The 230,381-nt window shown below is 35.4% G+C and overlaps 10 protein-coding genes and 1 long non-coding RNA gene across 31 annotated transcripts; 5 read left to right on the top strand and 6 right to left on the bottom strand.

The window, feature by feature from the left end:
* The first annotated feature begins 733 nt into the window (after window positions 1–733).
* Window positions 734–181,594, top strand: LOC127876045 (PDZ domain-containing protein 11-like). Of its 9 annotated transcripts, none has more exons than XR_008047617.1 (8): window positions 734–881; window positions 3,812–3,898; window positions 5,295–5,351; window positions 7,327–7,377; window positions 7,708–7,755; window positions 10,212–10,272; window positions 10,530–13,446; window positions 180,359–181,594. XR_008047617.1 is itself a non-coding variant. In XM_052420897.1 (7 exons), exons 1-7 carry the CDS (start codon window positions 795–797, stop codon window positions 10,592–10,594), a joined length of 456 nt encoding a protein of 151 aa, XP_052276857.1. In that variant the 5' UTR covers window positions 734–794; the 3' UTR covers window positions 10,595–14,902. The 9 variants fall into 9 exon arrangements, 1 of the variants encoding a protein (XP_052276857.1); XR_008047619.1 differs by lacking the exon at window positions 180,359–181,594 and adding an exon at window positions 41,979–42,115 and having other exon boundaries at window positions 10,530–11,298; XR_008047620.1 differs by lacking the exon at window positions 180,359–181,594 and adding an exon at window positions 41,973–42,115 and having other exon boundaries at window positions 10,530–11,298.
* LOC127876033 (cytochrome P450 2J2-like) lies at window positions 15,110–21,388 on the bottom strand. The gene is made up of 7 exons (XM_052420880.1): window positions 20,407–21,388; window positions 19,839–19,968; window positions 18,896–19,076; window positions 18,115–18,251; window positions 16,753–16,846; window positions 16,100–16,303; window positions 15,110–15,812 (listed from the first exon to the last, which is right to left on the bottom strand). Exons 1-7 carry the CDS (start codon window positions 20,997–20,999, stop codon window positions 15,631–15,633), a joined length of 1,521 nt encoding a protein of 506 aa, XP_052276840.1. The 5' UTR covers window positions 21,000–21,388; the 3' UTR covers window positions 15,110–15,630.
* Window positions 23,868–32,935, bottom strand: LOC127876037 (tRNA N(3)-methylcytidine methyltransferase METTL6-like). 6 transcript variants are annotated; one of them, XR_008047610.1, is made up of 7 exons: window positions 30,457–30,670; window positions 29,886–30,172; window positions 29,280–29,411; window positions 28,014–28,184; window positions 25,670–25,811; window positions 24,699–25,314; window positions 23,868–24,553 (listed from the first exon to the last, which is right to left on the bottom strand). XR_008047610.1 is itself a non-coding variant. In XM_052420886.1 (7 exons), the coding sequence occupies exons 3-7, from the start codon at window positions 30,126–30,128 to the stop codon at window positions 25,091–25,093; spliced, it is 912 nt and encodes a 303-aa protein (XP_052276846.1). In that variant the 5' UTR covers window positions 30,129–30,172; window positions 30,457–30,543; window positions 32,794–32,842; the 3' UTR covers window positions 23,868–25,090. The 6 variants fall into 6 exon arrangements, 4 of the variants coding, with proteins under 4 accessions (XP_052276846.1, XP_052276845.1, XP_052276847.1 ...); XR_008047611.1 differs by having other exon boundaries at window positions 23,868–24,561; window positions 24,852–25,314; XM_052420886.1 differs by adding an exon at window positions 32,794–32,842 and having other exon boundaries at window positions 23,868–25,314; window positions 30,457–30,543.
* Window positions 32,853–48,172, top strand: LOC127876043 (ELL-associated factor 1-like). The gene is made up of 7 exons (XM_052420895.1): window positions 32,853–33,072; window positions 35,873–35,967; window positions 36,786–36,913; window positions 37,336–37,514; window positions 37,937–38,023; window positions 43,594–43,677; window positions 44,392–48,172. The coding sequence occupies exons 1-7, from the start codon at window positions 32,973–32,975 to the stop codon at window positions 44,436–44,438; spliced, it is 720 nt and encodes a 239-aa protein (XP_052276855.1). The 5' UTR covers window positions 32,853–32,972; the 3' UTR covers window positions 44,439–48,172.
* On the bottom strand, window positions 49,282–73,354 carry LOC127876027 (kyphoscoliosis peptidase-like). 6 transcript variants are annotated; one of them, XM_052420864.1, is made up of 12 exons: window positions 73,210–73,354; window positions 63,420–63,559; window positions 62,770–62,951; window positions 61,651–61,802; window positions 60,625–60,702; window positions 58,731–59,032; window positions 56,974–58,445; window positions 56,359–56,520; window positions 53,121–53,156; window positions 50,597–50,769; window positions 50,119–50,315; window positions 49,282–49,662 (listed from the first exon to the last, which is right to left on the bottom strand). In XM_052420864.1, exons 1-12 carry the CDS (start codon window positions 73,233–73,235, stop codon window positions 49,625–49,627), a joined length of 2,958 nt encoding a protein of 985 aa, XP_052276824.1. In that variant the 5' UTR covers window positions 73,236–73,354; the 3' UTR covers window positions 49,282–49,624. The 6 variants fall into 6 exon arrangements, with proteins under 6 accessions (XP_052276824.1, XP_052276826.1, XP_052276828.1 ...); XM_052420866.1 differs by lacking the exon at window positions 73,210–73,354 and adding an exon at window positions 71,890–72,021; XM_052420868.1 differs by lacking the exon at window positions 73,210–73,354 and adding an exon at window positions 71,863–71,931.
* LOC127876031 (collagen alpha-1(XIV) chain-like) lies at window positions 104,570–113,202 on the top strand. 2 transcript variants are annotated; one of them, XM_052420878.1, is made up of 11 exons: window positions 104,570–104,737; window positions 105,465–105,731; window positions 105,898–106,034; window positions 107,006–107,165; window positions 108,199–108,439; window positions 110,504–110,659; window positions 111,171–111,325; window positions 111,511–111,595; window positions 111,638–111,657; window positions 112,331–112,366; window positions 112,533–113,202. In XM_052420878.1, exons 1-11 carry the CDS (start codon window positions 104,680–104,682, stop codon window positions 113,099–113,101), a joined length of 1,884 nt encoding a protein of 627 aa, XP_052276838.1. In that variant the 5' UTR covers window positions 104,570–104,679; the 3' UTR covers window positions 113,102–113,202. The 2 variants fall into 2 exon arrangements, with proteins under 2 accessions (XP_052276838.1, XP_052276837.1); XM_052420877.1 differs by having other exon boundaries at window positions 111,511–111,657.
* On the top strand, window positions 116,941–120,223 carry LOC127876038 (putative nuclease HARBI1). 2 transcript variants are annotated; one of them, XM_052420889.1, is made up of 4 exons: window positions 116,941–117,127; window positions 117,660–117,790; window positions 118,211–118,349; window positions 119,195–120,223. In XM_052420889.1, the coding sequence occupies exons 1-4, from the start codon at window positions 117,025–117,027 to the stop codon at window positions 119,626–119,628; spliced, it is 807 nt and encodes a 268-aa protein (XP_052276849.1). In that variant the 5' UTR covers window positions 116,941–117,024; the 3' UTR covers window positions 119,629–120,223. The 2 variants fall into 2 exon arrangements, with proteins under 2 accessions (XP_052276849.1, XP_052276848.1); XM_052420888.1 differs by having other exon boundaries at window positions 116,941–117,142; window positions 117,663–117,790.
* Window positions 121,263–126,712, bottom strand: LOC127876041 (uncharacterized). Its single transcript, XM_052420894.1, has 7 exons — window positions 125,993–126,712; window positions 125,747–125,794; window positions 125,275–125,337; window positions 124,717–124,779; window positions 124,090–124,276; window positions 123,319–123,461; window positions 121,263–122,610 (listed from the first exon to the last, which is right to left on the bottom strand). Exons 4-7 carry the CDS (start codon window positions 124,742–124,744, stop codon window positions 122,222–122,224), a joined length of 747 nt encoding a protein of 248 aa, XP_052276854.1. The 5' UTR covers window positions 124,745–124,779; window positions 125,275–125,337; window positions 125,747–125,794; window positions 125,993–126,712; the 3' UTR covers window positions 121,263–122,221.
* On the bottom strand, window positions 131,233–139,914 carry LOC127876048 (uncharacterized). The gene is made up of 2 exons (XR_008047622.1): window positions 134,648–139,914; window positions 131,233–134,495 (listed from the first exon to the last, which is right to left on the bottom strand). It is a non-coding gene; the product is annotated as an uncharacterized LOC127876048 (long non-coding RNA).
* On the top strand, window positions 149,469–189,587 carry LOC127876032 (syntaxin-binding protein 4-like). Its single transcript, XM_052420879.1, has 19 exons — window positions 149,469–149,555; window positions 154,208–154,280; window positions 154,579–154,658; window positions 156,502–156,597; window positions 158,312–158,381; window positions 159,683–159,757; window positions 160,997–161,058; window positions 161,922–161,989; window positions 163,782–163,917; window positions 165,263–165,468; window positions 167,087–167,183; window positions 167,646–167,776; window positions 168,518–168,601; window positions 172,246–172,290; window positions 174,399–174,542; window positions 174,877–174,993; window positions 176,333–176,495; window positions 180,058–180,115; window positions 182,500–189,587. The coding sequence occupies exons 2-19, from the start codon at window positions 154,231–154,233 to the stop codon at window positions 182,603–182,605; spliced, it is 1,788 nt and encodes a 595-aa protein (XP_052276839.1). The 5' UTR covers window positions 149,469–149,555; window positions 154,208–154,230; the 3' UTR covers window positions 182,606–189,587.
* A 12,905-nt stretch (window positions 189,588–202,492) lies between these two features.
* Window positions 202,493–210,655, bottom strand: LOC127876046 (protocadherin gamma-A4-like). The gene is given in 8 exon segments (XM_052420898.1): window positions 202,493–203,607; window positions 203,934–204,267; window positions 206,016–206,576; window positions 206,578–207,156; window positions 207,159–207,350; window positions 207,352–208,275; window positions 208,278–208,787; window positions 210,308–210,655. Coding segments are annotated over 7 exon segments (3,468 nt in total). The 5' UTR covers window positions 208,719–208,787; window positions 210,308–210,655; the 3' UTR covers window positions 202,493–203,170.
* Window positions 210,656–230,381: the final 19,726 nt, after the last annotated feature.

Genomic DNA, 230,381 nt, shown 5'->3' with positions numbered 1-230,381 from the left:
TATTTTACCGCACAAAAACATGGAAAACCTAAATAAAAGAAAAAAATATTTTCGGGTGGAGGAGTTGACAAGGTCCACTAAAAAAATGTTCGGTCAAAGTGTTTCTGAGGTGCACTTTGTCAACTGAAACAAAGAAATATATATATGTTTCTGAAGCCATCACAATAATGATCTATTTATAAATTAATTCATAACGTTTGATCTGATTTATCGCTGACTGTGATTTTGATGAATCTTCGAGGCAAAATAAGGTTTATATTAGTGTTAGTTCATCGTTTTTTTCTGGAATAGGAAATAGTTAATGGTTATTTGGAAGTAAGTGAACCACTGAGTTTTTGCCCTATTTTATATGAGATACAAGTACTGGAGTTCATTTTAGAAACATTTTTATGTGTATTTATTTAAGTGTACAAATGGTTTTGTAACACTAGGTGATGACTAATGAGTATTTAAATTAAGCTTTCGATTAAAGCACAGTTCTCCAACAAACGCACCCAACACGTTTATTTCACAACGTAGTCCTCAATGAAATGCATCAAAATTTAGATGACGCACATCGGATACACGTAATAATCACAAAATGTATTTGTTCGATCTAGTTGCAAATAGTGTCCGATCGCTAAACCAGAAAAGAATGGGAACACTTGAAATAATCACTACTTTATTGGGCCACTTTTGGATTCACTATGATTTAGTGGAACGTACCCTATAGTCGACAACAACGCTTTGATTCGATACAACAACAACTTAAACTTATTGTATTTTAATTGTATAGATTTTCGTTGTTTTAAAGCATGATGCGTAGTCCAGACTCAAATGGACCACTTCGCAGGTATCTCCCACCGTATGAAGAGCCGCCGCAATGGATTCCACCAGAAGAGGTAGACCAGTTGTTGCAAATTACATGCTATTTCTATTGTACAAGTTTTCGGATATGTCAATTACGGATGACATGTATATCCTTGTCGGTTCAGCGCCCTCACACTACTTTGGGGAAAGGGGTCCGCAGTCCTTACGAGGGGGATTTTTTTGTAAATGGGAGAATTTTTCAAAGCAAATTTACTTTACACCAAAAAATGCAAGAATGGGAACTATATCAAAGCAGTTTTCTATTCTAAACATCGTTTCTTGAAATAATTTAAAATAAAAGATCCATGCTCCTATTTAAAATTGTTATATTATACCGAGACCACATCAACAGAGTCACAGAGTGCCTCTGTGATCTCGGAACTCGACATGGCATCTTCACTAGCATTGTGACTATAAGTAGCCGAACAAAATGAATCTGCATCTGAGTGGGCAAGGGACTGTTGCTTGAACAGAAGATTTACTTATGTCCACCACCACTATAGTGAGGGACATATTGTTTTTGCCCTGTCTGTTGGTTGATTGGTTTGTTTGTGTGTTTGTTTGCCCCAACTTTTACATTTGCAATAACTTTTGCAATATTGAAGATAGCAACTAGATATTTTGCATGCATGTGTACAGTACAGTCAACCCTTTTTCCCCCAAAAACACACTCCCTCTGCGTGGTATTTGTCTGCTAGAGAGTGATTCCGCGGCAGGAAAGGCGAGGTGTACTCGCTAAAACGCTCGGCGTTCCAATGAGTTAGCTAATACCCGCGGCGTTTATTACTTAAGCCTAGTCGGTAAATACAGACAATTGCCGTTCTTATAAGGACACCGCCGCGCGACACAGCGATAGCAGTGTGCTATTGTGCATGCCAAGAAATAAAAACATTGTAATTAAAAATTGTTTAAATACTGTGGCTTATAAAAATTAAGATTATTGTACAAAAAATTAATATATGTTTTTATTCACAGGTACGTCTACAAAACAGGCTTCCGATTTTTAATGTTAACACGACATTTACAAATGCTTCCAATATACAGTCATCATGTATTTTTCCAGACAAAAGCGCGCGAAAATTATGCTGCAATGTACAAGTTCAAGGTTTATGTGTGGAAAGCGTGCGTGTATTGATTTTTTATACAAACTTTGTAGCGCAGAGAAAACTGAATTCTTTTGATTTCAGTTAAAAGTTTCTTAAGTATTTTTTAACACAATTATATCGCAAATAATTTGATATTTCCTCCAAATAAATTTCAATTCAAACACGCCGTATCGGTATCATTCGTTATTTTAGTAATTATTGAAACAGTAATTGTACTGTATACTGATTAAAGAGAACATCTGGACAGAACTGGATTAAGTGTTTGGCGTTATGAAAATAAATTTCAATTCCAACACGCCGTATCGGTATCATTACGGTATTTTAGTAATTATTGAAACAGTTATTGTACTGTATACTGATTAAAGAGAACATCTGGACAGAACTGGATTAAGTGTTTGGCGTTATGAAAACACGCAAAGCTTGTCTACTGACCTATTGTGTAGACTGCTGTCTGTGGTGTTTTGACAAAAGGGATTATTATGTGTGAATGTCACTCTGCCGATTTGGTCCATAATTGACCACTCGCAAGCTGTCAATCAAACTCACGAAATAATCAATAAGATTTTGCTTATTGCGGCCACATGGTCTGACAAACAAAGACTGTCGGAGTAATGGATAAAGCGTTTTATAAAAAACACACATTCGTGGGCAGAGAAATCTCGTATTTGGCGACTAGTCAATGATAATTACCGGTATTAAATTGTTTTGAATGTCATTATTTTATATACATATGTACTTGTAATGCATGTAATTTTATTTGAAAATCAGGAAGTCAAACAAAGTTAAATTATTTGTTATCTCGTTAAACATTAACACGAAGTTTCCTCCGCATTGCCCAATGCAGAGGGCCGCAGCGTCGGCTTATCAATTTGCCGAAAGTCAATCTCTGTGGCACCAATCATGCAAACTCTGAGTATCTCGGGACGTTCTTAATCTCCCTCCGTGGGCGTGTCCGCGGAGTAGCAAGGGAAATTGGGGAAAAGGCGTGGACTGTACTGTATCTCATGGAGCTGCACATTTTGAGTGGTGACAGGTCAAGGTCATCCTTCAAGGTCAAAGGTCAAACATATAGCTTCAAAGCGGGGCAAAATGGGACATAGTGTTTCTGACAAACACATATCTTGTTTTACATTTGGCAAATGTTTTACTGTTGTTTTTTTTACGATAAAACTTGCTGTTATGAGACATGATGTTGTTTTGACCTTCACCTTCTGGCCGTTCTTGATCGTCTGATGTGTTTTTTCCGATGTTTAATTGAGCGTCTAATCGATTAAGGTTACATACCACCGATTCCATCAGAACGAAATAAGCATAGATAGCGTAGATAGTTCAGTGGGCGAAAAACGGTAAATTTTCAACTGTAAATCAGCGATTTATTTTAATATTTTTTTCATTTTCTGAGGGGAAAAATCAGTTGTTTTTTTTTTTTAAATATACTTTTCAGGTGGGGGACTGCTGCCGAAATTCGGCGGCAGATTTGATAGATTGAGGGCCTTGCAGTTGTCATGTTTATTTATCAAATTTAATTTAATAAAGAAATGTTTACTATGCTTCTGATGTGACAATGATCATTCTTTCATGTATTTTTAGTCATTGTAAATTTCTTATATATTATTAAACTAATTTAGTTCACAGGGATGAGAATTTTCTGCTGTTTGTTTTTTGTTTCCCAGAAGTATTTCAAACTCCAAATTAACAATTGATACATTTATAACGTTCAGCGATAATTATGTTGAAAGCATGCTTGGCAAGTAAATGTTTTTATGATGTAATAATGTGCTGTTATATAACAAAGTTTGTTAAAATTGGCAATGAATGTTTACTATTGTGTGCATGATTCATTGATTGCTTTCCAGCGGGACAGACATCCATCATATTGTTCAGACTTGGAAAGATTTTTACCTAGAAACATAAGCTTGCAAAGATCAAAAACATCAGAACAGGTATAGTATGCTTTAAGGTAGCGCACCTCTAATGGGCACATATCCAAATATAATCTAATAATTATTTTCTTAATCAGCATCATTTCACTGAACTACATGCAAATTTGTAGGTAGGCTTTCCATGCTTTTTAAAAAAATATACCGATTTTTTCAAAACCACCCCCACGCTCGGCTTTTGTCCAATTTATTTTCACCCCTGGGGTATATAAAAGTTCCATAATTCATTCAAATTTGCAAATATGGGCATGCAGTTGGTGTGTAGGCCTACAGATGCTGTAAAGATGTTTAAAGTTTAAACAAGATGAAATAAGTATTCTTTTACAGACATTTATTTTTTACAAATTTTTATCTATGGAAGAGCGCAATGAAATGTAAGTGATTTCAGCCAAGTAAAAATTGGGTCGGTTAAAAACAAAGTGTCATAAAATTCAAAATAGTATCATTTAAGTCATATTTTAAACTTAGTTTTTATAGAAACACTATATACAGCAAAAATACCAAGAAATAGACAGATTTACCGTTTACTTTTTTAAATAAAAATAAAAATGCAACATGCATGGTTCGTATTTTCAACAGTAAATCACCCAATTTCGCCATAACGTTGTTTTAATTTTAATTATTGAAGAATGTGCATAAAAATTGCAACATATTTAACAATAAATATAGCTTATATGCCATATTAAAGCAAATTACGTTAGAAAATAAATAAAACGCGTCGCAAAAAAGTATACGTCGTCGGCAGGATTCGAACCTGCGCAGGAATATCCCAAAAGATTTCTAGTCTATCGCCTTAACCACTAGGCTACGGCACCTAATAGTAGGCTCTTCAACCTTCGAAGAAATCGCGGGAAATCATTAGAGGTGCGCTACCTTAAGTTTGGTAATAAGCAAATTGTATGGTGTCAAATAAGAGCCAGAATGTTTTAGTCTGATATGTGTGTATAAACCTTAAGATTCTGATTAATCTTTCAATGAATTTATAATTGAAATTCTTATGGCCATAATGGTCTTGACAATTTAGACATTGACTGACAAAATTTAGTAGACATAGAACAATTCAACATTCTGAGAAAATGGAGCTTAATGCCTAATGCTTAATGCACTGTCCATCAAGACAAGATTTTGTTTTAAGAGAGACCTCCTTTCAATGAAATATTGATTGCTTACAAATGAAACACTCTTGGAAAAAATACAATAGTATTATTTGAATGTAACATTGTATTTAAATTAACACGTATAACATGCAGATTCTTGTAAAGATAACGGCAGATCAAAGGTTATGATTTAAGATTTCAGATTTCTATATACAAAAAAGTTGAAAAGTCAAACAGATACAAAAGTTATGATTTTCATTTTATTTTGTTGTTAACATACTTTATATTATGGTCTTTTATAGCTTGGTTTCAATATCAGAGGAGGAAAAGAACACAACTGTGGAATCTTTGTTTCAAAGGTAAACATTTTTATTTGTTCTTGAATTGCATTCTTAAGCTTCTTTAAAGGGCTTCAATCTATATTTCGAATGCACGCTAAAATAAGTAATTATTTTTCCAACTAAGTTGTGCACGATGCCTAAAGAACGCTTTTACCTACAATCCATCACCAGTTGGTCACTTGTGCAGATAAGACGAACGCATTTGATTTGGGGTTAATAGTCAGGTGGGAGGGGTTTATAACCAATTTTTTAGTGACATTCTGAGAAAAGGGGCTTTCCTGCATGTGCTTTATGTATTGTTTCAGATTAGTGTGTGCAGCTTTAAGTATTGTTTCAGATTAGTGTGTGCAGCTTTAAGTATTGTTTCAGATTAGTGTGTGCAGTTTGCAAATGCGAATCAGGGACAGCACTTTTCCCTTTAATGATACGTTTGGTTCAAAGAAAGTCTCTTAGAAAAATCCAGTATGGGTGGAAAGTGTTGTCCCTGATTGGCCTGTGCGGACAGACAGCACACTTGTGTATTGTATTAAACCCCTTTTCACAGAGCCAGGCTTATTGGTTTCTGCAAAAAAAAATTTGATCATCAGTGGTTACTCAGAAGGAATGCAGATGTCTAACAAATTAAATGGAAAAAGGTCAAATCTCAAAATCATAGGAGCTTAGAACTCAGAACTTAGAGCTCAAAACCATTTCCTTTTAAGAAACCTTTATTCTAAGGTCACATAAATAAGTAAAAATGGAAGATACCATATATATTACTATACAGATCAATTTGCACATGCCATATTGAGAAAAAGTCTTAATTTCACACATGGACGACCTTGACTTCAAATCATAGGAAGTAGGGGGGAGACACATGTTTTACAAACATCACAAAAATCACTTGTACAGTAAAATTGCAATAACTTGAGCTTGCGATTTCTCGAAAACTGGCGATTGCTCGAGCATTTAAGGAAGTCCCTAACATATTCCTTTAATTTCTATATAAAAATACCCGCAATAACTCAAACATGCAATTTTCGATAACTCAAGGATGTGTCCTGGTCCCTGAAAGGCATTTCACACCTAATAAACTGGCAATAATTTGAAGACACTTTCTAGTCTGGTCGGTGCTAAAAATATTCGAGTTGTGAAAACAGTGCAATCAAGCAGACAAAAAACACTTGATTAGGTGTGAAGTTAGTCGCAGTTTGAGAAACACTGCAAATTGTCATCCTTTGAGATGCAGATAAAAGCTACCAGGTACCCAGTTTTAATGATAATTAAATAATAACCACCAATTGATAATTATGATAAAATGCATGGTATAAAAGAGAGCGTAGCAGATTATACATTCGAATCTCTTAACTGAATTCCTTCTTGTCATTTGCGCTGCATCATGGCAACACAGAAAGAAAATAGTCTTACAAATTGTCAAACTCCTAAGCAATCTAGTGAAGGACCCTCTTGTGGGGGGATAGCTAGATCAGGAAATCACCGTCTTACATGTAAATAAAGCGTTTGCGGTCAGAAGTTAAGCATCACCAACCGAAACAGTGAAAACAAATAATACCATGGATTACTCGAAACCTGCGATTACTTGAGCATCAAGGTCAGTCCTGTGCTATCTCGAGTTATCGCAGTTTTACTGTATTATTACTGTTACTGATCTGTTTGTTTAAATGCTTTAGAGGCATAAGTATTATAATAAATAATTTTAGAGTGAGAAAATGTGTTTAGTGAAGTTTACATACATAAGAGCTTTGCTCACGCAAATCAAAAATTTTCGTTTAAGCCTGTGCTGGCTTCACAGGCTAATCTGGGACAAAAATTTAGGCACATGCATTTAGCTCGTTTTTTTCAGAGTGTGTAAAATATATTTAACAGAACATAAATTCAGCTTTAAATATATTGAAAGATTGGGGGGGGGGGGGGGGTAAACATGAGGCTGTATCTGTTTCCATGTCAAACAATTCATCAGTATTGTTTTGTACAACAATAAGTGTTTTCACAGGTCATGCAGAATAGTGAAGCAGAGAAGTTGGGATTACAGGAAGGGGACCAGGTCCGAGTTTACTATTCTTTATTATTGTTTCCTTTTGTATTAAGTGTACATTAGTTACTCTTTAGTTTAACTGTGAAATGGATCAGAGTAAATGTTTGACAGCATGTACTTCATGAAATCAAGGCAATAGAATTACCATTACAATTACAATTAAACACTATGTTATTAAGCAATCTCAGTTTAGGCCTTAGTGAAAAAAATTATATAGGCAAACAAATCCTACAAGTTTTTGAACAGGAAAAAAGAAAGCTTCATTACTTCAAAATACAGTTTTTTGTATAAAATAAAATAGAGAAATTTAATGTCAAATCTGCCTTTTTTTCATTTTAGATTTTGTCTGTCAACGACAACAACTTTGAGTATATTGATCATGGAGAGGTATGCAGATGGTTAATGCTTTACTGTTTGGATTTTATGTTATGTGTCTCTGAACTGGAAAGTGTTCAGTTGTATTCATTGTAAGACTGCAATCAAAATATTGTTGGAAAAAAATAACTCATTATTTTGATGTTTCTCTTGCGTTGTTGAAAGGTTTCAAAGCATCAAAGTGATGTTGAAAAACAAAAATACAATTTGTAGAACCTAATCAGATATAATCTAAACTAGAAATGGCGTGGCAGAGGCTGACACGTATCCCCACGTGGCATGTTTGACCCAGGGGCGCCCCAGGCTTGGTAATGGGGCCATGCATAGTTGAGATTGACTGTATTGTAATAAGAGAGGTTCAGTATCAATTTGAAGTGAATCGGTGTAGAAATAAGGAAATTATAGTAAAAGGCAATTTTGGTTGGGCGTGGCCTATGTGGGCGGAGCGCTCCAGGGTTGGTAATGGGGCCATGCATAGTTGAGATTAACCGTAGTGTCATAAAAGAGGTTCAGTATCAATTTGAAGTGAATCGGTTTAGAAATGAAGAAGTTATAGTAAAAGGCAATTTTGGGTGGGCGAGGCCTATGTGGGCAGGGCGCCTCAGGGTTGGTAATGGGGCCATGCATAGCTGAGATTGACCATATTGTCATAAGAGAGGTTCAGTATCAATTTGAAGACAATCAGTGTAGAAATGAAGAAATTATAGTAAAATAACCTTAAAAAATGAGTAAAAATCTCTGACCCGGCCCCACCCCAACCCCCATAACTTTTGACCCAGGGGTCAGATCAAAATTCCAAATAGTGCAGGGTCGCTCATATGCTCCTAGCTACCGTGTGTTTAAGTTTCAAGGTTCTAGTGCTAATAGTGTAGGAGGAGATAGTGGCCCGGACGGACGGACGGCGGAGATAACCACAATATCCCCACGCTTTTCAAAAAGCGTGGGGATAAAGACAATTTTGGGTGGGTGTGGCTTGTTATGGGCAGGGCGTCCCAGGGTTGGTAATAGGGCCATCCATAATTGAGATTGACTGTATTGTCATAAAAGAGGTTCAGTATCAATTTGAAGTGAATCGGTGTAGAAATGAAGAAATTATAATAAAAGGCAATTTTTGGTGGGCGTGGCCTATGTGGCCGGGGTGCCCCAGGGTTGGTAATGGGGCCATGCATAGTTGAGATTGACTGTATTGTCATAAAAGAGGTTCAGTATCAATTTGAAGTGAATCGGTGTAGAAATGAAGAAATTATAGTAAACGTCAATTTTGGGTGGGCGTGGCCTATGTGGGCGGGGCGCCCCATGGTTGGTAATGGGGCCATGCATAGTTGAGATTAACTGTATTGTCATAAGAGAGGTTCAGTATCAATTTGAAGTGAATCAGTGTAGAAATGAAAAAATTATAGTAAAAGGCAATTTTAGGTGGGCGTGGCCTATGTGGGCATGGCTTATGTTGGCGGGGCGCCCCAGGGTTGGTAATGGGGCCATGCATAGCTGTGATTGACCGTATTGTCATAAGAGAGGTTCAGTATCAATTTGAAGTGAATCGGTGTAGAAATGAAGAAATTATAGTAAAAGGCAATTTTGGGTGGGTGTGGCCTATGTGGGCGTGGCCTATGTGGGCGGGGTGCCCTAGGGTTGGTAATGGGGCCATGCATAGCTGAGATTGACTGTATTGTCATAAGAGAGGTTCAGTATCAATTTGAAGTGAATCGGTGTAGAAATGAAGAAATTATAGTAAAAGGCAATTTTGGGTGGATGTGGCCTACCGGTATGTGGCCGGGGCGCCCCAGGGTTGGTAATGGGGCCATGCATAATTGAGATTGACCGTATTGTCAAAAGAGAGGCTCAGTATCAATTTGAAGTAAATCGGTGCAGAAATGAAGAAGTTAATGTAAAATAACATAAAAAAATGAGTGAAAATCTCTGACCCGGCCCCGCACGCCCCAACCCCCATAACTTTTGACCCAGGGGTCAGATCAAAATTCGGTCACTGTCACTGTCACCGTCGCACATATGCTCATAGCTACCATGTATGTCAGTTTCAAGGTTCTAGTGCTAATAGTGTAGGAGGAGCAGGTGGCCAGGACGGACGGATGGACAGATGCACATCACCACAATATCCCCACTTTTTCTCCGAAAAACGTGGGGATAATTAAATTAGATTTCTTTCCCTTCATAAATGTATTACTCTTTCAACAATGCTTTCTAAAACTGATGTCGTATTTGTTTTTATGTTGCCTTTTTTTTCCAGAAAATTACAATATGCAATATATTAACCAGTAACACATATAACCTTAACAAAAGTCATCTCTGAGTGAAGAATATCCATTGTTCTGTCAAAAACGTACAACAGAATTGTAAATTAACACTCTTTCAAGAATCTTGTCTCGGTTGCAGTTAGAGTTGCAATCAGTAAATAACTCAGTCTTGTTCAATATAACTAACATTGAAAATTTAGTTTGTTCTTTCAGGCTGTGAAAATTTTAAAAAGCAACACCTCAATGTGGATAACAGTGAGATACTTCCCCTATGGTAAGTCACCCGTACTTTATTACTGATATGCCCAATAATTAACGTCCTCAAAGGTGGGTAGATATATTACCCGTTTTGGCATTGTCCGTCAGTCATCTGTAACAAAATTTTGAAATTGGCAGGGTATATCAATTAAACAAATTTGCTTGTTTAACTCAGTTGTCAACAGTGGACTCAGGGTTTGCATGTTTTAGTCCATGCCTTGGAGATCATTATTTGTCATTGCATTTCTAACTCTAATTATAATTGTTCTTCAGGTTATAACAGAACATATGACAAGAGTGGTCACAGTAACCAGGGCAGCCCTCAGCCTGCAAGATAATGTGTTGTGATGAAGTGCAAAGGTCAACTCCATAAAAGTTCTAGGGCATCGTTTGAATCTCCGCAGCATTCCATTATCTGTGGAACAGATTTTTATGTCCCCCACTACAGTAGTGGGGGACATATTGTTTTTGCCCTGTCTGTTGGTCTGTTTGCGCAAACTTTAACATTTTGCAATAACTTTTGCTATATTGAAGATAGCAACTTTATATTTGGCATGCATGTGTATCTCATGAAGCTGCACATTTTGAGTGGTGAAAGGTCAAGGTCATCCTTCAAGGTCAGAGGTCAAATATATGTGTCCAAAATCGCTCATTTTATGAATACTCTTGCAATATTAAAGATAGCAACTTGATATTTGGCATGCATGTGTATTTTATGGAGCTGCACATTTTGAGTGGTGAAAGGTCAAGGTCATCCTTCAAGGTCAGAGGTCAAATATATGTGGCCCAAATCGCTTATTTTATAAATACTTTTGCAATATTGAAGATAGCAACTTGATATTTGGCCTGCATGTGCATCTCATGGAGCTGCACATTTTGAGTGGTAAAAGGTCAAGGTCATCCTTCAAGGTCAGAGGTCAAATATATGTGGCCCAAATCGCTTATTTTATGAATACTTTTGCAATATTGAAGATAGCAACTTGATATTTGACATGCATGTGTATCTCATGGAGCTGCACATTTTGAGTGGTGAAAGGTCAAGGTCATCCTTCACAAGGTCAAGGTCATCCTTCAAGGTCAAACGTCATATAGGGGGACATTGTGTTTCACAAACACATCTTGTTTATGTTTTGTTTTTTTTTAAATGTATATTATAAATGTTATTATAATACTTAACGGTTAAGGGCTTTTTCCATAATAATAAAAAAAAAAATATTGGCATGTCAGATGCCAAAATTAACAGTTAAACATAACATTACAATGATGTCATTGAAATAATGTTCATGACCATATATTTGTACAGAGATTATTCATTGGGAAATTCTTGTGGTGTATTTTTTGTCCCAAATTGACATAAACCAACATTTAAATCTATACGTTTAAATAACTAAAAAGATGTGTTAACACGGGTAATGTCTACTCTCAGCTTTTGTCTATATACCCATTTTTGAACAAATTTGTCTACTCAACTTGTTAGCATTACATATTTGATTATGTACCTTATTTCAGGAATAGTTTGATGTTATATGTTCTTAAATATGAATATCATATACAGAAAAGGTTCAAGTGCAGTGCTTTTTGTTGGGCTTTTTATTATACATTGAAATATCATTATTATGGCTCTGTTGGTCATTGTCGGCTTGGGTACTTATAACATGTACACCGGGTACTGTTAAGTATACTAAATGTACCCCAGGCAAGTGAAATGTACAAACACGTACCCGGCAAATTTAGACTGCACCCGAGTTTTATTTCCGCCCTAAATCCGGTGTCGTAAAATGCGCTTCGGGGTACATAACAAAATTTTTTTGAAACAAAAACTAAATCAAAATGCTTTTTTGAGCAGGTGTTAATATAGAGGAAGTTTTACAGAATATGACCATACCAGTAAATATGAACATAATTAATTTGGAAAAACATAGCAGACAATGACCAATTTTGCGTTTAAATTCCCAGGTACGTTTCAGTATATTTTTTGTAACCAGGGTATATTTAAGAGTACTTAAAGAGTACCTGGGGTACATTAAAGTAGTACCCAAACCGACAATGATCAATCAAGCATAACTATGGTGTTGTTAATAACCATTTATACAGTTTTATTACGCAGTTTGCAATGTTTGGACTTGATTTTGAAATAATTTTAGAGAACAACACAATACGGTAGTTATCAAATTGTAATATTATATATTTGTTTTCTTTCATTAGCATTCACAAATACATGTATAACACTCATTATAATAAGTATTTGCAGGTAAAACTGTAGTTTTGTAATTGTTTGATGTTTTGTTTGATAATGACACTTTAATATATAGGGCTAATATTTTGTACCTATTGCAAGTGCCATTTGTCTATTAATCAAATTAATTTTAATATTTTAGTACCATTGATATTTAAGCACTTTTCAGTTTTGATACTGCCTATTTAGCAAATGAAATTAGACATATAAATAATCACAATGCCATCGTTTCATGTTATATATGTGCATAATGGTGATATGTGCATTAAAAGTGCAAGTCAAATGTAAACAAATTGTTTTGAAACATGTACACTGTGTGTACATGTTTCATTTTGTACAAATGCATACTAATAATATAATTGGTATGTATAAAAGCTATATTTTAATTCTAACCTCAATTTTGAAATTATTATTTGTTTATGTGTTATAAAGGGCCTGTTCACAGTTGAAAAAAAAGGAAATTTTCAATTTTTATTATGCCCCCCTTTGAAGAAGAGGGGGTATATTGTTTTGCTCATGTCGGTCGGTCCGTCCGTCGGTCCGTCCACCAGATGGTTTCCGGATGATAACTCAAGAACACTTAGGCATAGGATCATATAACTTCATACGTAGATTGATCATGACTGGCAGATGACCCCTATTGATTTTCAGGTCACTTGGTCAAAGGTCAAGGTCACAGTTTCTCGAAATAGTAAAATGGTTTCCAGATGAAAACTCAAGAATGCTTAGGCCTATGATCATGAAACTTCATAGGTACATTGATCATGACTGGCAGATGACCCCTATTGATTTTCAGGTCAAAGGTCAAGGTCACAGTGACTCTAAACAGTAAAATGGTTTCCGGATGATAACTCAAGAATGCTTACGCCTAGGATCATAAAACTTCATAGGTACATTGATCATGACTGGCAGATGACCCCTATTGATTTTCAGGTCACTAGGTCAAAGGTCAAGGTCACAGTGACTCTAAGTAGTAAAATGGTTTCCGGATGATAACTCAGGAATGCTTACGCCTAGGATCATGAAACTTTATAGGAACATTGATCATGACTGGCAGATGACCCCTATTGATTTTCAGGTCACTAGGTCAAAGGTCAAGGTCACAGTGACTCGAAAAAGTAAAATGGTTTCAGGATGATAATTCAAGAATGCTTACGCCTAGGATCATGAAAATTCATAGATATCATCACTGGCAGATGACCCCTATTAATTTTCAGGTCACTAGGTCAATGTCACAGTGACTCGAAACAGTAAAATGGTTTCCTGATGATAACTCAAGAATAATTAGGCCTACGATCATGAAACTTCATAGGTACATTGATCATGACTGGCAGATGACACCTATTGATTTTCAAGTCACTAGGTCCAAGGTCAAGGTCAGTGACAAAAAACTTATTCACACAATGGCTGCTAGCACATCTGACAGTCCATATGGGGGGGGGGGGGCATGCATGTTTTACAAACAGCCCTTGTTCACACTTGAAAGAAGGTGGCATAGCAATCCCAGTCTGTCTTGTTGTTATTATTAGGAATGTTTCCCATCTGTTTCCAACACTTTGCCATATATTTATGAATGTTGAAGATAACTTGCCACAAATGTTGCACCATCTAAAAGCAACACCCTTATAAAACCCTGAAATATTTTACAATTTAAGTTAGTGATTTGGACAAGGTATCACTAACAAAGTGTTTACAATACGCATACTGTTATAAAATTCAATGGCCAGAACATTTTGATCTCACAGGGCCCTGGTTTGAAACAAGACATATGAGTCGCCTTCTGAGAAAACTGGGCATAATGCATGTGCGTAAAGTGCTGTCCCAGATTAGCATGTGCAGTCTGCACAGGCTAATCAGGGACGACACTTTCCGCTTTTATGGTATTTTTAGTTTCAAGGAAGTCCCTCCTTACCAAAAACCCATTTTAGGCGGAAAGTGTTGTCCCTGATTAGCCTGTGCGGACTGCACAGGCTAATCTGGGACAACACTTCACACACATGCATTATGGCCAGTTTTCACAGAACAAGACATATTATTTTTTATTTCTTTTTGTATTTGTATTAATTATTTTTTATTAATCCAAATATCTTAAAATTTTAAGTAAATACATGTAACAACATTTTTTTAATCCAAACATCTGTGAACAAGTGTCTTAATTATGAATTTTGTATTATTGTTAAGTATTCTTAAATATATTTATATTTTATGCATGTAGTTTTACTTTATTGGTAACAAGGGGTAATATTATTTGTTGAATTAATTTAAATGTAACAATAGGGTACACACATATACGACGAGTTAAATATATTGTATATATCCTAACAAAATCATGCTGTTTATACACAAAATGATGAAATGTATACCATACAAATATTTTCCACGCATTAAATTAATAAAATTGTATAAAATAGTGACTTTATTTCTACTTCCAACGATTCCAGCTAGTAGTATGACCATACTGAAGCATTAAGGCAATAATCAAATAATTTGATATGTAAAAGCATGTATCAATTTGTAGGTCACATTGTGTTTCCCGCCCATATGTTTCATAATACTACAGCCGGCATTTTGCAGCCTGCACATAATTCGCAGGGCATTTAAACAACATAAATAAATATGGGTGATGCTATTGTTTTTTTATTTCTTGCAAAATACAATCACCAAACATGTCGGCTTTTTCCTGTTATATACCTCATCCTGACATTACTAAGTAGATAGGGGGTGTAAAACGGATTCACCATTGGCGTCTTTCTATCCGTAATCACAGCCTGACGAAATAGCCCTACACTTAATAACGTACATCATTCAAACTTTGAATTGGTTGGGGTTTTTTAGCGTTTAGAAAATACGGCAAACAGTGGGTTAAATCTTAGGAATGTTCGACGTCGTAGTTAGTAGACTGGGGCTCGTCCTAATAAATATCCTATGACAATGTTCTTCTGTGGTAAAATATAAGAAGCCGAATAATCATTACTATGCACCCAATTTGTTGTGTAGTTTACTTAAGTTTTCGAATGTATTTGACACAATTTTTAGTTAGACACATATTGACGAAGAACGTCTTATTTAGTTTTAACAAGAATTGCTGCATAATAAATTAGTTGTTCGATCTGTAAAAATATACGGCCTTGGTGTAAATCAATCTCTGATAGCACGAGTCTTGTATGGTGTCGGCGCTCGTATCAGAAACCCGTCCTTACAGTCGAACGCGTGAGTCACGTGATCGGCTTCCCGCCTGAACGAGAACCGTTGAAGCAGGTTGGTGAACGACAGGAAGAGCTCCATGCGAGCCAGCGTCTCGCCAAGACACATCCGGGGACCTGAAAACAGCAAATTAATAATTGATAAACACGTGAATTTACATCGTGTACAATTAGTATTAAGTATTTTATACGTAAAAAGTTGTTCCCACAGTGGGAACCGGTATTATGATACATTGAAGTGAACAAGTTACGCTCTTTGATAAAATAATTTATTGCGTTATCATTTGTACCCTTAATATGTTTTTGCAGAAGTTAGTGAGCTAACGATATCATTCTTTCGTGTTCAAATATAAATGAATAACCCAATTCGATCTGTTCAATGTTTTTCATAAGCAGAAACGTACCGAGTGAAAAAGGAGTAAACGCTGGATTTTTCTTCAATTCTCCATTCTCAATGTGCCTTTCTGGACAGAACGCCGTCGGATTCTCCCAGTATCTTGGATCGAGATGTGACGACAACAGATTAGCTTGGACAATTGTGTTCGCTGGTAACCGGTACCCGCGAAACGTCACTTCCTGCTTTGCCACGTGGGGGATGGACATTTCCGCTGCAATACGTTAGTACCAATAGTTTCGCTCGATTGTTCATTGTCGGCTCAGCTACTACTGGCAAGCTCCCCGATTACTCTCAAATATACTACAAAGACCCAGCGAAAGGGAAATTTACTCAAAAGTACCCCGGAGTATGGCCTGGTGCCATGAAGCGTATTTTCCTTAAGAGTACTCGGGGGAACTATTCAGTAGTACCTGAGTCGACAACGACCAATTAAGCAATAATAGCATGTATAAGCAGCATTTTCACATGCACACCGTGCACGTCTTATCGTAGCTATCATCAAAGTTATGTTTAATGTTCCTAAGTGAGCATAATTTGCTGCCAAATGTTCAATAGTAAGCATACTTGTACTGAAAAGTGTTTCGAACTCAGCGCACTCTTATTTCCAGGATTTCATATTTAAGATTACATCAACCCTCGTGATTTTTTAAATCACTATACCTATATTTCCGAGTCGCTGTATCTCTAGTAACGTAGCCTCAGTGTACGGTAGAGTTCCTCTGTCAGACCACGTTATCGCTCGATCTCCGAATTTCTATTAAAATTGATGATTTAATATTTAAAATAAGCCACATATAATAACATTTTCTATTTAAAGAAAAACACCATAAAAGAAGGAACAAGAGGACATCAAAATCGAATCTTTAGTTCTGGTTGTAAATTCAAACTCTGTCGTAATCAAGAAACATCAACTGTTTCACTTTAACGACACAATAAAACTGTCACCGATATATAAAAAAGCGACGAATCTATGTGTCGCCTTACAAAAAATCACAAAATGGTACAATAATAATAGCACAAGCTCAACGCATGTTTAATATCAGGTACCTGTCGAAAACTCGTCGAGCCCAATGTAAAGAATGTCATTCGTAATTGATAAAAATGAGAATATTCTTGACCTCTCAACACGGACTAAGGAATTATACTCAACATGTCCTTTCAACAAGGTGCATAATTATGTTCGGTGTATTAATTTTAATTTGCTACTGATTGCAGTCGTTGACAGCTGTATAATTCTTATATTTTCGTTACTGAACTTAGAGTATGTCGTTGACCTTAAACGGATGGACGCTTTTCACACTACGTGCCGTCACCTAATATTGATTTTTTGAAGCAAGTAAATGCACTGTACGATTGTCGGATAAATGAAGAACAATCTGTACTTTGCCCAAATTTGAGCTTTGACGTTCTATGTGTGACCTTTACCTTGTGCCAGGGACACCGATCTTACACACGACACGCCGCCTGTACGAGGTCAACGTTTGCTTTTCACTTATTTTTAAACTAATTAATGAATAGAAAAGAAACTGTCTGGGCAAGTTTTATGCAAAAATATAACCTTTGATCTTCATATTTAACCTTGACTTGTGCCATAAGGAGATGAGTGTCTACCGTGACATGTATTTTCTTTGTTTACAAAGTATGCTCACAAAATAAAGAAGACAACAAATGTAGATAAAGTCCTTGCATCAGTTCTCTCTAAAACTTATATCATTCATTGACATTCGCAAAAACAAAAAAAACGCTCGCTCTGGTATAGTATTTAAGGATTTACCATTAAAACCTGCAATGTGATAATTGGTCGAAAATTACGATGATCACGTGGGCAAAACTGGGTGTAATGTATGAATGTAAACTGTCTCCCCGGGTTAGCCTGTGAAGTTTCTTGCTTGAAGAGATGATCTTGGAAAAGAAAAATACATTACAAGATCCCGTATTTGCCTGGGCGACCTAGTTAATTAATGCTCGAGTGATTAAGTCCGGTTTTCCCGCGGTATGCGCAACGGTGGCCATATCTGTTACCTCGTGTATCTCTTCGCGGCTCTTCCTCTGTACTTCCGGGTATTCTTGGAGGTAAAGGATACACCAGTTGAGACTATTGGAGGTCGTGTCGGACCCGGCAATGAACAAGTCAAGAATGGTACTCAGCAGTGTGCTCACTGAAATATGGCAATATTATTATGAACCTCTTTCTGGGAAAAGTGGACGTAATGCATGTGCGTAAACTGTCGTCCCAGATTAGCCTGTGCAGACTTCAGAGGACGACACTTCCCGTGTTTATTTTTGAAATTTTGGTTCAAAGAGTCTCTTCAAAATGAAAATCCAGTCTAGGCGGACAGCACTTTTCGCGTGAATCGAGCCCAGTTTTCCCCAGATCGAGGCTCATACGTTAACGGTATAACACATATTACTTGGATAGAGTAACACACACGCTGAAATCTGCCTATTTACCTAGCACGATTTCGCGTGAGCTGGTCATATACTAGTATTATCTACCTATCTAGCGGGTTCATTTAAGTATCTCAAATTATCTTGGCAAACTGATAAGCATTTTGGGGTATTATGCTTATTAGAAATAAAATAAACGTTTACTTGAAAGCAATGATGGCATATCAACATACATGTATGTGCGAAGGGGTCGATCATTCCGATCATGCAATTTGAATCTCAAGGAATTATTATTTTGCCTGAGTATTTTCTGAATAAAATTATTGTCCACATTATAAGATCAAGCGGACGCACGCGATTGGACAGACACATGAATTGCTTCATCCATCCCATCATTTTAGATATAAAATCCTACATTGTATAGCTTCATTCCCAGAAGAGTCTGTATTGCTGTCTTCCATCTCCTTTTTCAAGTAGAGGTCGATAAAGTCCCGGATATGGTTTCCGTCGTACGTTTTCCTGTGCTCCTCGATATGGCCGTTGATGTGGCTGAATATCCAGGTAGCGGATTTATCGAAGTATCCGTCAGGCTTGCGCTACAATGGTATTCGCGAAAGAAACTCAAAATAAACAATGTCAGTAAATCGCTATTTGCTATACCTTTACCTAAACATTTACCACGTAGATACGTTTTAACGCATTTGTAGTCCTTAAGAAAGTTAAATTTAATTAAATACCCTTCTTACTACATTCAAGTTTTAAAAGCTTCATTTCCAACCCTTAGATGCCGATGAGCAGCTAAGAGCATAGGACCTGAACAGAATGCGAGTTATTCGCAGGCTGTTCTGGTTGTATGCTGTTTGCACATAGCCATTTTCGCTTCCGAGAGGGAAAGGGTTAAAACGGCGCACACATCTATCTATGAATGATGCGGCGTCTCATCAGGGTCTGCGCTGTTTGCTTAAAGAAATTTCTGTAAGAAATATTCTAAATATAGAAATACATATACCAGACATCCCTATTTTTTTTAATAAATTGATCCAATTTAGAAGGATGGGAGAGTCCACTAGGCATAAGTGTGTTAAGTACAACGCGTGGGTTGCGCCTAGTGACGGCAGTCAGCACAGTTCTTCTGTCTATGTATAGAAACACACTGCGTCTACTCAATGAATACACTTTTAAAAAGAAATGATTTGCGATTTATCGAGGTATTGATGTAAGATGTCAATCGATTTTGGTAAAAGTAAGATGTACATCGCGTCAAATTACGGTTAGGCCCTATTTCAGCGAAAAGTCCGTCGCGTCTAATTCAAGTGAGACATTCACGGCGTTTATTTACGTTAATATGATCATTTTACCTGCTTATTTCCGACGAGCTTCAATACACTTTTAGGGACGAGTCGTACTACGTCAATGGGGGCCCCTTCCAACAGCACCCTTCCCATGTTGTCTAACACGTCCAGCATCTCCTGACTGTGGAATTCTAATCTGCAAAGTAACGTCACCAAAAACATAAACATAAAAATGGGATAATATTCATGTACGTGTACTACTATGTAGCATTATCATTTACGTAATCACATTTTATTTCAATTTTTTAAATATAGTTTTCGAAAATATCAGACGCAATCGGATGATAATAGTTATTTTCGTTAAAGGTAGAATAGTCAATACACATTACGACATCGTAAATATGTAGGAAAATGAATACGCGTGTACTTGAAGAAGTATATTTGTAGATGTACCGGTAATCACGAATAATTGTTTAAGATCATATTACATGATAGGTTATGTACTCACATTTCTAGTAAATGCTAATATTGTACATGTTAGTCCACTAGCTGTGTTCACTGGAAAGAGTTTATACGAAGCATTGCAATTTATCGCATGATCGAATGCGTATTATACAATGGATTTCAAGCGTACCTTTTACCAAAAATGATATGGTATATGACGTTGGTGACCATCATTGACGTCATATCTCTTAATGAAGTAGGTTCGCCGATTGTTGAACTGAGGTAGTCCGTTGCGGAATCCACTTCCTTCAAAATGATTTCTTCTAAAGAAGCCTTCCCGACACCAAAATCCCGCAATGCCTGAAACGTAAACTTGCGCATATTTTTCCAAGCTGCTCCGCTCTCGAAAATCAGACCTTTGTAAGGGACCTTGAACACCCATTCCGGTCGGTCAGAGAAGTCGTCTGCGCGCGTAACGAACGCTTCGTGAATTGCGTCGTGGCCATTTAAAAACACCATGTTAATGTTCCCGACGCTCATGTGCACAACGTCACCATAACGTTTCCATTCATTGAACAAGGCTACCGGAAGTCGGCTTTTCCTAAACGAAAGTAGAGCAAACCACCAAACGCTTCCGATGAGCGGAAATCGAATGGGTCCCGGTGGTAGTGATCGATTGGAGAGGAAATACCAGGTGATGAGTAACGTCACTAGACCCACGAAGAGTGGACCACTCCAACTCGAAGAGAAAGCCCATGTTGCTATATCAGCTAGCCCTAGCATGGCGTACAGTATTCAATATTTTATTCACAGCCGATACGCAACACTTCATAAATAAACACTAGAAATATATGTTACTAAGTATCGGTCAAAAATGTAAATGTTTAGATTGTCATTGATCTTTGGACTTCGCTAGCGTCTGTAGCGAAAGTAGTTATGACATTAAGTTGAGATGTTTTCAATTTTAACTTTTTTTCAGGCACCAACAGAAAACCTATTAAAACTTTCTAACATTATAATGTTGTTTACAAAATCCCAAATCCAGTATTGTATGATTATGTTAACAAGCGAATCTTTTTTATACGCACCATGGATTTCTATTTTGCAAAAACATTTCGTCCCACTTTTTAACGTTGCTATTAACACTGTTTACAAGCCAAATCCAACTTTCGTCCCACTTTTTAACTTTGCTATGTTTAAAAGAAGTAGATCTCTATCTTCTAAGCATGCCGTTCAACGTTAACGTTGAGTCAGATGCACGCTTTTTACGCAAATCAAATAATAAAAAAATAATTGCCGATTCATCGATGTTTTTCGGTTAATAAACCTCAATTTGAGTTTTGATGCGTAAACATTAAACCGCGAAGGCTTATGAAAATTGTTTTTGATGTGCCCGGGTTCGTACGGAATACCGTAAGTGCCATCGTGGTTACACATTAAAATCCAGAGGGCGACAATGCGATTGTGCGATAGTACGATGACGACAATGCAATAGTCATATCGTACTGCCGCCATCGTATCATCGTATTTTCGCCTTCGTGTTATCGCGTTATCGTCCTGTCGTCATCGTATTATCGCATTGTCGCCAACGTACTATCGCCATCGCATTGTCGCACTGTCGTCATCGTATTGTCGCATTGTTACCATCATACTTTCGCACTATCGCATTGTTGCCATCGTACTATCGCACTGTCGCCATCTTATTGTCGCACTGTCGTCATCGTATTATCGCACTATGGCATTGTCGCCATCGTACTATCGCACTGTTGACCGTTTTGTCGCACTGTCTTCATCGCATTATCGTATTGTCGCCATCGTACTATCGCGTTATCGTACTGTCGTCGTCGTATTATCGCATTGTCGCCATCGTACTATCGCACAGTCGCCATCGTATTGTCGCACTGTCGTCATCTAACTTTCGCATTGTCGCCATCGTACTATCGCATTGTCGCCCTCTGGATTTTAACAACAATGGCCCTAACGGTATTCCGTAGGTTCGGGAATGGGTTCCGGGGTTGTTTTGTTTTTGTATTGCAACTCTAATTTTGTTCTGTGTTTATATGAAGTTAAGGGATTTAACGCTTTGTGAAGGGCGTTCATCAACTTGTTGGCTTCCTGTACTAAGATTTTGGTAGTTTTGCAAAGACAATTTTGATAGTAGTCTTATCTTTGAAGTTTTGATCGAATAATAGATTAGCATCGAATTATAGATTAGCAAATTAGTATTATATTTGCTAACATTTCATTGGTAGCTCGACACAATTCAAGTTTTTAAAAAGACACGTAAGTTTTAATTATGCGTTCATATGTAAAATTCTTTAGTTAAATAAGAATTGAACAATATAAAACAACACCTAACGTAAAACGTTGATGAGAATTATACTTTGATTTTGTACGGTTAAAATTATATCTTTAACTTTCGCATAAAAGAGGATACTGCGTGTTAAAAATTCATTATTTAGATTAACAAACAAAGAAAACTTCTGTATGTCTACTAAGTCGCTTTAAATTATATCACTAATAGTATAAATGATAACGCACGAGATAAAATGTACGCTTGGGTATGTAAGTTTATGATGACATTAACGAGTTAACGCACAAGATACGTCTGATTTTCTTGTATAAAAGTTTATCATATAATTTACAGTATAACTCACTATGTAAGTCGCAGTGCCGGTTATATTATTGTACTATAACATGTACTAGTATTTGCTTCCACGCAAGTTATAGAAACCCGACATATTTTAATCGTATGATAGCGCACTACAAACAGTGTGCATATAGCCTTATAGAAGCAGGGTAATGTCAAAACGGGTCTGTTTACATATGGAGCCAGCATAGCCACAGACCAGCCAGCAAATTCGCATACCCTAATGAGACAACGAAACCCTGCGTGACTATACCCGGTATATTAGACAGGGTAGCTCCAGGCCAGACTGCACGCAAGCGAAGGCTTGCCTGGAGCTACGCTTGCCGTACATGACATAAATGACCCATGTCATGGCGCGGCTAAAAATGTACGTGGCAATCGTTTGATGACAAAAAAAACGCTTGATATAAAGTTGTTATACCGAGTATATTGTAGACCGTGTGATAATATTATTATGAGGAACGTTACACAGTTACATGTTCGGGAATTTATTGCAAACTATGTGGTCTACAGTTTGATTCAGAAACCCATATGAATTAGAATGTAAGCATATCTTATGTGACAATACGTTGATAATAAAAGAAATCATACGTTCGTGTTTCAAAAAATCATCATTTAACATCAGTAGTTTATCACTTTAGCATTCCAAAAAAAAATCGCAAGCAGGAAGACTTTCATATGGTCACGCTACTTAGTTTTATGAATACATTGTTGCAAGTAGGAAGACTATATATGGTCACGCTACTTTATTTTATTGATACATTGTCGCAAGTAGGAAGACTATATATGGTCACGCTACTTTATTTTATTGATACATTGTCGCACGTAGGAAGACTATATATGGTCAGGCTACGTTATTTAATGAATACACTGTCGCAAGCAGGAAGACTATATATGGTCACGCTATTTTATTTTATGAATACAATGTCGCAAGTAGGAAGACGATGTATGGTCACGCTACTTTATTATATGAATACACTGTCGCAAGTAAGAAGACTATATATGGTCACGCTACTTTATTTTATAAATACACTGTCGCAAGTAGGAAGACTATATATGGTCAGGCTACATTATTTTATAAATACACTAGACAAATCAAACTCAATATTTGTTTGGCTTTACAGAGGCTTACGAATCATTTCTAGAAACTGCAATAGAGTTAACCTTCAATACAATTATAACATAATTTTATCTCTTTAAAATAAGTGCATATTGATATTTAATCCAGAATCTTGACAAATACAATAATTACCTCAGAATATTTCTTTATTAGCTTCGAAAACCTAATTAAAACAAGGGCTGTTTGTAAAACATGCATGCCCCCCATATGGGCTGTCCGTTGTAGTGGCAGCCATTGTGTGAATACGATTTTTGTCACTGTGACCTTGACCTTTGACCTAGTGACCTGAAAATCAATAGGGGTCATCTGTGGGTCACAATCAATGTACCTATGAAGTGTCATGATCCTAGGCAAAAGCGTTCTTGAGTTATCATCCGAAAATCATTTTACTATTTCGGGTCACCGTCACCTTGACCTTTGACCTTGTGACCTCAAAATCAATAGGGGTAATCTGCAAGTCATGATCAATCTACCTATGAAGTTTCATGATCCAAGGCGTATGCATTCTTGAGTTATCATCCGAAAACCATTTTACTATTTCGGGTCACCGTTACCTTGACCTTTGACCTAGTGACCTCAAAATCAATAGGGGTCATCTGCGAGTCATGATCAATCAACCCATGAAGTTTCATGATCCTAGGCATATGCATTCTTGAGTTATCATCCGGAAACCATTTTACTATTTCGGGTCACCGTGACCTTGACCTTTGACCTAGTGGCCTCAAAATCAATAGGGGTTATCTGCAAGTCATGATCAATCTACCCATGAAGTTTCATGATCCTAGGCGTATGCGTTCTTGAGTTATCATTCAAAAACCATTTTGCTATTTCTGGTCACCGTGACCTTGACCTTTGACATAGTGACCTCAAAATCAATAGGGGTCATCTGCGAGTCATGATCAATGTACCTATGAAGTTTCATGATCCTAGGCCCAAGCGTTCTTGAGTTATCGTCTGACAACCACCTGGTGGACGGACCGACCGACAGACCGACCGACATGAGCAAAGCAATATACCCCCTCTTCTTCGAAGGGGGGCATAAAAATCAAAGGACTTTCAGAAAAAAAACATGTTTCTATTACCCTTCGACAGAAACATTATCAATCAAGAAACTCCATCTTCACCAATGTCAAGTTTAACATTCTCAAAACATGAATCCAACTGTGATTTTCTATCTGAGTATACGTGGTTGATCTGCTTTACGAACTTTGCTTGCACAAATATTCTCGGAACACAAAGTCCCTCTTTTTTGTTCACGGTTTTCCGATGCACATATTCACACGTGTTCACAGAAAACCCAGCTTCGGAGGCTAGAGAAGTCAGCTTTTCTGAAAATTGCATATCAAAATTACTGCCGATACCGAATCCGACGAATCGGCTTGCAATATGCGACATTATATCTATAGCTACAGTCTCTCAGATGAAGCTCAGCATATTAAAGTATAGAAATAAATTAATAAAATTCATAAAATAACTTTAGTCACTTCTTTCAGCAAAAAACAGGTTAGGAGTTCGTAGTAGAATTCAATTGCAACTACGTAATTTTTATTGTGTGTTAATGCGGCATACATGTATTACCATTTTCTCTGCAGAAGTAATTTCACACAGAAATGTTGACCCTTAATACCAAAATATGTAAAAAAAAAACAATCCCTGACAAGAAACTAACGCAGATATACTAACCTATAGTAAAATAGAAGGCTTTAGTCCCATCTTGCCGGACGTAGAAATTCTCTGCCAGTTTGTGACCTGGTGTGAACCTTAGCATCGCATAGTCGTACAAACCATAGTCTCTCAATAAAAGACATCCGTCTGGCTTCAGCACCTGTTTAGATATTAGCCGCGCACTGAGAAAACCGGGTGTGATGCATATTCGTAAAATGTAGTCGCCGATTAGCCTATGCACACCGCACAGGCTAATCAGGGACAATACATTACGCTTATATGGATTTTTTGGTTTAAAGGAAGTCTCTTCCTGACTGATTAGCCTGTGCGGATTGCACATGCTAAGCTAGGACTATACTTAACAAACATGCATTAAGCCCCGTTTTCCCAGAGCGCAGCTCTTATACGCAAAGTAAATCTTCAGCTGCACCAGCAATAGAGACCCCTGTTTATAACATGCAGTTAAGGACAAGGAACCAACTTTAAACCATTAGGCAAAAACAAATGTCATAGACAATACAGCAGGAACAAAACCAACACACACACTCATGAAGCAAGTGCTGCCCTGGAATGGTCAATGCAAAGCATTGAATGTATAAACTGGTTTTAAGGAGTTCTAAACCTCACACTTGGCTAAGAACCATTCATAAATGTCTAAGTGTAAATTAAACGAGAGACGTGTTTGTCAGAAACACAATGCCCCCTATTGCGCCGCTTTGAAGCCATATATTTAACGTTTGACCTTGAAGGATGACCTTGACCTTGACCTTTCACCACTCAAAATGTGCAGCTCCATGAGATACACATGCATGCCAAGTATCAAGTTGCTATCTTCAATATTGCAGAAGTTATCGCAAAACTTTAACCGAGGTTAAAGTTTTGATGACAGACAGACAGACAGACAGACAGACAGACAGACAGACAGACAGACAGACAGACAGACAGACAGACAGGCAGACAGACAGACAGACAGACAGACAGACAGACAGACAGACAGACAGACAGACAGGCAAAAAACAATATACCCCCGATCATTCGATCCAGGGGCATAAAAATACTTCAAAGAATCACCATTCAAATTAAATAGCAATAAAAGAGAATACATGTCATTTTAAATATTATTGAACTACTACATTCAAGAGCACCAGAACTGTTACTTGCTCAGGCATGATGATAAAAAAAGACGAAGAGTATCAACTCCATCCCGTTTTTAATAAAAAGCTTAAGTGACTTTAAATTGCATCACATAGTTCAACATTCAGATCATCGTTGTGCAATTCAGAAGGAGCCACATTAAGCCTGCAAAATGCCATAAATACAATAAGCATTCAAATACAGCTTCCATTCGTTGTACATAATACAATTCTATACATAAACAAGGGACAAAATTGTCACAAAACCAGGTTTTCAATTTGAAAAAAAAAGTCAGATAAAGGGAGACAAGTCAAACTGAACTGATTGTTTAAAATTAACCCCCTTTGTTTCAAAATAAATTTTATTTTCAGTCGTGGCGACCTTGACCTTTGAGATATTGACGTAATTCTTGTGTGCGACACACTGTCCAATGATGGTGAACAAATGTGCCAAATGATTTTGAAATCTCACAATGAATGATATAGTTATGGCCCGGACAAGCTCATTTATGGCCATTTTTTACCTTTGAACTGAAAGTGTGACCTTGACCTTGGAGATATCGACGTAATTCTTTACGCCACACACCGTCTAATGATGGTGAACAAATGTGCCAAATAATTTTAAAATCTCACGATGAACGACAAAGTTATGGTCCGGACAAGCTTGTTCTGCCCCCCAGCCAGCACACCCGCCAACATTCGCCAAACTAATAACCTTCGGAAAACCTGGTTAAAAATGGAGAGTGTTATTGTTTAACCAGAAGCCTAAATTATAGCCTATATAAATGTAGCCTTTTATTCAAGTACATGACAAAGCACTAGTAGTGTTCTCAAATCAGATACAAAATGCAAGTGTACTAAGAATTTAATCATTTAAGCTGCCAAATAATTTTAAAATCTCACGATGAACGACAAAGTTATGGCCCGGACAAGTTTGTTCTGCCCGCCCGCCAGCACACCCGCCGACATTCGCCAAACTAATAACCTTCGGAAAACCTGGTTAAAAATGGACAGTGTTATTGTTTAACCAGAAGCCTAAATTATAGCCTATATAAATGTAGACTTTTATTCAAGTACATGACAAAGCACTAGTAGTGTTCTCAAATCAGATACAAAACACAAGCGTACTAAGAATTTAATCATTAAAGCTGCATGTTTATACTGATAAAATATAAATGGTAAACAGTAAGAAAAAATATATTGTCTAAATAATATTCACTAACACTTGCCTCAAATATGTTTTTCAGTGCCATGATCATTTTATCGGGATGTATAGCGGACAGGACAAATATCATAGTGACCACATCTACACTGATTGCTGGAACGTTGTCAGTAACTACATCTTGTGTGATGTCACATTGGAAGGCGTGGCAGCGGTCCTTGTCGTATTTCGGATTCTCCTGAAAAAGAATATTAGCAGTGTAACAGTACGATTACCGCAATAACTTTAAAATTAGCTATACAAGAAATCGTGTACATTGATTTAATAACATGAAAATTGACATTCTTTCACTGTCCCTTATAAAACAAGGACATTGGTTGAATTGATATCCCCCGCCAAATAAATTGTGTTTATGGATGGCAGCAAATTCCTTCATAAACAGTATAATCCTAAAAAAATTGCTGCATAAAAAAAGTTTCATGTTGAAATCTTTTAGCGTATCTCAGATATAGCCCTGAAATATTACATCATCCAAAAAGAACAAAGGGCAATAACTAGTTTTTAAGAAAATGTAGAGTTATGGTTCTTCAGCAAGGCGATTTTTCTTATTGATATCTATACACTCTAAAGTTTTATCTTGAAATCTTGTATGGTATCTGTGATAGGGCCCTGAAAAGTGTCATCATTCAAAAAAAACAAAGGGCAATAACTCTTATTTATTAAAATGTAGGGTTATGGTTCTTTAGCATGCATGGCGAGTCTCCTCATTGATATCTGTACACCCATGAAGTGTCCTGTTGATATCTTATATAGTTTCTGAGATTTATTTCTAGCAAGTTGTGACAGACCGACAGACAGACGGAATGACAGACAGAATGACCGACTCACATTGACAATTCTATATCCCTACCTTTAGCGAGGGATAACAAAGCTGCTTAAGGAAAACAGATGATCAGCTGGATAGAAATTGAATGCCAGTTTTGTCTGTTGGCGTGACTGTAACAGACGTACCTGTCCAACGTAAATGTCAAGGGAAAAGTGCAATATCAGTGTGTCAAAATAGGGATAACTTTTAAAGTTAGTCCAAAATTTTACTTATTATTTACTAAATATACTTTTATATTTTGATATTACCAAATTTCTTACAAAAATAATTTATTGAAGAAATGAGTCAGGAATGCCTGGAACAAAAAGTATCGGGTTCTTACTTAGTTAATTAAGACAAGAGACTTTGGCTTGGAAAAGAAAAAATTGTCTTGTCGGTGCACAAATAAACAATACAATATTGATACACCCAAATATTGCTGGAAAAAAATCTTAGAACTTTACATACCTTGACAAATTCTACTGCTCGTTTTGAAAAATCGCAGGCATAAAAGAAAACATTTTGCTCTTCTTCTAACAGTGGGAACATGAAGTTGCCTACACCACATCCGACTTCAAATACAACCAATCTTTCGCCATCCTTAAACATAATATCAATAATTATAAATAATAATTTTTTTCAAAATGTAAACAAAATAAAATATTATTATATTTTTTTATATAAACTATTATTAACAGGGGAGGCAATCTACATATCTCTACAAGAAGCAAATCATGACATGAATGTATTGAAAAGCTTATATGATTCAACATTATCAGATATTGTTTATTCCACAATGAACATGTTTACATTCCTAAATTTTCAAATTATTATTGCATTTCCCTTAAATCAGTCGTAAAAAGTAGCATCTCCAAACAAAACTATAAATTGGGTTTCTTGCCTTGAAAAGAACAACTTAACCAGTAACTTATGACTCATAAACATATTGAATTGTCTAACATATCATGATCTGCACATGTTTTTAGATTTTTTTGTTTCAACAAAAACCCCTTTGTATATATATAAATAAAGATATGTGTAACACTGGTAATTATAGTTGTAAATATTGTTCACCTTGAAATGAGTCAGTTCGGTAAATTCTCTTTTAGTCCAATGTCTGTCCTTGAAAAACTTGGTTGTGTTTCTTTTGTAGAACAAGTCCCAGTTTTTCTCTGCCTCTTTTTCAAGTTTATTTTGTTTAAAATCATTAAGAACTTGTTTGTCTTTATCAAGCTTTTCTTGTTCTTCAGTGGATAGCTCTCTTAAACTTTGTGTGACAACCGAAAAGAAGTCATTATCTGTTGGGGAATCTGACATGTTATTATCTTATTATGTCTGCAGTTTATTATCCTGACCACAATCTGAAATAAAATCAAAAGAAAAATGTTATAAGGGTAATAAAATGCTTTGCAATAATTAGATTCTATGTTACATGTTATAGCACAAACTGGCTACTGTTTTGATTATTCAAACAGCTTATCATCAGTCAGGTTTGCAAGTTTACGATTTGTAAAAACACTGAACACATGTGAATGCTTATACTTGAATTTTTCCAATGTTTGTATTCATTCTATACTAAATGTTGGGAAAAAATGTGACTGGTGAAAGGTTGGAACAAGCACCAAACTCTAACAACTTAGCTAACCAGTTGGCTGGTTCTGACCCATGCACAGCACACTGACTTCTTCTCCCTGAAACCTTTCGGCCTTTCTGGCCCTCCTGCACTTCCTTTCTTGAATCAGTAAGTAAAGAAGGTGCGCCTGATGACCATGTCATTGTGGGGTTCCAATGCATGAGTACCAACCAGGTGGCTTGTTCTCAACTAAGCAAACCAGGTCGCTTGTTCTCACCCCCACAAACTACAATTTCATTGATTTCGCTCAAAGATTCACAGAAAACAGTTCTGAAAGAATCCAAGAAACCTGGGAGGAAAAATGCGCCTGAGGTGGGGATTGAACCAATGACATCAGTGCTTAAGCATAGGGCTCATGAGTTTTAACTGAAGGTAGGTAGTATTTACCCGCATACTCTAATCCTCACATTAATTTATGGGAAAGACTTATTAGTGGAAATGACTGACATAACTCGTGTGAACAATTAATTAACTTATTACAACCAGATAACACAAAAAATCTTCTGCTAAATGTGAAAACAATGAAAAAGCACCACAATTCAGCCAAAATATATATTCAACATAGGAAAAAAAAGGCAAGGGACATGATTCTGTCAAAATCAACATTTACACATTAGGGTCATTAAACTATGAATGTTTAAGCAAAATATGTCAAGCAAATCAAGAGGATTTGCGCAACACAATTTTGGGGACTGTATACTTTTAGTAAAAAAATAAAACAGACAAAGAGCAATAATTACAAAAAAACTAGGCGCATGGGAACTTCCTTTCTTTAAAATAATCTGCAAAATAAGGCCATTCTACTGTGAAACTTTGAGCAAGAACCACCAAGCAGTTCCAGATGAGTTGAACATAGAGGTATTGTAATAAGGCCTAAAAAAACATGTTTGTTTCAGGTAAAGGGCTAAAAAAAATGAGGGTCGGTAGGTAGGGATTTTTTTTTGTTGTTGTTTCTTTTCTCTAGGATCTGATATTAACTTGTGGCAACAGTGTGAATCAGATATGCGTAAATAACCCCATGTCACTATCAATCGATATTATCAGGGGTTTATTGCAGTTTTATGGCTTTGTTTAACCTACATGTACCACATTAATTGGTCCACCCAGTGTACTTCTCCGCTATAAAACCAAGGCAAGTTACGTAAGAGACTGGTGATAGCCAACGGGTGTTATCCTCCTGGAAATTGTGCTTTTAATGCATAATATTATTAAGCGTTTTAACAAATCAATATTTAATTTATAACAAATATAACACAAGTATAAATGTTCCGTTGAATTCCCAAATGAGAATAATAATTTGTAATCCGAAACACACTTACGATTTTTTAAATGTTAACAGGACGTTTACAAATGCTTCCAATATAGTCATCATGTATATTTCCCGACAAAAGAGCGAGAAAATTATGCGGCAATGTACAAGGTCGAGATATACGCATGGAAAGCGAGCGTGTATTGATTTTTTAATACAAACTTTGTAGCGCAGAGAACATTAAATTCTGTTGATTTCGATTAAAACTTTCTTTGTTTTTTTTTAACACATACAATTATATGACGAATAATTTGATATTTCCTCTTAATAAATTTCAAATCAAACACGCCGTATCTTTATCGTTACGGCCTTTTAGTTGAGTAATTATTGAAACAGTAATTGTACTGTATACTGATTCAAGAGAACATCTGGATGGAACTGGATTAAGTGTTGGGCATTATGAAAACACGCATAGCATGTCTACTGACCCAGTGTGTAGACTGCTGCCTGTGGTGTTTGGACAAAAGAGATTAACATGTGTGAATGCAAATCTGCCGATTTGGTCAATAATTACCGGTAACACATTGTTTTGAATGTCATTATTTTAATCAATACATTTGCGGTCTAAATCGTGGCTGAATAGTGTAACACACGATTTTTTAAGGTTTTTTTTTATAAAAAATTTGCAGTCGGGGGGTAAACTGACACAGTCGGTCGGATAACCCTCATGAACAAACATGTTTTTTTTAGGCCTAACAGACAGACATACAAGTGGGGTGCTTAATGTGTCCCACTTTGTTGCAGATCAGTAATGCACATATCACATTTGTGCCAAAATACTATCCACCTCAATAATAGTTTGATCCTTTTTAATATAGTACAAGTAATGCTTAAAAGATAGTGTAGTTTAACCACAGTTTGAGCAAGTGATTTGTAACCGAAATGTCGCGAAAATAGATGGCCCATTAATATTACGTATATATCAGCTGGTCAATAACATAATATACACTTTTATTACATATTGTTAAAAGATCTTATTATTTTGCGCTAATAATTACATAAAAATCGTTTGATAAGATATACAAAGTACTTTTTTTTACATTCACGTCCTTGTTGCGGAGAAGCTTGGAATAAACCGCTTTAGTAACATCGATGTGTTTCATTCGATGAACTCAGATTTTATTGCGCGTCAACTACGTAAAAACTGTCAAGCAGCTGTTGAAACGAATACTGAAGATGAGTACTCCCTGAATGTGCGAGTTAGTTTTTAACCAGCAAAATGGCTGAGCGTAACTTAGCGTTTGATGATCAACCGCATGAACTCAAGTTTGGTTCCAGTTTTGACCCAAAATCCAAGTTGGCCTATCACTCAATTCGTTGTAAGTCTACACTACAGATATTTTTCGCGTGTTCTCAACTTTTGGATACCTACTAGTACTGTACATAGTCATAGTTTCATCTGTAATAAAAAAAAAACACTTCGAAATTTTCCTTCATGCTTGTAAGTTCTATAATAAATGTTTTGATTTTAACCACGTGTTACACAACAAGACTGCTTGAGTTTACTTGTTCTGTCTTCTGACTATTAAAAACAAATCTCAAAATACTAACGTCTTTAAATGTTCCAAGTTATCCACATGTAGACAAGATCGCACAACTTGATTTTGTCTATCGATCAGACATTCGAAAGTCGATCCCTACTCCCTCACTATACAACACCATACACAGGTTTTACTTTAGGCTAGCATGTAGTTCATATAAACGGACTCCCAGAGCCTTTGATAATTTTTGCTATGGTGGCTCTGGCAGTCCATATGCACCCCTTCATAAACATGGGTGCAGTTCAGCGCAGCGAATCCGTGCACTTCACTAAACAGACGTCGTTTGAGACAAATTGAGGAAAATAATGAATAAACTTCATAAACATGTTAAATTTACCTGAATGGCAACCTACAGATGTCATCCTTTGCATGCACCCTATAAAAACACGACGATTATTCAACACACTTTGAAACAGTTTATTCTGTATCGAATACCACATCGTTATCGACTTTATAGGCTGGAGCACATAACCCGACGTGCAAAATATTGGTGTACTGCGACCTAACCAATATTGGGTCAATTTTCCAATATGGCGGATACAGCGTACAAAACAAAACCTAAGTCAATAAAATCAATTATTTCTTGCATTAATGGTACCATTTGGATGAGTTTGTGGTTAAGTTAGGTAAACTTTTATAAGTTCTTGCAGTTTCAGTGTCCCTTAACCCTTGCATTGTTGATAATATTTTGCACCCATGGCCAAGAGAGAGCGCATTGCAACTATCAGCAACCCATTGGGTTATAAAGCTGATAGTTGAATTATTGCAACTAGGCACAAGTTCTCGACAAAAGTATTTTCCAAACGTTTTTCAATAATCATATGTTTTAAGCGCTTATCACATTGTTTAACCCTTTACCATTAAAAAATTAACTATTTGATTGTTGATTTGATTTAATTAGCATTAAAAAAACATTTAATTTTTTATAAAAAAATTCTTTATGTAGATGTCTATAATACATGGTAGGTAAAATGATGCATCACTCATTCACTACTGTACTAATATATAACTTTTTTAGCTGTTTACTAAGCAGACAAAGTCTTACTATTTTTAACTGCTACTGTGTTGAAGTTCATGTGTTGTACTACGGGTACTTTGTGTTAATTATAATGATACATCTATAGCGAACTCAACTTACCATATTTTTTATGTTAAATTGAATTAGTTGTTTGAAGTCTACCATATTACCTGTTCTTAAACTGGCACCAAAATAATTGGTTCATAGTGTACTGTCTCAAGCGTTTGGGTGAGAAATAGATTCTGGATTCACCCCATACTATTGGGCTGCATATCGCCATTTATTTAAAAAAAGTTGCAGAGTAGTCCAACTTGTTGACGCTCTCAAATATTAAGCTACTTTTTATATTGGTAATATTTGGAGCGTACAACTGGGGAGGCATTCAAACAATGTTGGACATTTTTCCTTCTTTGTCTATATTGTTGCGCAAGTATTTTGTGCGCAACATTCAAGCCCCGATATGAGACACTTAATATCAATGGATTGCAATAATATTTACATACCTGTGTAGATAATCCATTTCTCGATAATGTTACGTAAAAATTATGTAATGACACTTTGAATTTTGCACGCTTGAGCAATTTAAATCCAACCACTATTCAAATTTTCAATATCTCTCAAATCGCTAACAGTGTAGATATGAATCGAAAACATGGCCTCGATGAAAAGCATCTGGTTTAAATGTGGAAGAATAAACGTCGTAAAATACAGTTTGCGTTCGTCTGTTGTGGTGCAGAGCGTTACATAGTAAACCAATGTTATCATACTTTTCTGGATTAATTAAGCATTGTTTTTTTTCTAAAGTGACAATCAAAAAGTTCTGAAATAAATTACATCTTTTATTTTTATACTGTACATAAATAATAAAATAATATTGATACAGATTGTACAGTATACCGTCCTTTGTAACGTAGAATGTAAGAACATAAAACAACACAGACAGAGGTGAGAAAAGACATGCATAAAAAGTTGCTGAAACTTAGAAGAGTGAATAGAAACTGCACCATATCTGTTTTGAACATAGGCTTATTAAATCGACAAATATGAGTAGACTAGATCTAGTCGGTGTTAAAAGCTCATGTCCAACACATAATGGGTCCTTCACCCAAAAGACGTTCCAAAGAATCTAGCCCATATAAAATGTATCTCTAAATTCTTTGCTCGTCTTATAAATAAGACTAGTTGCAGAGTTGCTTGATGTCAACCTAGAAGTTGCTTGTGACCTCTGGGGCCGTATTCACCAACCGATTCTTAGACTTAAGAATAAAGAATAGACTTAGAACCAAGAAAAATGTGTTCAGTGTTTGAATACATACAGGCCTCCACTGGTGATTATGTCATTAACAAAATGTTCTTTATGAAGAATAATATAGATAGAGATGTTTACTGCAGAGTCTGACTCAAAATTTAAGAAATTCTTGAATATTCTAACTTAAAGAATTTTCTTTATTCTTAGACTTAAGTCTAAGAGTTGTTTGGTGAATGTGTCTGAGTGAGAAAAACAAAAACAGTTAAAATTCAGTTTGTCTTTAAAATAACGTGTATGGTTAAATTCGATAGACGACTTCAAACCTGCATCAGTGGATACATCAAGGGAAGCCACATTGGAGATAGGCGAGGGCCATCATGTGACGCTGACGGTTCCAAGTGTAGAGGTACGTTTATCTTATAATAAAGTTATTATATACATACTCATAGTGCATGAATTACACCATTGCCCATTTTACATATTTGCTCTGTTTAAACACTCTTATTTGTCATTTTATGTAAACCACCAGAAGAAATTTGTGACATTTTCTCAAATCATTATTTTTTCCTTGTATTCAGACAGTATTCAATATACTTGTGTATGGTTTAGTTTTCAGACTAACCTAAGTTACCTTAAGCACTAGAATCGTAAACTGTGTTGTCAGTTGTTATATTTAAAAATGTGTTTTCTCTCCTTTTAGTTTCTGTATTATTGACAAAAGAGATATTTCTGGGTGAAGTTATAGCTTTAAATTTGGGCATATTGAACATATTGATGTGTTGAAATGTTGACATAGTATGTTACCCAGTGTTCACAACTCTTCTCAAATAAAACAACATGAATGTATTTTATTTGTTCTTCCTGAAATACGCTTCATATTGTATGATGGAAACATCTTGAATACCATTATACATTTAAGTTTAATAAAATACTTGATCTATATATTTACTCCTATATGCTCAGTGAAAAGGGGGTTTAATGCATGTGCGTGAAGTGTCGTCCCACGTTAGCCTGTGCAGTTTGCACAGGCAAATCTGGGAGGACACTTTCTGCTTAAATGATATTTTTCTTTACAAGAAAGTCTCTTCTTAGCAAAATCAAGTCAATGCAGAAAGTGTTGTCACTGATTAGCCTGTGCGGACTACACAGGCTAATCTGGGACAACACTATGCACATGCATTAAACCCCCTTTTCACACAGAACATAGCCCATATGTTATTTCAGGGCTCAGGAATTGTTTACAAAGGCAATAAGCGACCAGTGCAAAAGGAGTGTGTTCTAATAATTGATCATGACACTGGTACATTCACATTGGAGAGGCTGAATAACAACATCAATGTCAAAAAAACAAGGTAAGATTGCTTGAATTCTAGTAGAACACGTAGGTAAATATGTCATGAAGAAAGGTGTATTGTATGCCTTTATTTAACAAAATTACGAGGTCCATCTGTATAATAAGGCCACATAACATAATGTAAGGACCTACAGTGTGTCTCACCACTCCTTGCTTATCAACTAATGCTTAAGTTGATTCAAATTTCGAATGTTATTCGCAATTGTAATCTTTTTAGTTTTTACTTAAATATGTGCAATAATGACGTTGTCTTATGATGTTGGGGATAGGGAGGGTGTGTGTGGGAAGACAGTATTACCAGGAGGAAACCCCATGTGTCAACCACCAATAACCAAACTCAAATATTTTAACATTTTTTAAGTATTGTGAATTCTCATCACGTTGAAATGAAATTAAGCTTGTTGATAATTAAAATTTAAGGTCAGAAAATTCAAGCAAATCTCAGGTGACCAGTCGCCCGATTACCCCAGTGGAAACACGTCTCAAGAGTTCCCCTGGTAAAGTGCGAACCAGTCAAAGTCCCAGTGCACCCGTCAAACAGCAGCCATCGCCGCCATCTAACGCTCAATCTTCCCCTCAAGGTCATAAATTTGAAAAAGGTGGGTAGATTACATCTGTTATTGTCTTCAGAGTTTCTTCCATCTACTCAAAGCTATTTTCAAATTGTGTTTAATTCAAGTAAACGGACCTGTTGTACAAAAAATGCCTCAACACTTGAGCCTTTTAAAAATGCAAGGTAAAGATTTTTATTAAACTTCAGTTACGGAGCCAGACCTTATCACAAGTAATTTAATAGCCACACACATATGTACCGGTATTTATCAGTAAATAAACAATATTAGTTGGAAATCATAAGGTAATTTTTTTAAGAAAAATATTAAAAGATTTGGAGCATTAGGGCTTCTTCTTGAATTGTTTATTTGGTGGAAACAGTTTACTTTATACCTTCTAGAGGTATTTTGTCTATTAACACATGAGTGTGTGATAAATGACTTGCCGATATTGTGTGTCTTGTGTACAGGTCTGTCCGTGATTGGGGACATCAGCAGTGACAGCTCCAGCGACTATCTCTCCTCAGACTCAGACTCCTACTCGGACAATGATACAGGTTGGTGAACATTACAAACTTTCACTTTCAGCCTAGACTGATTTTCCTTTTTATGCCCCCAAAAGGTGGCATAATTGTTTTAACTGTCTGTCTGTCTGTCTGTCTGTATGTTTGTCTGTCAGTCAGTCTGTCTGTCCGTCCGTCGGAAAACTTTAACATTGGTCATAACTTTTTCAATATTGAAGATAGCAACTTGATATTTGTCATGCATGTGTATCTCATGGAGCTCCATATTTTGAGTGGTGAAAGGTCAAGGTCATCCTTCAAGGTCAAAGGTCAAATATATGGCTTCAAAGCGGCGCAGAAGGGGGCATTGTGTTTCTGACAAACATATCTCTTGTTGAAAACTGTTAAGAAGAGACTTCTGTAACACGAAAAATTCCATGAAAGTGAGGTGTCCTCCCTGATAAGCTTGTGCAGGCTTATCTGTAACCACACTTTAGGCACATGCATTAAGCTCCATTTTCACCGGGTGCAGCCAGATATATTTATTTGTTTATACAATGTGTGGTTTTGTGAATCCGCCTGCAATTAGCTTGATAAAGCTTTCAGATTTGGGCATGCTGCAGCATGTCTGTACTGTTTCTTTGTCATGGATCATGCAATTTTTAGCTCGGCTGTTTTTGGAGAAAACCCGAGGTATTGTCATAGCCAGCTCGCCGTTCGGCATCCGGCGTCTGCCGTCCTCCATCGGGTTGTGCTAAACCTTAACATTGGCTCTAATATCAAAATGCTTCCACCTACAACTTTGAAACTTCATATGTAGCTGCACCTTGATGAGTTCTACATGCCACACCCATTTTTGGGTCACTGGGTCAAAGGTCAAGGTCACTGTGACCTCAAATATTAAACTTTAACATAGGCTCTAAAATCAAAGTGCTTCCACCTACAACTTTGAAACTTCCTATGTAGATGCACCTTGATGAGTTCTACACGCCACACCCATTTTTGGGTCACTAGGTCAAGGTCACTGTGACCCACGGTAATTCATTTACTTTCATTTATTTATTTATTCAAAACTGCACCCACAGCCGAGGTTTGGAACCCGCTATGCGGTTCTCTTATTGAATGACTTATCACATTTTCACATGTGCCGAGCGTGTGTTGTACAAACTTTTATCCTTGCCTCAAAGGTTAATGTCATTCTTAAAGGTCGATGCCTAAAATATGGGCATGATTCAACTTTTGCAGACATCATCATTCAAATATTAAAAAGCTATTTATCACTAGGTCACATAGGTGAGAGGACATGTTGCGATTAAATCATGTCTTCTTGTTCAAAGTTCAAGGTCATACTCATTTTTAGCTCATCTATTTTTTGAAAAAAATTATGAGCTATTGTCATCACCTTGGAGTCGATGTCGGCTTCGGAGTCGGCATCCGGTTAAGTTTTGCGTTTAGGTCAAATTTTCTCATAAAGTATCAATGCAATTGCATGCAAACTTGGTACACTTACTTACTATCATGAGGGGACTGGGCAGGCAAAGTTAGATAACTCTGGCTTGCATTTTGACAGAATTATGTGCCCTTTTTATACTTAAAAAATTGAAAATTTTGGTTAAGTTTTGTGTTTAGGTCCATTTTATTCCTTAAGTATCAAAGCTATTGCTTTCATACTTGCAACACTTACTAACTATCATAAGGGGACTGTGCAGGCAAAGTTATGTAACTCTGACTGGCATTTTAACAGAATTATGTGCCCTTTTTATACTTAGAAAATTGAAAATTTGGTTAAGTTTTGTGTTTAGGTCCACTTTTTTCCTAAAGTATTAAAGCTATTGCTTTCATACTTGCAACACTTACTAACTATCGTAAGGGGACTGTGCAGGCAAGGTTATGTAACTCTGACTGGCATTTTGACGGAATTATGGGCCCTTTATACTTGAAAATTTGGTTAAGTTGTGTTTTGGTCCACTTTACCCCTAAAGTATCATAGATATTGCTTTCATACTTGGAACACTCGCAAACTATCATAATGGGACATTAAAGGACAAGTTTCATAACTCTGGTTGTCATTTTTACGGAATTATGGCCCTTTTTTGACTTAGTAACTTTGAATATATGGTTATATTTTGTGTTTAGATCCACTTTACTTCTAAAGTACATGTATCAAGGCTATTGCTTTTAAATTTCAAATACTTTCATGCTATCATGAGGGTACTGTACCTGGCAAGTTGAATTTTACCTTGGCCTTTGAATGACCTTGTCTCTGAAGGTCAAATTATTAAATTTTGCTAAAATTGCCATAACTTCTTTATTTATAATTCGATTTGATTGATACTTGGACAAAACAACTCTTACCTGACATACCACAATAGACTCCCCCCCCCCCCCCCCCCCCCCCGAATCCAACCTCAATCCCCCCCCCCATTATTTTAATTTATAATTAAAGAATATCTTATAAACGACCACCACAACCTCATACTATACCCACCCCCACCCCCCACCCCACCCCAAAAAAATAATTTTAATGCCCCTGGTAGGGTGGCATATAGCAGTTGAAATGTCCGTCAGTATGTCAGTCTGTCTGTCCGTCCGTCCGAAAAAAACTTTGACATTGGCCATAACTTTTTCACTTTTGAAGATAGCAACTTAATATTTGGCATGCATGTGTATCTCATGGAGCTGCACATTTTGAGTGGTGAAAGGTCAAGGTCATCCTTCAAGGTCAAATGTCAAATTTATGGTGTCTGTCCCTCCGAAAACTTTAACATTGGCCATAACTTTTTCAATATTGAAGATAGCAACTTGATATTTGGCATGCATGTGTATCTCATGGAGCTGAACATTGAGTGGTGAAAGGTGAAGGTGAAGGTCATCCTTCAAGGTCAAATGTCAAATATATGGCGTCTGTCCGTCCGAAAACTTTAACATTGGCCATAACTTTGTATGCTCTCTGAAATAAAATTTCGGCGGAGCATATAGTTGCCAGTTTGTCCTTCCTTCTTTCCTTCCTTCCTTCCTTCCTTACTTCTTTCCGTCACACTTTTGTAACCATTTCTCATAGCCCCTTCAACACTTTACCGATCTCTTTCATATTTGGCATGTAGGTACCTTGCATGGACCTCTACCTTTTGATGAGGTTTGAGGTCACTGGGTTTAAGATCAAGGTCACCGAGGCTAATAATAGATTTTCCTTTCACGCCTTTGTGACAGTTTCTCATAGGGCCTTCACTACTTTACCGATCTCTTTCTTATTTGGCATGTAGGTACCTTGCATGGACCTCTACCTTTTGATGAGGTTTGAGGTCACTGGGTTCAAGGTCAAGGTCACCAAGGCTAATAATAGATTTTTATGTCCCCCACTATAGTAGCGGGGGACATATTGTTTTTGCCCTGTCTGTTGGTTGGTCTGTTGGTTGGTTGGTTGGTTGGTCTGTTGGTATGTTTGCGCCAACTTTAACATTTTGCAATAACTTTTGCTATATTGAATATAGCAACTTGATATTTGGCATGCATGTGTATCTCATGGAGCTGCACATTTTGAGTGGTGAAAGGTCAAGGTCATCCTTCAAGGTCAGAGGTCAAATATATGTGGCCAAAATCGCTCATTTTATGAATACTTTTGCAATATTGAAGAAAGCAACTTGATATTTGGCATGCATGTGTATTTCATGGAGCTGCACATTTTGAGTGGTGAAAGGTAAAGGTCAAAGTCATCCTTCAAGGTCAGAGGTCAAATATATATGTGGCCCAAATCGCTTATTTTATTAACACTTTTGCAATATTGAAGATAGCAACTTGATATTTGGCATGCATGCGTAACTTATGCAGCTGCACATTTTGAGTGGTGAAAGGTCACGGTCATCCTTCAAGGTCAGAGGTCAAATATATGTGACCCAAATTGCTTATTTTATGAATACTTTTGCAATATTGAAGATATCAACTTGATATTTGGCATGCATGTGTATCTCATGGAGCTGCACATTTTGAGTGGTGAAAGGTCAAGGTCAAGGTCATCCTTCTAGGTCAAATATATGGGTCAAAATTGCTCATGTAATGTAACTTCTGCAATATTGAAGCTAGCAATTTTATATTTGACATGCATGTGTATCTCATGGAGCTGCACATTTTGAGTGGTGAAGGGTCAAGGTCATCCGACAAGGTCAAACGTCATATAGGGGGACATTGTGTTTCACAAACACATCTTGTTTTAGGTAGTTATTAACACATAGATTGACAAAGCGCATCATCGGGGAGCATCCATCATTTCCAACGATACTTGTTTAATATTGAAGATAGCAACTTGATATTTGGCATGCATGTGTATCTCATGAAGCTGCACATTTTGAGTGGTGGCAGTTCAAGGTCAAGGTCATCCTTCAAGATCAAAGGTCAAAAATATAATAAAATTCAAAGCAACGTTCTCATGAAGCTGCACATTTTGAGTGGTGGAAGTTCAAGTCATTTTCAAGGTCAAGGTCATCCTTCAAGGTCAAAGGTCAAAAAAATAATAATTTCAAAGCGGCGTTATCATGAAGCTGCACATTTTGCGTTGTGGATGTTCAAGGTCAAGGTCATCCTTTAAGGTCAAGGTCATCCTTCAAGGTCAAAGGTCAAAAAAATAATATTTCAAGGCGCGTTCTCATAGAGCTGCACATTTTGAGTGGTTGAAGTTCAAGGTCAAGGTCATCCTTCAAGGTCAAAGGTAAAACAAAATAAAAAAATTCAAAGCGGCGCAATAGGGGGCATTGTGTTTCTGACAAACACATCTCTTGTTTTTTTCAAACATGGTTAAAAAACACAAATACTTTTTTTTATTATTTTATTTTTGAAATACCGTCCAACCATCCCACCCAAGAATCCCCCCCCCCCCCCCCCCCCCACCCTAAAAAAAAAATATTTTTTTTGCATTTGTGGAAGATAATGTAATAAATGACCACACCCCCACACTATACACCCCTCTCCACTCCACCCCTCCCTCATTTGTGATTGAAATTTAGATAGGTCCCAACTCCTTTAAAAAGAAAAAAAGATGAGCGGTCTGCACCCGCAAGGCGGTGCTCTTGTTAAAAATCATAATATCAAATGCTTTCTTGACGATGGGCTTGACTTTTGGGAACATGCATATATTTATGCCCCTGGTAGGGTGGCATATAGCAGTTTAACTGTTCGTCAGTCAGTATGTCAGTGTGAATGTCAGTCTGTCCGTCCGTCCGGAAAAAAACTTTAACATTGGCCATAACTTTTGCATTATTGAAGATAGAAACTTGATATTTGGCATGCATGTGTATCTCATGAAGAAGCACATTTTGAGTGGTGGAAGTTCAAGGTCATCCTTCAAGGTCAAAGGTCAAAAAAAAATCAAAGCAGCGTTCTCATGAAGCTGCACATTTTGAGTGGTGGAAGTTCAAGGTCAAGGTCACCCTTCAAGGTCAAAGGTCATAAAAAAAAAAAATTATTTCAAAGCGGCGCAATAGGGGGCATTGTGTTTCTGACGAACACATCTCTTGTTTTCATATTTAATTGTTTCTGGTGAAATATATTGCTGGCCTTGCTGTTTTCTTTAAAATTGTAATTAATTTGTGTGCTTTACATGAAAATAATACTTGATCCAATCCTGCTTTCAGCACCACCCCCAGTCCCTATGTCAGTGACAATACAGTCCCAGCCTTCTCAGACCACCATCAGCAAGCCCAATGTGCTCAGTATCGGTATGACATATTAACCTAGTGTTATTTAGATATTTAAAGAAAAAATATACACCTGTAAAATACAATACCAGGAGTATTTTAAAATTGGCGTTACTGTAGAAAAATTAACGAAAGGTAATAAACAAAACTTTATTTAGACAAATTTCCATAAAAAAGTGGGACACAATGATTAATTTCAGGTACATGTATTTCAAGAAATGTAAGAAATCATTTTGAGTTTTAGTATTTTTTAATAAATATAGGATCTGGCATGAGTTGTCATATCATACCATATTTTATTAAACGAGTTCAGGAATTTTGTTAGTAAGCGAGCCTTTGGCGAGCTTGCTAACGAATTTCCTGGACGAGTTTAATAAAATATGGTATGATATGACAACGAGTGTCAGATCTTTTTTATCACATGCTTTAAAATGAGCAAATTAAATAAATATTTACGCAAACATAATGATAAATCCTGGATTTCGTGACGTCATTTAACGTTGCAATGTCGTTTCAGCAAAAATAACAAAATGCGATTGGTCAATAAACGAAAACTAAGCCAATGAAAACGCTTAAAAATGTTGTCTTACACTTGTGTAATATAAAAAAATATGTTATGGTTGTATTACATGGGAAACAGGGTATAGCAAGTGATAAATAAATATGGTTTGTTACTGGTCACTTCAAGATCGTTTTTTGACTTATTGATTATTAATCTGTTTTTCTTTTCCGCAGCTGCAGATCTACAGCTGAGCGACACCTCAGATGATGACAGTGACTGATTGGCGGGGGGTGGGGTAACAGTTATCCTTGTGTGTGAGTGTGTTGGTGTGCCATGTGTTTATAGGTCAGATTGGACAGCTTGTCTCCCATAGCAACAGTCAATCACGGTTTTGAAGTGCTTCCCTTTTTATGAAATACCTCTAGACTTGTATATTGAATCTTTTGCTGGGATACAAGATAAAGATTGAACATTTGTACCATATGAATAGTGTGTGTTTTTTAATATCAATGTTGATGCAATAGCAATTGTCAATGAGAGATTTTGAGCTGCAAACCTACAAGAAATTGGGATCCATATATTTTGGATCTTTTGATATTTGTTGAATGGAATGAAATTAAATTATAAGTCAATATCATAGCCAACAACAAAAATAACTTATGATTAAAAATTGAGATTACATTTGTTAGATAGCAATTGCCTGCCTTTCATGAAATGTAATGTTTGAACTAATATTGAATTGTAATTTTATGGGGTTTACTTCTGGGCAGTCAGAATAGTTTTTATACCTCAGGAAGGGTGGCATATAGCATTTGAACTGTCCACCCGTCCGTCCGTCCATCCGAAAACTTTAACATTGGCCATAGCTTTCGCAATATTGAAGATAGAAACTTGATATATGGCATGCATGTGTATCTCATAGTGCTGCTAAGTTTGAGTGGTAAAAGGTCAAGGTCAGCCTTCAAGGTCAAAAGTAAAACAAGAGTGCCAAACTGTCACAAGATACGCCCGTTTGAAGGTTTAGGACAACTTGATAACTTTATCATGACCCATATTTGAACTTGACCTACGTATCATGTAGACACAACTTCTGACCAAATTTGGTGAAGATCGGATGAAAACTACTTCAATTTGAGAGCGGACACCATGCTAAATCCTTGAAATACACTAAGTGACCCCGTGACCTAGTTTTTGACCCGGCATGACCCATATTCGAACTTGACCTAGATATTGTCTAGATACAACTTCAGACCAAGTTTTGTGAAGATTGGATGAAAACTACTTCAATTAGAGAGCGGACACCATGCTCAATTCTTGAAATGCACTAAGTGACCCTGTGACCTAGTTTTTGACCCAGAATGATCCATATTCGAACTTGACCTAGATATTGTCTAGATACAACTTCTGACCAAGTTTGGTGATGCTAAATGCTTGAAATGCACTAATTGACCTCATGACCTTGTTTTTGACCCGGCATTACCCATATTTAAACTTGACCTGGATATCATTTAGACACAACTTCTGACCAAATTTGGTGAAGATCGGATGAAAACAACTTCAATTAGAGAGCGGACACCATGCTAAATCCTTGAAATACACTAAGTGACCCCGTGACCTAGTTTTTGACCCGGCATGGCCCATATTCGAACTTGACCTAGATATTGTCTAGATACAACTTCAGACCAAGTTTTGTTAAGATTGGATGAAAACTACTTCAATTAGAGAGCGGACACAATGCTCAATTCTTGAAATGCACTAAGTGACCTGTGACCTAGTTTTTGACCCGGAATGATCCATATTCGAACTTGACCTAGATATTGTCTAGATACAACTTCTGACCAAGTTTGGTGAAGATCAGATAAAAACAACTTCAATTAGAGAGCGGACACCATGCTAAATCATTGAAATGCACTAAGTGACCCCGTGACCTAGATTTTTACCCCGCATGACTCATAACCGAACTTAACCTAGATATTGTCTAGATACAACTTCTGACCAAGTTTGGTGAAGATCGGATGAAAACTATTTGAAATAGAGAGCGTACACTGCTGTGGATGCCGCCAGCCGCCTGCCCGCCCACCGCCAAGGGTGAAACTATAATACGTCCTGTTTTTAGAAACGGGCGTATAAAAAGGATTTATAGGTGTTGCGAAAGGTGTTAGGTGTTGCGCGCTTAGCAACGATAAAATTATACGCTTTTCCATTCTTTTTTAAGGTACCGGTAAAGTTCAATCGTCCCAAAATAATTGACTGGCACAACATAAAATTAGAGTCCGGACAAAGTAAAATGCACTAATTGACCCTTTGACCTAGTTTTTGACCCAGCATGACCCATATTCGGACTTGACCTAGATATCAACTAGATGCAACTACTGACCAAGTTTGGTGAAGATCGGATGAATACAATTTGAATTAGAGTCCGGACAAAGTGGTGCCGTTGAAAATGCACTAATTGACCCTATGACCTAGTTTTTGACCCGGCATGACCCATATTCGAACTTGGCCTATATATCAACTAGATGCAACTGCTGACCAAGTTTGGTGAAGATCGGATGAATACAATTTGAAATAGAGTCCGGACAAAGTGGCCCCTTTGAAAATGCACTTATTGACCCTATGACCTAGTTTTTGACCCGGCATGACCCATATTCGAACTTGGCCTAGATATCAACTAGATGCAACTGCTGACCAAGTTTGGTGAAGATCGGATGAATACAATTTGAATTAGAGTCCGGACAAAGTGATGCCTTCCGCCCGCCGCCCGCCCGCCCGCCAAGGGGTTTCACATAATACGTCCCGTATTTTATAGGGGCGTATAAAAATACAATCCAAGGGAAGTAATAAGCTTTAAAAGGGAGATAATTTCTAAACCTGCCAATGATATATTGAAATTTTATTTCAAAGCGGCGCAATAGGGGGCATTGTGTTTCTGACAAACACATCTCTTGTTGTTTCAATTTTAAGGACTTGACATAATGACTTGACATTTTACTTGAAGCAATTTGATTTTATTATTTTCTCTTATAAACAAATCTGTGCAATAAAGTCTTATAGTTAGGGACTAGTTTCTTGCACTGGTTTGATAATCCACATTCTATGAGGGAGAAATTTTACTGGATTTATGTCCCTTCTCTCTTTGAACGTCTACTTTTACATTTAACGGACATTGCATTGTTTATTTTAAACAATATTATGCATAAAACACTTTTAGTGTACCAATATACCAACAGAGTATACAACCGTTTAGAATAGTGTTAGATTTCCATACAGACATGGCCATAAACTAAAAATATTAGTAACACATACTTGCTCTTCACTTTAAAGGGAATCAAATTTAGTTCCCCTGCCGCAACAAATCTTGTTTGTTATCTCTGTTGTCATTTCAAAATGTGTTTTAGAATACCTCAACCTTCGCATTCTGAAAATGTTTATTTTTATGTCCCCCACCACTAAAGTGGGGGACATATTGTTTTTGCCCTGTCTGTTGGTTTGTTGCTTTGTTTGTTGGTTTGTTTGTTTGCTCCAACTTTAACATTTTGCCATAACTTTTGAAATATTGAAGATAGCAACCTCATATTTGACATGCATGTGTATCTCATGAAGCTGCACATTTTGAGTGGTGAAAGATCAAGGTCATAGGTCAAATATATGGGTCAAAATTGCTTATTTTATGTTCACTTTTGCAATATTGAAGATAGCAACGTGATATTTGGCATGCATGTGCATCTCATGGAGCTGCACGTTTTGAGTGGTGAAAGGTCAAGGTCATCCATCAAGTGTTTCACAAACACATCTTGTTTTAGCTTAAGTTAGAAGCAGACTTGTTACATTTTGTACATATTATATTAAATTGGTGATCAATGGCATTATGTACATCATATGTACATTGTGGTAAAATCCGTTGATAATTGTATTTAACTATTTTGCTCAGATGATTGTTAACATTCTGGCGATTTTTATATGTCTTTCATATATTATTTTCCAATTAAATGCAACAATAAAATGTTAACAGTTTTCATTTTTCATCTTCCGTGTTCCTGAATTTGTTTTCTTTGCACGTATATACATGTACATTTTTTCAAGTTACCGATATATTGTTAATATGATGCACCATCATCTTTTACATGTTTATTCAAAAATCTCAGGAGGGAAAACGGATGGAAATTCGTAAATTCTAAATGTAAGCCTTTGCCATTTCTTATACATGTATTTTACATCAAATTGTTTAATAATATTTTTATGTCCCCCACTATAGTAGTGGGGGACATATTGTTTTTGCCCTGTCTGTTGGTCTGTTGGTTGGTCTGTTGGTTTGCGCCAACTTTAACATTTGCAATAACTTTTGAAATATTGAAGATAGCAACTTGATATTTGGCATGCATATGTATCTCATGCAGCTGCACATTTTGAGTGGTGAAAGGTCAAGGTCATCCTTCAAGGTCAAAGGTCAAATATATGGGTCAAAATCGCTCATTTAATGTTCACTTTTGCAATAGTTCAATATTCAAGATAGCAACTTGATATTTGGCATGAATGTGTATCTCATGGAGCTGCACATTTTGAGTGGTGAAAGGTCAAGGTCATCCTTCAAGGTCAGAGGTCAAATATATGTGGCCGAAATCGCTCATTTTATGAGTACTTTTGCAATATTGAAGATAGCAACTTGATATTTGGCATGCATGTGTATCTCATGGAGCTGCACATTTTGAGTGGTGAAAGGTCAAGGTTATCCTTCAAGGTCAAATATATGGGTCAAAATTGCTCATGTAATGCCACTTCTGCAAAATTGAAGCTAGCAATTATATATTTGACATGCATGTGTATCTCATGGAGCTGCACATTTTGAGTGGTTAAGGGTCAAGGTCAAGGTCATCCTTCAAGGTATAACGTCATATAGGGGGACATAGTGTTTCATAAACACATCTTGTTTTGCCAAAATATTGCCGTTTTCGTGTAAGCCGAAAAAAAATCATTATTGCTCAGAAAATTAACAAGTTTTTCACATCAGTACAACTTCATCATTTGCCATATTCCTTTTGAGAATAACGAGGCTTGCAGGGTAGGAACGGAGGGGGGGGGGGTTAGCGTCATCAACCGACACGGTCCACCAAAAGACACCATGATGAAATGCAATATGGTTTAATATGCAAACATACAATTAAAAGGTAAATACTAAATTTCTAATTAATCAGGAGATAATTTAAGACGTCCACATTCTCTGCAAGCTACCCCACGACTCTTCAAAACGCTCCAATGCAACCCATGTAGCTTTAATACGTCAACAAGCGTAAATAACATACTGTAATCATAAAATGCTGAAATCCAAGAATGCAAAAGAAACGCAATAAGTAATGTATGTTCAAATTCGATGATACACCAGATTCACAACGTTTCCCATTATCTCAGTTTTCCAGAAGACTTCGAACAAAGATGGTGGCAAAAAGAGTCGGTTTCCATTGTGGCACGCTACGTGGGACGCTTGTATCGAGACGGTTTGATGGCCGCTGCAAATGATATCGAAGCACTATACTCAATGAAATTGAATGCAACACATAATAAACGCATGGATCATCATAAAATGATTATGAACATATACCTAACACTTAGTATTGTTACAATACTTGGTGCACAAATAAAGTATAGAGATTTTAAACTCAAAATGTCATCTCTAGCTTATGTTTTATCAAAGTTTCATTCAAGCTTCATAGGCATTGTATTAAATAATATAAAAACATCTTGTATTGTACATCATCAAATGTCTATATGATGCTACATTGTATGTTACTGAGATCTAACGTGTTCACACCAACATACCCTTATAACAACTTTTTCAGCAGTTCGCATGCATTTATACTTTAACAAGACTTATTTAGGATACATTCTTGTTTCCATATAGATAAATATTTGCTATAAAAAGGAGAATATTTGACAACAAAATATTTCATATTTTCACTAATTACTTGACATTTCCGACACTTCATGCTCCAGCGTGTCCACTTCCTGTTTGAGCGCCATCTTCCGGTGCTCCCGCAGCTCTTTCCGGCGCTCCTTGGCGTCCTTCAAGCGCTCCCGCTCCAATTCCAGGTTCCTCTTGCGCTCCATGAGCTTTCTGATCTCCTCGTCGTCGCTGTCACTCATGTCGTCGTCGGCCATGGTGCTATGCGGAAACGTACAGCGAACACATTAATTTGTTAATGTATTGTTGAGACGATGCGCAGTGAAAATCTCCAGCATAGCGGCAACATGTATTGAAAAAACTGGGAACGAAAACTCTAGAAGGATATGTATACACTTAAGCACCCATGAAGCGGAATAACTCCATCAATTCCACTACCACTCAATAAATTGTTTGGAGTCCTTGTTAGTCTGAAAACTTAACAAAACCTACCTCAACATGATTTTGCGTCAGTTTTAGTTTGAAACTTTTACAAACCATACCTAAGATTACCCTCCACATGTTCCACGTCCATATCGGCCTCCCGAACCACTTCCGGTTCCTCGAGCTCGGAGGCGCCTCCTTCTTCGTCTCCGCTGCAATCTGCAACCACGTCATCTACGTTTTCCTCTGGGGGAACTAGTGACCTCTTTTGATCGCGGAGCAGTCTGGCCAACTATATGATTATGTGTTCCAAGTAAAATGAAAGTGAGTCTCACTATGTGGAAACGGAGTTTAATGCATATGCGTAAAGTGTCGTCCCGGATAAGCCTGTGCTGTCCGCACAGTCTAATCTGGAATAACGCTTTCCGCCTTATCCGGATTTTCGCTAAGACGATAATTTCTTTAAACGAAAAATGACATTAAAGGGGAAAGTTTCGTCCCTGATAAGTCTGTACGGACTGATAGGTTGTTCGTGCTTGATAAGAACATGCCTTACATTAAGATCATATTCTATGAGTGCAAACGTTAGCTCGTAAGTTTCCAAATGAATAAAATCACACATATTGAAGTATTTAAATGAAATCAAAGTTTCAAAGGTCAAGAGGATTTGTGTATGTTTATGTACATACGTTTGTATAAATACGTTTCTAAACAACAAACATTATAAGTGTAAAGCGATAATAGAAGTGGCATAATATATTTGAGATTCGCTCAGTGATATCCGGGCTTACTGCATGTGCGCAAAGTGTCATCCCACATTAGCCTGTTCAGTCCACCACGCAGGATAATCATGGCCGAAACTTCCTGCACTGGATTTTCGTTTAGAAGAGACTTTTTTAAACGAACAATTCAATTCTTGAGGAAAGTTTTGTCCCTGATTATCCTGTGTACGGATTAACCGGGTAAATCTGGGACGATACTGTACGCACATGCATTAAGCTCCGTTTTCCCATACCGCTCTCATTTACAAGTCTACACCAGTATAAGCCTTTTTTGGCATTATGCAAAATAAACTTCACATCACAAAATTATAAGGTGTGAGCTATTTCGTGTAATTAAGTAGGGACAATTAAACAAATACCGTGCGTTTACCAAGGGCAGATCTTGAGATGCAATAATTAACAGAGTACATTTTTTTCTTTGTTCTAATACATGTGCTAAGAACTTACTAATTCCACATACTAGTAATTTAAATAAATATATGGATCATAATTACGAGGTTTAAATTATATCAATATTTTCCATATATTTTATGAATCTTTAATGATTTTCATCATTTATGTTTTGACGAACCCAAAGAAGCAAATCGGTTAACCCCATCATCGGATACGCCCGGCTGCGTAATACGGATCTTGTCATTTATCTCAACATCCTCTGCGCGGATATTCGACAGGTTCCGAGCTAAACTTTTATTAAATCTGTACCTTCATTATAAACAAATATCCATGTAACATTTATATTTTATGGAGTTATTTTCGTTTCCCTGTTTTTTACTATAAACCATTTGAACTGCGCTCGGATAAAACCGGACTCAATGCGTGTACGTAAAGTTTCTTCCCTGAAGACTCCTTCCACCTACACTGGATTTTCATTCAGAAAAGATTTCCAAAAAATTCAATAAAAGCGGAGAGAGTCGTCCCAGAATAAACGTGTTGACTTTGCAGGCTATTTTTTTACGATACGTAACGCACATGCATTACGCCCAGTGTTTATAGATCGCGACTCATTAATAAATCGTTCGCATTTGAAAGTTTAACTTTGGCATGCAGGGGCAACCGGTAACCCGAAGGGGAGCTAACCGATACGTGGATTGTCCCCAATCTCCACGCAGAGTTGTCATTCCATGCTTATGCGGTTCCAGTCAAATCTCTGCGCGAAGGTTGGATTTTTCTATCTAAGAATGGAGAGTTATTAATGTAATCAATTGATTGTGAGTGTCCGACGATGGGGTAGCCCCCAATAACATCTATTTTGCTCTAGATCTGACCCTAAACTCACACGACAAACGCTACTTTGTGAAAAAAACTTACCACAACAGGTGTCTACGGGTGGTTAACCGCAACAGGTGTCTACGGGTGGTTAACTATCTAGCTTCAGGGATGCGTCATTGTGTCGGGTAAGTGATCTTACAATTCTGTGATGCAAACCCAATCCAAAGGGGCGCTAGGGCTACATGGTGTTGCAACTCGTGTCATTACGGGAGTGAAGTAAGTGAAAGAACGCTAGTCAAAATCTTGTTTTGCTTGTTATATAGCCTGTCTTTTTTTATGAAGAAAAAAAAGTTATCAAGAATAAATTGTGTAAAGTGAGACAAAGAAATAGTTAAATATTATCAAACGCATGTTATTAATAGATAAAAAGGTCGAAGCAAGGCTAAAGCTCGACGGAAGCAAATATGTTGATAATAATTTAAGGAGTAAGCAAATTTTATTGAATTAAGTCAGATAATAAAGATAAGTGCGAGATTGTTATGGAATTTGATATAACAACATTTTTTTAAATAAAGCTCATGTTGATATAAGGAAATCTATAGAGAAACCAAAACACTTCAAGGTATACTGTTAAGGGCGGGTTAACAATTACCTGTCGACAAACGTGATTGTTCCATTCCTTAGGTGCCTAAAAATGAAGATCTGAACATTTGAATACGATGTCATTAATCAGTCAAAGGTTCCAGAACTCAATAACGGTATTTATACAAGAAATTGGTCCGTGAATGGAATCCGCTTAAATCAGTTTCTTTTTTTGTAAATAAAACTACTCATGTATACGAGTATTTGCAGTCAAATACTGGTAGTGCTCTCATAAAATTGTAACGAACATCTTGACCATTTTAAAATATAACACACACTATTTTTTCTATAAACACAATAACTGTGCAACTAGCTATGCGTTTAATAGAACAGCATTTTTAGAATGTCTTTCGTTCGTACCTCCTACCTCGTTTTTATCTTTTTAAACTGGTAGTATGATGTGGAAATCATACAAACGCTTGAATTCGTTTGAATATGTATGAACTCATCTCATTTAATCATTCAATACGAAAGTAATTGCAATTAACTACTTTGCATTTACATATTTATTTTTGTCCCAAAAAATACAATAAACAAACAATATCATAAACAGTTAAATAATATCACAGAATTGCTTCAATCACAGCGAGTATATCTAAACATTACCAAACGTTTCAACGTTTCTACAAACACCTTTAAATTACAATACATTTTTGATAATGGAAACAAATAACGTGCGTACAAAAAGTAAAAAAAACACACGAGACATTAAATCACAACATGAAACAGACTGAGTTGCAACACAGCAAACAACTATAAAACTTGCAAATATCCAAAATGATATGCGTAGAACATTAGCTAATTAGCCACACGTTAATTATCTTTTCCATAGCATGAACAGGGGGGCATTTGCGTCAGTGGAAAATGGCAGTTTAATTATAATTAATGCGTCGAATCGATTTCATAATATACGACAGCATTAATAATGGCAAGTATGCTTTTTCATAATAATAATTTATTATAACCAATAATAATAAAATGGTACGCAGCCTTTCTTTTGGTATTGTAATATCTCCTCTGTTAATTCTAAATTTAAATGTTACAGCATTTTGTCTAGTCTAATTCGTGGTTATTACTTTACTTAAGTCCAATTTTATTATTTCTATTTTCTTTTCTATTTGCTACATACTTTTTGAACAAGCATTAATAAGAACAAAGCTTTCACGAAAACAAGTCACGACCGAACAAATGTTAACTCCTAAAAATACAATCTTGGCCTTGACATCAATGTACTGGAATCAGGGAATGTAACGGCACCAAGCGTTACTCTCCGTTATAAAGGTACTGGTCACGGCACCAAGATTTACTCTCCGTGATAACGTACTGATCACGGCACCAAGTTTTACTCTCCGTAGTAAAGGTACTGGCTCGTGAGCTGTAGGTCAGCAGACAACAACGTCAAAACGGTCTGTGTGCTTTTTGTATTCTCCTAAAGATAAACAAAAATCGTATTTGAAAAATGCAAAAAGTTACAATAAGTTTTATAATATATAAAAATATTGTGTGATACAAAAATTACTATGAAAATGTATGTTTTGGTGCTCGTAATAATTCTTTATTAAAATCTACAGTGAATGATTATAAAGAAGTACGTTATCATGCAATACATTTATATTAATGCATCTAATTGAAATCTTAGTATCAATTAATGCATTCAATGATATAACACTTACGAGAAAATGACTACCAGATTTCGTGTTAGAATAAGAGTGCTTTATAGCGTAATCACATGCATAGTGTTGCTTAAAGAAAGACCTATCATTGTGCAATAAAAGTGAAAGAACTGACCCAGAAAATACCAGTCGCCTTTGCAATAAACCTTTACAACTCGACATAAAAAAATCCATCATAAAAAACACCGTATCCCTTATGTCTAATGCGTAAATCAAAGCTGGAATAAAAATTCGAAGTGAACAGATACTTACCCATACTTCCATCTATGCGACGAAAGCAAATATAATTAAAACTGCAGCTATTTGGTGTATACGTTTCTTCGTGCTTAAGTGTGTAGCGGAACATTGCATACAACATTAATCAAAGCGTGCGAATGAGGTTATAGGTTTTAGGATCAAATAGTAAACATTTAAATCGGTTAAGCAAACCATAGTGTACTAACCAATTAATAAATTCCAGAGCATATGAGGACAGCCACTAATTTAATCTTTTCTCAGAGAATCAGTTAATACAGCGAGTTGAGGCATAACGAGAAATAAAAGTATCTTATAATAAGCGTAATAAATAAAACACATTTGCACGTGCATTCGGTTGATCTGAATATGTTGTTCATGGTATCTACGCATTAACCCATTAATGCCTATTGGACTCTCCCATCCTTCTAAATTGGATCAATTTATTTTAAAAATAGGGATTTCTAGTAAAAAAATTCTATATTTAGAATATTTCGTTAAGAAATTCCTTTAAGCAAACAGCGCAGACCCAGATGAGACGCCGCATGATGCGTCGTCTCATCTGGGTCTACGCTGTTTGCCAAGGCATTTTTCTAGAAGCCAGGCGTAAATGGGTTAAACAGAAACTAAAGCATGCAAAATACTTCATAAAATTGCTATTTGCTATTTCAAGAACTATGTGAATGGATGAAAAAAAATGGCATAAATGGTACATCTTATAAATATACATATGATTCTAGTCTAGCTTGATTTCTCTATAACTTGTACATAAAAATCATATTAATTCGTACTTTAAAAGACATAAATAGCAGTTTAGTAAAACAACCGTACATCTTTATTAAACGCGGGTTGGAAGCATTCCTTTAAGCAAACAGCGCAGACCCAGATGAGACGCCCCATGATGCGGCGTCTCATCTGGGTCTACGCTGTTTGCCAAGGCCTTTTTTTCTAGACGCCAGGCGTAAATGGGTTAAACAGAAACTAAAGCATGAAAATACTTCATAAAACTGCTATTTGCTATTTCAAGAACTATGTGAATGGATGACAAAAAATGGCATAAATGGTACATCTTATAAAAATACATATGATTCTAGTCTAGCTTGATTGCTCTATAACTATTAAATAAATATCATATTAATTCGTACTTTTAAAGACATAAATATAATTTTAGTGAAACAAGCGTACATCTTTATTACACGCGGTTTCGGAGCATTTACAACACATTACTAAAGCATACAAATGTCATACCGTCATCGCGCGTAATCATCTAAATAAAAGCAGACTGTCTAAAAAAATGATGAACGCTCTAAAACAAGCGCGTGATGATATTTCTTTACTTACCAGTTCTTCGAGATCTTCTTCGTCGATGTCCTCCAACTTGGACCAGTCAAAATTCTTCGGCAGTTTCCCGGCGTCTCTAAAGGCCTCCGCCCTCCTCACGGCGTCCTTGTAGCGGTCCAGCTGACGTAAGCGTTCTCCCACGATTTCGTCCCTTTCAATCACCTGTTGCAAATGATTAGATTTTAAATAAATGCACTTATGGTGTAATTTTTTACACAACCTTCGTATTGAGAATCTACCAATCAACGATTAAATACTTTCAAGATTTAAAGGTACATTTGTATACCATAAACTAACAATATTTTGCTTTTGTGTGATGCAACTTACTCGTTTTGCATCAAACACGGGAATCATCCAGTTCTCCGATAGTTTGTCAGTATCGTGTGACAAAAGTCTGTCGTATAACTGCCTAAAATACTTCTTAATATAGTTTCAACACATGCTATTTTTACGAAGTACCAGTTATCAAAATAACTCCACTAGTACAATGTAAATATCACACGTTTGTTACAAACATTGGTGACTACGACTATTTGCATGTATATAAATAACATGGCGATAACTCTTAATGTTATATACGAGATGTTGATGTGTTATTACTTATAATCGTCCCACCTTGTATGTCAAGATGTAATGGGAGTCATCGACGTCACTATGCCGGACGGAGATGGTTACCACTGAGTCCTCGTTGCCAGACAACACCTCCCCTTCCCAGATACCCTGGGCGTTCTTCTTGAGGAGCTTCGAGCCGTTACCGCTGGTAGCAACTAATTCATATGCCCGTGGGAACTCAATCTCAAAGTGGATGAGTTCGCGAGCGGCAAGGACTCCCGTCAAGGGTTTGACCACGTGACAGTCGGACGGCCAGTCGATGGACTGCTGGGGACACGGGAGGCACTGCTTCTTCGGGATGATGGCGTCGATGATGGAGTGGAAGATCGGTGTGAAGTTTTCTGATTGAACGGTTGGCTTTGCTCGAATAGCGAGGCTGTACATCCCCACTCGGGGAATGGTGATGTAGAAAGTGGCGACGCCGTTTACAATGTCCCACATCGTGTACTCGGAGAAGTCCGTTTTGTTTCCGTCGTTATTATGTAAGAGAAGTTCTGGGATAAACACGGCCGGGCGCGAGAGTTTAAATTGCAGCGTGACCTCGCCGGTGATTGGAGCGAGCATGAGCGCGGGCATTATGGATATGTTCTGCATTCCGAACTGCCTGAATGCGTCAGTGGGCCCTAGTTTGTCGCCTCCAACATCAGGGAATGAAGCTTTGTCTTCGGGTTCTTCTTCACACTTCAGTAGGTAGCTACACACGTTTGGAAATTCTCCCGATTGACCTTCCTCTTTGGCATAAAGGTTAAAGGCATATTCACCCTCCTCTGGAACGCGGATATTGAAAATGGCCTCTTGGTTTTCAACTCTCTGGAGTACACTATGTGGCAGTTCTTTGTCATCGCCGGTGACGAGTTTGTGTTTGAATTCGACAGGCTTTGTCAAACCAAAGCGAACTTCGGCCTTACCGTCTTCCGCTGGCACTTCTCCTGTATCATGGGTGATCGGTTCCAATCCTAACTCCTGGGTGTCCAAACCTGGGCCCCATTCGCCTCGCTCGTTCTTCGGCAGTGGTCTGCAGTTCTCCATTGGAGCCAGGACATCAATGATGTAGGTCACCGTATAGTAGAAGGACCGCTCTTCTTGTTCTTTGGCCAGAATTTTAAGCTTAAACTTCCCAGCCGCCGGGAACCTCATCTTGACGTTCAAGAGATTCTCCTTGGTGACCTTCTCCAAGAAGACGTACCGATCCAGGCTCATATTGTGCAGCTCCTCGGCGCTGTCGCTGTCCGACTCCACGTACAGTTCGTACTTGTAGTTGACCTTGACGTCCTGTGGCGTTGAGAAGGTCACCTGCTCCTCGCCCGCGTCGCACTCGATGATGTAGCGAGGGTGGGAGACGATGTCCATGCCGATGCTAAAAAAGTTGCGCTTTAGGAGTGCCATTTTCTTCGCCTCCTCCAGGGTGATAGGTCTTGCCAGGAGCTGCCATTTTTCGTCGACTGGGAAATGGGAATAGATGAACTGCTCTGGATCTAAAACAGCGCCGACGTTAGGAATTTATTACATCTATGTTCTTCGATTATCGCTTAAATACATACATTTTGAATACTAAGTATCGTGGCTTATGTTAAGTTGTTGTAACTGTATTACATATGTTATGATATTGTACTTCTATTATTACAGTATATGCATTGGGTACATGAGGCAAATTATCGAAGTAAATTGTGTTATGAATTCGATCGTTTTAAAGAGCATACCTTATTTTCGCTTCATTTTGGGATACCGTTGAAATCAATAAACACCTCATTGACACCTACCAGTCAGGAAATAATAATCATTATACGCGTATTCAGTCTTCGAGATGTTCAGCCGCCCCCGCGGAGTGGACGACATCGACGCCAGGGAGGAGACGTCGCTCTGGCCGTCGTCGATGAGCTCCCATGAGCTGTCCCCGGAGTGCACGCGGTGGCACGTGGCCCAGTAGACGTCGAGGAGCCGCCAGGCGCCGTCCACCAGCACCGCCGTCCACGTGGAGTCGCACTCGGTGAGCTCCTGTCCGAGACCATAGTCCACACCCTTGACGTAGCCTCTGATCTTCACGCAGTAGATGTTGGCGAGGCTGGCGGAGTAGGGTCACACTATTGAGACGCGTTCTGGGACAACTGGGCTTAATACATGATAAGACTGTGCAGTCCGCATAGGCTAGTGTTGGATGACACTTTACGCACATGCATTTTGGCCGGTTCCTCAGAACGCGGCTCATTTTAATATTGTGTATTGTGATGTTTAGTTTAAAACCACTGACCACTTAAACAATATATTTTACCATGACCAAATTTGTTTTAATGCGATTTGTCGAATGTGCTGCTGTTATTTTGGTCGGTAATGATTCTTTTTTTAAAGGATCTGCACAGTTTAAATCTGCAAAGTTTATATGATTGGGATTATTTGTGGACTGTGGCTTTAATACAAATCAAGACTCAACGTCACGACATTCAAATGATGAAAGACTAAATGTATATCTATTCTAAAAAGAAAATAAATAAACATATGTGACATGAACCTAGGGCCTTGAAAGAAAACTTCAACACGAACTGGTATTGCACATGTATAATTATTTGCGTATTTTATGCGTAAAACTTGCAAAATTGTAATTATGACCGTACTGTCAACGCAATCAACTGGCCCGATTAGACAGGATCTGTCATAAATAAATCCAATACATACATTCTGATTATAGTGGGTTTATAAACGAATTATTCGGAACACCAGCGGTGTGGTATTGTTTAATAATTACATTGATTTCCATAGGGCAAATACCGGTGGCCTAAATATCTAATATCTGTTATTTATCAGACATCAAATGTATGCTTTGGACTTAAAAACCTAATCCGGATTTTAAGTTTAATACATTTGTTCATAAATCATAAATTGATATTTCTCTTAATTCGATTTCTGTTTCTAAAACGTGAGACACCTTACTTGAAATGTTCGATATGCGATACAACGATATTTCCATTTTGCCATGTGAAACTTAGCGTGAAATGTTTCCATAAAAAAAATCCGTATTCATAACTATTCTGTTTGTTTTGGAATTTTCTCATTTCTTTTTTTAAACACCTATCAAAACATAAAAAAATACATATTAACCTTTTTTTTACCTAACGGAAACCACAAGGTCAAAAAAGTATATATAAGCATATCTTGTATAACATGTCTGAACATTATTGTTGCTACATGGTATCACTTTGTTTTTATGATCATATACATGTATACATTGTATGTCTTATATTGAATAAAAAAAGGAAAACGTATGGGAGAAGATATAGGATTGCCATGGCGTAGTGGATACGGTGTCCGCCTACTCAGTAAACGGACTCGAAAGCGTTTCACAAAGCCTTAGGCTTTCCGATGCAATCGACCTGAGTTTAATATGTTAACCCATTTATGCATAGTGGACTCCCACATTCTTCTAAATTGGATCAATTTATTTCCAAAATTAGGGATGTCTAGAATATTTATTTCTATATTTAGAATATTTCTTACAGAAATTCCTTTAAGCGGCGTCTCATCATGGTCTGCACTGTTTGCCAAGGCCTTTTTTCTACACGCTAGGCATAAACGGGTTAATGGGGAAAGTTGTAAATATGAGGACAGTAGGGATGCAGCCGTATAAAACCGCATTCACGTCTCATGTATGGCCTAACATACCTGCACATCCTCTGCAGCAGCTGATTGTGGTTCGCCTTCTTGGCCCGGATACGCGCCAGATAGTAAGCCGCAGAATCCCTGCATAAAAATGAGTCTCTTTATGTGAAAAAATGGGCTTAATTCGTGTGCGTAAAGTGTCGTCCCAGATTGGCTTGTGCAGTCGACACAGACTAATCAGGGACGACACTTTCCGCCTAAACTGTTTTTCGCCTATTTGAGACTTCTTTTAAACAAAAAAATACCATAAAAGCGGAATGTTTTACCAGAACATGATTAAAATGATGATTTTATTTCGCTTACACTGGAATTAATGAAAAATTTCAACATGAAATTGCTCTGGCAATACTATGTTCATATGAATCGCTATTTTTTTTACTCAGTCATGACGTAGCAGTCTTACGCAGTATCCATGATGGCAGCAAAAGTTTTAGTAAAACTGTATATTGGATGGGGACTTTATGTATCATAGTTCATTCAATGGGTTTATCGCATTAAATATCAATAAACATGAATTCATTTAAAGTCCTCATCAATGTGATTAACGTTGTACTTAATATACTTGTCGCAAAGGCGAAATTTTTTATTTAAGGTATATTGTGCCACAAGGTATATCCATAAAAATACAGCGTTTCGACCCATGATATATCGCCCCAAGGTCTAGTTATGCACTAGAATAGCCACATCGAGACAAAGTATTAGTTCCGCAAAAATGAGCGTTCATCTTCAGGAAAACCAAACACCCGTTATAAGTCTAGCACTAGGAAATGTCAAAATTCTGCCCAAAAGGTAGGCCCCACCCGAAAACTATCGTCTTCCCCATTGCACACTTGAAGTATCGCTCATTTTGTCATTGTCGGCTCAGGTACTACCTTAAACTGCCCCGGGTACTCTAAAAAGTAAACTAAAAAGTACCCGGGATAAGGGAACACTTTTATATAAAGTACCCCGGAGGATGGCCGGTGCCTTTAAGCGTTTCCGTTCCCGAGGTACATTGTAGTGTACTTCAGAGTACCCGATGTTTCGTACCTGTTGAAGGAGACCTCGTCGTGCCACTGTTTGAGGTTCTGCGAGGCGATCCAGCGGAAGATGGCCCTCAGCCTCTCCACGTCGTTGTTACACTCGCCCGTCAGGTACTTCACCAGCTTGTACATGTCCTCGTACGCGAGCACGCGGGGCGCCTGAATAGACAGGAACCGGTGTAGAGGGAGTAAGAGAAATATGGTCTCGTACTGGGAAAATTGGGATGAATGCATTTGCGGCAAGTTTCATCCCAGATTATCCAGTACAATCTGCACAGGCTTATCAGGGACGACACTTTCCGCCCTTCCAGGATTTTTGTGTAGAACAGACTTCCTTTAAAAGAAAAATTGCAAAAAAGCGAAAAGCGTCGTACCTGATTAGCTTTTGCGGACTGCACAAGCTAATCTGGGACGACATTTTACGCACATGCATTAAGCCCAGTTTTCACTAAGCAAGGCTCATATGTTACCGGTATGTGTGTTCCGGAGGCGCCTGGTGAAAGTTTAAAAGTTGTAGAGGAGATATTTCGTTCAGAATGGCGCTGAGGGCAAGGAAGAGTTGGGTTTGGGATTTACATCATCGAAGCGTTGCATAGTGTGGATTCATATATTTTGTAAAAAGATAATCGCCAATAACACAGGTATATATTGTCATTTTAAATGGTTTTCACGTTCATTATCGCATGTCATGCACATTTTCTACTATTAAACTTATGTACTTATTAATAAGCAAGGCCGTCAAAGACTTGAAGCTATATTTCCCGCCGAGATGTTTTTATCGTAAAGTGATAACCTTGATTCTTTAAGTAAGGGGAGTGACATTTGAACGTATTCTGAATCACCTACACTTTTTATGAACACCCTTCAATGGGTGAAGGAAAAAATGAAACATATAAAAACAAAGAAGCCTAAACTAACTGACCTTGACCATGAGCCAGTGTGATTTACCAATGCCTTCTGCACATCGTCTCACCTTCACATTGTAGCCAAGATTCACGGAGACCGTTAAATTGTATAGAATATAAAGAGCGGACACGAACGATTCATAAATTGAACCTTAACCCCGAGCGCGTGGGAGTCAATGGTCACAGGTAATATGCCTAAAACGGCATTATCAGAAGCATACCCCGAGCGCGTGGGCGTCAATGGTCTCGATGGCCTCTCGGTCGATGATGTCCGCTTTGGAGGTCATTGCCGGGTAGGGAAGGGGCTTGCCGGTGGCGTCAAGGGGCGGCTCCAGGTGTATACTGCGGTACTCGTCCATCGCCTCCCGCAACAGCCGGGGCGTCGGGAACTTGTCGTAGTAACCTGATCAGGAGATCATTATGTACTGACACGCGTGTTTGCAATACCAATTTACTCAACATTGCATGTGTTAATTATTTTCAAATTATTACATGCAACCATATATTTCAGACCATTTTAGAGTGATTGTTTAGTATGCATGCGTAAAAGAATGTATTGCACTATTTGACAGCGGCATAGAAGTGACATGAGAATTAGCTTATTTCACGTGCGCACGTGTTTTTATGTAACCTCTATGCCGCCGTACTTATGTTTTAATGCTTGTAATAATAGCATTCCTTAAAATACAAATTGATATTTCTTTTGTTACTTCGATTATAAAAACAATCGGACTTGGGAAAAGGGCAGTTTTTCAGGTTATATTCAAATGTCTATGTAATGCGAATGATATTCAATATGACAATCGTGAAACTGGTCAAGTGAATTAAGTGTTAATACTGTGAGGCTCATATTGTTAATGTGAGGTCATACCTTTGTATGTGAGGTGCGTTTTAACCGTTTCCCAGAATTCTTTTTCCTTCCTGCGACACGCCGCGTGGAACAAGATAGGTGGCGCGGTGGAGTCCATGTTGTATGCGTTCATCATCCTGAAAGCGGGAGGTGGACCGGATCTGGAAGACGACAGAGAAGGCCACTACGGTGTACAGGCAACTATATTAGGCATCGTCCGCACATTTGAAATTATATGTGTAGTTATAAAGCCATATGGAAAAACATAAGCTGCGTGCTTGGAAAACTGGGCTTAATTCCTGTGTTCTAAGTGTCATCCAAATCAAATCACTTTTCGCTGAGATGAGACTATCTTGAAACAAAAAATACCATAAAAGCAAAAAGTCTCTTCTCTGATAAACCTGTGTGGACTCCACAGTTTTTATCTGGGATGACACTTTACTACGCACATGCATTACGCCCAGTTTTCCCAGAACGAGGCTCATTATTAATCTCTGAAATGTTATCCTTGATTGCCAAACTGCAACGGGGATAATAAGCGCAGATAGTAATATTCGTATTCCACATGACAACTAATAGTGTCGCGTTCTGAGAAAACTGGGCATAATGCATGTGCGTAAAGTGTCGTCCCAGATTAGCCTATGCAGTCCGCACAGGCTGATCAGGGACGACACATTCCGCCTAAATTGGATTTTTGCTAAGAAGAAACTTCATTTAAACGAATAATGTCATAAAAGCGGAAAGTGTCGTCCCTTATAAGCCTGTGCGGATTGCACAGGCTAATCTGGGACGACACTTTACGCACATGCATTATGCCCAGTTTTCTCAGAACACGACTAATACATTCGCATATGCAGAGTTTACATGTTATTACATGCAATCGTCATTTTTCGCATATAATAGTGTACACACAATATGACACACATACACAAAATCATTTTTATAATATTATTTTATTTAAAAAAAAGTAAATACGAATATGTAATTGCGTACATACATACGAACATGTAATCCACTACTGAGTAATGCCAGAAAGAATGATTTGTATTTTGGGGGCATAAAATATTAGCAAATCGCTAACTTTCAGCTTTTCACTCAAGTTATCCGACTATGTTCTAAATGCATAACAGTATTGAATTGTTAATTAAGTATTTGATTGTTGTTCAAATTCATTAAATATGACTAAATTGATGAAAGCGTCTATAAATCTCGTGAAAGCGTAAATTATTCATTATTTCCATTGAATCGTCACGGCGCTTCACGTTACAAAAGTATCGGCTTCCGCTTTGAAAACGTTAGCATGTATGATTTAACCCATTTATGCCTAGTGGACTCTCCCATCGTTCTAAATTGGATCAATTTATTTCGAAAATTAGGGATGTCTGGTATATTTATTTCTATATATAAAATATTTCTTACAGAAATTCCTTTACGCAAACAGCACAGACCCTGATGAGACGCAGCATCATGAGACGCCGCATCATGCGTCGTCTCATCTGGGTGTACGCTGTTTGACAAGGCCTTTTTTTCAAGACGCTAGGCATACATGGGTTAATTAAACACAACTTTCACTGTCATTATTGAACACGCATCGGTGCTTATGGTGCAAAAATATATCGAACGCCAAGTGACTGTGTTGTTGTTTTTTGTATTGTGTGTTTTCACGTTTTCTAAAATATATGTCTGTCCACTTACATACTCGCACATTACTTGGGAATTTTAGCAAATCTTTACGAATGAAGAGTATCCCTTACATATTCTTTAACTAGTTGTTACGACCGCTCAACTTAATTCAGACTTAGAACTTATTTATTACAAAACTCTACGCGAGTTATGTAAACGGCTTGGATTCGGCCACTAGATCAAGATCTCCGCATTTACATTCCAACGCTCTAGCAACTGAGCTAGCATGGCCCTACATAGAGCACCGGTAGAAAGGCAACTTACCTAAAATAATATACTATGTTCTGTCAATCATGGTCTGTTAAATCAAAAGGTCGTTTTGTTTTTATTGCAGATATGTGTTACGAATTTTGAAAGGGTCGCAGTAATTACTATTGCAAAAATTGCTTAGCTTCGATGTCTTTAATGTTTTTTTAACCAATCATACCACTCAGTTATTTTATGAGAACATTTACTGATTGATTGATTGTTTGATTGATTGATTGCAATCAGGCAGTCTTACTATCGTTCTGCTTTTTTTTCACTACTTAAATAATTTGAATTGATATTGAGTATCGATTCGCAGTATCGATTGTCTGACATAATTTTAAATAGGCTTTTTTGCTAATAGCCCAACCTGACCTAATTTCGTTTATCAGCAAAACAATTATCCTCCTATTCAAGTATTGATCTTAAAACTTGAAACATTGAGACAATAAAATGCGATCCGCAAGCAATATATGGCAATATATCTCGATTGAATTCCCATATAAGTATTACGTACATAAAACCTGACCGGCAAGATAGCGGGTGGCGGAGAACCACTCGTCTTGAGGAAGGTTTAAATCCAAGACAAACAGCCACTGGAATGCTTATATTCCACGTTTATAAGATCGTTTTCTTTACCTAATACCCTTGAAAAAATACCACCTGTGTTATGATGTAAAACAGCGTGAGGCGTTCTAATTTGCACATATTTCACGAATATGATACATCAGTTCGTTATGACCTGACATCGGGATTATGTGCCACTATGTCATAATGAGTCGCGTTCTGAGAAAACTGGGCATAATGCATGTGTCCGCACAGGCTAATCAGCTACGACACTTTCCACTTTTATGACATTTTTTGTTTAAATGAAGTCTCTTCTTAGCAAAAATCCAATTTAGGCGGAAAGTGTCGTCCCTGATTAGCCTGTGCGGACTGCACATGCTAATCTGGGACGACACTTTACGCACATGCATTATGCCCAGTTTTCTCAGAACGCGACTCAAATTATCAGATGTCAGTGGTCTCATACTGACATTTGGAATTGTTCAAGCATTATTAAAATAGTGAATATACACTATTGGTAAAGGTAGTAACAAAGAACAACCCTCGACATTGTGCACATGATAGCAAATGTTATTGATGATTGGCTCTTTCACATTTGGTTATAATATAAAGCGGTGTGGTTCAATAGCCTACTAATATTGTTATTAGGCTAAACCTATTTATTTTAGCTTGATTGCATCGAAAACCTCAGTCTTATAGAAACGCTCTCGGGTCAGTTTCCTGGGTCAATAACCAGTACTTGTTGTATTTGGGTAAGATCTAGAAAACGCTCACCGAGTGGTGATCGAACCCGTTACCTCCCGATCGCTAGACGGACACCATATCCATTACCCCACAGCGAACTTAATACTATTGTATATTAAATATACAATAATATTGTTATTGCGATTGGTGCGGTAGGGCACGACACGGTGCGGTAAGGTATACTAGGGTATTTATGGCAGGATATTGTATAATATATGACGATACCATACGGTACGGTTTTTGACGGTACATTATGTTCCTGTACGATGCGATGCAGTGCGCCAAATACGACACAGTACGTGCGGTATGGTACAGTAAAATAAAACATGATGTACGGCGTTTAATTTCTAAAACATTATCGAGAAATACATGTTATGTTTAAACAAATGCTGACGTTAGTTATACGTCTACCCTTTTGAAAAATGCGCATGCAATCTCTGGAACAAATACAAATTGCTCAATGAAGCGGTTAAATCATTTAAATTGTAATCATGTCATAATCTCATAGTTTAAAGTACTGAGTATATGGTTGAACGCGCAAGATCTTAGTCTGGGTACTGTTCCATACGCTGAAAAACAATAACAATTATTTCTGCATGCTTTGCATTTAATCCAGATCAACTGTCGAATGTTTTGATGTGTATTCGTTATATCGTTTAAAACTATTTATTATAGCTGGATTGCATAGACAGCCTAAGGATTATTTGAAACGCCCCCGAGTCCGTTTCCTGAGACTAGAACCAGTACTTGGTGTCTATTTGGGAAATCGAAAGAACGCTCCAACGGTGGGGAATCCGTGGCCTCCCGATCGCTAGGCGGACACCATATCCACTACACCACGGCGACCATTATATAAAAAAACAAGCAAGAATATCATTGAAACTGATAATACACCTTATTGAACTATTTTAATGGAGTGGAGACAAATTATTGCCCAAATGGCAATAACTCCTTGAAAACTCATCGGGGCGGAACGATAGTCTGATAATATTCGCCCTGTATGGATACTGCAAATAAAGATTCATTAATTTCGGATCTTTATTCTTGTTATTTTACACAGGAACGTAAAATGCAATCGAACCTGTATTATTTATTAATCAAAGACTAAGTTAACTGCCTGAAACAAATATTGGAGAGGAACACGCACCAAATAGGGATATTGCAAATGACGGGTCATACAATTTGGATCATGATTGTCCGAGCTGAAAAACGCGCAGCAATTATTATTCAAAGGGCAATAACTAAATATATAAAAACAATCGTGCGGAAGGACCTGACAGTAAACGCATTTCAATCCTTAAAGGAAACTTCATACCAAAGTTAATGAAAATCGGATCATAAATTCTTGAGGTTTCCCGTGAAAAGGAACAATAAATTAGAAAATTTCATATAAATATTCAAAGAGCAATGACCGGAAACACCTTGACACGAAGGCTCGTGTCTGAGTATAGCTGTAACACAAACTTTAGCTAACAGCAGCTACTACATGTGTTGTTGTTTTCAAATATTATTTGCCTTATATATAGTCTTTGATTATATTCACGTTTTGTAAAGTATTTAAATATCTAACTGTGTTTCTTTAATTCATGGACATGAACTTTTGCAAAGCTGTAATTAACATCTTAAGCAGGTCGTGCATTTTTCCATGTCAGCACCATCGAACAATCGGTGCGTGCAATCCACACATGTGATTCAAACTTTCGGAGTTTTTATTTGAACATGCGTGCTTTCGGTGATCGTATGCAAGACAATAATATTTCGCATACGTTTCATTTAAATTTAATAGATTATATAGTAATACCGGTAATAATATACGTTCTCAAATCAATTCATTTGAAGGTCGTTTATGCCGCTACTATTTGCTTCTGTGATCATCACAGGATCCTTACTCTGTCACTTGATAAAACGTTTTAACCCTTTGCATGCTGGGAAATTTGTCGTCTGCTAAAATGTCGTCTGCTGAATGTCTTAAATAAGCATTTTCTTCGATTTTTTTTTCAAAGAATACTATCAGAATAGCAAACAGTTTGGATCCTGATGAGACGCCACGTTCTGTGGCGTCCCATCTGGATCCAAACTGTTTGCAAAGGCCTTCAAAATTCGGTTCCAGCACTGAAAGAGTTAAGCTGATGTTGATGACTATTACCCGACGAATCCCTTCGTGTTCGATGAAGAAATTTATCTGACAAATAGACGATTTTCATCTTCAAAATTTAAACGTTTATAACACGCAGTAATTTATTGGTGATTCTATAACGAGCCTCGCTATATGCAGTTATGTAGTGTTTCCTAATGTCTGCAAGTATATATCGGTCATTTAAGGTTTATAATCTGCACATAATAATTCATTTTCTTATTGGTAAACTTAAAAAACAACTTTACAATTAGGTTATAAACATTTTGATACGTGTCATTGTATAAGTGTCGCTCATGAGAAACAATGCAATTCAGGCCGGGATTATTTCAGTTAGACTTGAAATCGACGTATTGCTACAGAAGCCATTGTCGTCCATTAATAGTATATCCTTAAATATATCGTCCAATAATGTGTGAATTAAAGGAAATAAGAGATATTTAAGAAACAAATTTATATTAAAAGCTAAAATAATAGTGTGTCTTGTCGTTTGCATTCTGGTCAGTATAACATATATATTTCGCCTTGTTCGATACATCAATTTCATTAATGCATAAATAATGCTCTCCCTGGGATAAAACCACAACTTGTTGAAAATGTTGAAAATTACAAAATAATTACCTATGCACAAGTATTAATACGCAAACAATATTTGATTATAAATAGATGGGAAAATCAATAGGTGCAACAGAGTGACTGGATTATAGGTAAACGAAAAATAAAATTCAACATCATTGTGTAATTATATCCGTTTTTTCTCAGTGTTGGTGAGCCTCGACGGAAAATAGCGTAGTTAACCCATTTATGCCTAGTGGACTCTCCCACCCTTCTAAATTTGATCTTTTTTTTTCCAAAATTAGGGATGTCTAGTATATTTATTTCTATATTTAGAATATTTCTTACAGAAATTCCTTAAAGCAAACAGCGCAGACCATCATGCGGCGTCTCATCTGGGTCTACGCTGTTTGCCAAGGCCTTTTTTCTTGACGCTAGGCATAGATGGGTTAAGATTGACAAACTCGACTGGAAACAGGCACCAGAACTGAGCAAATGCGTTTTATCAAGTGACTGAGTTGGAACCATGTGATCGTGTAGGATCCGTTTAGTATGAACGTTCGTTCAAACATATGCTTTTAAAACTAAACATCGAATTCCGAATGCAACAATGAAAATTATTTGTAATAAAATTCGTAACACATTCTAGTGTCCAATAAAAATAAAGCAGAAAATACAATGAACGAATGACTTTTAATAAAAGAGTCTATATATTAAACATTAATAAATCGATTTAACAATCAAATACTGCATAAAACATGAACACGCCCTACAATAGAGAAAGTGATACTTACCAATCTCAATCAGTGTATTTGCATTTATTCCTAATCTTTTCTTCTCAAACCGCGATCATAAGTACATAGTACGTACTAGTATTAGCAAATAAACATGAAGCACAATTTGATGAGTTTAACATTTAATACCACGTTTAGTTCAGGACGCTTTGCCATTGTGAGCCACGGACTGTGAGAGTGTTTGCGAGCATTGATCAGTAAATTTATTATGTACTAATAACAATATCAGGTGGTAATCATATCGATCAATTTAGGAGTTAAATCGTTTGCTCACAAAGATCAATATGTATTGTAAATATTGTTTAAATTAGTGTTCCTTTCCATTTTCCGGTGATTGCATTTATGATTCGATGTAGTAGTGTGTACGTTGTGCCAGTAGTAGTTGTGTTGCTGTTGTTAACCCATTTATGCCCAGCGTCTAGAAAAAAGGCATTGGCAAACAGCGTAAACCCAGATGAGACGCCGCATGATGCGACGTCTCATCAGGGTCTAGCTGTTTTCTTAAAGGAATTTCTGTAAGAAATATTCTAAATATAGAAACATATATACTAGACATCTCTAATTTTGGAAATAAATTGATCCAATTTAGAAGGATGGGAGAGTACACTAGGCATGAATGGGTTAATGTTGATGTTGTTGCTGTTGTTTTATCTCAGGGCAAGCATAGTTTATGCATTTTATAGATCTTTTAACATAATTAAATTATCTTCATTTTGTACCTTGAGGGATACAACAAGTCATGAGATCTTGGGTAACTACATGAACCAAGTTTGATCTGTAAGATCTGTAAGATACAAAATCATAGTGTGTTTTAATTAATTGAGCACTGAAGTTAACACTTCTTGTATTTCCTTTATTTGTCATAATGTTAAGTAATTATCTGTTAACTGCGAAATCATCAACTCCCATCACTTGGCCAGGTATTCATAAAGCTCTTAAGTGAACTCTTAATTTAAGACACAACATTAGCAGAATATGTAATTGTAATTGATAGCTTGTATTCAATATAAACCAAAAAAAAAAATACCGAAAAAAACACAAGTGCAATCTCCCTCGATCGGATTGATCATACGCGAGCACAGGGAAGAATTGTGTCGACATAACGAACCGTATCTTATTTATATCAAACGGCACATGCATCCAGGATATACTTAATCTCTCAAAACCTTATTGACTATTGTATTGGAATAGTGCCAGAAAAAAAGTTACAAAAATGAGCAATGTTAAACACATATAGACTTATTGTTCTTTCAGCCGGATGCATTTCTCCTATTGACATTTTCATGAAAGCATCGCATTGTTGTTGTTTTTTTCAAAATTCAAAAGAGCTCCGCCTTTTATTCATTTGTAAGGGTTATCTAGATCAGAAATCGTATAAGTATAATGGTGTAACATTAATCAAAGACGACACTCCTTTTTACGGATTTCTCATTTAAACTTATGCACTACGCGAATACCAAAACTTAATATCAATATACACTTTTTTGTGTACATTGTATTTATATCGCAACGCTCGAAAAAAATGGACATAAATACCTATTCGCATTCGAAGGAATTGAAACGTATGAAATGAATACAGCGCGTTTTACACATGCAAAAAACTGTGTGCTTCTACACATACAAAATAATGTGTAAAAACGTCATTTAATGTTTAATTTTAATGTTCTTTACATTAACTGTTAGTAGAGGGAAAAATTGCCTGCGTAAAGCAAAATATATATAACGATTTGGCAATACATACATTAAATGCACGTATCCCGAAACTTACGGATTTAAACAATATATTTCCGTTTCATGTTTGCACCAAAACGCTAGAAAAGAATACTCAATGCATTGGTTATCGCCAAGAATTTATACGAACGAAATGTGGGTGCTTTAAAAATGTCCTGCTGATTTAAATGGCTCTGCCATATACTGCAAATACGCTTTAAAGCGCCATTGTATTGTAAATCACAAATCGATCGGTGTGCTCAATAATGTATTATTATGTTACGTCTGCAATGCGATACCACCATATTGAACTGGAAATGAAGAGTTAAACATTTTCAGGTTTCATTTATTCAATGTATTTATAAAAAGATGAATATCCATAGTATCTGATATCTAACGTAGCTTTCATTCTTTCTTTCTTTCAATCTGGCTTTCGTTTATCTTTTTTGTTGAACTCGTTTTTAGTTGGTCGCGTTAGCGGCCAGCTAAATTTACAGAGCATATTTTGCAAATCAGTATGTGATTAGAAGCCTTAAGTACGGTAAGAACCACAACTTACTCTTCAAGGGACTATTACCGCTGCCTGTCTGCAGCAGACGACAAATGATTCTGCTCTAGCAGTACGTGTATATACCCTCTAGCAGTGAGTTTATATACCAGCTAGTAAGTCGACATTGGCCAGTCTAGTGTTTATCATTGAAATCTGTACATATTGGCTGCTTTCAGGGAAAACGGGGCTTAATGCACGTTAAATAAGATAAGCTTGTGCACACTGATTAGCCTGTGCAATGCGCACAAGCTAATCAAGGACGACACCAGCGAACAACTTCAGTGCCTTCAGCGCTTTGATTTTTTAGAATAATGTGAGATCCCCGTCCCTTTTATAAATGCTGAACCCATTGACAAGTTTATTCGTAAAATATAAATACGATAAATTGAGTCTTTTTAAAGAGAAAACAGTCAGAAACTGTATTATTATTTTTATTATTATAATTATCATTATTATTATTATCATCATCATCATTATAATTATTTCAATGACGCACATTTATTTGCATATTATTCTGCTGAAATTTAGAAGATGAAGAAACATGAGGATGATAGATAATAATGCTAATGATGCTTATGTTCAAGCACAGGAATAAAAGTAATAATAGTAATAGTAATAATAATAATAATAATAATAATAATAATGATAATAATAACAATAATACTTATTATAATAATAAAAAGAAGAAGAAGAAAAATAATAGTAAGAAGAAGACGTCTATGATGACGACGACGTCGACAAGGATGATGATGATGATGTGATGATGATGATTATGATGATGATGATGATTATGACGATGAGAACAAAATTGTCTCAAACCATACGAACCTTAAATATATTGTATAATTCCGCATTGTAAATCAACTTTTCATATACATAATAACGAATTTAAATATCGCTAAAACATTTAATACACGGCCTAACAATAGACTAAGACAAAAACCTAATGATGTAAAACAAAAACTGATAAAACATTCCAATCAACATACCTATTCGAAAGTTGTAAATCAACTTCACACTTTCACCGCTGTTATTTTCTGCAGATCTTGCATATGTATTTAAAAGCCCACTTCAATGCCACAAAATAAATAGCGACACTACTCCTTGCTCGTTCGGATCAGCAATTCATAATTAAAGCGGCCAGATATTTTACACGCTTTTTACAAAAGACAATGAGCCAACAATGACTTTTGTATGGAACAATGCACATTAATTGGCTCCATATTTACCGTCGCAAATTGTCCGCGCCTTTATCTTCAATACTTTTCGACTGCGAAACAATACCGCGGCATAACTAATTTACATTAGTACAAATCTATGACCGAATTTGTGCCAACTATACATTTTACCGTATTATCCCAATAATGCTATACCACAATAGACATGCTGGCCGTATTCATTCAATGTATCTGTTGGGCAATCGACCGAGATTTTGCGGGTTACACATATAAAATATGTTACCATTTTTTTTCGCAATGTCATCACAATTTAAGCTCGCTTTAAAAGGGTATGTTTTTGAGGGACTCGTTCACATAGCTCTACAAGACTAGAATTGTGCTGTCGTTAATTTTTTATTTTCGATCTTTAAGGCATAAAGTACGATTAAAAGTGATATCAAAAGGTCATACAATATGAACATAAGTTAAAAAACTAATATATGCATTATTTAAGTGTAGCAACACAACAACCATAAAGTAATGCATTTAATATTAAAATATTATACAACTGTTAGTGTACATCAGCCTGCAATTTACGACGAAACAAGAAATACATTTTTTTTCTTTAACAGATATTCGGCCTAAGTAAACACGGAACTTGCAAACATAAATATTAACAAGAAATATCCTGTAAAAAGATATTCGGCGTTTACCCTGACATTGAAATAAAGGAGCGAACTTCAGATTTCTAAATAATTTATTTAAAAAAGGTGTAATTGTTGTTTTGTTTTTTTCATTTGTTAGGAACATACCCACCGCATGTTTGTTATAAGGTGACGTATGTTCAAACCACAAAATACTGTTCAGAGATAAAATTTTGGAAAATCAATATCATACGCCATGTAAGATCACATCATATGTGTCCTCACGTGGCTTATTATGAATTAATTTCTTCGCCTTCGACATATATGGTAAGTTATAATTGATGAAGACGCATTCTTCTTTCCACATTCAAATCACACTTTTAGAGCCGCGTCATGCGAAAATGGCTTACGCGGTTATCGTAAATTTAGTCTTTGCGCCGTCTGGTAAGGAGTAAAGCTGTCCGCTATAAAATTACGCAAGGTTTCGTGGTCTAATTTTTTTTCCTGGCCAGATTTAACTTCAACGAAGGCTACACTGACCGCATAATATATTTTCGCATTACGTAGGTCTTTAATAATCCCATTGGGTCTTGTAAATGAAACATCTAACGACGATACAGTGTCAAACTACTGTGTCTGCCACTGGTCACGTGGCTTGCTCATTATCTGTTTACCGTATGGTTAAGAGGTTATATTGCTAATAGCTTATAGTAAAAACATTAATGACTAGAATGTCTAAGTTGAAGAGCGGACATGGCTGTTTTGAATTTTTAAGGCATGATGATAAAATCGCAGATGGGAAACTTAATATCATAAGAAAAAAATGCAAGATGGAATAATATACCCGTGCGAAGGCCGAACACTCAGCTACAAAATGAACCGAGTCAAATGGCCGACGTTTCCGATTTTTAATTGTTCGAGTTGCCTATTAAACAAAAATGTTTTTTTTTAAATAAACAAATAAGGGCGGATGGGGATGCGAATCTCAAATTTAATTTTATCCACTTCATCTGTTTCATTCGTGCTCGATGTTCACATTCAATATATTTAAATGAATGACACAAAATATCTTTCATTTAATCAACTCTGATAGATATCTAGTTAACTAAGTTGCATACACCTTTTTATTGCGTCGAGGCCGATGTTTGGAAGGCGTTTCATCTTATGCTCCATTACTCTCATGTGTCTGGTAGATTTAAGAGATGACGAATACGTTCTTAATTATAATTGGATCAAGCTGCTTCGAATACACTTAATGAGCATATACATATACTGGTATGGTTTTAAATTGTTCACTTTAAACCAGAATTTTATTTTAACAAAATATACACATTTAAAAGTTGTGTTCACAATCGCATCTATGAATAATATTGGATACATTTCAAAGAGAGTGGATAATAACCCTTCGCGATCTCGATAGACCTCTCTCTCCCCACCCTCTTTTTCTTTGCAGGCTCACGATGCGCTTTTTTCGGCATAGCTGTCTTACATAGCTTTTCACCCTAAATGACCTTTATTAACAGCCTGTAAAATGATAGCTAAATTTCCCACCAGTAGACCCGAATGAATAAATCCTTATATTTCATTGGCTGATTTAAGAGAAATTGCCATTAGAACATTGGCTACTCAGTGCGTCTATGTACAGCGTAACGGAAGTAACACTGCTTATTGTAGGGACATCCGGAATAATGTTTGCATATTCATGCGACACATAGACACAAGTTTGTCCCAGTTACAATTACGCATTAAAATTTATTTCACAGAATTTCAGGCTCATTGCTTGATCACTAAATCGTCAGGGGAAGACAGAATGGACTATCGATAAACGCCAAATATAATTGCTTTTAACATAAAATATCATTCGATCCGGGGGCATGAAAACCTAACTATGATAGAAACTCCAAAGTAGATACATTATATGAAAACTTGGATCTGGCCACAGTAATACAAACAAAAAACATAATAAACCAGCTTATTGCGAACAACCACAAAGACCATAATACAATAAATATAAATGGAAAGTAAGTTGGTTCCTTTTTCCTAGGACCTTATTCCTTATTCGAATAAGGAATAAGGAACTGTTCCTTATTCCTTATTTACGCGTAACATATTCGTTATAGGGTTTTAAAGAACAATAATGCAAACATTTCTGAAGTAAATCAAAACAAAATAACTCTAATACTTTTACTTTATGTATTACATTACATATTCGTGTTTTTTCTTCGCGCTTGCATAGGATTTTTTGTTTAACCCGAACCGATATTTTCTAATTCGAATACTAACTTCACATCAACAAAACCTAAAGCATATACTATTATTTTACATGTTTGTGATAAAAAATCAATCTTTTACATTTAAACATGTTTGTTTTTATTTAAAATCCAGTTTCCTATTCGAGGCTTAATAAGGAAAAAGGAACCTGCAGGGCCCGTCTTATCAAAGATCGTACGACATTCTCACCTTACGATGCAATTTTCGAAGCGCCATAAATACGTAATCGTCACATTTATAATTAATTTGTTGAACATTTCCATTCATTTTCAAAGTAGCTGTCAAATATCCTTTATATTTGAAACATACAAATCATTATCACTTATATTTTAAAATTACAAAATTCAATCGTAAGTTAACATTGTCGTACGATCTTTGATAAGACGGACCCCCAAAGTTAACCACATATAAATGAACATATTATTCATATATTGGTTGTATATGTAAAATTCTAATTGCAATACATTTTTTCTAAGTTTTAAGTGATGATTATCCAGTTCCTTAATCAGTTTGAATAAGGAATAAGGAACTGATTCCTTATTCCTTATTCAAATCGAATAAGGAACTGGAATTTTTTTCTATAAATTATAAGTCAAAAATGAACCAACGAGACGAATCAATCAACGAAAGTTATTGTAAATGTATGTCGGGTATAACAAATATTAATTGCAGTACATTTCTACTTTGAATAAGGAATATGGAGCCAGTTCCTTATTCTTTATTCAAATCGAATAAGGAACTGGAATTTTCATATAAACAAAATATTAAAATGAACCAAAGGGACCAATAAATCAATGAAAATCATTGTTAATGTAGGTTGGGTATAAAAAAAACATTATTTGCAGTACATACGTTCAATGATAACATTGTTCCTTATTCGTATTGAAAAAGGAATAAGGAACTGGTTGACGCATTGAAATCGCATATATGATAATTATATCACCTTGTAACTGTTTAGGTATAAGAACGGAATGGGATTGCACAATCAAGACTGGTATTCAGCTATCGGAAAGTCTCGTCTAGAAGCAAGGGTCAGAAAAAAATCAAGAACTGTATCAGACATATAAATTAAAAAAAATCTTACATAAAAAATAGCCAATAATAAAGAATATATAGCTGTGCTATTCTAGAATGATCCGAATTTAAATATCCGAAATTATGGCCTCTTAATAAAGAATTAGCGTAAAGTGTTTAGTTCCTTATTCGGAGGCCTGTATTTCGGACAATCACTTTCAGATATGTTATATTTAAGATGTAGTGTGGGTTATTTAAGCATGATTATGTTATATGGACGTATTCTGTCACATTTCTTTTTATATTCTATGTCACTAAACACGCTGAAAACAAGTATCATGAAAAGGATTATCAGGAAATGGTATTGCCTTTCTCAAACACAAATTAAAATTAACCAAATAAAATAAAATGTCGATGAAAATCATGGTTTATATAGGTTCGAAGTTACATAGAGAATAATAGGTTAGTGTTGATTATAGATCAGGTTTATCATGCGAGGCTTAGAAAACAAAAAGCACGAGCCTTGGCGAGTGCTTTTTCGTTTTCGTGCCGAGCATGATAAACCTGATATATAATCAACACTGACCTATTATTCTATTTATCCCACTTTTATTCAGTAAACTTTTTTTATTTAAACAAAATAAGTTTTCACGAGTGTTTGTCGTAATTTGATAATGACTGTAGTGTAACCAAGGTCAGTGTATTACTCCGCGTTCCAAAAATAACCGCTGATCAAATAATCATTTTTTAAATCAGAATATCGTTCTGTAACAAAGTGTCGAGCGTTATTAATTACAATTTTAATCATATTGAATTGCAAATCTTTAAGTTTTATGATATCAATATGACATTAAGTTGTTATATACAAGGAACTACATTTGTTTACAACGTAGCCTAACACCACACACAATTCACTTTCGATATCAAACTATCGAGTCGATCACGAGGTGCACATTATTTGCTTCTTTGTTATAATATGTGGTTATTTCGTGACGAAATAACAAAGATTACTTGGATTTAAGCTAATTATATACATTAACATTTTGAATGTTGAAAGTGGCACCAAAGAATTGTGAGGCAAAGTTGTTCGAACGCTGGTGCACCGTGAAGTGACTGGGTGGGGCGAACATCAAGATCAACTTGTTCGACGGTAGACAGTGGTTGTCGAGGCTGCATTTCGGCCATAGTTTCGGTGCGTGAAGGTGTACAAGAGGAACTGTTGGATTGTTACATTTACTGGACTGAGCAAGAATGAACACTTTTGCAGCTGTTCAACAGATATGTTGGAATAATTGGTTAAGGACTGGACATTTTTGTGCCCTGTTATTGCCATGGTTTCAGTGGGTGGATATTTGTATTTCGAAATTTTTGGACCAGGAATTTGCGAACTGAGTGGTTCGTTATTCTCTTGTGCTTGAGAAAGCCGGAGTCTTATGCCATGGCCTTCAGCATCTGACCTAACTTGTTGACACCCAATTGTTGACGCAAGAATCACCGGGATGCAGTGTCATTTGTGCGTATTGCCAGGTAGAAAAGATGCTTTGAAGAAAAATCAGATGGATGCATATCCGAGTACAGCTTGTAAATTAACACAGGATTTCTTGGTCCAGACGATTCAAATCGAATAAGGAACTGGCTTTTTCATACTAAAGAAACTATTAAAATCAACCAAAGAGACCAATAAATCAATGAAAATCATTGTAAATTTAGGTTGGGTATCAAAAACATTAATTGCAGTACATTCTCTACTGTGTTTCATTCAAGGAAAACATTGTTCCTTATTCGGATTTAAAAAGGAATAAAGAACTCGTTCCTTATTCCTTATTCAAATCGAATCAGGAACTGGCATTATCTTACTTAAACAACAATGAAATGGATCCAATATTAACCACATATAAATGAGCATATTATTTATATATTGGTTGTATATGAAAAATTCTAATTGCAATACATTTCTACTAAGGTTTTAGTGATGATTATCCAGTTCCTTATTCAGTTTGAATTAGGAACTGGACTGTTCTTTCTATGAATTATAAATCAAATTGAACTAACGAGACGAATAACTAAACGAAAATTATTGAATATGTCGGACGAGTATAAAAATATAAATTGCAGTGCATTTCTACTTTGTTGCATTTAATTATAACATAGTTACTTATTCGATTTGAATAAGGAATAAGAAACTGGTATTTTCTTACTTAAGAAATAAAATAATATGAATTAAAAGACGCATAAATCAAGGAAAATCACTGTATATGTAGGTTGGGAATAAAAAAATATGTATTTATTACATTACATTTCTTTTTAGTATTCTTTTGTAATGGTAACCTAGCGCCGTTTTTGCGGCTGAATGAGGACAGCGTAACCAGTTGCAATATCTAAAGATATCACTTATTACCACCGAGAACAGTTCCATTTTGTCGGTTTTCACGACTTTCAATCGTGCGCCAATGTTGAAGGTGGCCGGATGTAACGTAGGCACTCTAGAGCGAGAAAACGCGCTTTCAGAGATAGAAAATCTGTTGGAATAAAACCACCCAATTACAGCTATGTAAGTTTTGGTTTTCAATTGAAAAAACAACAACAGCAACAACGAAATAAGAGGAATTTCGATGAAACTTTCCAGTCTTATAGAGGCACCGTTGCCGCTGCTTCTGGTTCAGCCTCGCTTTATTGTGACATCAGTGACGTCGCACTGATGACAATTCTGTCCGGAACCTCTGCATTCGTCTTGTGCCGAGGTTGAAAGTCGCCGAATGTACCGTCGGTCTGCATGAGCGAGAAAACGCGTATTCGCACTAAAAATATATCAGAAGAAAACACACTTTTACAGCTAGGATGCGCGCTTTTTCGTTTCAATTATAATAAAATATTGAGGCATTTCGATGAAACTTTTCAGTCTTATAGAGGCCCTTGGACCGCTGCTTCCGGTGAAGTCTTTCTTTTATGGAGACGTGTTGAAATCATTTTGCATTCTCAATCATATCCCTTCGTAACAGTTTTCGTATGAAAACGGAACAAGATATCTAAAACATGTTTAGTTTTCAGATATTTTATAGTCTTGATCAAAGTTCAGGGTCAGATAAGACTTCAAGAACTGTACCAGAGATATAAGTAACAAATCGTACACACAAAATCGCCAACAATAACGAATATAAAGCTGTGCTATTCTAGAATGATCCGAATTAAAGTATCTGAAATATGACCTCTGAATAAGGTATTGGGCGTAAAGTTAGTTCCTTATTCGGGAGCCTGTATTTTGGACGATAACTTTAGGATATGTTATATTTTAGATGGTGTGTTGGTTATTTTAGCTTGAATATGTTATATTGACGTTTTCTTTATGATTTCTTTGTTTACTCTATGTGACGATACACGCTGAAAACAAGTATTATAAAGACGATAATAAGGAAATGGTATTGCCCTAGTCAAACATAAATTGAAAGCAACCATGTAACATAAAATGTCGATAAAAATCATTGTTTATGTAGGTTCGAAGTTAAAAATATTTAATGCAATATGTTTCTATCTAGTATTATTTAATAATAACCCAGTTCCTTATTCAGTGCCTTATTCATTATTCAAATCGAATAAGGAACTGGCTTTTTCATTCTAAACAAACTATTAAAATGAACCAAAGAGACAAATACATCAATGAAAGTCATTGTAAATTTAGGCTGGGTATCAAAAACATTAATTGCAGTACATCTCTATTATGTTTCATTTAATCATAACCTAGTTCCTTATTTGGATTGAAAAATTAATAGGAAATTGGTTTCTTATTCCTTATTCAAATCGAATAAGGAACTGGCATTTTTATACTTAACAAACTATTAAAATGAACCAAGGAGACCAATTAATCAATGACAATCATTGTTAATATAGGTTGGGAATCAAAAACATTAATTACAGTACATCTCTACTTTAAATGTAACATTAAAAAAAAATTCGTTCTTTATTCCTTATTCAAATCGAATAAGGAAATGGCATTTTCATACTTAACAAACTATTAAAATGAACCAAAGAGACATGAAAACACTTATTATGAAGACCATAATAAGGAAATGGTATTGCCTTACTCAAATAAAAATGAACATTAAACAAAGAACACTAAATGTCAACGAAAATCATGTAATGTGTAGTTTCGTAGTTAAAAATATGAATTACATGTACAATATATTTCTACTTAGTTTTATTAAATAATAACAAAGTTCCTTATTCAGTGTGAATAAGGAATAAGGAACCAGTTCCTTATTCCTTTTTCAATCCGAATAAGGAACTATGCTATCATTTAATGAAACTTAATAGAGATGTGCTGCAATTCATGTTTTTTTAAACCCAACCGACATATACAATGATTTTCATTGATTTATTGGTCTCTTTGGTGCATTTTAAGATTTATTAAGTATGAAAATGCCATTTCCTTATTCCAATTGAATAAGGAATAAGGAACCAGTTCCTTATTTTTTATTCAAACTGAATAAGGAACTGGATTATCAGCACGTAAAACTTAGTAGAAATATATTGCAATTAGTATTTTACATGTACAACCAATATTTAAATAATATGTTCATTTATATCTGGTTAACTTTGGATCAATTTCATTGATATTTAAGTAAGAAAATGCCCGTTCCTTATTCGGCTTGAATAAGGAATAAAGAACCAGTTCCTTTTTCCTTATTTAGCCGCGAAAAAGGAACTGGATTATAAATAAAAACAAACATGTTTAAATGTACAATATTTCACTTTTATATTACATACATGTAAAATAACAGTAAATGCTTTAGGTTTTGTTGATGTGAAATTGGTATTCGAATTAGAAAATATCGGTTCGATTTATACAAGAAATCATATTCAAGCGCGAAGAAGAAACACGAATACGTAACGTAATACATAAAGTAAATGTATTAGAATTATTTTGTTTTGATTTATATCTGAAATAATTGAATTATTTTTCTTTAAAACCCTATAACGAATATGTTACGCGTGAATAAGGAATAACGAACAGTTCCTTATTCCTAATTCGAATAAGGAACTAGGAAAAAGGAACCAACTTACTATCAAATAAATATAAGCGTAAACGATATAACCGCACTGTTAAAAAATGTTCACCCAATTATTTTGGTTCAATTAAACAGAAAACCAAAAATAACCATGTATTTGACATATAAGCAAATAACACCTTATCCACTTCTGTTCAACAAAACATGTCTTCATGCAAGAAATTAATACCACTTCCACAGAAATATTTATAAAATGCATAAAACACCATTTAAAAGCACATTGAAATTATGATACTTAGGCACTATAAAACGATTTCTACATTTTTTTTAAAACAATTTGAACACAGAGAGAAACTGAATACACTGCAGAAACATAGTTACCCGGAAAATGAAACTCCACAACTACACGACCATTATACATGTATAATTAACCTACAGTCGTAAAATAACAAACGTCTGGGGCCGACAATATAGTAAATGAACATATTAAATCATTTATCAATTCTATGTTTACCAAGTCAAATTGTTCAATAAAATATCCAACAGCGGAATAAAACCAGAAACTGGAAGATTGTTTTAGCAAGCTCTTGGCATGCAGTCTTAGAAATAGATTATTTAAATTTTGCGCTAAACGTAATCTACTCAACGAAAGCTGGCTTTTGCAAAAACTTCCGATAGTATTTTTATAGTCAAAACACTTAGTAATATAGCAAATGCAAAAAAAAACCAATAAAATTTACTGCTGCTTTGTGGACTTCAAACAAGCCTTCGACTCGATCTAGAATAAAGGCTCCCGAAAGAAACTGCAATTTGATATAATTAATTAGTACATATTCTAAATAAATTATCATTATGTATATTCATAATATCACAAGTAATAACAAGCCAATTGAAAACTGATTTCTTTGATTACCTTGTTGTAGTACGACAGGGCGAAAACTTAAGCCTTTTTTTTTAAATGATTATCTAAATGATCTGTGCAACTACCTTAATACACATGGAATACATTGACTGAATAAATAGATATATGTCCGAGGTCAAAAAGCAAACATAAAAATGTGTCTTCTTCTCTATGTGGACGACACTTAATATTTAGTGACAACCGTTCAGATCTACACAACACACATCATAATTTCAAAACAATCTCATAGAACTAAAAATTTAAAATACACGATGGGTCTACGTTTATTTAAAGAAGACCCAACTAATTTTACATTTAATTTGAAAAGACCATGCAAGGATAAATAAAGCACATGAATTAAACACCTAGATATTGTCCAGACAAACATCCTGGTCAGGTTTCATCATTATTGATCCAAAACACTGGCGTATGGACTGTTTTTGTTTTTGTAAGATTTGACCTGAGCACCTATATTTTGAGTTGACCCCCCTTACCAAACATCAAAATTTGCTTACAAAAATAAATATTATAACCAAGATTCATAAAATCTGAAACAAAATTGTGACCGCTAGAGTTTTTATAAGGATTTTGTATAATATAATGAAAATTTGAACAATCTAAGGGCAATAATTATGACATTAATTATGTGATTTTGCTCATTATTAAACTTGACGTGTGAAGTGTTTACGGACGGCGTGAGCTAAAAAGTGTGTTTCACCGATCTGAGCCATTTACCAACTTGTCCGAGTAATCAATAAAACCAGTGTTTTGACTAAGTTTCACGATGATTAGGCAAAAATGTGACTTCTTAAGTGTTTGATCACAAGGTTTCTCTCTAGGCACATAAGGAAAACTGCCCCACCCCCCCACCCCTGGCGGCCATGTTTTTTTACCGATCGGGACCATTTGCGAACTCATTTGAGATATATATATAAAACCAATCTTTTCACCAAGTTTCATGATGATTGGGCAAATAATGAGAGTTAGTTTAGTTTAGTTTAAACCTATTTATTTTAGCTCGATTGCATCGAAAGCCCTAGGCTTATATAGACGCTCTCGAGTCCGTTTCCTGGGCCTAGAATCAGTACTTGGTGTCTTTGGGGGAGATCTAAAGAACGCTCCCACGGCGGGGATCGAACCCGTGACCTCCCGGTCGCTAGGCGGACACCATATCCATTACACCACAGCGACCTGAATAATGAGAGTTCTAGAGTGTTAACAAGCTTCTTTACTATATAGATGTAAGAAAACTGCCCCCCCCCCGGCAGCCATGTTATTCAACTGACCGGAACCATTTTCGAACTCAACTCTTGTATCAACGAAACAAATGTTCTGACCAAATTTCATGACAATTGGGTCAAAAATGTGACATCTAGAGTTTTCACATGTTTTCACTAAATACATATAGAGAAAAATGCCCGCCCACTAGCGGCCATGATTTTTCACCGATCTGGACCATTTTTCAAATTCGTCCGAGATATCAATAAAACAAATGTTTTGACCAACTTTCATGATGATTGGGCAAAAATTGTGACTTCTTTAGTGTTTACAAGGTTTCTCTATAGCCAAAAAAGGAAAAATGCCCCGCCCACTGGCGGCCATGTTTTTCATCGGACCAAAATCACTTTTGAACTCAACCCACATATCATTAAGGCAAACATTTTGACCAAATTTCATGAAAATTGGGCCAAAAATCTGACTTCTAGAGTGTTCACATGTTTTCACTATATACATATAGAGAAAAATGCTCCGCCCACTGGCGGCCATGTTTTTTCACAGATTGGACCATTTTCGAACTCGTCCGAGATATCAATAAAACCAATGTTTTGACCAACTTTCATGATGATTGGGCAAAAATTGTGCCTTCTAGAGTGTTTACAAGGTTTCTATATAGCCAAAAAAGGAAAAATGCCCCGCCCACTGGCGGCCATGTTTTTCAACGGACCGGAACCACTTTTGAACTCAACCAACATATCATTGTGGCAAACATTTTGACACAGTTACATGAAGATTGGGCATGAAATGTGACTTCTACAGTGTTAACAAGGTTGTTTTTTTTTTACCTAGTGACCTTGTTTTTGACCCAGCATGACCCAGTTTCGAACTCGATCGAGATATCATTGGAACAAATCTTCTGGCCAAGTTTCATGAAAATCGGACAATAAAGGTGGCCTCTAGAGTGTTTACCAACAAATGTGAACGGACGACGGACAAAGACCGGTCACAAAAGCTCACCTGAGCAATCAGGTGAGCTAATATAACCAATCTTTTCACCAAGTTTCATGATTATTGGGCATTTTTTACTTTATAATTATAAGAAAACCGCCCCCGGCAGCCATGTTATTCAACTGAACGGAACCACTTTGAACACAACTCTCGTATCAAGGAAACAAATCTTCTGACCAAATTTCATAAAATTGGGCCAAAAATGTGACTTCTAGAGTGTTCACATGTTTTCACTAAATACATATAGAGAAAAATGCCCCGCCCACTGGCGGCCATGTTTTTTCACCGATCTGGACCATTTTCAAACTCTTCTGAGATATCAATAAAACCAATGTTTTGACCAACTTTCATGATGATTGGGCAAAAATTGTGACTTCTAGAGTGTTTACAAGGTTTCTCTATAGCCAAATAAGGAAAACTGCCCCGCCCACTAGCGGCCATATTTTTCAACGGACCAAAACCACTTTTGAACTCAACCAACATTATCATTGAGGCAAACATTTTGACCAAATTTCATGAAAATTGGGCCAAAAATGTGACTACTAGAGTGTTCACATGTTTTCACTATATGCATATAGAGAAAAATGCCCTGCCCACTGGCGGCCATGTTTTTTTCGGCGATCTGGACCATTTTTAAACTCGTCCGAGATATCAATAAAACCAATGTTTTGACCAACTTTCATGATGATTTTGGCAAAAATTGTGACTTCTAGAGTGTTAACAAGGTTTCTCTATAGCCAAACAGGGAAAACTTCCACTATATACATATAGAGAAAAATGCCCCACCCACTGGCGGCCATGTTGTTTCCCCGATCTGGACCATTTTTGAACTCGTCCGAGATATCAATAAAACAAATGTTTTGACCAACTTTCATGATGATTGTGCAAAAATTGTGACTTCTGGAGTGTTAACAAGGTTTCTCTATAGCCAAATAGGTAAAACTGCCCCGCCCACTGGCGGCCATGTTTTTCAACGGACCGGAACCACTTTTGAACTCAACCAACATATCATTAAGGCAAACATTTTGACAAAGTTACATGAAGATTGGGCATTAAATGTTACTTCTACAGTGTTTACAATGTTTTTCTTTTTTTGACCTAGTGACCTAGTTTTTGACCCGACACGACCCAGTTTCGAACTCGACCGAGATTTCATTGTAACAAAACTTCTGACCAAGTTTCATGAAGATCGGACAAGAAATGTGGCCTCTAGGGTGTTTACGAACAAATGTTAACGGACGGACGACGGACAAAGACCGGTCACAGAAGCTCACCTGAGCAATCAGGTGAGCTCAAAATGGAACACTTATATTGAAACTGTAAAATGAAAATAAGTGCTAAGACATATACTTCACAAAACCAGTTCATTTGTTAAAACCAAACAATGTATTGCCCGAACAAGCCACTTATTAAAGCTACGATTGCCTTTCTCCGAGAGATGAAATAGCTATCTTTACCGTATGGTTTTTAAAAAGACGTGGGTATTTTATTTTGCAGAAAACAACAACATAGAATCAATATTTCTTTAAGCCAATGAAAACTTGGGAAATGGAGAATACAGATGAAATAAAAGAGTGCAGCCCTACTTCCTAAAATATATTCCTTTTTGTATGGCAGGTTGAGTTTCAATCAGTTTTGCTATATTTCCTTAAATAATCGTTAAGTTTGCGATTAATTTTGCTACATTCTACTTTATTCAATAATCTTACTTTCACTTAAAAGCCAATGCAACCTAAAAATCAACGAATTTTTCGTACAATGTTGGGAAAAATCAAGTTAACACATAAAAAATCAATCCTTATCACAGGTGGTTAGCGTGTGGCTATAATATTAATTAGTGAAAACATCATTTTGAATGATAACTAATCAAATTATAACGAAAAATTAACTTTTCTGAAAAAAATCACTATCAAATATATATATATATAACAAGGTATGCAACTCAAAATCACCCCAAACGGGGTGCATCGCTTTGAACAGCCATATCTTCATCAATTGTGCAGCGATTTTTACGATCTCGGTCTTATTCAACGCAGAAATGAATATTCTTTCTGGAAATGTATATGTCTTGCAATATTTTTACAAATGCTGGGTCAACTTTTAAGAAAAATAACACGATACACAGCTCGCATGACCCAGTTGACAATGATCATTTTAGCTGAATGTGAGAACAAAATATGTTGTTGAGTTTCAAAGCATTGAACAAGAACATTATTATAAAGAAGAAGTTGGAGGGATATTGTTGATTTGATGAGAATAACATTTACTCTTTTTTTCGGATTTAATATTCTAAGTTTACATGCCATATTTTTGCTAACATGTTTTTTGACACTTAAGATATGGTTGAGGGCCATTTCAAGTTCGGTTGGACAAGCATATGAAAGGGACGCGTCATCTGGAAACAGACGAGCGATACTTTGAAGGTATTGTACAATATTGTGTTCACGAACAATTGAAAAATTCTAAGGACAGAGCCTTAAGAAACACCAACTATTCAAATTACTTCCGATCCAATTTAGTAAATCCCCGTTCATATAGCAAACAATGAAACTATAGAAACTCTGTCATGATAAAAAAATTGGTTTCATACACTCACTACTTGTTAAACAGAACACCATCTATAAATATAAAATGTATTAAATTTGGATTTCCGCATTAGAACGTTAAAATCAAAGAATTGGGGGGTAAAACCGGTACAAAGCACAATTACCCCCAGATTTAATCACAAACCAAACGCGCTCTCAAAAAATAGATCTACTGCTTACTGAATGATGGAAAAAATTAAGATATGTATGGAAAAACAATCAACTGCGTCTACATAGAACAAATCAAACTCTGTAGTATTTAATATAGCAAACAATAAAACTGCATAAACATTTTGTTTTATTTCAGTAAACCCTTGTGCCATTCCATCCATACCCTTTTCTATTTGATGAACTATATCAATTAATAGAGAAGCAGTTGACGAGTTGAGTGACCTTAAAAATAACCCACTTGGGTTGAATAAATTAAGTTGTTAACAAATAATTATTGTATAACTATTTACAAACACCGTTATCCGCAAGCTTGTACTCAAAAGCGAACTGGTCAGTAAGTAAATGGAAGGTTACGGCCTCCATTTTTAGCTCACCTGATTGCTCAGGTGAGCTTTTGTGACCGGTCTTTGTCTGTCGTATGTCCGTCCGTCCGTCCGTTAACATTTGCTCGTAAACACTCTAGAGGCCACATTTCTTGTCCCATCTTCATGAAACTTGGTCAGAAGCTTTGTCCCAATGAAATATCGGCCGAGTTCGAAACTGGGTTGTGCCGGGTCAAAAACTATGTCACTAGGTCAAAAAAAGAAAAACCTTGTAAACACTGTAGAAGTCACATTTCATGCCCAATCTTCATGTTACTTTGTCAAAATTGTTGTCTTAATGATATGTTGGTTGAGTTCAAAAGTGGTTCCGATCCGTTGAAAAACATGGCCGCCAGTGGGCGGGGCAGTTTTCCTTATTTGGCTATAGAGAAACATTGTAAACACTCTAGAAGTCACAATGTTTGCCCAATCATCATGAAAGTTGGTCAAAACATTGGTTCAATTGATGTCTCGGACGAGTTCGAAAATGGTCGAGATCGGTAAAAAAACATGACCGCAAGTGGGCGGGGCATTTTTCTCTATATGTATTTAGTGGCAGTTTTCCCTATTTGGCTTTAGAGAAACCTTGTTAACACTCTAGAAGTCACAATTTTTGCCCAATCATCATGAAAGTTGGTCAAAACATTGGTTTTATTGATATCTTAGACGAGTTTGCTAATGCTCGGGATCGATGAAAAAACATGGCCGCCAGTGGGCGGGGCATTTTCTATATATGTATATAGTGAAAACATGTGAACACAGTAGAAGACACATTTTTCATGAAATTTGCTCAGAACATTTGTTTCCTTGATACGAGAGTTGAGTTAAAAAATGGTTCCGGTCAGTTGAATAACATGGCTGCTGGGAGGGGGGGGGGGCAGTTTTCTCATTATGCCCCCCCCCCCTTTCGAAGAAGAGGGGGTATATTGTTTTGCTCATGTCGGTCCTTCCGTCCACCAGATGGTTTCCGGATAATAACTCAAGAGCGCTTATGCCAAGGATCATGACTCGCAGATGACCCCAATTTATTTTCAGGTCACTAGGTCAAAGGTCAAGGTCACGAAGACCCGAAATAGTTAAATGGTTTCCAGATGATAACTCAAGAACGCTTATGCCTAGGATCATGAAACTTCATTGGTACATTGATCATAACTCGTAGATGTCCCCTATTGATTTTCAGGTCACTAAATTAAAGGTCAAGGTCACAATGACCCGAAATAGTAAAATGGTTTCCGGATGATAACTCAAGAATGCTTAGGCCTAGGATCATGAAACTTCATTGGTACATTGATCATAACTCGTAGATGACCCCTATTGATTTTCAGGTCACTAGATCAAAGGTCAAGGTCACGGTGACCCAAAATAGTAAAATAGTTTCCAGATGATAACTCAAGAACGCTTATGCCTAGGATCATGAAACGTCATAGGTACATTGATCATGACTCGAAGATGACCCCTATTGATTTTCAGGTCACTAGTTCAAAGGTCAAGGTCACGGTGACCTGAAATAGTAAAATGGTTTCTGGATGATAACTCAAGAAGGCTTATGCCTAGGATCATGAAACTTCATTGGTACAATGATGATGACTCGCAGATGACCCCTATTGATTTTAAGGTCACTAGGTCCAAGGTCAAGGTCACGGTGACCTGAAATAGTAAAATGGTTTCTGGATGATAACTCAAGAATGCTTATGCATATGTTCTAAAACTTCAAAGCTATATTGATCATGACTCGCAGATGACCCCTTTTGATTATCAGGTCACTAGGTCAAAGGTCAAGGTCACAGTGCCGAAAAACGTATTCACACAATGGCTGTCAAGGTCACGGTGACTCAACTTAGAAAAATGGTTTCCGGATGATAACTCAAGAATGCTTACGCCTAGGATAATGAAACTTCATAGGTACATTGATCATGACTTGCATATGAAATAATGATATAACTTGACCAGGATGTTTGTCAGGACATAATCTAGGTCAAGTTTGACATTTGGTAAAGATTGAATGAACCGACTCCTCTCAGGTGAGCGAACTAGGGCCAACTTGGCCCTCTTGTTAAATGAGGGCATCACAACAGCAAACGTCTGTGAGTGTAAATTCTTCTAACGATTTTTGAATGAAATACACAAGGTCATGGCAATTACTGTGAAATCATTTATTTTCGCCAGCACGAAATTTCGTCATTTTTATAAAAATGACGTTTTCGTCAGCACTTAAATTCGCCAATTCCTGACTAATTGAGATGAAATTTCTTAATGCGAGAGTATACTATTTTTATATGTGTTTAATTGTAATATATTGATAAAAATATGTTACAATAACACAGAATAGGCAAGAAAAATTATACATTGAAGACGAATTTCATAAAATGCAGCAAAGACAAATTAGCGCCCCGAGCCAAATGTGACGAAGATATTTGATGACTTACGATGTCTTCTCATACAGCTTTGTTTGTTGATAAACATTTGATTGCAATTAATTCTTGTCCGTTCGAGTCATTGAGTCTCGCGGTGTATTTATCGACTTCATACGTTTTATTGTAGGACAATCTAGTTATGTTTTGCTCAATTTATGACCGCAATATCACGCGGGTGCGCATACACAGTCAAATGGTTGAGCCCCTTAGAAGTAGTAAACCTACTACACCACAGTGTCTATAAAAGAAATGGTGCTGATATTGAGCATGGTGGCAGTCGTGCTGCTGCTTATTAGCATGCTTATCATGAGAGTGTCTGTTTTATTTCAAAGCATAATTATTGGACAATAAAATACGACCGAGTTGTGCCGAACGTCTTTAATTGGCCCGCTGCTCATGCAATGGCCGACGGCCATTATTCGGCTATGTCCAACGTCCGACCCAGCTCTGTCGTATGTTATCATATCGTATCTCGTCTCGTATGACGTAATGTCTGTGACGAAACACGCCAGTATAAACTACACTTTCTGGATTTTGGGGGACAAAATTGCGGACGTTGTTGTTGTTTTTTCTTTCTTGTACAGTAAAATAAAAAAAGATGATATCAAACGAATCCAAAACATATTCTGTATTAAAAGGAATAAAATAATTTGCTCCGACGATTCATTCGATTTCGTAAATCGTTTATAGGTATCTTGTCAGAATGGTTAGAATTCGGGATAAACGTTAATTTTTTTTAGATAAATGCATGGAAGAACAGAAGACGGAAGTGTAATTGCCATATGCATCGGATTAAAATTGACATTAAGGTAAGCGTGTCGTTAATTAATTTTTGTTTGATGACTCTCTTTTAATCTTATATATTGTCGTCAATCTTATCTACAGTTAAAGATGTACTTTTATTAAACGCATTGTGCGTTATGTTTAATTATTTTGTAGCTTTGTTTCGTTGATATGTGGCTTCATTTTATATATCATATTTTGCTAAGACTGATTGTGGGTGCCATTGTGTTCAGTTTAAGTCTAACAATCAGGGTTTTTTTCAGACTTGAAAAATCGGCCCGAAACCGATATTATTATATTGGCCCGGCGGATACGAATATTAACGACCCACTTATTACGTTCATGTGTGAATATTTAAAGAAGATGTAATATGTTGATTGGCCTTGTCAGAACTAAGTTGCATGAGTTGTGCGTTATTGACCAATACAACTATGATTTTGACTTAAACTGATGTTCACTTTGGGACAAGTTGAGAAAATGTATATGGTGGTCCAGTGACCACTTTTCTTGTTGCTGCAATATATGTTATATGATGACATGAAATGTTTGGGAAAGCAAATAAACTTCGCGACGCACAGTCAGTATCATGAAACTTGTTTGCTGATGTTTTTTAAGCTAAATTATGAGAACATCTTTAACTTTACAGATATCAATGAAACTGCTTTAAGTCCTGAACAGATGTTTTATTTAGATTTGTAAGAAATATTGACTTTTGATGTTCAAACAATCTGTCTCGTTTAAAAAGTAAAATATTTGTTTCGTAAAATGTACAACACAGACCGATGAACATTTTTGCGTGCGCGACAAATAAGTCATAGCTTTAAAATGTTAATCAATGAAATGTACATCATGTACACGCATGCGCACGAGCATCATAGGTCATTGGGTGGAATGCCAAGGTTCAATGCTAGACATTCTGAACATGACTTTATCCAGGGTGCAGGATCACGTGACTTTGTTGGGCTTCCAATTAAACGTTAATGAATGTAAAAACGCCGGTAAGTGCTGTTTTTACAAATAACTTTTTATCCCCCGCCAGAGGCGGAGGGATATTGTTTTGGCGTTGTCCGTCCGTCCGTCCGGCTGTCCGTCCGTCCGTCCGTCCGGCACTTTTGTGTCCGGAGCCATATCTTGGAAGTTCTTTGGTGGATTTCATTTAAACTTGGTATGAGTATATATATGCATAAGAGGATGATGCACGCCAAATGGCATTGTACACCATCTGTTAAAAACAGACTTATGGCCCTTTGTATCTTGAAAAAAATGCTTTTTAGTGTCCGGAGCCATATCTTGGAAGTTCTTTGGCGGATTTCATTGAAACTTGGTATGAGTATATATATGCATAAGAGGATGATGCACGCCAAATGGCATTGTACACCATCTGTTAAAAACAGACTTATGGCCCTTTGTATCTTGAAAAAATGCTTTTTACTATAGGCACTTTTGTGTCCGGAGCCATATCTTGGAAGTGCTTTGGCGGATTTCATTTAAACTTGGTATGAGTATATATATGCATAAGAGGATGATGCACGCCAAATGGCATTGTACACCATCTGTTAAAAACAGACTTATGGCCCTTTGTATCTTGAAAAATGCTTTTTACTATAAGCATTTTTGTGTCCGGAGCCATATCTTGGAAGCGCTTTGGCGGATTTCTTTGAAACTTGGTATGAATATATTCCCGCGCCAGAGGCGGAGGGATATTGTTTTGGCGTTGTCCGTCCGTCCTTTGTCTTAGTTTTGTGTTATTGTCCTCCGTCCGTCCATCTATCATTATGTTCATCCGTCCAATTTGCACCCATTCTCAAACAAAGCATATGCTGCGGGGGATACATTGGGCCTTTAAAGGGGCCTTTTCACAGATTTTGGCATTTTTTAACATATTCATTAAATGCTTTATATCGATAAATGTAAACATTGGATCGTAAAAGCTCCAGTAAAAAATCAAGAATAAAATTAAAAAAAGGAAAAGAACATTGCCCGGACCAGGTTTCGAACCAGTGACCCCTGGAGTCCTGCCAGAGTCCTGAAGTAAAAACGCTTTAGCCTACTGAGCTATTCCGCCGAGTACACATGCCGAATGTATTTTATACGTTATATAAGCAATCTTCGTAGTTTCACAAAATTTAACGACAAAAACAGAACTCTCCAAATTATTCAATTGTTTCGCGTTGCAACGCTTTATAATTTTTAGGTTTTAAAATCGTCAAAAGATGCATATAATGGCTCTATTAGACCATGGTAAATGTTCAGTATTACTGTTTCCTCACAAATATCATAACTAAAACGAAAATTTGCGAATCTGAAACAACTTATTTCAATTTTGTCAATTTACCAAAGCGTGAAAAGGTCCCCTCTTGTTAAAACAAGTTTTCTTAAGAATTTCAACTAGTGCATAAAATACAAATTTGTTTGCTGCTTATGGCAATGTGAAAAACATCAAAATTACTTTATTTAATAGGCCCGTATTCTTTTTAAAAAAAAATCCATGTGTATGCACGATTATGCCTCACGCAACGTGAAATTTTGTCACCGATTTCAGACGTATTCAAGGATGTATTCTTATACCTTAATATATTGTCACAAACTGCAAGAACATCTGTCATTTATGCACTATAGAGTTTTTCAAATGTATTTAAATAACTTGAGATATGTGCAAAAATTAAGTTCTAAACGGTGTGTTTACATTCTGTCCAGCCCGCATTGTGTTCACACCGACAATAACGTAGTGACGTCACCACCTATGTATAGAATGGTCCAGCCCGTTCGTAAATCCTGGAAACCTCCGTTGATTCTGCACCCTGTATCTTCAACGAACGGATTTTCAAATAATCTGGAAGAAAATACAAACCTGGTATAGCATTATGCTATGCATTAGAACCGCTGAGATCAGCATGCAATAACTCTGAAGTCATCATTATAAACATGTAAATAACACCATTACAATAGGTTTGTTGTATCAATAATGATCTATGTATATTATTAAAAGAGTTTTGATAACAAAACAATGAAAAATATGGGGATGATTAAAGTGCACACATTCTTATAAAATACCATGACTCTATACCTTTATTTTTTTTAGTAATTCGTTCTTAACCGCAGAAAGCGGTGACAGTTTGAATTTGTGACCAGTACGTGTGATTTTAACATATTAGGAAACTTTACTTGTTCTAAAAACCAATCGGGACATTTTTCCTACATTATTTAAGTTATTGCAACATGAAGTTTATCAAGAACATAGTCTTGTTTAGTAAGTCGCGCACGATTTCTCTGGTCGTTCAAGTGCAATCACTCCTATTTTAGACATTTACGTAAGATCTGAGAGTCATATATCAGTTGATGTAAACATGAGTGTCAGCATGGTACGATGCGGACACCTTAGTTCAGACCAACTTCATTAGTTTTGTTCTTTGGAAAAATAAGTTGAGCTAAATCGTGTAATTAACTCTCGATAATGCCGATTCTAATTTGAACAGTTAGTGTTATACTGATACAGTTCGTATTTTATAAATAATATTTTATGCACGCATAATTTTATGTCATTGTAAACCTCAATTATCAATTTTGGTTACGATAATACTTGTTTTTCACCTTATAATTATAATAGCTTGTGTTTCACCCAAATATTATTCTTTTATTTTCCAATCCAATTAAGGTAAAGGGTCACGTGAGATCTTTTGTCCAATCAAAATCGATCTTGGACATTTTATTCAGATTTTAATTATGTGGCTTTAAACAATTTATTGTGGTTTAAATTAGCACCCATCCCAAACGCTTCTCCGCCATAGGGTTAATCAATTTAGGTTTCTCTGACTCGAGAGCGTTTCAATAAGTCTGAGGCTTTCGATGCAATCGATCTACAATAAATAGGTTTAAACTAATTTAGGTTTTGTACGTGGTGTTTAATAGCATTTTCATATTATTTCATTGTAATAACGCATCTTAGGTTTTGTATATCTTTGAAGTACCTGTTTTATATACCTGTTTTGCATACCTCTTTTTGACACATGTTTCAGCCTCGGGGAGATGATCGTTGGCGGCTGCCATTCTTGTGATATAGTTTAGTATGTAGTCAATTTAGTATTAAGTAAATTGTCTTTTTCGCAGGTGGTTTAATTTTTTTAATGAACCATGCTCATATTTACGGTAAATTTTCTACAGATTCTACATTTTTTAATAAATGCCCTTTTAAAGAAAAATATTGTGTTTTTCTTTCAAACACGACATACAAGTCCGTCCGGTAAATGGCCTGTTCATCAACAAAATTATACATATAGGAAGATGGATGAGCTGTGTAGTCGCACGTGTTCGAACGTGTTCCGGTTTAAGATGGCTAGCATTTCTGTGACACTTATTTTATTTTTCATAATGACTGCATAGAAAATACTGACAGAAGACAATTGAAACTTCAAGAATTTACGAAATGTGAGTTTACGGGACGCCATACAGTAGAGCAGTACTCCAGATGTGTGCTTACATAAATCTTGTAGGGTGCTCCTTTGGTCCTTTGAATAAATAGAAGACAACAACGGTATTTACTGCATTGGCAGTAACATTTTCGATATGATTACTTCTACTTAGTCAAAACTAAAAAACTAACGTTGGTTTCCTTATTTGGCATGAATTGTATTTACCGGTACGTCATAATCCGGTTTTCTGACATGACCTAATATGTAAATACGCAGCATTCTAAAACATCAATCGAATAAAAATGTGCTGTCAATTTTATACATGATGAAGATTGTATACATCGTGTTTTTATAGTTTTTATATTAGTATAAATACCTGAATTTCATGTATTTTAAAGACATTACTCTGTTTGAGACCTTTGTGGTATTATTGTTCATTAAAGTCTGTATAGCATCGTTAACCCTATAGTGTTTTTCCCAGGAGGACAAAGGGGCATGCCGCATTACTTTCAAAAAGGGCATTTTAGCGCGCAGTTTAGGCAAAAAAGGGCAAAAACGTTCCCTGAATACCTGAATTACGGGGAAACATGTAATCGCATCAGAAGCAGTTGTGGAAAAAATAACATATAAACAAGCACATTTAATGGTAATAGATGTATTTAACTTACTATGATTTATATAAATATATTTACCTTGCAATGTACATTTAAGTTCCATGCTGTTTCAATAAACTGTACATCACGACAAACATAATAAAGCAATATATGCATATGAATCTGATTATACACAGATCCACTAACATATAAATGAAACCATGTTTGTCTTATCCCATTTTCTAACAATAATCTCTACAGATGTTTAAAATAACATTGCGAGTAAATTGATCGCTAACAATATGCAAACACTCGTTTCCGTGACATTCATACACCGAGTTGATTACAAATAAATAAATAATGTTGTTGCTATTTAAAACATTTTTATTCATCATTGATTATCACAGACATTTCATTAATTTCTTCTTAATGTATAAACCCTTGATCGTTAATTCGATCGTTTACGACGTTATTTGCCATTTTTGCCGAGTCACAATTTAATTCTGTATAGTCCGCCATGTTGATAAAGTGTCAAATGATGTTAGCGACAGGTGCGCATAGCAACGTTAAATCGTATACGCGATTCGCATTTTGTTAAATTGGTATACGTCTCAGTAATTATTTCAATAATTAGATCTAATTATCTTAAAGACGAATACGATAAAGAATAAATTTGTTTGTGAATTTAAATGTAATTATGCGTAAAAATATATGTTTTGATATAACTGAATAAAGCATGCAAAGCACAATTGCCACGAGAATTACATCGAGTTTGTCATCAAAAATCTCCGAAGTAATGATTATATCGTGGAGGAGTACACATATAGCTGTCCATATATGGTCTTCATGTATCCGTTCGCATGAAGTACGCGTATCATTAATTCTTTTTAGGGACATTTTCACACACTTTGGCATGTATTGAAGTTTGTCCTTAAATGCTTTAAATTGATAAATGTAAACATTGGAACTAAATACTAGTAGCTCCATGCAATTTTTTTTTATATATTTGAAGAAAGAAAAATCGTAATCTACAACAAGGCTCGAACCACTGACCCTTGGAGTAAAAGTTGAGCACTTAAGCCACTCGGCCATCGGTGCTCATACAATTAAGGTATTGTGTATTTCATACATAAATTTATATTTTATGTAAGCAATCTTCGTAATGTCACAAAATATAGCATTACAACAACACTCTTCAAATTATTAAATCGTTTCGCGTTTTGAAACGCTTTTTAATTTTCAGGTTTTTAAATCGCCAAAAGATGCCTATAATGGATATTTCAGAGCACGGTAAATGTTTAGTATTACTGTTTTCTTGCACTTATCATAACGGCAACAAAAATTTGCAAATTTGAAACTTGTTTTTTAATGTTGTTTATTTATCAAAACGTGAAAAGGTCCCTTTAAAAAAACATGCATTAAAGAGAAAACAAACATAGAATGTGTCATTGACAAGTGTTCGTTCGTACTCTTCAGACAATATCGCCTGTGAGAAAATTGCCAGATGCGATTTCAAACGTTACTGTATTATGTCATGTTAAGAGAGAAATGGTGTCCTTTATAAAATGGTACCGCTGTTTTTGATATATAAAGGAGAACTTTTCCAATCCAAATGTTATCGCGCATTATTAGCTCACCTGAGCGATAGCTCGAGGTGAGCTATTGTGATCACTCAGCGTCCGGCGTCCGTCCGTCCGTCCGTCCGTATACAAATTTGTAAACATCTTCTTCTACTAAACCATTGAGCCAATTTCAACTAAATTTCATGTGGAGCATCCCTAGGTCATGGGACAAAAGAATTGTTAAAAAAAATTTGATCACATAACCAAGATGGCCGCCATGACCATATATGGTAAAAACCTTAAAAAATCTTCTTGTCAGAAACCGCTCATCAGATTTTCAAAAAATTTCACAGGGATGACCTTTGAGGGCTCCCCTGAAAAAGTTGTTAAAAGAAATTTGATTCGTCAAAAAACATGGCCGCAGGAGCTCGTAGAACTTTGCATGTTTATTCGTTTTTGCCTATTTTGTGAAAACTTTCAAAAATCTTCCACATTTTTTGTCCGATCCTTTCCAAATTTGCACAGTGTCTTTATATTAATGAGGACACAAACCCTACAAAAAATGAGCATTATTGGTCCATGAAGTACAGAATTACCTCCCCTTGAATTGAGAAAATGGTGTTTATGCAATAAAGTCCAAATTTTTCATCCAATTCTTTCCAAACTTGTAAGGATTTAGCATGGTTCAAACAAGGGAAACAACTACGGTTTATGCATGTTCTTTTTATTACAGATTTGCCTCCATTTAATTCATTCAAAATCTCATTTTACAGCAGAGATTCCAAATCTGACCTGTAAATGAGCCCCATATTTACTGCTGGTGCTATGTTACCTTTTCCCATTTGATCATTCTTAAGTATTGGTCTTGTAATGCTGCTACTGCTACTGCTACTGCTACTACTACTACTACTACTACTACTACTACTACAACTACTTCTACTACTACTACTACTACTACTTCTACTACTACTACCACTACTACTACTACTACTACTACTACTACTACTTCTACTACTACTACGACTACCTACTACTACTACTACTACTAGCACTACTACCACCACCACCACCACCACCACCACCACCACCACCACGTCTACTATTACGACGGCGACGGACGACGGCCCTAGGACGACGACCGACTGGGGACCACGAGCGGTGACGACGACGACGACGACGACGACAAACCACGACCACGACGACGCACGATACGACTACTACTACTCGACTTCTACTCTACTATACTACTACTTACTGACTACTACGGTACTACTACTACTACTACTAACTACTACGACTACTCTACACTACTACGACTACTACTACTACAACTACTATTAATACCTACTACTACTACTACTACTACTACGACTACTACGGACTACTACTACTACTACTACTACTACTACTACTACTACACCACCACCACCACCACCACCATTCACAGGGACAAAAAACGTATTCACCACAATGGCTGCTACTACAACTTATAGCCCATATAGGGGGGCATGCATGTTTTACAAACAGCCCTTGTTTCTATGGGATTTTAACCACAACTGTTCATGTTTATCTCCGACACATATTTTTAGGTCACCTGTCATGAAGTGACACAGTGAGCTTATGTGATCGTGTGATGTCCGGCGTCCGTTTTGCGTGCCTGCGTGTGTCCGTGCGTCCGTCCGTCAACAATTTGTTTGTGTAGACAGTAGAGGTCACAGTTTGCATCCAATCTTGATGAAATTTGGTCAAAATGTTTATCTTGATGAAATCCGGTTTGGGATTGTATTTGGGTCATCTGGGGTCAAAAACAAGGTCACTAGGTCAAATAATAGAACAACCTTCTGTAGACAATAGAGGTCACAGTTTTCATCCAATCTTTATGAAATTTGGTCAGAATGTTTATCTTGATGAAATCTGGGTTGGGATTTTATTTGGGTCATCTGGGGTCAAAAACTAGGTCACTAGGTCAAATAATAGAAAAACCTTGTGTAGACATTAGAGATCACAGTTTTCATCCAACCTTTATGAAATTTGGTCAGAATTCCTGATGAAATCTGGGTGGGATTGTATTTGGGTCATCTGGGGTAAAAATCTAGGTCAAATAAATAGAAAAACCTTGTGTTGACAATAGAGGTCACAGTTTTCATCCAATATTTATTAACTGTGGTCAGAATGTTTATCTTGATGAAATCTGGATTGGGATTGTATTTGGGTCATCTAGAGTCAGGAACTAGGTCACTAGGTCAAATCATAGAAAAACATTGTGTAGACAATAGAGGTCATAGTTTTCATCTGATCTTAATGAGTCAGGTGAGCGATTCAGGGCCATCATGGCCCTCTTGTTTTTTATTAGGAATTAGTTTGTTCCGTTTATTTTATAAGTGTATTGAACTAAAGTTTGGATGGATGCAAATCCATTATTTTTTCCATTTGTTATTGACTTTATATCAGCAAGAAACCTCTCTACATGTTTTATATTATAAACGTTACATTCGTACAAGTTAATGTTAGAAATGTTAACCATGGACAGCTAAGCAAGACAATTTTCGATCCCCATAAACAAACGTGTATGCTTCGCTGTTGTTTTGTCCGACATGTTACATGATAATTACCATATTATGTTAATTGTTGAGTTTAAACAAGACATGTTTATACTAGTAAAAAGTGATATAATGGTGTTTGCTAAATATTTGTTTTAGAGTAACACTGGAAATGGTGTTGGAAACGGAGCTATTGCCAGTGACGCCACCCACACAAGGGCAGCAAACATTTATGCTTTGACCACTATTAAAACGAACTAATCCAAACAACATGTAATTGTAAGATTGAAGTTCTTTAAAGTATCTTTCTGTCTTTTCTTGAGTTGTGGTCGTATAACGTAATTTTAATTTCGTTAAATTATTGTGTTGTTTCAAGCACCTTTATTTTGGACTGGCAAATGTACAAATGCTTCCGGGAACGGGGATTGAACCCGGGTCACCCACTTGAGAAGCGCTTGAACCAACCACTGCGCTAACCGGACAGGTTATGTTTATTTGTATATATGTATATATGTATTATGTATTTATTTTTATATAACATATTATTTATTTTTAACGTTTATTGCCATTTGATCTACTTAAACCTCCAAACACGGCCGTTAATCACGGGCGCCACCTCTTTTTGTGATGTATTAATAAATTAGCCAATGCTACTTCCGAGGTGGCGCTACCGACTGGATGTTTTGAAATATCACGGATAATTCTTCAGAGTGAGTATGTTTTATATGTTGTTGTTGTTGTTGCTTTTTTAAAATATATTTCGCATTATTTAAAAAATTCAGCGAAGATTTATTCATCCACAGATGTACAGAAACATTCAATCACAACCCATATGGAAACGATGGGACCTTAATAAGTTGTGGCATGGTGAATTTTTTGAAAGCAAAACGATGTTTTTGCCTGAACGAGCAAGTTTCCCCCACCCCACCCGATTAATTTGCCAACGACATCAAACGATTGCGTTCAAGAAATACTAGCTGCTGCATGCACAAACACACTGGCTTCTTGCAGATCTAATATATAATTGTGTATGTTTACAAGAGAGATGGAGCCAATTTTGTTCCTTTTTATATTTATTTTTATTTTTTAACGTAAATACGTTAACCCAAATCTATGCAGAACATATACACATTAAAAAAACAAGATGTAAATATTTAAATATATAAGTAGCAAACTCAATTAAGAAGTAATCAACCTGAATAAACATATCGTACGATATAAACCCGAAATATGTCATACTCAATAAATTGAACATAAATCCTCAACCTTCTAAAAATATTTCTCCTACAACAAATGTGTTTATACAGTACGTTAATTCACGAAATAATTAAAAGATGCTATTTCTGCTCGAAACAGTGTGTTTTTTTCCCAAAACGCAAATGCTTAATTCATTAAAAGGCAATTGTCAGCGAATCTTAGTTAGGCTAAAATTTGTCGTTTGTATGGTCGGGGCAAAAATTAAATAGCTGAAAACGTAAACTTTCGCCACCTCCACATTCTTGGCGTTGGCCACATCTCTTTTGGAAGAATGCAAAATTATCTATTAGATCGCCTAGAAGCCAATGCTTTTGTGCATGCAACATCTTGTACATGTTCAAGCAATGTTGTGATGTCGTTAGCGATTTCATCTGGTAAAAAATTTGCTCGTCACACAGGTAAAATACATTTTCTTTTAAAAACTTTACAATAAACAACTTATAAAGGTCATAACGTTTCCCAATGGGTTGTTATGATATGTTGTTGTACATTTGTGGATGAATAAAACTTCGCTGAATCGCACTTCATTGCCCGATTTATTTTTTAAATCATGCGAATTCTTCTTTTTTTCAAACATATAAAACCCATTCACCCTGTAGAAGTATCCTTGAAATTTCTAAACATCCAGTCCTTAGCGCAACCTCGGACATAGCATTGTCTCATTTATTAATGAATCACAAAAAGAGGTGGCGCCCGTGATTTACGACAGTGCCAATATCGTACAATATCAATATAATAATTTACATTGTGAGATTGGAAATTCGGTGTTCCTGCCACATGTTATATGCCACGACCGTTCACACATGTTTTCGGTTTTGCCCTCAAAATGACAATCGCAAGTTCATAAAGTTTGCATCTAAGTGACATTCAGACGAAATTTCAACATATGGCGGCTATATAGAAATTTTTTTATCTGATTTTTTTTACAAAACCAGTAGAAACCTGTGTGTCGTTCATTCAATATGAAGTTTAACTATTTTAAATACACAATTATATTTATCCAATAAGAACAAATTCTTTATAGCATAAATAGTACTTGTTGTCTGCATGTATTCAAATATTATTAGGCTTTAAGTCTACCGGTATTCTTTATTCTTAACCCATTTATGCCTAGTGGACTCACCCATCCTTCTAAATTGGATCAATTTATTTCCAAAAGTATGGATGTCTAGTATATTTATTTCTATATTTAGAATATTTCTTACAGAAATTCCTTAAAGCAAACAGCGCAGACCCTGATGTCTCATCTGCGTCTACGCTGTTTGCCAAGGCCCTGATGTCTCATCTGGGTCTACGCTGTTTGCCAAGGCCTTTTTCTAAACGCTAATGCATAAATGGGTTAAATTAATTATAAGAACTGATTGGTGAATGCGGGATCCGGTCTGGAATTAAATATTTTGATTCAAGGCATTTATCAAACCATGATCAGCACAGGAGCTAGCGATGTTTTATAGCACAATGTGTTGTACAATGCTAGATATATAATGAACTAAACGCATCGACGCTCCAATATGTAATGCCTATTGACTCGTTTTCAAAAGTTTACAGTTTTTCATATATTCATACATGGATGAATCTTTTAGGAAATCCGAATGCTTACCACTATTGCTTTTACATAATGGTTAACATACATAACGTATTTAATGTGAACAAGTCTTCTGGCAAAATTCCGTCTTATATAACAAATCGGCCAGTGTAGACCCAGACCAGCCTGTCAGCCTGCGCACTCACGCAGTCTGGTCAGAAACTAAGGAGTCTGCTAATGAGACCAAGATACAATGAGTGACATTATAGCGGACAGCGTTGCTCCTAACCATACTGCGCCTTTCACAGGCTGGTGTGGAGCTACACAGGTCGCATATTGCATAAGACCCAATTTCGTATGACGCTGGTAATAATATTGTGAAGAAACAATACAAAATAGGCAGCACAATACTTTTATTCAAGAAATATCGATTTGATGCAACCTTATATTCTTAATGATAGTTTTTATTTTAACAACGATGGGTATATATCTACGTATGGTACTTAAAGTTATAATTCTCTCAAAATAAGACAAACGGACGTCTGCAAAGTTCGTATCACACAAATACACATACTATTTGTAAAAAACTAACTTAATTAAAATTCATATTTGCTCGGCATGACTGGCTGTTAGTGGGAACGACATTGTGTTTGGTGCACTATTATGTAGAGATAAAATCACAGCCTCGTGTCCTTCAATTTGGTTTTGGACATGTGTGATGAGTTTTGAGTTTATCGCATTTGACCATAGATCTAGAATATCTTAAATTTAGTACTGTCCTGGATTGCCTTAAGGAAAGGTCTATAGGTCGAATAGACGCATATAAATAGCAATTATTCGGGTCTAAGCTATTCGCAGACATATTCTTTGATTTTTCACAAATGCTTGCATTGTTGCTTTTGCTGGTTAGTTTCAGCTCTGCATTTGCATTGGATAAAGGTACGCATTGCATTATTATTATACATCTTAAAGCTTGATTTTATTGTTATTCACTGTTATAAATAATGTTTTACTAGTCGAACATTAAGACTTGTTATGCTAGGTGTGACGTGGTCTACCGTTACACGACACCGTCCGCAGATTACATCAGCATTTGGTTCACAAATTTCTTGAATTGGACAAAGGTACTGAATACATATATTGTTAGATTTATTTGCCTTAAAATGTTGTACATACCTGATCATATTTAAGAACTCTTATAGATAGGTGGGCCATAGAAAATGATGTGGCATTCACAGGTAAAATGTAATACTGACCTTGGTTACTGCATCGGTCAATATAACATGCTACCGGTGTATAATTATATTAAATGCCAAACGCGTCAATAACACACGATTGGTTATTGTCGGCTTCAGTACTTCACAAAAGTACCCCGGGTACTCTTCAGTATACTACAAAGGGTTACGGACAATACACTTAAGAGTACCCGGAGTATGGCTGGTGCCGTTAAGCGTATTTTTGTACCCGGGGTATATTGTAGTATACTTAAGAATACACGGGGTACTTCTAGTAGAACCTTTAAGCCGTTAACGACCGATTGAGCGTCCATAACTGTATAGAAAGATGATGTGTGTTCATCAATCTCCACGCAGAGTTGTCGTTCCATGCTCTCACATCCAATTTGATCGTCTGTATTTTTATCGTCTGAACAAATTCATGTTTGCAGCATGTCCGTTCAAACCCACGGATATGATCTTCGTCCTTGATGGCTCCGGCAGCGAAGGTGAGGACAATTTCAAAAAGCAATTGAACTTCGTTTCGAACTTCACGAACCAATTTGAAATCGGACAAAACAAAACTCGCGTTTCCTTGGTAACCTTCGCTACCACCGTGAACAATGAGTTCTACCTGAACAGGTATTACGATAACACCACTCTCCTACGTGCAATCGGACAAGCGCATTATCCAAATGGGGAGACGAATACTCATTTAGGTTAGTTTGTTTAGAGATTGCCTCATCATCTAAATAATGGATTAACCGTCGAGTATTTAAAATCAATTAATGTAATCTCCAGTTTCATGAGTTTAAACGCAAGAGATAAGTCTTAATTGTTTGTGTTATTGCAGTTAACATTTCAACATTTCAAATATTTTTCTAGCACTCGACCACGTGCGTCTACAGAGTTTGTTGCCTAGTAACGGCGCCGAAAGGAACGTTTCAAAAATAGTGTTTGTTCTTACGGATGGACGGTCCCTGGAAGAAGAAGCGACAAAGAGTGCGGCAATGCAATTAAAGGTACATATGAGTCGCGTTCTGAGAAAACTGGGCATAATGCATGTGCGTAAAGTGTCGTCCCAGATTAGCCTGTGCAGTCCGCACAGCCTAATCAGGAACGACACTTTCCGCCTAAATTGGATTTTTGCTAAGAAGAGACTTCATTTCAACGAAAAATGTCATAAAAGGTGAAAGTGTCGTCCCTGATTAGCCTGTGCGGACTGCACAGGCTAATCTGGGACGACACTTTACGCACATGCATTTTGCCCAGTTGTCTCAGAACACGACTCATATAAATATGAGCGTCACTCTGGAAAAACAGGGTTAAATCATTGTGGGTTAAGTATCGTCCCATAATCAGGGAGGTTACTTTCAATAGAAATTCTCGTTTAAGTGAAGTCTCTTCTATACGAAAATCCAGGAAAGGCGGAAAGTGTCGTCCCTGATTAGCCTGTCTGGACTGCACATGCTAATCCGGGAAAAACCTTTAAGCCTGGTTTTCCAATAGCGCGGCTCATATATAGTTCAGATTTGAGTTATAAGATTCGGTGCCGTTCCATTTTCTCGTCCTAGTTAACTCGTTTCTTAAAAGTATTTACAATTGAAAAATAACATGCGTTATCGTTTCAAGAAAGATGATAACCTTGTTAGGCTGTTATGGATAAATTATCATACTGATCACGGGTGTTAAAAAAGAATTCAGTACATTTAACATAGTGAAAATACGTGTAAAAGGTATCATTCAAAATAATTTAATTTGTCAGTACCTGTCTTTAATAGCTCTCTAATTTTTTGAAACGTTTGATGAAAAAATTATAGCGTTTTCTTTTCTTATAGTTTTAGATGCACTTTTGTGTCGAATGTTTATAGGAAAAACATAAAAAATAATAACATCAGCTCAAATGTGTAGGAGGCATATATGAATTGTTCGCGTTTTTGTTTTACTTCTCGACCACATATATTTACAATCTCGAGCATTTCGATTTCACTAGAAAGATCCACGAGTGACAGTGGTTGCCATCGGCATTGGGAACGCTGTTGATGACAACGAACTCCGTGCTATCGCTAGCGATGCAAACCACACAATTCGTGTCGCAACCTTCGACGCATTAAATTCAATCAAAGTAGAGCTTACTCAGAAAACCTGTGACAGTAAGCTATCTTAAACCTGTAACAGTAAGCTATCCTTAACCTGTAACAGTAAGTTATCCTTAACCTGTAACAGTACGTTATCCTAAACCTGTAACCGTAAGCTATCTTAAACCTGTAACAGTAATCTATCCTTAATCTGTAACAGTAAGCTATCTCAAACCTGTAACAGTAAGCTATCTTAAACCTGTAACAGTAAGCTATCTTAAACCTGTAACAGTAAGCTATCCTTAACCTGTAACAGTAAGTTATCCTAAACCTGTAACAGTACGTTATCTTAAACCTGTAACAGTAATCTATCCTAAATCTGTAACAGTAAGCTATCTCAAACCTGTAACAGTAAGCTATCTTAAACCTGTAACAGTTGGCTATCTTTAACCTGTAACAGTAAGCTATCTTGACCCTTTACCACTTAGGCACGTGTTTTTAACCCTTTACCACGTTGTTACTTATTCTTAACCCTTAACCACATAGATACGTATTTTTTACGTATTTTAATGACTATTTTTGTAGTCCCATAGAAAGTTAAATTTAATTAAAGACCTTTCTTACTAGATTCAGGTTTAAAAGGCTTCATTTCCAACCCTTAGCTACTGATAAGCAGCAAACAGCATAAAACCTTAACAGACTGCGAGTTACTCGCTGGCTGTTCTGGTTTTATGCTGTTTGCACATAGTCATATTCACTTTGCTTCTGAATGGGAAAGGGTTAAAAATAACACTGAATGAATATTCTGTTGGTTTATTAGACACTCAGTACACAAGTAGAATTATGTAGGCAATCGGTCTCTTAGATACCAGACTAAGTCTAAAATAATTGTAACAATAATTTCTTTCCTGATAATTTTATTGGAGTCGCAATTTATCCCAATATTTTTAAATCATTTTGATTCATTGCAAATCTCGAATTTGCTAATCAGTTTGTGTTATTGAAGATCCGTTTGAAGAATTAATAATAATTGGCCTAGATAAAAAATAAAATAAAATATTACATGAGATAATAAATTAAATCATAACAAAATGTTCAATCTTTTCAGCTTGCAACGATCTGTCGGACGTGTGTTTTATTCTTGATTCTTCGGGTTCAGAGGGTTCCGGAAACTTTCATCAACAACTCGAATTTGTCAAGATGGTTGTCAACGAATTCTCAATAGAAGGATCGTCGAAAACAAGGATTTGTGTTGTAACGTTTTCCACGACGTCCCTCGGTGAAATACATCTAAATTCGTTCAACGACAAAACGGCGCTCCTTCAAAACATTATGAAAATACCATACAGGTAACCATGAAAATCTTTAAATATCTTACATTTAGCCTAAATAGTTAATTGTCTTTGAGGTGAATGAATCAATTTATATTTACTAATCAACACCCCCGGAAACCCGATATGCTGCGAAAAGTTGGATGTGCTTGGAAAAGTTGTCGATACATTTTGCTGAATTTCGGTAGGGTTAGTAAATCCAGTTCCATAATTGTTTAAATGCATTTTTGAATTAAAATATTTTTGGTATATGCAAAGGAGGTATTAGAATGTATGTTAGAAAAAGCCTGGTTATTATTATACAGGATTTATTGAAATATGGCTATTTGAAGTCAACGATGCAGGGATTTGTCCCCTATTTAGCACTTTATTTACAAATTTCTTTAAATTCGCCAGTGAAAATGTTTTTGCACCGAAAATTATATCAACCAATATCCCCGAGTAACATATCCGCCAGGGTTTCTTAAAAAATCGTATTGGTGGAGAAATTCGACTTTACATTCAACATGTTGATGAAAAAATGATATGACCCGGTACAGTGCCAAAGATTTCAAGATATGACAGGATTGCAGTTCATATATAACTTTAAAAGCTCACTATTACAGCTGAGTTATGTCCACTCTGATGAATCATAGATAATTTTCGTTGAACTTTGAGGTTTCATAATTATATACGTTCTGAAGCTGAGTTAATTGCCAACTTATTTGTATCTTTTGTTTTTTTTTCATTGTTTGACAATCATTGTAAATGTAAAGCAATTGATTCATACAGGTAACAATATACGTCAGTTAGGCAATCTAAGCATTTATATTTATATTTTCTGCCTATAGTTCCAATTATGGGAAGACTTTCATAAATCTGAACTAAATTTGGATCAATGATACATGACTTAAAGCTGACAGCTTTGCAAACATCTCCGACAATTCACGTGTGTCATTGTCTGTTTCTTGTCGTTCTTGTCGGTAATGATATATGCAAAATGTAAACATGTATTTTCAAAACCCCATCCACGCCTCCTTCTTATGTGTATTTGCATAGGTAACACGCAGTTCTCATCTGCTGAAGCCCCAAGCCTTGAAGGAATATATTCAGCAAGATTTCAGCAAAATATAACATTTAAAACTAGGGCGTACTTTCCATTTGAGCGTAAAACGCATATTGAGAGTATATGCCTTTGAGTATAATGCGTCGTGATCAAAACAAGACAGAAAATATTAATATAAATGTTTAGATTGCCTAACTGACGTATAGTTTTACTGGTATGAATCAATTGCTTTACATTTACAATGATTTTCAAATAATAAAAGAAACAACAAAAGATACAAATAACCTGGCAGTTAACTTAGCTTCAGAACGGATATAATTATGAAACCTCAACGTTCAATGAAAATGATCTAAAATGCATCAGTGTGGGCATAAATCAGCTGTATTAGCGAGCTTTAAAGTTTGTAAATGAACTGCACTCCTGTCATATCTTTACAACTTTGGCACTGCACCGGGTCATATCATTTTTTCATCAACATGTTGAATGTAAAGTCGAATTTCTCCACCAATACGATTTTTTAAAGAAACCCTGGCGGATATGTTACTCGGGGATATTGGTTAATATAATTTTCGGTGCAAAAACTTTTTCACTGGCATACCTTTAAAGAAATTTGTAAATAAACTGCTAAATATGGGACAAATCTATGCATCTTCGACTTCAAATAGCCATATTTCAATAAATCCTGAATAATAATAACCAGGATTTTTCTAACATACATTCTAATACCTCCTTTGCATATACCAACATATATTTTAATTCAAAAATGCCTTTAAAAAATTATAGAACTGGATTAACTTACCCTACCGAAATTCAGCAAAATGTATCGACAACTTTTCCAAGCACATCCAACTTTTCACAGCATATCGGGTTTCCGGGGGTGATCAAGGTGCTGTTGTCATTAATTAACTTATGTCCTTCTCTTTATACATGTTAGTTTGAATTTTTATTATATGTCGCATTTATTCATTAATATCTACATGAACATGGTGAAGTACATCATATCGTTACTTGTAAGTTTTGATGTGATTTACCTATAGGGACGGTGAAACAATGACAAATTTGGGCATAAATCATGGTTTTTCTGAACTTACCAACCCACCTCGACAAGGCGCCAACAAAGTCATGATACTCCTAACTGACGGTCGGTCGACAGAACCTGACTTGACAAGACAGTCTGCATCAGCAGTGCAGAGGTCTGCTTGAGTATTCTGAGTACTATGAAAATAATAATAATAATACTTGTAGTAGTAGTAGTTTTAGTGGTAGTAGTAGTAGTAGTAATAGTGGTGGTAGTGGTGGTGGTGGTGGTGGTGGTGGTGGTGGTGGTGGTGGTGGTGGTGGTGGTGGTGGTGGTGGTGGTGGTGGTGGTAGTGGTAGTGGTAGTAGTAGTAGTAGTAGTAGTAGTAGTAGTAGTCGAAGTCATAGTAGTAGTAGTAGTAGTAGTAGTAGTAGTAGTAGTAGTAGTAGTAGTAGTAGTAAAATGCACAGTTATTGTATTTGCTGTTGTTGTTGCTGATGATGTTGTTGTTGTCGTAGCATTAGTATTTGACTGCGGTTTGCATTTCTGGGTCTAATAAGTGTGTAATCCAGATCTTTATTCTTGATGTCTAACTATAACAACTATATAAAATGTAAAATTCAAAATACTAGTAAATCTTAAAACTGTGCGCTGTATAATTTTTATCATGTGTCTGCAATGTTTAGGGCTGGTGTAGACGTATTCGCCATCGGGATTGGCCCTAACGTTGACAGTCAGGAGCTTCGCTTCATAGCAACAGCTCCTGATCACGTGTTCGAAGTAGACAGATTTCACGATCTCGCGTCCATTCACCAAGAAGTGGTCAACAAAATCTGCGCAAGTAAATCCTGTTATCACTCTGTATTTTTTATTCATATACTTTTATCCAGTTTGCATTTACTTGACCACAATGTGAATTATGTATTAAAAGTTCGTAGCTTCAGTTTCATTTAAATTCCATCAATTCCGCATATTTTGAAATTTTCAATCGGCTTAAATACGTTGCATTTTTGTTTCGTATTGTAGAGGCATTGATTACTACGACAACAACCACAACTTCAACTACAACTACGAGACCCACAACTACAACGACGAAGCCCACAACTACAACGACGAAACCCACAACTACAACGACGAAACCCACAACTACAACTACGAAAACCACAACAAAATGTGGGTATATATATATATATATATATATATATATATATATATATGTATATATGTATATATATATATATTCGATAGTGAATTTTTTCAGAAAAGTTGATTTTTCGTTAAAATTTTAGTATTTTCATTCAAAATGATGTTTTTACTAATCAATACCATAGCCACACGCTAACCACCTGTCTATACGATAACCTAACGTAACCTTCTTATAATTCTGAGCATGATTCTTTGCTCAGAATCATCCAATGAGCCGTTTCTGGGGAAACTTTGAATGTGCGCAAGGAGTCGTCAAAGATAAGCCTGTGAAGTCCGCACAGGTCAATCAGGGGCGACATTTTTGTTTACACTGGATTTTCATTTAGAAGAGACCCTTCATACGAAAAATTATATGAACGAGAAAAATGCCGTACCCGATAAGCATATGCAGACTGCACAGGCTAATCTGGGACGACACTACCCACGTGCATTAAGCCCATATTTCCTAGAACGAGGCTCCAATTAACTCTGCTTTTACTTCCCTCGAATAGTAATGTCGATTAACGAGAAGACATAAACAGAAGACGTTTTACTTTAGTATTTATATAGATACTGGTGGTGATATATTGACACAATGAAAGCCGCTAATTGTGAATATAGTTAATTATGTGACATACGTAAAATCTGTTTTGTATTTTAGTGACCACAACTTTGCCGCCCACTACGACAAGAGCAGGTTGGTGAATCAACCTACAAATGTTCTAAAGTATCTAATATTGCCATTGAGCAAATGTTCTGGAATAAACATGTTAACATGTATTGTGCGCAATACGTAAGGTGTACAAAATGTTACATTTTACACCATAACTTACAAATCCAGCGTTATGTGCTATATTTTATAGCCTGTGGTCTTAAACCAGCGGACATCGTCTTCGTTCTGGACTCTTCCGACAGCGAAGGCGCCGAAAATTTCAAAAAGCAAGTTGACTTTGTCTACAACTTTGCCGCCCAGTTCTCAATCGGCGTTAACAGCGTCCAGTTCAGTGTCGTCACTTACTCCACTGACGTCCAGAACATTTTCTACTTCAACGACCATTTAACTAGACAAGAGGTTTTGCAAGCAATCCGCAATAACATCACCTATCTTGGCCAAGGAACGAACACCTCCGGCGCTTTGCAACAAGTACGCGAGAACAACCTTCAAACAAAACATGGCGCACGCCCCAACGCTCAAAATTTCGTAATTGTTATCACAGATGGTCGCTCGGACGATACAAATGCTACACGTAGCGAGGCACACGAGCTTCAGAAGATTGCTCAGGTTCTGTCCGTTGGGATCGGCCCACGTGTTGACAGCAGCGAACTGGCAGCGATAGCTTCGAACCACAAAGTATTGACTGTAGACACCTTTGAACTTCTTCAAACTTTCAAGCAGCAATTGACCGATCTAGCTTGCCAAAGTGGGAGGTAAATATGGATGAATATGAATTGGAAATAAACCACGATTGCATTCAAATCATATTCGATGTGTTGTCGTTGTTACATGCAAAGCAATAAACACCTGGAAATATGTCTGACTGCGAACACTTTGTTTGGTGTTCATATATTGTTTATTATTTACTTCCTTTATTCTCTAAACAACCGTTACATAAGTGCACATCGACCTAGATGGCCATATATAGCGGGGAGTTGTTATGATGGGACAAATGTTGGTGTGTTATTGCTAATTCCCAACTTGCCTTGTAAACAATAATATGCATTTGCCATTATTTGTATCGATTGTCCTTTAAAACTTTATCCAATGCAATGATTTGGTAGACCTTTACGTGTACATAGACTGCGTGAATTAGAGCTTGTGACATTAGTGACGAATACCCCTGGACGCCGCATACAGTAATATTATAACATTGAAACATCGAACCCTTGGCAAGAGTTGACCCTATGGGCATTATGTTATGTTTGTAGCGAAAAACGACGCACTGTGACTTATAAAGCAATGAAATTTGAGGCCTTGTGGATTCAGAGGATTGTTTTAAGTTATTTTGTCGTAAATGTCCATATAAATTAGTTGGACCTCGGCCAGTTGTGACCACGGTGTCATGATTTAACGAAACCAAGAAGAAGATAAATATACAATTATACATACCAAACTGTGACTCATCTGGGCGTTGCAGTTTTAGATATGTATATTTTAAATAATATGTGTCTATAAAGTTTAGAGTAATAATACTAATAGTACAGACAGTTAACGTTCAACAAGAGGACAACAGGTTGCTCACCCGGAGACCCGAAAGGAAACATTTAATTTTATAACTCGCTCAATATATTATAACAAGAGGGCCAAGATGGCCCTAGTTCGCTCAACTGAGAGGAGTCGGTTTATTCAATCTTTACCAAATGTAAAACTTTACCTAGATATTGTCCAGAAAAACATCCTGGTCAAGTTTCATCATTATTGAACCAAAACACTGGCGTATGGAGTGTTTTTGTTTTTGTAAGATTTGACCTGGTGACCTATATTTTGAGTTGACCCCCTTACCAAATATCAAAATTTGCTTACAAAAATAAATATTATGACCAAGATTCATAAAATCTGAAACAAAATTGTGACCTCTATAGTGTTTATAAGGATATGTATAATATAATGAAAATTTGAACAATCTAAGGGCAATAATTATGGCATCAATTAATTGATTTTGCTCATTATCAAACTTGACGGAGATCTTTCAGCAACTTTGATAAAGATTGCTTGAGAAATGTGAATGCTAGAGTGTTTACGAACGGCGGACAAAGACCAATCCGAAAACCTCACCTGAGCAATCAGGTGAGCTAAAAAGTTTGTTTCACCGATCTGAGCCATTTTCCAACTTGTCCGAGAAATCAATAAAACCAATGTATTGACTAAGTTTCATGATGATTAGGCAAAAAATGTGACTTCTAAAGTGTTCGATCACAAGGTTTCTCTCTTGTCACATAAGGAAAACTGTCCCACCCCCCTGGCGGCCATGTTTTTTTACCGATCGGGACCATTTGCGAACTCATCTGAGATATATATAAAACCAATCTTTTCACCAAGTTTCATGATGATTGAGCAAATAATGTGAGTTCTAGAGTGTTCACAAGCTTTTTTTACTATATAAATATACGAAAACTGCCCCCCCCCCCCGGCAGCCATGTTATTCAACTGACCGGAACCATTTTCGAACTCAACTCTTGTATCGACGAAACAAATTTTCTGACCAAATTTCATAAAAATTGGGCCAAAAATGTGACTTCTAGAGTTTTCACATGTTTTCACTATATACTTATAGAGAAAAATTCCCCGTCCACTGGCGGCCATGTTTTTTCACCGATCTGGACCATTTTCAAACTCGTCCGAGATATCAATAAAACCAATGTTTTGACCAACTTTCATGATGATTGGGCAAAAATTGTGACTTCTATAGTGTTAACAAGGTTTTTCTATAGCCAAATTAGGAAAACTGCCCCGCCCACTGGCGGCCATGTTTTTCATCGGACCAAAACCACTTTTGAACTCAACCAACATATCATTAAGGCAAACATTTTGACCAAATTTCATGAAAATTGGGCCAACAATGTGACTTCTAGAGTGTTCACGTGTTTTCACTATATACATAAAGAGAAAAATGCCCCGCCCACTGGCGGCCATGTTTTTTCACCGATCTGGACCATTTTCGAACTCGTCCGACATATCAATAAAACCAATGTTTTGACCAACTTTCATGATGATTTGGCAAAAATTGTGACTTCTAGAGTGTTTACAAGGTTTCTCTATAGCCAAATAAGGAAAACTGCCCCGCCCACTGGCGGCCATGCTTTTCAACGGACCGGAACCACTTTTGAACTCAACCAACATATCATTAAGGCAAACATTTTGACACAGTTACATGAAGATTGGGCATAAAATTTGATTTCTACAGTGTTTACAAGGTTTTTATTTTTTTGGCCTAGTGACCTAGTTTTTGACCCAGCATGACCCAGTTTCAAACTCGATTGAGATATCATTGGGATAAATCTTCTGACCAAGTTTCATGAAGATCGGACAATAAATGTGGCCTCTAGAGTGTTTACGAACAAATGTGGCAGACGGACGACGGACGGACGACGGACAAAGACCGGTCATAAAAGCTCACCTGAGCAATCAGGTGAGCTAAAAACTGAAGTTCTTAGCAAGTTTCATCATTATTGGGCAAACAAGCCGCAACATATGTAACTGCTGAAGTGTTGACAATAATTCACTATAATCATATAAAGATAACAGTCCGGCACCAGACGGCCATGTTTTTTCGGCGTAAGCTGCATAAGCCAGCTTTTCACCTTAGCCTGACCTTTGTAAGTGTCCAATAAAATTCCAATAAAATTTCCCGCGGCTAGGTACGAATGAATACACTTCATTTATTCCATTGGCTGATTTGAGTATACCACCAGAACATTGGAAACATATCCGCGTCTTTGTAACACTGTTTTACTGTATGAAACAATTTTATCTCGAATGAAAAGGCTTAATAGATAGAACAGTTTTACACTCAATTCTCGACATCAATACAGTTTGTGCGTACACCTTTTATTTTCAGATTATTACCAGCGCAAGAGCGTTTATACTTAAAAGGCTATGTTCTCATATTTAGTACTTACTTCCTTATTCCTGTCAACATGTTAACATGTAAAAGTATAAAGAGCAATGGAAGCGAGGCCTCACTTTAAAGCATTGCATTTCAACCCGCGAGGTATATCGGGTCAATTCGCGGACATTCAGAGTTTATACACAGGTCATCACCGGAGTTGGCGGCCAGTAAAATAATCGTTATATAATAAAGACGCTATCCGTGAACTAGGTGACCTGGAATTTTCTTTAGACCAGAAATATGTTAAATGAAGATATTCAGCAATATAATTATGGTATGTAAATAATAGATTCATAATGTGTTTTCAACAATACAATGATAAATATTATTGTTGATAAATTTAACAATAATTATTCGTCCATATTGCCTAATGTACTAAAGTGATATTATGAGCATGTAACAGTTTATAGGTGTCTATTGCAACCGTTGATTATTTTTGATGTTTCTACTTCATATACACTTATATTAATTAATGCAGCATCATCATACTAAAACAATATACCAGAAAGAGAAAAATGATGCATTTGAATATCAACCGTACTTTCGTTTGACAACTGATCATGCGTTTACGAGTTGAACCTAAATTTAGTTTTAGTGCAGATTTGTTCATACGACACAAAGACACGAAATTGTTTTACGGATCATTTCAGCTTACAGCAGTGCGTTCAGTTACAGCGAACGTTCGCCCACGACCGTTCGTTTCCGATTCGGTCTTATTGAACGATAAGTTTGGCGCGAACGTTTCAAGATGGCGGCTCCCAGAGAATTGATTGCGATTTTGATGGAAGAAATCGCTAATAACACTGAAATTGAGCACTTTCAAGCGAATATTGAAGTAGCTACGGGTGTTAACAATGTCGTTACAGGTACACACGAGATTTTTGTGAAAAATAGCTAATTGCAGACATGTGTATTCGATATTTAACATGTTTAAAACACTGTTTACATCATCATGATCATTGCAATTTGCAACTTGACAATGGCACTATTTGAATATTTGATAGTTACGTTTATACGTAAATGTTAACATTTCAGAACTTTGATAAGTGAAAGATTTTAATTTGAATGATTTTAATATTTAAAAGAAGAAGATAAAAATGCAATTTAAATAATTCAATAAATTGGTCATTTCATTTTTGTATTTTTCAAAACATTAGAATATGGTTGTATTTTATTTTAAAATATATTGCTGAGTGAAATTTTGCATAATTTTTTTCAGCATTTCAACTCAATTATTTGAGCAGTATAAGTTAATAACAATAATTATAAGTATTATGTAAAGGTTTACTGACAAGTAATGAAGTATACTAAAAAGTAATAATAGTTTTGTGAATAGGTATTTTATATGAATGAAAATAAAAATGCCTGTTTTATTTCTGTTTGCAGCAGCCGCACAGCTCCTGTCCAATGCTACTGCCCCAGTTCGAGTCCAAAGCTATGTAGAAGATGTGGTGGACTTATATTCAGATATGGAGTTCAAGTCGCATTTTAGAATGCAAAGATCAACTTTTGAGGTATTCAGTTTGCTTGTAAAGTAAATAAATCAATTACATTCTCTGATATATTTTTAAATGCATCATTACTAGAAACTGAAACAATAAACTCAAGTCAGAAGCATGAACATCATTCATTATAAAAGTAGTTGCAGTGAATATGTTTTCGAAACATTGTACACAGTTGGTTTATTAAATTACTCAAATGCATCAGTTATTGTGTTGATTCAACTTTGAAAAATATCTCTTGATAGATTGTAACAAGTTGTTAACCTTAATTGTGATGTTTTAACATAATAAAGTGTTGAAATAAACATCAGCATTTATGATTAATTTAAGTTAATGTTCGTGACAATATATGTTTGTAATAACTTTCTGCTTTGAAGAAGCTTTATTTAATTACATTTTTTATGTCAACTTTTCCTTCGTTATTTATTTTAGGCTTTATGCAGGGAAGTCGCTCCTTCAATGCAAAGGGAGAGGTCAATGACAGTCAACACAAGATTGTTGGCCACAATTTGGATGCTTAGCAACAAGGAATGTTACCGAAGTGTTGCTGACCGATTTGGGATCAGTAAAGGTATTTTAAGCACAAGGAATGATTATTGTGTAACTATAAATGATACAAAAGGTTACTAGGTCATTATTTCAGTTAAAGGGACTAGTCAACCTAACATTAGCTTCTGATTTTAGATTAAAATCTGTTAAATAAAACAATATACATGGGCTTTTCCAATGCATTTATGTTGCAGTTCAAAATATAACAATTAACAATACATACTGAGACATACTGAAAAATTCAAATAAAAAGAAGTTATTAAAAAGTAAAAAGCAGACCCTAATGATTTAAGACTTGGCAGATAGGTCATAAGAGGAAATTATATGTGACTGGGCCATAACCAACTGAGCTGTTTCATTTATGGCAGATAAAGTGTCCTAATTGCAATGACATTTGGTTTTCAAAATAATGCTTTCAACATGTAAATAATTCAAGGGCCGAACAAACCAAAACTTTTAATAGAATCATTTTAATATCAAATTGCTTTAATACCTTTACTGTGAATTATACTCATTATGAACCATAATTATATGCTTATTATTTCAATTGTACTCTTTTTCAAGACTTTTTCTTTTGAATCCTTTTAAGTGCCATAGTCCATTTAAGTCCATTTTCATGGTAACAATTGCAAGAATAAAGGTTAAACTGCGATTTTACTTAATCAAATGATGGTTCAATTAACCAAAGTATGGCATTTACTAATTTATTTGCAATCAGGTATTTTTTACAAGACGCATTGGCGATTTGAAAACCATATGGATAATAACATATTTTTGTTAATATGTATTCCGTTCTTGTTGTTTTATGTAAATATTTTGTTCCTTCAATAAAGTTGTAAGAAACTTGAAATGCACTATCATTTGTAGGCACACTCCACCTGACTGTAATACAGACCTGCCAGACTCTCTCCAACTTGAAGGACAAGTACATAAAATTTCCAGAAGCACGAAGGGAAATGTTGTCACTAGCAGAGGGGTTCCGTGTGCGATGTGGATTTCCAGGAGTTGTCGGTGCAGTAGACGGAACCCACATTCCCATTCCTGCTCCAATATCCGAGTTTCGAGCCTCCTTCATTAACAGGAAGGGATTATCCAGCATGCAACTGCAAGTGGTGTGCGACAGTAACCTGCGGTTTTTGGACACGTATACTGGTTGGCCTGGGTCGGTGCACGCGTGTATGGGAACAGCCCGGTTCAGCAACTTATTGAAGAATTGCCAGACGAATTCCATGTCCTTGGGGATTCTGCCTATCCACTGTCTGCACACCTTCTTACTCCATACAGAGACAATGGCCATTTAGATCGTGTGCAGAAACAATTCAACAAGGCGCACTCTTCAACCAGAGTTGATGTTGAAAGAGCAATCGGACTGTTGAAAGCAAAGTTTAGGAGGCTGAAGTCTTTAGACATGCTGAAGCAAGAAAAAATACCGGAAGTTATTACAGCTTGCTGTGTTCTGCACAACTTCATCTTGGACAATGAAAATTTGGAAGATGTGTTGTCCGATCCAGAGGTGGAGGTGCAAGTGGATGAAGGAGAACCCGAACAACCTGCTGGTCCTGTCAACGTTAGAGGGGCGGAAAAAAGAAGGGAGATCTCTTTTATGCTGTAGCATTGTCAAAGGAAAGGACTCGGACACATTGATATGATGAGTAACAAAATGTTAACAGGATTTCTAGAACAGTTTATTTAGGCTCTTGGTTTAGTGCTTATTTTGAATGATCAACTATTTATTGAAGTTCCTAGATAACTTAATGCATCATGTCCTGCAAATGCATATTTTGTACATATTAATGTGCCCCGCACATTGTTGTTGTTGTTTTAATTGTTCCCTTGTTTGATAACGATTGTTCGTGTGTTATAAATATATGAATTAATGCAATTGCCTAAAAATTACTGTTGTATATTTCTATATCGACTGTCAAGAAAACTTATTTATTTCCTAACATAATACATTTGTTCATCATTGCGCTTCATTAAAAGGAACAAAATAGTTCACACGAAATGATATAAGCTTGATATTAAGCAGGGTTCGACACTAAGGCACGTCCGACAGACATTGTCCAGTAAGATCGGTGGTCGGGCTAGTAAAACTGTGGGCTAGCTTGTCCGACTGGTCGTACATTCAAAATCTATACTGATTCATATAACTATAACTAACCGAAAACCTTTTTCTCTTGATGTGTAAAATAACTATTGTATCCATTATTTACATCGGAACAAAACTAGCGTATATAAATAAACGCGGAGCATTCACATGATTCATCGCTATTTTAAGACGCGAAGGAGAGCTTCCCGCAGAAATAGCTTGTTTCCATTGGTAAAGTTGTCATGAATATTAACCCTTTGCTTGCTGGGAAATTTGTAGTCTGCTAAAATGTCTGCTGAATTACTAAATTGAGCATTTTCTTCAATTTTTTTCAAAGAATACCATCAGAATAGCTAACAGTTTGGATCCAAATGAGACGCCACATTCTGTGGCGTCTCATCTGGATCCAAACTGTTTGCAAAGACCTTCAAAATTCGGTTCCAGCACTGAAAGAGTTAATGATTTTCTGCAGTGTCGTAGAACTTTACATCATGTTTTTACGACTTCTATCGAAAATCGGTATCGTCAATGTAAACATTTTGGCGTAGCAGAAGAGAGAATGTAATTTAAAGAATGGCTTTGTTCAAGATTGGATTTTTCGTCCGACAAATAAGTTAATAAAGAAGAATCCGACGGTAAAACTGACAGATTATGATGGAAAAGGGCCTTGGAGCTGTGGTTGCATGGAGCACAGCAGTCAAGGAGGCCAGTACTTGATAACGTTTAATAAATGTCACCTGCTGTACAGACATCATTTGTTTAACTGGTGATAAACAGTGAAATTACAACAAAAAATTTATGTTGTTAAATAGTTTTATTTTATTTTATACTGTGTGCATCAAAATAACTTTCTTGTGTTCACTAATTTTCTGATAAAACCTGACCCCATGACCTAGTTTTTTACCTTCCATGACCCATGTTCGAACTTGGCCTAGACATTATTTAAAAACAACTTCTGACCAAGTTTGGTGAAGCTCTGATGAAAACTACTTGAATTAGAGAACAGACTTGTGGGAGAGCGGACCGACCGACAAGCTCACTCCTATATACCCCCTAAACTTTGTTTAGTGGGGGTTCCTATATACCTCCCCTACACTTCGTTAAGTGGGGGTATAATAAATTTGATACTCAGTATAATTCTCTAATTAAAATAAACAGAAATCATATATGTTCCTTGCACCCTAAAAACTATATAAAGCATCAAAAATGTAAAGAAAGTAACACATTGTAAAGTAATTTTAGTATATTTCAAACCAACAGCATAACACGTTTAGCTACACAATGGCACATATATAATTCAATATATGACTAGTAAACACAGTTCAATGTTGAAATATAGCTGCACTATGGTTACTTAATTAGACTACGTAAGAGTTGACACAGAGCTTCATTATAAGAGCAATTCAATGCATGACTAGTTAAAAAGGGCTGAAGGCTCATTATTACAATATAGGACTATTACAAAATTGAGGTACATCATATACTTATACTTGTACCATTAATATTTGGGTATGTTTCATTAAAAAGACTTGCAAAAAGAGTCCAAGTAAATTGAAGGCTATTTCAAAACAGAGCAAAAATAGTTAAAACATTTCACTTGTAACATACAAAAGTTATGTACACAGTATTCATTGATAGCACATTAGTGTAATAGCATGATGACTAGTCAAAAGAGTTGAATGAAAGCTTGTGATATGGAGAAATGACTACCAATTGTTAAGAAGAAGACAAGGCACATCTGGGTATTTCAATACATAACAACAATTGATAACATTCTCAGCTGGATCATATGAAAATCAAGTACATTAATTTTTTGTTAGGACGTCCACTAGGGTTCGCAAAATGTCATTGCGCTCCTCCGCAATTTTTATCATCCGCTCACTTGAAGCCTCTAGTGCATCCATGCGTCTTGCAGTATCATTGGCAAAAGTCCTGAACCATTCAGGGACATCCCCACTCTTCCGCCGGCGCTTAACGACAGGGGTGTGACTGACCGTGTCAGGAACTGTCTCGTCAGGGGCTGGTGAACCTGCATTTGAAGAGGATGGGCTTGGCGACCTAACAGATACAGTTGGGCTTGTTGACCTAACAGCCACAGTTGGGCTTGCAGCCCGTATGGCAACTGCATTAGCAGAAGGACTTGATATCTGCGGCCGCTTCGCATTTGGTGGCAGAGGTGGCTTCGCTGCAGGGTCTGAAATGAATGCGTGCCATTAAGCAATAAATATAATGTAGACAAAACATTTGAGCAAAACTTAGCTTGTATTAGCACAATGACTTGTCATTCTGGCAATTTCAACTGTGTAACAAATAATATACTGGCACAAAAAGAAAAGCAAAGCAACCTTATATAAATATATTTCAATGTTATAATTCCTAATCACCTGTGTCTATGGTAACTTGTATAAATTTTACTACACAAAATCATACACATTGACAATGCATCAATGACAATTTCCCATTTCATCAGCTTTGATGCAGTTTTCCCCAAAATGGCCAATAATATGTTAATATGCATTTTCTGGACATTTGGGTTGGGGAAAGTCTCAAGTCCCAAATATATGACAGAAGAACAGCGAGTGAAAAAATGGGATTTTTTTTATTTAAAGTGAAACGAAATGTCCCAGTGTAAGATTCATTTTGGGAGAATGCGTGAATTAAAAGAAATTTATTGAGGTATGTAGCCTTCTTAAGAAAATATTTTGCCTCGTATTTATCGATAGAATAAAAAAAAAGCTATTAATTTTATTCTTGTCATCATCTGATATATTACAAAACAATAAAACCAGTAACCTCTGGTTAACAGAAAACAATGAGCGACATTTGAATTTAATTAAACTTTAAATGCAGATACACTATATACTTAAATCAAATAGTGAAATGTAACATTTAAAAAATATACCTTTGGCACAGTTTGCAGATGCTACCACTTTCAGTGGTTCCACCGCTGGATCTCCAGCAAGAAGCTCCTCCATTATGTCATAGTAACGCCATGTTACTCGTCCACGACCACTCTTGGCCATCTTCTTTCTGTTATCCTTGTACCTAAAATTTAATTTTCGGTAACAGTGATATAACTTGATACATATATAAATATAAGTGTTACGCAGACGGAGACATATGCCCCCAAATGTGACCTTGACAGTGACCTTTGACCCAGTGAAAATCTACCAGTCATGAACAATGAACCTATGAAGTTTCATGATCCTTGGCCTAAGCGTTTTTGAATTATCATCCAGAAAACCATTTGGTGGACGGACTGATATGTGCTAAACAATAGACCCCCTCTTATTCGAAGAGGGACATTAATATATCTCATCATAAAAACATAAATATATGCCAGCATTTTTTACATTTTTTTAAATTTATATTTAAACATTAACTCTACTTAAAGTATTCAACCTTCGTGTACCGAGTTATGAGTCAAGTTCTAATGAAAACACTGGATCTTAATTTCATAGCTTAAATAATAGGCGGAATTTCAAAATTGATGTTTGGGTAAATGATCCAAAAAATCACTTGAGCACATCGATTTTTTGTGTAATGGTTAAATGTAATTTTATGCTGTGTATCACATATATATCCATTATTTGGGAAAACTTCCAACATATTCTCCAGATGTGTACCTATAAAAATAATGCTGAAAAGTCAATTTTATTTGATTTAAGTGTACCTATTTTTCAGGCTCTTAAATTTCTCGCTACACTGATGCCCCGTGACACTGTAGCCTTGGTCCTTCATTTTCGTGGCAATCATATTCCACACTGCCTTCTTACTAATTGCAGACGAGGCGAATTTCTCTTTATGTGCCTCATAAAGGGAAATCAATAACAGGACTCCTTCGTGCTTCCAGTTGATTCCTAAATGTATACATAAACTATGAATAAGATACTACCTCATACTAAGACATATTTACCTGAAATATCATAAGGAACCAAATCCAGTAAAATCTATAAAGTTCGCAAGTGATTTTTAATGCACAGGGGAACGGGCCCTAACCTTCATGCATGGGGAAAGTTACCAAAAATGAAAACAAACTTGATGGATAATTTTTACGCAATGTTACTCAAAGGGGAATGACATCTCCAGGTTTAAATTTCATTTTGGGGGAACATCTACACTACTGTACATCTATAGAATACAAATGCCCTGCTATATTTAAAATACAGAACTCGTAATTGTTTTTCTCATTAGGATTATCTGATGGTGAGAACAAACTTTTTCTTTAAAATAATAAAATTTCTAATGTTCTCCTTAAACTGAGTCACTAGTTAATATCATATTTAGCAGTTTTGCATACCATCCTTTGACTCATCCACCACAGGCATTTCTGTGTCACTTGTCTCTGCCTGTGACTCAGTATCTGGAAAAAAAATAAAAAATTCATAATGAAATAATTAATCACTTATATAAATATACATAAAGTTTACATGACAGTACACCATTGACCTCATTATTATATATATGTTAATTTACAAAAAAGTTTAGAAATCACTTTGAATATAAACAAATTAAACATAACATATCTGAATATAACATATTGTGTGGCTACTTAAGATGACTATATTATAATACACTGCATTCATTCAATGCAACTGAATTAAACTAATTGTGTAGTTATTTAGTAATTATGTTTATTGTTACATCTTTTAACAATCCCAATTCCAGTCTTTTTACATTTTCAAAGGCCTAAGCACTGGAATCAACAATTAGAAGGAAAAAGAACGGCGCGGAGTGAACACACTTTTTCAACCTATTGCTGACTTAAAAACATCAATATCCCAATTTAAACAAAGAAGGTGCTGATATGATGTTAAAACTCTGGAAGGCAAGAAATAATAAGTCTTTACTAACTTACCAGCAATGTTACACTGTTGATTTTCATTCTCCTCAGCTGCTATCTGCACTATTGTCTGGTTACCTGAAAAGTATGGTAAAAAAGTGCATTCATATATATGATTATATTAATGTTAACATTCTTAAATATGAGACAAAAACATCTCTTTGTGTCTGAAATGAATATAACACAGGGCTCGACATTTAAGGTTGTTCTAATGCCCCTGACAAGTAAAATTCGGGTCAGGGCAAGTTATGTTTAACTCTTGTTGTTTCAAGACTTTTCTGTTTCATATATCATCGTTGATTTTATAGACAAGAAGACAATATCAACAACTTTATAATTGTATATATGTAACACAATTATCAGCTTTGGTTTAAATATTTTCATATTTACAGTAAATATTAGATATTTCATGCTCTGGCAAGTGGCTTTTAGTTCTGTAGATTTTTTAAGTAATTGCTCGACAAGACATGTTAGTTTTCATCCTTACCATGTATTTCTGTCCAGACTTCCTGTAGCCTCTGGATAGCCTGCGGGTCTGAAGTGTATAGAAAAAGATGAATGACATGTTTGTGTTATCGATTACTTTTTTTTCATGAAAATTCAATTGTGAAATAAACGAGCACAATTATAAAATTGAAACAAATAATTAAGCGATTCTAATTACTATCTGTTTACTATTTCGAAAGCCTTCCATGTCAAATTCTACAATTTTATTATATTCTTTATTACACACCTTTATCAGTGATAATGGACCTATAGACAATGGCTTCGACTGAAGCTGTTGATGTAGAGCCATCTTCAAACGTCAAGTTGAGGCATTTCCATCCAGATGAAAACACAGTTGAATCAGAGCTAGATTAAACAAATGTAAATCTTAATATACTTTTGCAAAGCAAGACATTTTTAAAGCGATTAATTTTGAGATACTTTATGAATATGATATCAATTTCTGAGACCATAAATGAACATTTTATCCCCTCCCCTATCTAGCGTATTTGAGTATTTTTAAAAACAAAGCATTTAAATTTTCATCCAGGCTTTTTTTTTTCGGAAAATCATTTTTTTAGATATTTCTTCTAACTTAAAGTTGAACTTTGCCGCCCGCCATTTTTACGTCTATGCAAACGGCACAAGATTTTCGACAAATATTAACAAAAATGCTCATGTTTTATCAAATCTGTATGTACATACTTGGTACCCAAGTACTTAAACAACAAAATACACTATGTTTATAATTCAATTCATTTAATGTACAACAAAAAATGAAAAAATATCGAAGTAACGCTGTACAACAACTTACTTGTCCGCCATCTTGGTTTCGCTAGCGTACTACCTCCCGAGAGGGTTCGCTTCGGTTCGCTTCGGTTCGCGGCGAACCGAGCGTTCAATAGCGAACGTTCGCGAACGTTCGCGAACTATAGCGAAAGTTCGCTGTAACTGAACGCACTACTGGACTGGGTGGGTCACGTAAGAATATCGAATATAAAATATATTTTTATAAACAACTGGTAGCAAGGTGAGTTGCAGATAATTAATCAGTAACCACATTTTAACTAACTATTTTGACCTGTTAATTCTTTTCAGCTCAATTCAACAGTGCAAAATGCCCATAATATCACTTTAAGCATTAGCACGATGATAATTGATACTGTTAATAATCGAATCAAATAGCAATGCCCGACAAACCACTAAAACAGGTTTGTTCGAAGAACGCGCCTATAAATACGGATACTTCTCGTGTGGCCGGTTGACTCATATGTTTAAATTTCACTTCCATTCTTCTTTTGGTTTTCTGTTTTGTATCTATAGGTTTATGACCAGCAATATGTTATAATGTAAAATAAGCCGCGAAAACTCCCCGTAACATCCCGTACTGCGTGTGATGCAGCTAAGAACTGCACAGAAAAAGACATTCGCTATACTTGATCTATTTACGCCGTATATCTTTTTTAAAGATATTTCTTGTCAATGCTGCTCATCCATTTTCGAACTTTTCCTTTCTGAAAAATGGAACCACTCCTCTTAACAAGGATATCAGTTAAACTGATGGATGCTCCCCAATGATGCTTTGTCGATATATGGGTTAATTGTGTGGAAAAAAGTGAGACCTTGAGAAAATCTAATATTAGCCTCAGTGGCCTTGACCCCAGTGACCTCAAACCTCATAAAAAGGTATAGGTCCTTGCAAGGTACCTACATGCCAAATATATAAGAGATCGGTCAAATACAGTGCTCCAGATAACATGCGTAAAGGCGTAAAAACGAATTAAATTTCTTAAAGGGATCTTTTCACGCTTTGGTAAATTGACAAAATTGAAAAAAGTTGTTTCAGATTCGTAAGTTTTCGTTTTAGTTATGATATTAGTGAGGAAACAGTAATACTGAACATTAACCATGCTCTAATATAGCCATTATATGCATCTTTTGACGATTTTAAAACCTAAAAATTATAAAGCGTTGCAACGCGAAACGATTGAATAATTTGGAGAGTTCTGTTTTTGTCGTTAAATTTTGTGAAACTACGAAGATTGCTTATATAATGTATAAAATACGTCAAGCATGTGTACTCGGCGGAATAGCTCAGTAGGCTAAAGCGTTTTTACTTCAGGACTCTGGCAGGACTCCAGGGGTCACTGGTTCGAAACCTGCTCCGGGCAATGTTCTTTTCCTTTTTTTATTTTTTTTCTTGATTTTTTACTGGAGCTTTTGTGATCCAATGTTTACATTTATCAATATAAAGCATTTAATGAATAAGTTAAAAAAATGCCAAAATCTGTGAAAAGGCCCCTTTAAATAACGATTTAGATTTGAAATCTTTGCGTAAAGTTACGCATTGAAAAAATAAAACACGAATTCGAAATTTTCGACCATGCGTAAAACTTTCAGTAGCAAATTATATACAGTAAACATTTTATCCTGGTTCTGACTTGTCTAGGCGCTGAATTAAAACTGCAACTTTAATTCAACGTCACTCAAGCGTTTGCTGTGAGGAAGAGCCACAGCTAAGAACGGTCGAAAGGCCAAACGGTCTCGATTCTGTTCTCCTAGTATTGCAGGAGAGTCATTAGTGTTTATTGTACCTTTTGAATTACACTTATCGTAATTTTATGCGCAAGTAATATACTGTATACCTATCCAAATGTCATTAAAATTAAATGTTAAATATAGTTTTTGGTATGACTTTAACGGCGACCATAAGGCCATTATGACCTAGCCGAAGTGTCAGTGACCGTTTTACATAAATAATCAAAATGGCCGACCGAAGCGGTGTATGGAAGCGTGGAAGGCAAAAAAGCCTCAATGTGCTGATCAACATTCAGATAAGCAAGATAGATGTGGGGTCATTTGAGCCAGAAAATGCTGTCCGATTATGGGAAAGCAAGAATCGGAGAAAAAAAGCCAGGCTTTTCCAAGACTATAAACCAAAATATTGAATTGTTGATGTGTTAAAACTAATGAATAAACAATTATTTGGTAATATATTGTTAAAAATTAATTTTATAAATAGGGTGTAAAATAAGAATTAATTTTTAAAATAGGGAGTAAATAAGAATTTGACCAAATTTTTTTCTGGAGCTCTGGTCAAATATTAAAGGCGCTATGAGAAACTGTAACCAAAGTAAGACCTTGATAAAATCTATTATTAGCCTTGGTGACCTTGACCCCAGTGACTACAAATCTCATCAAAAGGTAGAGGTTCATGCAAGGTACCTACATGCCAAATATGAAAGAGATCGGTAAAGTATTGAAGGTGCTATTTGAAACTGTAACAAAAGTGTGACGGAAAAATCTATTATAAGCCTTGGTGACCTTGACCCCAGTGACCTCAAATGTCATCAAAAGGTAGAGGTCCATGCAAGGTAGCTACATGCCAAATATGAACGAGATCGGTAAAGTATTGAAGGTGCAATGAGAAACTGTAACAAAGACTATTATTAGCCTTGGTGACCTTGACCCCAGTGACCTCAAACATCATCAAAAGGTAGAGGTCAATGCAAGGTACCTACATGCCAAATATGAAAGAGATCCATAAAGTATTGAAGGTGCTATGAGAAACTGTAACAAAAGTGTGACGGAAAAATCTATTATTAGCATTGGTGACCTTGACCTTGACCCAATTGACCTCAAATGTCATCAAAAGGTAGAGATCCATGCAAGGTATCTACATGCCAAATATGAAAGAGATCGGTAAAGTATTGAAGGTGCTATGAGAAACTGTAATAAAAGTCTATTATAAGCCTTGGTGACCTTGACCCCAGTGACCTCAAACATCATCGAAAGGTAGAGGTCCATGATAGGTATCTACATGCCAAATATGAAAGAGATCGGTAAAGTATTGAAGGTGCTATGAGAAACTGTAACAAAAGTCTATTATTAGCCTTGGTGACCTTGGCCATGACCCCAGTGACCTCAAACGTCATCAAAAGGTAGAGGTCCATGCAAGGTATCTACATGCCAAATATGAAAGAGATTGGTAAAGTATTGAAGGTGCTATGAGAAACTGTAACAAAAGTGTGACCGTACGGAAGTGCGGAAGGACAAACTGGCAACTATATGCTCCCCATACATATATATGGGGAGCATAAAAAGTTTCATGATGCTTTGGTCAAAATGTGACTTCTAGTGTTAATGAGGTTTCACTATAGCCGTTTTAAGAAAAGGACCCATCTCCCTGTCGACGATGTTTTTCAATTTACCAGAGTCATTTTCAAACTTGATCGACCTAGTACAAGAGTAAAGTTTCAGAGCAAGTTTCATGAAGATTTGACTTAAGATTCCTCTTCTGGTGTTAACAAGATTTCACTATAGACGTATCAGAGAACAAGATGCGTTTGTGAAACACAATGTCCCCCTATATGATGTTTGACCTTGAAGGATGACCTTGACCTTTTGAAGGATGACCTTGACCTTTCACCACTCAAAATGTGCAGCTCCATGAAATACACATGCATGCCAAATATCAAGTTGCTATCTTCAATATTGCAAAAGAATTCATAAAATAAGCGATTTGGGCCACATATATTTGACCTCTGACCTTGAAGGATGACCTTGACCATGACCTTTCACCACTCAAAATGTGCAGCTCCATGAGATGCACATGCATGCCAAATATCAAGTTGCTATCTTCAATATTGCAAAAGTATTTATAAAATAAGCGATTTGGGCCACATATATTTGACCTCTGACCTTGAAGGATGACCTTGACCTTTCACCACTCAAAATGTGCAGCTCCATGAGATACACATGCATGCCAAATATCAAGTTGCTATCTTCAATATTGCAAAAGTATTCATAAAATGAGCGATTTTGGCCACATATATTTGACCTCTGACCTTGAAGGATGACCTTGACCTTTCACCACTCAAAATGTGCAGCTTCATGAGATACATATGCATGCCAAATATGAGGTTGCTATCTTCAATATAGCAAAAGTTATTGCAAAATGATAAAGTTGGCCCAAACAGACCAACGGACCAACAGACAAACAGGGCAAAAACAATATGTCCCCCACTACTATAGTGGGGGACATAAAAAAGCCCAGCTACATGAAGGACTTATTCTCAGCGGACCAGAACCATTCCTGACGGATCTGACCATTTTGGAATTAGGTAAAGATATCATGAGAACAAATTTTCTGAGCAAGTTTCATGATGATTGAGCAAAAAATAAGGCCTCTAGAGTTTTTACAAGGTAACGACGCATGACGAACAAAAAGCGATCACTTTATTTCACCAAGAGCATGTAAGGTGGGCGTGCAACGCTAAAAAATTGCACATGCTTCACTTCATATCATAAGCAACAATATAAAAGTTAAAATATTGTATGCTGTAATGTGTATAACCTTTTTGGACAATTTTTTGTCCACGGACAGACAGAAAAACGGAGGGACGGATGTCCATGGTGACTCCGGTATACCCCCTTTATTAAGTATCGAGAAGAGAGGGTATAATAAACAAAGTGGAATACAACTACTGACATTTACAGAATATTTAATTTCAAAGTGCATCTTGGAAATGCTTTAACATTACAATAACAACAGTTTTACTCAATATGCATGCATACAATTCTGCAAAACGGAAGGGAAAAAAATAGTAAGTTGTAATAAGTATACGAAACCGACATGTACAAAGAAGACGAAACTATAAAATAATAGAACCACAAATAGTGGATACTGTACAGATGTATGATAAAGCAACCATTTTCTGGTGACTTGCCTTCTACATAACATAAACATAAAAGCCTTGTTCTGTGAAAACTGGGCTAAATGCATGTGCGTAAAAAGAGTCTTCCCAGATTAGCCGATGCAGTACACACAAGCTAATCAGGGTTGAAACTTTCCGCCTAAACTGGATTTTCGTATAAAAGAGACTTTCTTTAAACACAAAATCCCATAAAAGCCGAAAGTATCTTCCCTTATTTTCTTGTGCCGAATGCACAAAGCTCATAAAGGCTCATATTATAACAAAGATAACCCTTTGCATGCTGGGATATTTGTCTTCTGCTAAAATGTTGTCTGCTGTATTTCTAAAATAAGCATTTTCTTCGATTTTTTTCAAAGAATATTATCAGAATAGCAAACAGTTTGGATCCTGATGAGACACCACGTTCTGAGGCGTCTCATCTGGATCAAAACTGTTTGCAAAGGCCTTCAAAATTCGGTTCCCGCACTGAAAGGGTTAACATAACGACTGTTTCACAGTGCAATAAGCCTCATACATTGACAAACAAATTCAAATATGTAAAGGTAAATGTCATAAACAGCTAGCTGTCAATGAATTAAAAATTATGATTATACAAGTAAGATCCTACACAACATATTATCCGATATAAACCAAAAAACTTTGGATGAACTGCAACCTACTGCGATAAAACATCCAATATTGTCCATATAATGTCTCTGTTCTGGTCCACACAATCTAACCTCACCTCTTGTTAAGGTATCAATTTCATGGTTATAACATTAAAGTATTAAACACTAAACCAACTGTAATTGATAACGACATAACATCAACCCATGTCAATGTCCGGCATTACATCAAGCCATATCAAAGTCATTAAACATTGCCCAAAACGTGAACTAGTATTACTTCAAGCTAACACTTCTTTGGCAGTTAACAGTCCACTAAATTTAACATGTTGCATTATAATTTTCATTATTTAATGGTACAAATAAATAATAACATTTACTCAATAAACTCCAATTGAAATCTATAATAATTTTGAATCAGGTACGAAATGAAACTTTGCAATAAACTTATTGTGACGCATGTAGTTGCATTGATTAAGGCTCTTTCATGTTAAGGACATAAATATTATTTTGATATAATCAAATTGTTAGGATTAAACCGCGAATTCTGATGGAGTGTGGTTTTGAAACAATTACAAAACAGCACCTGAGAAAGAAGCTAATACAATAGAAGTTTAGTTGCACAAACATGTTTAAAAAAAAAGAGAGTAAAAAAAAATTGCACTACTCACATCTAATTTATTTTAAACAAAAGGGCCATAATCCCTTGTTCCCTCACCTGACATTTTGGGAACTGACCTGTTCTCAGCAACTTTTTGTGATTTTTTTCTACATCATTTTTGAAAATGGCCCAGATATCATAAGAACAAATGAGCCAGTTACACTAAACATTAGACAAAAAAGCAACATGAAGAATAGTTCACATAATACAGCCATATCAGGAAACTTGCACCCATTTGGCCAAACTTTTCAACCAACCACATTGATTTTAAAACTTGGCAGAATATCATTAAACCAAATTATTAGCAATGTTGACCCCAGGGGCATAATTTGATGTTACATGCCATATACCAAACTGGTTTCAGATGAAAAAATGTGTAAATTTTGTACTACCAAATACATGTGTAAAGAAAACAACTTGACCCTAGGTGGAGACAATTTTGACACCAGGGGCATGATTTCAACAGACAAGGCAGAGGATCAACATACCATGTTTCATGCCAAAGATAAACCTTCTGTGCCTCACAGTTTGAGAGATGATTTTCACAGTTTTCACAGTAAGCATATAAGGTAAACAAGTTACTCCCAAGTTTGGGGCAAGTTTTGACCCCAATCACATGATACAACAAATTTGGTAGAGAACCATCATATGTTAGATGCCAAATACCGAACTAATGTGTTTAAGATTTTTGAAGTTTTCACTACGCACATAATAAAGGAAACAATATAGCCCCAGGATATGGTTTCAGAGAAGTGTTGAAGTTTTCATGTTTTAAATTTACCGGTATGTTTAAATTTGGTGACCTACATATGCAATGGACCGGAGGGCTTTGAACAGCTTTGAAAAAGGGCCACCAAAGAATTACTCCTGAGAAGTTTAATTCAAATCTGCCAAGCTGTTAAGGAGAAAAAGAAATTGGGGGAAAACCTTAACAGACACATCCACACACATAGTCAGACAACACAGCATTCTAATAACTATATATTCAATATGTGTTCACATGAGCTAAAACAAGAGGGCCTGAAAGGCTCAAAGTTGCTCACATAAGATAAAAAGGAGGTGACCTGTTCTGTGCAGGCCAAGATATCATTAGAACAAATTCAGACCATGTTCAGTGACGATTCAACTTCAAGTGTAAACAAGGATTAACTATAATAATAGCTAAATAAGGAACAAGAATATCAGCAAAACTGATGGATGCTCCCCAATGATGCTTTGACGATATATGGTTTAACTGTGTTGAAAAAAGTGTGACCTTGAGAAAATCTATTTTTAGCCTCGGTGACCTTGACCCCAGTGACCTCAAAACTTATCAAAAAGCTAGAGGTTCATGCAAGGTACCTACATCCCAAATATACAAGAGATCGGTCAAATATTGAAGGCGCAATGAGAAACTGTAACCAAAATTTGACTTTGAGAAAATCTATTATTAGCCTTGGTGACCTTGACCCCAGTGACCTCAAACCTCATCAAAAGGTAGAGGTCCATGCAAGGTACCTACATGATAAATGTGGAAGAGATCAGTAAAATATTGAAGGCGCTATGAGAAACTGTAACAAAAATGTGACAGAAAATCTATTAATAGCCTCAGTGACCTTGACCCCAGTGACGTCAAACCTCATCAAAAGGTAGAGGTCCATGCAAGGTACGTACATGCCAAATATGTAAGAGATGGGTAAAATATTGAATGCGCTATGAGAAACTGTAACAAGTGTGCTGGAAAATCTATTATTAGCCTCGGTGACCTTGACCCCAGTGACGTCAAACCTCATCAAAAGGAAGAGTTCCAAGCAAGGTACCTACAGGCCAAATATGTAAGAGATAGGTAAAATATTGAAGGAGCTATGAGAAACTGTAACAAAAGTGTGACGGAAAATCTATTATAAGCCTCAGTGACCTTGACCCCAGTGAGGTCAAACCTCATCAAAAGGTAGAGGTCCATGCAAGGTACCTACATGCTAAATATGGAAGAGATCGGTAAAATATTGAAGGCGCAATGAGAAACGGTAACAAAAGTGTGCAGAAAATATATTATTAGCCTCGGTGACCTTGACCCCAGTGATGTCAAACCTAATCAAAAGGTAGAGTTCCAAGCAAGGTACCTACAGGCCAAATATGTAAGAGATAGGTAAAATATTGAAGGAGCTATGAGAAACTGTAACAAAAGTGTGACGGAAAATCTATTATTAGCCTCGGTGACCTTGACCCCAGTGACCTCAAACCGCATCAAAAGGTAGAGGTCCATGCAAGGTACCTACATGCCAAATATGTAAGAGATCAGTAAAGTATTGAAGGCGCTATGAGAAACTGTAACAAAAGAATGACAGAAGTAAAGAAGTAAGTAAAGAACCCCAAACTGGCAACTATATGCTCCTCATATATATATGGAGAGCAAAAAAATGCCCCAACACTGGCGGCCATGTATTTCAATAAACCGAAACCATTTTAAAACACATCCAAGATATCAGTGGGACAAATCTACTGACCAAGCTTCATGAAGACTGGACACTAAATGTAGCCTCTACAGTGTTAACAAACAAATGTTCACGACGCTTGACGGACGACAGACAAAAGTTGATCACAAAATTTCACAATTATGTATGTTGCGCTCAGCTGAGCTATAAAAAAAGAAGTTACACTAAATAACTTGGAATTATTTTAATGATGGCATGTTTAACAAACTGAATTAATTTTGCCATTCAAAATATACGCAGTTTTATGTGCACAGTGACAGCTTATTAAAACAAGAAACCGTCGGAGACGGGTGATGCTCCCCAAAGGTTTTTTTGTCACAATATTGCACTATATATTCAGATAAAAGGAAACGTTTTGAGGGGCATAACTTTGGACAAAATAATACCATGGATGGTTTAGCAACTTAAAACTTTCAAAGGGCCATAACTCTATAAATAAATCATCTAACCAGAACCCACAAATAACATGCGCATCTCCTCAAGGTAGTTAAGCTTCCCATTAAGCTTCATTGAATTCCAGTCAGTAGTTGGGGAGAAATAGCCCGGACAAGAATTGCACTATATGTACAGTTAATTGAAAATTTCAAAGGGCCACAACTCTGTGAAAAATCATCCGACCAGAACCGGCTGATAATATGCACATCTCCTCTTGGTAGTGAAGCTTCCCATAAAGTTTAATTAAGTTCCGGTCATTAATTGCTGAGAAATAGCCCGGACAAAAATTGTGCACCGTCGGACACGCGCATGGACAGACGAAGCAGCGACTTTATGCTCCCCCAAAAAATTTGGGGGGAGCATAAAAACGTAACAGATTGGATAAAGTTTACAATTGTTATTTTTTATACGAAAATAATTCACAATCCTTTGTGCATTAAACACTGTCCAAACTCAGCACAAATTTTCACCAGTTCTGCAGATTTCATCCTTGAAAGCAAAGATTTTGCCAGATGAGAAAGATAAAAATGCCTCAAAACTTTAAACATGGTTGATTAAACCAATGGTTACAATTTTGCAGACTTGAAAGTGAGATAAATGAGAATGAATTCAGTTATTACAAAATTTAAATTTTCAATATCCAAACATTACATGACCTTAACAACTTCATTTACACCAGCATTCTTACCAAAGCTAAGAATTACCGTAGACAACTAAACAGTGAAACCCTTGTAAAACTAGGATATACATTTGATGAGAATTTTCATGTACACTGTACAAATCAACACAGACCAATTTATACGAGCAAGAAATGTTAACATTTTTACAAAAATGTGAGACAAATAAAAGCACAGATTCTGACAACAATAGAATCTTTAAATTTAATACAGACAATACAAATAAGTTTTGATTTTTTTCATATAGTTTTTAAGTATGCACATTAATAATATAGTTATCAGTGATGAACTGTCTGACATAACTAAGGACCTCAGAAACAATATTAATGTGAGCAATACACAATCAACATTCAACTGATTTATCAGAAATTTTAAAGCAACAATTTTTTTTTTGAAAATGTAAACCTCATCCATAAACAAGTGCGAGTTCAAACATCATTATTTTCACAGGGATGAAAATATGTTTGCAGTCATGAAAGGATGCAACTTAACATGTGGGAACTTCAATTTATGTCTTCAATAAATGAGCAGCCAGAAATTAACAATGGACAACAGACATGCACTTAAAATCTGATTAACTATAAATACAGGTTATTACACAAAATGAAGTCTTGACTACCATAATTCCACAAAACTGTTATTATACAAGTATTTGTAAAACAGACTATGTAAAAAAAAAGTTTCCAAGTATAAGTATCATTTTCTTATGATTACCATGAAAATGTCTTTCACTTTCTCAGTTGCGTTGATCAATCATTTTCCAACATGGAATGCTAATCAAGCAGAGACCTGATTGTAATCTGATTTGAGCCACATCATGCGAAATTGGGTTTTAAGCCATATGCTGCCAGTGTAGCTCAAGACCAGCCTGCGCAGCTACCCTGTCCGGTAATGAGACCACGTTACAATTGGTAACATTTAAACTAACAGTGTTACTCCTTACCAGAATGCACAACTTCGAGACCAGGCTTGAGCTAGGCAGGAAGCATATTGCACAAGACTCATTTTTGATTATATGTCTCCTTAACAAGGCCCTTTTTATTAACATAGTCCTCATAATACAGCACCGACTACATGTACATGTCTTTTGAAATGCATTAGAATTCATGTTAACAGACTAAGAGGAATACTTCCTTCAGTGTCATTTTAAGCATACTTATGCCCTTTAAAAATAAATATAATTGCCGCAAATGCAATACTTGCGTCAAATCAATTCATTCAAAATACATTTGAACTGTCAACTTTATCTAGGGAAATTTATAGGATAACAAAATACAGAGATGCGCAGTTTGTAGAAATCATATTTAACCTTGTTTTACTTGAGGAGTTTCTAGCCTTAACGTGCATTGAAGGCCTTTAAAAAGGGTCTCCCTTGTTATTACTTAATATTTGCAAATGTATTATATATTGAGGGACTTTAATTGTGACCCCTGCAAATTTGCACAAAAAATTATATAACACCAGGCTAATTTTTTAAGTTTTTGTAAAAATAAACTTAAATTACCCTGTCAATTTACACCCTCTTAATGCGAAATGGATCTTATGGCATATACTGCCTGCATAGTTCCTGACAAACCTGCACATCCTCCAAGTTTATTCAGGAGCTACCCTGTCTTCTCTTGAGAAAACAAAACCTCGCATGATTTTGTAGCGGACTAAATCTGGAGCTACACTGACCTTATATGGCATTCAACCCATTTACTCGTGACACGGACTTGTTGGGAATAATCCATGTTCTTTCAAACTTAATGAAAACCTAGCATCTCCATTGATTATCCACCATTTTTAGTAGCACACATTGTATCGCACATTTTGGCTCTTGATCCTGATGTTTCTAACATCATCGAATGATACTTAAAAAAATAATAATATATACTACCAATTTCACACAAATTATCAAACAAGAAACCGTCGGAGACAGGTGATGCTCCCCAAAGTTTTTTTTTGTCACAATATTGCACTATATATTCAGATAAAAGGAAATGTCTTGAGGGGCATAACTTTGGACAAAATAATACGATGGATGGTTTAGCAACTTAAAAATTTCAAAGGGCCATAACTCTCAATAAATCATCTAACCAGAACCAACAAATAACATGCGCATCTCCTCAAGGTAGTTAAGCTTCCCATAAAGCTTCATTGAATTCCAGTCAGTAGTTGGGGAGAAATAGCCCGGACAAGAATTGCACTATATGTACAGTTTATAGAAAATTTCAAAAGGCCATAACTCTGTGAAAAATCATCCGACCATAACCGGCTGATAATATGCACATCTCCTGTTGGTAGTGAAGCTTGCTCTAAAATTTCATTGAATTCCCGTAATAAGTTGCTGAGAAATAGCTCGGACAAGAATTGCACTATATGTACAATGGAAAATTTCAAAGGGCCATAACTGTGAAAAATCATCCTACGAGAACCGGCTGATAATATGCACATCTCCTGTTGGTAGTGAAGCTTCCCATAAAGTTTCATTGAATTCCAGTCATTAGTTGCTGAGAAATAGACCGGACAAGAATTGCACTATATGTACAGTTAATGGAAAATTTCAAAGGGCCATCACTCTGTGAAAAATCATCCGACCAGAACTGGCTGATAATATGCACATCTCCTTTTGGTAGTGAAGCTTCCCATAAAGTTTCATTGAATTCCGGTCATTAGTTGCTGAGAAATAGCCTGGACAAGAATTGCACTATATGTACAGTTAATGGAAAATTTCAAAGGGCCATAACTCTGTGAAAAATCATCCGACCAGAACCGGCTGATAATATGCACATCTGCTTTTGGTAGTGAAGCTTCCCATAAAGTTTAATTGAATTCCAGTCATTAATTGCTGAGAAATAGCCTGGAAAAAAATTGTGCACGGACGGACGCACGGACAGATGAAGCGGCGACTATATGCTCACCCCGAAAATTTTTGGGGAGCATAATAAGAAATTGGCATTCTACTGAAAATGTGAATGCAAGTAGCAGACTAATCTAAACTGTCCACGCATAAATGCTTTAAAAAACAATTTGGTGTAGAAATATAACAGTAAAAATCTCCAATCTGAATGATTCCATATGGCTTCCCAGCAGCAATGTAATCAACAAATATAAACTTTCACTGCTAAAACTTTGGCATTTCTTTCAATACCAATTTGTTCACGCAAATAAATCCTTACTCCCGTATGATAATTAGTGTTGTCTTTTTCTTTCGCTTAGACTGTATTTGTACATTTATATATCCAATTAATTAAGGATTCAAACACTTAAATAACCAACAAAAAGAAAAGTATTTTAACTTGTTTGCTTAACAAGTAAAATGAATAATAGCAGAAGATATTTGTCATTTCATCAGGATTATTAATCTATCAATACAAAATCCCTTAAATGATATCCAATTTTACAATTAAAAATCTTAAAATGTGAAACTTCTACTGCAATTTTATTTATAGCTTAGACCCATGAATCCCTAATTCAAGATTTGCTGATCCCTTATCAAAAGGAACCACTGTGGTCAGTTTAAGTCAGCCATGTGAAGGTTTGACAGATGCAGTGTTCTGATTGGGCAGCACAAATCACATGACTAATAAGAACAAATCCCATTGGTCGACAGACTGAGATGAATCACAGAAGAACACAACATAGACTGCAGCTGGTCTCACCACTCTTGTCTTTCTTGAGTTGGCCTGAAAAAAAAGGCATGAAACATTTAAAGGGTCAAAACAAAACTCAAAACAAAACCAGAGCTGCTTGTATGACATGTATGCCCCCCAACCTCCCCAACTTATATATAAAATATAATGTCTTTAATCCCCAACATGTAGATCTGCACTATATGGCTAATGAAACTGGTTGGAAAATAGTTTTTGATAATCACTGGTGTAATCAGGATTAACCCTTTGCATGCTGGGAAATTTGTTGTCTGCTTAAATGTCGTCTGCTGAATTTCTAAAATTAGCATTTTTTTCATTTTTTTTTTTAAAGAATACTATTAGAATAGCAAACAGTTAGGATCCTGGTGAGACGTCACGTTCTGTGGCGTCTCATCTGGATCAAAACTGTTTGCAAAGGCCTTCAAAATTCAGTTCCAGCACTGAAAGAGTTAATTACTTGAAACATTTATGACTGCCAGTACCATAATCTGTCCCATAATAAGGGAATTCAGTTATTTCGAGAATGAAGGTGCTTTAACACAATTGAAAGTCTTATGAGTATTTTCTGTACTTCAAATTAATGTATATGTACCTATTAAATGTAATCTCACTAGCCCTTGCGACCTTGACCTTTGACCTGTTCACCTGAATTTCAATAGGCATCTTCCTTTGCTACCAAGCAACCAGCCTACCAATGTGGGTGATGGTTATTCAGAGCATTTCCCAAAAATCATGTGAGAACGAAATAGTCAACAGATCAACCAGCCTTCCGATCATCCAACGACTGATGCACAGGAGCAAAGCAATATTCCCTGGTTCTTTAAACAGGGGTCATAATGAATCAAGAGTAGAGTTTTGTAATAAATAGACATAAATAGACTAGATTTACCAGTACATGAGAGTTATATGAACACAATAAAATTAACTTCAGAAATTGTTAAAATTTACATTTAAACTTTTTTTTTTCATTAAGTTAAACTTGAAGTTAAAATGGGCTATCATGCAATCAAATACACAAGTATACCCTGACTGTTTGGCTCCGGCAAGTTTTCTCGTGCTACCAAATGCATGACTGTCGTTTTACCGAGTGGTAGTTGTAAAGCTGAAATGTGCCAGTAAAAAAGAACATTATAAGAATGCAGTTGAAAAAAAGTGTAACATTTTAATAAATCAATTCTAATAATAACTAATTAACTTGATTGCTTTATTCAGAATACCAAAAACAGGACATTAAAAACAGGAAATATTGATGTTTTTGTTTTTTTAAGGAAAAACATCAACAATTGATCTATGATAAATTTTCTACTAATTTTAGTGACTTGTTTGCCTTTTCTTCTGCTAACACCTAACAAACTTCTTACCTCCTAAAGTGACATTTCCATGAAGAAACCTCCCTTGGTATATAAGTCGAAGAATGTTCGTTTCAGGTAGTTTTTCGTCCGACCAATCTGGAATGCAAAATATGGTGAAACAAGAGCACCGCATAACATTAACAGGTGCCACTGCCACGCTCTGCTACGGATGCAGTTTTTAATTAATGAAAGCTTGTCAGAATTTGTTTTCTTTTCTTTCCTTTTTAAAGGTCACAATGACCTTGACCTTTGACCTAGTGACCCAAAATGGGTGTGGGTTGTAGAACTCATCAAGGTGCATCTAAATATGAAGTTTCAAAGTTGTAGGTGGAAGCAATTTGATTTTAGAGCCAATGTTCAAAACCTTAACAAAATGTTAAGGTTTTAGCACGACGCGGAAGGCGAACGACGAGCTGGCTATGACAATACCTCGGGTTTTCTCCGAAAACGCCGAGCTAGAGATTAAATTAACAACATTCAATGACTGTGAATAGTATACTGAATGCCTGTAATGGATTTTTATGTATCATCATATATGTCAAGCGTCAATTTGTGATGTAATTTATACTAATTACTGATACTAAATTATAATAATTAATTCCTATGTTTCCATTAAAAACATGTGTTATTATTTTACATTTGAGATGACTTTGATTTCAATAAATATCTGTTAGTGGATCCTCTAATTTCATTGGAAGCTCATTTAAAGTTGTATTACAAAAATATCATGTACAGGTATTTAGGTTATAGTTTGATGGAAAAAATTTCAACACATCTCAATATTACCTGCAGGCCAGGTAGTATAGACATGCTCAGTGATGTCTGCAGCCGAGCTAGCATGACTGAATAAAAACTCTTTCGTTCGACCACTCACAAGGATAAGTCGCAAGTTCACCTGAAAATACAAATAATTAGTCTGTTTTTACGCTCTTGTCAACAGTATTTTAGTCACATCACCACGGTAAAATAGCCAACTCACTCTTTTCCTGGGTTAGCTGTTTATTTCAGTTCTTAGTACGCAAACTTATTCCAGTAACTGACAACTGCCCTACTTGAATCAGATGTACATGTAGGGGGAAAAAAGTGGTAGAAAGAATTTCATGAGCCATCCGGACACAAGTAATTCAGCCAGGGTGAGAATAGCAATGGCGATCCTCAGATTTGTAGTTAAGCACTCGACCAACTGAGCTAGCTTGCCTGACACTATTGTTATTAATTATTTCTAAATTATCACTTACAAAAAAAACAAAAAACTGAGTATTTCAACATAATGTAAATAAGTTTTTTTAGTCCCTAATTTTTCCCCCCCCCCCCCCCACCCCCTTATTTTTAAACAAATACTGCGAGGAACAATTTCGACTTTTATAAAACAGAAAACAGATCCCCCCCCCCTCCAACAGTGCCTTTACACAGGATTTTTTGCAAACTGACCATAATACAAATGTAGTTAATCATTCTCAACATATTACTATTAGTGTGGCTTAGCCAATTAAATACGGGTCATCTACTGTCCAAGGCCAATCCACATTTGAAGTATCAAGCAAATAGTTAAAATTCGTTTACAAGTTATCGATCGGAAACAGTTTTCACACTTCTTGCGACAGTGACCTTGACCTTTGACCTGGTGACCCCAATTTCAATAGGGGTAATCTACTGTCCAAGGCCAATGCACATGGGAAGTAACAGGCCAATCGGTAAATCAGTTGAGGAGTTACTGATCAGAAACGATTTTACATGTTATACTGTGACAGTGACTTTTGAGCTAGTGACCCCAATTTTAATGGGGGCCATCGCCTGTCCGACGCCAATAAACATTGGAAGTATCAAACCAAACGGTCCCTCTACGTTTACAAGTTATTGATTAGAAACAATTTTCATGAGATACACATGCATGCCAAATATCAAGTTGCTTTGTTCAATGTTGAATAATTATCTCCCTTTAAAGCTTATAACTTCCCTTGGATTTGTATTTTTGACCTTAGACACTGAAGGATCACCTTGACCTTTTACCACGATGTGTTTGTCAGAAACACAATGCCACCTACTGCGCCGCTTTGATTTATTTAACAAGAATATATAATTGGCAGGTCAGATAATTATGTCCATTTAAAGCTTATTACTTCCCTTCGATTTGTTTTTTTGACCCCGTGACCTAGTTTTTGACCCGGCATGACCCATATTCGAACTTGACCTAGATATTGTCTAGATACAACTTCTGACCAAGTTTGGTAAAGATCGGATGAAAACTATTTGAATTAGAGAGCGGACACAAAAAGTGTGACAGACAGACTGACAGACAAACTGACAGACTTACAGATGGACAGTGCGAAAACTATATACCCCCTTTTCTTCGAAAGGGGGCATAAAAAGTGCGCCCAAAATATGCAGACATATAGAACGGCGCATGGAAAGTGTGGGTGTATTTTGTGTTGTATAAAAACATGAACATCAATTCAGGCGATTTATGCGTGTTCAGTGGGAAAAAAAACACCCCGATTGGAGGTTATATATTGCATCACATCTTTAAATAGAAACAAATCGCCTACTGAATGTAATAAGTCCTGTTACTGACATTTTATACATTTTTACTTTTTTCCATTGTTGTGTTTATTAAGGTGACATACATCAACTGTTAAAATATTAAGTCAACCATTTTGGCAAAAATAATGTTTTTATCAAATTTTCGAAATTGACATAACAAACGCATGTCATTTTCTGAATGTAAAAAGAGGCGTAACTGACATTTTGTTAAATTTTCAGGAGAAGCAAAAAGATATTTTATTAAAATAATAAACATTTTTCCGTATTCAAATTTTCTGATTAGTATTATAATAACACTTTAAAAACAAACCAAAACTCCAAATTGATGTCTTTTTTTTTAAAATCAAACATTAAGAAAGGAGCAGTTATCATAATTTCAACACTGAAATATTGTGAGCGCAAAAAATAACGTAAGTGCTCTTACTGTATTTTGGAAAATGTCTGAAAATATGCTTTCCAGAACAATTCACAAAATGTCAGTTACTCTAGTTATTACATTCAGTAGACGAAATGCCAAAATTTATTTGACACTTAAGCAAAATGGCAAATGTTTGTATTTCTTGAAATTCATGAGAACTTTTATCGTAAATATTTACCAGAAATTTCTTTAAAACTGGAAATACGGAGTTATCAGGTAATGAGTAGCAACGGGAAAAATAGTAAGTATGCAGTTATAGATACACTAAATTAATTATGATTTTAAATATAATTATAATTGTCCTTTTAACATTTATTGACTAACTAATCTTTTTTTTTTTAAATTTATGATGCGCATCGACTCGGCGTCATTGAGGATCGTGGCTTGCCTCGGCAGACATATGCGAAGCATCGCTGCGAAATGCGATGTGCCGTTGCAAACTGACGAGGCTTGAACGGCCGATTCGGCATCGACTTGTTGCGCCTTGACTCCGTGGACCGCGAAATATGTTTGTTCCGCTTTGGCTGTACTGTATTTCGGACTTGTTACTAAGTTCAGACACGAAAAAGCACTTGACCGATCGGGCTACCGGCTTGGAATTTTCACTTGACCGACGCAAAAATCAATGGACTTGGTCGACGGTCGAGTAGGTTATGTCCAAGACTGAACATAGTAAGAAAATTGCTGTTTTAACAATTTGTGAATAATTTGCTATAACATCATATGAACAAAGTATAGCATAACATTTTGAGCAACTATTGGCAAACAAATATATAATAATTGCCCATTTTAAATATAATTTGTAACAACCCTAAGCTTTACATGTAGGTCACCCATTAAACAAAACTGGTTCCTAGCTAAATGATTAATAAAAAAACTGTTAACCTGACAACTTTGAATATGTTATAACTATTTAAAAAACAGAAACAATTTTAACCTTATCAATTGGTACACCTCTGGACCCCATTTCTTGGGCGTGGTGTGCAAGTTACAGTCTTTGTTGATGTTTCTCACTTCAGACGGTTGTTATCCTTCGATTTTCTCACAGATAAAATGGACACAAATTATATCAATTGTCACCGATGGGAAATCATGTATGGCCTCTAAAAGTATTAAAATGTTTTTTCTCCATGTTTTATATCATTTTTGGTCCACAAGGATGACATTTAAACGGGTTTTATTAGCAACAAAAACCAACCGCTGTCATTTATGCACTGCCATTTTTTTTCACAAGAATTCTGGGAAGGTGCTATAAAATACCGGATTTTCATGAACAATTTCTGAAAAAAATCAGTCCGTTACTTCTATTAAAATATAATACCCTGAAACAAATGAACACAATATGAATCGGGTATTATAAACGATGAATTATAGGATTATAAAAATAACACTTAGCTAACATGACAAAACAATATGACCTCGTGATACGATATACAAATTAATACAATAACCTTCTTGAATGAGAATTTAATATTTAAATAGAGCCAGATCCATAAATCAGATGAAGATGGATTGCTTCCACCTAAAATAACTTCATATTCTAATGGTTAAAATGTTTTACAATTCTGCCAATGGGGTTTTCTATAAAAAGTTTTTTTTCATTTACGGTTTTCTTCACACGAAGCTCCTTTAGTGGTGAAAGTTTCAGCGTTGCAGTTTATAAGAGCAGATCTGCGAGTTTAAACACTTAAAGGAAGTATAATGTCAATAGTATCAAGAAATGAAAAATGAACTATTTGAACCGAATTTGTCTAAGCCAAAATACATTTCTTTACTATCACTTGCATAATAATCATGCTTGGCAGTGAAAGTTTCAGCGAAATATACAGATCAGATAAGAAAGAGTTGAGAACACACAGTTTAACGAAATACATATTGTCTAGAGGTATTCAAACAAAGGGGCATACTTCTGGATATAAATATATGATGAACCAATTTTTGGATACCCTAGACATCGCTTCCTGACTTCCAATATTTCATATGTAGAGTTTAAATATGTGATTTACCGGTATATTTGCTCACGTGTTGTCACATGTATGTAAATTATATTGCGTGGCCTGTGAAACATAATTAAACCTGTTCTGTTCAGAAAACACGTTTTACTGCCTGGAAAATGACGATTGTCATTACCAAATTATTATAATTAATAAAAACTGCATAACATATAACATTAAAATTATCATATGGTAGAAAATGAAAGAGCATTTTCATTCCCAAACATAAAAGTCGGGATTATTTTCACGGGCCTCTGATAGAATCGTTGACAGTTTAGAGCTGTTTTCATAGTTCATTTGCAGTTCAGTATTCTGCCTTTGGTCAAGTACATTTATACAAAAGAAACATGGCCAAGACAGGGAATCAAACACTCAAAAATATTTAAGGACAAACAAATATAACAATCAAGAACATTTGAATAATAACAATTAAATAACATGTAAGAATATTTAATCATTGAACATGTTTAAACATCCAATTTTACAGCAGCAAAAAAATTTACGTTCTCAGATCAACGTTTAAAAGCTTCTACCAAATATTTTGGAAAAGTTTTGAATTTATAAAACAATTAAACAAGATATAATTGGCACAACAAGAACAAAAATTATTATTGCTTCTTTTTACGTTTTTTATTCCTGAAAGAAAGTTCAATAACATTTTGCGTTTATACGTATATTTTACAGAAAATTTGATAAAAAATCTCATTTGTATAAATGCATGCATGTATAGTCAATACTATATAATATTTAATAATTATTAATAATGTCTGGTTATTTAAATAATGGTTATAGTTTTCAATTATTGGTATCCCTGATAAAACAGGCACATGCGCAAAGTAAACACAGAAACATACGATAATATATCATAACGTCTGAGATCGTATTCCATAATAAATATATGATTACTAGTATATGGTATTATTCGATTAAAAATATATTGTTTTAGCATTCAAATAATTATGGATATGCTAACAAAATAATTAAAGAATACACGTTTAACGGAGACATAATTTTCTGAGATATGAATACACAAAACAATAAACGGAATGGTGCGTAGTTCGGTGGAATAAAGACGCGCACAACTTGAAGAAATAAGTATCTTCAAAACGCTTTCAAGTCCACAAGATATTTTATCTAAACAAAGATACGCACGAAACCCCTATACGGTAAATATCTAAGAAACGACTGCAATATTTAATGCTCTCTTTGGTGTGCTGGGCTCTAACTGAAAAGCCAAGGTGGTTCTTCTTGAATATAGCTAAGTAATTACACAAAGCGAATTAATTCTTATCCCATGTATGTGGCCAAATCAAGTTTTTTAATAGCGTTGGACGAGCTTGATAATTGCATCCTGTCATTTAATATGAAAATAAACACAAATTAACCCCATAAGCTTGTCATGAACTGTAAACAAGAAACCATAAGCGATATAGCGAGAATGGGCAATTATTATCCCCGTATGCGCGTTGTTGTTAATGTAAAATAAACGTGGGGTAATAATAAAATAAACATTATTTTATTTACTATGTGACAGCAATAAAGCTACTTCAAAATCAATAATATTAACGATATTCATCATCATCATCATCATCATCATCATCATCATCATCATATCATCATCATCATAAATTCCTTGACCGGTTTTACCGTTCGTGTGAAATGAGGGACGACGATACAGAAATCCTTCTCCAGTCAGGTATGTTGTGTGCTGCTGAGAGTTATTCATCCATGGAAAGGGATGTCCTCGATTGAGGGGCGACGATGCAGAGTCTGTACTTGGTGGAAAAGCTGATGGAACTGCTTGTGCAAAACCTGTTCAGTCTAGCCATCGCTGAGGTCGCCATGGCAATACTTATTCGAACTGCAGTGGTACTGGTACCACCCTTAAATAGGGTTGCGCCCAAGTACTGGTACTTGAAGCTGGTCACTTCTTCTAGCTTCTCGCCGTTCATAGTGATGTCTGCACTGGTGTTGGTCGTGTTGTTCTACATGATCTTCGACTTCTCCATGCTTACCTACGTCCTGTATGCTCATGCTCTTTCATAGAGTCTGTTGGTGAGATCTTGAAGTTCACTGCTCGTGCCACCTATGAGGTCAATTTCATAAGCGAATCTCAAGTTTGAGATGGGTCTTCCAAGAGAATGAAGTTGTCGAAGAGCTCACGTTGGTGTTGCAGGTGTTTTTCAATGATGATTCTGCAGTTGAAGATCAGTTCCAATGTGCTCCGCCTAGCTCTGAAACCAGCCTGCTTTTCGGCCAGCAGTTCATCGGCCTCACTTTTCAATCGATTAAGGATAATGTGTAACATGACTTTGCTGGGATGACTGTTGAGGCTTATGGTGCGGTAATTCTCTCACAACTTGAGGTTGCCCTTTTAGGAAGAGGTATGACTACTGACTGGGTCCACTCCTTATGCCACTTCTTCTCCTCCCAGATCTTTATGCATAATGCCGTCATTGCTGCAGGCGTTGCCTCTCACATGTGCTTAATCAGCCCGGAATGGACGTTGTCCACTCCAGGAGATTTTCCTGCCTAAAGACTACACGTACACTGCCTCCTCAACCTAAGCCTTAAGTATGGACGGACTTTCGCAGTCCGCTTCTGGTCTGGGATCGTTCTTAATGAGACTGGAGTCTGATAAAAGCGGGTAGTTGTAGAGGTCACTGCAGTATTCAGTCCATTATTAGTAGTAGTATAGTAGTAATATGCAATCTCTGTTAAATGCTGTGTAATTAACGTTTATTATTAATTAAAAATTAATAAAAACTGATTTTATAAATACATCATAACAAATTATTATGAAATTTGTTATAGATGTCTTGAAAAAAAGAATGCATAGTGTTCGTCGTAATATAATTCGTTTCTTGTTTTATGATGTTATCTTCGTTTATTTAAAATGGAAGAGCGATATAACGTTTACATAATTAATCAATAAATCGCTGTATACGACCGAGTGAAAATAGTTTTATAATATAGTATATTATAATATGTATTTTGAAACTTTGCGGTTCATGTCCGGTTGTATAGGGTATTAAGGCACAAAAACATGTTTTGATAGTTGGAGGTTTTATATATGATCATATGGAAATTGGAATAATTGTACTCTTACCTATATTGTCATAAGTTTTTTCGATTAACTAAATACAATTCGGTATATAGTCGCACAACGGACTGGTTTTCGTGTTAATTAAACTGTTTGTTATGTAATTGAATAAATATAGCAAACCGGTCGAATTCTACCTAACATTTAAGAATTAGTTTCCCATTTCAGTGACTTTTGGCATTTGCAGATTTACTACAGGTATAGGAACAATTAACGTTAATTTGTTGATACTCGAAAAAGAAAATCAATCGTCTTTTCGCCCCTTTTATTTGTATTGTATTATTTTGACCTTTGTTGACGATTTATTTTTGGTTCACGGCGTTTACAGCCGTTTACTCTAGTTTTAAGGCCAGGGTTTTTTCTGCCTATTATGGGAAAAGGAGTCTGACCAAATTGGGAATTTTTTATTGACAAAATTGGCCATTTTGGGAATTTTTGCCTCGATGAAACGGCTCATTTGGGGAAAAATTGTGAATTTATCATGCTTAAATAATTCAGTGGTTTAACAAATAAATTTGTTTTTATTTGTTATTTTGTCTTCTTTATATAAACAGATGCAGTATTGGGTATGTTCAACATTTATTCAACAGTGGCCCAGATAATTATTTGGGAAATAGGGTTTTCACACTTTGATTTTGAAAAATAGGGTGATTTCATTCTTGAAATAGGGTGAACTGAGTTATAAAACGATTGAGTCAGATTGAAAACGCATGTATGTCGTCGTAAATTATTTGGTAAGACGCTTTATTTTACTATGAAATCTAGTCCGCAGAGCGTTTTATTTACTTTGACTGTTTCTTGCTCCAAAATCCAGGTGCTTGCTGATTGAAAGCATCGCCTCGTTACGATAATACTTAAAAAAAGAAAATACCGAAAATGAGAAAAGCATTTTCGATCGAAGCCATTGAATTGTACGCATCCCATTTGACGAGTTTGCGTAAAAGTCAAATTGGTTGCGTTTTCAATACGCATGATATTGTATTTCTTTGCGTTTTTAAACATTTTAATAGGGTAAAAGACGCAAATACGCAGCTTATCTGGGGCACTGATTCAAGTATGCTCGAGTGCCCAATTTCGAGGCATACAAGCAATTTGTTGAAGTTTTGTTGCTCAATATCGGGATTTATGTAATTAGTTTTATCATTTCATTACACATGTACCTTTTATTTACACATTTTAAATTCAATTGATTGTGTGGTGGACGAACCAGTTATCGAACACCTAAGAAATTACGTTAAATAACCTTATTTTGAAACACTTAAAATGACAAAAACATTTTGTTTCAACAAATGACTAACAGTTCTGTCATTGAAAGATTTATCTGTTAAGTTTTCCAGCAAACTACCTTCAAGAATTCATAACAATGATCCCCTGATTATTGTCACCTCTAGCAGACAAAACAAAATGGCGGCTGATGTAAACATGACCTATTACCCGACACTTCATAAATACTACTCCAGTATATACAAAGTCACATGACTATCACGTGACCCGGACTCGGCGAAAAAATCTGCGTCTGCTGCAATCAAAATTGCAAACGGAAATATGCTTTTTGGTGTGTAAATGCACGTTTTGATACATGCATTCAAAAAGTAATAGCAAAAAACTCACAAAACGGTGTAAAAAACAATAAATGCATTGCTTTAACCTGTTTTCGGCGCATTTGTTTCAAGCTAAGTAGGCAGGTAGGTCATGGACTTCATGTGCGACCATTTGTTTATCAATGTGACGTCATGCGCACTTTTGCGCATGTGCATACAGAACCAAAACAAAACGTCCGATAATAGGTGCTGTTCGATAACAGGTACTTACACGATGTTATCAACAAAAATTTGTTGAAAAATGAAATGGCCCAAGTCTATGTAACGGCGGCCATATCTGTTGAGAGTGCCCTAAAACGCCGCATCCGATTGGTTACATGATTTCAATGTAAATATCACTCCTGTGGAGACTGAATAAATAAAATATTAACTCATGGTTGTTGTACTTAAATTTGTAATTGCTGTAAAAGTAATATGAAACTGAAATTTATTAAATCAATTAAAATTTTTAATTGTGTGATGCCATACTGTCTGGCAGTGGTTTTAATAGGGGCCTGTGTCAGCAACCCTATCATAAGCTGTGTTTATGGAAGATATGTGAATATAACCTGTACTTTTTTTGTGGAACCTGCACTTATAATTAATTAAATGAAATTAAGTAATTAACATAATATGCAATTACCAACATAAACACTTGCTACATATAGTTAAAATTGTATTTCAGCATAACCAAAACCATATCCGGACTTCCAATCAAAGTTTACGCGTACACCTTTTTCATAGTGAAAATACATCTATTTATACGATGTTTTGTTAAATGGCAGTCACGTGACTAATGAATGAAATAGTGAACTTTCGCAGACGAAACCGATGCATTATCACTCGGTCTTATTAACAAAGACAATTGGGTGTAAAGTGTTCAAAAGTTTTGCATTAAGTAAAATACATAAAAATCCATCAATTGCAAACCGATCAACCATATCTTACCTTTTAACCCGCTATTTTCCACATAACAAACAATAACTATAGTAAATTGTGCGTAGAGTACCATGTGATATTGTATGACGTGAACGGATGGCGCTTATGTATCAAACAGAGGCAAAACAAAAAATGCGTCGAATTAGGGCAGCGTCGATTCGGGTCACTCAACGATACTGCAGTTTTGTTTTTCAGTTACAGTTACACTCTGAGATAAGAACTGTACAGTCAAAACCTTATAGCAGATATTTTTTACCAAAACAAACACTGGTTAGTCACACAAGTTATAAGACACGTCATTCTTAAAAAAAAAAAAAAATTTTTTTTTTTTTGGAAATTGGGATTTTTTTTTATAATTTCGGTTTGGGATCGGGTCCGTTTGCTTTGGGAGTGCCTCTTTTTCCGGAGGCGCAGACAGTGCTAAAAAAAACCTGAAGGCACAGCAGAATCATGAGAATTAAAGGAACTGCTCAATTGTTCATTGTGTTATGTCGGCTCGGTTACTTTTTAAATGTACCCCTGTTACTCTTAAGTATACTGACAGTAAATGTACTCTTAAGTAGAAAAAGAAGCACAGAAAGACAGTTTTGCGGTGAAATACAAACGCATGTGTGGCAGTTTCTAGGAAATGATTTAAAAATATAAACAAACACAATTAAGTGTTTTGATTTATTTAACGTATTTTAATTAATATATATATGTTTTTCCTTTAAATGTCTTCCATTTCATTTCAATAATTTTCTGGTATTAAACTGTACAGCATGACAAGCATTCAGTTTTTGCTTTGTAATAAGAAAATTTTTATTCAAAGTTTTGACCACACAAATTGTCTGCATCTTATATTCTAGTCCATATAAACTTACTCCCAAAGCCTTTGATAATTTTTGCTATGGCGGCTCTGGGCGTACATATGCACCCCTTCATAAACACAATGGCAGTTTTGTGCACAGATTATGTGCACATCACTAAACAGACGTCCTTTGTTACCAATTGAGGAAAGCTATGAATAAACTTCAAAAACACATTAAATTTACCTGAATGGCAGCCTACGAACGTTATCCTTTGCATTCAACCTAAAAAACACGACGATGTTTCAACACACATGACACTTTTCTTGCTGACATTTTCATTTTGAAATTTCGAACAGTGTCAATATTGGACACCTGTTCAACATCAACTTCAACTTAGGCTATATCAAATATCATAATGTGCAAAAGATTGGTGTGGTTCGACCTACCGTAATCAATAGCAACACTTTTTGTTGGCGACACCGCAACAGTTTCCCAATATTGTGGAGAGTACGAAAGAATATCATTATTATTTAATATATTATTTCTTGCTTTAATGGTACCATTTGCATGAGTTTGTGCTTCAGACCGATAAACGTTTATAAGTGTTTGCAGTATCAGTGTTCCTGGCATTTTCAGTGGTGATCAAATTTTGCACCTTTGGACAAAGGGCGGCGCATTGCACCTCTCAGCAATATTAATGGGTTATAAAGCTGAGAGTTGAATTATTGCAACTACTTATATTCCAGTGGGTCTGCTCTTATATTTGGACACAATTAAAAAAAATCATATTTTTCAAAGTCTGAAAGGCATAAATGCGCGATTGATAATTCAAACAGGTAATGTTTTGGACTGTTTTCATTAAATAATTTAACTAACACTGACATTGGTAACACACTACTCAGTGATTTTGCAGCATGTGCCTTTTTGATTGGGAAAAAAGCAAAATAGACCATGAAATTGTAAAAAAAAAAAACAACATTATTATTATACATGTAATATAATTTATAAATAACAGTATACCACTTGTTTATAAGTGCATGTTAAACTGCTAGGAGCCTAGGCATTGCTGTATAAAGAATTATATAAACCAGTTATTGAGTTGTTTAAAAAAGTTTGGCATATTTTGTGGGGATTTATTTATTTATTTTTTAAAATGTTACTGTTTTGCAATTAGATAACAGCCTGTATCTAGGCTGTACTTTTGGGCAAACAAATTTTGGGAAAGTCAAACAAATCACTGCTACTAAACTAATAATAGTTTAGTACATGGTATACATACAATCTACAACAACTGAGGTTATTGGTAAATTTTTATATAATTTAAATTAAAACAACTCAATACAAGAGCATTCTTCAGTTGGGTTTTTACAAGTTTCCTTTACCATAGCCCCAAAGCACTGAAATTGCAAACAGTTGTGAATCATTCATGCCTGAATAAAATCGTGTCACTATCAATTGATTATTTTATGGGTGTTGTCCAATACTAACCCCAAGGAGAAATTCAGAAATAACATTATTTGATTTATTGATTATTTTCCAGATGGTTCTGTAGTTAGAAGCAATATGTCGGATTCGATTGTCATCACACAAACTGAACAAATTTATGAGAATGAGTGAGTATATTTGACCTAACTAACTGAAAGAATATTAATTTATATTACTAACAATAAGTAGGTAAGCTGTACATCTTAATTTGCTAGTTTGTTTCATCAGTTTCATAATTGGAAGTCTGACTGAAAACAAGAGTTAAATGTATTTTACTACTAAGGGGAATATAGTTTGTTTATTAAAAAATATGTAATCAAAGAAGTTTTAATATTGACTTGTAAATTAAAGTATTTAATATTGATATTAAATACTTTAATTTACGATTGTGCAATTAATAGTTTAACAGCTGGAGTTCAATTGTAGGATCATAGAAGAAGCACAAGCTGAAGAGAATGTGAGATTAGCACAGCAGGTTGTGTTCAAAGACTGCAAGCGGGGCATAGGTATATACATAATATAATGTAGTTAGCTATAAATGAACTTATATTATAAGTAAATAGGCATTGCTTTGGGGAAAATGTGGTTTATTGCATGTTTGTAAGGTGTCGTCTCAGATTAGTCTGTGAAGTTCACACAGGCTATTTAGGGACAACACTTTCCACTTTTATTGTATTTTTTATGTCAAGGAAAACTTTCTAAGAAGATTCAGTATATGGGTAGTTAAATATCTGAAAGATAAAGATTTTTAGATTGTCAGCACGTTATAATTGTCATGCAATTAACTGGAGTTACGTCAAACTGCAGGGCCCTCAATCTGTCAAATCCACAGCCGCATTCCCCCCCCCTGAAAAGTATACTTTTTTCCCCTTTTTGGGGGAAAAATTCCCCCTAAAAAAAATATAAATTTTTTTTATTTTATATAGATAGATGTCTCATGATTATTATATCTCAATTCTGTTTTAATTTAATCTTGTCAAACATACTAAATTATGAAATAAGCAATGAATATAGTGCAAACATGTACAAATGTAATAATTAGATAGTAAGTAAAAAATCCCCCAAAAAGGGAAAACGCCGCGAAAATTCCCCCTGCTATGGGTAGCGACTCGCTTCCCCTTAAAATGGATTGAGGGCCCTGAACTGTAATCAATAGCAGCACTGTTTTTACTACACAAGACAAGATGGGTACTACTTAATGATCATGAAGATGTGATGCTGATACAATTTATCTTTAGATTATTCCGCTTAACCCTTGATTTGCTAAACATAAGAAACCATTTTGTCGTGATAAATAAGAATCTTATACTACAGGTAATTGACATGTTATTGTTTTACCATATGTTACGTGGGCTTAAGAGGTGTAAGACAAAAACTTATAGACAATGTATTTTTAAGCTACAAATATAAGTTTCAACAAATGTGCTTAATTTAATGAATCAACACAATTTCTTGTCAATCAAAATAAATGAAACCCAATAATTATTTAATGGTATTGAAACAGAAATTAGCAGCAAAATGTTGTAAAGTCAATGAACTTGTGATAAATTCTCATCAATTACCGGTAGTTGCATTCATATATTGCCTTAAATATTGGGCTTCAGACAGTTGTATTTTCTTTCTGCAAACATCCTGAGGCTAAAACTGCTGTTTTCAGCTCAATAATAAGGCCTTTATGAATTTAACTTATAAATAACATAAAAGTACAGCTTTACCGACTTTAAAGCTGCATGGTTTCAGTGGCATATGTATACTAAACACATTAATAAGTGAAAGAAGTAGGTTAAAAAGGGTACCAGGAGCTGCTCAAAAAGGGAAAGGCAAAAAGCTGAACCAGTCTGGTTGCATTTGCTAAAAAGCTGAACCAGTCTGGTTGCATTTGCTTAAAACTGTCTAACACCAGAAATTATGTTTTTTAAGAATAGTCTTTTTTTTTTGCCATGAAATATTTGCAAACGTATATAAACTTTCATAAGATGTTTACAATTTTTGTGACAACTAGTACAGAATAGCAGCAGGTGGAGGGTATCAAAAAAACGAAATAGAAGCATTTCTTGGCTATTTCACTCCAGATCTTTCCCAACTCTATAAACTTTATGACACACTGTTGTGACCAGGGCCTGTATTCGCCAAAATATTCTTAGACTTAAGTGTAAGAATAAAGAGTATTCTTCAAATTAAATAATTGGTTAAATTTTGAGAAAAATTGGCGTTTACAACACCATTGTTAATGTACCGTTAGAAAATTGTGTTAATCTGTGGAAGCCTGTGTATATATTCGAACACTCGACATATTTTTCCTAGTATTTTCTTTATTCTTAAGTCTGAGAATGGGTTTGTGTGTTTCAGGCATCAAGATCTGTGGAGGCTGCAGTATAGATGGGGAGGAGCTACATGGGGTGTTCATCAAGAGAGTTCTGCCTGGGGGTCAGGCTGACACGCAAGGTAATGGGTCTTTTTGGGCGGGCAATAAATGGTAAATGATATAGGATTTTATGTCAACTGAAGCATCAATATAATTTTCACCACAACATCCATGGCTTTCCAAGGACTTAAACATTTCTAAAGCCAAATTTATTGTATGTTCAAATTATTCTCATATTCTCATTTTGTATATTTGTTGTATTATTAAGCTCACCTGAGCGCAATGTGCTCATGATGAGCTTTTGTGATCGCTTTTGTCCGTCGTGCTTGTGCGTCGTGCGGTTTCAATATTTCTCTTGTTAATGCTCTAGAGACCACATTTATTGTCCGATTTGTGTACTTGGTCAGAAGATTTTGTCCCAATGATATCTTAGATGAGTTCGAAAATGGTTCCCGTTGGTTCAAAAACATAGCTGCTAGGGGCGGGGCATTTTTCCTTATATGACTATAGTAAAAGCTTGTTAACACTCAAAAGGCCTCATTTATTGTCTGATCATCATGAAACTTGGTCAGAAAATTTGTCCCAATTACATATTGGAAGAGTTCCAAAATGGTTCCAGTCTGTTGAAAGACATGGCCGCCAGGGGGCGGGGAATTTATCCTAATATGGCTAAATGATTATGGCTGTCTTAAAACTTTTTAATATTCTAGAGGCCACATTTATTGTCCGATCTTCATGAAATTTTGTCAGAATATTTGTCCCAATTATATCTTGGACAAGTTCGAAAATGTTTTCGGTTCTCAACCGTTGGTTGAAAAACATGGCCACCAAGATGGAGATGGGCATTTTTCCTTAAATAGCTATAGTTAAAACTTGTTAACACTCTTTAAGTAACATTTATTGTTCAATCTTCATGAAACTTGGTCAGAACATTTCTTTTAATGATATCTTGGATGATTTTGAAAATGGTTCCTGTCTGTTGAAAAACGTGGCTGCAAGGGATCCGGGAATTTATCCTTATATGGCTATAGAAAAACCTTGTAAGCACTCTAAAAGTTACATTTATAGTTCACTTTTAATGAACTTTTGTCAGAACATTTGTTCTAATGACATCTTTGACTGCACATAATGGGGCAGTTCCTTTGTCCCTCAGGTGAGTTACTTTGGGCCTTTCAGGCCCTCTTGTTAGGATTTTATGACAAACAAAATCTGAAGCCATTGGATAATGTGATTAATGCCAGTGTCAGCACTGCATCTGGGGTGATGGCTTGACTCATGGTAAAGTAGAAGTTGAGCTGGGCGCATGAAAAATGGGTCTAAATGGGGCTTAAGAGAAGAGCTTTCCTTTTAACAAATATACCATAAAAGGGGAAAGTGTTTTCCCTCATTAGCCTGTGCAGACTGCGCTAGTTAATCAGGGTAACACATTACACACATTTGTGTCTTGTTCTGTGAAAGCTGGTCATAATGCATGTTTTAAAGTGTCGTCCCAGATTAGCCTGTGCAGTCCCCACAGGCTAATCAGGGACGACACTTTCCGCTTAAATGGTATTTTCCGTTTAAAGGAAGTCACTTTTTACCGAAAAATCTAGTTTAAGCGGAAAGTGTCATCCATCATTAGCCTGTGCACAGGCTAATCTGGGACGACACTTTACGCACATGCATTATGCCCAGATTTCTCAGAACAAGACACATTTATTGAACCCTGTTTCCCCAGAGCAAGACTCGCTTGTAAATGACAATTGACATGATGCACAGTCTGATTGTCTGTGAATGCTTGTTGTTGTTGTCTAGGAGATCTGCGGAGGGGAGACCAGATACTGGAGGTGAATGGAGAAAACCTTGAGGGGGTCACCACTGACAGGTAGGTGCTGGAATTCGAGGCATGTATTAACATAATCCCTGTTGTGGGAAAAATAGGCTTAATGCATGCCCTCACAGGCTTATCAGGGACGACACTTATGACTTGACTGGATTTTTTGCTTAGAAGAGATTTACTTTAAAGAAAACTACCATTAAAGCAGAAAGTTTCGTCTTTAATTAGCCTTTTGTTTAATTAGTTTTAACCTGTTTATTTAAGCTCAATTGCATCGAAAGCCTAAGTCTTATTTTAAATGCTCTCGAGTCCGTTTCCTGGAACTTAAACCAGTTCTTGGTGTCTTTGAGGGAGATATTAAGAACGCTCCCAAGCCCTCAACTCCAGGTCGCTAGGTGGACACAATGGCGACCTTAAATAAGCTTTTGCAGACTACCAAGGCTGATATGGGGCTACACTTTACTCACATGCTCAGTTTTCCAGAACAGGGCACACCTAGATCCTTATGAAAATCTTGTGTTGTACCAGAAAATGTAATAATGAGAGCAAATTCGTTATGGTTAGATTTTTTTTTTCTGTTCACCAAAAGTCATTGCTTTAAATATTCTATTTACTTGAAGAGCAAATAATCTACTGTGTCCTCCATTCTCCTTATGTCTACAACAATAAGTACATTGTCACTTTAGAGTGCTTAGGCTTGGCTATTAATTGATTAGTTTCAGCTTAACTACTCATTTGTTTGTTGGCAATGGTATGGTCCTCATGAAACAGTTGGCTTCATGTTCATTATAAAGTTTACTAATGTAACACATTATGTTCATACTGACCCATTGGTAGATTTTATGCATAATCAGTTTTATGCCCCCGGATTGAAAGATCGGGGGTATATTGTTTTTGGTCTGTCTGTCCGTCATTCTGTCATCAAAACTTTAACCTTACATTAAAGTTTTGCAATAACTTTTGAAATATTGAAGATAGCAACTTGATATTTGGCATGCATGTGTATCTCATGGAGCTGCACACTTTGAGTGGTGAAAGGTCAAGGTCAAGATCATCCTTAAAGGTCAAAGGTAAAAAAAACACAAAAAAACGGCGCCTTAGGGGGCATTGTGTTTCTGACAAACACATATCTTGTTTTGAATTCATGTAGCTCTGACATATTAAGATTACTCTGAGAATAATTAATTGCTCCAATTACATAGAGTTTCATATTAACCCTTTTTTCTTGAGTATTTGGATTTTTTACTCTCAACATCAGCTTTGTATAAACTATTTCATCATTAAGAATTAAGATGTGTATTTTCTCTTGTATATATCACCCAATGTAAAAAAAAACCTGACATTTTCAGAGCTGCTTCCATCTTACGGCTGAATTGTTTCACCAACCAGGTGGAGCTAGTTATTTGCAGAGATGAGCAAGCTAGGTACAGATTTCAACATAAATGTTTTATTGTATTAATTAAATCTCTACTTCAAAGACTTGGTTATTTTTTGATAGAGCATTTGTTATGTTTACTGGATGAGCCTCATTAGATGCAGAATCATGTTTATGTTGCATGCCTAATTAAAGTGTTTGCTTGGAACATCATCTTTGGCTTATTTCATTGGTGTTGTTGTTGTTTGTTTTGTGTTTTGTTCTCTGAAAAATTCCTAAAATACTTTTTATGCTCCCCCAAAATTTTTGGGGTGAGCATATAGTAGCCGCTTCGTCTGTCCGTGGGTGTGTCCGTCCGTCCGTGCACAATTTTTGTCGGGCTATTTCTCAGCAATTAATGACTGGAATTCAATTAAACTTTATCGGAAGCTTCACTACCAAGAGGAGATGTGCATAAAATCAGCCGGTTCTGGTCGGATGATTTTTCACAGAGTTATGGCCCTTTGAAATTTTCCATTAACTGTACATATAGTGCAATTTGTGTCCGGGCTATTTCTCAGCAACTAATGACTGGAATTCAATGAAACTTTATGGGAAGCTTTACTACCAAGAGGAGACGTGCATATTATCAGCCGGTTCTCGTCAGATGATTTTTTCACAGAGTTTTGGCCCTTTGAAATTTTCCAATGTACATATAGTGCAATTCTTGTCCGAGCTATTTCTTGGCAACTGCTTACAGGAATTCAATGAAACTTTATGGGAAGCTTCACACTATTAACGGGAGATGTGTATATTATCAGCTGGTTATGGTCGGATGATTTTTCACAGAGTTATGGCCCTTTGAAATTTTCTATAAACTTCATATAGTGCAATTCTTGTCCAGGCTATTTCTCCCCAACTACTGACTGGAATTCAATGAAGCTTTATGGGAAGCTTAACTACCTTGAGGAGGTGCGCATGTTATTTGTGGGTTCTGGTTAGATGATTTATTTAGAGAGTTATGGCCCTTTGAAATTTTTAAGTTGCTAAACCATCCATCGTATTATTTTGTCCAAAGTTATGCCCCTCAAGATGTTTCCTTTTATCTGAATATATAGTGCAATATTGTCACACAAAAAAACTTTGGGGAGCATCAACCGTCTCCGACAGTTTCTTGTTTAATTTGGTGAGATCTGTGTAAAAATGAATTTGAAGTAGTGTAGAGGGTTTAACCTGCTTTTCAAATCATCATTCTCATGACTGCTGTTGTTTAAAATCTTGAAGCACTGTGTTTTCGTGTCTTTGCTAGGTTGGAGTTCAATGAAATCATGCAGAAAAGTGGCCTCCCAGTCAATCCACCACCTCAGGAAGGTGACTCAGCATTTTCTCTTTAAAATTGCTTCATCTTAAAAGAATAATACGAAATGTCGGAGCATCAATACGAATACGAAGAATAACGCAAACAGTCAGAGCACCTATTAAGTTCCAGCCCTTGATTGAATTTTCTATTTCACATACAGTAATTTATGTTTGCAAAATGGTAAAATTTTGAACATGCGTCATTTACAATATAAGCTACTTTTTACTCTAGCTTACTGTTTAAGAAGCCATGTCCAAAACATGCAAACAGTTTTATATAATTAGCCAATTTACATATTTTCCCCCCAAATGTGTTGTGTCAAACAGGGCTCCTGTAGACAATTAACGTTGACCAAAATTTAAATACCCAATCAGCTGTCAAAGTTTTCAGATTTGTAGGAATTTGCATGTTGCTTTCAATTTCCATATCTACTTTAGCAAATTTTGTGAAGGTGGTAGTTACGTAATCAAGATTTGCTTTAAAAAAAATCACATATCCAGGTTATTTGCTTCAGTGTTTTTTGTTAAACGCAAGTGACATTGTTTTGGACGTGTGTCTCTCATACAAAGTGGAGGTGTCACAATTTAAATTATACTTAGTTCTTTGAAAACTTGGTCGATTGCATGTGCCTAAAGTGTTGCCCCAGATTATCCTGTGCAGTGTGCACAGGCTAACCAGAGAGGACACTTTCTCCTTAAACTTGATTTTTACTAAGAAGAGACTTCCTCTAAAAGAAAAATGACAAAAAAAGCCGAAATTTCATCCCAGATAAGCCTGTGCAGACTTCACTTTACGCTCATGCATCAAGCCCTGTTTTCCAAGAGTTGGAATCAGATTGTGTTGGATGATTGCACAACTTGAGAACAATTTTCAGTGGCTGAAGGCGTTGGCCATGATGACTTACAAGGAGACCAAGATAAATTGCCAACTGCAGAGCGAGAGGTACTTGGTTTGATTCATTAAACAGTCATGAGTTATATACATTCCATGGTTGTGTGCTGATTTTTGATGTCATTCTTTAAGATGTGTATTTAATATCGCGAAACACATACATTAAGGCCTTTCCGCAAGATATTGGGGAGACACTGCCACTGGGGCATGGACCCACAGTTAACAATTGGTTACATTTGTTTCTTAATTGTGCCGTATATTTATTTGTACATTACTGTAGAGTTTAAATAAAAGCGCAGACAAAAAATAATTGTAAATTTAATTTACAAGGGTGTTCCTGAATTGACAATTTAGGCATATGGGTACCTTTTTTGCAGTTAGGCACAGGGGTATGCCTTATTTGGAAATTTAGGAACAGGGGTGCCACTGTGCCTAAAGGCTTTTGGGAAAGCCTCATATTGACATAAAGGAAAACTACCCAATCAAGTGTGTAACCAGGGTCCTATATTATCAAAGTTCTTAAGGACAAGTTTAAGTTATAACTGAATATTGTAGCATTAATATGTAAATGTTTTATATTAGTATTGTCCTTAAATATAAAATTTCTGAGAAGAATTGCAAGTAATTTTATTACTGAAGTAATCGTAAATGGATTACAAAACTTGTGGGCTTCTTCCAAAAATCTGATGTTACAGCATATACATTTATTGCATCATTTTGAGTAAGACAGGCTCCATATCCTTTAAATTTACAAAATGTTAACAATGGACCATAAGCTTATAAGAACCATAATATGTGAAAAATGAATTATAAGCTAATTGCTTATGAGAACTAGCATAAGAGAGACTGTTTCCATCAACCTTTGTAAGTTACTAATAACCAAACCAGTTGGATTGGGATTTTTGAAACACAAAATATTAAGTTGCAACTCTAACAACTAGCTTACGGCTAGTAACTTACTCACTAGAGCTTATTGAAACGGTCCCTGGCTGTAGAATTGTTAATTAAACCACAGACAAGTACCTGGGTCAGCTTTCTCAAAATGTTAACTGCCACTGAAAGTGAAAGTCTGTCAACGTCTGACCCAAATAAAATAAATTTTAAAAGCTAAGTTATTATTAAAACAAACATTGTCCAATAATTAGATGTACGTCACAAGTCGCCTGCATGATTTAACTGCAGGTATTGCCTGCCTACTGCTGTCGCTCATACAAAGCGTGCACTCTCATTGGCCAATATTGATTTTCTACTACAGTGACACTCCGCCTTTAGTTGGGTAAAGCGACAAAAGATCGTAAATTGGCTTTCAAAATTTTCGGAGCAGTCGATATCGCTTTGATCTTAAGCTGCAATAACTGTCAGAATACACTGATCAGAAAATTTCAGGCGCCCCGCGGACTCTGATTTCGAAATTCAAGCGCCCCGCTGAGGGACCATTTAATTGTCTGTAGAAAGCACTGGTCCACTAGGCATAAATAGGTTAACCCTTTCCCACTTAGAAGAAAAGTGACAATAGCTATGTGCAAACAGCATAAAACCAGAACAGCCTGCGAGTAACTCGCAGTCTGTTCATGTTTTATGCTGTTTGCTGCTCATCAGTATCTAAGGGTTGGAAATGAAGCTTTAAAACTTGAATCTTGTAAGAAAAGTCTTAAATTAAATATAACTTTCAAAGGGACTACAAATGCGTGAAAATGTGTATCTAAGTGGGAAAGGGTTAAAGGGTAACAATGATGTAACATAAATAAATCAATAAAAAAATTAATGGATGTTAGCTTAACAGGCAGTTAGCAACCTAGACCCTGTGTATGTGTTATGACTGTGTTGTTTGATGCCAATATAGGAGGACTACATGGTGACCCCTCCCACGCAGATGGCAGGCCACGCCTTACTGAATGGGGATGTTCTCTCTCACAAATTCCCATGGAGGGGTCTCATTCCCTCCCATTCGTCAACTCCAAACCCAAAAGGTGTAAAAGGTAACGAGTGAAATCATTTTGTTTTACCCGGTCGTCAGGAAGGATAGTGTACATTTAGATAGCGCTGCATAATATTCTTGTATACAATAATAAATATTTAGTGTAAAACATCTTTGATCATATTGGAAAATTAATTAATTGTTTAAACCACTTGAACTGCTTGATAAAGCTGTAACAACAGAGGTTACTGTGTGTGTGTGTCTTTCCATGCTTTCCACATTTGAGCTGCGTTCTGAGAAAACTTGGCTTAATGCATGTTCGTAAAGTGTCGTCCCAGATTAGCCTGTGTAGTCAGCACAGGCTAATCAGGGACGACACTTTCTGCTTTTATGGCATTTTTATTTTCAAGGAAGTCCCTCCTTACCGAAAATCAAGTTTAGGTGGAAAGTGTCATCCCTGATTAGCCTGCACAGACTGCACAGGCTAATCTGGGATGACACTTTACTCACATGCATTAATCCCAGTTTTTTCAGAACAAGGCTCATTTGGTCACCTTAATGAAATGGTGTATTGCATGTAAATCAGTGATGATACTTTATCGACAAGGTCAGTCACACATGAAGGGCAATTCCTTGATGCTATATAAGAAATAGTTTTCATATTTTTGTTGTTCTTATAAAAAGACAATAAAGTATGACGGCATAATATTGACGACAACTTATTTCTTTTGGTCGATTGACTAAGATAAGTCAGCTGTTATGTTGATTACCTGTATAGTTTTGCTATTGCAATGCCACATAAATTAGCCCTATAATTAACAATTATCTGCTCAAAATTGGACTACGGTACTTTATTTAATGTTGATTGGAATGTTTAACAATAACAACTTTAGTGTTTACTTAAAGATCAATCAGCTGGTATCATGTTGGAATTAACCCTTTCCTGCTAGTAAGCAATATAAAAATGGCATACATTTTGAATCTAGTAAGAATCGTATTTTATTTTATTTTCTAAGGGTCTACAAATAGGTCAAAATGCATATCTTAGTGTTGAAGGTTTAAATACTAAAGAATCCCTGCTAACAAAAACCCAATGTACCCCGGTACAGTGATGGCTATTTGCAAACAGCATAATACCAGAACAGTCTGCATGTAACTGGCATTCTGTTCAGGTTTTGTGCTGTTTGCTGCTGATAAGTATCTTAATGTATTAAATAGAGCCTTTAAAACTTGAATCTTGTAAGAAAGGTGTTCCCTCTCAGGGAAATGGCTATATGCAACAAGCATAAAACCAGAACATCCTGCCAGTAACTGGCAGTTTGTTCAGGTATTAAGCTGTTTGCTGCTTATCAATACCTTAATGTCGGAAAACTTGAATCAAGTAAAAAAGCTCACAAACTCTTCAGGTTCAATGATGACCCCGGCTATGGTGGGGGGCTCCGGTTCTCCAGCTGAATTTTCCCCTGTGCTGGGCCCCGTTCTGTCGCTGGCCAATGCCCTGTCACACGGCCCCCTCTTCACCAACCAGTCAGGTCACCATGGTAACACAACACTGACCAGGAAACCCTCTGTCGGACCCCACGAGAAGTTTGAAGTGGAAAGACTCACATCAGTAATTGTTAATGTGTATACTAGTGTTTGTTTTCTAAGGATGGCTTATCCATGCTCAAGACAAGATTTTCAGAACTTTGACAGATGAATTTTCAGACTAAACTTGGGATTGCATTTGCCGCTTATTGGATTAAGGCATTATTACTGCTAATTGAACAAGTGTTTCTGCTTAATAACTTGAATTAGGATGTTAGCATTATGCTGAAATATTTGTTTTGTGTGCTTACATGAAGACAAGCAGTAAATTAAATTTCTGCCTTGAGTATAGTATGTAAATGGCAAAAACGTTGAAATCCCTTGATTTTTAGCTCACCATGAGCAGATTGTGCTTTGTCAGTCGTGCGCTGTGGGGCGTCAACATTTGTCTTGGTAACACTCTAGAAGTCACATTTATTGTCAGATCTTCATGAAATTTGGTCACAAGATTTGCGCCTATGATATCTTTGACGAGTTTGAAAACGGTTCTAATTGGTTGAAAAACATGGCTGCCAGGGGACAGGGCTTTTTTTCCTTATTTGGCTATAGGAAAACCTTGTTAATACTTTAAAAGTCACATTTACTGTCCAATCTTCACAAAACTTGGTCAGAACTTTTCTTTTAATGATATCTTGGATGAGTTCGGGCATTTTTATGCCCCCCAAAGGAGGGCATATAGTGATCTGACCGTCCGTCTGTCTCTCCATCGCACTTTGCGTTTAGGTTTCGAAAAAATGCTCATAACTTCTCTGTCCCTCCAGATAGCAACTAGATATTTGGCATGCATGTGTATCTCATGGAGCTGCACATTTTGAGTGGTGAAAAGTCTAGGTCATCCTTCAAGGTCAAAGGTCAAAAAAACAATTCCAAGGGAAGTAATCAGCTTCAAAGGGAGATAATTATCTGTACCTGCCAAATGATAAAAAAACAATTAATAAATCAAAGCAGCACAGTAAGGGGCATTGTGTTTCTGACAAACACATCTCTTGTTCCTTATATGGCTATATGTCTGTAGTAAAACCTTGTTAACACTCTTGAGGCCATATTTATTGTCCGATCATCATGAAACTTGGTTCCTGTTTGTTGAAAAACATGGCCTACCGTGGGGGGGGGGGGGGGGGGGGCATTTTTTCTTATTTGGCTATAGTTAAAACTTGTTAACATTCTAAAAGTCACATTTATTGTCCAATCGTCATGAAACTTGGTCAGAATATTTGACTTAATGATATCTTTGATGAGAATGAAAATGTTTCCTGTCTGTTGAAAAACATGGCCGCCAGGGGGCGGGGAATTTATCCTTTAATGCCCATAGTAAAACCTTGTTAGCACTCTTTAAGGTACATTTATAGTTCGCTCTTCATAAAACTTGATCAGAACATTTGTTCTAATGATATCTTGGGCAGCACAGAACAGGTCAGTTCCTTTGTATCTCAGGTGAGCGACTTTGGACATTTCAGGCCCTGTTGATCATGGTTGCTACACTTTTAGTTAGGCAATATTTTATGAGCTAATCATTTGAACAGTACAGTTACTATGTATTTTTGGCTCTTTGAAGTATAGACAAGGATAGAGAATTGTTTGTTGCTTTATAACGCTATTTCAGCTTATGATGTTCCAACACCTGTTGAATTTTCTTTCTGTAGACCCTCAACCTTCTTGGCTTTGATGTGACACCAGAGAAGGAAGTTGCCATGAGGTCACGACTTACTATTGATCAACATGGATGTGTATTCTTTGGAGGTCAGTTGAGTATTGCTTTATAATTGTAAAAATCTTAAGTTTTAGAGAGGGTACATAGAAGTTACTCTTTTAGACTGTTGTTTTCTTTGGTTAGTCTGCATCTTATGAGCCGCATTATGGAAACATGAGGGTGAATGCACGTGTGTAAGCTGTTGTCCCAGATTAGCCTATGCACATGCAACCCATGCAAAAGCGTCAGACCTCTGACATTTCCGATAAAATTTGCTGAGGTTGGGTAGTTTTCCCTAAAAAACAGTTAGAAGTTACTGGAATAAGTCTTAGCACTGGTCGACCTGCTTACCTGAAAAGAGTGTGTTGGTTAACAAACAGGCATGACATGACTAAACTACTGTTAAAGTGAAAAGAAAAATAATATTAAAAAAAAAAATGCTCTTCTTTGATTAATCCTTACTCCTGTTTTCTGAAACACACACATTATATTTTTCATAAACTCTTCCACAGAGGCCGTTGATGTGGTGTCAGAAGTGTTCCGGGAGGAGATCGAGAAACGTAGCCTGAATTTGAGTGGCTTCCTGCTGCCTGACAATACCTCACGTCTGGGACATCCTCCACTGTATCAAAGCAGGGTAGAGGTAAGTCTACGTGTAGTTTATTGGTCACCTTTAACTCTTTCAGCGCTGGAACCGAATTTTAAACAGTTTAAACAGGCCTTTGTAAACAGTTTGGATCCAGATGAGATGCCACAGAACTTGGCGTCTCATCAGGATCCAAACTGTTTGCTATTCTGATTGTAATCTTTGAAAAAAAATCAAAGAAAAAGCTAATTTTAGAATTTCAACAGACGAAATTTTAGCAGACGACAAATTTCCCAGCATGCTAAGGGTTAAGTGTACAGTTATTTCAACACTGGTATTTTTCCCGTGCATTGTTACTGGTTAAATAAAGCAATCGGGTCTGGACATCATGTTTCTACAAAAATTATACAGGAACATACAATTATGTGAAATAATGACATAAAAAGTTTATATTTAACTACTCAAGTTTGATTTTCTGAAGAACAGAATTGTAATTAAACATAAAAAATATTCATCTTAAGTCAGAATGTATGTAATTATGAAGCTTAATCTTAACCCATTTATGTCTAGTGTCTAGAAAAAAGGCCTTGGCAAACAGCATAGCCCCAGATGAGATGCCGCATGATGCGGTGTCTCATCTGGGTCTGCGCTGTTTGCTTAAAGGAATTTCTATTAGACATATTCTAAATATAGAAATAAATATACTAAACATCCCTAATTTTGTAAATAAATTGATCCAATTTAGAAGGATGGGAGAGTCCACTAGGCATAAATGGGTTAAATATTATGCAATTTTAGATGAATGGTGGTGCTAGTGGATCAGTTGTGAGTCCAGCTGAAGTAGATGTGGAGAGCTTGAGGCAAGAAAACCTGCGATTACAGGTAATATAGGACTTGTGCTAGGTTATTAGAAGCCTCCCTCAGTGGGGACTCAAACCTGTGACTTTTGTTGGATAAGCGGACACTATGTCCGCTGCGTACACTGTTGTTACTTATGACTGGTCCCTACCCACTCAACCATACTTTGACCTTGAACAAAAATTGGACTTTAAATAATTCAAATGGACTATTTCGTGGTTAAGTAGGTATTATCATTTTGTCTATCAGCAATACTGCTTGCAACATCACTTGGATACTGGACGAGCAGCCTATTCCACCTATATCATAAAACCTCAAAGCTTGACTTTGATCTAATCATTTCCCTGCAGGCAGGGGGTAGATAGGTATTCTGGTGTAACCTAAATTCGACGATGTTACAGATACACGCAGCAATAACAAATAAATGAAAGAAACATTGAACTCTTAAATCACACAGTCATTAACACTGAACTTATTTTTTTTACCTTGGATTGATTACAAGTCGATGAACAACCATTTTATCGTAACTTGACAACAAAAATGGCGGCATATGACTCACTTCCAGTGTGAATGAAAGGTCACCCAAATTGGACAATTTTGATTGGTGTATATTCTCTTCATCATAGAGGTCAATATATGGTGGGCTATACATCCATTTTCAATAACATGAACAGTTAGAGTCAAAGGTTGATAACTTGAACTAAATTGAACTTATTTACAAGGTGTTTAATAGTTATTGATTATTCTTCTGCTTTGCAACATGTGGGACAGAGAAAAATATCACCACCTCTGAGTACTTTCACTCTTGTGCAGAATTTCAAGTGGACCCACTTGTTGCAAGTGTCACATTGTCCCTACTGAACTATCTTTATGTGGTCATAATCTGATTTTTCAGGGTAGAATTTTCCGCATACACAACACTTTTCTTCTTCAGATTCAATGTCATCATCTGAATCCACGGCAGTGATTGTCTTCACTTTTTTGTGTTGAGCTTGTGGCTGTTTCTCTTTTGTGTTATTGATTCTAGTGGTTTCTTTCTGCTGTGTTTGGTGGTCTTTAAATGGAGGAATACATTTTCTCTTCATACATGTGGACTGTGATTGAATGTGATCTTGTATTTTTGTTATTACATCCTCATTAGTGATTGCTTTGCCTCCTACAACTTTGCTGATGGTGTTTCTAGTTTTAGCAACCTTAACATTTTCCAAAATGTTTCCACCTCTGTTGTTCAGGAATGTGTTTGCTGCATCAGTGTTAGTGTTTACAACTTTGGTTTCAGGCTGTTTGGTTGTGCTTTTGTCACTTTTATTGGCAGCTGGAAAGCTCAATGATGGGGCAATGTCATGGTCTGACACAACATCCGGGTTCAGAGGATATACATGTACTCCACTCTTCTTGAAGGCTGCTTGAACATTGGATGTTGTCAGAGTGTTTGAATATACCTTGCATGCCAATCTGCACACATCATACCGGTTTATGACTCTTCTGCCATATTCTCGCATGTAGCCATGGCATGTTGAGTTCCAGGAAACTTCAAATGGGCCAAAACAACTAATGTCTAATGGCTGGAGCAAGTGGCTGCAATGTGGAGGCAAGACAAACAGGATTATGTGGTTTTCTTTGGCCCATTGAATCAGTGGCAGTGATATGTAGCTTTTATGACCATCATAGAGGACAAGCACTGAGGATTTGGCATTGTGGGGTGGCAAATACTTCACTAAATGCTCTCTCATGTACTGGCTGAAGATATCAGTGTTTGACCAACCCGTTTCAGAAACAACACCTGTAGCTTCAGTGGAAGCACCTTGCAGTAATTCAGGTAACATTCGCTTGCCAGGAAAGACAAAAAATGGTGGTACCTGATTACCCATGGCATTGGCACCTCCAATCAAGGTTACTGTTTGAGACCTTCCAGATGTTATTGCCTTGGCCTTGTATACAGCACCTGTGATAATTTTTGGGGGTTTGTGGTCTACTGATAGGCCTTTCTCATCAACATTGAAAATTGCTTCCAGCCGACTCAGCAAATCATTTTCACTCAGGATCTTATTAAGCTCCGTGAATTGATTGGAAATTGCACCTCTGGTGGCACATCTGGCACGGGCAGACTCAAGACTGCGAGGCTTTTTGACGGACAATTCAGGAAATCTGCTCAGGAATTTGTAAAGCCATCTGAGTGTGAGAGGGTGATCTTTATCTCTGAGACCAAGGTGGACCGCATAGTCAGATGCCAGGTTGATAGCTTCTGTTCGTGAATATCCATACCCGACCTCTGCCATGGAATTCAAATGCCGGGCCAACATGGTTTCTTGATCTTTCGAGAATAACTGGATGCGGCCTGACTGCACATTATCTATTGGGATATTACCATGGATCCTGTCTTTTAGTGTAGTAACTGGTACACCATAAGTAGTGGCAGCTCTCTGCACAGACATGTGGTTTATCATCACTGCATCATAAGCCAATTTTAAATCTGCCTGATCATAGCAACTTCGATATGGGCCTCTTTTTGTATCAGTTTTCTGAAAACAATTATAAAAAACTGATAACCAAAATAGCTTTAATTGCAAATTATGTGATTGGTATTCTAAAATTAATTAGTCAATTATGCGCTTCCGTATTTTTCCAAGTGTTGAGCGAGTGACGTCATAGCACGTGATTTTTACTATCTTTACTATCAACGGCAGACGATACAATGTACTACGAACCATTTCAGTAAGAAAACGGGTACATATGTAGGCATTATATAGTCAGATGTGAAGAAAAGTAATTATCAGAGCGAATTCGTTAAAAAATTTAAGAATTACCTATCTAATCTCCATTATTTTTCGAAATAATCAGGAGCGTAAAGCGGAAGTAGACCGTGGGAAAAACAAAAACGACCTTCATCTTTTTAAAAGCGCGTGAATTCCGATGACACGATAAAAACAAACCATCGTCGAATTTAGGTGTCGTCGAATTTGGGTTACGGTAGGATATATAGAAGTCAGTCTGTCTGTTGCTGGGTCAGTTAATCAGTTTCAGTTGTGGAGCAAACTACATCAAGGTTTCTGTCGTCACCATAAAGTGACGATAAGGTGTCCAAGACTTTGTGAAGTCCCCAGTGATCGCCACATTCCGGCGTCATTTCAACATAGCTGACAAGTGTTGGGTGGGGTGTAGGTGGGAGGCTCAAATTTTTGACGAAGCTCTAGTTTGGACTTTGAATAATAAACCATTCATATTTAGCAGTTAAAGTTTATTTTACGTTTTTGTCCAGCACAACTGGTGGAGTTGCACAGTCATTGCTTTTGGATATCCCTTATCACCCAGACTTTACTCTGACCTTGACATAAAAATGGGCTGTCAAGCCTTATCACCCAAACTTTGACATTGTCTTAGAAACTGGATATTCAGCAACTGTAAGAGAAATGTGTGTTTGTTTAAGACAGATTCTTGTTAAGAATGCTAACACCATAGTCACACATTTGAAAGAATGGGTAAGGAAATCAGTCAGTGTGACGGTTCTGCAAAGCAAATGATTAAATGTTTGCCCCTCCCCCCCCCCCCCCCCCCCCCCCTTTACATAAATGTGACTCAGCCTTTACTCGATTGTTGCCATAGATTTCATCTTTTAATTAAAAAAATAAGTTGTGATCACTAACTTTCATTCTATGGTTCCTTTCCAGTTGATGCTTGAAGAAAAAGAGGAAGAAATTGAAATCATAAAAAAGGCAAGTACAATCTCCAAGGTATCAGGCAAATAACAGTACTACTGATTACTTGAGGACACATTTGTTTAATTACAGTTTCAACTTATGCTGATTGCAAATTTAACATATGCTTACAAGTGCTTTTCCATAATTAATGCTTAAAAATATAAATAAGGCGTCCAATCAGGAAAAGTAAATAGCAAGAAATGCATACATACATGTAGTAATGTCCTTTGCTTTGTGATGATAAATTCTCTCTTGCGGCATAAGGAGCACCTAGCAATGCGTTCATAATAATAGCCATAGCAATATACATATGAACATTTTGTCCCATCACCAGATGTGAATTGTTGAAATAATTCCCAAGGAATAAACATCTGCACAGTCAGGTCAGTAGCAACTATGTCCGCTAATGAGACCATAAAGCCTTGTGTGACTAGAATGGACAGGGTCATTTCATCATTGACATAAGAAGTTGCCTTGGCAGAAAAACCTTGTTAAAATCTTGTCACTTGGTTTATAATTTACATCTATAACGTTATTTGATGTTTATCATGGTTTATTTATGATATATAGCTATTTTTTTTTATTTTTTTTTCAAAGGCTTCTGTCCACTATGCGTTTGAATATTATCTTGTCCACAAAATAACATTGTCTTGTTCAATCTAGAAGAGCAAAAGACTTTTACATTTTTAATATCCTTGCATTCTGCCTTTGAATATTATATTGTCCAATCAGGCTTGTAGAAATCTTAAACCTACCTTCTCTTATGTGAGAATAATTTCTTTTCAAATTGTCCTTTAATTAAACGAAGTTCTGAATATGACAATGGTGTTACAATTAAAGGGTAATAATGTTATTATGCATTTAAATAACATATCTATGTGTAATGTATTATTAAATGGAACAAAACCAAGTTGAGTTTGAAATTGAACTTGTTCATGGATTAGTGAACAGTTTTGGTATTTCTCAACCCTATTCCAATATGATGAATATTACCTGTTCCAATCAGAGAAACATCCATAGTAAGTTATTCCTATTGCATTATGCTAATAAATATGGCCTTGTTATCATTTCTCATCAGGAACAGTTAGAGATGCATACTGAGTAATTGCCCTTGTTCTATGCTTATAACAATTTGTATGTAAATTTTATAATTGAATAAATACTAGTCGATTGTTGCAAAAATTGTGTCAAATAATGGGGAACAGTTTTGCTTTAATAGACGAATATACACTCCTGTTGAATATCAATATTTTATATTTTGCATCCAATGAGGAACAAAGATCTGATACATACAAGAGATATTAACAGAGTTATTGCCCCTGACCTTTCAAAATGATCATGACCTTGTCAGAATCAGGAACAGAGAAATGTGTACAGATTTATTGCCCTTGACCCAGCCCTAATGATCATTACCCTGTCCAAATCTGGAACAGCAAAAGATGTATACAAAGTAATTGCCCTTGGTCTAGGCTAATGATCATTACCTTGTCCAAGCTGGAACTAAGAGAGATGTGTACAGAGTTATTGCCCTTGGTCTAGCCTTATGATCATTACCTTTTCCCAATCAGGAACAGCAAAAGATGTGTACAAAGTTATTGCCATTGGTCTAGCCTAATGATCATTACCTTGTCCAAGCAGGAACTAAGAGAAATGTGTACAGATGTATTGCCCTTGACCCAGCCCTTATGATCATTACCCTGTCCATATCACGAACAGCGAAAGATGTATACAAAGTTATTGCCCTTGGTCTAGCCTAATGATCATTACCTTGTCCAATCAGGAACAGAGAGAGACATTTACAGGGTTATTGCCCTTGAACTAGCCTTATGATTATTACCTTGTCCCAATCAGAAATAGCAAGAGATGTTTACAGAGTTATTTCCCTTGATCTAGACTAATGATCAATACCTTGTTCCACTCAGGAACAGTGAGAGATGTGTGCAGAGTTGTTGCCGTTGATTGAGCCCTTATAATCATTAACTTGTCCAAATCAGGAACAGCAAGAGATTTGTACAGAGTTATTTCCCTTGATCTAGACTAATGATCAAAACCTTTTTCCGATCAGGAACAGAGAGAGATATTGCCCTTGACTTAGCCTTATAATCAATAACTTTTCCAATCAGGATCAGCGAGAGATGCGTACCAAGGTGCAGCTGGCAGCCAAGGCCCAGAAGGTGGCGCGTGACATGGAACACGACTATGAGGAGGTGGTGAGACTGCTGGAGGGCGAGATAGCGCAGCTGAAACTGCAGAGGGACAGACAAGTGGTGGGTAGAGTTGAAGTCAAAACTAAGTTTTAGCTGGGCTTTGGAAAACTTGACTCAATGCTTGTGGGTTAAGTGTTGTCCCAGATTAGCCTGTGCAGTCTGCACAGGCTAATCAGGAATGATACTTTCCCCTAAAAAAAATATTTTATTTTTCAGAGACTTCATTTAAATGAATATTCCATAAAAGGGGAAAGTGTCGTCCCTTATAAGCCTTAGCCTGTGCAGATTGAATGCATGCATTAAGTCCGTTTTCCCAGAGCTAGGCTCATTTCAAGTGATAAATTTACCAGTCTTAAGACTTAAAAGTCTTTAATTAAGAAATCTCTATTCCTAGGATGCTGATCCCATCAACCAACGGCGCCTGGCAGTGCTGACCTGTCAATTACGCAAAGCTGAGAGCGAGAAACGAACTCTGAAAGTTGCCACTGAGAAACTACTGCAGTTTGCGGAGGTAAGGTTTACAAGGAGAGAAAATAAGTTATGAGAAGTGAGCTCCCTTTGGAGAAAAGGAACGCCACTCTGGAAATATTCTTATTGGTCAATTAGGTGTCTTTTGCGTTTGCATGGCCAGACTTTGAATTGAAATACAATTGATATTTTTATAATTTGATAAATTTATAGAGCAATCCTATTGATTTACGCATTTAAGGAAGTGAATTATATGCATGAAACATGGAACCTTTTGTCTTGTCCAGCAATATTTATATTTTTATATACACTTCAACACCGTTATTTCGAACACCGATAATCCGAAGTCACCGTTATTTCGAAGTATTTTTCCTGTCCCGATTTGGGTTCTTCTTTGTTTAATGTAAAATTTCATTGTTAATCCGAACTTCGTTAAACCGAAGAAATCGTTAATTCGAAGTGATTCTGTCGGTCCCAACACTATAATTCGCACCTAATTATCAATCTTTAATCCGAAGTCAAAACTGCAAAATACTGAGCGTAATTTCACACCTTTGTCGTGGCGCGTCAAAAGCCGATAATTACACCTTTGTCGTCTGCGCGAACGCCGGTGTTCAGAGAGACATTGCGTATTATTTAAAAAAAAAGGTTTATTCATTTCCGAAAATGTATTCATATGTATGTATGTCTGATAATTTGTGCTATTCGTTTTATTTTATATTTTCTGTAAATAGAGAAAAATAAAAACAAGAAAAAGAATCGTTATATTCCCCCGTTTGTTACTTTCTTTTACCGTTTGTTACGGTTCTTTAATCCGTTAATTCATTTCCAAAAATGTATTCATCTGTATTTACATGTATGACAATTTGTGCTATTCGTTATATTTTATATGGTCTGATAATTTGTGCTATTCGTTATATTTTATATGTTCAGATAATAAGCGCATATTCATTATATTTAATATCTTCTGTACTTAGAGAAAACATAAAAAGAAGAACAAGAATCGTTTTATTCCTTCGTTTGTTACAAGTAGAAATCTATTGCAATCTGACTAGTTTACTTTTTTTAAGTAAACAACTATTAATAGTAGCGTTTAACTGAACCATGCGAGTTCCACAACGTTTGATTATTACAGAATCCTCAGAAGTCGTCTGTCAAATGTTTATTTCGAATTATCGTTAATCCGAAGTTTTTTTAACGGTCCCGACGACTTCGAAATAACGATGTTGAAGTGTACATCTTTTAAAATTTGTGATTAAAATGTGTGGCTTTTCCTTTATGAAGATGTATCATTTTCCAATAAAATTGAATGCTGTGTAGTTTTTCTTCACTTCAATCACTGGTAGGTTAAAGCATTTAGGCCCTTTATTCTATTATTTTAGAATGTCCAGGCTACAGGCTCTAACTCTAAGCCGCCGCCGCGCCCTCTTGCCATTGTTAAATCGGGAGGAATCTTGGGAAAGCACAAACAGAGTCCAGCGGCTGATGTGGCATCCGAAGCAAGGGACGTTATTAAGGCGGTCAGGTCATTAATAGATGGAGAGCGTAAGTGTTTAACCCTTTCCCCCATTAGAGGCAAAGTGAAAATTGTTTTTGCAACCAGCATAAAACCAGAACAGCCTGCGAGTAACTCGAAGTCTGTTCAGGTATTGTCTGTTTGCTGCTCATCAGTATCTAAGGGTTGGAAATGAAGCCTTTAAAACTTGAATTTAGTAAGAAAGGTCTTTAATTAAATTGAAAAAAATAAGGGACTACATATGTGTCAAAATAAGTATCTAAGTGGTAACAGGTTAAATTTAGAGATTATTGCTATATAGATGGAGAGTGGAAGTGTGCTAGAGTATATTGCTATTTTTAAAGGATTCATTTTCGTTTTTAGATGGGCGCTTTAGCGCCCGTCTAAAGTGCTTAGTGTGAAATTCAGGTCGATACGACTAGGTATGATTAACCCAATACCCGATTGCGTATCCGCGCAAGAAAGAGTTGTATAATTTATGCAAGAGGTTTGAGTTCTCCAATTATGTGTATTCACAAATGGCAACATTATATTAATATCGTGTTACATTCAATATTTTCGAACGGTGTTTTATAGAAAAGAATCAATAAACAATGATCGTATTGTTCGTGTCGCGTAGGAGATTGTTTATGAATGATTAAAATAGTCCACTTTCTGCTGCGTGTGCGTGACGTAGTATTTTCGCTCAGCTCATTCATAAATCTGAGGCTGGCGATAAACAAAGGGGAGTCCGTGTGAGAATAACGCAGTAGTATAAGGTTACGCTTGTTTATATTCACAGGTCTCAATTAATAATACGTTGACCACGAGTTCAGCAATTATTACAGGGATACGATAGACAACATAAAAAAATGTTTCATTATCGCTGAAACTGTTAAAAAAACATTTAAATATTACAATAATATTCTCTAAAAAATGTAGTCTTGCTGTTTTGAAATAAGGTTTGGAATTTTGTTTTCTAAATAACTTAATTCTAAACAAAAGTTTAATTATAGTGTTTTTGACTTGTTAGTCGCATAATTACCGCATTATAATGTGTGTTATAATAGGCAAACCATACATTAGTAAAATTCAATCTGCCTTCGCACATATAAGGAATGGGTCAATTAGGTGCTGCGTTTCCTTTGCTTACTTCAGTTAGAGGTCAATTATTTAAGTAATAGCAATCACAAGGCTCCGACTTCAAAGGAATTGCGGAGCTTTCTTACATAATAAAAGTCGTAGTCGCATGGTATTTGCGTTTTGCGTCCTATTTGGTCACGTGGTTTTTTTTCCCGGTAGTTTTGGCATTCATGATATATGAGGCTATTAATAGATGCGTCTGTCGATAAACAAAGGAAAGTTTACGGGTTATAACAACGCAATAGGTTATGCTCTCGCATACAACTCAATGACGTAGTACAGGTCGTAAAATGAGAGATTCGGGAAAAAGTTGACGCTTATTTATATCAAAGACCCATATAATCTATAGGTCTTCGTTTATATTCTCAATGTATAAAACGTTGAACATAAGTTCAACAATAACTTCAGCGATACGATAGACAAAAAAAAGTTTCATAATTGCTAAACCCGAATATAACAATTTATAATAATAATACGAATGCAATAGCAAAAGGTTAGTAGAAGGTTAAGCTTGTTTATATTCACAGTTCTCAATACATAGACAGTTGGATATGAGTTCATGAATTACTACAGGCATACTAAAGGCAACCTCGAAAATGCTTTTTAATCGCTAAAACCGAAAACAACCTAATATATTATATTAAATATATTTATAACAATAAATGTCTTTTTAAAATGTAGTCGGCGTATACGCTGACTTTGAAATAAAGTTAGCAATTTACTTTTCTAAATAATTAAATACAATTAAACAAAAGTTAAACTATTGTGTTGTGTTTTTCACTTGTAAGCTGCATATTCACCGCATAAAATGTGTGTTAGCATTGTCAAACCACGCATTAGTGTGAGTAAATAAAAAATATACTACGGGAGAGCACTTCATATGTGTCCTCATATGCCTTGTTATGAGTATCTTTCTTCACTATCGAAATATATCGTATGTTTATATTTGATTTAAACGCAGTTTTCTTTCGACACATTTTAATCACACGTCAATAGCGCCGTCATGCGAAAATGGGTCTTATGCGTTTCGGCAAGCGTTTGTTAAACCCAACATGTGCTTTTGCGCAGTCAGGCCATAGGCGACGCTGTTCGCTTTAAAATCACTCAATATGTTATGTTTCTCCTTACCAGAAGGAGTGATAGCTGAGTGGGCTATTTATATGATGGGCGCATATGGAATAAGACCCATTTTCACATGACGAGGGTCATTACAAATCTCATTGCGAATTGAAAATGCCACATTTAAGAACAATCCTTTTTGATACAAAATTGAATTGAAAATAGCAAACTTGTTAATAATGGCAGCCTATCCACACATTAAGGAATGATTTCCAGACGTGCTGACCAAGTACGGCAAACATTGTGGTATGATACTTAGACGATTTTCTCTTATCGTGACACTATACTATTTCGCTAATGATTGTTTTCTCATCTTGGAGGCGAAAGTGAAATTCTGCGAGATGGATTGTAACGCGTAATTGTAACAGGGCCACAATTTGTGTCGTTTGAGCATACAGAGAGTAGTCCGGAATTCCTTACACTGAACAGTGCTACATCCTTTGAATTGAGCGCATACGCAGTGATGTTGCAAAAATTCAGAGGTTGTATCTCGAATAAGCTTATTAAATATTCGAAAATATTCATGCGTGTCTGTTGGCGTTATGTAAAAGTCACTAAGATGAAACTGAAACAGCTACGCCTAAAAGCGCATGAGTGCTCTATACCTATGTTTATGTTAGCGTTGTTGACACCGTGTGAACTGCTCGGGTAATAAGTAAAGCATAAACAGCAATGTTTATATACTTTTATTCCTCCATATACAAGATACGAAGATTGTTGTATATTTTGAATTTGTATATGGTGTCAAAAATCAAAAGTTTTGTACACGGAATTTTCATTATGAATTTATATTCTTGGTGAGATAGTCATTTGATATTAGAAAAAAATATTCCTTTAATATGATGGTGACTGCAAATTTTCTTTATATTAAGTTATCATTACCATTTTCATCATACTTTCTATGCTTTCAAAACTTCCAAAAAGCATGTTGTTTTTATTTAGTCTTAGTTATTTCTATTAAATAATAAGGATGATAAAAAATGCACACAAAACTCGACCCGTGCGCTATGTCACACACTTTATAAAGTTGAATGGCGTGTGTTCATTTCAAACTTGTGATTGATTTTCAAAAATGAATTACGTGTTAAATTATGGAATAGCGAACATCTTCAGTGCCTTCAGCGCTTTGATTCTTATTCCATTTCAGAAACAAGTATAGTGATTCAATAGAATGCTACATTTGATTTGTATTATAATTGATATTTATTATATTAGGGTATTGTGTTTTTTAAATGATATGTTTAAGCATTTTGCCTGTCTATGTACTTGTACATTTTTGGGTTTTAACTTGTGTCGAGAGGATGATTCTGTTTCTTCTATTTGCAAATCTACACAAGCAATTTCTTGCAGCTTTGCCATTCGGTTGGGAGGAATGCTACACTGAAGACGGTGTGAAGTATTACATCAAGTAAGAATATTTGCTGCTAATATCCTGATAAAGATTGGTGCTTATTAAATTATGCCCCCCTTCGAAGAAGAGGGGGTATATTGTTTTGCTCATGTCGGTCGGTCCGTCGGTCCGTCTACCAGATGGTTTCCAGATGATAACTCAAGAACGCTTACGGCAAGGATCATGAAACTTCATAGGTACATTGGTCATGACTGGCAGATGACCCCTATAGATTTTCAGGTCACTAGGTCAAAGGTCAAGGTCACAGTGACTCGAAATAGTAAAATGGTTTCCGGATGATAACTCAAGAATGCTTAGGCTAAGGATCATGAAACTTCATAGGTACATTGATCATGACTGGCAGATGACCCCTATTGATTTTCATGTCACTAGGTCAAAGGTCAAGGTCACAGTGACTAAAAACACTAAAATGGTTTCCGGATGATAGCTCAAGAATGCTTAGGCTTAGGATCATGAAACTTCATAGGTACATTGATCATGACTGGCAGATGACCCCTATTGATTTTCAGGTCACTAGCTCAAAGGTCAAGGTCTCAGTGACTCGAAACAGTAAAATGGTTTCCGGATGATAACTCAAGATTGCTTACGCCTAGGATCATGAAACTTCATAGGTACATTGATTATGACTGGCAGATGACCCCTATTGATTTTCAGGTCACTAGGTCAAGGTCACAGTGACTGGAAACAGTGAAATGGTTTCCTAATGATAACTCAAGAATAATTAGGCCTAGGATCATGAAACTTCATAGGTACATTGATTATAACTGGCAGATGACCCTATTGATTTTCAGGTCACTAAGTCAAAGGTCAAGGTCACAGTGACAACAGACGTTTTCACACAATGGCTGCCACTACAACTGACAGCCCATATGGGGGGCATGCATGTTTTACAAACAGCCCTTGTTTAAGAAGTTTTAAAAAGCAAAGTACTTGTTGGATCTGTATACCCCTACTCAGTGGGAGACATTAACCTGAAGTTTTGTGTTTTCATCTCTTGTTTAACAGCTGGGTGACTATTGCTATATTTACTTTCACTGCTGAATAAATATAATTTTAAAATTAGTGTGTAGGAAGGATTGTTGGCTGCAACCAGTTTTCTTTGAATTATAGCCCTTAGTCTGTTTTTCCACTAGAAAGATAATGTTTTCAAATGGTCTGTAACAGCTGAATGGATCTCGCTCAATCTTTCATAGCATTAATGTTTGGATAATCAATTTTTATGGAAAAGAGTTTGGCTGTGACCAGTTTTTGCTGAATTATGATTATGGCCCTTTGTAAATGTTTCACAACAGAATATATAAGCCCCATTATTTTGTGTTGTCAAGTCCCCTTTAACTGCCTGTAGGCTTTTGCTTTTACTTTCACAGCAAAATGCCCTTAATGTGTAGATAATAGTATAGAAAGGAATGTTTGCTGTGACCAGTTTTGGTTGAATAACTGCCCTCTTTCTGTTTTTCGAACATAAAATATACATTTCGAACATAAACATGAGTCGTGTTCTGATAAAACTGGGCATAATGCATGTGCTTTCCGCCTAAATTGGATTTTTGCTGAGAAGAGACTTCATTTTAACAAAAAATGTCATAAAAGCGGAAAGTGTAGTCCTTGATTAGCCTGTGTGGACTGAACAGGCTAATCTGGGACGACACTTGACGCACATGCACTATGCCCAGTTTTTATCAGAACACGACTCATATAGTCCACAAAAATTGTGTGTACTCCACTCCTCTATAAGTGGTGGCTGGATTTTTGTGAAACTGAAAGGCTACATGATCTTTATGAGTATAAACTCATTAAGAATAAAAATGATTTTAGAATGTATTGTTGATTTTTATGCAGTGTTTCTTTATCGCCATTTTGGAATTGGACCAGGGTCCTTTGCATTTCGAACACAGTCCGCACAGGCTAATCAGGGATGACACTTTCCGCTTTTATGGTATTTTTCGTTTACCGAAAATGTTGTGTAGGCGGAAAATGTCGTCCGGTGAATCTGGGAAGGAAACTTTACGCACATGCATTAAGCCCAGTTTTCTCAGAACGTGACTCATATTTACTAAGGTTCGATTCATAGAGCTAGATAGGGCCATTTCTCATGTTAGAAGATTTTCTAGCTTTCAATACCAACCATTGTTGCAAATAGTTCTTGCATTTGCTTGATCTTTTTAACAATGAAGATTTGGTGCATCTTGAACGGGGTAGTGTATTTTCTGGAAATGTTTAAAAAAATCACGCGCCTGAGACTGCATTTCTGCAATTTTATACATCATATATGTATCTATACATTTACAATGCGATGATTTATATAAATTCTGAACATCATGACTCTCGTCTTTTGCTAGTTTTTGAAAATACATATTTTGTTTCTATCATCATTTTTTCAGCCACCTGAACCAAGTAACAACTTGGACTCACCCGCTGTCAGGCGTATCCCACGTGCCACCGTCTGAAGGCAAATCCCCCACTCAGGACCAGTCCAAACCAACTTAGCATGACTCAGCTCCATACACCCATCCAGCCAGAACTTTCAAGACAACGCACAAGTTACAGATGATATTGATACTGGTACAAATGTATTATGAAACTATCAATATCTTATTTTAAGAACAAATGTAGAAGCCAATACGTTTGCTGGTGCTAGAACAGTTGTATTCTTGCAAATATTGAGTTTCAAATGATAAATATCTTTAAAAGCTGTGTGAACATTCAGTGAACATACATCTTTCCGAAATTATGACTTTAAAGATACTTTAAAATCCAGATCTGAAATCTTTATCATTTAATATTGATATTCACACATGTTTTCCCTACGCAATAAAAGGTAGGTCGCAAGAAGCTGGGAAATATTCTAATAATTACAAACATTATTGTTATGCTTTTTTGTGTGAGCCTGTATTCGGCTGCAATAACCAGTTTTTGCATTTAATACTTTACTTTCATTTGTTTCTCTCACTGAAAAAAATCAACATTTGTCCATTGATTCAAGCCATGGGTTTTGCATATGTATCTCATGTTCAAAAACAGGCATTTTTGGTGCTTTTTCAAATTCAAGGCGAGGGTTATAGCAAACAATATGCATTTTGCAGCTTGTATTATATGCAAACCATGTCAATCAGGTATTACCATCAAACATTTTCGTGTTTATGAATACAATTATTTTTTGGTAATTAGTCATTGCACAATGCCATATTTTTGTGTATACATGTACAATTTTATAAAATATGAAGTTTGAGCCAAATTTTAAATAGTCTCATAATACTAAAATAAAATATATTGAATTTTTAAGCATCTTTAGTTGATTAGAAGGCAAAATTATACCTTTGAATTTAGAATGTATTATTATTGTTAATCTTTACACATGTACGACTTTTATGCCCCCGGTAGGTTGGCATATAGCATTTGAACTGTCAGTCCATCCGTCCGTCCGTCAGTCTGTCCGAAAACTTAAACATTTGTGATATCTTTTGCAATATTGAAGATAACAACTTGATATTTGGCATGCATGTGTATCTAATGGACCTTCACATTTTGAGTGGTGAAAGGTCAAGGTCAAAAGTAAAAAATACAAACCAAGTGAAGTGATAAGCTTTAAAAGGGAGATAATTTCTAAACCTGCCAAATAATACATTGAAATTTTATTTTAAAGCGGCGCAATAGGGGGCATTGTGTTTCTGACAAACACATCTCTTGTTGAGTAATTATCTGTGTGTTAGTTTGAATAGGTACCATATTACGATCATGCTCTTTACATTTATAACAGAATACCAGGTATGTTGACATTTAAACAATTATTATACAAAGGAGTCTGAAACATTTCTTGCAAATGTGTTTTTTTTTAAGCATCTGGACTTTAAATTTGAGAAATATACGCTTTAAACCTTAGAGGGGATGTTATGTAGATAAAATAATAGCTATCAGCTAGATATGTCTGTAATGTATTGTTTGTATACTTTATTTTCATAACCTATGTATACTCGTGTAAATGGCCAGTTTTCTAATAGAACTTTGTTTGTTTCATCGGTTTTCAATGATGTTTAGTGATGTTTAGAAAGAGTATTTTAGGATTTCCCTATTGCTGTGTCAATCAGGTCAATGGAATCTACTGAATGCATTAATCCACATTTTCAAGAGTGAGACCAATTAATTTGCACTTTCTTGCAAGAATGAGACTGAAAAATATTCCTCTAAGTTAAACATTGGTTACCATATCAAATTTGGGTAACTCAAAATACAGTTTTGAAAAAAAAAAGGAAAATGGTTACAAACTAACATGCATAGAGGTAAGAATCAAAGTTTCAATGTGTTTGGTGACCTAATGTAATAATGCTAATTTGCAAGTTTCATAACATGTTTAACATATTACATGTGCAGATAATTTTATTTTATATGTTGATTATCGAAAGTTCATTTGTGAATGTGTTGTTTATTTATAGGAAGTTCATTAGTCTCTTAACAAAATAGTTATGTACAAAATCGACGTGTATACTTTTAGTTCACCAGTATACGATAGATTCAAGAGTTGTAAGGTTTAATGGCTTATAGTTCCTTTCTTCTAACACTTGTATACAGATACACATGGTTTTCATGTAAATTTCTGTTTGACAATCACTTTTTATTCCCGCCCAAAGGGGGAGGGATATAGAATTGGAGTTGTCCGTCAGTCTATCCGTATGTATGTGGTGGGGGATATCAATTCAATTACTTTGCTTGTTGTTTATGCATTTATTTTCGGATGTCAATCTGCAAGAATAATCAGGTCACTTCTATATACAATGTTATGATTCTAGCTTGGAACAAGCAGTAAAAAATGTTCACAAATCTGATCAGCTAGGTCAGTTGGTAGTGTGATGTAAGATTAGTCATGAAGTTATTTGTATAGCCATCCTCCCCTAACCACTCATTTTTAGTAAGTTAGAAAATAATGAAATACAAACATTTCCATTATGATTGTGATTATAAAATTTAGCTGAGTTACATGAAAGCCATGCATGTCATATATCCTGGTCAGGCTGTGATTATCCCGTTAGCATATGGGCTGTGCTCTGTGAAAATGGGGTTTAATGAATGTGTGTGTAAAGTGTCGTCCCAGTTTAGCCTGTGCAGTCCATACAGGCTAATCAGGGACGGCCCTTTCTGCCTAAACTGGATTCTGCTAAGAAGAGACTATCTTTAAATGAAAAAAACAATAAGAACATAAAGTGTGGTCCCTGATTAGCCTGTGCAGACTGCACAGGCTAATCCGGGACGACACTACGCACATGCATTAAAGACCCTTTTCACTGAGCATGGTTCATATATATTGTGAGATTACATTATCTCAATACTGTACCTATATTAAATGAGTAACATTAGAGGAAACCTGTGAAGATTGTACACATTTCTAGTCGACATAGCATTTATTTAGCATTTTTGTAGACAAAAAAACACATTATTATATGTGTTTTCATACAGTACAACATTGTCCAACTATTGCCCTATTTTGACAGTGGTTGTTTTCAATGTTTGTAATCGAGATTTCGCTATGGACGTCTTTGAATACGTGTGTGGTATCTATGAATGTTTTGTTTTTTGTTTCCAGTATGTTTTAAAGGTTTCTTGTATCTACTCTTCTTTCATTAAGTGCATGTAGTTATTTAGAGAGTTATTTTTTATTTTTCATTTAGATTGACTTAAATTGATGAACATAGTGGAGAAACTAACGGTTCTTGTTTCGGACTTAAATGAATTATGCATTAGATTCTTGACATGTGTTTTAATCTTATGATAACCGTGCATTGGTTTGATGAATAAGTACTGTTAAGACAAAATGTAACTAACTGTAGCCTTAATGGTTGTGATATTATGACCTCAAAGCAAAAAGAAAGTTTGTAACTTTGTACTATTATCATAAGGGCGTTTTTAGATGCAAAACCTATGTATTTGACACAACATTTTGTTTCTTTAGAGACAAAGTGTCTTTTAAGATGAAAAGTGCAATTGTCTCATATGTTGTGATATATTTAATAAGTATTTAATTATATATAAAAAAACAGCATTATGTTATAGTTCAGAAGAAATCCACACGCTGTCTCCAAAACTGCATTTGACGTTTTTATATTTTTTCCGTCCATAGTTTACATTATGAATATTATGCCTACTACATGTATAATGATGAAAGTTACCATCCTTATGGTCGTGTTCTTTAATTTATTTCAGAAATGATTTGTTTGTGCTTGAAAATTTTCTGTAAATAAAAAAGATTTTTAGTTGTGAATGACTTGAATCAGATTTTTACACAGACATCAGAAATAATAATTTATTGCTAGGTTACAGACAAACAATTAACTGACAATTATTTTGATTCTTACTTGACACACAATATTCTACCATGATATTGCAAACTAAAGATTACAGCGTTGGGCTACTTATTTAAATTGTGTAAAATATTATAATTATTGCTAATTACCCTTTAAATGTGCATAATTAGATTTCCAAAAAAATGTTAACATTTTATGTATTGAACATCAACTTTGCCTTATATTTCAAATCTTATGTGTAGAGCTTCATGTGTCATGTTGGAAATAATTTCAATGCTTTGACCATGTAATTATTAAATAAGAGATACATGGCTGGAATTTTAGTGTGATATTGTCATTTACATACAAATATTTACAGGACTGTGATTGTTTTCTCCTTTTAGATTATTTACTCAGTTTGCAATTTGATATTACTTTAGAAATAGTTCTTAATCTGGCTTGTTCTGCTTAAAAGTGAACAGTTTTGTGTATCCAGTATTTAGAGATGGAGACTTTTTTCCTTCCCTGTTTTGTTGCCAAATAACACTCCTGTACATAATATTTTGTGACAGATGTTATTTAAATTCTACTTTTTGATAGTTCAAGGTAGATAACTATGTATAAATACACTTTTAATAGTTATTTCCCTTTAATGTCTTGAAATGATATTTGTGTTGTTGTTGGTTTTGAATTTTTGTCAAAAATCTTTTGGTTCAGAGAAACATTTCGAATTTTAATATAAATATGTGTACATGTAATGATGTGTGTTAGGTTTTAAGAATTGCATTTGTTTTGTCTTTGGTTTACCACTATGGAGCCACCAAAATGTGCCATGCTGTGAAAACTTTTTTTATGTTCATGTTTTTTGTTATTGTATACCAAAAATATAGTATTTATTAATATGAAAATGTAAATGTTAAAGTATTTAAAAGAAGGACCAAAACATTTATTGCAAATGAAGCAAGCTTAAATTCAAGTAATGCATGGCTAGGAAGGAGTTAGTTGCTTGGATTAAATGTTGTTTAACAAATCTTGTTTAAATAAATATAATAAAACAGTGCTTATTTTTTTGAAAGAAAATTGGTGTACTAATATAAAACAAATTACAATTATAATCTTGATCATGTTAATTATTATTGAAAAACAAGTTTTTAAAACAAATTTATTTTTTAATTTTATTTCCAAAGACATGTGCAGGAGTATTTTGTCAGTTATTTAATATTAATTTTATTCAAGTTTCATTGAAATTATGGTTTTGGTTTTGAATATCTTTTATTGCATTTTCTGCACGTCATATTAAACGGCTGTTGTGTAACATAAGTATACTTTATGAGCATCTGCATTTTAACATGCAGATTTATTGTTGATATCTAGTTTAACCTGTGCGTATATCAGCATATTATTGGTTGCAAAAGACATGTGTTACATTATTATCACATGATTTTGAATCATATGACTTTTTTTTGTAGCATGTGATTTTAAATTATATAAAAACTTTTTGTATTAAGTTAATGCTTTATGATTACATAATATTTGGCAATCATGTCATGGTTATAAAGTTCATATTGCACTCAGTTAATGGCATGTAAATATTATTTGAACATATGATTCTTTAAAGTCCATTACTCACCATTGTAAATGTCGATATTACCAGCTGTTTCATGCTTAATTTAAAACATAACGTTTACCGGTATGCAAATAAATTTGTTCTGTGAAGACAGATTTTTTTCCAACTTGTTGACAAATCTTAATACATAATGCAAAATTGTAAAATGATGCAAAATTGAATCGGTTTTACACACTTATAGAGAAGCTCTATTGAACAGATTGTAGAAACATGTATGTAAGATGGATGAGTATGTCAGTTTTACATAGCTACCCACTTCTCAGGTAGACAACATGTTGAAATCCTATTTCTGCAAATACTGGTACTCACAAAAAATGCATACTTACAGAAGTTGTTTGTAACAGACATTTCACCGAAGGCATTGAAATCTTCTAAGTTATAATGTTATGGTAATTATTCATGGATAAGTTTGTATACACATGATTATGTGGTATTCCTCTGATTTATGGTAAATTGTGTATGTATACCATAGAAGTACACATTTACCGAAAGTATGTTTTTTATTTGTACTAAGCGCTTTGGAAAAAATATTATTTAAAGCATTTCTTACAAACTGAAGTTTTCAGTTAGATAAAGGTAATTTTCTTTCATAGGTCCTTTGCATTACCTTTAGATAAACTTGACACATACTATAATTGTTGGATGCTTCAGCTGAATACGTCGAAGAATAAGAAATGGACTTACAATGAGCGAAGGTCTTTTGCAAAAGGAGTGAAATTAGCCCAGATGAGAAATGGACTCACAATTTTTAAAACATAAATGTGGTCAATAATTTCAACTATCTGGGAATTGAAGGTAATAACACGTTGAGCGTAGAACATTTGGTACGAAAAGCTTACGATTGTCAATATTTTACCATACAAATTACTTTCTTACTTATTTTATTCTTCTACTGGCTCCATTTTATGTTATGCCCTTGAAATATACATGTTAATGAAGCGAAAAAAAGGAATACATACGTTTAAAATATTGCAAAAGGTTGCTTAATGTAATAAACACATGTAATGCTACGGTATGTGAAGAGTTAGGTAGATACCCATTTTATAAAATCAGATATGTTTGAATTGTTAAGTGTTAGTTTACAATTATTAACAATAAACCACTATTATACAAACTGTGTAAGTCAAGCAGTGGATGATAGCAACAAACAATACACAAATTAAGTTGCATGTTAAAAAATTGTAAAATTAATACCATATTCCTATTTATTGGAAAATTCCAATAAACTAACCCGCACACTTATGGATGTAGACTTTTTTATTACACGTTTAAACTTGAAAGGTTTCGTAATAAGGGCTACTTCCCATCCATTTTGAAATCAGAGCGGCAGATACTCCCATAACATTTTTCAAATGTAAGTTTTTTTAATTGCCTTTAACATTGTACTTCTTTGTTTGGGCTTTGATTTTGCAACATCAGTTATTGTACGAGAAATTGTATTCATCGTCATATATTGCCATTTACATTACATCATTTCAAATTATGTATTATTTAAAACAATTTAGATTATGTTTAATAATAAGCTGACTGTTCTTTTCATTAATTGTAATAATAAAAGGTGCTAACTCAACATGTATGTTTATTTTTATTGATGCCATCATAGAAAATTATGCTAAAAGCTTTTTAAGTTCAATCTTTATACACAAAAGAAATATGAAAAATCAACACCTCCTGAAGAGAAATCCATGTCACACTCCCACAATTAGTAGATGGGGGTATACTGGAGTCACGATGGACGTCTTTTCACCTGTATTTATGTCCATAAACACAAACTTGTCAGACAAAGTACTTGTTTTCTTTTAATAAAAATAGAAGTTCTAATTTGCATATATTGGTTCCTTATTTTATTAAGTTGTGCATTATATAACTTAAGCTCACCTGAGCTCACACTTTAGGTTTGGCGTTTATGTTTCGAAAAAGGCTCATAAGTTCTATGTCCCTTCACATAGCAACTTTATATTTGGCATGCATGTGTATCTCATGGAGCTGCACATTTTGAGTAATGAAAGGTCAAGGTCATCCTTCAAGGTCAAAGGTAATAAAAAACATGTATCAAAGCGGCGCAGTAGGGGGCATTGTGTTTCTGACAAACACATCTCTAGTAAAACCTTGTTAACACTCAAGAAGCCACATGTATTGTCCGATCATCATGAAACTTGGTCAGAAGATTTGTCCCAATGATATCTTGGATGAGTTCGAAAATGGTTCCCGTTGGTTGAAAAATATGGCCGCCAGGCTAGGAGCATTTTTCTTTATATGGCTACATGTATATACCATGGCTATAGTAAAAACTTGTTAATACCCTAGAGGCCACATTTATTGTCCAATCTTCATGAATCTTGGTCAGAAGATTTGTCTCAATGATATCTTGGATTCGTTTTAAAATGGTTCTGGTTGGTTAAAAACATGGCAGCCAGGATGTGGGGCATTTTTCCTATCTATAGTATAGTATATAGTTTTAAAACTCTATAGTAAAACTTTGTTAACACTCTAGAAATCACATGTATTGTCCAATCTTCATGAAACTTGGGCAGAAGATTTGTTCTAATAATATCTTGGATTAGTTCAAACAAAAATGGCTCCGGTTCGTCTGCTAGGGGGTGGGGCATTTTTCCTTAAATGCCTATAGTAAAACCTTGTTAACAATCACATATATAGTCCAGTCTTTATTGAACTAAGTCAAAACATTTTTTGTAATGATATCTTTGATTATTTGGAAAATGATTCCGGACTGTTGAAAAGCATGGCCGCCATTGGGAAGGGCATTTTTCCTTCTATGGCTAAAGTAAAATCTTGTTAACACTCTAAAAATCCCATTTATAGTTCTATCTTCATGAAACTTGGTCAGAACATTTGTTCTAATGATTTCTTTGGCTGCTCAGAACAAGTCAGTTCCTTTGTATCTCAGGTGAGCGACTTTGTGCCTTTCAGGCCCTCTTGTTTCATTAGATTATGGATTGATCCCTTCTGATGCCATATACTGAAATAAACTCAGAGGCTAGAGGTATTAAAGATATTGAGACAGTTTAACCAAAACTTGAAACTGAAGCAAAAATACAACAACACCAAACTTTGAAATAGCTGCCTAATGTTGTGAACAGTGTCATACCTGTGATGCATTAAGTTTTTGATACAGGAACATGGACTTAATTGAATATTATTTAGTTAAAAAGTAGGGCAATTACTGAAACAAAATACTTAAATGAATCACTTCCCCTTGTCTACATTATTAGTTCAAGTATTATAAAACTTGGCTGGATATTGGCTAGCTAAGTTTGTGTTCTGGACTTCAAATCCGAAGATTGCCTCTTGATCAAGCTCTCTAGTTGTCTGTTAGTGCCTTGATATAAGTTTTTGAACAAAGTACTGTTAAACCAGCTATCTCAATTTATGTGTGAGTAGGTTAATTGACCACCAATAACGATAGGACTAAAATACTGTTGAACACCGCAAAGGACTGAAATACTGTTTGAAACCGAAAAGGACTGAAGTACTGTTGAAAACTGCAAAGAACTGAAATACTGTTTAAAACCACAAGGAACTGAAATACTGTTGAAAACTGAAAAGGACTAAAATACTGTTGAAAACCGCAAAGGATTGAAGTACTGTTGAAAACAGCAAAGAACCGAAATTTTTATACTCTTGAAAATCGCAAGGAACTGAAATACTGTTGAAAACTGCAAAGGACTTAAATATTGTTGAAAACCGCAAAGGACTGAAATACTGTTGAAAACTGCAAAGAACTTATATACTGTTTAAAACTGCAAAGGACTGAAATACTATTGAAAACTGCAAAGGACTGAAATACTGTTGAAAAAAAGAACAGGACTAAAATACTGTTGAAAACTGCAAAGGACTAAAATGCTGTTGAAAACCGCAAAGGACTGAAATACTGTTGAAAATCTCAAAGGACTTAAATACTGTTAAAAACCGCAAAGGACTGAAATACTGTTGAAAATCGCAAAGGACTTAAATACTGTTAATAACCGCAAAAGACTGAAATACTGTTGAAAACCGCAAAGGACTTAAGTACTGTTGAAAAACACAAAGAACTGAAATACTGTTGAAAACTGCAAAGGACTAAGTACTTGTTGAAAAACACAAAGCACTAACATAAAATTATTGATTAAACGGTTGGAAAATTTAATTTGAAACATTGAATCAATAGTCAGTTTCATTGTATACTTAATTCAAGCTGCAAGACAGAAAGCATGAACTGGTTTTCTTCCTCCTTTTATCTGATTTCTTCCTCCTTTTATCTGATTTCTTCCTCCTTTTATCTGATTTCTTCCTCCTTTTATCTGATTTCCCACTTTTAAAAGCTTCCTTAAAATAGCCTTTTTTTACACACTTTAATAGCTCAAGACTTTCATAAAGTCTAAATGACTATATTTAAGTTGGAAGTAAAACAATGATTAACACCTGGAGACCCTTTTAATTGAAAATGTCCTTTCAGTGCACAAGTGAAAGGTTGTTATCCGTCGCCTTTTTTTGCACTTGTGTCTAAAATGAAAACATGTTAGTACAATTTAAAGACTAAGCCTTATTCCAGAGTTGTAATGTAACAATCAAAGTGTTTTTTTAAATCCACACACTGATTATTAAATCACATGTTATATAAATTAACATTTTCACCACATCGCTAGTAATAACTTCACAGTTTATTGACTTTAATTTGATGTAATCTGTTCATAAAGACCATTATGACAATCATATTTTTTCATCGCATTTAATAATGTAGTGTCTTGCTACAAATGCAATATCATTTCTGTATAAATTTCCAACTGGAAGCTTTTGTCATTATCGTTTTATGCTTGTAACATCCGAAAATAATTCATTACAATGGATGTTTAATAGCCTTATGAAAAAAACATGACCCATATCGCAACAAAAATCTTTGTCTGTTAATAAACACGAACATGATGGAAGTCAGATAATGTCCATAAAACTTGGCAATGCGATAGTGTGGAAGGAAAGGAAGTTTTATGAGGACATCAAAGCACTCATGCCTAGCTCACCATCCATGAGCGGGTTTGTCACAGAACAGGCTTGTTAAAAGTTGGGACAAATTTACATTGTCACTGCATCCACATATTTTTTTTAACTTAAGTGTGGTCATACGAGTGAAGGAGTAAGAAAGGAGGAGAACAAGAGAACTAAAAGAAAACATCAATTGTCTGGTCTGGTGACCACCAGCAAACCTCACATGTACCGAGACCTGACACAACAACAAACACCCTGAAGACTATCAATATCTTAAGTGAATATAGTGATAGGGAGTTATTTAACACAAACTTAAACTTTAATGTGTGAAATCAAACAATGCCTTAATTTGACTCAAATGCATGTAAGAGGTATCGGCATTGGTCAATGACCTCAGACAATGACCCCAAAGGCATGTGCTTAGTTTTACTGAATATCTACAGCAATACGTTGACGAACAGGGAGAGAAGTATAGCTTTAATTATTTCTCTGATATGGACGCTAGCAATTATTAACATTCAAAATTAATTAAAAAAAATCATATTCCTTCAATGCCCAAATATTAACGTCAAGTTTTATTCACTACTGTAGGTACTTATTTTATGTTCTGTTTATTAAGTACCATGAATTTATTTTGTTATAATTCAGGAAAAAGCCCGGTTGTAAAAGCTACATAAACTTTTAATAAAGTGTACTATTTCTTGCAATATGAGAAGTGTTTGAGATGTCATAAATTTTAGAAAATAACACCCTGTGAATACAGTGTCTTAATCAAACTTGGGACAACCCTTTAATGCAACTTGTCCTTGCTCATTATTGTACATACATTATACTTCCCATACTGTGTTTGTGGTTGGTTAACTTGTTATGCGCCTTGCTCATCTAGGAACCTTATGTTTTTTATGCCCCCCAAGGAGGGCATATAGTGATCGGACCGTCCGTCCGTCTGTCTGTCTTTCTGTCACACTTTGCATTTAGGTTTCGCATTTAGGTTTCGAAAAATGCTCATAACTTCTATGTCCCTTCACATAGCAACTTGATATTTGGCATGCATGTGTATCTCATGGATCTGCACATTTTGAGTGGTGAAAGGTCAAGGTCATCCTTCAAGGTCAAAGGTAAAAAAACATGTATCAAAGCGGCGCAGTAGGGGGTATTGTGTTTCTGACAAACACATCTCTTGTTTACTAATAGATATGCTCATAGCCTTTTTTCTCATAGCTGTCTAACCCAGCTTTCCACCTTAAATGACTTATCAACAGCTGATGAAATGTTGGGAAAATTTCCTGCCAGTGGACCTTTATGACTAAATCCGAATATTTCATTCGCTGATTTGAAAGAAATCCCCCAGAACATAGGCAACATCACTGCATCCTTTTGGAGGTGTATGTGTACAGCATTTTGTATTAGCTCCATTAAGTGTAGGGAAATCCTGTTCTCCTTACTCTGCATGTTCATGTGACACAAATTTTGGTCCACCCACAATTATGCAATAAATTCCATATTTGAAGAATTTCAAGTCAGTACTCGGTCTGTAAATCATCAGAGAATCACAATATGGACTATCAGTAAACAACATATAATGCTATCACAGGATTGCTTTAAAGATATAAAAATAGGAACAGAAATGAATGAAAACCTATTCGTAAATGCAACTTATTTTCATTGTGAGAAAAAAATACCGAACTATACTATACTGACCCTCGATTGGTCATTTTCGGCCTGGGTACTACTTACATGTACCCCGGGTATGGTAAATATACCAAAACGTACCTGGCCAATATTAGACTGTTTTATTCCCGCCCAAAATCCGATGTCGTAAAACGCGCTACCAATTACCGTAATTACGAAACAAACTTTTTTTAGACTGCATCAACATGCTTTCTGAGTATGAGTTTCAATAATATAAAGGCAATCTACCGTAAAAAGTTGTGTATAAGGCGCACTTTTTTACCCCAAAATTTCATTTTAAAAACTTGATGCGCGTTATGCACAACTACAGCCATGCCAAGACATTTTTTCGCTGTCAGTTACCCAGTAGCGGTAATTCGCATCATTCTGTTTTCCGGTGTTTTAACTGTAACTATGTTAATAATAGTGTTATATTGACGATCTGAATAAGATGAACAAACATTATAAAGTTAACATATATATTTTCTATCTTTTTCAGGTACGTACAGAGCATTGAAATCAAATAAATTTGAAGAAGAAAATGAAAAACGAGGAAGCCATTTTTATTTAAATGTTATTGTTTACTTTTCCCACAATATTATACCCTACTGTACTAGGGTTACACAATTTATTTGAGGGCACTTGTCGATTTACAATAGTATGTCGGCAAGGTATTTCCCGATATATTTAAGATTATTTTTCTTGCTTTTCAAATGTGTTAATAAAATTGATGCTGTGTTTGTTTACACGTTTTCATACGTCTTGTCAAGATTGAGGATGTGATTATTGAGCAATTTGAGTCACCTGTCAAGTTTTGTGTAGCTGGGCTATTATCAAAACATGCGAACCGACAAACGGTTTCACACCTCCATTGTTTGTTTATCGCCGGTAATGTCGTGATGGTGTTGAGAAGTTTGAGTCGTTAAAGTCTCCTGTCAATTTTAGACACTCGAAAAGAACGCATGATATCGGCATTGTAAATCAAACGCGCGGTTGTGAATTAGTCATGCATGAATAACCAGGTGACAATACCAATCAATAATGTCAGTTTCTTAGTTATAACTAATCCATCCGTTATGTGTACTCCACGATAAAATCGTGGACAGTTACTTCGGAGACATATGATGAAAACCTTGATGGTATCCTCGTGGAAAGTGTGCATTTCATGCATAATTCATTTAAATCCAAACATTTATTTTTACGCATAATATGATTAAAAAAAAACACCAACTAGTTGTATCGTTATCGTCTTAAAAATAATTTATAATTGAAGCAATAAAAGAATACGTAAGATCGGCAATGTAAATAGAACGATTTTCAGTTAGCCTGCGGTATGGAATTTTTCCCCCGATTTTTTTGCTTCAAAAACTTTTTTTCCCGATTTTTTAGCTTTAAAAAGTAGATGCGCGTTATACATAAATGCGCGTTATACACAACGTTTTACGGTAACAGAAAAATTTAAATAAATATGAACATTATTAATTTAAAAAAAAGCCGACAACAACCGATTTAGCGTTTAAACCCGGGTACATTTTATTATAAAAAAAATAGCCGACAACAACCGATTTAGCGTTTAAACCCGAGTACATTTTAGTATATTTACCGTACCTGGGGTTCATGTACGTATACTTAAGTGTATCCAGGGTACATGTAAGTACTACCCGATCTGACAATAGAGCAATATTGACATGATAAGGGGAAATTTGTTTAATGATCATCATCATGTGTGAAACTGATAAAAGATAAACATGTGATGCATTTTTTGCAGTATTTAGTTTTTAATTAAACTACATGTCCTTTTAAAGATATATCTTGTTTATACTAAAGACATTAAAATAGCCTATGATTTTGTTTACTTAATATGTCTGTTCCCATAGCCTAATCATATTGTCAACTAATGAATATATGAATATTTTGTTAAACAAGTTTTATTACCATAGCCTTTTGTTTTGTTCACTATTGGATGCTAATAATGTCTGATAACGTCCTCTTGGTTCTCTGTCCAGTTCCATGGATGTCTTCTTAATCTCAAAGCCTTTCAATGTTGATACAATATTTGATACTATCATACCCTAAAGGCGCATGAGCAAAAATAAATGCCCCATAATCCATGATTCTCTTCAGAAGATGAGTTGCTTCCATAGGTTATGAATGCCCCATGATAATCCCAGATTTAAACTGTTCTCTTTTCGGGATCAAAAGAACTCCACAAAAAGCTTTCTGCCAACTGTTAAAGTGCATTTGCTCTTAAAGCCTAATTACAATGTATTAAAAATCCATTATCACTGTGATTATTAACAGGAATAATAACGATAAGTTATTGCTTTAGATGAACATTAAATATTATAACAATTGCTCCAACAGCTATTTTGCATTATGATGGATTCAGTTAATTTATCATAATTCATTGTAGTTAGATCCAAAGGTGATCAGATTTATGATTTATAAACCAAATACATCTCCCAGGCATCTCATCTATCTATCATAATTTATTACCTAGGGGTCAGTGGTAATAATTCATTTTTTATGCAAACTTTTGAAAACCTTAATACATGTATGAAAATCTAAATACATGTAAGCAAATAAATTCCACATAAAATAAAGTAAGTTGAAACATAAATTTAAAAGATGCAATATTTGTAGGAAACAAATACCACTCTTAATATATTTCTCGACCTGTGTTAGCAAAAAAGTTTTATGTATCCCTTTATAAAAAATGTTAAATGTCATATCCAAGGTTAACTAAAGATTCCATTTTTAAAATTATCCCGTGCATTCAATATAAAATCCTGAGATAATCGCCTTGGAACATTTTAAAAAACATAATTAAGATAGCAAATACTAGTATCATTTAAAAAAAACATTAAAGCAAGGATTTTCTAAATCCTTTTATCTTTAAAACATTCGGCATCATCACTAACAAAACAAGGAACTCGTTTCCCTGATTTCATCAATTATTTAAACGAAATGTAATAACCTTACCGATTGGGCACAAGCAAGGTTGGTAATTGCCTATAAAATGGCATACATCCCTGTTTAATATCAGGTTTATTTCTCTGTATTGATTTCCCACACTTTTTCAAATTAAAATGCTAATTGCTGCGACATTTGCAGCTAATTTAAATTACCAGTGTGAACCCCTATGTTTTAGCAGTTTTAATTTGCTGTTTAATTGGATGTCACATGTGTGTCAGTGTAAACAGGTCATTTGGATGATGTTAAATTGGTTACGAAAACTAATTTAATACCAATTGTGCAAACTGTAGAAATGCACAAAACATTCTGATTGCAGAATGTGTGCTTGTTTTTTTTTCTTTTTACAATATTATCAAGATGTTAGCAAATGTTTATTTCTAGGTAATGAATGTGTCTTTGTTACTTTTGCTGTTTTCAATTTTGCTTCATGAAATACTTCTGCGAATGTTCTCCGCTATCAAAGTTCTATGGTCTTGATGAAATAATTTTCTACAACGCAAATAAATATGAAATATCATTAAATATTTAAGCAGAATTTGATGGTGCTTCAAATAATTTTCACGTACCGGTACACTTTCTAACGTCTGTAAATAGTTATGGCATTTTCATAATTTATAAAAAAAAAAGATAAATTAAGAACATTGAAAATAACGCTGTGGTTTTCACTATACGGTGACATGTGGTTCTCTTATACACTTTCCATAAGTACGTTCCACATTGAAACCAGATTGAATTATTGTAATAGTACGTGAAAAATGAAGTCAAAATGAATGCTCTGAGGTAACTCATGAATACTAGTAAAAAAACATGTCTTTAACCCTTTCAGCGCTGAAACCGAATTTAAAAGGCCTTTGCAAACAGTTTGGATCCAGATGAGACACCACAGAACGTGGTGTCTCATCAGGATCCAAACTGTTTGCTATTCTGATAGTATTCTTTGAAAAAAATCGAAGAAAATGCTAATTTTAGAAATTCAGCAGACGACATTTTAGCAGACGGCAAATTTCCCAGCATGCAAAGGGTTAACAACGGCTGTCAGAAGACAGCGCGCTCGACTATTCGAGTGCCTGACAGTATAACGTAAGCCATCATGGGGAAATTATTCATATTCAATAAGGTCAAGGTAATATAGTCATATTCTAAGTGGAAGAGGACCATAATTGAAACATATTGATTGCTTATGTTTTAAAGAAGTTGTTCTTTATAGACGATTCTGGGTTCTGGTATATTTTCCACAATCTATTGGAAATTTGTAAAGACATAAAACAAACTAATAAAATTTTATTTCAAGTTTAATAGCAATAGCTTGGGTGGAATGGTTGGACGGTCCTTCAAAAATAAAATAAATAAATATTTGTTTTGTTTTTTGACCATGTTAAAAAAAAGTCTTTTTTTGGGGGGGAGGGGGGATTGGGGTTGGGGTGGGGGTGGAGAGGGGAGTATAATTGAGGGTGTGGTCATTTATTAGATGATCTGTCAAAAATAAAAAATAAAAGGAAAAAAATATTTATTTAATTTTTTTTTTTGGGGGGGGGGGTTCTGGGGGATGGATTGGGTTGAGTCCATTGTGTTATGTCAGGTAAGTGTTGTATTGTCAAAGTATGAATCATGATAGTAAGAAAGTATTTGAAGTTTGAAAGCAATAGCCTTGATACTTTAGAAGTAAAGTCGATCTAAACTCAAAATTTAACAAAATATTCAAAGCTACTAAGACAAAAAAGGGCCATAAGTCTGTTAAAATGCCAACCAGAGTTATGCAACTTGCCCTGTAAAGTTCCCTTATGATAGTTAGCAAGTTTTCCAAGACTGAAAGCAATAGCTATGATACTTTAGGGGCAAAATGGACCAAAACACAAAACTAGACCAAATGTTCAATTATCTATGTATAAAAGGGGCCATAATTCTGTCAAAAATGCCAGTCAGAGTTACATGATATGTAAGTGTGATAGTTAGTAAGTGTTGCAAGTATGAAAGCAATAAAGTGAATCTTATAAACACAAAAGTTAACCAAAGTTTCAATTTTCTAAGTATAAAAAGTGGAACATAATTCTTACAAAATGCTTGAAACAGTTGTCTGCTCTTGTTTATAGATTGGGTTCATGTTGGTTTAGAAGTATGCAAAATACAAAAGCAATATGACAAGGTACATAGAAAATATTTGAGGTGATACGCAAACTTTAACATAGATTTATCAATAATATGCATATTCTAAGTGGAAAAAGGGCCATAATTCTTACAAAATGCTTGTTACAGTTGTCTGCTCTTGTTTATAGATTGGGGTCATGTTGGTAAAGAAGTATGCAAAATATAAAAGCAATATGTCAAGGGAATTAGAAAATATTTGAGGTGGTACGCAAACTTTAACATTCCAATGCTCACACTCACGCTAACGCCGGGGTGAGTAGTATAGCTCAACTATATGTATTTCATATATAATAGTCGAGCTAATAAAAAGGGGAATAAGTCAAAACATAAATCCAAGTTATGGGTTGGGTTCATTTACCCAGTTTGCTTTTAATACCCGATAATGATCTCCTTTGGTGGCATAGCAAAGGTTCACCTACACATGCATTGAATACAGTATGAAACGAAATATTTTGGAAATATAAACATGTTAATATCATTCAGTCAGTTCATATCAAGTGATGAAATTGCATCCCTTTTGTCCTCTGCTAAAGTATTCAATCCTCAGGTGTAACTGAAACCGTTGACCTGACCCCTTTTTATGACCCTTATATTATCAATTCGGAGGACAGCTTTGACAGAGAGCATAAAAAATCTCACCAGTGGTTCATCATTTTCATACTGGAGACAATAAAAATCTCTTGGTCTTATTTTTATTCCAATTTTTCCACTCACAGCCCCGCTGTTTTCAATTAAGTATTAAAAATTCAAATCTTTGATTTTCACCGAAATGATTAATTTGCAGTCTTCTGCTCAATGCATGAATTTTGACTTGGTCAGATGGACTGTCACCAAGGTCTTCTGTAGAGATGACCTTCTACTAGCTACAATGCATGACCACTTTGTCAACTTTAAATGAAAATTCAGCAAAATCTGAGCGTAATTAAAAGTTAATCTATTGCAGATTACACCGGACTGTTCCGACATCCGAGGAAAGAAAAAGATAAAACACACAATTACTGTGACATCAGAAAGATTTGTCAATAATTTGTCAACCGTTTCCAACTGTGAGAGGCCTTAAGCTCTAAGATATGGAAACATTCTCAAGATAGTGTTAATTCTTATCACACGAAAATTAATGATAATTAGCGCATGGAGGCTTATGGCTTTGTTACACCAATACGAATAATTGAATTTCAATCAGCAGGGAACATAATGAAAGTCAATAGTTAACCACTCTGGCCATCTAACATGTGTGTTATGTACTGTGCGTGATTAAGTGGTGTGGCAATTAGTAAAACCAGTTTTGTTTAGGAACACAAGAATTGTCAAATGATAATGTTTTGTGGCAACCTTGTGTGAAACAATGTAAACCCTCTGATTATCTTGAGCCGGTGAGTAAACTTTGTGTCCAATCTAAGCAAACAGTCTCACTAGGCGAATGCCTTCGTTGACTCATTGTACGCATCCTTCATCCACCACCAAGTCAAACAAGATGGGCCAGGGTCCTGGGGAGAGAATATTTCCTGCTCCCTGGCGATGAAGACAGGGTCAGAGAATGATGGGTATCTGGGCTTTAAGGGTCACACTGCGGGATTTACACCTGACAAGTAACAAGGCATGTCTGCCTACAGGACAGATGTCAGAAGTTGTACTCAGTATCATGACGGAATGGGCTCAGACTCAGTGTTTATTTTGATCAGCAAAACACTTTGAAGTTCTAACCCTCAACATGATGCACATTGTTAAATTATTTCTAGGCTTTGCAAACAAAAATTACCACCCAAACAGTTTGTTGCTTTCATCTGGTCAATATGCTAAATAAATTTAAAAAAGCATGGCTTTTTTGACAGCCTTACAATGTTTTTCAATACATACAAACTATCAAATGAATTTAATAGTTCAAAAATTCTACTGACTGGTACATTTTAATCTAAAATTTAATGAAATTATCATATCAAAATAAAGTGCAAGAGAATCCAAAACAAACATAGTTATTACACTAAATGGGCTCATTATTTATTTATAAGTTTTTAATACAGATAAATTGTCAAATTAATTTAATTAAATGTTGAAAAGAAAATTAACCATATTTCGAAATTACATTTTAAAACTGAAATCAGATGCGAGACCTTAAAATACTAAAGCTTAATTCTGTTTGTTTCTGTTGTTTTTAATTGAAACTTGGATATCACAAAATATTACAGAAATCCAATCTGCCTTGATCGAAATCCCATTTGCAATATATATAGCAGTTTTAACAGGAGCCCCTACTTAATAATGAAAAGGTTATCGTAATCCTCTTCACAGTTTTTCAAGTTCAAGTTCTGGTGTTTTCCCCACAACATTATAATGTCCATAATTTTGGCAGCTCAATATTGAAAGATGAATTTTTCAACTTCTAATGATTTTTATTTATTACAAGGATAAATAGTAAGTCTTAATTGCTACTGATAATAAATACCGATAAACAAACTGATTGTTCATGAGTAATTACAAAATTAAATATTCATTACTCAGTTTTATATCCAGTAGGGATAAAGATATGTATACGACAGTTATAACTATGTAGTAAATATTCATTGCTATTGTTTTATTAGTGTATGCATATAAATCAAGATAAATCAAATTCATCCATCAATGCAGTCTGCTTGCCACATCAGTCGACATTATAATAGTTAATAGTCAAACAAAAGATGAAGGATCGCAACAACTCAATCATATTTTGACATGTTTTTATTATCTGAGATCATAAGCTTCCAATGCTCTACACAATTTATTGAACATTTTGTACAATATTAGCACCAAGTGTTCAAATGCAAACACTTCATCCAACTCATCTCTGTTTCTTTGTTTTTTCTTCACCTTTACATTGCTAAAATGCAGATTGTTGGTATAATTTTCAAAATAAACTATGGTGAAATTAATAAATGTACACAAATTTCATTTGGCATTGGGTGATGATAGTTCATAAACCCATGGTTAAATGCAAACAACATATTTGAATTCTTAACAATAGTATAACAATCATAAGTTAAAGCATATTGCAATATATTACAATATATACACACTATTCAAGTTCATCAGTTTTACTGAAAATATAAAAAACAAACTTTGGTATTGAACAGAGTTCCAGCACTAGTTTAATAAAAGGATCAAAACAGAACAGTAAATAATTGTCATTTTGTCTTCTGCAACAACCATTAAAATGAAAGTCTCTTTGCATTTAATTGTCTAAACAAAGCTTTGCTTGTCTGAAAAGAGGCTTTACACCAACCATCATTCAGTTGTTGACATCTACTGTGAAAACTGGTTCATCTCTTATTGTTCCATTTGTAAATCCCCCAACACATATCACAGTTAAATCTTAATTAGAGTCACAGCGTCTCTTAATATCTCTCACAAAAAATCGATTTCTGGATTTATTGTGTAACTCCCCGAGGTTGTGGTTGAACACATATCGTCATCATCTCTGTACGCATTTGTGTAATTCACCGGAGTTTTATCAAAGAACGAATGAAGGGCAGAATCCCCAGTGAAATCTTGTCCATGTAAGCAACTACCCCAAGAGAATCCGTTATTACTGTCTTTGTAAATGCTGTAAGTACTGTCTGACTGCACTGAGTGTCGAACATTTAGATTTCGATTTAAGCTGATCTGACTATGGCTAATAGGTGCTAAGTGGGACTTCAGATGGGGCTTTCTGGTCCAGGGCTCCTTGAAGCATAGTGCGGTGTAACCCGGAGCCTCCAGGGGTCTGTTCTGACGCTGACCTGTTGTGCAGTCCTTACTGCGTTGCGACTCAGGACTGGAGATTTCAAACAGTTTTGGATCGTCTAAAAACAGAGAGAAACACTGTTATTTTCAATGTGAAATGCAAACCGTAACCATCTGACACAACACAAGTTACACATCGATATAAATAAATAATATACAATGTATAGCACTAAATAAAAATTATCAATGATAGCTTTTATGGCAAGTAGCTTCTTGCAATAAATAAGATTAAAATGAATATTTAAAATTCATATTTTTCACAAACACTAAGATAAAATAAAATTGACTTAACACAACTTAGATATTTGTAAAAGGGTATCAGTTAAAAATGTCATATAAAAATGGGGTGAATAAAAATACTTTTTTACAACCAAACAGTACAAACCTGCTGAAGGCGTGCTGAACACATCGTCCTCCTCACTGCACCCACGCCCGCTGTCACTGGCGATGGTCTCCGCGGACCCTTCACTGTGGTGGTCGTCATGCTGGGACGTGGTCCTCGTGGTTCCAAACGTCTGCTGCTGCTCCACCCACTGCTTGGCGCGACTCTGGAGCATCAGCTGCTGCAGTTTCAGCGTGCTCAGTTGGCTGCTGGCCTGGTACTGAAGTTCCAGAGTGTCGAGTTGCGAGGGGGGAACTGGTTCACGTGTTTGCTGTGACTCTGGGACTTGGGGAACCAAGTGGGGAGAAAAATGCTGTGGGTTGACTCGTAGTGAGGACTGAAAACAAAGGTGAAAAATATAGGTATAATTTGTATTTTATTATATTGATGCATTTGAATAATTTTACATTTTAGAGAACTCTAAAAGGGTGACTCACATCAATGATCATGGTAAAAATGAAAGGATGATAATCATAGTAAGATATGAAGATATCATTAAGATACCTTTAATTATTCTCAAACCTTTAGTATATGAATCATTAAACAATTTAAGTGTTGAAAAATATGAGTAATTAAAATGTTAGATCCTTGATTATTATATCTTTAGATAAAGAACACTTGGTTTGAAACAATGTCAAGTCAATTATCCTCAGTGTTTCAATTATCAATAGCAGTACTCATAGTTTTTGAGATCTCAAAAATTCAAACACAAAAAAAACCATAACAATTTTTTGGTTGAGTGCAAAAAATACCATTTATATCTGATATCCAACATAATTACACCCAATCATACACTTACAACAGTTTACAAGGCAATAAAAGCCTTTAACACTATTTTCTGTACATTACAACCATGGTCCCTATCGACATTTTGACTCCAAAACTGAACAAGCTTTGCAAATGGTCTTAAATAAATTAAGTCTAATCGGAAATCTTAAAACATAATCTCGAAAACAAATCTTTCATTTGTTCCCACTGAAGAAATCACTTTCATTTTCACCTCACTAATTGAAGTGATGCTGAGATAAACCCATAAACCTCCTTAATGCGACCAAACGGTGGAAAAAATTCAAAGATATTGAATAAAAAATTATGGTGACACTGTTTTGAGATTTCAAACATAAATACCCCCTTAAGCTCTCAAATAATGTTAAAAATATGCACATGCACTTTCTTCCTATATCATAAATAAATATTATTTGTCATTTAAGTATTGTCATGGTTTTAAATTAGTACTGTTGAAGCCTGTCTCAAATATGGAGAGTGAATGGCAGGGCTTCATTGACAATTGTATGAAACTAAAAAAAATATCGGTTGAAAATCTAACCAATTTCCTTTGTAAAGTATTTACATAATGAAACCCTCTTTTAAACTTAATTCAGTTACAGTTATTGTACAAATTGAGAAGAAGAAAGTCAATGCATGTATCATTAGCAAGTAGCTGAACCCCAAATTAAGCAATTTCATTATGCAAATAGATCTAGCTACACCAATAATACTCCAGTAAATTGATTCTAGAGCCCCTCCAAACCAGCTCTTATCTCATATTATACAATGCAAATATATACCAACGTATAGAGAACATTTTTAATTAGTATGCACAAGCTGTATTTGGTTTTTTACTTAAATTAGTACAAGTGCAATGTTTATCCCTATTATTCCCTCTGTTGACACAAACTGATTAGTTTCATGCAATAACTAGTGACACACACTTCGAAGGTAAATAGACACCGCTCAATGGTGTTGAATGCTGCCTTACGAATAACATTGTTACAAAAAGAGGTGTCAGAGAAGAAAACAAACAAAACGGGCTATTATTGAATCTATCCAACAAGTTATACTCCGTTCCTAAATAAACATATTATTTGTATAAACTACAAAGGAAATTGATTATTGGAGCTATTTCTAGAATCCACTTATTTGCTTCAATATTTTTCTAAAATAAAAAACTTTTATGTGTATTTAAACAAAAAAAAATGAAAATTTACAAATGAAGATTTACAAATAAATGTTGTTTATGATTTTAATAACAATTATAGTATATACCACAAAGAGGAAAATATATATGAAAGTTTTCAGACATACCTTTGATGGCTTGTCGCTTCCTGTGGTAAAACTTGCTGTTTGCTTGCGCTGGTGGTATTCATAGGAATCCTGGAAGCTGACTTCTTTCTTCTTAATCAAGTCTTGCCCTTCGCCTGACGCAGACACTGATGAAAGCGTGTCTATGGAGAGGATCGTGTGATTCGGATTTTGGGCCGTGAATCCAAAATCTGAACTGAGACTCGAACTGGAGTTATTGGCCACTTTTTCTGTGGCCTTACGACGCTTGTCCGCTGTCCTCAGGAACAAGATGACACCAATTATGGTACCTGAGATGACCAAGGTAACCACGACTACCACCACCGTAATGATGATGTTCTTTGACTGAACTGAATCCAATGTGCTCTTCAGAAAGGTGGCATTTGTGTATTTTAGATCAACAAACAGCGTTTTCATTGTTTCCAGGGGTACAAGCCCTTGATCTTTCACACTTATGTCCAAACCTATCATCAAATCCGAACCAATATCAACCTTGCTGTTGAAACAAAGATTGCCCGTTTCTGAGTCCAACTTGAAAATGCCTAGTTCATTACCAGCAGCAATCGGAAAATACGAGATCTTTATTTCTGCCAGCATCAATGTCATAAGCTTCCACAGTTGTGATGTACTCTGACGCATAATCTGGATATTCCACTTCCACGCTGTTGTTGGAAGGCCTTGGAAACGTTATCACTGGACTATTGTCATTTTCATCCTCTACAATTACAGAAACGAGCGCTCTGGTACTCAAATGGTTATCTCCCCTGTCAGTTACTATGGCAACAAAATCGTATCGGCTTCTTTCTTCCCTGTCAAGCTGTTTGTTAGTTTTTAGTAGTCCGTCTTGTAAAAGGACAAATGGCACAATTTCACTATTCTGTGAGTCAATTTTGAAATCGAATACAGAATTGCTTCCTTCATCTAAATCTGTAGCTTTGAAGGTGTACACATCAGTTCCTGTTCCCTGATTTTCCTTTATCTTCAGTTCATACGAGGATTGAATGAACATCGGTGCATTGTCATTCACGTCGGCGATTGTCAGCACAATAATGGCTGTCCCAGTCAGGGAAGGGTTTCCGTTGTCCACAGCAAGAACATGGAACAATATCACTGGTTCGTTTTCACGATCAAAGATGGCATTGGCATAAACAACTCCGGTGCTGCTGTCCACAACGAAACGTCCCCTTGCGTCCTCATTGGGTAGAAAGGTGAAAAGGGCATTGCTACCACTATCAGCGTCTCTTGCAGTACCTGAAGAATCATTTCATTGCCTTTATTGTGTTCTGGAAGCCTGGCTGTGTAATTATTAGGACTGAAGACTGGTTTATTGTCAGTTGATGTCGGTGACATGAAGTAAGAATGATGCGCTCTCGCTAAGAACAGGCGTTCCTTTGTCAGAGCATGTCACAGTCAGGTTGTAGGTACTGAGAACTTCCCGGTCCAAAATGGAGTTCACAACAACTTTGAAACCTTTGCTTATTTTCACAATAGAAAAATGGCTATTGGAGACTGAACAGTCAACTACGCCATCATCTCCCTTGTCAGAATCCACAACATCTACGTATGCAACAAATGAATTGTTCATAGAATTTTCTGGAATGTCCACAAACCCTTTGTTACCTGCAGTGATGAAACTGATAGTGACCTTTGGTGCATTGTTACTGTCATCTTCGATGTTTACGACTACCTCGGCCTGGGAGTATAACGGGTTCACTCCATGGTCGTATGCTTCAATGAAGAAACGGACAACCTGACCAGCAAGTGCAGTAAAGTCAGATTTCACTTTTAATTCTCCCGTTTCAGAGATCATCACAAACGTATCACCTAGTCTATCTTTGTTCAGATTGTATTCGCTGATTCTGTAGCTAACTTTAGCGTTCTCATTCAAATCCTTATCAGAGGCCGAAACAGTAAGGATGGTCTCCATGGGCGCAGTGTTTTCTTTGATGGTAACATTGTAAATTTTCTGGGTAAATTCTGGAGCATTGTCATTGGCATCTGTAACGTTAATGATGATCTTCTGGGTACCAGTTTTCGGAGGATTTCCACCATCTTTAGCAACTAGGACCAAACTATAAGAATCCTTTGCTTCCCTGTTCAGACTTCTCAGGAGGACAAGCCTCAGGTTAAATGTACTGTCCCTGTTGATTGTGATGTTTAATTTAAAAAAATCTTTGGAGTCATTGTTCATCACCAGTTCATACGCTTGTACCGAGTTATTTGCCCCTGTGTCTTTATCTGTGGCTGTTTCGAGTTTAAACAGCGAGTTCACACTACTGTCTTCGGTATGGCTATGATGTTGCTCTCGGTCACAAACATAGGTGAGTTGTCATTCTTATCTTGTATAAGTATCTCCACTGAGATAATCTGAACATACTGCAAGTCCTTGGATTTCACTGCAACGTCGAAACTTTTCACACACACTGTGTCGTACCCGCAGATGTGTTCCCGGTCGATCACAACAGATGTGAAAATGTCGCCCGAATTGTCGTTGATGGTGAACAAAGACTGAGCTTCACTCTGCGTCAAAAATCTGTAGGACAGTTCACTCACGGTGTAGTTCAAGTGTTGAACACTTTTGTTCGCTATGCTCCCAACAAGATGTCCACTTGGTAACTCCTCCATTAGAGAAAACTGGATTTTTGGACTGTTGGCAGTGGTCATTGCAAGCAGGCAGATGAGGATAGAGATGATTTGGAACAACATGGTGATGAATGTTGATGATAGCACTACAGAATACTACACTCAATCCACATTTCTCGGCACACTCTCAATCTGCAAATACAGTAGAAAAGATTTGTTACGACAAGTAGTAAAATATTTGAAAATATAAGTGAGATAAAAAAAGTTCTACTCTATGTTTTTTCATTTAATTTTATTCTGTACATTAATAGAACCATCAACTAAATAAGACTCAATACTGAAATATACACACATATTCTCTTATTATCATTTACACATTTTCATTTTGTTTCAGTTTAATAAAACAATTAATTAAACATTAAAAGCATGGTTGATTTTTATTACCATATTTTACAAACTAAATTGAAGCAAATTGATAATACACGAAAGGTGCTCAAAATCTTCAAGTTTAACCACTTTCTAACTGCCAAACATTCACTCTTACTCCATTTAAATCAAGCCCTGATAGCTTGTTAACACTTCAATATAAAAATCACTTTTCATGCAATGCTTCTCAAATTCAAGTGAATCATTGGAAACCTAATTGAACATCATAGACTGAGTGTACCTGTCTTCTTTTAATAAGCTCCATAATTCTTAAATAATTCAAACATGATCATGAGCAGGCAGATTTGCAATAAACCAAGTTCTTTGCATGCTAGGACCCCATCGGAGTCGAGTTCTTAAGTCGGCTTTTCGTGTGAGTGACTCTGATATTAAATGAAATGAAGCCAAGCCTTTCAACGAGTAATACTTCTTGATACAATTATCCAATGACTGGTCACAAATAGATCCTTAAATTTTTTCAAGATCAACTTCAAACTAATAGTGCAAACACAGGAGCCTATTTGCACTACTCCACAGTCCACCACTAAACAAACGCACCACCAGCGGCTGCTTTTATTCCTACAAAATGCCTTAAACCATTCAAACTCTGCACTTCTGAGCTAAAGAATTAACCACGTGGCTGTTAATATTTGTATTTTTATTTGCCAAAATTGATACAAGTTTTTGTTAGGATAGTTTGTTTAAGTTCTCGGCTGATGGTTTCATTATGTACCAAACTCCATCTGTATATTTGCACAGGAGTTTGTTCCTGTCCGAATCAAAGACGCCCCAAGAAAACGTTTAAGCTGTAATTGTTTTGCCTTAAGAGTATTTCAAACCGTGTACACAAACCATAAATCCATATTATACAACCCTTGACAAAGGTTTTAAAAAGGGAATTAGGGAACAAAGATCTATACGGCAGCAGACGTGATGCACTTCACTAATACAGCAGCATTTTGATGTTCATAAAAGACAGATATTGCCTAATACTATTGATACTGTAAGCTGGCAGCACATTTTCACTTGCTAGTGAAGTAAGAATTTTGTAATTTAAAGATAAAATTCGAAATTCAGCAAGATTATGTAGGTAAGTATTTGTGCTGCGTTGTGTGTAATGAGATTATGTGATTTTCTAATATTCACACTTCAAAGAGATAACATTAGTGAAAGTATTATATAATTCATCCGCGCTTTTCAGAATTATTGACAATATTATCAAGCATTTATATTTATATTTAAAAAAAAATAAACACAATGAAATCTTCAATAAAAATCCAGCATACCTGATATTTAAATTGCCAGCAAGTCCATAACAGTGTAAAAATTCAATTTCAATTTTATTCCAACATAATTGTCCATTTAGCACAATTTGTAAAATATTTTAAAACAATTTCTCTTTCAAACTTGTCAACACAATGGTACGAAACACAAAAACTGAAGTGGCCAATTATTTTACAACTATCACCTTTGATAGGTTTAACATTTGCCTCCTTCAACTACTTCAGTAAACGAAATAAACCACACCATCAACAATGTGTGTCCCCAAAGAAGTTAAACCCATCAGCCAATGGTACAAGAGGCACATTTTACGCTACGCTTTAGTAAAATAAGACCGGCAAGTCAATACGCTCAATACTTCCAGCTGATTCGCTACCCAGCGTATTATAAAGCGCATGCATCGATAAAGAGATACAAAAAATATTGACTTTTATTAATGATTTTGACCACACTGCTCAAATCAGTAAATGATTTTTCATGGTGATTTGGCATTAATAATGCTGAAAATAAGTGGACAGGTGTCAATGAGTACGATTGGTTAATGGGTTATACCATGACCAATCAGGTCCCACATGGGATGTGAACTTCTTTGAATATTCAAATTTCATGACTCATTTATTTTGATAATTAAGTTGAGATCAATAATGAATAGATCAGAAATAAATATCCTTTAACTACAATTTGATGTAAATTTCACAAAAAGTTATATATTAAAAGGCTATACATTTCAAAGTACCATTAATGTTTCTTATTTATAATTAGTGACAAAAAATTGCATTGCACATAGTTTTTTTTATATTAATAATATTATTTTAAAATATTAGGAACAGGTACCTTCCAAATATATGCACTTTATGTATAAAATATTATCTCCTGATTTTTTTTCTGTGTAGGTTTGGTACAATTGTGAACATTTCATTCAATGTTTTCAATAAATACTATCATAAAACAGGAAATGTAATTAGCAAATGTTAATTAAGCCAATCAAAATGTTCATGCTGTTGATTTTCTTCAAAGATTTTAATTTCTTCTTCAAATTATCATGTAAAAGTGAGGTAGAACATTTCCTGTGAACGCAAATTTGCACATTTAATTACACTACATTTAAATTATCTGATTTAACTATTTTGTTATAAAATTGTTGATCATTTTATCTTGAAGACAAAAGAAAAAATATTATCATCTCTATTTTACTTACATATTTTTTTCACCAAACTTGTTTTTAAGATTTTTATTCCACATACATTTAATTGGTGATTCTTTCTTTATTCAAAATAGTGTCTCATACAGTCATATTTTCCAGAGAGATTAACCCCTTAGTTTAATTTTAGATCTCAAAATAACACTTGAATTCACACATTTAATATGTAATTAATTTATGTTTGATATTTCCCACAAGTACGAGTTGAGTAAAAAATTAGAAATCCAACCCTTCAAAAAAATACTAAGTTTATCCATTATTTTTTCAATTATTGTGCAAATGAATAGATAAAAAAAAGGAAAGATAATGCAAACAGAAGAAAACAATCACATTGATTGTCAACGGAAGCCTTTGATGTTTCCAAATTCTATTGTGCTAGACTGATTAATCCAATCTTTGAATAAGAAACTTAATTATGATTAGCAATCAAGGAGCTCTTGTTTGGAACAACTTAACAGGTGGGGATCAGGCAGTGTTTTTAGTGTAAGTCTTTCATTGCCCATAGAGCACACATTGTCCATACATTTGTCCTATTTTTGTATTGCATTATTAAGAATTATAAATCTGGACTTGCAATTAGGCTTATGCTCTATATGCTAATCAATATTATAACATATATCTTATTCAATATCAAAATTATAATCAATAGTCTATAATAGTTATGACCCTATTAAGAACCAATTTATCAAGGTTGAAAAAGAATGTTATTTGTAAATTTAATATAGATTAATTATGAAACATATCTGTGCAGCATTGTAACTGGCCTTCCAATGTCATTATTTAATCAAAGTACTGGCAGTACTGGAGTGACGATGCTTTTGAAGAGGATGGATATAAAACATCAATTTAAGTTTATCTATATCACCACAATTGTGTATGTTGATACGAACATTTGGGTACGATAAAAAATTTGGGTACGAAAAAAAAATTGGTACGAAAAAATTTTGCGTACGAAACATTTTTGGTACGAAAAAAAAGTTTGGTGGTACGGGGAAGTAGTACCCGTGGGTAACTTGACCCATTGAGCGAAACTGGGAGGCGGGTCACATTCTTGTTCATTAAGTATGGCAATACATTCATGATGATTCTCGAAAGTAGGTATGAGCACATAGCCGGACCATGTGAGCTCAATCGTATGAGCACTTGACTATCCGAGTTCGCCCACAAACATATGGATAAGTTAACTAATAGCGAAATGACCTTATACATGTATATGCTGAAATCTAACAATCGAACGAAATATCACACATGGTATGTACACTTAGGTGGTTGTGTAATTTATGTTAGAATATCGTATTCAATATGTAAATTTTAAATGATTGTGCCCGCACTTGAGTTTGTTGCCTTGTTTGAGTCTATACGCGCCTAGGCTGCAACCAGTGTGTGTATTTGTGTTTTTCCTAGGTAATGAGTTACCTCCGCGCTGAGGCTGCATAATGTTGGGACCCCGAGTGTGTCCAGTACTCCTACCTAATAAGATTAGATTGACGACAGTTGGGACGAATTTTGAATGATAGCTGCAATTTCCAGCTATTTGTTTTGTACTGAAATACTTTTTAATTTTTTATATGGTCAAATGCTGCGGGGGGGAGGGGGGGGGGGGGGGCGGAGCGGGAATTGAAACGGTGTCGTAAATGTAAAAAAGCGATCGTCCTTACCACTGCGCCAGCGGGACGGATAATTACGCAAAGAAATGTTGTTTTATCTATATATATCATAGCAGAGCAGCGTTTACAATTTGCAGGTTTGAAATCATTCGCATTCTTTAGTTTTGTGATCACGTAAAAAGTTAATTTTACATGTTTTTATTCGCAATTTATTTACTAAATCGAGAACAAATATCAAACAAAATAGAGAAAATATATAGTTGTTTCATTGGTCCATAAAAATAAAATGGGTGTAAAATTACTAATTTGAAATTAACGTTCTGATACACTTATTGAATCTGTTTCCCCAGGATATGCTGTTCTATTAATATTTATCTTTATCAACACGAACGACAACTCTGCTAGGAGAATATTATCAATGAAAATCAACGAGCAATTTCCTACGCAGTGGCGAATGCCAAGGGAAGTAACTGAAAAATCGAGTTATCTCAATCGGACTGGCTCGGTGTTTTACATAGGTCGCCATTGTAAAGATTTTTTTTACTGGTTATCAAACCTTGGACGCTGCTGTTCCAGCATCGTCAAAAATACTAAAAAATAGCAATCAAGTTTATATCTGCCATCAGGCTATACTCACTGAGGTCGATTTATCATCTAAAATTGCAATTTGTACGTCTTTGAGATGACCGGTTATATTCTATTAATTAATTTTAAATTTCCCCAACAAAGCTTGGGAATTCAACATGCACAATACTGATAAAGCCAGGATTGTTTGGTTGCCAAAATATATTCTGACTTTGAGAACTGCATGGCTGAATCATTGGGGAAGGATGTTCAAATTTTTAAATAAACTGAAAGGGTCAGAGTGTTATAGGAGATCAATTCCAAAACTAATAATGGTGGTTATCGAGCAAATTAATTTGATAGCCAAATCCTAGGAAGTCCATCATCCTACCACCATGTGAAAATAAACCCATTTATGAATAGCGTCTAGAAAAAAGGCCTTGGCAAACAGCGTAGACCCAGATGAGACGCCGCATAAAGTAGCGCTGTTTGCTTAAAGGAATTTCTGTAAGAAATATTCTAAATATAGAAATAAATATACTAGACATTCCTAATTTTGGAAATAAATTGATCCAATTTAGAAGGATGGGAGAGTCCACTACGCATAAATGGGTTAATGTAAAGACATGAAACATTCACATAATACATTTTTATTCTCACAAACCATAAATTGCATTTGAAACCCTAAAATTACACTGATAATACATATTACATTAAGAAAACAGTAAATAGTATTCAGACCCAATACAGAGGAACTGAAAAGTGCTGTTCTAAAAACTGTACAGTTTACAGTTTGATCTTTACACAAAAACAGTGGCCTTATGAAAAATGTTACTTAATTTTGTTAAATTCTGACACAATATAGATATGAGCTGTGCTCTGTGAACAGGGTGTTTAATTAACGCGCGTAAAGTGTTGTCCCAAATTAGTCTGTGCAGTCCGCACAGGCTAATCAGGGATAACACTTGCCGCCTCAACTGGATTTTTACTAAGAAGTTACTTTGTTTCAACAGAAAATATCATTAAAGCGGACTGCACAGACTAATCTGGGACAACACTTTACGCACATGCATTAAATCCCCCTTTCACAGAGCATGGCTCATAAATTATTTAATGTCTTGTTACCATCATACAATAATATACCTAAATAAGATGAGTTTTATAATAAAGGCTTGGCTGTTGGCAAAAAATGTTTTCTATATAATATAATGAAATCGGACCAAAAATCATAATGTGAAGCAAATATTAATTTCAACAGCTCAAAATTATCACACCGAGAAAATGGACACCGGCAATTTATTATGCAAGCTGACTTATTCAAACTGCACGAAAACATAAAACGTGGTTTCTTGTTTCCATAATGTAATATTGGACAGAACAGAAAACTCAGAATATTCATTACACCAGGTTTTTGTTCATGGAGATTTGTGAATATCATCCCAACTGACGCTTAGAAAAAACTTTACAGCATTGTTTAAATGATGAATGCATTAAAAAAACTTCTTACGAACCAGCGGGTATTAATTATTAACAACAGATACAATTACAACGTTGCAAATTTATTTAGCGTTATTTTCCTCACACTTACTTACTTATTCATGGGATGTTGTAATTTAAATAAGTGAATAAAAAGCTAGACAAATTTGATGCCAAGATAAATGAGAAATAAAAAAATATATGTTTTCAAAATGCCATTATCTCTAATGTCGTTATGGGAAATTCTCACAACAGCTTTTTTACCGCCCTGCTTAATTATACAGCTTACCAGCATGTTGAATAGGTGTTGTGTAATTTGCATAAATTAAAAAGTATGATAAAATCATTATGTTTGCTTTTAGAAACATTACACAATATGTACTCCCCTAGTAATTAAAAGTCCATCCTATTGCCATAATCAACTTTAACAAAATTCCAAGTTAAAATAATTTCATTTATTTTATAGAAAGTATAAAACTGTACCAGTTCTATTCCAGTGGTAGCAAAATATCCATCCTATTTTATCCTTTAATAACTTTAAATGTATCCCCAAAGATCGGTTCAAAAGCTCGACATAAATTTGAAAAAAAAAAAAAACAGCAACGCAACTGCTTGAAGATAACAAATTACAATAACTGGGGCCTCATAAAGAAGTTAACATTTAAATATTTAAGGTGCACAGACAGCCATAATTGCTACAAGACGCCCCAAGATTGTTGGCATACATATACAGACAACTGTCATGGGCTGCTGTTCACACATCACCTATCTGTTGATGACAATCTTTAATTAATTGAAACATGCCAATAAATCTTCCAACGGGTTCTTTGCTTTCATTAACCTGTGATCAATAGCTTAACTGCCCCCATAAGTCATTTGAATTATTGCTAGTGATGCTATGACAAATAAATACAGTATAACACATTGTCTTATTTATGAAATCTTCTTTAAAAAAAAATCAGGAACTGAGACAGAGATAATTATTTAACGTTAAAGTTGAAACATTTGCAATTATACAAATGTTAGTGCTATATTCCATTTGAAAGTTAAACTATGAATTATAATTATGTTCTATAGTTTACATAAACCACTTCTAAGAAATGAAAAACCTTTTTATGACCTTCAAAATTGGCAAACCATTTTATAAAATTCAACCTTTATAATTATGTCAATGAATTAAGTTTGATTAACAATAAACTTTGTAAAAGCTTTGCAACAAAAAGATGTCCTAATACCAAAAGAAGTGTAATCCTCCTCAAAAAGCAGAAGGCTTTGTGTCATTAGCACCCATTTTCACCTTATGGAATATATACGCTAATTTCGATTCATACAACGCTGCACACAAATTACTATTGCCAACAATGCCATCTGAGATAATTGCACTTTGCATCCCATTTGAGCCTAATTTACACCACACACACTTCCATGAATATGAATAATGAACATCTACTTATTGAAATTGACTTTATTATGTCTGTATTGCAGCACCATTATCACCTCACGGCGTTAAGTCGTGGGCTGGGGTTGACACTCCTTTTGGCAGAATTCTATGCAAATTGGGTACCGTCTATTGACTATCGTCATAACAAAAGCTACCGGGATATATTGCACAGTGCAGTCTGCTGTGATATTTTTGGTACTTGGATGTACTAGTACTTCCTACCAGATTTGAAATGTTAATACCAGCTGTTGCAAAATTAAAATGTATCTTAAATAAATACCATTAATACAATTTTATTCCTGCACAAAGGGCCTGAAAACACTAACAAGGGATCTAAAACTCCCTGCAGCATATATTCCCAAAATATTGATAATTTAGACAAGACAGATGTGTTAAATTCAAGAGCATTATTTTTGTAGCTTGTTATTTGTTTTATAGACTCTCATTTTTCTTAACATTTGTTTTCCCAGCTGGAAATAATCTTTTTCTTGAACCACATTATTTTTAGCACAAATTTTGATGTGAATGGTATGCAGAAAATCAAGTATTGTAACATGAACATGTGCCTGGTACACATGTTTCTCCAAATGTTTTCATTCTTTTGGCACAAAAGAGGCCATCATGTAAACAGCAAATAATTTCCCAATTCTTACTATAAACACTGTGTTAAACAAACTTGCCAACATTGAGAAACCCCATCTGGAGAATGGTCTGAAAACTAATATTTACTATGCTCAGTTTATGTAACACCGATGTTTATAAAATTATTGGAGCCAAAAAACTTCACACAAAAGCAGAAAATCCATGAGAACTAAATTATGAATTCCAAAAAATTTGCCATCACTAATGACAGGCACTTTCGTGGAACAAAAAATCAAACTAAAATTTCACATCTTAAGTTAACCTCTAATACAAGTCACCTTTTGTCCAACTCTGCATAATTGGCTGCATAGCCCAATTCATACACTGACAAATTGATAATGCGGGAGGAACATGTTATTGGCCTCGACTTCAAATTAGCCTGTACACCTAGAGGGCAAGATGTCTCCAGTAAACCCAGCAACTATCTCAGCAGATGACCAAATAGAAGAACCTGGGTTTGCACATTCCACTCGCTTACTTCATTGAACAACATGACAAATAAAATTTTATTTTTCAACTTTTTGAGAGCCTTGTCATGACCATCATTAATATCAACACAATTGCATGCCCCAAAATCAATCTGAATGCCACTTCCCATAATTACAATGAAAAACGTCTCAATATAACCGCATGATGGCAGCCATTTTGTATTATGGCCCCTAAAAGCCTGGCTGTGAAATGGGGACATAAATCAACTCAAGAGCTGCTGCCAGTAAAAGAATGGTTTGAATTGCAACTAGGCAACTAGTAGAAACATTAAATGGATGAACCATTTATTCACACGTCCTACTATGGTCATCCTCAAATAATTTTAACCAGTTCTATTTTGGGGCTATTAGTTTGCATTTATGGCCAAAGTCTCCTTTACTCATTATTTGATGATAATCCCCAAAAAACATGAGACATTTTCAAGTCAATTCCTTTATTCATCTTGTTTAAGTTCCTTCTACCCTGTTATATTTTGGGGACACTGTCTTTGTATTGAATGGGAAATATTTTATTTACAATTAAATATATTAGGATCTAAAACAATTAAAAGTTTTAATCCACAAGCAAACAATCAATTATTTTGCCTTGTTATACTTATTAAACTAAAATATTGAAACAAATATTATTTCAGCAAACAATGCGCGAATACAGCAATAGTATATGTTAAAAAGAAACTGCACCATTGTTTTATTGGGCTTATAAATGGCCATGATGTTTTTGTCATATAAAAGCCTTATCTTAATTTATGATTTTAGACAAGCAAAAGCTATAAAAGTCAAAATGTCACATTACCAAAAAAATCTTCAGCCCTTAGTTCTGATGTCCAGTGAAAGTAAGCTGGCCATTACACATGTACTGATGACATAATGAAAGGCGGTGAAAGAATTATAGCCCCATAGATTGGACCAGAAACAATGGCCCAAGACAGTTGGCTTTATACCAGGGGCCTGTGATAACTTCAATAAAGGGCCATTAAGGCCCATAAAATGACAGCTCCCTTAACTAGGGCTGACAGTTTATAACATGACATCATGATTACTGGGACCCACTTGTGAAAAACAAGCAATAACTTTCAATTTTCCAGCAATTTCCCATAGTTAATAACTACAATTATTGACTGACAACATTGTTTTCTTCTTTATATTTTTGTCAATAATATCTTCACAGCCTTTTAATGATTTTGATATATTGTCAATTTTGTCTGAGTGCTCAGAATTACAGTAAAACAATATTTTTATCAATCTATATATGAAAACTTTACAATAACTTTCAATAATATTGATTTATGTACACATGAAAAACAATAATTAATCTTATTTTATCGTAAAACATGAAAACGCATTTAAATTTACAGAAACTAGAAATGTAAATATTTTCATGCACCCACAGTAAATGGAGATTATAGATTACTTATACTACTCAACACCTGTTACCAAAAATTAATAATCAGAAACTGATACTCAATACTTCAAACTCACTGAAATAACAAGGCTAACAGTACAATCGATACATCCAATGCATATCATTACAAACATTTTAAGTATTCAATTGAAAACCGATGGAAATTCTCTAACAGAGCTTTGTTTTCTTGTGTTTTTTTTTCGTTTACATATATATAAGTTGTCTTTTTTTGCGTGGGACGGACGACTTAAAAAATTGTGACATTAAAAATTGACTACATCTACCTCAGAAATGTTGACCAATTACAGATTTGATTTGTATTGGTTGAGTGCTAAGATTAAGACAGAGATTAAGTTTAAGATCCAGCAGTGTTATGGAATCTGGGACTTAAATTTAAATTGTTTACACATTCGTTCAAATTAAGAAATCAGTATAATTGTACTTTTAGCTATAAAATTAAATTTCACAAAAAAATGTAAATGATCATTTCCGTAATATTAAAATCTTTTAATTTGGTCATTACAGCTTTTCATACACAACATATTCTATGTTGATTTTGTTTGTAATCATTTTCAACCATGAAATAAAAAATAAACACTGTTATCAAAAGCATCATGCATTTTGTTCTTTAATTTTTTCGACATATTCATAAATTTGAATGATCATACAATAAAATAGTTTAAATAAAAAATAATGCAGACAATTGCATAATTTTCAATTTATAATTGTTATTTTTGTCTTAAATTATATTGTTCACGAGATATTAAATTTCAAAAAAAAAAATCAAATCTAAAAAAAATCATGTTTAATTTGTTCCAAACAATAAACTATTAACCTCTAAAACGTTTCTTATTTTATGACAAAAGTGAGTCATAAAACTTGTAATTACAATTAACAACAATTAAATTCTAAGGTAGAACATAGAAATAACTTACCAAGAGAACATTTAGTCATCCACAATCCCTCTTGGTGTCTGTGCTATCTTTATTGCCAAAATGATGTTAAGCAAGCACGCTACAGCACTCACAGAATGTCTATATCTTCCGAAAATTGTCCAGAACAAAGCAGGTTTACATGTGTTACATGTTCAAACCTCATTAACACTATGCCATAAACAATTCATGAAAGCGTGCACTAATTAATTGCTTTTAGTCAAGAACTACCGCAATATCAAACTAAGTCACGGTGACCCACTCGATCGCAGTCCACTACTACACTGACCACTCAGATAGCAGACAGTCCCAAGTAAGAAAAGTATTTTGACTACTCAGAGATATGACCTTTACACCTCTACTCCCGACTGCACACTTTCTCTGTCACTGCAAGCTTCTGTCCCTTCAATTGTCAAAGGTCCAGGTGCACCCCTTATATATAAACCTCAAAGCCGTTCTCTCTTGTCAACAGTTAAGCTATCAGATAGTACTATATCAGTAACTCATCTTCCCCATACCCTGTCGACTACCACCATCATTCACGTCTCTCTATATACTACAGTAGTAACAGTCCAGTTATCTCACATCTAATTCCTCAATCTTTTTCGCTGGCTGCCCAATTTTCACTTATCTTTTCAAACACTAGATCAGATGATGCAACTGGTCTATCCAAATCTTTTTATGCCTTTCACTAGTGGAGACAGGGATGTTATGTCACCTAATTGAAATCTGTCCACATTTGGAAATAAAATAGATTGAACCTCATTTGACTTTTAAACCTCCCTCCTTTGATGTAATTGCCTATCAGCCCAATCTCCTTTGAAAATCTGGCTGCATCAACTAATTTAGAGACCAACACTTAAGTTTTATCTCTTTAGGATCTAATTATTTATGGTCCAATGGCTGGAGGCATGTAACTGCTTTTTGATTTTTTAACATCTCCAAAACTGGATGAGGAAAAACAGGGAAAACAAACAGTATAGATCTTCAAAAATAAGTATTTTTATTTTTCAAAAATATTATTATGCACCCTTAATTTCTAATACAAAACCAGGAAAGTTGAAAAATGTATTTGCACTTTGGAACTTAAAATTGTACTAAAATATGCAATGCATTGAAAAAGATACAAGCAGGCACATTTTTAAATGTATGTGTGCTTATCAACAGCATCATATGAACACATATTATAAATAAATAAAAATCAAGATCTATTTAAGAAATATGTTTAAAAAAAATGTGGACAAAGTGCAATTAGTAATAGCAGTATTTCAGGTAAAAAATCAATAAGACTACTTCAACATAGATTTCCTTATCACATTGCCATTTTATCACAGTAAAAGTTAATTAACAGCAAATCCTTGGGTAACATAAAGTAGCATAAACAGTCTCTTTCTCTGTTCTAATGAAAACCTATTTCATCATTTTACATCACTGCAAAAATCATACATCACACAGTCTTTCCACCATAAGGCAAGCAAATATCTGATTTACTAATGAACATCAATAATTATTTAGATAAAAATCTGATTTTCTGTCAGGATCATTTCTTATCTTAATGTTTTCATTTTTTTGGCTGCAGCTTGGCAAAAATCCTTATCTTCATTTATCTTTTCAATCATGTTTCTAATTGTAAGTGATGAAAAGAAGTCACGCATTTTAATTCAGAAAAAACACTCATGATAGATAATGCACGAATTCAAGGACAAGAGAGCTGATTTACTATCTTATAATTGTAACCTTTCATTTGAGATCTCCATGATAAGAGATCATAAATTAGTCTTACTGGCAACTAAACATGCATAAGTAAAACAGTTGACCATATTGAGCTTATTTATTACTATATTCAACTGAATGCTACAAACTGATTATTAAAGTTATTTCTACTATACATGGAATTCTCATGGAGTATTTTAATGGAACTCAAACATTTTTGCAACTATTTTGCATGTTGTTTTTAACACTTGCTGAATAAACATTAATAAAGTAACACCAGTTACTTATTTTCTGAGTATCAAAACTTAAATGTTCATAGAAATTATGAACAAAAAATGAAAATTTATTTCAAACATAAAATAATGTGGGTGAACAATTAAAAAACCTACCCACATTCTCAGTAAGAATTTGATGCAATGATTTTCAGATCCTCAAATAAACTAGTATGTATCCGGCAACACAATTTAGGGACTGAATCGTTTAATGGTTCCACAATTTATTCCAATATCTTCTAATCACCTTACAATGGCCATTATATTGACTGCTTACAGAAAAATAAACATTGCAAGCAATTTTCTTGTCAGAAAGAAAATTAACCAATTATTCTGTGGGATAGAAAAGCTTTTTCATCTGACATGTTTTTGCTTTCTATGACAATGATCCTGTAGATTATGTTTCAAATAATGATAGAGAATTAATAAGTTATGGATAGGTCACTTTCCAAGGAATGTGTTGTCCTTGCTTTATATATACATCCACATGACACAAGATCTCTCTCTTACTACCCATAGAAAGTGCTTCAAATTGTCACTCATAATCAAGCTGCTTAATGCTTGCAAGGAATTATTATATATTTGTTCCATATTTTGTGAGTTTGATCGGAATAAGAATTGTATATATTGCAATATACATGACCCTTGTCATGCAAAAATGGTTCTTATGCCATTTGTGGCCAGCATAGTTCCCTAACAGCTTGTGCAATTGAAGATTCTATTCAGAAGCTCCCCAGTTTGCTTGAAAATCACGTAAGGTTTTGTGGTCTCCTTGGCGGACATGGTAGCTCCTGGCCAAACTGCGCAATTGCTTATGCTGGTCTGGAGCTACGATGGCCGCATAAAGGATAAGACCCATTTTCGCATGACACTGGTCATATTGTTTCATAACAAGATACTTAAATAGGCTTGGATATGCACTGAAACCATGGCTGAGCCTTATCAAAATTACTTTCAGAAATCCATTCTTACAAAATATTATCCAATTTTTTATCGCTACAACTTTCACTGAAAAATTGATAAGGGGACTGGGGTTATTGACGAATTTTAATTTCATTATTTTATAACAATTAAAAAAAAATTGAGTCCTCAAGGTAATTGCACTGGATATTTTTTTAGTGAAATACAATTAATTTTTAATAACCCTATGTTAATTTAATACATATTGGCTTTAATGTACAATATATTAAAATTTGTTTAGATCAAGGCACGACTGTTAACAAATCTCCTATTCCCATTATATTTTAATTTATAAAAAAAATATAATCAAAATCGATTATCAAACTGAGCTCACACAAATCTAAGATTACAACATTAATATCTCAAATCATAAAGCTGTCCACAAAACAACGTTTATACGGCTGATGACGAACCAAGAGAGCTTTTACACACTCAACTGCCCCTGTTTAATGTCAAAGGACCAAATAAACTCCCAATTGTTAAAGCAGATGTAATCAAAGTCAATTGTCTTAAATCATTCAATGACGTGTATTAAAGTCTCATGGACATTCAGTGAACTGTTTGTACGTATTTTTATTTTGACAAAAGTATAAATAAAATCAAAACAAATGTGCTCTTTATATCGAATTGCATCAAAATCTGGGGTTTATCTCTAAAATCAATCAATGAATCATCAATTGATCTTGATCACTGTGGTCTCAATCAAATCTGCCAGGCAGGTGTTGGCAGATGACGTCTTAACAATAATGAGAAAGAACATGAAATCACTGGCCCTGTGTTAGTGGGATGCGCTTCTTTTTTGAAGAACAAACGTGATATGCCTGAATTATGAAAATTAATATCTAAAAGGTACAATATGGCCCTTCTTACACGGAATGAAATTAGATCATTATATTGTTATTAACTGATAAAACGAAGTATAATTCCAAAAACCTGTTGTTGTCACAGCAGTAAAATGGCTTGATTGAACTAATTTTTATTATTTCAAATTAAAATAAATAAAAACATTAAATTAATAAACTATTTCATTGAATTGTATAGCATTTCTTAAAAGAAACCTTAATAAAATTATATTCAACTTTTAAATCAAGCAGTAAATCAAATTGCCATTTAAGCAGAATGTTTTTTCAACAAAATTAATTTAACACTAACACTTAGTTGTTAGAAAAGCATTTTTCTGCCATTTGATAAATCTGTAGCTACTTTTATTCCATACATCTCTGAACTCAGACAAGAAATGTAAGAATGGTCTTCTTAATTTAAGACTGCATTAAGTACATACATTTTGCACCACAGAAATTGTGTTCTCGCTCAAAGATTACTTATGAGTATTCTATTTATTAATTTATCATAAATATAGGTAAATTGAGAGCCAGTATACATGTATGCAAAGTCAATGGCGCCAATCTGTTTCACACAGTTAACAAAGACTAGAAACATAAACTGACACTAAGTATTCATTAGTAATAATAAACACCATGATTGAAAATAAATAATAAACACCATGATTGAAAATTACCCCTGCCAGTTTTTGTAAACCAAAAAAGCGCAAATGCTTTAGTTATCTTCGCCAAGTCGAAACAAAAGCGGGCGAGTTTGAATCGTATTTTTACCACACAATACCACCAAACCTCAGTAATACTGGATGAACTTGCATGAGCTGTGTAATGGATAGGCCACCAGGACATTAAAATGATATCCTAAGTTTGGCCGCAAATCTGTTGCATATGAAACTATGAAACGCAATGATTACAATACAAGCTGTACGGAAGAAACATTGTTTATCAGTGATTAGCCTGGACAATAGACACATTTTCTGGTCATGATTTTGAAAGACTTTAGCTGAGATGAGTTATAAAATGTTTCAAAAGAAATGTCTGATTATAAAGTTCAGGTTAAGCTATCGGGTTACATGTGGTTATAGAAGGTGCCGTATTCATAAAAAAACTGACATTAAAACGTTTGGATCTATCTTAAGGGATTAAGTCAATGATAGCGATCGTTCGTTAGATAAGATGACAACTGCATGATTAGTAATATGATGTTCTAATATCCATACAATTTAAATGATTAACAGTTAATTGGTATTGTTTTGATGTATAAATAAAGCTGGAAAAAAACCCATAAAGAAGTAACCTCATATGTTCAATATTGAAAGTATAATGACATCATTTTAACAAACATTTGATACAGCTGTACTTTTGTATATTATAGAATATAAATGAAATATTTCATAAATTCTTATTATTAGCTTAACCTTATAGGAGAAATCCATCAAGACTTTTAGGAAAAATCTTTTATCACAGAAAAGGGCGTATAAAAATAGATTCTTACCTGATTATTGCTAGTAGACTCAGTATATTACAAAGATTCAATTTCCAAATATGTTTTTAAGAACACACATTTTTACTTCTACTTCATGGAAAAGAATGTCACCAATGCCAAACTTACAATTTTGTAACGGAAGTACAGCATTTAGAAGCTAATGTTACATATAGATGTTCCTAAATGAAGAAAATGATTATTTCATGGCTCATTTAAAGAAAAGCTCCCAATCGGATGTGAATAAAATGATTTCTTATTATATAACAAGTGTTGTATAGTAAGAGTGCTGTATCAAAATCTATATACAATAAAATAAATAGATAAAGGGACTTTATCCTGTATTATTGTGTAAAAAGACAATTTTATGGCATAATTATTGACATAAAACAGCACATTAAGATCTTGTTAACTTGTCATGTGCAATAGGTTTGAATAAAATCCCTTGTCCTGAAGTTCAGGCCATAAACTTGCCACATGGTTGTAGATTTAAATTTTCTTGAAAAGATTGACATCAATTCTTTATTAAAAGACATGTTAATTGAGCGATGACAATGGTTCTGTCATTATTAATGTTTTGATAGGTACTGATCAGTAGTGTTGATTGGAAAATTAAGAGATATATTATTACATCATACAGTGTATGCAAGTAACTTTTAAAACTATTTTTTACATAAATATATATAATAAAAAATCATTAAATGGCAATCACACAAATTATTAAAATATTTATTTTCAGCAGGGAAGCACTTGAATTGACCAAATTATCGTATTGTAAAAAGTATATAATTTTTAAAATACTTGTTTTAGGGACAGAAAGTATTTTTTATTACACCAAATATTTTGTACTGAATGTACTATTCAAAAAAAAATAATAATAAAAAATAATTTCCCTCCATGTAAAATGTTAATTTCTTATAGATTAATTAATTAAAAAAATACATAAATGTGAAGATCTTTCGAAATATCTTTGCAAACATTTATTTCTGCCGATGGAAGTTAGAAAATAACCTTAGTTGACTGTTTTTCCAAAATATATTAGTGACTAATCCATGAAAGGATTTTTTTGCCTTTAAACAAACATCAACTGTAATATAATGTAATTTTACGATCAAATATTTTTACACATCATAAAATAAAACATATAGGCCCCCATTTGTCTATGTACCAGTAAATTAGCCTACATTTTTTATGTAGGGTCACATGTTCAGAAAAAATAAATTAATACACTAAAACATAAATGAAATGACATTAAAAGATATTTTGTAATTCATGAATCTACATGAGTTTGTGAGCCTTGGAGACTCTAATTGAACAATTTCACTTTTCACCGAGTACAAATCCTGATTAAAGCTATGCAAAGTGGATCACTGCAATAAAAATATAATAATGTTTAATCATCTATAGGATTCTACGTCACTTTTATTTTCCATCAAAAAGTAAAGTAGCAATAAAATGGTAATTTCAGTTACCTAATGAGCATTACGCTTGTGACCACATAGAAGGTTTTGATGAAAGTGTTTGATAAGGTCTGATATTTAGCAATTAAGCCTGTCATGAAATGTCAGTTCAATAAAAACAACCTAAGGCTGCAATAGAAACACTGCAAAGCTGACAGAACATAATTACAATTCATATAAAAAATATGAATGTTTGCCACTGACATTAATAATACTGGATAAATGGGCATAGTAAATAGAAAATTGAAAGAGGAATATGATTACTAATTGCATGTACAATGTACTGTTTCTAAAATCAAATACTGTTATCAGAAACTTAAGCAAGAGATTATGTTTCAATAAATATGGGCTTCTTATTGAGACATGTTCAGAACAAATAACAATTCTCTAGATGGGAATCTGCATTCAAAATTAATGCTTGACCGAAATATAATAATTCTGACAATGATTGTCATGCATTTACTATAAAGCATCTGAATATTTATTATAATTGTTTTTTATTTCACCAAGATGCAACACCACTGTGATCTATATATATATTTTTCAGTTTATGAGGTCCTTCCATCCCAGAGGCTGAATTATATGTGGAGGAACGTCCCCCATAACTCCTTAGATATAGCAATAAAGTCAACCAACTTCACTTTTGATGATGTCTTCTTCTGTGTGGACAGCCAGAGTGACCAGGGGAAAACCCACCTTCAGCTATGCTGACCACCAACCAAACTCACATGTGACAGGAGTGGGGATAGATCACAGAAATGGTTGCCCAAGTGAGAAGGGCCGGTGCCAACAACAACACTAGCAGACAGCCATGTTATCTATTCCAAAATATAAAATTTATATATCATAATGACACTTAATGATTAACCCAGCACAAAATCCATTAACATTGTTACACATATGAGGCTTGAACTTGTTTTTGTGTAAGAACACAATCCGAATCTGACCTGAAATTACTTTCATCTCCATCTGAATAAGTTGCAATGCTGAACAATTTAATTCTATGTAATCTCTACCCAACTATAATATTAATATCACATTGGTAAGAGTTGGAAATCTGACAAATGACTCAATAAAGTAGTTATTAATATCCATTAAAAAAACTGCATTACATGTAATAACAAATAAGGCCTTCCAATTGTATGCAAAGGTTACCTACATTTAAATATAATATACATAAATATCTGACAACCCAGCGTATTAAGTATGTAAAGTGGATGTCCGGTTAAGCACAGTGGTTGTAGATGCCCTTCTCATTTCTGCCACCCGGGTTCAAAACTCGTTCTCTGCGTATGTGAATTTGGTTGGTGGTCACCATACTGGACAGGTGGGTTTCTTCCGGGCACTACGGTTTCCCCCCAAAGCATAAGACCACACCAGCATTGAATAACTTTCAGTAAAACTAATGGCTAAAAATTGCGGCTATTATTCAAAATTCGTCCTTACTTTGACGAGTCTAATAAGCAAATTAGGTAGGAGTGCTGTGACACACTCCTCAAATATTTCTGCCTCTTGCCCGAAAAAAATCATAAACTTTCAAATACACGCACACATTGAGCATGTAATTTTTACACTTAACCTCTTTAAATCTTTAAGTCACATTGATACATCTTTAATTAACATTAACAAAAGGTAAATAAAAGAGAAGAAGAATAAATATTTTTTTTATGTTCCATACTTAATATTTTTAATGGCATGGCATATTAAAGGACTATTTTTCAGTAAATAATTTCTGTTGATTGCTGTTGATCTTCTTATCACAAACATATCGCCAATCAATTGTTATACCTGACTTCAGTTTGCTGCTGACAATCATTGAAAACTAATTGTTGTTTTCATTTCTCTTCATTGTGCCCAAGCAATGTGACAGGTGTTTGTTTACCGTTGTCACCTTCATCCATAAGGTTCTGCCTGCAACAACAACAACAGCCACAATAACAACAACAGCAATTTATACCATGGCCTGAATGACAAAACAGTTGCATCATAAGTAAACAAATCAAAGATAAGTTGTCAAACAACCAAGATTACAGGATCTTATTTCAAACATCAACTTTTTCTATCTCATTTAAAAGGGACCATTTAGTAAATAGACCTTGATCAAGTTCAAATAATGTTCTGTTCACACTACTTTACTGACAGCAGCATCAATGTGTCATTGAAATAATTTAGATTATGATAAATGTTTCATTACTTACATTTATTTAGACTTTCATGCTAGCTTTGACACAGTTTATCTTTATCGCTGGTAAATTACGAGATTCAAGCTGTTTAAATCGAATGTCACGATATTTATTACTTAATGAAACAAGAGATGTGTTTGTCAGAAACACAATGCCCCCTAATGCACCGCTTTTTTTTACCTTTGACCTTGAAGGATGACCTTGACCTTTCACCACTCAAAATGTGCAGCTCCATGAGATACACATGCATGCTAAATATCAAGTTGCTATGTTCAATATTTCAAGTTATTGCAAAACTTTAATATAACAGTATTAAATTTTTGACCTTTGACCTTGAAGGATGACCTTGACTTTTCACCACTCAAAATGTGCAGCTCCGTGAGATATATTTCAATATTTCAAAAGTTATTGCAAAACTTTACTGTAACCTTAAAGTTTTGGAACAGAATGACAGAATGACAGGCAGACAGGCCAAAAACAATATACCCCCGATCTATCGATCCGGAGGCATAAAAATCTTTACATAATTGGTAAACGATATGAAAACAACAATTTACCTCAGCATTATTTCGATTTCATGAACAATGTATAATACAGTACCACTTTGAAATCTCAGGAAAAACAGCACATTTATGGCATCCCATGTCAACCGATATTAAAACCAACACATTCACACCTTGTCCATAATTGGTTAAACAAATCTTATCATTGAATCTAACAGTGAATATCTAAACACAGAGAAACCTGGTTCGGCCCTATTCCAGAAAGGGTATATGGTGCAGTGAGTACATGAAATATGCATGGGCCATCAAAGACATCTCTAAGACTATAAGATGATAATCTACCTGCTTAATATTGAAGAAGCAATCAGTAAAGCAATTAATCAGTATTTGTGCTAGGAATACTTAACAACATGTGGGTATTGATTGCGGGACTTTCTTAAGACTAAGAAGCATGATGTGCATTATTATACTGAAGAAAATATACTGTCCATCAGATAGGGATGATGAGGGAACAGAAAGATGATAGTCCACTTCTGCTTCACATCTATAATGTTTTGTTCAAATGATGTAATAGATTTTCATGAAAGTGCAGTCAAGACACACAAGAATGATATAAATAGTGTTGTTCAGCAGAAGAAAGCGTGAAATGATTATGAATATCGTATGCATCTTGAAGGAAATAAAGACAAAAGCTTGCTCAATGGCTGCTTCATTATAGCAACAAAAACATCTTTTATAAAATTGTGTCAATCTGATTTCCGTAAATTTATGAGAAAGCAATTATTTTTCCATAACCTTAATATCACTATATCATTTAATTAACTATGTGACACTTCATCCAGGACTGATTAGAAACTAAAAGAGGCAAATAAATTGCTATTTTCAATATTGTTTGATGTTTTGATCCTGTATC

Source organism: Dreissena polymorpha, chromosome 4 (genome assembly GCF_020536995.1).
Source record: "Dreissena polymorpha isolate Duluth1 chromosome 4, UMN_Dpol_1.0, whole genome shotgun sequence".
NCBI lineage: Eukaryota > Metazoa > Mollusca > Bivalvia > Myida > Dreissenidae > Dreissena > Dreissena polymorpha.
The sequence above is the reverse complement of the archived record's forward strand: the minus strand, read 5'-3'. Positions and strand labels throughout refer to the sequence as shown.

Coding starts and splice junctions, on each gene's coding strand:
- LOC127876032 (XM_052420879.1), top strand. CDS start 154,231: ATGTCGGATTCGATTGTCATCACACAAACTGAACAAATTTATGAGAAT. Junction 161,059..161,921: donor CAATCCACCACCTCAGGAAG/GTGACTCAGCAT, acceptor AACAATTTTCAG/TGGCTGAAGGCGTTGGCCAT. Junction 174,994..176,332: donor AACTACTGCAGTTTGCGGAG/GTAAGGTTTACA, acceptor CTATTATTTTAG/AATGTCCAGGCTACAGGCTC.
- LOC127876033 (XM_052420880.1), bottom strand. CDS start 20,999: ATGCTAGGGCTAGCTGATATAGCAACATGGGCTTTCTCTTCGAGTTGG. Junction 19,969..20,406: donor CATATCATTTTTGGTAAAAG/GTACGCTTGAAA, acceptor GTTACTTTGCAG/ATTAGAATTCCACAGTCAGG. Junction 18,252..18,895: donor TGGGAATGAAGCTATACAAT/GTAGGATTTTAT, acceptor GCCATATTTCAG/TGAGCACACTGCTGAGTACC.
- LOC127876045 (XM_052420897.1), top strand. CDS start 795: ATGATGCGTAGTCCAGACTCAAATGGACCACTTCGCAGGTATCTCCCA. Junction 7,378..7,707: donor GATTACAGGAAGGGGACCAG/GTCCGAGTTTAC, acceptor TTTTCATTTTAG/ATTTTGTCTGTCAACGACAA. Junction 10,273..10,529: donor AGTGAGATACTTCCCCTATG/GTAAGTCACCCG, acceptor ATTGTTCTTCAG/GTTATAACAGAACATATGAC.
- LOC127876038 (XM_052420888.1), top strand. CDS start 117,025: ATGGCGGCTCCCAGAGAATTGATTGCGATTTTGATGGAAGAAATCGCT. Junction 117,791..118,210: donor TGCAAAGATCAACTTTTGAG/GTATTCAGTTTG, acceptor TATTTATTTTAG/GCTTTATGCAGGGAAGTCGC. Junction 118,350..119,194: donor CCGATTTGGGATCAGTAAAG/GTATTTTAAGCA, acceptor TATCATTTGTAG/GCACACTCCACCTGACTGTA.
- LOC127876027 (XM_052420864.1), bottom strand. CDS start 73,235: ATGCGGAATTATACAATATATTTAAG. Junction 59,033..60,624: donor CTGCTGCAGAGGATGTGCAG/GTATGTTAGGCC, acceptor CTACTCCGCCAG/CCTCGCCAACATCTACTGCG. Junction 58,446..58,730: donor TGATTATTATTTCCTGACTG/GTAGGTGTCAAT, acceptor GCGCTGTTTTAG/ATCCAGAGCAGTTCATCTAT.
- LOC127876043 (XM_052420895.1), top strand. CDS start 32,973: ATGGCTGAGCGTAACTTAGCGTTTGATGATCAACCGCATGAACTCAAG. Junction 35,968..36,785: donor TGACGGTTCCAAGTGTAGAG/GTACGTTTATCT, acceptor ATGTTATTTCAG/GGCTCAGGAATTGTTTACAA. Junction 36,914..37,335: donor ATCAATGTCAAAAAAACAAG/GTAAGATTGCTT, acceptor TTAAAATTTAAG/GTCAGAAAATTCAAGCAAAT.
- LOC127876041 (XM_052420894.1), bottom strand. CDS start 124,744: ATGCCTGTGGTGGATGAGTCAAAGGATG. Junction 124,277..124,716: donor GGTGGATGAGTCAAAGGATG/GTATGCAAAACT, acceptor GTATACATTTAG/GAATCAACTGGAAGCACGAA. Junction 123,462..124,089: donor TTTAAGAGCCTGAAAAATAG/GTACACTTAAAT, acceptor ATTAAATTTTAG/GTACAAGGATAACAGAAAGA.
- LOC127876031 (XM_052420877.1), top strand. CDS start 104,680: ATGCTTGCATTGTTGCTTTTGCTGGTTAGTTTCAGCTCTGCATTTGCA. Junction 104,738..105,464: donor TGCATTTGCATTGGATAAAG/GTACGCATTGCA, acceptor TCATGTTTGCAG/CATGTCCGTTCAAACCCACG. Junction 106,035..107,005: donor GTGCGGCAATGCAATTAAAG/GTACATATGAGT, acceptor CGATTTCACTAG/AAAGATCCACGAGTGACAGT.
- LOC127876037 (XM_052420885.1), bottom strand. CDS start 30,128: ATGTCAGATTCCCCAACAGATAATGACTTCTTTTCGGTTGTCACACAA. Junction 29,412..29,885: donor CCGAACTGACTCATTTCAAG/GTGAACAATATT, acceptor ATTATGTTTAAG/GATGGCGAAAGATTGGTTGT. Junction 25,315..25,669: donor AGCCTTCTATTTTACTATAG/GTTAGTATATCT, acceptor TGCAATTTTCAG/AAAAGCTGACTTCTCTAGCC.